The sequence below is a fragment of the Micrasema longulum genome, unplaced genomic scaffold (assembly GCF_059751315.1).
Source record: "Micrasema longulum isolate JH-2025_06_02 unplaced genomic scaffold, ASM5975131v1 h1tg000323l, whole genome shotgun sequence".
In the NCBI taxonomy this organism is placed as follows: Eukaryota; Metazoa; Arthropoda; class Insecta; order Trichoptera; family Brachycentridae; genus Micrasema; species Micrasema longulum.
This window is the reverse complement of record NW_028277527.1, coordinates 60221-348578: the sequence shown is the minus strand read 5'-3', so window position 1 is coordinate 348578 and position 288358 is coordinate 60221. Positions and strand designations below refer to the sequence as shown.

General features: G+C 32.4%; 2 protein-coding genes and 1 long non-coding RNA gene across 8 annotated transcripts; 2 read left to right on the top strand and 1 right to left on the bottom strand.

Annotated features, from left to right (window-relative positions):
* Positions 1-51323: 51323 nt before the first annotated feature.
* Mrtf (Myocardin-related transcription factor) lies at positions 51324-203333 on the bottom strand. 5 transcript variants are annotated; one of them, XM_088225004.1, is made up of 6 exons: positions 203182-203333; positions 85235-85519; positions 77010-77075; positions 59349-59485; positions 56703-57578; positions 51324-56590 (listed from the first exon to the last, which is right to left on the bottom strand). In XM_088225004.1, the coding sequence occupies exons 2-6, from the start codon at positions 85407-85409 to the stop codon at positions 54563-54565; spliced, it is 3282 nt and encodes a 1093-aa protein (XP_088081130.1). In that variant the 5' UTR covers positions 85410-85519; positions 203182-203333; the 3' UTR covers positions 51324-54562. The 5 variants fall into 5 exon arrangements, with proteins under 5 accessions (XP_088081130.1, XP_088081129.1, XP_088081128.1 ...); XM_088225003.1 differs by lacking the exon at positions 203182-203333 and adding an exon at positions 194142-194335; XM_088225002.1 differs by lacking the exon at positions 203182-203333 and adding an exon at positions 182138-182242.
* LOC148282475 (uncharacterized) lies at positions 57822-59089 on the top strand. The gene is made up of 2 exons (XR_015822083.1): positions 57822-57935; positions 58946-59089. It is a non-coding gene; the product is annotated as an uncharacterized LOC148282475 (long non-coding RNA).
* Positions 203334-251372: 48039 nt separating the features above from the next.
* On the top strand, positions 251373-286720 carry LOC148282473 (uncharacterized). 2 transcript variants are annotated; one of them, XM_088225000.1, is made up of 9 exons: positions 251373-251987; positions 281107-281137; positions 281559-281797; positions 282707-282843; positions 282939-283068; positions 283398-283543; positions 284259-284467; positions 285028-285296; positions 286038-286720. In XM_088225000.1, the coding sequence occupies exons 1-9, from the start codon at positions 251946-251948 to the stop codon at positions 286188-286190; spliced, it is 1356 nt and encodes a 451-aa protein (XP_088081126.1). In that variant the 5' UTR covers positions 251373-251945; the 3' UTR covers positions 286191-286720. The 2 variants fall into 2 exon arrangements, with proteins under 2 accessions (XP_088081126.1, XP_088081124.1); XM_088224998.1 differs by having other exon boundaries at positions 285016-285296.
* Positions 286721-288358: the final 1638 nt, after the last annotated feature.

Here is a 288358-nt window from a genome sequence, read left to right as displayed (position 1 = left end):
CAACGATAAGTCATAAGCCCTGTAAATGCCTAGACTTCCATATTCCCTTCTCAAAATTGTTTTCCCTCTCTGTTGAAATAAATTTAAATATGAACAACTCCCTAGGGAGGAAATCCAGCCAGTCTGCAAGCATTTGGACATAATTAAACATTGTTGACGTGATAACAATTTTTCATCATGGTTGTTTATCGTATTCACGATCACAATGGAAGATCCGTGAACACTTAATATTGAATGTCAATATATTTACGTTTTGTGACGTATAACTTGCTGCGCAATCACATGTTTTAATTTCACCAGTGTAAATATGGAAAATATTCAAAAATTGCTAAACTGGAAAAATTGGAAAACAAAAAACAAACCGACACGTGCGTTGACTTAGAGATTACACACGCGTTGACTTATGACTACGATAACTTAAGCATGTTCATTATTGTTCATGGAGACCGCCAAAATGCTTAGCATGTCTTTAAGCATGTCGATAGTTATTTGTGATTGAGATACAGAGATGCCTGAGAAATATCGTGGATTTCACGTGCTTCAGCTGGGAAGCGGACACGAATTTGTTACAAAAGCACAATAAAACGCTTCGTACTTACAGCTAATCTGCCAAACAAAATGGATTTTTCACCCTTGAAAATAGACGCACTGTATCTGAGTTATGCTATTTACATAAATTATTAAATAATAAAGTTGACTCTTTTAACCTACTCTCCAAAATTAATCTTAATGTCCCCTTTCGCGTGACAAGAAATTAGTATTTATTCAATCTGCCAGTCTGTAGCACTAACTATGCACAACACTCTTTCCTCTATAGTTCTTGCTCTAACTTTAATGTTTTTTTTTCATCTCTTGATATATTTTACATCCCCCTTAATTTATTTAAAAATAAATTAAGACTTATTATTTCTGGCTGCGATTCGATCCCACTTACTATTTAATTATGCACCCTCCTGAACACTTACTCCCACAATAATACACATAAACACACATCTACACTTACAAATACACATAAACACATCCTTTTGTTGTAACACAAATTTATAATGTGTATGATTTTTATTAAAAATCTTTGCTGGTCTGTCTTTACACTGTATTTTTTTAAAAATGTTATTTTATCATTGTCGACTGTTTGTTTCTTTAAAATAAATAAATATTGATATTTAATATGGCAATTATCTTGTGTTAGATTGGAAAATACAAATGAAAATATACGCATTGTTACATATGCCTTTGCAATTTAACTTTACTTCAGAACATTTCTGTATTCAATATGCAAATGGAAAACAATCCTTTGCGCTTCCGATGCATTAGCTAATGATAAGGTACTTAGATTTAATTTATTTTCAATCCTTAAGAAACTTCTCAATTTGCATTTAGATTAGGTTAAAAACACACGTACAATTAATATACCCACCAACTTAATTACCAAACATAGATAACAAATAATAAATTGATCAAACAAATCAAAATATGCCTGATTCTTCATCATTTAGCAACATTTTGCATTACCAAGTGAATGTAAGCATTTTTGAACATTTTTAAATCATGTTACATTTAACATTTAGTATTTTGTTTTTGATTGAAATTTGATATCTCTTTTATTTTTGTAACTTGTGTATAACTCCCTTGCTGTTGACGATAACTTAATATTAAAGACGAAAAAATAATATAAGATCGAAATGCTTTGTAATTATTTACGACCATTAACCATTTATATTAACAGTTATATACCCCGACAAAACACAAGCCAAGGCAATCATGTTTTCTTATCGTCAAAAATTTAAAGAGAATAACAGTCCGTATAAAATTCTCTACAGACAAAAAAAAGCTGAAAGAAACTATCTCAATAACCTTCGCAAAACTCTTGAAAATCGGATGCAAAATGGTGAAACAAACTTAACAATAAAGTACTTAAATATTTAATTTTTTTTGTTGATATTTCTTGATAAAACTCTATAGTTAATGATAGAGATAAAATTATAAATAAACTAAATAAACTTATCAATGAAACTTCTTCGTTTAGTTTTACTTTTTATTATTTTGACCGTTGAGCGCTTTCGCCTAAGTAGGCATCTTCAAGACTGGTCAATTGTTTACAATATTTACAGTTTTTATACTATTCTTAACATATTTTTGGAGATAAGATCAAATAAGTATTTTAACAAGGGCCAGAAAAATAAATATTTACAACTTAATTTTTGGGAGTTTTTGAACCGAAATTGGGATTAAGCTTTTATTATGTAAAAGGTGGAAAAAGAACACATGGCGAAACACAACAGCGTGGGAAATTCACATTTTAACAGATAAAGTTAGCACAATACTTGATTTTTGACAGGTAAGTTTACATTCCTATAGATGAATGAAACAATCTACCAGTCTTGAAGATGCCTACTTAGGCGAAAGCGCTCGTTGGTCAAAATAATAAAAAGTAAAACAAAACCAAGAAGTTTCATTGATAAGTTTATTTATAATTTTATCACAATCATTAGGTTCTTAAATGCCTGTCCAAAAATCATAAATATGACAAAAAACAGATCTCAAATATATTTACTCCCATAGTTCCATTAGTCGATCCAGAATACCCGTTTCCGTTGTGTTAATATATTTTATTCTTCTTTTTTCTTCTCTTCCTCTTTTTTAAAAGTGCTATTTTCTTCAATTAACCTTTTTTTATATAGGAAATATTTACATTTGTTACAGCTGCACTATTTCTTTTTTATATATAAATACTGTTTACCATTGTATACTTTTCTCGATATTTTTGTTCTTTTTTAATATTTTGCTATTTTTTGTTGTATTTTTTTCACTGGTTTTATTGTTATTATGTTAAAAGTTCATGGAACTGTAAATAAATTAAAATACCTTTACACATTTTAACATAATTTGATAAAATGCTTAATTCCTATTCAAACAAAGTTTTTCATGAAAATTTTTCTAACCAAAAATAAACATAGTTTTGAAAGTATTTACTAGTATTCCGGGTTAACTTTACGCAATTTTCGTAAATGTATATAAAAACCATTTTACCTGTCAAATTATTTAAATTAAACTGTATTAAAACTTTTTTAAATCCTATTAACAAGTTATTTTTTTCTTAGAAGCTTGAAATTTAACTTACTCTTAAAATATGGAAGTTTATACTTTGATCTTACCCTTGTACCATCTGGTACACTTTTATTAAGTTAAGAAAATCCTGTTCCGTTTATTTTCAGCAAAAAATCAAATATGTAAAAATTTAAAGTATTCTACAAAACTTTGTAAATGTTTGAGCCGTAATTACCTTTTTTGAATTAGACGTATTAAATTATTATTCCTTATTGACATTTTGTATTTAAAAGTATATTATTTTGTTGTTTTAAAAAGCTTTTTAATTTAATAAACATGTATTTTTAGTGTTAAAGAAAGAATATGGCCCATTTTAGACGAGAGGGAAAATCCACACGGCACAATAAAACAATATGAGGCGGGTTGATATTTATTGTACCTATTACAATTACTTTTATTTATTTTATGGCACCCAAACGCACTAACTAGTTCAATGTTGGGCCCACTAATCTTCACTTATTTCCTTTTGCAAAGAAATATCTAAGAATAGCCGCTAAATATGTTTTTTTTTTAATACAAAACAATACCGACACCTATTAACAATGTGGATGCAATGAACTTAAATTTTCCGGCTGAATAGATTGACTGTATTTTTTAAGATTAATCTCTCAAATAAAAAAATGTTGTCGTCCCTTTCTAAGAATTCATCAGTTTTTATAAAATGATGATTAGCACACTGGACGTCCCTGATTTAACGAGACTGATTAATATCAAAATCCCAAATAGATGTACAAAATTGCAGCCTACCTTTGTTGTGGCGTCTGGGAGACAGAATTATTTTGAAAACTGTCCAAACGTCAGACTACATCGGCTTGGAAATAAGTATGCAGAAATTAATATGTTTCGTTTTTCATTGTCAATTTTCAGAGAAAATATTCGTGCGCCTACAAAATTAAAATAATTCACATTATTCAAAAACTTAAAAAATCACTGAAACTTTTCCTATTTTACTAATTTACCTACACTTATTTTTTTCTTTCTATTACAATCTACATTTAGGTCATCTTATAACTGTTACTTTCTAAAATAGAGACTAACTCTTGTGCTTGGAGAGTGTCACTTACACTGTTATAGTTATTTAGTTATTTGAAGTTATATAATTTTGAAAATACATGAGAAAAAAAAATCTACGAAATAAACAAAAAATCTTATGTGTACTAAATAATATTATTTTAACTCATTTTATACTTATATCGTCAAATAAATCTCTTTTATTTTATTTTTTAGGAATAGGAAAAACAAAAGTTGTTGTATTAAAATTTAAAATATAAAAAATAATACATAAAATAAATATAATGAGAGGATATGTTACACAGTAAAGACAAAAAATAATATATTACATAAGGCAAAAGAATAAAATAGCAAAAAGGTTAAGGGATGAGGAAATAGAGTAGAGGAGAGGGTTTTTATAATAAAGTTGATTGATTTAAAACTTTGATATGAAAATAACGTGAACAAATTTAAAGGTAAAATTACCTACACACTGACAAATGTTTCATTTGAGAGTGTTTCAAAAAGTTTCATTGAAGTCACAAAATTTTGTATTAAAAATATCTAAAGGGGGACAAAGTAAGTCAAATTTAAAGGAGCTATGATAAATAAATTAGTTTTTAACATTTTTTTTCCTGTGCTATGGATTATAAAAATAATAATTTGTCGTGTTAACTTTACGGGAAAATTAATTGAAATACGCTCTAAGAGATAAGGACCATCGATGAAATTGTTTGAAATTTTGAAGAAAAAAGACAGATCAGGAATGCTTATACATTTAGCATGGTAAGTTAAACTATGAAAGCTAGAAGAGTCTTCGGAGTCAAAATAAGTACGAGATTTACGATCTAGAAGTTTAGGGAATCTTTTCTGTATTCTATCTAGTTGTTATATATTAATTGTATATCGAGGATTCCAAGCTACAGGAGCAAACTCAAAATGGCTGCAAACGAATTCATCATTTAAAATTTTGAGGGATTCGGTTGTTTTAAATGGTGCGTATAATAAAGCCCAGGTTTTTGTAAACCTTATTTACGAATGCCTTAATATGGGAATCAAATGACAGTTTTTCATCCATATTCACAACTAAATCTCTCAGCTCGTTTTTCCGGACAAGCAATTACCGTATATTTCATAGTTGAACATATATTTTTTTTTCCTAGTGAACGAAATACCGAAAAATTTATCAGTATGTAAGTATATTTTTTTTATTGATTTATTTAACTTTTTGTACATAATGTTAATTGGCAGGATTATTTCCAAATGGCAATTTGTTCCAACTAACTAATAAAATAAAAGTTCATTTTTTATAATTCAAGTTACAAAATATATTCAATAGAAAATAACAATAAAAAAGCTTAAGAAATATAAAAATATAAATAACTAGATTTGTACAAAAACTACCTTAAATCAATACTTTTACTCAATGGGAAAAAGGAAAAAAGAGGAAACAAGAAAGGAGTAGAGATTGGAAAGTATAGCTGGTCGCGGTAACAGTAATCCGCCAGTTTATTTCGACCGTTTTTTAATTTCAAACGATTAGTTACTATCTTAACTTTTAAAAATAATTTATTGTCGTCAGCAAACATAACAACGTTAGATTTTTTTATAAATTTGGTAATATCATTTATGTAAATTAAAAATAATAAAGGTCCTATGTGGGATCCTTGAGGAACTCCAGATGGAATGTAGATGCTATTTATATCAAATCCTAACACAGCTACTATTTGACTTCTTCTTTTAATATCTGAGATAAGCTATCTGTACAAATCACCTTGTATTTCCATCTCCCATACTTTGTGAAGCAGTTCATATTATGGTTGATTTTGTCAAACGCAACGTTAGCAAAGTTACTCAACAAAAAACCTCTACGTCATTCATCAAAAAACCTCTACGTCATTCATCGTTAATAAAAAACCTCAACTTTAGTCTAGTATTTCTTAATTATATATTTGATACACATCTTATCCAGCAAAATATCAGTCTTTTACGTATTCCAAGTTATTAAAATCGTTATATATTACCAGCAATTACATGCTTTCCATACAAATGCCTTACCAATTTAAAACAGCTGACTTAATTCCCATAGTTAAAACATATAAAAAATTATTAAATATTTAATGTGACAGAAAAATGATATATATATAACAATGACATAATATTTCAATAATACCACATTACATTGATGCCCGAAATTGGTTTAAGTTGCTTCATAACTTTAACATATTTAGTTCAAGTGTTGATTCAAATTTACTCAGGTTTATTTACTAATGTACATACCGAAATTAAAAAACGAGTTTATTTATTCCTAAGTTTGCCACTTTTTTTTCTTACGTTGGTGGTCGGAATTACACAGAAAAGTTCGTTTTTTAGTTTAACGGCTGGCTTCTATTTGTTTAGGAGCAAATTCATGTCGTCTTTTTAAATAATATATAAGACAAGTATTTTCCATAAATTAAATCAAATTTATTAAATAAAAGTATATTAAAAGTATTATAATATCGCCATACACGTTTCATATTTTTTTAGTTTAACTATCAGTTTGAGACCGGGGAAGAATCATCAGCATCTTCCCATCCCCATCCGATAGTGCATAGGGCACTACATTGTATAACCTAATGCAGCATACAGTGATCATCTGTTACGGCAATGTAAGGTGACGCTTCAGGCACCAGTCAAGGGACAATGAATTACAGCAATGTTAAACTACAAAACAAATATTTTACGTCACAATAAACAATAGTTTCCATAGTGATTGGAGTGAAAATAACAGAATAACGTTTAACACAAATATTATAATAATTATTGATATTAATTGAATTCATTAAGTCTTGTGTGGCTGTGATGTCCCACTAATCTACATACGATACAAGACTTGATATTTCTCTCTTATTTTTTTAAATGATAAAGTTGTATTTTTCGTAATCTTCAAATGGACACCGCACCGCATTTGGAAAGTAAATTTTTTATAACTATGCTGGATTTTAATACAAAAAATATTTATCCGTGCTACGCGGATAATGAATGTCCGCCAATAAAGTATAAGAGAGAGAAAGAAAATAGAGCTCATAACAAGGAAGACAGAAATGCTGTTCTGTGGCCGGTGTTGTTTGAAACAGATTCAGTCAGTTATTGACAGTGATGGGGACGCACGCGTGCAACATGAGTAGCGAATTTATGATTTTTAATTTATTTTGCTAAAACCGGCCTAAAATATGTGTTAAATTTTACTGATTGTGAAAAAAGAATTATTAAACTGTATGTCTCCATGTTTTTTTTTCAAGTGAACTTTAGAATATTCCGTCTTTTGCTTGTGGTAACACTATGTTACATCACCGCATGCAAAGAAATTGTTAACCACAGTCTTTTAAGAGTTAATTAAGTTTTATTTTGTTCGATCACCCACAAACGGGTGTTTGATATAATCGGGAGTGAGCTATATAATGAGCTGCTTCGTGTACAGTCGATATTGAACGACGATGTAATAGCTACTCTGATTGAGGTCCTTCGACGCATTGAGGTCCTTCGACGATTGAGGTCCTTCAATTGAGGTCCTTCGACGACTTGAGGACTTGTTCCCAAATCTTTGGGTTGTACTCCGAATTCTACTTACTATTCCTGCCACCGCACCGTCGCTAGCGGTGAGCGCATCTTCAGCAAATTGAAACTTATTAAAACGTGTCTACTGTCTACGTTCAAAAATGTCCGAAGTAAGACTTGTTGTACTTGTAATACTTTCTATTGAAAGTGATGAAGCTCGTAAGTTGGATTCCGGAGATGTTATATTGCACCTTTAGGACGAAAACAACCTAAATCTAAAAAACCTTAAAATGATTTAAGATCATAAAACAACTTCAATGAACATTATCCATCTTTCTGCATAAAAAAAATACAGCATTCGGGTGGAAATAGGACAAAACCGTTACATAAATCTCATTATTACTCAGAGAATTTAGGTTCCGTGTCAGTTTTGTGTTGTGTTTATATTGCTGTGTGAAAGACGCAACGCAGACAAACATGTAGTGACCGAAAACCGGTTGAATCGATTTTATTCTGATACAAATGGCAACTTTACTTTATTTTTTTAAATATTAAATTTTAAATTTTAATATTATTAGCTTTGTGGTTGTTTTGTTCTGACTTACCGATAATCTAGTGACTAATTAAAGTTTATGTCATTTCGTGAAAAAATAAAAACATGTGTGTGGTGACCTGATCTGACCGAATAAAAATTATATCATTATCTTATTTATCAAAGTTCATTTGTTTGTTTGTTTTTTTTCAATCAAATAATGACTCATCAAATAAGTGTCTTATTTTAACTTATAATAATTTATGTTTATTACGCTTTTTTCATTTTGATTCATAACTAAATACCTTCGGTATAATTTTTAACTCAAAATTTGGTGCTTACTTTGAAAAATACTAAACAATCAGCGAAAGAATACGAAGGTGTCACAATTTACATTCTGCAGTTTCCCAAAAAGTTGTTTTTTTTAGTTGAGTCGTTTTCGTCCTAAAGGTGCGATGTCGTCATTTGCAAACGCTAAAGCTCGTAAAATTCCGTTTTATTATTTTTGTTATCCTGCCTGTTTGAGTTAATTAAAAAAAAAATCGTCTTCCGTAGTTCTGCACTTTCTCTCTACTATATATTCTTTCATTTACATTATGCAAATATGTTTTCTGATATGATGTTTTTTTTATATTTAACCTAACAAAACCTACACATAAAGTGCACTCATATAAAATTAAGGTCGCCGGATAAAAAAATCCGCTATGAAATATGTGGGTGTGAGACGGTAATGGGGGGGGGACGACGCTAAGCTTGTGTTTATGATCTGTCATTGGCTGGTTTGAGTCGCCACTTTACACATTGTCTAACATCCACCACCCTGCAGTATATGTATATAAGCTTTTTATTGGCATTTGAAGCCATAATGTAATTACCACTATTCCCGTCTTTGCACCTAATGACGCATATAACAACACTTATGCACCAATAATAAAACATTCTTATGCGGGCACTGAAGTCATTTACAGGGTTGTCAAGCAGAAATAGTGCTGACTAGATTGACTAATAGAGTTCTGGAATGGCAACCCAGAATAGGTATGCATGCCTCAGGCAAGTTAGTCTGATGACATAAGACGGTTTGCAGGAAACGGTTGGATGCGGTTGGCTCAGGATAGAGAAATGTGGAGATCTAAGGCGGCAGCCCATGTTTACCATTGCACTTGAGAGGGCTGATAATGATAATGATAATGTCAGTCTCACGCTTCAGGTGCCTGTCGAAGAACTGTGAAATATTTCAGTGTAAAACTACTTCTTCTTCCGGTGCCTTGTAAGGCTCCCCCGACGTTGGCGATCACTGCAGCGAAAGTATTACCTGTCCTCCGCTATTCGGAACAGGTCAACCCTCCTTATTTGATGTACTCACCATAGTTATTCCTGTGAAAAGAATACCATAGTTTTTTCCCGTTGCCTTTACTGGTAGATTTTTCTGTCTGGGTTACCTTCCCTTAGCTGGTTTGTTTTGATTGTGGTTTTTGGCCAGTAACTCGCAATTCGTCATTTCGTCGTCTGTTTGTAATCACACCATTATGAGTCTGATCCCATTGCCCAGGGTTTGCGACGTGGACGCTAGCGAGTTGGAATAGTCAGTAGCATTGACGGTAACAACCAACTGGGCGTTTCTCAGTATTTTATAGAATCAGAACCTCCAGTAAGATGCGACGCACTACGTCCTTACTGACAGTTCGAACCACCAAGTAAATAAATATTTGGCGTCGACATTTCCGAAAATTAAACCCGAAACCTTTTTTACGAAGAAGACGTAAAAACAAATATCAAAATAATTGCACGCCTAATTTTTTTTTTTTAAGAACAATGCAAAATTTAAAAGAAAATCGAGTGGAGATAATTCCGCCTTGCAGTATAGTTGGTGACGCGTTTGCCCACCATGTTTGAAGTCTTGGGTTCGATTTATAGCTGGGTGGACGTGAAACATTGATTTTAAAGGTGGTTGTACGCTGTAATATACCATTACTGTCTATGTAATGATCCCGATACGCAGCAATAAGGAATTTCAGTGGTTTTTTTGTTGTTAATAGACTATTAAACAAAGCAAAAAAATATAAAATATTTCATACATCGTATTATCAGCGCTACATTTTTTTTAAGTTTTGTATATCTGAAATAACTCCGCGTGTGACGTCAAAGATTCTCTTCCGCTTATTCTCTCATCGTGAACCAGTGACGTCGTTCTAAGTAGTTCATTTTTATCCAAATGAAGTTTCTTTCTTTAGTACATTTTTAGGAAACTTTGCCGGACAATTTAATGCTCCAATTTTTACCACCAGCAAGAAAACATTTATTGTATCCAATCTCCCGTAAGGCTGAAGTTCTTCATTTCGTGCCAAAGCAGTGTCCTATGCACCACTTTGTACGCATAGAGAAACGATAGTGATAATGATTAATCTATGTTTTTTTTTAAATTAATGCTGATTAATGAAATTGCAATGTTTTGCCGTATCGATACTGTTGCATCCCTTATACCTAATATTTCTAAGTGCTGCCACTCAGTTGAATAGCGAACAGGCGTGTAGTACTCGTACATAACAGTTAATACACGTTTTTTGTTCACTTTGTTTCCCCCTCTGTTCGCGCAAAGTGGCCGCTGCCCCCCACCCTTAAAGCCTCGCCCCTCCCCTCCCCCGTACCCCTTTCCATGAGAAATACACTTCCATCTACGTCACTTCCGCAATCATTCTGCCCATACAAAGGCCTTTACGGGTGGATACGTCTGCAAAGATTGAGAAGCGACTTTAAGTATGATATTGCTACGTATTTTCAAACGCTTTTTGCCAACGCTTATTTTGTATTGTTATCCGTGTTATTAACTATCAAAAGGTCAAACAAAAAATCTATTTATTTATTTTGCTTGTAAATTTCAATAATACGATAAATGGTAGTTTTTTTTTTTTTAATTCGTATTTTTATGCCTTACTATAAATGATAAATTGTTTCCATATTTTTCTCTTTTTTATAACGTTAAGTTTTACTTTTGATGTTCTTGCATTGCTGCATACTTTTTTAGTTTCAGCATGTCTTTAAAAAAATATTGTCTTGTTTGTTTTTTAAATTATTACTATGTTTGTACTTACCTGTAATATTTTTGTGAATAGAAGACGTATTAAAAAATTCATTTAAAAAAAAGGAATTGCAGCACTAACTTTGTGATTTTCCAGGTAAAATACATTTAACGAAGAATTTTTATTTTATTTTAATACATAAACAGAGAACACTCCGTTTTTATTTTATATTTACTAGTTTAATAAAGGTTCTCTGTTATTAAATATGTTAACTAGTTTTTTATGGAATAAATTTATAGTATAATATAATATAAAATATACTTATTTTTTAAAATCTAAATTACAAGTAGATACCAAATTTGTGAAAAATAGATGAAAGTGAGTCTTTGACTCGGCAGAAAATCATTTTGAAAAGCGAGAAAGCGATAGCACCATCAACTTGAAATTTAACATTGGAAAGGAAGCCTTCCACAGCCTGAATCGACATCAAACTTGTAAGAGGATTGTCTAGAATTTATACTTTATATTTTGAATCTGATGTTCAGCTTTATTCTAAAATGTGCCCATAGATCGTTTTCACTTTCCCGCCTCAGATCGCATGGTAGAAGATTGTCCTGCAGCTTTTTCTAAAAATAAAAATATATCATTTGCGTTTTTATGATGTACCCTATATTATTTGTGATTCACCCAAGCGGTTAAATTTTTGGGCCATTTTAAACGAGTTGCAAAATTACTTCACTATTAGAAAATTAGAATCAAGTTGGGGTAGGGGGGATTCGAACCTCGGACCTCCTATCCGGGAGTTCGCAACGCTAGCCACAGAACCACAACCCGATTCTTAAATTCATAATCTTTATATTCATAATAAGTGATTATTTTAGTTTAATATGTATTGTTTTGGCGTTGGTCGTACTTCCCCTTATAAATTAATAAGGAGTTATACCAACTTCAGTCATTTTATTTTTTTTTCAGTTTAATTTATTTGACTTTTGAATATTATTTTATTTTCCTTTATTTTCTTTCAATTTAAATTACTACATTTTATTTTATTTTATTTATTATAAAGTAACGTACCCCAAATCCCATTCAACCAAAAGCCCTGTGTTGAATTGTGATACAGCATGATGGAAAGTAAAATCATTTGTGTCATTTAAAAATAAAAATTATAGCATAAACATGAATTTTATATCACTCTCTGAACAGTTCGCAGAACCGTATTTTGATTAATAATAAATAAATTTATCTAAAGTCTCCCAGCAGTCTCCAACTAGGTACGTGTCTATTAATTTTGTGTAAATTAGGTCAATCAAATACATAATAACTATTTATCAATCAGTGGTAATACATTGAAGATGTTAGGATTTGTTCTGCGTACTGCCAGGGTTTTCGAAAAGACCCGCGTACTGAGAACTCTTTACAACTCCTCGGTGCGAAGTAGACTCGAGAGTGGCTCGATGATTTGGGGGCCACATGAACTGAAGTACTCTCTTATGATAGAGAAAATCCAAAAGAAGTTTCTGAGATATCTCTACATGAGAGAGTGCGGGTATTATCCTTGGCTCTACCCGACCGAGTTTCTCCAGGGTATGCTTGGCTACAACAGTTTAGAGACTAGAAGGAATGTGTATTTGATTACACATTTTTATAGATTGTTGCGCGGTATGATCGATAATTCTGAAATTATGATGAGCATTGGTTTGTATGTTCCTGACAATTACCTAAGACAGCGTCAGCATAGATTGTTTCATATTCCGATATTCAGGACCAACCTGCCTATGGTTATGCCTGTTGGAAGGGCTACCGCTATGCTGAACAACATCGCTCTGGATATTGATCTGTTCCATGTATCCGAAGGGGTTTTCCGGAGCAGGATTCTTCTACTACTTTGACATGAATCTCTTTCGTGTATTTTTTTTTCTTTTTTGTAATATGTACGTATTGAATATATTTTTGTAATGTATATGTTATATTTAAAATAAATGAATCTAATTGAACACTTGCAAATTTAAAAAGCTGTCAATAACGATATTTTTATAATTAATAATTAAATTAAAAGATTTTAAATAACCCCTTAAAGATAAAAACAATCTAATATTTTGTATTGTTTTTCTGAGAAATCTGTTTGTTTTATATTTTATTTATTATGCTTGACAAACAATAAACAATACATCAAAAATTGGTACAATAATCATAATATGCTGTGTTTAGATATTGTTTATCAGTTATATGTGAACACAATGAGCGCAAATAATTTTTAAAAAGTGTGTATAAATATAATTTCTTCTTAAAATTAACTAGCTCAATTAAATTATATTGATATTATGAAATTAATTATACTACCAGTTTATTACAATCATTTTACCTAGCCAACATAAGGAACTATTTAATTGAATACATTACATTACAGTTCTCCTATAATTATTTCATGAATCGTTAAAGTTATCAATATCAGCATTTCTTTCTCAATAATTATATAATCTTAACATACGTAATAATGCATTAAAGTGAGCCATATTATTATTGAAGGTTGAAGATAAAATGTAGTGTATGATCTAAATCGCTGACTGGGGACATTCAGGGGTACATTCTATAAACAAAATGCAGAATCAACTTTAGGATGAATTATTTTATAAAAATACATCAAGTCTTTAATCCGTTTCCTTAATTCCATTGCTAATTTAATATAAAATGCTTTTGTGGTAATGTAATTGTTTTTTACGGAAAATCACACAGTTATGCATACCTCAGATATGTATTTCAATCGACACTTTTTTATGAGGTAAGGACAGTTGCATAAAAAGACAGTACAATGAAATATGTAATGGTTACATTTGCGTGAAAAAAATAAGACTTTGACTCAGATGCTACAATTTTTAAACTTTTTTTAACTTGAATTTTTAGGTGCGGATTTGTAAACGAAGGGAAAAGATATGATGTCATTGAGGATCAAAATTGTAGAGCGTGATTTGAAGATCATGTTCAAACAAATTAAGCAAATAGCCGCGAAATTAAGAAGAAACTTGATATCAAAGGTTGAAATTTTGAGGAAAACATGATAAATTGACTACATTACTCATTTATGATTTAAGTACATACAAATGCGTTTTTTTTTGTGCCTGGTATCTGATTACTCAGTGAAAGCGTATTTTTTTTTATTTATTAACAATCTTAAGCTAGTATTTATATTTGAATGTTCTGATTAAAATGAAGTGTCGTATTTTTTATTAGTATGGTTTTGTCGGCCTCGTAAGCGGCCTCGTCGGTCAGCGCGTTCGCCTACTATGCAAAAGGTCTTGGGTTCGATTCCCGACATTAATGACATGAAATATCTATTTAACAAGGTGTTTTTGCACTATAATTTTTATAGTCCCTGGACTGGTACCTGAAGCGTAAGACTGATCAGCTTATCTCCATGTTACAAAAATGAGCAAGATGCACTGCGATTGGTGTACCAATGCAGTGCCCTGTGCACCATTAGGTGCGGAAAGGGAATGATGATGATGATGATGATTAATATGAAGTGCTACTAAAATCCGCTGACAAGCGATTGATTTCGCAGTTTAGCTGGTTTTCTCGCAGTTTAGCGGGTTTTCTCGCAGTTAATATTTAATATTTCTGTAAATACCTACTATTTGTCCACCCAATATTTTTTTTTCTTTTTATCGTTATTTTTGTATTCGTTGTGTATCTTACTAATTTTTTGATGAATGAATAAATAAATTTATGATTTATTTTTTATTTGTTTATTTATTATTTAAAACTTCAAGTACAACGAATTAGTACTTTGGCGGACTTATTGCTAAAAGCAATATCTTCCAGCTAACCAAAAAATAGATTTATCAAGAAGAAGAGATTAGCCAAAATTTTGTAATAAAAAAAACATCAATTTTAATTTTAATAAAACAACTTTAAGTTTGGAGGTATTTTAATAATATTATTTAACTCCTTCGTGAAGTATTACATGTGCGCCTTGTAGATCGCAAGACGCTTAACATCCATTCATCACTCGGGGATTCTTTTTTATAGTTTACTATTGACAAATTATTGGAAATCGAATTTTATATCGCATCTTATTGATTTGGGACGGAAAACATGTTTATATGTAAAATTATATCCAAATCGGACTAATTTTGGGTGATTTTGTAGCTTGAAAATCATTTATTTTTCAAAATGAACTACAGTGGAGCCTCGATAGTCCGGACAGGCAAAAAACAAGATCTTGACGGATAACCAAGGCGTCCGGATTATGGTCTGCAATACTTTGATGGTAATAAAACATACATGTTTAACTTTAGAAATTTCTGTAATTATCACAAGACAATATTAACAATAGTGAATAATAAACATGTAGGAAGGCTACGGGTTTAAAATGAAGCTAAAAAAACAAAATAATAAAACAGAAGCACGGCGCTCGACGCAGGTGAAACGCCTCTAACCTCCCTTGCAAATGCCCCCGCCCTATCCATCCGGATTACCGAGATCACCGGATCGGCGAAGCCCAACTACATTTTCAATATGAACATATAAAAATATTTCCGTACGATACGCTTTTTTTTTTATCTTTTTTTTGCATTAAATTTACTTATGTTTGAAAAACTATAATGAGTCTATAATTTTGATTTATTTGTTGAAAAAAAATTTTTAACAGTGGCTGTTGTTTTCTTTTTATAAATAAAATAAAATAAAATAAATAAAAAAACAAAAATTCAAATTTCTCTATTAAGTCAATGTAGGTTGAAGTTGTCAATTTGTCGGACAAACTCGAACGTTCACACGGTGTTACACACGTGAACGTCCCCCGAGAAGTGTTAGACGCTAGCTCCTGAAGGATTGTATGAAGTCAGGCTTTTAAAATTATTCTTTATTGTGTGAAAAAGACGATGTCATTGTTCTTAGCAAATTGAAGGAAGAGATATGAGAAAAATACGTTAGTCGTTAGCACGTGTAATCAAGGCCGTTACAACTGGTGACTGGAATATGAGATGTTTGTTTGTACCAATTTTTTTTATGTAAAACGGAAAGTAATTAAAGAAACACTTGTACTGATTTCAATAGATTTCAGCAATCTTTGGTGGTTCAGAAAATATGTTACTTTATAAAAACAGAAAGGTTCAACGTTATAAAAAATAGTTTCAAATAATTTCGTAACAACATTTTATCATTTTATATATACCTCTGAGAGTTGGTTTCGGTGCATTTATTTTATTTATTTATTTATTTATTTATTCACACTCTTTATCAAAATACAATTCCATATTCACTTTGCCCAGCTAACAAGGGTACATACCCCGTTCCAAGCTAGGCAATTACATTTTAATATATTATAATACTTAACAAATTAATATAGAACACAGACAAACAAAATTAAACTTATTCGGATACATATTTTGATTCATATACATACAGACATACACATATATACACACATGTATATGTAAATATACACATATATACACATGTACATACACACACACGTACATACGCCCATGCGCATACACGTACATACATTTATAAAAACATAGACAATTTATGACTTGCATATTTGCTATACAAGGCAGTGAAGTTGGTAGGTACTTCCATATTGCTCTTTTATTCCTCTTGCTCCTGTTTTTTTAGCTCCTGAAACAACAGTCGTGTTTACCGGTTCCTATTGTTGTGGGTCTTTACTATACCAGCTTCCTCCAAATTCAAATTCTAATCTGGCAAGAATCGATCTCTACGAAGAAGCGACATTTCCCTTACAATCCACATCTTCATGAATATAAGAAGGAACCTAGCCAGGCACTAATCAGTTTATTCACTTGATTTCCTTTTTCAGGATTCAGGCTACAAAAACATTAGTTCATGATTCTGTTTTTATTTCACACATGGAACTTTTCTTCACTCCTTCCGGATATGGAAAAAATAAATATCATATAACAAACTAAAAAACTGCTAAGCATTCCAAAGATTTGTTTTTTAAACAAAATTCATTAAATTTGTCGATATTACAAATATTTAATAAACGGCCTAAATAAATACTTAGCGTAGGCAGAATCTTAGTAGAAATATTTGAGCAAACAAAAGGTTTTATCTGTATAGGGCTTATTAAATTTATATTTAAAAACAGAACAATAAACCCGATACGTAGATTTGAAAACGTTTTTCTTCAAAGTCAAACATGCGCCCTTTGAAATGTGTTATTGAGAAAAATAATTCGAGGAAAACATCATTTTGTTTTAGTTCATAATTTCCTGTTCCTTCATAGAAGGCACAATATATTCTCTTTTTGATATGAATACTAAGATCGAATTTTGAATGTAATCATTCAGGCTTATTATTTCGATACAATTCTTTACAAGGTATTCAAAAACTTCAAGAACTAATATAAGGAGAATGGGGTGATTTGCCCCCCTCCCCCCATTGTTAAGTAATAGGTTATTCTCTATATTTTTCTGTGCATATGGACAATTAAGCAGCCATCTCCTTTCGTAAGTTTCAATATATGGTTGTTGATTTGTCTATGTAGGTATAGATAAATATACCTCTATAAGTATGTTTGTGTACCTATTCGGCAACGACGCACATAAGGGTTTAGGGGTTCAAACCCCCTCCATCAAAAAGTAAGTAGTGTAAACACACAAGATATAATGAATTTCGAAAACCGCACAGCCCATCATCATCATCAAAGCCCAATCCACACCTCATGGTGCAAAGGGCACTGCATTGGAAAAATAAATGCGGTGTATCTCAATCGTGTATTACAAGAAGGTAAAGTGATCAGTTTTACGCTTCAGGTGCCAGTTCAGGGACAGCGAAATATTGTAGTTTTCAAAAATTATCGAATAAAAACATTTTTTATGTTGAACCTACCAGGAATCGGACACAGAACCGGTAGTCGGTAGGCGAACACGCTAAACACTTTAATACATGGAAGACTTTTCTCCACTCCATTCCTTTTTAAGACTTTTTAAATGAGACTAGCCATCGAGTCAAAAATACTCATGGAGGGGTTTTTAAAAAACAAAGATCAAAATACGTAACCGGTCGATGAAAACACTAGGTTACAATCGAGCCCCTCTATATTTCTTTGGAAAAATCTCCACATAAAAACTATAAATACTAATTTACTAACTCTTTCTGATTGCGTAATAGGTTAATCCGTGAGGTAACCCTATTTTTCTATTGCCACGACTCTTCTTTTTTATGTCGCTTTATGAAAATTTGCATGTATAATATATTAAGACTATGTTAGGATTACTGGGAGATATCGCAACCATGATAAGTGATCGCACCACTCGCCAGATACAGACGCCATAATATTGCGTTTTTGCTGGTTCCCGGATTTGGCGATACTATTGTGTTATCTTCAGTTACTTTGTCACCAAACCCTAATATAAATTAAAGCAATTACCCACCTTGTACTGGGTTTCTTGGCACCTTAAATCTTCTCTTTCTGGCAGGCTCTGTCAGATCCTGTGGTCAGATCGGCACTTGTCGGTTTCTAGCTTATAAATTCATACGATAACACGACACGGTGGATTGGAATGACTTATTGATAGCTAAAAATACTTTTTAGCGATTGCGTTGATACTATCAAAATCACGTGTACATTTACTGACAGTTTAGTTAATATTGAGCCGGAGAGAAAAACATTGTATCCACAGTAAGATACTTCCAACATTCTCACCGAGACTCAGTTGGTAGCAATAAATTTAACACATCAACCTAGGAAATGTGCAATACACAATAAACATAGTACATGTGGCGCAACCAATAAGTCATAAGGACTTATCACGAGAAGTAATTTAATGTGGTAAAAATGGAAAAGGTTATTGTCAAAATAGATATAATTACGCCCAAAAGAAGCATTTTCTATGCTCGTGAAAGCGTTCAGAATACAACCCCAGGTACAATAATATATTTTCTGAAGCTACAATTATAAATAAAAGATAAATAATACTTTATAATAAAAACTAAGAAATAACAAAAATTAAAAACTAAAATTGTAAAATTCAGAACAAAAATTGAAAATCAAAAACAAAAATTGAAAATTAAAAACAAAAATTAAATATGTTCACTCCTATCTTCTTCCACATTTATACATGCCATTCGACTGTCGGTTTTTGACGTGACTAATCTAGAAATTTTGGTTTTTCTGATCATGCAACGTCTTTTTTGGCCACCCTTCATTCACGACATACGAGAGAATAATCATTAGTAAGACTTTTAAAAGTATTTCGCTGTCATTAGGTTAGAGTTAAAAGTAAATGGTTTATGATTGGCATTCAAAGTTGAATCGGGTTGTGGTCTCGTGCCTAGTGTTGCGGACTCACGGATCAGAAGTCCGAGATTCGGACCCCACTCTACCTCAAATTGATTTCCATTTTCCAATTGTGAATTATTTACAACTCGTGTGAAAAGTGCCACGAAAAATGAAATATTTGGGTAAAGTACAAAAAGCTAGTATTTCTTTATCGTCAAAAATAATAGTAATAAGGTAGTACAAGCAGTAATATTTCTTACTTTATTTTCTAAAGTTCCTAATAATGATATTTTTTTATTGAAATCCGAAACTGATTTTTTTATACATTGCTTTTTTCAAAGTAGGTATACTTACATTTTTACACAGTACTGCGCGGAAAATATCTGACGTCGAAAAATAGGTTTCAATAAACATGTTAAATGTACTCTTATATACAATATAATATCTTTGTTTGGTTAATTTATATTTGCTTTTTTTTTATTTACTTAAATATTGACTATTTTGCGTTAGTCGTAAATATCCGTGAAATTACGTGTTAAAATTAGGAGTCATGTCTGGTAGAACGGAAAGCGAATTTAATCTTTCCTGTTTCAGAGCTAAATCACTTCGATCACAAAACAAAAAAGTTGATCTTTGTAAGAGGGTGTAAGACTTGAAAAGGGTTATGAGTTAAACATATTCTACTCTACCGATCATTAATCTTTATTGATTTAGAGTCCGTAAATCTTCGTGGTTTCTTGAGTAGGTAAACATTTACATGAATAAAAAATGAATTGTGAATATCTTATGGTTTTAATACAGCCAACACACAAACAAAACATTATAATATTAATTGAAACACTCTGCATTTTATTTTAGTGTCTTTTTAAACTATTTTATTTTTTAAATCATCATATCACTTTTAATTGCAAGTCAAATTAGTACATCTAAACATTATGTTAGTATATTTAAAACATAATAAGTAGATGCTCCAAAATAAATTTATTTAAAAAAAACACTTTGTAATTTTTACCACAAAAATGTTTTATTACACAACAAGTTACGTTGTGTAATAAAACATATACGTTAGGTATTCTGAATTATCCATCATCAGGTGTAAATATAAACTTTATTTTTACATTATTTTTACGTTTTTTAGTGTTTCATTTTAAATATTCAAAGTGTTTTCCACAAAGCAAATGTGGAAAACACTTTAAATTTACTGCGTTTTCTTCCTAATATTGCAAACGTAAAATGATATTTCCCCTAAGATAAAAACAAAAACACTGAACAATCTATTCATCTTTTCTGGCAATTAAACAACTAGTTTTACGCTTGATAATTCTGAGATATAGCTCGAGGCTTTTCAAACAAACGCCAGCGTTTTCCTACTCGGCCGTCAATAATTGAGTTCAATACCGTTATTTTATACAGTCTATAAACTCGACTCTTGTCCTTTTTAATCGTGGAATTTTCTTATATATTCTCCTACATACATTCTTGTACGCAATATTAAATTTCTCGTCCTTTCTCCGAGACCACGCTGTCATATGGAGGTATACGTTTTGTCCTGCGCACCATATTTTACTTAGAATTTTCCGTGTATGTACACTCGACAACAAAGGATAATGCCTTCGTCGACGAAGAACATCGTTTGAGTATCATTATAAATCTAGTTTCTACTACTCCCATCTCACGTACAATTTATATTGAGAAATGATAAATACGGTAAGTCTTTATGAACGAAAATACTGATAATAACAAATAATTGTGATGTTACAATAAATGGAAAAACTTTTCTTTTATTCCAAATGCGAATATTATTCAGAAAAGAAAAATGAACAGTTCTATTATTATTATTATGTTTTGGAATTCAGCCATAAACAAGTATCTAGGTAATTACTGAAATTCAATATTTGAATATTAACAATTTTTAGTTTTGGAATCCAATCATAAACAAGTAACTAGGTACGTACTTATCAATGAAAACTTCTGTCGGGTCCGCTAGTATTTCATAAATTTAAATTTGTTGCCGAAAGGGAAAGGGAATATGGAAGTCTAGACATTTATAGATCTAATGACCTGTCATTGACTGGTTTAAGTGGTCACTTTACACAAGTGTGTAACATTCACCGATCTGCCTATGTTTGAACACCTACATTCCCTCAATTGTTCCATTTGTTGACATTTGTGAAGTAAAATAGCTGAAACTGTGTTTTTCCTCTGTGTTACAACAAATATAGAATAACTCCCTAGGCAAGAAATCCAACCGGTCTACAAACACTCGGATTTACTTAAAGCATTGTTGATTAAACAAACAGGTATTTAAAAAAATGATTTCAGGTTCAGCCGGATAAATCTCACTCATATGATAAAGGTTTTAGCTCTTTTACGTCGTCAACAAATGGAAGAATTAAAAAAATGTGGATGATTAGGCATAGGCAGAATGGTGAATGTTACACAGTGTACAAAAGGGCTACCTAAACCACCCAATGACAAGTTATAAGCCCTGTTAATGTCTAGATTTCCGTATTACCTTTTTTTTTTCCCTCTCTATCGCAACAAATTTAGATCTTAATAGCTCCTAAATAGTCTTGAAAAATTTACGCAAAATTTGGATGCTTAAGCATAGAAAAAATGGTAAATGTTACACAGTTTGCAAAGTGGCCACTTAAACCAGTCAATAACAGGTCATAAGCCATGCAAATGCCTAGACTTCCATATTCTCTTCTCAAGAATGTATTCCCTCTCTGTTGCAATAAATCTAAATAGCTCCCAATCGAAGAAATCTACCCTGTTCGCAAACATTTGGCCATACTCAAAACATTGTCAAATTTATTTTTTTCCATACAATTTTTCTTTTTCATTTTTCGAAGTAAATTAAACTTGCACCAATTTATGTTCAGTCATATTTTCATTGTTATTTATTTTCAGTAAATTAATTACATATGAACGCGATTATTCACATTTAAGTATTTATTAGGGGCTCGAACTGCGAAATTGAGTAATTCCTCTGAGGTTTGATGTAAATTGTTATTTAGAACCTTTTCAACTGTGAAATTGGATACGATATCAAAAAAAAAACTTTGCTTCCTCTGAACAAATTTATTTCTTTGCCAAGATGGAAAAATACATATTAGTAAAGGGTATTTTAAAACAAATTTTCTATAAAAAAGTGTAATAAAAATCAAGTATTACTAAATATTTCATTATTACTAAAATATTATTAGTACACTTTAGTTTCTAAACTTTTAATCATAAAAAAATCAGTTTTCCTTGTTTTTACGTATTTTTTAAAACATAATATATTGCATAATGATTTGATTTACAATAAGACCCAACAAAAATATTTGATTTATAGATTCGGCAAAATTACCGAAGAGTACCGAATATACGGTTGTCTCGAACGCTCTTTACGTCTTACTCTCGATGCTATAGGAATATTCGCGAGCAAGAGAGACAAATTCACAGATCAAGCAAGACAGTCGCAATGTAACCTGTACCACTGCCGCAGTACGCCAGTTGTGCGCCGCAGTTGCTTTCGAGCCTTCGTTAGGGGCGGTCTCTTTGTTAGAGCAGCGAACGTCAGGTATTTTTTTTTCATGTTTCTAGCAATAAGATTAAATTTGTTATCGCTTTTGGCATCAACTTTCAATGAATAAAACAATTGCGCACGAATAATCATTTTTTCCAATTTAAGTTCCATCATTTTTTGCATGATATTTACTACACATCGCCGTAACGCGCGGATGTTTTTGACGCTACAAATATATCAAGTACCTGTTTTTTACACATACGAGTACTAGTGATTTGATTTGATTTTTTTGGTTAGTTTAAATTAAAGTGTTAATAAAACAGGGGATAAAAAAAGAAGGAGAGAAGATAGAAAAAATGAAAAATACGATATATTTTTTTATCAACTAATTGGCACTACTTTATATCATTCCTGGAAGTACTGTTTTTTTTTTTTTTTTTTTCTACTTCTGAAGTCATTATAACCGAGAAATCTCTAACTATTGTTGTAAGCCCTAAGGAGTTGAATCCAGTCCTTGTCTACAAAAAATTAGACAAACTCAAAATATTGTTGATAAATCCACCTGGTCCATGAAGAAGTATAGAAATTGAAAAAAATATAATTCTCAGGCGCTGCCTAGTATGTATAGTATGTAGGTGAAATATATCAATTATATGAATCTCACCCGCATAAATAAAGGTTTCAGCTCTCTAATTTCACAAACATCAACAGATGAAAGATTTGAAAGAATATAGATGTCAAATATGGGCAGAATGGTGAATGTTACACAGCGTGTAAAGTGGCCACCTTAACCAGCCAATGACAGGTCATAAGCCATGTAGATGCCTAGACTTCCATATATGGCCTTCTCTAAGATGTTCTTCATCTCTGTTGTAATATACCTAGAGTATTCCTCTGTTATCTGGTCTCCATATTATGATGTTCACATCAAGAATATTGAATCAGTTCAACATCGATTTTTGAGAAAGATAGGCTGGAGGTTGGGCTTATCCAGAGACCTATACACGTATAATGAGTTAAAAACTACCTTGAATATATCTTTTCTTCAAGACCGTCAAAATAAATCCAACCTAAAGCTAGGGTTTCCTAGGACAGCGGTGCCCGTATTTTAACGGCCGTAGTGAACGGTGATGCAGTAGACAGCCGTCGTAACGTCGACTAGAGAGTGGTTTCTTAGGAAAACGGTGTTAAATGGTGTTGATAACACCGTTTTCCTAGAAAACCACACTCTAGTCACCGTTACGACGGCTGTCCACTGCATCACCGTTCACTACGGCCGTTAAAATACGGGCACCGCTGTCCTAGGAAACCCTAGCTTTATAGTCTTATTTAAAATTCTCAACTCACTCTTTGATGCGCCTGAACTACTGAGCTCAATAAAATTAAAAATCCCAACTAGAAACCTCATACAAAACTTACTCTTTCATACCGATAACCATAGAACTAACTATGGTTTTCATTCCCCTATTCCCAGAATTCTTAGATCTGCCAACAAACATACGAGTCTTCATTTCTTTAATAACAAGTTGTCTTCTTTCAAACGATCACTGAATCAGATTCAATTATAAACACTTCTCTCCCGATTTCACTCCCATAAAATCTACTTGAACCATTGAGTCTTTCTATTTTTTTTGTAATAATTTTCTATGAATAAATGTGTCCATAAAAATGCCCATTGTGCGTATATATAAATAAATATATATGTTAATATTAACAGCTCCCCGGGGAGTTGAATCCAGTTTTGCCTACAAAAATTTGGACAAATTCAAAATATTGTTAGATACAAAAAAAAAACTTAATTTATTAAACATAACAGCTTTTTTTTTAATTGGGACATCAGCATGTTATCGATATAGTATATAAATATAATTTAATTTCTTCAGGACAAGTTTCAAATCTATTTAAGAAATATAGAGGATGTCGTGGGGGAAGAAAAATAAAAAATAAAAATAAAACAAACACAGTTGATAACACAAATAACACTTTTATTAATCAGATTTCTAAGTCACAAGTCACATATTTAAATAAAGATAAAAATCAACCAAAAACAATTAAACACGTAAAAATAAATAGAAACGCAAACACACCTTGTCCTCTTTCACTTGGTACATGGAATGTACGTTCAATCAGAAATAAAATTGATGATATCCCCAACATAATTAACGATAATAATCTAGACGTTCTTGCATTAACGGAAACTTGGCATGAAGACCATAATTCTGTTACCATTAATCTACTTCGTAGTAAGGGTTTCAATGTTATTGAAGAGGCACGGAAACCATCCATTGAAACCGTTCATAAGAAAAATAATATAACATGGACGAACCACGGTGGAATTATTGTACTAACAAAAAATCAGCTTAAATTAACAAAAATTAAAATACCACTCTACACAACTTTTGAATGCATTGGCTGTAGGGTTAGCGCAGGCAGCAACCATTTTACCTTAATCACAATTTATAGACCAGGTTCTAAAGCACCACCTCGGAAATTTTATTCGGAAATAAAATCTTTACTTGAATGGGCCATCACTCGTACAGAAGTAACATACGTAACTGGAGATCTGAACATTCGTTTCGACCGCAAGACGGATTCAGAATCGGTTCGTTTTAATGCACTTTTAAGTGATTTCGATTGTTCACAAGAAGTAAATACCCCTACACATGATGCGGGAGGTACACTTGATGTTATAATACGACGGAATTGTGATAAAAAAATCACAGTTTTTGTAACAGACATCGGACTTTCAGACCACAGATTAGTGCACTGTAAAATTAATATCCAAAAACCAACACCAACTTACAAAACACTCGCATCAAGGCCATGGAGAAAATTAAATTTAGAACATTTTAAATCCGAACTTCTGACATCGTTGATTGGTCCGGACATTGACCGTCGCTCAAACGACGTCGATCAATTGGTTGGGTTGTACAATGAGGTACTATCTAACCTGATAGACAAACATGCACCATTTACTACGAAAACTATTCGAAAAAGGAAATCTGATGCATGGTTTGACGAAAATTGTCGACTCAAAAAGAAAGAGCTAAGACGTCTAGAACGCAAATACAGAAACACACTGTCAACTTTGGACCGATCAATATGGTTAGATATGCAAGCCTCTTATAGGACATTTATAAAAGAAATAAAATCTAGTTTCTGGTGTACAAAAATCACTGAACAGAAAAAGTCTCCAAAACAACTCTGGCGAAGCCTTCAATCTGTTCGTGGTGACTGTATAGCAGAGACATCTAACACAAGCGCTACTGCCACTGATTTTGCCGACTTTTTTACAAATAAAGTCGAAAAAATCAGACTGGCGTGTAGTTCAGCGAAAAAACCTGTAATTTTAGATAATGCCCTTCAAAAATTCAGTAAATTTGAACCAACGTCTATAAATGAGGTTAAAAAAATTGTTGCGGCATTACCCAACAAACAATGTATATTAGATCCGATGCCAACATGGCTTTTGAAAAAATGCATTAACGTATTAGCTCCATTTTTAACAGATTTATTTAATACATCCATGGAGCGCAGCATTGTTCCGAGAGCCATAAAAAAAGCAAATGTAACTCCACTTTTAAAAAATTCCCAACTAGATGTGGAAGATCTTTCCAGTTTTCGCCCTATTTCAAATCTTCCCATCGTATCAAAAATACTAGAAAAAATAGTTTCTCACAGGCTCGTTAACTATATCGAGCGGAATTCTTTATTTTCGGTAAGGCAATCGGCATACCGACGTTTTCATTCCACGGAGACGGGAGTGATAAGAGTACTGTCTGACATTATAACGTCGGTGGACTCTGGTAATCTGGTGTTGATGGCTCTTCTGGACATGAGTGCTGCATTTGATACTGTAGACCATAATATTTTGCTTGAACGTCTGGAGAAAACTTATGGTATCCGTGATCAGGCACATATGTGGTTCAGTTCATATCTTAATAAAAGAGAATATGCAGTCGTGTTCCAGGGTAAAAGCTCAACCAACTTTCGGGTGTCTACAGGAGTGCCTCAAGGGTCAGTACTCGGACCACTTCTCTATCTCCTTTACACTAAAGATATAGAGAACATTATCAAAGAATGTGGATTGTGGTCGCACTGCTATGCAGATGATACGCAGATTTATTTTTATTGCAAACCAGGCGAGAGAAGTGTGCTTGTCAATTTAATTGATGGATGCATCAAGAAAATAGGAAACTGGATGGCTGAAAACAGACTAACATTAAACCCATCAAAAACTGAACAACTGTGGGTGGCTTCAGCCAGACGACAGAATTTGATCCAGGATACGGCTCTACCCAATGTAGGGAGTGCCGTTTTACCCACCGTTAAACTACTGGGAGTTTTACTCAATTCTGACCTATCTCTTGACGCTCAAATTAGTAGAACGATAAGTTCATGCTTCTACCAGCTGAGACAAATTAAATGCATACGCAAAAATTTGCCGGTTGATGCCGCCCGTCAATTAATAAATGCGTTTGTAGTGTCTAGAGTCGATTATTGTAATGGTATCTATGCAGGTCTACCAATGAACAAAATGACTCGCCTACAATCTGTATTGAATGCCGCAGCGAGACTTATTTTCGGAATCTCTAAGTTCAGTCATATCACTCCACTACTTCGGGAACTACACTGGCTACGTTTTCCACAGAGGGTCGAATACAAACTCTGTTGGCTTATGTATAAGTCACTGCACAACTCGGCTCCGGAATATCTAAGGGAACTATGCATTCCAGATGAACTAGCTGACAGGCGTCTCACGCTTAGATCAGCTACGTCTACGGCGAGAGGAAAAGTTATTATACCTCTACGCAAACAGCGCACTAAATTTAGTGAGCGCGCATTTGCGGTCGCAGGCCCTATGGCATGGAATGCTCTCCCAGCAGAGGTGCGAGGCTGTGAAAGTGAAGTGATGTTTCGGAAAAAACTTAAAACCCACTTGTTCTCTAAATCATTTGAATAAATCCGTAGCACGTGACAACAAAATAAATTATTTTAATCAAATTACAAATTTAAAGCTTCAATTAAATTAACTTAACAGTAGAATCACCATGTAAAGCGCCCTTGAGGTATTTTATTACGAAAGTGGCGCTATATAAGTTATCCACAATAAAATAAGGCTTGCACATATTAACTTTAATAAAATAAAAAAAGTACATTATGTTATACATGTTGAATGATGAGGAATGTAGGATCAGATAGTGTGTTTGGAAGGAGAGAGAAAGAGGAACTAAGGAAAGAAAAAAAGGGATAAAAATACGTATTTAAGAAAAAGAAAAAAAAAAACAGTAAAATCTAAGGAGTTTAGGATTTTGGGGATATATTATAATGTTTCAGGCGTTTCTTGAAAGTGGCTAGAGAAGGTACATTTTTTATATGAAGAGGTAGCTTATTCCAAAGTCTAGTAGCTTGGATGGAAAATAAATAGCTTAGTATTGATAAGGTAGTTTTCAAAACATTTTCTATCTATCACTAGTACCGTCATTTTATATTGTAAGAAACGTATCTGTTATCAATTATTTAGGAAATCTTAAAAAAACATGTCTTAAAAAATTACAACCCGCTTAACGCGGTTTTTAATACACTTAACTTTCGTATAAATTTCACGTGCGATTAATTAGATGTTTGTTAAAGAAAATCATGTTATTTAAAAGCACGTGTCATTAATGAACACGAAAATGACGAGACAATTTTCCAAATATAAAATCTGATTGCGGAAAGCAGTACCGTATTTCCGGAATTACGATTTGGCATTTCCTCGCTAATGTCATTAAAAAAACACCTGCTCTAACTCCTGTTGTTCGTCGCTGAATATGGTGGCATTTCGAAATGCCTTTTTGATGTCGCGGATAACATTTCCCACAAAGCCTGATACATCAATCATAGCGGCTTCCCTTTGATTCTGTTACTGAGACTTGTCACATGTCGTCCCGTTTCATCAAAAAGGTCACTGCAAACATCCGCCGATTTCCCCTTAAATACATACACAAAATAAAATATCGCATTCGTTACACACCACTAATGAAATAATAATTGGCTTTAGCATAGTGCTTGAGGAAATTAAATGAACGCTACACGAAATAGTAATTTAATACAAATCTTTTATTTGAAGCACTTACTTTGCTTTTATTCATTATAATAAAATAAATAAAAAAACTTTGTTTTTAACCACAATTTTTTTATTATTATTTTGTTTTTCCTCCGACCGGTTTCAAAGCAAACAACCTTCTTCGTCAAGGTTTACGTAACTAATGAATTAATTCCTATTTTATTTTTAGCATGTTCACTAAATACTACACGTGGACCCAATAAATTAAGTATTTTTTTCCTTACAAGGGTGGTAATTTGATATCAATATTTTCGAAGCTACACAGAAGAGGACTAAAATAAATATGGTTTATTTGGTTATTAATTATTTTTTTCCTATTATGAATCGCTTTTTGAATTTCTAAGATTTCTAAGTTGTCTAATTTTAATATTTTATTTTCAACATGAAGTACTTTTAATCCAGTGTCTTTACTGAAGTTAAGATTATTTTCTATCAGATGGTTTGCGAATTCAGAAAAATTATTATTATTTAAGCATCAATGTTCTTTGACTCTAATATTAAAGTTTCTTTTAGTTTTTCCAATGTAGGTTGAATCGCAGTCATTAGAATTTAATTGGTATATCCCAGATTTATTATATTTATGTAGTAATTTTTTATAGTAATTTTACATTTTTTTATACATACAATTTTATTTTTATTTGTACATAAACATGCTTTTTTGTCTTTATATAATGTTATAGTTTGTTATAATAAATGACCCCCTGTTTATTTATAAATTATTAAATAATAAAATAGATTTCTCCAAACTGTTAACTTTAATAAACTTTTGTATTCCACATAGACCAAGAAGACTCAATTTTTTTTTAACAGTCATCATCATGGTACTAATTATTCATTGAATTCACCAATTATTCGCATGCAGCGACTTGCAAATCAATACAGTGATGATTTAGATTTATTTTATACCACGCCGCTGATGATCTCCTGTGTTTTGAAAAAGAATTAACAATTAAAAATTCAAATAATGATCAGTTCATCACTTTTTTAAAACTCTTTACTCCTGTGTTTATGATTCTTTTTAAAATGTTATATTGTTTAGTATTAATATTTATAAAAACCATGAAGTAAACTTTTTTACTTTCCTTTTAAAGAACTATCTTTTTTTTTTCGTTTGAAAACTCAGAGTAATTACAGCGCATGCGTTAGACCACGTAACCTTTGAGATTTTATTGCAATTATGAAAAAAAATATTTATAATTATTACATTTTTAACACATTCTTTACAAGACTAGTGCTGCATCCAGTGTATAAATATATTATATTTATGTAATAATCACAAAAAAATCTTAATAAACCATAATAATTGAGTTTCTAGTATTTTAATTTGTTTTTTATCTATATATATATAATTATTTATGTATGTGTGATGTCACCATACTCCTTTTAAACGGTTTAACCCATTTAAGTGCGGTTTTCAGAGAAATATAGATCTTTGCGCTGTGCGTGTTCGTAGATACTAACGCATTCAATCGCTCGATCAATATATGTTTTTTTTTAAATATTTCTAATAATTAGTTTAAATGTTTCTAATCTTATATTTGTGGTAATATACTCATGTGTCTGTGTCACTCATGGTCTGTGTTGTCAGGATTTTTAGTCCCATGGAGTTGGGACTTACTGTCTCAAATAGTGTACAATAAACTTAAGTAAAAGTAAGGATGCAAATAAATAAATAAATGATTTTTCATGGCTTCCGTATCTTCCGATCGCAATTGCCCTCCAGGATCAGATATATTCCCATCACTGAAAATATTGTTGATAAAAATAATACCATTTCCTATTCTCGGTTGCATCGGGTGGCTTACTACGGCTCACTTAAAACGAACAGAAATATTCGCATCGTCGAGTTTTGAATACGATTTGATGTCGACGATAGAATAAAAATGTGCGGTCCGCAATGTGAAAGCGCAGTAAACCGAGTTTCACGCTTGCGTTGTTAATTCAAATTGTGCAGGCTCACTCCAAATAGCAGTGATTTTTTAAAAATTAAATTATATTAAATTTATTATCCAACGATGACGAACATTTTTGCTCGTTAAATTGCCTCTAGCCTCCGAAACTTATAAATAAATAAATAAAGTCTCTATTCTCTGCAGCCCTCTTAAGCTCGGTATATGAGACGCAGTTTAAATCCTCGCACACTTGCTCCAAATACTCCCGTCGGGGGCGCCCTCTGTGATTTTTCCCCTCAACCATTCCCTTTATTATGTCATGCAGGATGTGATGTGGTCTCTCCAGAAAATTCCCAATATTTTTCTGTAGCACCACATCTCGAATGCCTCAGATTTCTTAAGTAACACTAGAGAACTTTATCTTCATAAAACAGTATAGAAACATACAATATCTACATAACTCAATTTACTTCACAAACGTCAACAGATGGAAAAATTGATGGAATGTAAATGTTTAAATAAAGGCGGAATGGTGGATGTTACACAGTGTGTGAAGTGGCCTCTTTAACCGACCAATGGCAGGTCATAAGCTCTGTGGATGCCTAGACTTATATATTCTCTTCCCTAAAATGTTCTTCATCTCTCTTGAAATATCTTAAGTCAATTCATTTAACCCTAGAAAGATAACCATACGTAACGTCGATTCGGCGTGTAAAGTTTTGAGCGCAAATATTTGGGATTGTGTTCTCGTATATAATATTTATGTTAAGTGGTAATATACCACTATAAATGCCACTGCATTATGGATAACTGGGTTATGGTTTATTTGTATATTTTATTGTATTTTTATTAGAAAAAATCTTGAAATAACAAAATAGATATTTCTAACTATACAAAACTTAAAAAATATTTCAAATCTCTTCCTCAGACTTTTTTATTTTAACTATGAACTTTTAATAATCTTTTTAATATGAGGAACGTTAGTAAAAAAAACATATTTTTTTGGATGCAGTGGATGCATGCTACAAATGCATGGGCTTTGGTCATTCCGTGGTAAGATGCCTGGAAAACAAAGACCGTTGCCTGCACTGTGCGGGTGACCATAAATCCACAAACTGCACCAATAAGGACAAAGAAGCAGATCATCGATGCTGAAACTGCATCAAGATGGCCAAGGGTAAAACCGAGGCATCCAAGCACAGGGCCAACGATGGGGTATGTCCATATCGAATAAAAATGATAGTGATGACTATGGAGAGGGTCAATTATGGCTGGCTCCATTTTGACTACCACAACCGGGATCCGTTCACACATCGCCGGCGCGACTAAAGTTATACAGTGGAACCTGGGCCGCTGCAAAGCGGCACAAGAAGAAGCACTGGCCAACAGACGGGGGGGCGGATATACTGCTGCTTCAGGAGCCTTACACAAGCAACACAGGCAAAATTAATGCATCAGGAGTTACCGTTTATTAATCGGTAACATCATCGGAGCATGTCTGTAAAGCAGCGGTTATAATCTGCAAACCAAATTTAAATGGAATTTTGTTGAGCAAATAGCAAATACAGTGACTCTAATACGACGCTGGTTCAAATTACAACTGACGCCGGCGTCCGGGTCTATTCCAACCCAATGGGTCCGGACCCATGGTAATCGGATCCATGTACGTGGAACCAGCCTCGGATGTTGCTTCTGCTCTAGATAAACTCAGGCTTCTGGGAGATGTTCCCATTCTCATAGGAGGTGATCTTAATGCCAAAAATGTGAGGTGGGGAAACGCGAGAACGGATCGAAGGGGCGAAAAAGTTGCAAATTTTTTATCTGAACTAAATCTGCACACCTTAAATTAAGGTTATCGGCCCACTTTCGAGGCCTTTCGTGGTCACCTCCACCTCAAGAGCATTATCGACAGAACATTCTGCTTTTCAAGTCTGATAGATACCGTCGACAGATGGAGAGTGGAGTCTAACAATAACCATCTAAGTGATCATAATCCCATTTACTTTGAAATTTCAGCCAGAATATGGAACCCCACGGAAACCAAAACGGCCATCTATAACAAAAAAAGGCCAACTGAGAGAAATTTTCGAAGGAGTTTAACGTAAATTAAAGGAAAAATAAAGGACGACAGAATTATTTCTCCGAAGTAAGCAACTCGCTGGATTTGGAGAAGAAAATCGTTCTGATGATGCAAATTTTAGACAAATCGTGCGAAGCGAGTATACCAATCAGGAAACACAGGCTTCAGAACTCGGGTTCTCTTCGTAGAGAGACTAAGACACTTTCTGAATATCTCGAGGCTAAACAAGCCTACAAAATCGCCATTGAGAAAGCAAAAACGGAATCCTGGAAGAATAACTGCGGCTCTCAGAACAGAGAAACCGCCTAGTCTGCAATTCACAGAGTCCTGGTCAACCGGAAAAAACCACTCCTTTAATTTATAGTACATTTATTTTTATATAGGTTTAGTTTAAACCGTCGGCGTCGTCGCTTTATTTTAGTAAAATTAAGTAAATACGTGTTATTGGATGGCAGGCCCTACTCTTAATATATACAGGGTGTGACAGGGTTTAAAGAATACCCTGCATGTATATACATATATATAATTTTTTTAAAGTTTCTATTTATACTAATTTAACCTGTACATCTGTTTGTATTCTAGATAAATTAGTTGATAGATCATTGGGATGAAAATTATCAAATATTTGACTTTTTTATGTACGTTAATATTGTATATATAAATGTGTACTTTAAAAAAACTTTTCAAAGTATTTTTACATTGGTCTTTTTACCACAAAAATGACGATTTCATGTTGAAGTTTTTGAGAATCAAACCCAGAACCTCATGCAAGATAACACGATGAGGAAGGCATGAAATATTTCCTTTATTGCTTATTTAAAGTGATTTTTCCGTCTGGAAGAAAACATATTTTTTAATTATTTTTTTAATACGTGGGGTTTAAAAGCATTTTCAATTTATCAAAACATTTCCAACCAATAAATTTACACATCACATCAAGTTTTCAATCCATGCACATCCCGCTTCCACTATCCATTTTTAAAGCCATGTACAGTTTATATTAAAATTACTAAATTGACACTCTCTCGCTGCATCCATATTCCTGGAATACGACGATAAATGAGTTTTCCCTGATCAAAAATGTGTCAGTTAAAGAAGAGCTCATTTTATAAGTGCGCAGTTTCCTAACGCCCGCATAGTAAATCTCAAAAGAGAAATTAATGAATTTGACAGATATTTATTGATAATGGAAAATGGAAGTCCGGGCATTTACGGGTGACCTGTCACTTACCGGTTTAAGTGATACCTTTACACGATGTATATCATTTATTATTTTGCCAATGTATTTAAACAATCGTATTTCTTTCATTCTTCCATCCGTGGATGTAAAATAAAAGAGCTGTAACTCTAGTGACGAATGTAAGATTCTGCCGAATCACTTCACGAGCACTTGCTCGAAAACGCCTAAAATACTTATCAATTTATTTATTTCTTAGAACGGTTAGATTTATCTGTGTTAATCCTTTTTCTAACGAGTAATCTGCTAAACCTTTCATTTAAAGGCTTGTCAGTGGGTGGCAAAAGAGAGTATGGAAAATTATAAAAAAATCGCATCAAGCCCGGCCTAATTTTTATCTGGCATCTGGCGGAAATCGAACCCGCGACGCAGTTGGTCATTTAACCAACGGCGCCACTCAACCGCGCAACTTAAACCAATCAATTTCACATTAAAATATAATGTTTATATTATTGTTATCAAAAACATTTTTCACTTTGTGGTATGACATTTTACACTTATTTGTTTATAAATTTGTATAAACCACTTATTTTTTTTAAATTACACTTCGACCGGTTTCGAGGTTACTACCTCATCGTCAGGAATTTAACTAACTTATAATTACACGCGTTGCTATTTATATAATAAAATATTGTATGAAAGAGACAGAAAATTGAAAGAAAGAGAGAGAAAGAAGATAAAATAAATCATAACGGGAATAGTTTTAAAAGAGGACTCGAAGTTAAATTTAATTGATTATTTATTATTTGAAGTTTTTGATTAATGGCTTTACTAATTTCTAATCGTTCTAAATTATCTAAACGTAAACCATTTTTTTTGACATGCAAAATTTCAACACACGTTTCTTGATTAAATTCATGGTTTTCGGATATAAGGATATAAGTTAAATTGCCCAAATGTCTATATTGGAAAAACTTCACGTAAATTTAAAGTTAGAATCAAAGAACATATAAGATGTCTGAGTAATAATAATTTTTCAGAATTCGCAAATCATCTTATATCCGAAAACCATGAATTTAATCAAGAAACGTGTGTAGAAATTTTGCATGTCAATAAAAATGGTTTACGTTTAGATAATTTAGAACGATTAGAAATTAGTAAAGCCATTAATCAAAAACTTCAAATAATAAATAATCAATTAAATTTAACTTCGAGTCCTCTTTTAAAACTATTCCCGTTATGATTTATTTTATCTTCTTTCTCTCTCTTTCTTTCAATTTTCTGTCTCTTTCATACAATATTTTATTATATAAATAGCAACGCGTGTAATTATAAGTTAGTTAAATTCCTGACGATGAGGTAGTAACCTCGAAACCGGTCGAAGTGTAATTTTAAAAAAATTAAGTGGTTTATACAAATTTATAAACAAATAAGTGTATAATTTTTATATCTAGATTTTCATATTTCTTCCTAAAAGAGATTTTTCTTTCTCTTTGGAAAATATTTGTCAATCTTAATCCTATGATCCCAGATTATTAAATCCAATATACAATAATTTAAATGTACTTAAAATAATGGTTGGTAAAATACTTCCGCGGTTCCATCAAGTAAGCCAAATGTGACAAAAAATCCAAAAATAAGCTTTAGTGAACATGTTTAACTTTCGGTGATCGGATTCCGCTGGGCGCGTTCGGATTGCAAAAGTTTCATGTTCGGCGTCCCGATCATGTGACTAATGAGATTTTTTGCGACGGTAATCGCAAGTTTTTGGAGCGTAAAGTCGTCTTAAGTATGTGATAAATTCGAAAATTCTTTGCCAGGAATTTGCGGAGTATTCCCTATGAAATATAAGATACAGTACCCGATGTGAAATAATCGTCTAGGAAATAATTTGACATAGCTAATCTAAAATTTACACATTATGGTATTGAAATTCAGTGAAACGGGAAAAGCACATTTGAATTTATCCTATATTTTGCTGACATAAAATACTTCGGTTTAGAAAAATTGCATAGTTAAGTTCTATATACATATTTAATCGTTAATTTATGGTGTTACAGATTCATTGTGAGACGCTAAAATGAATTATAATATTATATTTTATTTTAAAATACAATCGTGAGCATACAACGAAAAGTAGCAAAGACAAATTTTGGCAATTTCGAGATTTTTCGACCAAGTTTTAGTGCTGAATGGTATGGTACATTCTACTGAAAGAAAAAACAATTGAACGTTATATTAAAAGTTTTTTTCAATATTTATTATTGTATATTGATCGAGTCAGCCTATGAACAGCTGCCACAGGAGCCATTGACAAAATAAAAACACTTCCATACTAATTCAATACATGGCTAATGTTTTGTACTGAGTATATAAAGCAAAAGAGACTTAAAATCAAAAGTGTACCAAATATTAAAACTATGAGTTTGTATCTATGTCAAAACTTCAAGCTTGATCTACCAACAAACAAGAATTATGACTTGGCCAGTTTTATACAGAAACCAATGAGTTTCTTACAAAAAAAAAACATGATTTTAGTAGATTGATAAAACTCCGTATTTAATATTTTTTATAAAAAGTTTTATTCCAACTTCCTGGTTAGTTTTATATTATGGTTAAATTATTTTTACAAGTACTTTAGATTTTTTTTATTAAAATGAGTAAGGCCCCAAAAAGTATTCCAAAATAACCTAGTTCTTTCGATGCTACAAGCGCACAAATCAGTCTTTATGAAATGTTTTTTAAAAAATGTTTATCGTGCGTATGTGCGTGGAGTCAACGGTCAAACAAACCGTCAGTAGTGTCGCAATGAGTCATATCTTGCTGGAGGGTGTGATTATATTTAATGCTTCGAATGCCCAGTTGCATTCCACCGGCAACACTACTGACTAGTCTCGTAAGCGTCCACGTCGCGAACCCCGGGCAATGGGATCACACTCATAACGGTGTGGTCACAGCAGATAACGAGAGGGTGAAAGGCGAGATTTTATCGCCTCCAAACCAGAACCAACCAGCTAATGGAAAGTAATCCCGACAGAAAAATCCACCAAATAAGGCAACGGGAAACTACTCGGTTTATCTTTTCTTAGGAATCACTATGGCGAGTACACCCAACAAACAGTTTTCCTGGCCTCGGAGGAGCGCAGGACCCAGATGGTTTTGATGTCAGGGGGACCTGATAAGGCACCGCAAGAAGAAGTGCGTATTTCAAACTGGTTGTTGAGTAAATAACAGCATTTATCGATACTATTCCTGGCCGATTACCTTTCGTTCCCATCCTTCCTTTGGCCCATCCTTATGGTACCTACCTAACATCAAGATAGAAGAAATTCAAAATTAGAAGATTCGGATTTAGAACAAAAACAAAACAACATTTTTGACTTTACATAAAATCGCATAAAAAGTGGTTGGAATCGTCGATCGTCGTGGAAAACATTGTTACATTTCATAGTTCATTTTGTCATCCAGTGCCCGAAATTGAAGAACATTCAGATCATATTAAAGGTAGGTATCCGTTCCATGTTCCTATCCTTTCTGCAAATATTTCCAAATCACAAAACTGAATGAAATTCGTTTTTCATTTACAGTCCGCCTTTTTGTTAACACTAGTATTTTGGTATATTTTATAGCTATTTATATATGTCTTTGTTGACATAAGTAATAAAGGTATTGAGATTTTTTGTGTAGCAAAAATTTTTTTGTGGAGAAAAAATGCTTAAAAATGTTAGAGTAGACTTGCGCAATTTAATACGAAAAATAGATATAGAAACAAACAACACCTTATTCTGAACAATTAACTTTTGTGACATAGGCACTTCTAGCATCAAACCTCAGATATATGTATCTATTTGACAAACGAGCTTTTTTGTCTACCAAGATATCTTCAATACTATAAATTGGTATTACTTTCATTGATTTATTTATTACATGTACATACACAATACTGTGTTATATAATAAATAGCCACATGGAGTTGTGTCTCAATAAAAGTATACAATTCAAATATAATTATAAATATAAACGAATATCTACAAATAATTATAAAGAACAGTAACGTATCCCCAACCCCATGTGACTAAAGGCCCTGTATTGAAACGAGACAGGATACGATTAAAAGTTGAAGCATATAATTAAAAAATACAAAAATTAAATTTCCTACATCATAATATATACCTACGTCAGGACCAAGCATATGCTTGTTCCCATTAAAAAATATATCTATTGTATGAAAAAAACGAATATTGAAATTAAAACCTAAAGCTAAAGCATACACATATGACATAATATTTAAAATACCTTATAAGATAAACTGGGATTAAGTACATATTTACTAGTTTATCGATGAGGATTCATATTTTTCATTTAAATCAACATTCAATATGGGCCTTACTTACAAACTCGGTATAAAGTTATGCCTAGGCATTGCGGTAGAATAAAAATGTAAATAGCATATTTATTTATTTATTAAAGTAGTATTCCCATTCGTATTCTACCTCTATTCAATCTACCACAAGCCGTAACTTTATCCCAAGTTTATGAGTAAGGCCCCATGTGTTTTATTTTTATAACGTTATTTTATGGGTGCTGTATGAGCGACGAATTATCTCACTCTTCTAAAAATGGACTGAACGAACTCACCAGGAATCAAACCAGAAACCCCTATGGGAGAAGCTAGTGTCTTAGCCACTGCACTTTGTATGATTTATGTTGCATCAAAGTACCTATAGAAATGGGGTCATTGCTATATAAGCTCCTGACGTCACTGAGACGCGTAAAGATCTATCGTGACGGGTACCCGTAAATCAATTCTCGCCTTCCAAATCCAGGGGATCTTCAACAATCCATATATTTGACTGTCTATAAAGTAAAATCTATACTTACGTACGAAAATACGTTTATTTGTATGCAAATTTAGAATATCTTCGTCGGCAACCTATAATTGAGGATGTTTAGAAAAAAAAAGTGTGTACATGTTTTTTATTTCATGCAGAAAACTTAATTTTACTTTGTTGATAAAATTGAAGATAAACGTTTACTTTCCATTGTGCTGCTGTGTGGAAGGCAAGAGTTCTCATTTCGCTAAATCTCCCCCTCTCCAATGAGTACAGGTATTTCCGTTTCTGTACTGTAGAAACTATATTTAGAAGTTTCAGAAAAGGTTCATTCTAGCAAGGTGTTCAATTTGCAGTGCCCTGTGAGGGCTCTAGTGATAACCGTCACTTGATTTCGACTGAGCTTTATAAGGTCGAAAGGAAACCTTTGCTAGTACCCCTTTATCAGTTTCTTCGCGTCGTGCTAACTAGGTACTTTCTGCCAGAGTATTATACTCTGCTTCCTGGCCCATGACCTAAGCTCATACGAGGAGCGCATTTGGGTAACCCACAATCTGGACTGTCTCAGCTCTCAGCCTTGCCTACCTACATACCTAATATGAAACCGATCATTGATACAGCTTGACGATTAAAAAGTTGTATTTAAACATAAATGACATTACAATACACAATTTCCAATACTTACCATTTATTTTATATACCTCGTCTTCGATTAATTTGTCCGTATCAAGTTGTTTTTAGTGCCATTACATTTGTTAGCTCGTTTATTGCCCATCTTTATTAGTTTTCATTTCATTTAGGGCAAAAGTTCGAATAAACCGTTAAAATGTCATAGTGAGGGTAGACAATGAAATTGATTTTAACATCACGCACGAGACGAGAGTTAACGGAAAATCGATGTTTATTTTGAGAGATGGAACAGAAAGGGTTAGTTTATCTGTCAGGTATTATTTTTGCGGGTGTATCTGCACTGATTTTGGAATAATCCAGAGCAGTTGAACACTTTCGATACCGAACGAATACTGGAAAATCATATTTGCATTCTGGGAAAAAATATTCAGTTTATATCTCGTAGTTGGAAAATAAACAATGAAATTTATGTCCACGGGACTTCTTTTGATGAGAACATTCCCCGGTAAAAATTCGCATATTCTGCAACACAAAAACAAAAAAAACCAATCGAACTCTGTTTATTGTTTATGATTTACCGCATTTTTTTGACAGATGCAATCGTTTGTAATGTTGGTACACCTACAAAAAGTAAATAGCCTACCAACTTAATAAAAATAACAAGGTTATATTTAGGCACGTACCGACATTAAAAATAATAATACCTACCCACACAATAATTTTACTGATAAGTTTCGTTTTTCAAATTTTAAAATGTAACAAACGGTCGCGTTCAAAGAAAATTTAGTTTTCGATAAGTCATGAGTGTGGTTGGTGGTTTTACAGGTATTGTCAGATTAATGTATTGTACTGTAACATGATTTATTATATATTTCACAAATCAATAATCTTAAGTGTTTATTATCGTTTTCAAATGTAATTTTTAAGTCAAATTTAAACGTACTCGTAATTTATTATTTAATTGGTAAATAATTAATTGTTTTGTGAAAGTAACGGGAAATCGAATCGAAATGCCAACGGCCTGTAAGTATTAAATGCTATTATTTTTTTCATCATCATCATCATTCCCTTTCCGCACCTAATGGAGCATAGGGCACTGCATTGGTACACCAATCGCAGCGTGTCTTGATCATTTTTGTTACATGGAGGTAAGATGATCAGTCTTACGCTACAGGTACCAGTCCAGGGACTATGAAATATTGTAGTGTAAATACACTCTTTTAAATAAATATTTCATAATAACCATGTCGGGAATCGAACCCGAGACTTCTTGCATGGTAGGTAAATGCGCCATTATTACACCACGAGGCCGATTACTTTTTGAATGCTTACTAAAGTTTTATTATTAATTTTTTGAAAGAGGCATTTTGATATAAATAAGAAATGTACAGGTTTATATACTTTATATATTTCAATTTTATCTATTTATATATATGTACATTACAAAATATAAAATCTTTTTTCAAATCTATACAAATAATAAAAAAGTCAATAAAATGTAGAAATGTAGACAAAAATAACACATAGGAATACATAATATCTTGAGAAAATGTTAAAAAAACAAAAGAATCCAATAGCGAAAAACTTCCTCAGAGACGTGAAAAATATGTCCAAAGCAATATTGTTCAACATAGAGGCAGCCCTTCCAACAGACATAACTATTCGCAGGTTGGTCCTGTATATTGGAATGTGGAACAGTTTATATACGCTTATATATAAAGTCTACGTATACATAGTTTATTAAACCAGGTTGTGGTCCCGTGGTAGTATTGTGAACTTACGGGCCAAAGGTCTGAAGTTCAAAGTCCACTCTACCACGGCTCGATTTCCATTTTTCCAGCACAAATGATTTTCGACTTTTAAGAAATAGTCTGAAATTTGAAATATTTTAGTAAATAATAAGAACTCAAGTATTTTTCTTTATAAAAAAAAATAGGCATGTGTTTTTTAATCACTTTATACACCGTGTAATATTTACCATTTTACTTGTGATTGAATATTTTTCAATTTTCTATCCGTATTTTTTTTATCTAGATGGAAGAAAATTTATAAAATAACATTATCCTGAAAGTGAAAATGAAAGCGTGTTTGTTTGTTTAACAAGCTTTTATTTTTGGCTTGTGAAATTATATATTTTTGGCTGTCTTAAAACGGGGTTATTTGTCCTTGTTTAAACAATCGAACCAATTTCATACTAATGTTGTAATAATAATAATAAATCTATATACATCATACAAAATTAATAACGTGGACTTACTGCCACTAGCAACTTCTTACAGTCTTACGAAAATAAAATTTAAAATTGAATAAAAATTGATTTCAAAAATAAAAAATAAAACTAAAACAAATAAATAAATGAAAAAGTTCAAAAAACACAAACAGTAAAAACATTATACAAGATTGTGGTGACTATTGCTCATATTTGTTGTATTTAATACGTTTTAATTTATTCTATTACATCTTCCAAATATTCATTTATAGTATAGAAACATTTATTGATTAGAAACACTTTTAACACACCTGAAATTTTTTTAACACAGTTTATTTCCTAAATTTTATAGGGAAGCTTTTTATATATTTTTACTGCCATGAATACGAGCCGGGTCCTTTTTGCATAAATGATTGTTTCGTTTAAATTTCCTTTTATTCCTGATGTTGGGAAAGTTTTTTTTTTCCTGTGTACTAAAATACTCAGGTTTGATTTAGCAATAAAACAAAGTTCCATTATATAAATATCCGTCACTGTTAATAAATTTAATCTAATAAAAATTGGCCTACACGTGGCCAGGTATTTAACATTTTCCAAACACATCTTTTTCGAATTTTAAAAATATACTGTATATTTCAAAATTGAATATACATTTACATAATAAGTGGACATAACCCATTCATTTTTTTGCTATTTTATTCAGTTTGTCTGATACAAATACATAACTGCTTATTTTTGCGACAACAGCCTTCACGTGTTCTTTCCAGTTTAAGTGATTATCTAATTTAATACCTTAAAGAGAACAGTGAGAAGTGGTTTTTATTATTTTAAAATTAATTGTTATATTTAAATTTAATAGGGATGCTTGATTTGGCCTGAAGTGTATAATTTTTGTTTTCTCGTATTTTTATATATATCTCTCGTATTTTTAAAAATTATGAACTCGTATTTTTTTAAATCTTCAAATGAACATTTTCACACCGGGTTTAAAAATTAAATTTTGTATAACTATGCTGGATGTTAATCCAAAAATTATTTATCCTTGCTACGCGAAGAATAAATGTCCGCTAATTCAGCAACACACCATCTGAATAATAAGAGAGAGCACAAATATAGAACTCATAACAAGGAAGACAGACACGCTGTTCTATGGTGGGTGTTGTGTAAAACAGATTCAGTCATCAGTCGGTTGATGACAGTGATGGACAACGCATGCGCGTAGTATGAGCGACGTATTTATGATTTTTAATTTATTTTGCCATAACAGGGCTTAATTATATGTTTATATGCATAAATTATTGAAAACTAATTATTAAACAGTATGTCTCCATGCTTTTTTTTCTCGAATGTCTGAACTTTAAAATGTTCCGTCTTTTACCAGTGGTAACACGATGTTACATCACCGCGCGCAAAGGGATTATTTACCACAGTATTTTAAGAGTTAAAGATAGGTTAATAGATGCAAACCAATTTGCTACTGATTGACATCTTTCACTTATGTCCTTATTTTAAGTGCATAATAAATATGGTTAGTAAATAAATGAAGTTGATTGCGTCTCCGGTACCGAAAGAGGTAAACTATCGATCCTATTCGCCGTCACGTGGGACGCACGCGCGTGTACCTATACACCTGTGGAGTTATTATATACTCACTTCAACTTGAGCAACAAACATAACGCACCATGAGAACTTTAGTATAGGAAGAGGATATGCGGTGTCTGGGAGTTTTTTATGAATAGGTATTTGAACGACAATTAGACGACGCCATTGGACTATTCTATAAAAGTCAAACATAAACGAAGACCTATGTTGACTAAATGGACACTTACTTATATTATTCATTTTGAATATATAAAAAAATGACATTAAGTAGATGCTTACATAAATGATGAACGACTAACTGAAATTGAACAAGTTAAATACTTAGGACGTACAATAGACAAACAATTGACATGGACAAATTCATATCAACAATTTAATTAGCAAAGTGGCGACATAATCGAGTCTTTTTTTAAATCAGAAACTTTGTTCCAAAAACTGAAAAAATCTAATATATTAGAAGCCTATGTAAAAACTAAAATATGTTTATATGCAACAACTATGAGGTCCATGAAATCAAAATAACATTAACAGACTAAAAAGACAGCAAAATAAAATATTATAGTTAGTATTTGCTCTCCTTTTTCTAATAGCAACTAAAGAACTCTTTGAAAAAACTAATCAATTAATTGTAACTCAACTCTTTCAACCAGAGTCCTTAAAAATTTATTCACAAATTATTTTAATTTTATTTAATTTATTCATAGCCTCTGGTATAATTGTAGCCGTAGAACTATTTTTTTTTAAAAAGTGTAGTAAACATGGACACAATACGAGAATATCAAAACGATATTGTTTACAACTTTCTAAAACGAGATAAGGACAGTCGAGACTAATTAACCAGGCGATGAAATTTTACAATAAACTACCAGACAAAACTAAAAAGACTCAGACAACCTTCAAAAAACTGTTAAATATATTATCAATAACAGTAGAATATGATTTTTTTAAATAAAAAAAAAAAATGTTAAATGTATGTAATCCGTAGGGGTTTATCAATAAATAAATTCAAATACATATATTTTTTAAAACATTGTTTTTCTATCACTCTCTCACAAATGCCTTCTCGTTACTATGTGAAAAAGACAACTGCACGTCGGACTGATTTTGCCTAACCAAAAAAAATCAACACGATCGACGTTTCGCTGTTTCGTTTTCCGCACCCTAAAAATGAATCGATTTGTTTGTTTTTTTAAGAAAAAGTATCAAAATGAAATTTTCTATGTCTGTATCTTTTCCGTTTTTCAGAACTATTTATTATATGTGCATACCGTACGTCCGAAGACGGCAGATAAAACAGGGCCCTTTTTGGGTTTTTGGATTTGGATATCCTAGCTCCCATAAAAAATCAATTTATCAAGAAAGCAAACGATGAATAGTAAACATATATAGTATGCAAAAAACCACTGCTCCAGTGCCATAATCCGTGAACATTTACGAAGAAAAGTCAGACCGCCTTTCCTCTTAAATAAAAAAATACAGTTTTGAGATATGAGCATTTGAACTTAGAAACTTCATTATCAAATTGATTTCAATATTTTTGTTTTAGAAAAATTGGCATAACCTAGTTTTTCTTTCCTCCTCTTTCTTTCCTTCCCATCCTCCCCTTTTCTTCATATTATAGTGTGGATTGTTCGTTTATTTTTGTTCCTACATAAAAAATGTGTATAAATATATATAAATATATTCTGTTTCATAAGAAATAACCACGACAATAGTGAAATTAATAAATAAACATATAGCAAACGGAAGCTTTCCAGAAGTAATGAAATTAGCAAGAATAACACCAATTTACAAAGGAGGAGAAAAAAACTTAGCTTCTATCTACAGACCCATTGCAAACTTAACCATTCTAAGTAAAATATTTGAAAAAGTGCTACACAATCGATTATACCAACACCTTGAAAACCTTAATTTTATTGCAAAAGACCAACATGGATTTCAAAAAAGAAAGGGTACCTCCACAGCAATGACATCAGTTTGCAACTTTATACAAACCAAAATTGATAAAGGAAATACAGTGACTGCACTCATACTTGACTTCAAGAAGGCATTTGATACAGTCCACATAGATACCCTTCTAGATAAACTACAACATACAGGAGTTAAGGGACAAGCTCTCAAAATATTTAAAAACTATCTACAAGGAAGAAAACCGTTTACGAAAATTGAAGAACACAAAAGTGAAATAACAACAATGCAATTTGGAGTACCTCAGGGATCAATATTAGGACCATTGTTTTATATAATATACATTAACGACATAATACACAGTGACATAATGGGAAAAAAAACAATCTATGCGGACGATTTAGGAATTTTATATGAAAACAAAAATGACATTGAAACCACTAAAACCATCAACAATGACGTGCAAAAACTATTAGAATGGACAAACAAAAACTTCTTAACGCTAAATGCCAAGAAATGCAATATAATACATTTCGAAACACAAAAGAAGAACCATAACATGAACATAAAAATAAACAACGAAACTCTTAAAGAACTAGAACATGTGACTTACCTAGGACTCACAATGGACAGACAATTAAAATAGACAAAACACATAGACGGACTCACTAAAGTAATGGCATCACTACATAGCCTCTTCTACAAAATTAAAGATTTTATATCAAGAAAGGAAAAAATTATGATGTACGAAGCCTATGTCAAAAGTAAATTGAGTTACATGATCGCCTTCTGGGGAACTGGTAACAAGACAGACATAACAAGAATACAAAGACAACAAAATAAAATTCTTAAACTAACATACAACCTACCCTACCTGACCTCTACGACTGAACTGTACAAAAAAACACACCAGTTTGACATAAACTACTTGACTAAAATTGAGACCTTAAAAATTGTGCACAAAATAACACTGGGAAACATACAAGACGACGACATAATATTAGTCAAAAATGCTGACATACATAAATATAACACCAGACAACAAAAACACTATCATATTGAAAAAGCAAAGACAAACACAGGACAGTCAAAAATACTACATAATGGACTTAAACACTACAACGACCTACCTTACTCCTTGAAAACTTTTAATGGAGACAAATTTAAAATCAATCTGAAAAAGCACATGATGACTGAACTAACTAGACTAGACGAGACATAAAATGACTAGACAATATTAAATTTCTAATGTAACCCTAACGGGTTTTTTAAAATTGTAAATAAATAAAATAAAAAAAACCCATATAAATATCCCTAGAATATATTTTGGATACGAGTATTTATTAGACATACATATTGAGTTGTTGTTGTTTTCAAATTACACATTAGTGTATAGAGATAACCCAAACCCTAGGTTATGCCATATTTTCTAAAACAAAAATATTGAAATCAAGTTGATATTGAAGTTTCTAAGTTCAAATGCTCGTATCTCAAAACTGTATTTTTTTTTACTCGAGAGGAAAGGCGGTCTGACTTTTCTTCGTACAAACGTATTTTCTCCCTAGATTATGGCAAATTTTACAATCGGACTCTCCGAACCCGCGAAATTTAAAAATTCCCGTTATTTTCTGAACACACCTCGTATGTATTTAATGAAGAGTTTTTTTTTAAGTATAGGATCACATTATGCATAATGTATATATTCAAAAAAAATATATTACATAAAAGTGGGTACTCGTCGGTACACAATTAATGTTTTTGAAAAATTATAACAATTCAACTCCACTCTCGTGGCAAGAGAAAACAGTTTTTGTATGTAAATACACGAGATAATACGGCCACGAGAGCGTTTGGAATACCAGCCCAGGCGCGATAAAATAACACAAAATTGGTTGATATTTATTGCATGGGCGGCCTCCGTGGTGTAGTGATCAAGACGCTTGACTCACACATGAAGGGTTCCGGGTGAGAACACAAAAAATAAAAATATGATTTTTTCAAGCCTGGGTGTTCTGTGACGTAATTCACCACTGTAATTGGGCCTCCTGGTCTGTTGTGGTGCAAAAAAAATATATATTAAATATGAATATTATATGTATATATTTTTTTGTATTTGAATAAATATGCCATTGAATAATGGCAGGCAAACGCACTAATCAGTACACCATGAGGCCGACTAACCTCTATTTTTTATCCGAAAGTAGTCAACTAAATAAATACACTTAGAAAATATGTAATATTATAAAAATAAGTAGGTAGACCCAAATTTTATCGTATCGTGTAGATTTGTACGACCTATGTGAAATTGGCCAAAAAAATAATTAAATACCCTACAAGCTACATAAAAACTAGTTGCTTTCTCTGTCAGCCCTAACCCGTTGAGTGTCGGATTAAACCAACAACATTCGTTGCAACATTGCATGCTCACCTACATTGTGATTTGGATGTAAACTTTACTTTGTGTATTTTAAACTCACGGTTATTCGCTTTATTACATTTTGATGGTTTTAATACCAACAGACAAGTCTGTACACTATCTAACTTATTTAATACCCACTGTCCCAACATGTTCATACCTAACCTCACTAAAACTAAAAGGCCGTTTACACGTGGACAATACAATATTGTTTTGTCCCAGGACTGGATCACTGTCCACATGTAAACAGCAATATGTAGGATAAAACGTCGTTCCGAGACATCGCCACAGAGGTAGATGGGCAGATTATCTCCGCGGAACAATGATTACCCCCCCCACCGCGAAAAAATACATCTAACCCCCCACACATTCTGCAACATATCGCTAAATATTATTAACCTAGTTTTAGTGCAAGTTCGGACATGGTGGTGTTTGCATCCCATTGAACTCTGCATGTTTTTTTCGCAAATACTATATATACTACGATGATGGTAAAGAAAGTGTATTTTGTATTTGTATGTTGGTGTAGTGAGTTTCCTGACGAAGAGACAGGTACGTCTCGAAACCGGTAGACATGAAAAGTGAGTAAGTTAGTATGAGTATTATTAGTATGGTTAAATACTAATAATTACTAACATTCATTAAAATGATTGTCCACAAAGCTAATGCTTTGAAGATAATAGGATATAGGGTTGATTGACATTGAATGTATTTTATATATATTTTTCAAAATTATATTTCTTCATTGGCAGACAACGCAAAAACCAGTACACCGTGAGTGTGCACCAATCACCACTCGATTCCCTTTAGCAGGATGTTTAAATTTAAAATAAATATATCATCATTCCCTTTCCGCACCTAATGATGCATAGGGCACTGCATTGGTACTCCGATCACTGTGCATTTGATCATTTTTGCTACATGAAGGCTTATAATATTATCATCTTAATGATCAGTGTTACGCTTCAGGTACCAGTCCAGGTACTATGAAATATTCAAGTGTAAAAACACCTTTTGAAATAAATATTTCATGCCAACTATGTCAGGAATCGAACCCGAGACCTCTTGCATGGTAGGCAAACGCGCTGATCACTACACCACGAGGATGACAAGGTCCACGAGGAACCACCGATAAAGCAAGTCAATTAAAGAAATTTAAAGAATTAATTTCAAATTTATTATTTTTTCCCGCCTTACCTCCCCCTGCTCAAAATTTCAAAGAACGTTGCTCAGTGTTACAATATTTCATTATTCTTTTAGTGTACTTCCTTTATATGTGTGTGATCACACCACGAGGTCGACATGTGTCGATGTCGTCATTATGTAATAATAAAATAAATAAATGCATAATAATAATAAAGTAAATGTCAATCCACCCCAATTTTACCGAGCCGTGTGGATTTGGACGATACTTGTGAAATGGGCCATCGAGTAGCAAAAGCGATGACACCGGTTTTGATATTGGTCAACAAAACTAATCTAATAAAAGTATGGATCATTTCAATCAATTTGTTCTTACAAAATACTCTTCCACCAATAAATTTCTTTATTGTTAATACAATATGTAAAAGAAAAGATTAATTGAAAGCAGTACTTCAGCTTCAGGAGGCACTACTCTGTTTAACGAGTGAACGGGTTGACCCAGCGCTTTTCAAATATGACCCACAAACTGGGATCTGCACCTAATGGTACATATGGTGCATAAGACACTGCATCGCAGCGCACCTCTGTCATTTGTGACACGATCAGTCAGTCTAGTTCAGTGGTCTCCAAACTCAATAAAGACGTGAGCTACTTTCAGAAATTGAACTTGTCTGGTGAGCTACCTATACAAATTCCCTCTTTATAGTTTTTTTCATCGGCCCTTATCGTGCCATACAAAATATTTAAAAATTAGTTTAGATAAATTAGAACATCAGATTAACAATAAAACATAAAATGAGTACTTTAAATATTTATTTATAATCAAAATAATAATTGACAATAGGTGTGATTTAAAAAATAACATGAAAATTAAAGTAAAAATAAAGAGTAAAAATAATTAGTGAAAAGAATGGCATTCCACTTTTCACCACAATTTTTTATTTTTTTTAATTCTCGGTGAATACATTGTCACTCCCATCTGAATGCAAGAATCAAGATGTAAATTTATGAGTCTGTTTCTATATTTACTCTTAACAACGTTGATAGCAACCTTTTAAGCATTTTGTTGAAATTTAGCACGTTTTATATTTATTTTCGGAGTTCAATAATAAAATTTACTATGCAAATTTAATATCCTACATGAGCCACCGAAAAAGCCTCGGCGATCACTGGTCTAGTGGCTCAAGAAACTCAAAAATTTTGCGAAAAAAAACTTGTTACATCTAACTTTTGCCAGGAATGAGGAAGTTCTTTAAAATGAAACACTTTGTAATTTTTACCACATAAAAGTTTAATATATTATAACACAACTAGTTTCAGGTATTCTCTGAATTACCCATCATCAGGTGTACATATAAACTAAACCGATGGTGGGTAATTCAGATTACCTGAAACTAGTTGTGTTACTCTTATGTGGTAAAAATTACAAAGTGTTTCATTCTAAATAAATTAAAAATATTTTTCCACAAAGTAAATGCTGAAATAGTAAATAATATGAGGAAGTTCAGTGCCACGGGAAATTAGATATAAAAATCTGTCGCAAAAAAAAATCTCGTCCACTTTGAAATAGGTCAGGGGTGAAGCATATATATCCCCTCGTTGCTAGAAAGCTAATCTTATTGTGTTGTTAATGTTTGTAAGCAGTACTAAGTAATGAAAAACAGCGTGTATCCTTTTAATGACATTTTTACTTCGCACAATTGTATTTTATTGACTCTTCCAACATTTTTATGATGCTCTTGTCCATTAATCGATTAACAAAATAAAATTTCGTACTCTGCAAGACATTAACTATTACGTAAAGACACTGTTACCTTAAAAATTTTAAAATTCATGTAACTTTCAGTTCAGGTCAAGGTAATAGATATTATTTTGCATATTTGCAGTGTTTTTTTATTGGTTCATTTGCTATTTTCATATGAAGCGCTTTATTTTTCTTTAGTGTACAGGTTGTCAACGAAATTGCCATTTGTCTAAGTACTGATTGAGACCTAAATTATTATTTTTTTTAAACAATGAACAGCAACACTCGCATAGAAACAAGCTAAACAAAATATAACTGGGCCTGTAATGCTTTATAACTGTCTGCAGCATGCAAGTTACAAAAATCATTGTGAACTTTTTTAAAAACAAAAATTAAATAATATTTTTTCTCACTGCTCTCTTTGAAAGCTATTTAACTATATCACTAAACCTAGTTTCCATTTTATCTATGAGTGTGATTTTATGCTATTAAGTTTTTGTTGAAACTAAAAGAGTTTTCTAGGTGTATTGGAATAAAATATGTGTAAAAACAGTTGGTTATTTAGTGAAATTTTTCTCATCACAAACATTAGATAAATAGCGGGGAAAGGTATCAATGATAAAATAAAACGCAAATTTCAACAACATACACAATGTATATTTTAAATCAAATTATAATTTGTCCAACATAGTCTTAAAATTAAAAGGCAGGGGAGGTAATTATGTACAGGGTACCATCTACACATAATCATAATAATTATAAAACGCTTAAACCAAATAAACTGAGAACGAAAAAGAAATATATCTTCGTATTAAATTAATAATGATCTATGTGAATAGCAAGAAGCCTCGAATATTGGTTTTGCCAGGGAAACACATCTCTCAGTTCTTTTCAATTTCTAGTGTTTTCGCTAGCATCTTCTACAATAACTAATTTATTCCCATCGGGGTATCGATATTTAGTGGCATCACTTTGGAAATTGCTCGTTACAAACAACACACCGATGGAAAGATCATGCCTATCGTTGTTTTCCTATTTTCTCTTTTGTACATTGCAATGCGTTGCATTAAACATTAAGTTAATGGATACGGGACCATTTTCCAATATCGTTGATAACTCGTTAAATTAATCCTGAAATCAATCTAACAATAAAGCTTTCGTAAATGATTCCATCGAGTCGACAAAATAATGAAAAACAAAAGAATTAATCACAAATATTTTGAACAAGTTTGGCACAATAATCTGAAATTATATATATTTCAGTTAACAGTTCATCCAATGAAAAAGAAGAAGAAAATTGAGACCTATGTATCTACGTAGAGAAATATTTATATACATGTATGAAAACACCATAAGATTGTTTAACATTGATTAATTTATTTTTTTAAAGGTGAAGGATATTTTAATTTTGCAGATACAAAGAGTTAAACATATTGATAAATGTTTAGAATATTAACCTTATAACCTTAATAGTAATTGCAATTTTATTGCGACACTGCGAAAGACTCAAATAATGTAAAGGATGAAATATTTTACCGAGAATTAAGAGATTAAGATTAAAATAATATTGATACTAATTTTTATATCCAATATAAAAATGGAACAACGACACTGGGATACAGTTTTATATGAAGCTAGAAATACTCATTTGAATCAATCCATGAGATTTTGTTATTTAAAAACTTGAATTATTCAATCTGGTCCCTCTGGCGGGTCAATTAGATGACACCATCTCAAAGATTTGAATATTCCTTAAAAAATACAATCATAGGGAGACAAGAAACATATATTTTAAATAACATGACAATGGTTTCAAACATTTAGCAGTTGAATCGCAACCGACAACAATAAATAATTCTTGAGCATGGAAATAAATAAAAACAGGAATTATATTTTCCGAGAAAAAATAATTGGTCCAACCCTTTGGATAAAGGCAAAACAAAAGTAAAATACACATGGAATAAATTATAATAGAAAAAGAAAATATATTCAGTTAATATACATACATACTGCAGACAATATACACAGTAAATAAAGCAGAATTTACTTACGGCCTGTTAAATGGAATTTCGACAGTCAGAAAATTTGAAAAAAAAAAGTAATAAATGCAATTATTTGTAAGAATTTATCCAAAATAGCTTCCCAATATGATTTAAATCAATACCATAGTGTTAAATACTAAGTGAGTATTTCGTTGCACATATCGTGGGGTAATGACTGAAACTGCAACTAGGCTTCAAAATCAGCATTTTTTAATTAACAACTAAAAACACATTTTTGTATCCTCGTCCGTGAATGTTACAAACAGACAAGTAGTGCATTCAATTCATAATATTATTGAAGCGCATCACGAATCTCCTATTTGTAGCACTCGTGGAGGAATGATGGGTTTTAATGGTTGACTAAAAAACAGTGATTTTGCCCCGCGATTAATTTTAAGTAAAGAAAATTATTTACTTTAAATGCGAAAAAGAATACCAAATGAAAATAAATCATTTATAGATACTCTAGATTGGTTTGAGATAAAAAAATATTTAGTTAGTTGAAGGAAGTAAAGGAATAATAAAATTCTTGCATTATAAGTAACTCGAAAGAAAATATAATCAATAATAATAATATAACAATCGATAACTCATCAATAGAATATTTCAAATAGTTATGCCAAAATTTAGCGCATTCCCAATGGGAGTAATGTAGATTTTGTCTACATTAATAATAAATGTAACCCGATTTCAGTAAAATTGTCTAATATTAGGAATGCTATAAATATTGGTAAAACTAAACTAGAAAGACGAATGAATATTTAATAATATTAGCTAAAACTGTTGAGACCGTACTTATGAATTTAAAATAACAATAATATATTTGGGAAGTGACAGATCGATGTCCTGCCTGTGGAGTGGTCTATAATGGTGCAATGTTCGGTGTATGAATGTGTGAAGATGAAGAGAGCGGGTAAAGGATGGCGCCACCTGGATTATTTGTTTCTCTATTAACATTGGAATGTCTCGATGAATGAATGAAGCCGCCCTTTCCGCATAAGCGAATACCGCTCACACTCCACTCACGCGTTGGTATAATTATTATTTTAAATAATCTTCCTATATCTCTTGGTCAATTGGGAGGAATGCAGCAACAAAAATCTTCCAGTTAAATAATTATGTTCCTTTTAATAATTACAAAGATCGACAGCGGACGCGTCGCCTCCATCAAACTACTGAACTGTTACAATATTCAATAAATATTATTAAGTAAGAATTTAGTTACACTTTGCCTAAAATTATATTAATATATCACACACACTCTGAATGGAAAACTTCATCTAAAGTTTGTCGGGATGGACACTCGGTGTACATATCACTTTATGAACAGTTTATATCAAGCGTGCGTACAGATGTGTCGCCAGCGCGAGATGTTTTAGTTTGCCTAACATAACGTGATTAGTGGTCATCAATTTCCTTAACCTAATGTGACATTGGAAGCATTTCGTTATTAATTCTTTATCCTAATGGCAATACAGTTAAGTACACACACAGGGGGAGGAGAGTCTAGTTATGCAATCTTATTGCAAACGCCCTCCGCGGGGAATTCAACCCGCCCCCTTTACACAAACGTCACTTCGTATTCGTCCCACTATTCGTCAGTGTCGGTAATATTAACTAGCGCATAACCATCCGTTACAAAAACTAATAATTTCAATTTAACATACTATCGGCAGGCCAGAGCCGCAGGCTCACCCGCAACATATAGAGAACTCAGCACCATTTTCAATTCTTAACTATTCAAATCACAATATGCTCGCCTCCATCGCTCCAAGTGTGTTCACTGAGTTTCAACAGCAATCTGAGACCATGGAATCGAGGAATGCCATCGGTCAAGTGGTCGCAAAGTCCAACTTGTCCCAGGAGAGGTGGGGTGGGGGGCGCGGGGTGGGGGCTGACCTAGCGGATGACCTCGGGGGCCCTCCCAGGAGGGGGTCGCACTGAGGAGTCCCTTGCGACCATAAGCTGTCGAGCCATTCGTCCATGTCCATGGCTTCACTTCCCCCTGTAGTTTGATTATGAGACGAACATTCCGCTTGTCCAAAGTCCATGGAATCGAAAACTTCCGGGTCTAGTTCCTTAAGAACCAACCCATCCTGAGCATCTTCCCCGAGTAACTGCTCCAGATTGAATCCCTCGTCCATATGATGCGGCATGGAGTCCTCGGACTTGATTTCAGATTTGAACATGTTGCTATCCTCATCTCCCAAACACCCGCTAGAAAGGGAATCGAATGCACTCCCGTGGTTATTGCGATCATTTATCATATCTTCATCTTTAATTTGAGGCATGTGACAGTTGTTGAGAGACGGCATGTTTTCAAAATCACAATGGTTGTCCATGACGGAATCGTCAAATGTGTTTCGATGAACGGAATCAACGCTGTTGGCATTAATGAGCTCGTCCAGAACACTGTTTTCATCAATATGTTCATGAGAAATCGTCTGACCGTGCTGGTTGAGCAACATACTATTTTGATTTAGGAAATTTTTATGAAGATCGTTATCGTTCAAAAGATCACTATGCAAATTGTTACGATTAAGAATTTCACTATTCTGATTTGTAAAGTCACTATGCATATTTTGATGGTCAAGCATGCCTGAACTCATCTGATTATGGTTGATCAACTCGTGTAAACTATCACGACGCTCATCTTGGTTCATTAGTTCACTTGGATTTTCACTATGCACTAGATTTTCCGAGTGTAAAACACTTTCACTACTCAAGAAGTCAGTGTTTTGGTTGAGAGAATCTTGGTTATTCTGTTGAGGAATCTGGGCAGCTGAAGCAGGCAGTTCTCCATTCTTGATGAGAATTTCAAGGACATCGTCCACAGTTTGGCTCTTGATGGTCGGAGCTGGAGACTGTGACGGCGGCGGAAGAGGCGGGGGTGGGGGAGGGGGCTTGTTCCTGGTAGCCTCCTCGTACTGTGGAGGGGGGTTCGATTGCAGAATAGTAATAGGAACAACTTTGACCCCATTCAAAACTAGACCAACATTTTTCTTTCCATTAATACCATTTAACCCATTCAACCCATTTAATCCATTCAAGCCATTGATTCCTTCCTTTATCGTGAACTGCATTTTCAATCCTTCTCCACCAGCTTGTGTGGTAATCAATTGAAGGAGATGATCAGAGCCCGGCTTGGGAGATAGCATATATCGAGGAGGTTCAGGCGCTGGTGGTGGTGGAGGGTTAGGAGCTTGTGGTGGGACAGGGGGAGGAAGAGACGGTCCAGGACTATGCCGTCTCTGAAACTCTCTATGTTCCTGCTGTCTCTTTTCGGCGGCAGCATTCCCTTGCCCCTGCAAAGCCTGTAAAGCTTGTAGCTGTTGAATGTGCAAAGCTAGCTGGTGGGATTGAATTTTAGCTTGCAAATTATGCAGAGCTAGTTTTCTGTTGTGTCTAGCATCCTGAGGAGTGGGTTCCTGCCTAGTACTTGGAGCCTGAGCACGAATTTGCTGCAGCTGGAGTTGTGATTTATGCAATTCTCTTTGCAATTCATCAATTTTTCTTTGCTGTTCTCTCACAATGTCCTCCCCCGTCGGCTGTGGCTGTTGAGGTTGTGGTGTTGGAGGTTGAGACTCCACATCCATCGCTTCAGTTTGACTCTCGGGTGATGTGACCGGAGACTGCATGATATGATTTAAACTTTCCACACTGGAGCTAAGTTTATCTTGAGACTCTTCAGATGACTGTGATCCGGAAAAATCGGAAAGGAATGGTCGGAGACGATCTATTAAGTTTGGTTTAGCTCCAGAAACCGGCAGGTTTCTTCGCTTTAATTCTGCCTTTAGATCTGAAACCTTCATGTCTTCTAAGCGACTTCCCGTTGGTGGGGGTGGAGGAGGTGTTGGGATCTGGAATAAAAAAGGGAAAAACATGTAATTCAAAACAAAATTTACAAAAAAAATTACAACTAAACACTGATGTTATTTATTCAAAAAATAATTGTAAATATTGACAACTCACCTGATGTGGATGAACAGAAGATGTGGAAGATTCTGGAGAGTCTGGAGCCATACTCGGGGCTGGTGATGCAATCATATGAGAAGTGTGTTTTTGGGGAGCTGGCAGAATGAGCTTAGGATACTTGTGTTGCCATTCTAACTGCCACTGCAAGAACAGCTGTTGTTGTCTTAATAATAATTCATATGATGTCTCTGATTGTGCTGAGCTGATTCCTTGCGAAGAGGATGTCTTATGTGCATTTGGTGGCCCCTTATATTCGTGGAATTTTATAGTTCTCGCTTTAGGTGCAGCTTTGGATTTGGACTTCTTACGATTCTTATCTTTACCAGGAGCGTCTGATCGCTGTATCTGAGTATGTGATACATGTAAAGGAGAAGGAATGGGTCTTGGGGTGATTGGTGCTGGGGGAGAAGCAGCAGAACTCAGAGGAGAAAGAGTTGAAGTAGAAGATGTAATACTGACAGGACTGGGAACAAGAGGGAGAAGAGTACTTTGGCAAAGATCAGCTAAAGATATTGTAGGAGGAGGAAGAACAGCGTGAAATCGAATCGGTGTAGACGTTACTACCAATGCAGCAGGTGGACTTAGAGCCAACTGAAGTGGTGGTGAACCTTCTTCAACAGGACTATCTTCATCTATAGTTTGATAACTACTAGGATGCTCCGGTCTTCGGTGAGCTCCTTCACAAGTGGCTTTGAAAGGAACCAACCCTTCTTTAACGGCCCTTTCAATAGGCTCATCGGTGTGGAGTATGTTTTTTTGTATTAATTCTAAGGGGCCAGGTCTATGCGACAACTGGTCATTAAGCTGATCAGCTAATCGGGCTTTCTTCAGCATCCGTTGCTTCTCAGCTAGACTGGGATCAACATGGCCTTCCTATAAAATAAAAATAAAAATATGTAAAATTCTGTTCCATCACAAACCTTTGTGTTGATATTTGAGATTCCAATATTCTATTTAATCACAATTTATTTTGAAGGACTAGTTTCTTAGGCAGTCCTTTGACTAAAAAAGTTTAGAATTATGTTTTTAAGAAAAGTAATTTTTATTTACCAAATATTTAAATTTTCAGAGCATTTTCTAAAAGTTGTAAATAACTTATGCTGGAAAAATGGGAATCAATTTGTAGAGTGGGCATCGAACCTCAAAACTTTGATCCGTGAGTCCACAAAACTACCATGGGACCACGACCCGGTTTAAATGCCTGTTATAATTAGCTACTGCATTAGAAAGGTGATAAACAAAATTATTCTAAAAACATATTTTTTATTTGCTAAAATCAATTCATATTATAAAGGCGGTCCCCATGATGTAACGGTTAAAACACTAGCCTTACTCACACACGGAGTGGTCTGGGTTCGATTCCTGGTGAGATCACAAAAATTAAATGTGATTTTACTCAAACCTGTAATTTGGCCTCTGAGCCTGTTGTGGTGCGAAAAAATCTTATATAAGGCAGACAAAATATTAAAAGGAGAAGATACTATGTAATAGGGTCTTTTCACGTTTTTTTATTATTTTTATTTTTAAATAAGCAAAAATTACGATAGGAACGATATTATAATTTTTTTCGTGTGACGTCGGATAAATTTTCTACAAAGCTTTAAAATATGCATATTTTGAATCACCCGAAAACGAGACGTTTTGCGCCCTGTGGTACAAACAGCGCGTTTTTGGCGTCAAACTTATACGCAATGTGTATTGGAAGCGCAGACGGCGGTCGTAACGCGTGACGTCAAAATGACGTGTGCCAACTGCGAGCCATTTCGTGAGTGCATTTCGGGTATATACCCGAAAATTACAGATGAAAACTTATTTTGAAAACATTGATAGTTTTATCATGAAAATCGTATAAATCCGCTCTCATTATAGATTCTATTTTTAACGTTATTCCCGGGTTCCGAAAATAGCCTAGTAAGATATAATACATTGTGAAAAAAACGTTAATTATTAACTTCGATGTTTTAAAATATAATTACATGGAAAATACGCCTCAATAAAATAAACATTTGAATTTATGACACAATTAACACTCGCTATCTGATCTGATATTACAAAAAATACATACATCAAATAATTTTCGTTCTGATAAACGAATGTTTCATTTTGTACGTGCCTTTAATGGCTCGGTGCTGCAATAAGAAAATGTAGTTTTAATTACCTATCCATTACATGAAAGGTATTTTTATAACATCCGTTAACAATATAATTTAAAGTTATTTCATATATAAATATTTTTTCAGTTCATAATCATGAGAAACAAGACAGCAAAAACGAAGTCGTCAATCAAATCTCGAAAAAGAGAGAGTAGCGTTGAAAAGTTGGGATTCAATACTTCATTAATCAGGAACCCACATTCACATTTTACCTATTTCATAGTTTCAAACACAATTTTTTTTAAACACAATTTTTTCAAATACATTTTTTTCAAACATAATATTTTCTAATAAATATATCAGAAATATTAATAAAGATTTCTAAATTAAATGAAAAGTCAATTGAAAACGATTCAATACGCGATAGATCAAAAACCAAATGAAATAAAAAGTAAATTAAAAACATTTGGTTGATAAATAAACTTAAAAGACATTTTGTGAATTTTAATTAAATAATACTCTTAAAAATAATAAATGATATGATATGTACCTGTTGTTCTAATATGTGTCGCCTTTCTAACTCTTGCCTGTCCGGCCTTTTCTGGATTTTGGCCTTCAGCAGGTCTCCAGTCTTGGCCCTCTCCAGCTGCTTCCTCTGTTCGTGAAAGGCTGGAGGGGTCTTTAAAGCTGAAACGAAGACGACAATTCGATTTTTATTTCGGTACAACTAAAAACGTTGTTGCTTCATTTTTTTACAGAAAAACTCTTAAAGAACAATTATTATCGAAGTTCTTCACTGTGGTGATTACGTGCATTGTGTATTTATTCCAAAGCATCTCCCTTTCCGCACCTAATGGTGCAATATAAACCAATACAGTGCCTATCTTGATAATCTTTGTTACGTGAAAGTAAGGTAATCAGTGTTACGCTTCAGGTACCAGGACGATAAAATATTCAAGCGTAAAAACAACCTTTTAAATAATATTTCATATCAACCATGTCGGTGATCGAACCCGGGACCTTTTGCATGGTAGGCAAATGCGCTGACCATTACACCACGGAGCCGACAAGGTGAAAAAAATACCAATCAAAATTGTTATTATATTTAGCCCTAGCGGACCCGACAGACGTTGTCCGGCCCGAACATTAGTTTGCCTGCTATTACTTTGGAAAAATACTTTTTATTAATAAGTAGGTACTTAGGTACTTGTTTGTGATTACATTCCAAAACTAAAAATTGTCGATATTAAAAAAAATATTGAATTTAAGTAGGAACTTGTTTATGGTTGAATTACAAAACATAGAAATAACATTTTTTCAAATATGGCATTCTTTTTGCAAACGTCAAACTCCGGTCGTCTCACCAACAAAGGGGTGTACTTATGTAGGAATATAATTTTTTTAAATGTATTGAATTCAATATTATTTTAGTGTTACCAAAAATCCAATAAAAATAAATAAATGAGTAAAAATTATAAGGAATTTAGGGAACGAATCTGATTGAGATCCACAAAAAACAAATGCTGTTTGTAAATATTATCTTTCAACTAGAATCATTCAAATTCATCCATAAATTAGCCACTAATGTAATTGTAGACGAAGAAATAAAACTTGTAAAAAATTGTAGTCAACATGTACATAATACGAGAATATCAGACAAATACCATATACAACTTTCCAAAACAAGACAAGGACAATCGAGACTAATGAACCAGGGACTGAAATTATACAATAAACTACCAGACAAACTAAACAAAAGACTCGGACAAACTTTTCAAAAGATGTAAAAAATATTATTATGAACAAAAAGTGCTTTTTGTAAAATGAATGTAATAATCCGTAAGGGTTTATAAATAATTTTTCAAATTAAAAAAAAAAAAAAAAAAACTTTTTTTATACACAAAAAACATCTTTCCATTTTTTGCAAATGCTTTCTCCTCGAATACAACCCTGGTAGATCGATGAATAAAACATTTATGCTCCTAACTTCTTTTTTGTATATTTTATTGAAGATTTTAAAATCTACGAACACGCACAGCTCAAAGATCTATGTTTCTCTGAAAACCGCACGTAAATCGGTTAAGCCGTTTAGGAGGAGTACGGTGACATCACACGTACAGAGGAATTATATATATAAAGATAAACTTACTTTAAATTCGTTCAAAATAATTTTGTTAAATAAATGCTAGTCTCTCTTTTTACGTATTACAATTTTTATGATTAAGTTAGTTGGTATTTAATGGAAATAAAAACACTAAGAATTTGAGTTCCAGCTGCCGCCATCGCATCGTAAAGTTTCCTAATGCGAAGTGCAACAAACAGCGGTCAGCATTTAGAAAGATATATTTTTACGACATGCTCAATCCCACACGAGTGCAAACTGTTGCCACGGCGAAAAGAGTACATTCCTGTGTACAAGTTAAAAATAGAGTTGCTATTTCGTAATAGTAACACATTGTAAAGTGTTATCAAGTCGGCCCAGGGATACGTATTATTATAAATAATGTTTCGCAAATTGTATGCGCTTTCCCTTCTAGCATTCGTTACCTCGCGATGACCTCTATAACTCCACTGTTGTTTTCTCAAAGGTAATATAGAACCGATGAAGTGCTCTGGTTTGAATGGCACGGCTCTATCCCACTGCGTTCCTCTTGGGCATGCGCTGGGGACCAACAGTTAGCACCTTAGAGGGGATGGATTCACACCGACCCATTCATTCAGGCCGACAAGAGCTTACATCGAGAACTCGGCCATTTTGGAGAGTATCAGTGGTTCTGTTCCTGGCGGATACCTCCGACAGCGTCGGCACAGACTGTTTTACCTCCCGGTCTCCAGAACCAACCTGCCTCTGATTATGCCGATTGGGAAAGCAGTCAGGCAGCTGAACACGTCTTTCACATCGATGAAACTGTAAGAGGCAAATACTCTTGGAGAATATCACTTTGCCTTCATAATATCGAGTCATTGCTCATGGGTTAAGATATGATATTACGTTGCTCCAATTTTAATGACACCTTAAATATTTCATTTTATTTTAGTCCTATAAAATTGCAGTTTGAATTTTAAAAAAAAGCTCATAACGGATACCATTTATTTACATAATATATTTTTAATGCTTCTAATTATATCTTAACATCAAGATGTGCATCGGACATAATTAATGATAACACTAAATTACAAAAATAATTTTGATGTTTATACAAATTTCATGGCAAAAATATTACTTCAAAAAAAGTGACATGATGATTTTTACCAGGTCTACAAACATGATTGATTTGTGTTATTTCAAACTTTCTATGCTATTTTCGATGCATTTTTTCTTTCGTAATACAAAAAAAAGTAAAAAAATTCGGGTCACCAAAAAACATGAACATTATTCTTAGTAAGTTATCGTTATAAGTAGAAAATGTTTGCCAATTTCTAAGTCGATAAAGTGATATTTACATTAAAATTGTTTTCCGACATTTTCATACAAAACATATGATTGAAATGTACATACTCCAGGGCTCCGATAACCGGGGTTATTTTCAATTGTCCATAAAGTAAAATTGTACGAAAATATGTATACTTTTTATTTAAAACATGTTCAATTATGAAGATATTTTAAATAATTATACAAATATAAGGAATATTTCAAAAATCAATAATTAAAAAATAGCTTATTACTCAATTGTACAATCTTTGTTACAATATGGTATTGTAGGGTGGGGTGGTTCATACGCCAATATATTAAACCCTTTTAAAATAGTACAAAGATTAATTACTAAAGTAATTTTAAAGAAACCCTCAACATTCAATACGGAAAGTCTATTTAAAATATTTAAAGTTCATACAGTAGACACTCTTTATAAAGTAAATTCTATTATACAAATATATAAAAAATAAAAGAATTTGAGATAAATAAGTCACTCAGATAATACTAAAATTCCTAAATTCCACACAAGTCATGGTCAGAAAAGCTTTGTCTTCAAAGGTGTAAAAAATTATAATAATCTTCCCAATGAACTAAAAACGATTAAAAATAATATATCAATAAATGAATTTAAAGTAAATCTAATGAAATTTTTGAACACGTGTAAAAACTACATTAATTTTTTATTAGTATGAATGTATTATTGTTTTTTGTTTTTTTCTTTATATTTCCTATGTTTATATATTTTTTCTCATGTACTCGTATTTAAAATTATATAAACTCTTATAATAAACAATAAACAATTACTATAGTGTAAGTCACTCTCCAAGCACAAGAGTTAGTCCCTTTTTTAGAGAGTTACAGTGATAACATTTACTAGATGTGTAAAAGTAGATATGTATAGAATTTTTTAAAAAAGCATGTACCTTTTATGAAATTTATAATTTAATTTTTTTTTTTTTAATGTTAACATTTTGTACAGAATACTGGATTTAACTTTAGAGACAGTTAAAGACAACTCCGTTAACTTCCTATAGTAATTAGGGCCCCTTTTAACATAAATTGTCAGAGTCAACACCTCTGACGGTGCTAGGTTGTCTCAAGTGGCCACATAATAAAAATCACCCATTTTATACATGCACGAGGTTATTCTGAGCAAAATAATGAATTTTGAAAGACTGCACAATAAGAGCAAGTATTTCCGATCCCCCTCAGCGTACAGTGGCGCCCACAATGAGGCCGGCGAAAAGTACATTGACGGGCAACTAGCGGGTGATATTTGGCAGTCTTGATGTATTATTGGCGAGGAGTTACTGGCAGATGCCAAATGCTAACGATGATGACAGAAAAATGAACACAAAAGCATTTAGTGGAAAATTGTCGGGGAAAGAGTGACACAATTATAGCAGACTGATCACTATCGGCGGACTGTAAGGCGTAGATGATGAGAAAGTTCATCGCTACGGGAAATTGGATAAAAAATGTTTTCTACACCCGGTAAAAAGAGCATTCAATTGTGCGACTGTAAGTTTCTTGAAAATGTATGAAAAGAATAGTAAAAACAAACTCCTATCGACGACGTTACTAGTTCTTCCGAAGCAACCGATGATAAGGTGCTGTGATAGATTTCCGGTTTATGGGAAGCCATTTCACTAATCGGCAGAAATCACCGAAGACAACTTGCGACGTCACACACGGAGTCATTTCAAAATTACAAAACTTAAAAAAATTATAACGCTGATAATACTATACATATTTTAATTTTTTTTACTTTTGGCTTAGTTAGATAGTCTTCGCTTGGCAAATATAAAAAAACCACTGAACTTCCTCATTGGTGGCCTCTGTGGTCTAATGACACTTGACTTACGCACGCAAGTTTCCGGTTCGATTCCTAATGCAAACAAATCAAATGTGATTTTCTCAAAGCTGGGTGTTCTGTTGACCACTCTAATTAGGCTTGCTGGCCTGTTGTGGTGCAAAAAAAATGAGCGAAAAATTCGCCACTGCATAATTTTCAACGAACAAAACTTGAAAACGAATAAAAACCGCTTATTGGCTAAGATTATACAATTTTAAAAGCGTAATGATCAATAGTTTTACAAGATGGATTTAAAATGCAAATAAATTGAAGAATTATCATACAGGCAAAATATTTTTTTCTGCCGTAGGTGCAAGAAAATTGGCCAGTTGCAAAATTGATTATTTTACAGGAGAATATTTTCGTTTTTTATGATTGAAATTCTACGCGTTTTGGAGCTTAAATCCACTGGGCTATTTTGATAAAATCTAAAGTCGTCTTCGGTTTTTTTTAAATAGCAATTATTATTGTCCCAATGCCTATCTGAATAATATGTCTTAGTTGCAATGCTAAATTAGGTGGAATACATAATGAGGGGAAAGGGGCAAGGGGCGGGTCGGGAAGTAGTAAGTCTGGGCAGTAAACAACATTCCGCGGGGACGCCCACGCATTCAATAGGGTGACCTGCACATTAGTTATTTTACTAAAAAACATTACGAGTATGTCCACATATTTGTAGACAAGGACTGGATTCTACCCCCAGGGTGTTTTTAAGGTTGACTGACATACGAGTATTACACCAGAGATGAAAAACACTTTTGAGAAGTGAAATAAAAGTCTAGACATTTACAGGGCTTCCGAACTGCCATTGGCTGGTTTAAGTGGAAGTACGAAATGTTTTATTTACCATAATAAGTAAATGTCGTTTTTCACTTCGCCAAAAACAAACAATAAAAAAATGTTCCTCGTACGTCTTTCCAAGTTTAAAAAAAATAACATTGGTTTTCAAAAAGGTATTACCTTCAAATTCGCTATGAATAAAATGCAAACTTTAACATGCCACTAAAAGTTTTTTTTTTAATGTGAGGGAAATCGTGTTTTAATTAATCAAGTATCAAATAATACAAAATTTACGAATAGTTAAGATCTAATTGAAATCCATTTAATTTGTTTTCAGCGGCATTTTAATTAGTCTACACAAATGAACGAGTGCGAATTATGGTTACCCGATGTTCGCTGAGAGCTTGAACTACGCGCCCGGCGCGGCGTCCCGGCGACAAAAGCTCCAGCGCCGAGACGCCACGCGCTGGGAGTATCGCGCGTATATTGCGCAATAAAGCGATTACTCCACGCCGCGCCGCGCCAGTCAGCGAACCGAAGGCGCGTTCCGATAACTCGATTCAACAATGGTATCTTCGAGGGCACCATGGCGAGTATTCCACGCTCGCGATACATTATCTCGCCTGACAACGAGACACAATGGCCGGGACTACTCACGGTGAAGCGCAAAATGACAAAGAAATATCACAACGGAGTTCTTTGAAAAATGTTTTCTTGCCTTGGCGTAAAATAAAAGGTCATTCGGTTACGTCGGCACGACCAGACAAATTTGCGTGAATTTTGTATTGAAAACATAATATTTTAAGTGCTGATTTGTTTTATACATACGTGGTGAGATTCCAAGATAATAGTATTTATTTAGTTGACGCATGCCACGAATTGGAGATTCTTACTGGATAACGAAAATAAAGTATGAAAATAAGGAATATTTAAAAAAATATATTTATAGATGGCAACCATGAAGTTTCGCATAAATAAATTGTCTATGTTTTTATGAATGAATGTATGTGTATGAGCATGGGTGTATGTATGCGCGTGTATATATGTGTGTATATAAATATATATATATATGTGTATATATGTGTGTATGTATATGTATCAAAATGTGTATACGAATAAGTTTATATTTTGTTTGTCTGTGCTCTCTATTAATTTGTTTACTATTATCATATAATAGAATGTAATTGCAATTGTACCCTTGTTAGCTGGGCAAAGTGAACGTAAAATTGTATTTTGATAAAAGGTGTAAATAAATAAATATTTCAACATTAAAAAAAATAATAGCAACAACAAAATACTTTGTGACAATTTCGCTTTTGTTATTTTGTTTTTTTTTTACTATCAGTTCAGTTTCAGTGCCGTAATACGGCGCTTATTAGCGATTTCATTGCAATGCAAAAATAAAATAAAAATAATGGCTTATTATATAAAGTACGAGTAGATAGTTGACAAATAATTTGACATGCAATAAAACATTTGTAGGTACCTTAAAGTCTTAAAGAATAAATCATGGGAGTCACATTGAACGAAATGTTCAGGAAACAAAATTTTGCGATTTCCAAAACATCGTAACTTTTGAACCGAATGAGATAATTTCAACATTCAAAGAACTTTCAATGTAAAATTAAAAATAGATGTATGTCAACGACGATGCAGAATTACTGAAACGTGTTGTGACGAAACATGGGTTTACGGATATGGCGTCGAAACTAAGGCTCAATCGTTCCAGTGGACGCATTCTGGATCGCCAAGACGAAAATCGCCGAGCACGCCGATTGCGTCTAACCTTAGCGAGGCCTAAGCAAACAATGAATATAGCTGAAAATTTTAGCATACTTCAGAATACCAACATTTTTTTATTATTTGTCAATCGAACTCTCCAAACCCGCGAAATTGAAAAATTCTCGTAATTTTCTGGACACACCTCATAAATAGATAAAATTATTTCTAGTTTTACTGGTAATGACAAAGGATTGAAATATTTGTGATGCATTTATTTTTTAATTTGGAAAAAGGGTACACATAACCATATTTCTTATGTGTGCTCTAGCAATAATACTATTTATACGTACATCTCATTTATGAATAATTTTATGTGTATTATGTCTTAAATTTAAGTTTAAAAAACTATCTAAATGGATTAAAATGTTTTATGTGAGTAAATGATATTTATAACAAAATTCATTAAAAAAGGCATTGTATACTGCCTTAGAACGGGGAAACTATCCCTAGTTGAGCAGTTTAGATGAATCACCAGCAAAAACAAAAAAATATGAATGTATACTTTTACAACTCAATAAAACTACTATTGCATAAATAATAATATGTAAATTGATGTAATAAATATGTAAATAGGTAACAATTAAATAAAAAATAATGATAATTTTTATAATTAAAGTTCATATTTAAATAGCGTCTCTGGGACTAATTATGTTTTTTTGCATTAAAACAAAGTGTAATTCAGATTTTTATTTTATTTCAAAAAAAAAATTATGACGAAACTGGACTTCGGTATTTTATTAAAGTATAAAATAGCTTATTACGATAATTTCTGCATTTTTACTTCAAGATGATAAAAAACGGACTACAGTGTTTAAAAAAAAAAACAAATAAGAAAATAAAAAAATAAGAAAATAAAACAAATTTAAAATAAAAATAAAATGAATTTACAAAAAATATTGAAATAAAAAATAAATATTAGTAAAAGTTCAAATATGCAACTGAACAACATAGATATATCATATTTGTTCATTATTTTTTTATTTTCACCGAGGCTGGCACACTGAACGCTCTCCCGGGGGTAAACGACGCATTGCTAGCGCGTAATAAGTACGTAAACTAGGCGCTAGCAAAGTATTCTCTACCCTCGCGAGAGCTTTCAGAATACCAGTTAAGATTCGTTTACAAACATTCATTTTTTTAATCTTTTATCAATCGGTGGATTGACCTATTTTCTAAAATTAAATACAGCCCGTGCTCTTTCTGTGTTATCTGCAAAATAACAACATATATTTAATTTCCAAAATGGGTTTGGTATCTAATGCAGAAGGATTGAAAGTAATTAAAATAAAAAGGTAATAAGTTAACAATAACAACCTTTTTCGGCTAATTTTAAAACACGACCAAAACTTTTTTGTGAATGTGCATTTTAGTGATAAGATGCGCAGAACATAATTTAACCCTTTGTTTTATATACCCGTATGCAGAGACAAAACTTAAGGTGAGGAAAGTACCTACATTCTAATCTCAAATGCGAAGAACAACCCGAAAGTGGAGACAATAGAATGTACTTTCCTTACCTTAAGTTTTGTCTCTGCATACGGGTATGAGTAGTTTTTGACCTTTTTCTTTTTGAATCATTTTATTTACAGCTTGAAAACAATTTCATGTATTTTTTATGTTTTTTTATACCTATAAAAAAAAATAGTGGTACAAATTTGGATCGTCAAGGGATTGCAATATAACAAGTTTTTTTTTCCAATTTTCAACAAAAAATAATGAAAAACCCGCATTATAATCAAACCACAAAAATAATTTTAAAAAAGGACTCGCTTGCTTGCTAACATAATTATAATATTGGGGTTTATAAATGAGTAGTGAATTAACACAGCCAAACGGATGACAGTTCTACGCAAAACTGATCGCTAGGATTCATTTTTTGAAACTAATCACTTCAAAATGGCCGAAACTACTAAACCATGTCCAAATATGTACTGACAGATATGAAGAACACTTTAGAGAAGGGAACATCGAAGTCTAGGCATCTATAGGCCTTATGACCTGTCTTTTTTTTTTCAATATAAACAATGATTGATAATAAAAATAAAGTGACCTCATTGGCTGGTTGAAGTGAATGGTCACTTTACACACTGTAGCATTTACCATTCTGCCGATATTTTTACATTTATATCCCTACAATTCTTCTATATGTTGATATTTGTGAATCAATAAAGGTTTCAGCTTTTTGACTTAGACCAGCCAATAATGCCTAGACTTCTATATTCCGTTCCCTGAAGTGTTCTTCATCTCTGTTGTAATATGCTAATATTAACAGCTACATAGGGGGTTAAATCCAGTCCTTGTCAACAAAGATTTGGACAAACTCAACATTGTCGACATTGATTAGTAACAATGAATGCATTCTCGTATAAGAGATATATGAGTTATTTTACACCTGGAGCTCAATCACAGATAACTATCGACATGCTAAAAAACGTGCTAAGTATTTGAGCGATCACCACGAACAATCATGAACAGGCTGAAGTTAAAGCGGTCGCGTTGCAAAACGAAATTCAACTTCGGTCAGTTCAAGAGGATTGGTTGAATCTCGCACAGGAACTTATCTATGGCGTTTTGCAACGCGACCGCTTTAACTTCAGCGTGTTCATGATTGTTCGTGGTGATTGCTCAAATACTTAGCACGTTTTTTAGCATGTCGATAGCCATCTGTGATTGAGCTCCTGGGATGCAATTATGAATCTTTATCCTATAAAGCAGTGGTGTCCAACCGGTGGTTCGCGGGCGCCTGGTAGCTCGCGACCTATATTTTAGGCGCCCGCACACAAAAATATGGGCAGAAGAATACTTAATATCGAATTGAAAAATTAATTAAATACACTCCGTAGTGATATTGCACTCAAAAGTACTGTTGACGAAAACGATGCAGTTTTTAAGATTATGGACCCAATCAAATATAAAAACATACTTAACTGTACACTAATTGTCAAAGCGTTTTTTGGGTCAACCTATTTATGTGAACAGGCTTTCTCCCAATTGAAAATAATAAAAAACAAACACAGAAACATGTTGACTGACGAGCATGTAAAAAAACATGATTTTGGCATGCACATCAGAGCAACCGGATCTTAGGAAGTTATCCGAAAATGTAAATAGTCAAATGTTTTCTGTATATAAAACGAATGTGCTTTATTATGAAGATTTTATTTTACCTGACTGAATAAATTTATTTTATTCATATTACTACTAACTGATAAGTAAGCAGAATACATACTGTAGGAAGAGTAAAACGAGCCTTGAGCGGTTAAGATTGAAGTTAAACTAGACGGTGCCCGCGAAAATGGCAATGGTTTCAAAGTAGCTCTTGGTGCAAATTCGGTTAGACACCACTGCTCTAGAGAGTGGTTAATATGGAGATATTTTTTTTTCTGGCGGCTAATTTTTGCTTTATATATGGCCACACTGATTATTAAAAGTCGAAAAATATGAACACGTGAAACCAAACATGACGATTTTAATTTAGAACATTATTGCGACCCCTTAAGCATTGCTTAAAACACTTAATTAGTTGAATTGACCAAACCGTATTAGTTTTATTTCCGTTTTTTTAAGCAGTTTTATACACCATTTGACGTTCAATCATCAGTGTGGCCATTATATGAAGCAAAGTGTCATCACACTAAAAAAAAAAAATATCTTGAAATAAATCAATCTCTAGGGGGTAGAGAAGATCCAGAATACCACCCCTGGACAAATTCGTGCCGTCAGAGAGCAAAGGGTCAAACGAAATTTCCGAGATTATGAGATCGAGAAGAAATGACGGCTATGGGCGATCCTGCAGATTTTCGGAGTAAAATTAGGCGCTAGGAGCGATAAATCCGGCGTTGCCCAATCACCAAAAGGGAAAATGAAATGTATTGTGGAAAATGTGGATGTTACGTGCTCGAATGCATATATCCGCGCTTCTCGGGCGACGGCATTGTGCAACCGGCGGCGGCGGCGGCGGCGGCGCTTGGCTCTACCCTCCCCCCATGTCTCGTGGTGTCAATGTCTCGGTAAACAGGGACATTTTTCAACCGTGCAACATCTATTCCGTGATATTTCTACAAATTATTTAATTTAGTATAAAATAAATACTTCGCATAGTTGGCAACGTTACATAATTAATATCAATCAAATTAATTGCGACTAGAAAATAAATACCCCGTGAATTATGTGTCTATACTAACTAATAAAAAATACATACGACATGTTTTGAATAAAACTGCACAACACTCGGAGCAGATCGATTAATTAAACAGTATATTTTATTTTTTTATAATTTTCACGTTATAAATGCTTTACGTTCAATCTTAATTTGTTGCAACAGAAGGGTAAACATTTTTAAAAAGGAAAAATGTAAGTTTGGCATTTACAGGGTTGAGACCTCTCATTTATTTATTTATTCATTCAAAATTACACTCGTTTAAATATTAATGAACTTGTTAGTGCCCGTGTCAAGCCATAAAAATTATTAATAAAAAATATATAGTAAAATTAATTATAATGACGTGTGAAGCGATAGAATAACAATCTAGAAAAATAATGCATAAGTAATTAATAATAAAATTCCAAAGAATACAATGTAGAAAAGATAATCAGATATAAATATTAAAATATAAATTATACAAATTTAGATTCATACATAATCAAATAAACAAAATAATATTATCATTGAAATCAACAAAATAGTAGTTAAATATAGTAGTATTGAAGAACAAAACAAAATAATAGTATTATTGAAATCAATATAAAAATAATAAATATATAAAAACATAATTGAAATGATAATAATTAAGATATGATTTCCAAAAACTCACTCTATACCAAGTAAGAAATAGGAGTAATAAATGTACTAAATTAAATAGTACACAAATAAAAAATGAAAAAACATAAAATTATCAAGATGTATAAAAAGCAAATAAAAGTGAAAGTATGGAAAGAAAGCAGATTTGTCAATTTTTGCTAATTGCTCATTGGCTGGTTTAAGTGGCCACTTTACACACTATGTAACATTCACCGTTCTGCCTATGTTTAAACATCCGAATTTCCCGAACTTTTCCATCTATTGACTTTTGTGAAGTAAAAGAGCTGAATCCTTTATCACGTGGGTGAGATTCATCCGGCTGAACCATGTCAGGATCGGTAGATCCTATAAAATATTTGTGATGATATACTCATGTGTCTATGTCAACTAATTGTTCGTCCCAACTCAACACAGGACCTTTAGTCCCATGGTGTTGGGACTTATGTCTCAAATAATCTACAATAAACTGTCTTTAAGTAAATACATAAGTTAAAAAATATTTCCGTATTTTTTTTCGTCAATCTTAAAAAAATCCCTAAAGACTAAAATCCATAAAAATGTTTTGGAAATACTTAACACATTGTTGATTTAACCGCGCTAACTGCATCCTATAGCAGAAAATAATAAACATAAATCTTTGAGAAAAATAATTATATTTACAAAAAAGAGTTGAGAAAAACATATACTATATAATAAATAAATAGCATTTTTTGTTTAGATAATTATGAACAAATATAAATTTGGTTGAAGAGTTTATAATTCAACAGCTTCACCTCGCATAGCCACCGCCGCCGGTCGGCATTAATAAAAATAATAAACGCTCCAATAAAAATAATTTAACGATGAAAATCCGCCTGCGCGAGTTTCGTGGATTCATTCGCGTATTGTGATGCAGCTTACAGGAGATCAGTGGCTTTATTCTGTAACTAATTTGTTTCGTCAATTCATTCGAGTCCTACGAGAGGGAACGAGAGCGAAATATGATTTTGAATGCGTTAGATTGAGATGAATATATGTCGAACGAAAGAACTCACGAAACGAAATTGTGACTGAAAAAGCCTGCAGGACTAATGTACTAGTGGGGGGGTGTTATTGCTGCTGTTTATGCATATAAAATATCATATAATAACACACTTGTGACAAAAACACTTAATTTTATTCATATTGTCATCATTTCCCTGTGAGCACGCGCTGGTTTATAGGACACTGTATTGAAAGTGGCACATTTATAACAACGCGTATCGACAGCGAGATTGTAATAAAAATGTTTCATGACGGTAAGGTTCCTTCCGAAAAGGCGAGGATACTTGGAGGATCTTCGTGGACACCATATGCTCCAACTAGGGAGCGGACATGGAATGATGATGATGAATACTGAAGTGCCTGGATTTGGTAACACCCCCCCTGAAAGACTTCTGTTGCACAACACATTTGAAGTTTTGGAAATTACCTTTGTATATTTTTTACCTCTTCTTTTGTTTCTTATTCTATTAACATATTTAGGATCCTAATTTGAATGGGCACTTTTAATTTTCAATTTTGGTTTTTAAGATAAATTTATATTTTTTATTTATTTTGTTGTATTATATATTTTTTTCTTCTGTCTATCTTCTTAATACCATTTTTATACTAAAAGCATCTAAAATAAATTGATGTATGTTAATTATCTGTACAAAATTATGAAAGTACTCTTTTACTTTTATTTTAATCTTAATTAAAACTAATGTCTAAGCACCCGATGACAAACTATTATTTAATAGATTATCGGGACCAAATTTATGTTTTAATACTTTATGTTTTTTTTAAAATAATGTATTATTACTATTGTAATAGTATGGGTATTTTATCAAATAAATACTCTATTTACTATTTAAAATATTATATATAAAAATATGTATGTACATAATATTTTATATGGTAAATAAAAAAATATAAAAGAACCTACACCAAGCACAAGAGGTTCTCTCTTTTTTGGTGTGGTATTTCATTTCGGAATTTTTATTTTATACTTTCCGACTCAAATGTATTAAACAAAATACCTGCTTTTAAAACATTTTCAACAAATTAAAGAAACTAACTGAATACTTATCCATGTAAAAAGAAAACCCTCGCAGGCGTTAATTAAAAAATGGAATAATTTACATTGACCAGTAAAACGAGTACTAAATATTAGATAGGTACTGACATTGAATGAATATTTAAAATAAACTAACAGTTAGTCGACAATATGTGAAAGACGTGTTTTCAAAAATAGTACGGCGATTCATTGCGCTGTAATAGCTAAATTATAATGAGTAAGACATTAATTACATTATTTTCCTGCCATTATAATTCGTCGTTTTTTATAACATTTATAAAAATGCTGACAATCTTGCCTTTGGGCACAGCAAAAACAAAGTAGTTATTGCATTATACAGATAAGTCGAGGTGTAATGCGAGTAAAACAGAAAATACACAATAATTGCTAACATTGTTAACAACACAATATATTATATTTATTATAACATGCTGATAAAAAGTGAAAACAGCAGTTTAAAATGATTTTTTAATCAAAAGTTTGTTTATTAGTCATGCGTTCGTATTAACCTACTGAATCACAAGTGATTAAAAATCATTATAAAAATAATATATTAGTCATGGATTCATTATATCCAGCCAGAAATCAGAACGTACACAAAACAATTTTTAATCTTAATATTTTTAAATGTCAACCACGTGTTCAAATGATCAGCGCTTATACATACCATGCGAGAGGTCTCGGGTTTAACTCCCGATATGGTTGACTCGGAATAATTATTCAAAAATGTACTATTACACTAGAATATTTCATAGTCCCTCGACTAACACCTGAAGTGGTTTTCTGAATCTTACTTCCTATAGAGTGATTAGTTTACGGATTTTTATTTTTTGCAAGCGTTTACACTTTGCTTCATATCTGGCCACACTGATGATTAAACGTCAAATAAATATGAAGACGTGAAATCAAACATGATAATTTTCAATAAGAACATTATTGCGACCTTAAGCATTACCCAAAACACTTTATTATGTTCAATACATCTTTCAATTGACCAAACCGCATTCGTATTTTAAACAGTTTTATACATTATTTGACGTTTAATCATCAGTGTTGCCATTATATGAAGCAAAGTGTCGTCGTATTAAAAAAATAAAAATCCCCAAATTAACCAGTTTCTAGGCGTAGAGAAGATTCAGAATATCACCCCTGGACCGCGATTACAAAGGCTATCTTCACCGGTACATATCAAGACGGTAAAGTAAAATCGATATTTATGTACAAAATTGTGCATATTTGTATTCAAATTTAAAGTAACTTCGTCGGTAACCTGTAATTTTGAAAAAAAATGTATACATATTTTATTTTGTACACAGAAAACGTAATTTTACTTTATAGATAAAATTGAAGATACATGTTTACTTCCCATTGTAATACGGGCCCTAAAGCATAAGACTGATCATCTTTAAAAATATATATATTATAATTTTGGTGGCATTTAAAGTCGTAAATAACCGTGTTAGAAAATGGGACAGGATAGACGGTTCCAATAGATCGGGGTTCGAACCTCGGACCTCCTGATCAAGGGTCTGCGACACTAACGGGACCACAACCCGTTTAATCTTACCTTACGCTGCAGATAGGGAATAATGACGATGATGCCGATGAAGTTTTTACATTCGACAAAATGGAAGTTTATATAGAAATGTTTGTTCAGTGTGCGGTGAGCCTTAGCACTAACTGCTAACATAAAGTTTCCCGCCGCTTGCGCTTCCAGAAATAAACGCGAAAACATTCGTAAGTGTTGAAATAAATTAGAATATATTTGAAAAGCTACGGACATTATATTATTCAACAGAAAGACATCTTTTATTACCTACTGCTTATTACTTTCTAAGCTCACGGAGAAGCTACGCAAATATTCACGGTCGGACTCTCTGAAGGTCAGCGTACTTAGCATATATGTAAAGGATGTCGGTGGAGTAAACTCATCATGAAAATAATCATTATTTAACAATCCATCGACCGAATGGGGAAGATGGCGCCACGAAAATTGGATAAAAAAATGTTTTATTACACGTGGTAAAAAATAGAGCATTTAATGAGAAAGTTCGGTGGTTTTTATATTTATTAATAAACTATCAAACGAAGCAAAAAAAAATCAAAACATTTTTATGTATCGCAATATCGGCGCAATGATTTTTTAGTTTTGTAATTTTGAAATGACTCCGCTTGTCCTGATTGGTGGGTTGGTTTCCAGTAACCGGAAATGTATTACAACACTCTGCGATTGGTTGATTTCGGAGAACTAGTGACGTGGTTTAAAGTAATTATTTTTTTATTAAAATATTTTTGATTCTTTTTTTAAAGACATTTTTCGCAATAGAATTCGCCGTTCTAATTTTACCACGCGTAAGAAGACATTTTTTATATCCAATTTCCCGTTGCACTGGACTTCCTCATTGCACGGCGAAGTTTCGAAAAACGAATAGCCAATAAATTATAGGGTTGTAATGTTGTGACGAAACCGAAAACAAGTTTCCGGTTTCCGGTTTAGCCATGTTTTTCGAAGTTTAGCGTATTTGAAGTACTATTGTATTTCACTATATATACGTGCTACATTTCAGTATCTCATTGTTTCTGGACTGGCACCTGAAGCGTAAAACTGATCACTTTTCATGTAAAATAAAAAAAAATCAAGATACGTTACAACTGGAGTACGACTGAGTGAGGATTTTTAATTTATTTTATATTCCCATCAAAGACAAAATACATAGATATATTGATAGTACTTGTACTACTACTACTATTACCATCACGCCATTTCCCCGTAAGGGTAGGCAGAGAGAATGGACCGCCACACACGTCTATCCTGGCATACATTCCTAGTTTCTTCCACATTCATACATCTTGTCATTCATGCCCTTCGGTTCTATCTGCTTTTGACATGACCAGACTTAAGATTTTGGTTTACCTGAATATGACACGTCTTTCTTGGTCGTCCTCGTCTCACGTTACCGTTCATTTCGCCATATATACTTGTTTTACCATTATTTCGTCGTCTATTCGTTCTACGTGACCAAACCATCTCAGAGACCCTTTCTTAATCTTAACAATTATACCTGACTCAGATTTACACTCTAGCCTGATTTCATCATTCGTAACCCTGTCATACATTGATTTCCCACACATTCGTCTAAGAGATCGCATTTTAACCACATTTACTCGGCTTTCATCCTTCCTCTGCCAGTTCCATGTTTCACTTCTATACATAAGTGTTGGGACTAAAACTCCGTTGTGCACTGCCAGTTTAGCTTCGATTGACATATTTTTATTAGCAATTACTGGGCTTAGTGCTCCGTTCATTTTGTTGCCCGCATTCACTCTCCTTTCAACATCTATTTCTACTCTTCCATCTCTTGAAAACATGCTTCCCAAATACACAAATTCTTTTACTTGTCGAGCCATTCGTTGTTTACATTTATTATGCAGTCAGTAACCTCACTGTCCCTTTTAAATATTAATTATAAAAAAATATAATAAAAATAATAAAGTACTCACGAGGCATGATGCCCTGGGCGACGAGTTGGTTTAGGGGCCTCCTCAGCATCAGCTTTACTTTCAACGCTGTAAAAAACAAATACATAGTAAAAAATAAACTCAAAAATATTTTATAAAAACGTATAAGAAATTGAATCAATAGCGTACGTGTTACATGTTCTGCAAAAATCTGAATCTAATTCGAACCGTTAAATAGTGTGGATAGCAAAACAAAAAATAATTGTGGTCAAGGAAAGAAAATATGGGCCGCACAAAAATAACAGAAATACCTACATTATTTTAGTGAAATTGTAAAAATGCGTATCATCAAAAGAAATATATTTTATTTTTTATTAAATTTTAAGCTGATATTTCTTTGATAGGCGGGCATTAAAGTGTAACTGCAAAGGTGTAACTTTTCAGGAGAGCAAAAAAACGTTAGTATAAACCCAATTATTAAGCTACAGAACTCATATTTTGCGAAATGGGTTATTTTTTACATATAATTTCATCTGTGTTTTTCCATATTTTTTCATCCTGTACATTTCAACCGCATTCGAGTCATTTGTACATACGAGTATAACAGAAATATTTCAGATATACTATTTGAACCGTTGAAGAAGCGACAGAAATGAATCCATACACTGCAAGAACTAACTTGTACTATTTTCACCACCAAATGAATGATAGAAATTAGTCTACTCTTATTACTAAGACCATCTAGCGCTATTTGTGCCACTGAAAATATGTCAGAAATGCGCATAATTATTTTATTAAAACCATCGTTTAATAGGCGCAGAGTTGTTTATTTATGTTTTATAAGTAGTCGTATAAGTTTACTGTTAATACAAGTATTAAAGACATACACAAGGACCATTTTCTCATTATAATCGTAAAATTAACAAAAATGCCGGTATACAATTATGATCGCCCATCAAACATTTAATCAATTTTCAAGAGAAAAAACTTCATAGAAACTCTTGGATGATTTTTGAATTTTTTGAGTTTGTTGTTTTGCGTAAATCAGACGTTTTTCTAAGTTTGTTGCGAAAGAGAGGAAAAACATTTTTGAGAAGGGAATATGGAAGTCTATGCATTTACAGGACGTTTGACCTGTCATTGGCTGGTTTAAGTGGCCACATTACACACTGTGTAACATTCACCATTCTGCCTATGTTTAAATATCCACATTTCCTAGACTCTTTCATTTGTTGACATTTGTGAAGTAAAGGAGCTGAAATCTTTATCATGCGGGTGAGATTTATCCGGCTGAACCAATTCACCTACTACGCAAGGCCTGAATTTTTTATCCTTTTTTTACCAGTTAGATAATTCAACAATGTTTCAAAACAAGAGCATCATAAAAAAATAACACAGCACATCAATATAGAAAAATCAAACGAAAAACGTCTGTCCAAATGTTTGCAGACATGCTGAATTTCCTCCGCCCTATAATAAGCCCTGTAAATGCCTAGACTTCCGTAGTCCCTTCTCAAAAATGTTTTCCCTCTCTGTTGCAACAAATTTAGATACAAATAACTCCCAAGGGAGGAAATCCAGCCTGCCTGCAAACATTTGGTCAGACGTTGTTCGTTAGATTTTTCTATATTTATATATTTATTTATTTATTTGATGCTCTTGTTATACTTTAGTATTATTGTTGTACTTTAATGTTTTAGTATACTATTCGTCCCAACTCAACACTTTTGGCATTTATAATACTTTTTATAAATGAAAAAAAATCAATTTACAAAAGCGATAAATTAAATACGATAAATCATAAATCAAGAGTTTTATATTTTTACCATAAAACTCAAATACATATTAACATATTTGATTCATTTAAGTATTTCACTATATATTTTTTAAAATATGTGATTTGCTAATTATGTATTCCTCGCTGGCAAATCCCGTATCGAGGAATATAATTTATTTTTAAATATTATATTTTATTATAGCATCGCGAAAGCGATGTAACCGGTTACTGGTTATTCCAAGTTGTGGATTTAAGTATCACTCACCTTTTATTTTATACATATACAAAAAATAATTGTGCTTATGTTTTTCTTGGCAATATATTTTTTCGAAAGAAACTAAAATAATAAAATAAAATTAACGACGTCTGAATAACGTTGTTTTTCTTCACGTAAATACTACAAACATTGTAAATTATCAAAGATAACCAGCGTATCATAATCAAAATAGTAAAAAAATGGATTAGATAAAGATACGTATCTTTATGATTCGTTTTTGTATCAGTTTTAACTCAAGGTTTATTCATTATTATTTAAAAATTCAATTATTATTAAATATGCAGCACGAGAAGTCTTCAAAATGTTGATACAATATCATCACAGTTAAAAAATATATATTTTTCGATACCTTTGCTATTTTTTTAAAAAATCCTATACTCGTATTCGTTAGACCATTTAAATCATCAACATCAACATAATCCCAGATAATGAACATTTTCAATAAAATACTGCGTTATATTTACATAGGTAATTTTAATAAATCAAATATGTGTTTGACAAAAAATAAATCAAAAACATGTTTGGTTGGTTGGAAGATGTTTCAAACTACAAATCTGTCAACGAGTTTATTCAGTGCTACTGGAAACTGACTACATTTACTTTTTCTTACGCGTGGTAAAAAATAGAGCATTAAATTGTACGGTAAAGTTTCTTAAAAATGTATATTTAAAAAATGATTTTAATAAAAACGAACTACTTTGAACGACGTCAGTAGTCCTTCCGAATCAACCAATTATAGTGCTGTGATAGATCATTAAAATTAAAATTAAAGAAATTCACTAAAGAGAACTTGTGACGTCACTCGCGGAATAATTGCAAAATTATACAAATTTAAAAAATCAAAGTGCTGATAATACGATATGTGTATTTTATTTTGGCTTAGTTTAATAGCCAAATTAACAAATGAAAAATATTTTTACAAAACCACTAAACTTCTTCTGCTCTGTACAAATAAGTTTTAAATAAATACACATCTAACACTTCATTATACAATTTCTTTAATTTTCAATGAGATTCCTTAGCAGATCTTAAAATAAAATGTTGACAAAACTTTTAAGAAAAAAATAAGTAAATGGCTAATATGTAACAAGGCTTAATATTATTATTTTATGTTAACAGTCATCTATTTAAATTTTTGTAAATAACTTTTGTGTAAAAAACACGTAGGTATGCTTTTAGTTCTTAATAATGTTAATATTGCGTTTTAAATATTTATAATTTCTCTAACTTTTTTCTTTGTTAAGGAAAAATAAGAAACCTGCTTACAAGCCGGTTTAGAGGGTTTCGTTATTTTTCCTTTTATGTTTTCTGTTCATGTTTACCTTCTTAAATAAAAATAAATACAAAAAAATGTATTTATAAACGCGAAATATATTTAGGGAAATAAAGTTCCATTGTATTTTTATTTTTTATTCAGGATTTGAAAATTGTATAGTTCACTCAAAAGTAATGTTTACATAATGTATGCATAAATTATCTGTTAGGCGATTAAACATAATTTAATTGAAATTGCGGAAACTCACATTGATGGACTTCTAAAGAAAACATGATTTATTTTTGAATTGTCACTTTTCTTTTTAAACGTCATAGGAGGCGCTAGTGTCGCCCGCGTAATCCCAACATGGCGGATGGCCGTCAGCTGTTTTCCTTGGCACATGGCCGCCCAATTTTCCTTTTCTTCGGAGTCCGAACACGCCTCGGAGCAATGAACGAATGCCGTGGAGAGTGCGGATTATAACACCGATCCGGCGGCGGCCGCCGACACTATCGCGGACGCGAGGAAAATGAATGAGATATGTAATTGCTAAAACGCATTCGTTAGCTAATCAAATGTGCGCGAGATATAAATTTAGGTACAAAAGATACAACAAATGGTCTCTCTAAAGTCATATTAAAACTATACGGGTAATAAAAATTTAAAACATATTTTTTTTAAATACACATTTTTTTAAACCACAACAGTCCAGGAGGCCTAATTACAGCATGGTACACCTAGGCTTGTGAAAAATTTAATTTTCATAAAAACGCCACACGTTTGGCCTTGACAATTGTGACGTCAAGATTCGTGTCGACGCGCGACGTTCTCTTTAAATTTTAACAGTCACAAACAAAGTTCATAATTTATCCGAACCGTGACGTTTAAGCGGCGTGGCCAATGCAATGAACTGTTTTTGTAGGAATTTAAAATTATAAATTAAAAAATATTTTTTATGCTACTAATAAGTACAAAAAATTTTTTTTTTGCTCGACAGTATTTCATAGACCCTTAATAATTTAAAATCGCAAAAAAATATATTTCCGTGTTACTAATTCAGTTTGTTATTCTTAAAACTAAATACGATAAAAATACTCATGTGAATTTTATTCATTATTATTAACCTACGACCTAAATCACTGAAAAGAATACAAATCAATCTTATCTTTCCAATAAAAAAAAGGTTTTGAAAAATGTATTTTTTAATTTATCCACCCGTGCAAACTCAGCATAAGACAGTGTATAGCATGCAGCTGGAAAATGTCTATCTTTTTCTTTCTCTTTTTCTTCGGATTTTTTTTTTAATAAAACGAACTCAATGTTCAACCAATGCTTCAAATCTAAATTTCTTACTTTGATCTCCACAAAAACAAATGTAGTAACAACTTACACTCTTTCATGGTTTATCAATGAAATGATTTCTTTCGATAAAAACACAATTCTTATTTCACGTAATCCTGATTGGCGCAACATTAGAACAACGCGACTTCAGTTTATTTATATTTTTTGGTTTTTATATTGGTCATGGTTTGAAAAAAAGCTTAAGAGGCAAGATGCAAAACCCATTATTTATATATTTATCACATTTGATCACATTCAACATGAAAGACACAACAGCTAGATATTACTTTAAGTCTACGAACATGACAAAAGGCAATCGATAATAAAAAAACGAAAAACAATTCATTTCGCGTCATTTTTCCTTTGAGGATGTTTCTAGACTGGAGAAGGATTCGAGCTCGGAAGACGAGGTAGTGTTGACGGAAGTCAGCGCCACAAGAAGACACAATAAAGTTTTAATTTATTAATAATATAACAAATTGGCATGCGCGGCGCACGGCCCGCATAGCGGTCCACGCATAGTACGTGTCTCGGAAGCGGCGGACAGAGGACCGGAGCTGTAACACGAGTGTGATTATTGCAAACCGGACACTGTTAAGTCATTTAATGCCATTCGTGTTCGCTTCTTTGTGTATTTATTGATTACATTGCATGCATAAGATCCCGTGGTCGACTCTCGACAAGTTTGTCATTTTCTTACCTAAAAAATGTATTATCAAAACTAAAATCTTATTTTAATGATACATTTTATACCCCGAAACATGTCTAACATGGTGGAGTGGAAACTGGAAACATCCCCAAAAAAATTCATAGAAAAAAATGTATAAAACATTAATAAATAGTAATGTAATTTCGTCTAACGACAAGGTGACTTTTATTAGCGACTTGTTTGACAAACAAGGTTTGTCAGAATAATAATGGATTTTATTAATAATAAAAAAACTTGATTCAACAAAAAACTCGACTTAATAATGGGTTTAAAAATAATCGCTTTACAAATAAAATTACCTCAAATCGTTTTTTTTTCAAATATTTAAATACAAAATAGTCCCTATGATTTGTAAAAAAAAAACATCATAACCATAAATACAGTCTAATCTAATTTTATTACAGTATCTGAGCGTCATTGGCGTCGATTCGCCATTCAGTCAAAAGATGATGTACGTATTCTTGTTCCATTTTCGTTGTAATTGAAAATAGCTGCCAAATCTCAGTACTCGTATTTAATTTGAGGTTCCTATTCGCCCTTCCGAATGACGGATGGGTGCAGCAACTTAGTAAGGAGCGAGTAAAATTGCCAACTTTACAACAACATAGTAATCCGTAATCACGCATCATTATTCAGTATCACACGCAACACGTGGGCCCGAGCAGCGGTGCATGGAGTAGAGTCGCCAGTCGCCAGTCCCACTAGCAGTTAGCGCGGCTGACAAACCGAGCATATTGCGCTGCTTGCCAATGTGACTCAATGCATTAGTCAAACGCGCCAACAGCCTGCGCGGGTCAGTATGAGCGGTCGAGCTTTCTGGGCATACTATCGTAGAAAGTATGCATAAAATTTATTTCAAATAAAATTTAAAATTTATAATATTTTTCTATATTCCTATGTTGGTACATTTCCTTATTTTTACTGATTATTGTTTCTTTTCATTTTTCTTGTGTTATTTTTATTTTTTACTAAATGTACATACTTATGTTTCACTGCTGCACTTGAATGTATTTCTTATAAATGTAAAAGCCCGTAGGGCGTGTAAATTAATAAATAAATAAAAAATGTTTATACATGTTTTTTCAGGGCCAGCCGCGAAACTTCAGCGGAATATTCCTCATAGTAAGTTTTTAAAAAAATCCTAAAGATTTTATTCCAAAAAGTCATTAAAAAAAAATTGTTAAGAATATCACGAATCTTGACGTCACAACAACCAAGGCAACGTCGCGTTTTTCATGTAACGTATTTTTTAATTCTCCACTATATCAATATAGATTTTGAAAATAAAATTAATTATTCTAAATCCATTTCAGATACTTTTATCGGTATTCGTAGTATGTAATATTTCCCTATTATCTCTGTACATAAGTCTTCTTTGTATATTGTCATATGTAAACATATTATTTGAATGTATATTATTATTATTTGAAAGTGTCCTCGGCACGGGTAACCTCAGTGAGGTCACATTATTTTTATTATTAATCATTGTTTATAATGTAAAAAATTAATAAATGAATATTAAAAAAACACTTTTTTTTCTCTGGCAAATTAAGCCAGACCTAAGTACAGGTTTTGTTTTCGTCGGCCTTTGAAATGAAATAAAATATCAAAATGACGCTTCTAAGACAAACATGTATTATTCACCGGTAAAAAGAGCATTTTGGAGTGCCTTCCAAGCGTTTTTGAAGTTTACCCTTATTTCTTTTTTCTCCATTTACTTTATTCAAAACAGCAAAATACTGAGTTTTGAGAATATCAGTCTCAGAAGAACCGTGGGTGTGCGGTGGTTTGACTTTTTAGGGAATGAAGTAATAAGAGAACGGACGGAACAAACTCCGGTGACGACAAGCTGAGACGATACGGTTGGCTCGGCCATGTGCTGCGGACGCCTCCTGAGAGCCTTAACTTAGGCCTTGCCTACTTTACAAGACATCGGGTTCTCGACGTCCTGGACGTCCACTGCTGACTGTTCGTCGGCAGTTTATATCAGAACTACGAGACGCGAACCTGGCTTGGGAGGACGCACAGGAGCTGTTAGCCGATATGATGATGATGATCTTTATTCTTATATAAACACATTTTATTTTATTTTTCACTGGGAGGTTATTATTTAACGGTGTTGCTTTTTTTGCACAGTTGGTAAAACAGGCATATTGCTCACAAGATCCCAAAACAGAAGATACAAAACATGTTAATATTTAGTAACAAACACAATTTATCCCTTAATGGGCTTAAACAGTATAATTTTAAATGACTGTTTAGATTCTTCAAAGATTTCCAACCTCTCATCAACTTTGTATAAATGATTGTTCGTTCGATTGAGTGTTAGTTGAATTCTCGGTGGGGGTGTCAACACAATTGCCGGTAAAGTTCTTGGTCATCAACAATTTGCAGACTTTAAGAGTCTAGAAATACAGAGTAAATACGAAGATCCTCGCTGCAAAATAAGTTTCGTTGGCTTTCGAGGGGAAACAGTTTAAAACGCAAATAAAATAGGCTTTTAGAAGAAATCTTGTACCGCTATTCTTTGACTCTTTAGACTCGTAGGTTTGCCGACCACTGATCTAGGACATGGCAAGTGTGCCATCTCAAGTCGGGAGTGATAACACCGTTCGCTTCTTGAATGCTTGCCTTTGCTGTAATAACACATCGACAGTACTGTTAGAGATTTTATTAACTGTTCTAAGGATCCTTGACAGAGGTGAAAATAATCCGACGTTGGTTTTAAAATTTCCTACAGCAAACACAGCAAATTACAGTGGAGGTACATTGAGATTGATCTGAGCAAAGATATCATGTGCATAGTGCATATATAGTTAGATATTATTTTATGTAAGAATATTAAACCAACCCAAAACGGTCTGAATTCTTAACTGAAAATATGAAAGTATTCTTATTGTAAACTTACACTCCTTGTTCTTATCCATGGCTTGCTGCAGCGGACTCGCGTCCACCGTCACCTTGGGCGGCGAGGGCCGGTCCTGGCGGGGCGGAGGTGGCGGCGGCGGCGGCGGAGGCGGAGGGGCCGCTCCCGCTGCCGCCCCCGCCGCCGCCCCGGGGGGCCCCTCGGCCGCGCCGCCCATGGCGCCCGCCCCGAACCACTCGGGGTAGATGGCGCTCAGGGTCTGCACGAGGTCCTCGTCTAGCGTCACGCGCCACGACCCACCCTCCGGGCCGGAGCTGTGCGTCGACTCTGCGAATAATGAACACTCATTTAATAACCTTGATAATGCAGATTATCGACTTTAACGAGTTATGGCCGTTTAATTTGCTACTGTTTAACCCTCGCGTGGTTATGATGTCATATAAGTCTACATAGAATACAAGACTTGATGTATATATTTTATTTTAAAAAATAATGATGTCGTATTTTGCTATAACAGCCCTAAATTATATGTTTAATTTAATACATTATGGAAAACAGTTTACCAACCGTGGCAATAGCTGTTCATTTATGTTTTTAAATACCTGTATTTTAAAATATGTCGTAATTTGCTTAATGTAACACGACGTCCAAGAACCGTCCCTAAAGGGATTTAACCACAGTCTTTTAAAAGTAAAAAAAACACTAAAGAAAACAACAGCGGAACAGACATTACATTTTTTTTAAAGTGTGAATCTCTTATATAACGGAACTCAATCCTCACGACCTCGAGACTATCAGGAATCTTTTTCAGATAATTTATCTACTTTTTCGAAATGATGAAAAAAAAAACATAGATTTTCCCATGGTCACCAATTTTCAGGTGTCGGTGAGGTGCTTTGAAAATAATTGTAATCAATAATGGTTATTTAAATCGCTAATTTTTAAATGATTAATTAATTATTTTGTTTGTAATGAAATATTCACACGTATGTTAATATTTATAAGCATAAAATCCTGTACAAATTTGACTGAATGAAAAAAGAAGTTGCACGAAATACTAATAGTGTGGGAAGTACAGGTACAGGTAATAGCGCCCACTTAATGGTATTACATTACGCCTACTGACGGACGGAAACCGGACGTCAACCGCGTATTCGCCAATAATTCTATTTTATTTTACATTTTGAAAATTGTCGTCAGATGAATAACACAAATCAGAAAACAAATTGTCGAAAAAAGAATTACAAGTAATTAGAGAAACGAGCACTAAGAAAGATGAAAAATCAAGTAAAAAATATACAATACATGCAGCACATTGAATATTAAATGGCATGTTAACCGAAAAACATAGTTAAATATGTACATAAAAGTAAAAACTATTTTTTTTAACTTATTTTGGATATGATTCTATATTACTAAAATACTGAATTTTAAAACAACTGTCACAAACTGTCAAAAATTAACATTTAGTTGGAATAAACACGCAACATGATTTTTACATATACTTAATCATTTATACTGTTATATTGTAAAAGGCACTCGTCCCGTATAATAAACAATTAGACAATAAGAGATGAAGTTTTTTAATATACATATTGAGTTTCTCTACCGAGATTTCTCGGTAGAACTGCAATTTAATTATAATAATACATTATTTAGTTTTATTCCACTTTTATTTATAATTTTCACCAGTGACCGGATTTCGTCGTGACCGACATGAAGTTATAATATTATAAACTTATATACAAAATGCAATTAATTCTGTTTTTACGGGAGTAGAATTGATTTTGGAAAACAATACGACCTTAGTCCGTGTTTATATTATATTATGCGTCAATCGAGTTTAAAATTCTGCAGCAGCAACAGAATGAGAGGAAGTTATACAGCATGTAAATAATGTCTGATTGTATCTTGGAATTGTCCGAGCCTGAGCTTCTGATCAATCTGAGAAAATATGAGACAATGTGCGCTCAACTTATATGGAGTAGCAACTTGGTAATGATATATTATACCTGCAAAATTATGTGAAAAATTTGCATTCTAATTGCAAGCCAGAATTTAAATTAGCATTACGATATTACACATCAATTCATTTCAAACTGTTTTTTATGTATACACATTGCACATTTCTAATGCTTAAATAATATTCACTCATAATATAAGAGATGTTACAAATTTACATTTTACTGTCGTTTTGAAATGGTGAAAGTGTTTTATTGTTTTTTTTTTGCAGAATAAATACAAGGATTTACGATTTAATTCTAACCTCATTTTACATTAAAATTTATGAACATTTCACGGTCTAACCTCCAGTAAAAAACGTATAAATCTGTATTTTTAGATTTAAAAAATCAAGAATACAAACCACATTGACATTTACAAGTCTTAAAAAAATTATAATTTAAAAAAATGTCTGCCTTAAGGTTGTACCATTATTATTATTCTCATATAAAGTAGATGTATACACTGATACAAAAATTGTTTTAAGAAAGTATGTAATTAATGTATTAATATATTACATTATTTAATACATTAATTACGAGTAAGAAAATCGCAAAGAAGGTATCCCTGTTAGGAAGGATAAGGAATAAATTAGACATTAAAACCTCTCTGCTGATATTTTAAAGTATTATCGTCCCCCACATCGATTATTGCTCCAGTATTTTATATTGAAGTAATGAAGGAGATCTAAAGAGACTTCAAATAATACAAAACAAAGCGATGAGGATAATATTAAGATGTGGGAGACGAACAAAAGTTAAGAAAATGATTCAACTTCTAGATGTCATGACAATTGATCAAAGAATCAAATTCAATATTGCCAATGAAATAAACAAAATTATTAAAGGAATAGTTCCGAGATGTTTTCAAAATAAACTAAAAAATAATGAGTTCTTTCATAACTATGCAACAAGAGGATCTAAAAATATAAGACTGGAAAAGAAATCAAAAGCAATGTCCCAGAACTGCCTTATGTACAAGGAATACAACTATTTGAGGAAATGCCAGAAAGCATAAAAAATTAAATTAATGTAAATATATTTAAAATTAAATGTAAAAAGTATATATGTAAAAAGTATATATGTGAAAAATATTAGGTAGTATATAGTGTAAATAGTGAATATAATTAATGGAAATGTACATATGAAACAGTTAATATTATAAATTAGGATATTAAGTGTATAATAGTGATAAATAATGTTAGAATAAGTATAGATGTAAATATTGTGTTGTAAATATATTAGACTATGTTAATCATAGAACTAAATAAAATAAATAAAAAAAACCATGGTGCAATTATATTTAACATGTTAAATTCGGGCTCATGACTCTTAGTAACAAGTAAGCTACAAGTTTATAATAATAATAATAATAAGCAAATTAGAATGCAATGCCAATGTAAACTGTACAGAAATAAATTAATATGAACAATTTCTAAGAACGAGGACTACATCTTGCTGGTATCCTTATTTCAAAGTATCAAATCACTGGCCTTGGTGACGTATGTTGCACGCAACACCAAGACACACCAGGTTTCTGGTATCTGCTATATAATATCCACTCTACCTCTTCCCACACATCGTGATTTTCATGTAAAAACGAGGAGCCCTACACTCGAACTCCAATCGAGTTTATTTGGCTGTAAGAGCCTCCGAAGAGCAATAGTCCGCGCGTTTCCCGGCTTAGAATATTAAGAGCAAGAGAAAGGAGAGAGTATAGCGTATTAAAAACAAAAGAGAAATATACGAATTCGATTTTTCCTTATAGGATAATGAATTAATCGTGTCAAAATACGTATGATGTAGATATTGATACATTTTTATTTATTCTAAAACTTACTAGTGGTAGTCGAGGAGACCGACGGACCAGTTAGCGCCAACAATGCTTACAGGCATCTTTGGAAACGACACACGATTTTCTGAGACGGTTATTTTGCAATAATATTTATTTTGTTCATTAACGCCTAAGGGGCATTTACAAAAAAAATACAAATACATGCTAACATACTTTAAAATAAAACACAAAACGAACAAAAAAAAGTTGTGTAATTATTTGAGTCTTTGTCGGCCTCGTGGTGTAATGGTCAGCGTGTTTACCTACCATGCGAGAGGTCTCGGGTTCGATTCCCGACATAATTGACCTAAAATATTTATTTAAAAGGGTGTTTTTACACTTAAATATTTTACAGTCCCTGGACTAGTACCTGAAGTAGTAGTAGTATCTTACCTTCATGTAACAAAAATGATCAAGATACTCTGCGATTGGTTTACCAATTTAGTGCCCTATGCACCAGTAGGTGCGTTAATGGAATGATGAATGACTTAAGTTAGAAAAGATATAATTAAAAAGTTTAACAAAGTAAAAAATAAATAATAAAGGTAAACAAGGAAAAAAGTGAGCATATAAACAAAAAATTAAAATATAATGAAAATAAATTCTGTGATCAAACAAATTAAGTAAAGTGTTACGGTAAGCGAGAAATTAAAACGTGAGTAAAATTAATAATCAATCAATTAATATTGTCAGTATTAATCAAATATGTTGTATGGTTTATACTTAATAAGTTAAATCTGTTCTAGAGTATATTTTCCGTCATTTCTGTAATAGGCAGAACTTAGATAGAGCTCGAGTATAAGATTCTGTAACCGTAAAGTACGAAGCAAAGTACGAATGACGAGATTCTTAGCACGTTCATACGGTAGACCGCGTCACCGATCACCGGCATGTTTTTTGTTTCTTTAACCGCAAGTATACCATAACACAATATCAGATCACAACATGAGAACTGAGAACTAGAATGAAAATACTGAAATAGTTCAAAATTAGTGCATATGACTATGATGAAAACATACGAGAAAAACGAAAACGTGGCTTCGCGAGTCGGTGAGACATGTGTTCGAGCATAATTCAATATGTCCTTACATTATAATATCAGTAGTTCTGAGTATTTTCAGACTAGTTTCTCGAAAGGTTTTTCGAATAGTTACATCAAAAAATAAGATGTGTAATGGTTTATACAACCTCTGTCACACCTGAGTACAGAATTAATCGAGCAGATAAAAGAAAATAAACATAATTAAGTAAACAATACGCTTCACCTATAGAAATAGGTGATTCGATTTATTCTTTGTTGCTTGTTTGCTGTTCATTTGTCAGATGTTTTCTTCACTTTAGTAATTGATATTGAAAGATAATGTATCAAAACAGGAAATATAACAATAAGCAGGACATCTAGTGACTTTACTAATATGTTCACGGTTAAAACATTATATTGCTCACTTGTTCGTCCTCTTTTAGAATATGCATCCGTGATCTGGTCTCCCTTCTATGTAGGCATGATAAATCATATCGAATCGGTGCAACATCGTTTGCTAAGTAAAGTAGCATGGATGTTTGGCCTTGAGAGGAGAAATGGAGTCAATGTTAAAAATCTCAAGTCTACAAAAACGTAGAAATAACATTGACTCCATATTTATGTTTAATTTGCTGAATGGCTTAATTGATGTACCATCGTTACTGGAACAAGTGGCATTCAATGTTTCCACAAACTATGGCTTGCATGTACCAATGTCCCGATTGTGTCGTATTGTAAACTCGAGACAGGATCTGGACTTTTTTGGTGTAAGTCTTTATAGTTTTAAAAACTCACTAAGATAGACCAGATCTTGTCTTGAGGTAGTAATTTTTATTTTTTTTATCCTAGCCTTTTGTCCTAATTTTATTTAGTTGTATTTTATTTTATTAGTGCCTGTATCTTTTATAAGAAATTGTATTTACCATCGTTGGAATGGACTGCATAAGTCCGTCAAATAAATAAATAATTGATAATATATTTTACCGACATTTCTATACCAAAGTATTTATCACTTTTTATTGAACCATTTTCCGTTTATCTGCAAGATTTCGGATTCTTAGTATATTAATATACCAATAAAACACAACATTGGAACAACTCTCAAGTCTAATACCCGTATGCAGAGACAAACCTTAAAGTGAGGAAAGTACATTCTATTGTCGTCACCTTCGGGTTATTCTCTGCATTTGAAATTAGAATGTACTTTCCTCACCTTAAGTTTTGTCTCTGCATACGGGTATAAGTCTTGTCTGCGTTGATGGAAACAAGGCAATATCTGACCAGGTTCAAGTGTCACTGTGTTATACATATATCGCAAATAGAGAAACGACAGTGACGTTTTTTTATTAAACATTAAAAATGATTAAGAAAGTACCTACAACATACAAAAATGGAACAAAAGATTGTATAAAAAAATATAAATATAAAGTGAGGTTATTTAAGATGTAAAATGTTCATTCTTTTGAACTTGAAATGAAATTAGTAGAATTAAGATATTCTGAGACAGAAATGAATCAAGGTTGTATGTGGATGATATAATATGTAATAATTTAGAATTAATTGGGGGCTTGGCTTGGTTGCCAGTTGTCAGTAACCAAACCGGAACTAAAAATCAACAGAGTGGGTATGTTACACCCATGCACCATATTTCTACGTTAACGATTCAACGCATTAATATACGTAGGTCACGACGTCATACATTATTCATCATTCTTAAATATTGTGAATCTCTTAGGCTAGTTGAACTTCATTAGTTTGACAAAATCACTATAGAACCAACATCGATTGCTTACGTTTATGGGAAACCACTCTATATTTACGTGTACAATTTTGTAAAAATAAACGAAATATGTTTCGAAAATAATCTACAGCTATTCGGTAGAACAATGACATTAGATTTTATTTGTGTTATATTAAATTGAACGAATAAAAGAAAAGTCGGGACAAAGCCAAACAGAACACATTCGTTAGGTATTTCTAAAACAAGATTATGCGAATAGCCATTTTCGCAGCAGCGTTCGCTTGTTTTCCGGGAAAATTCGATATCCCTGGATAATTTCATTTCCGGCACGGAAAAGCATCTCGGTAGGAAGTAGGAAGTAGGAAGGTGAAGGATCTGAGTTTCGTGAGCGAATGATAGACAGAAGAACGTGAAGGCGTGTATATAACGAAATCTCCGTTATATGTTGACTGGGTACAAAATATTATGATCGTTGTGTTTAATAACATTTATGTGCTTTGATCTTAAGCCCTTAGCATTATAAATACGTAAGATACGAGCAAACGCGTAACTATTAATCTGGCTATCGAATAAAACGTAATAGATATAACAAAATATATCTTTAATTAATTATTACATGTTAAATAACTGTTCCACTACTTTCCCAGACTTATTTTACAATACAAACTAGCTAGGGGAATCTAATACGATCAAGGATACTTGTTACGCAACACACCCAAATTAATTTTACTACAAAACCGTAACCCACGATAATAGTACTACGATGGCTATTGGATTTTAGCGAGTCCATTCATTGACGATGACCGTTGAGACGAATTTATTTGTAAGCATTTTCTATTATGTATTTATTTTACGTGTTCTATGGTAAAGGCGCATAAAAAATTGCACCACTAAAGCGTTTTCATCAAATTTGAAAAATTAGCGAAAGTAACATAGTTTATTATGCACATTACATTAGAAAACAGTATAGTCATTTTATTTCTGCCTAGGTACTGCAGTGCCTCCGAAATGCTCACAGCTGGACGGGTAAACACCTTCGCTGCCCTACTTCGCCAAAGAGCCTGGAGCCTATGGGAACGCCTGAAAAGCTCTAATAACGCACTTCCCCAAGCCACTGCAGGGTGGATCCATTCAGCCTTGTTCGAGTGGCGGGGTATGTTGAGACCACCATAAGTGCTTCAAATACACAATTTTGTTTTATATTGTAGAATTGGCTCTGCACTTTGTGGCCATTTTACTGGAATAAAAAAAAAGACATTTACAACCCTTGCTACCCAAAAAAGTATTTAACGAATGTTAAACTTTAGGTAGTTAGTTCAACGTAGGGGGTATAGTATAAAAATCTGTACATAATATGTACGTGAATTTTCTTTCCTGAGTTTCTTTTTCCTTCCTCTTGTTTCTCTTCTCTTCATAATATATAAATATGGATGTAAATTTTAATAAATAAATAAATAACTTTTCGTAGAATTTAAAATCTGAAACATGAAAAAGGATGTTTCAAGTTAAGTCCACTCTACATTAGTTATGAGTTTTTGATCATTAAAATTTTATTTTTACTAATTCACATTTCATTGTTGTGTTTGATGGGGAAAAAAATAAAACAAATCAACACCTATATCGGTTCATGCAGTAACGGAAAAAAATGATTGAAAAAATTCGCTTCCTAGATGAAAAAAAATCCTCGTTACAATTTCAAATCACTGACAATCGACAATTGAAAGTATGTAAAGTAATGGGTTCACTTGATCAGCGTAATGGGAGTGTTTTCTATTCCAAACATTTATACCATTGTAAATTGTTCACAAAAGAAACGGATAATTGTTTCACAACACAATGCTGGTATTCATTCTCTATTTACAAATAGTAACATTACCTACAAAGCTGTATTTTAAAAAACAATAATAATTTATGGAATCGGAATGAAATTCAATTTAAGTAGACTTAAATTTGTATCGAATCGCAGCGTTTGGAAAAGGGTAAAAATATGTACAGTATGTAGTATTTCAATTACGAGTTTTTTTATACCAAAAATACACCAATATTTAAAAAAGTCTTTAGAAATATCACACAGTGTGAATTTCCATTTAATTGAGAAAACGTGAAACCTAAATACGCGTACATTATTAGGAACTTGAATTTGCACATTAGTGATTTTGGCATTGATCCGACGCGACAATAGTACGTCTCTTATGATTCACTGTTATTCAGTGATATGTACCAGGACATCAGAAACACGCGCGTTAAATCGTCGTACGTGGTTGTGAGTTCCGACTGACGCTAACACTCCACGCTATTGCGGTCTGTTTCCCATCGTGGATTAAGCAGAGTTACTGATAGATTGATTGACCTAAAGTACACACGAACGCAGATCAAAGGAAAATCCAAAGGTCAATCAGAAATATAAAATATGATGTGTTTCTACATGTGTTGTTATTATCTTAACGTGACAAGATGCAATATTTAAGAGAAAGATCATTTCATTTCACCAAATGCGAAACTTCTTTTTACGCGGAGGATACATTCCACGAACACCCGTCTGAAACACCCGTCTGTGTTCCATTCAACCTAAGTTCCGGAACCTAACTTGTAGTTAGTAAACGTGAAGCAGCGTAAAAAGGCGCGACATGGAGCTTTGAATTTACGGTAAACTCGCATGGACAGTTAAACTGTTTTACTCTACTACGCTTTTCGCACGGCAATGGCAATGTTTACACGACAACGCTAATTTTTTTAAAAATATTTGCGTTCTTATGATTTGCCTAGTATTTCATTTTAAGGACCATTTTCAACGAGTTGTAAATAACTCACTTTTAAGAAATGTGATATGATATATAAATGATACACTACTTAAAAAAAATTATATATTAAAGCGCACATTGGAATATGTTTACACTAAAAATAAAAAAATCTTAACACATTTTATTAACTACCATTTATTATACGCCTGGCAAGTAAAAGAGCGATGTAGGGAATTTGAAAAACGAAAAATATAATTATATTATGCATTGTTAAAAAAATGTCGAAATTTAATTTAAGTAACGCGTTATTTTGAAACCATGGTTAATAAACGTGTAAAAAGAGGTTCCTGTTCATTTAACGAAATATTTACCAAAATATTTGTTTCTTCATTTTAACTAGTCGTAAATACCTACACAGTTCTCCATAATCATTATCATATCTGCATCACCGAGTCAAAAATATTCGTCCAGGATTCTGGTTAAATTTGACCCACAGAACTATACTCTTCATCCACCCGGACACGGAGAGAATGAGAATCACATGAATCTTGGACCTCAGAAACAAGAGAATCGGCGATATTACCCACGGGTCTAGGATCCGAATCGAAAGTGACGCTAACAGAAGTAGATATTTTATATTATTTTCAAAAGCTGGTAAAATTAAAACGATAAATGGGCGAATTATAAATGTAATTATGTGCGTTTGTTGTTAGAGTATAACATTAAGTAATAATTGATATACCAATTCCATTCTAAGCAGTTAAAATAATTTGTTAGTAAACATTCAGAGCATAATGTTTAACCCATTCAAGTAGTGGTGGTACATGCAACGGGTCGTCGTTGCATTCAATTTGTAATTTATGCGCGGGAATACGCGATTTAAAAAAAAAATATATGAACTTGGCAACTAATCAAGTCAGTGTTGTATTAAGTTACAAATACCTAGTTGGTTAAGTCATTTTTACCATTTACATGATGTATTCATTAAAAGTATAACGTACGTACATAAATGTATTTATTTATTAAGAAAAATAATAATATATTTTACACAGGCGGAGGTCTTCAAAGGCATGTACATAAGTAGTTGTAAAATATATATTTAACCTCTAGCGTTTTAGGGTACACAAATCACAAATGTGGACTTTTGGTTTTCATTTTTTTAATCACATTTTTTTTTATTTAATTGGAAATAATTTTATACATCCCTAATATTTAACTGCAAAGGCGATACATATCATTCTTTCGGCAGAATGAAATAATTATTGTTTCTGTCAAAAATCTTTGAGTGTGAATTACTCAAAATGGCGTCCAGTTATTAAACTTTTTCGCGTTTTTTAACGAGTTTTATTTAAAGAAACTACATTATTAGAAAGTATTTAAGTAGATAAAACTTTAAAGAAGGGCAAATCTTATAAGTTGAAAAATATATTAATATACATAAATGTAAGTAGAATAACGTCATAAATAAAATACAGTATTTAAAAATAAATTAATTCTAACAATTATTTACAAATTAATCGTGAAAAGGTAAAAAGTGTATAAAATATGTACAAACAGTTATAAAAATATTGATAAATACAAATATTTTGAATTTAAAAATAAAATCTAGAAAAAAAAACATGTGAATAAAGAAATTAAAACAATTTTGAATATTAGACGATAAAAAAAGAACTACTAAGCACGTAGTAGTAGTAAGTAGTTAACAAAGAATTACATTATAATAATAATAATGTTTTCATGCTGTCGATAATTAATAAATAAAAACATTTTAAACGTTTCGGTTTATATTTACCACCCTAAAAACAAACATTTTTAAAAGAATAAATCATTTCTCTAGTGAAGTCGTGTGTATTATTTATTAGACAAAAATTCAAACATAAATAAATAAGAAGCTATACAAAAGGCTCAGAAAGTAAAAGTAAAAAGAATATTCATCGATAAACAATTAATTATTTAAAGCATTTATGTATAAACGAAGATGGATAAGAAATATTATATGTGTAACTAAATAGACTGAATAAGTCCGTTAATAAATAAATAATAATAATATAGCACCATTAACAATAAAAGTGAAACGATAATACATTGAAAGCGTTTAATACCTATAAATTTACCGTAATTATAATAGAAAATCACTAGCTAAAAACTCAAAACATAAAAAAAATATTCTATTCGATGTAATTTTTAAAATGTATCACATATTATAAATTATAACTAAGAGATAAAGTGGAGAAATTGAGATTATTCAGAACACATTATGTTGACAGCAGTTTTAGAAAGAAACGGAAAAGTGTTTTGATTAGCCGATTTATGGCCCATTTCAGTAGCGGCGCTTTATCATTCTGTTTACGGTTCAGGCCATTAGTTTCAGCAATATCGCCTGCATGATCCATTACTCATTGTTGTAGTAGGATAAACATTTGTTATAATTAACCTATAGTCTTATAATTAAACGTCACTATACATCTACCGGATTGCATCGAGCGCATGGCTATGTTTATAAATAACAAGATTTTTTGTCGTGACAGAACTTTTGATTTGGTATAACTGTCTCTTGTCAAACTAATAATTATAGTCTTTTTGTTACATTTGTGTTCTAATACTCAAATTAATAATAGAATGCCTTACTTTTGAACAACGCTTAGAAATTGTCGAATGTTACTTTAAAAATCCGTGTTCAGTTTGCCCAACATACAGGGCTCTTCGTAAACGTCGACGTTTAGAGACATTATTTCCAGAAGTGTTCCAGTTAATTAGCTATTTTTTTCATACATATTTAATGGGTATTCAAGCAGAATATACACAAATATCGGAAGAGATAACCTTAGAGTAAAGACGAGTAAAAACACACTTCTTTTGTTGTGATTAAATGTGTATTTAAATTGATTGGAAAGAAGCTCTGTAGAATGTTTATGAACTCGCGTTCGTATCTAAAGAAGAGTCATGGAATATATACTCGTATATATGACTAGTTCGCTTGCTAGGTCTTTTTTATGAATAAAATATATTCTTACGAACATGAATTTATCGTAGAATTGTTTTAGTTATAGGTGCTATTTATAATATTTGCATCACAAGTAAAAATGTCGGTATTTGTATACTTTAATCTGCGATGAAATCATCACGAGAGAAAATAACGTTTTATTCATTTATCTACACTTACACTTTATTGTGTTGAAGTCGTGTTCCAATGACAGGGCGGAAGCAATATCGGGCGGCGGTTGTACTCCACTGTCCACTATTGTCGCTTGGGAATATTATTTCTTAAGCGGGAATAAACCTAGATACACTAAAGTAGCTCAAACGTGCGTAAAAATGGGTCCAGTTGGAGTTAAAAATAACTCAACACACTTCTAGAACATACTACACACGCGAGACAAGTCACAGCGACTGATGAAAGACGGCAAGGGACGGAGTTAAGAGGTACCTAAAAGAACCAAACTTTTCCAATTTTCTTCAGAAAATTAAGTAAAGCTTTATAGGATTAACCGCTCTTAGGTCAATTGCTAAATCTACGTTCATAAAATAATTCAGTGGACATTAAAAACTACACAGCCGTTATTCCTGAACACAATACTGAAGGAATGTGAACACTGCACTTGAAACTGTCGCAGTGCGACAAAACAAAATATATTATTTCACATTGCATTCAAATTGCATTGTTGACAACTCGAACTTAAAAACCAATGCTCACTCCACAAAACACGGGGCTCGCTTCACTAGAGAAATCGGCGTGCAACAGATCGGTGCTTCTTTACGTCACAATTTTCAAGCGCACACCACATGTTCATTTAACGTGAAAAAAATCGATAGCCTTCAACTCACGGCACACCTCGATCGACCGACGGGGATATTGTGCAATTATCAGTTAATTATCTCATAGACGCGTTTGATCGATCGACCGCAATGCGTGGATCGCGAATATTTAAACCGGCCATGACCATCCATCTCCGAGCTTCACGTGACACTGATTGCATCCTAAACAAAACACCTCAACTAACGTACGCAGTCGATATAAAAGATTACGTCAACCCCGGTCTGGTAAACAACAGAATCCGATGTATAATCGCTGATAGGTTGTAATGAAAAGTGTGGGAGGGAAACCTGCTCCGGGCACGTGGGCAGGAGGTACCTATTCGTACCTGAGACGCCGATTCGCGACCTGATACCACCAGAGGCTGAGTTGTACAGAACGGTCTAGAAGTGTATGAATCGTGATGTTTTTACTAATTCCGCTATAGTACTAGGAAAAAATATGCGTTAGCGACATTACAATGATTCGTTTCAGACACATTTATTTTGAATACTATTTATCAATATACCCGTTTACCACGCATAGGCGTTATTATATTTATAAACAAATAAAGAAAATCAACACGAATGTTTTTTAAAAATAAAGTGAAGGATACAACCTACCAATGGTGATGCCAGTAGGAAAAGCCAATGTCTTTACTCAATCCTGTCTCTTCTCTTTACTCTAATTACTGAATACTTTTACTTTACTATTTTTCGCGTTGAATTGTTACTTGTATTGTTAATTGTTTTCGTATCATGTATGCCTTAACATATATATTTTGTAATGTATAATACATAAAACACACTAAATCAATAAATTGATCCGCGTTTTAGATCAATAAATTATGCATTATGAAAATACAAGGTATGGTTATGTTTGTATATACGTAATGTCGACAGTTTCGAAAACACAAATTTATCGAAACCGTTGGAACAGATAAAATCAATCAATTTTGCAAAATCAAAAAAGGTCACTATTGCTATAAAATTAAGATCGAGTACTTGAAAATAAAAACATGAAATATCGACATGTCAAAATATTAGAGACAATCTTGGGACATGTTGCCTTTTTAGGTAGACAGATTCCTATCAAGCGACAGAACTAGTTAAAGTGCGATAAATTATAATCTATAAGGTTTTAACTCTATCAAAGCTGTCACCGTTTTACGGTGTTTATTTTAATGAAATAAAGTGATAATGAATGTGAAATATATTGGTATTTACAATAATGACATAATTCGGGTTTTGAATATTTTTTTAACTCGTAGTTGATGACAACTTTTAAAGTAGAGTTCCGTAAGTATTTATTGTTAGTATTAACAATATACGTAGAAGTCAAGCTTACAAAACTTACATTACAACGAGGATGTAAGGTGAATCCCAAAGACTATATATTTTGCTGTTCACTTTAGTTTAGGTTATTCATAACATATTTCTTTCGAGATTTTTGCTTTTAAAGTTCAATGTCACATAATACTCGTAAATATTTGTGTATTGAATGTTTATAGTTACATTAAAGTAATATATTTAAAAGGCACGCACTATACTATAAATAAGCGTACGCGTATGCAAAAACTTTAAAAGTGCAAGAAAATGCGTGGTTATGAAAATAAAACGTTTTGTTGGTTTCCTTTTCTTTTTCAAAATAATATACAACAACATTGAACAATATTATTTATTTATTTTGTTCATTAACGTTCAAAAAGCATTTACAAAAAATAAAAATGAAATACATGCTAACATACTAAATAATAAACACAGAATATACAGAAAAAATATGTGAAATTGGTTACAAAGGATATAATAAAAAGTTTTACAAGTAAAAAAAAACCAATAATAACAAATATATGCAGGAAAAAACAGCAAGCACATAAACAAAAAATGCAAAGATATAAGCTTATGAAATGAATTCTGTCAAGCAAATATCATATATCTTTCTTTCACTTAAATTTTAATTTTTTAACTATTTTAATTTATGTTTTTCTTTTTCCTTCTCTTTTTTATACTTTCATAATTAACCTTACATATAATTGCTTTATAATATGGAAACTTCACTGGTCCATTAGAATTAAGTCTAATTGTGTAAAATATTAAACTTTGTAACTGTACTGTATGTTTCCTGAATAAAAGAAAAAAAAATAACTAAAAAAAAATATTATTCAACAACCTGGTGCAATCTAAGGGACAGTAGAAAAAAACCAACCGAACATTTAACATCTGTTAGTAGACTTAACCAAAACAATGAAAAATTAATGACGCATTAAAGAAAGTTATCAGCTGTCGTATTACGTATAGTGATTGTAGTACACCGTTTAAGACCGTTAAGGCGGTTTATTGATCCGCTGTCCCTGTGAGTACATATTGAGGTGAAGTCGCTGTATTGTGTAATAATGTCTAGAGAAACGATCGACATCGGGTCAAAAGTTATTACGAACCGACGCCGATGTTAATTTTCACCGAACGGTGATATTATCCAGGGAAATAAAAGTTCGACAATAAGGTATCAAGTATAATGTAAAAGTATCCGGCAAAACCTATACCTGTGGGAATCATTGCGAGTACGGCGGTCATTGAAGCGACTATTGGAGAATTGTAGAACTCGCAAGACGCCTGATGCTAATTATTTATGAAAATAAAAGCGACATAAAACCAGTCGACAACATAAATTTTAAATATCTTCAATGTATAAATAAATTATATAAAGCTTATATACGAATTCTTATGTCGTTGTGTTCATGTTTCCTACTCTGAACACCAACAGAAACCTTAATTATCCAATAATTTTATTTAGTTTACAAAGAATAGCTTATATTCTTAAAGAAAAAAGTGAGCAGTTATATTTGGGCGCTAACGTTGAGCGGAATGTCCCAGCACAAATTGCTATGTCTACTGTATATGGAACTATCTGGGAATGGTAGGCTACGTAACCTGCATTCACAATCTTCACCGCTTTCTATTTCTGGAGCGGCCGTTAGATCCATTCTGGCGAATTGACGTCCAAGAGCGCCAGAGATCTTTCTTCAATTAAGGAATATATAAATTAGATAGACTTATTCCACCATCTGTAGGTACTTGGCTGAGGATTTGTGTACGTAACGGGAAATTAACTGATCGTACATAATGTGTTGCTAGTCTGCAGAATAGAGATATTATGCACTTTGCTTTAATAGACTACCTCGTAAAAATAAACATTAACTATTTGCTGTCTGTAATCAAGCCTAAATTTTTATTCGAGGTGAACCCAAAAGAGAACTACTAATAGCCTAGTTCTCAGTGCAGCGGAGATTGATTAAACTAAATAAAACAATTTATATATCGTCACCGTTCAGGCAAGTCACCAACCCAAAAATCATCATTTTGAGAAATAGCAATTTGAAAGTTTGGAGACCAAGGAAAAATCTGATTTTTTGTGTTTTGGAGGTTTTATTTACACAACATAATTCATTCATGTCTTATTAATAAATTCCATTGGTATTTTTTTCTTTCTGATACATTAGAAAAGATCTGTAAGGTTTCTGATGCGGCAAGGTGGCTAAAACTTACGCGACTTTTGCTTGTTTATAATCTAGAAAATGCAAGCTGTTAGAGAAAAGGAGGAAATATTAGACATAATATTATTGTAATATGGTTAAAAATGTGTGGTTAAGAACTAATGTGGTTAAAATATTGTAAGGAGGGTGAGTGCCGGGAACAGGGTGAACGGTGCACTGAAATCTACTTTGGCAAACAAAAGTTTATCGCAGGAGCAGAACTAGCAGTTCACAACGGAGTTCTAGTGCCAACTCTAATGTATGCAAGCGAAGTATGGAATTGGAAAAATGATGATAAAAGTAGTTTGAATGCTGTCGAAATGCGATCCCTCCAGCGAATGTGTGGTAAAACGATGTCTGATAGGTGCACAAATGTCGAGATCCGTGAAGTGTGTAAGGCTGAGACATGCACTATCGACAGAGTCAAGAAAGGGGTGCTGCGTTAGTTTGGACATGTAGAGCGAATGGACAGCGAAAGAACGGCTAAAAGGATCTACGATGCGAATGTTGATGGATACAGAAAACGAGGAAGACCGAGAAAGACATGGGACGATCAAGTCCATCAAATACTTGAAGATGGACATGTCAAAAGTAGGAATAATCGGCGTGCGTGCATGAAAAGATGTATGAATGTAGAGGAAGCGAGGTCTGTATGCCAAGATAGAGTGATATGGTGTTCTATCCTCTCTGCCTACCCCTACGGGTAAACGGCGTGATGGTTTGTTTGATTGTGGTTAAAAACGAATTTTTGTTTTAAGAAATATTTTTTCACACGTTATTTAAAAATGTTTTCATATATTATAATGATATAAAGTCACATAATAAAAAGCAAATAATTCGGATTTACGCAATTTTTTTCCAAGTTACATTCGTGACGTATGCCTCTTACATAGTTTTACGCTTCGAATGGCATATTTAACTGCAAACCTTAAAATATCTTTTTTTTCACTTAAATTTTAATTTTTAAACAACTTTCATTTATGTTTTCTTTTTCCTTCTCTTTTTTATACTTTCATAATTAACCTTACATATAATTGCTTTTTAATATGGAAACTTCACTGGTCCATTAGAATTAAGTCTAATTGTGTAAAATATTAAAATTTGTAACTGTACTGTATGTTTGCTGAATAAAAGAAAATAAAAAATAAAAAAATAAAACTGTCATTTTTAGGGTTAGCGACTTTTGCCTGAACGGCGACAATATGTTGTTTTCCTTGCCAATGCGCGTTTCTAAAATAAAAGTTTATAAGTATGCGCAGATTCATACATTTTAGATTCGTTTTCTCAGAGATTGTATTAGGGGTAAAAATATGATGGTTTATTTCTACAAATTAAAATAGCGAAGTAAAGATTGCGCGGGGAGAATATTGGAGGGAGTACGTACACAGTACACATATTACAGCATTCCTCGCTCATACATCACCAGCACTTGTTATTACAAGGGAGGGGAAATGACAGCGGATTACTAGCAGACACTTGCTCTGCCAACATCCACGATATGGATCACAGCATCCACATACATTGCGCTTCATTTCAGCGGAATGTTACTTCGCATACTATTCCCCACCTATATACACATTGCAGTGGCGAATGGTGATTTTATTTACAGGTAAGCCATAAAAAAATATCATTTATTTGTACCTACATAAGAGGTACATAATATAATGTAAGTAATAATATACTATAAATTGATATTTTTCTGTGGTTCTGTGTGATACAACATCAGTTCAAACTTCGTGATATATTATATTATATAGATATATTATCCATTACTTGAATACGTAATTCATTAAAAAATAAATAAAAAATACCACTATGAATTCAGTCGATATAAGGTATTCAATTGAAATGTCAACTGGCCGCATTGTTCTAGTAATTAATAGTGCTAAATACGGCCGCGTGCAGCGCTATATGTCCTGTAATATGACGCACAAAAGTAATTATGGTCTTATGTCAAAAGAACCATCTCAAAGAAAAATAGTCCTCAAAAAACAACGTTTGAAATACTGTTTTCTAAATCAAGAATCTTCAAATAATTTGTTTAATCTGCAAGTTTAATCTAGGAGAAAAAACCCGCACTGGGGTTAAGACATTCAAAATATAGTTTACTTATTTGTATGAAAAAATAAGCTGAAATAATCGGCTAGTTTCTTGGCTTACCGCAGGCGCTGGGTGCGTTTTATTAATATTTATATTAGGATAAAAATACAAACGATGGAAATGATTAAAAATAAATGGTAATTATTTATTTGTTTTTCGGTACATAAAGTAACAATTAAACATTATTATGGTTAGTCAAATATAATGGTAAGCTGAGCATAATCGCTTCTATAGACGGTTAGCCCCTGACACATTGGAACAAGACTGAAGTAATATTAGCACTTAAACTGTTATCGATTTATTTTTTCTAATGACAATCATTTTCTGTCTGTTAGGATAGAATAAAAGGAGCAATTTATGATACCTGACGAACCTAATTATTCCCCCGATAATTAATGAATATGAAAATGTCGACATCTCGCAGCGCACTGAACAGTTATGAATACAAATTTAGAGATAATTAGCGTAAATGAATGAACTACTGACACGAGGTACAATTTAAGTAAAATAAGATAGAGTAATGAGGAACAATAATACCAATACAATATTACCAATATTCCTCTCGGTGTATTAAAGTCTTCTTTGTATATTCTCGCATGTAAAAAGTATATTGTCTCGACACGGGTAATCCCAGTGAGGTCGCATTATTTTTATTATTAATTATTGATTAGAATGTGAAAAAATGACAAAATATTTTTTTTTTTAAATAATAATAAATAAATACCGAATGAACGTATATGTAATTATTGAACCAAAATAAATAGTAAAGGGTTTTATTCGCTGAAAAATAATGAAATGTCGACATTGGAAAAATACACTCCGATATTATAAGAAATAGCGACAGCTGAGCTTTTAGTAAAGAAAACCAATGAAGAAGAAGCGATGTTGATGACTGTATAAATTTTATTCGCGTCGTTATTGCGCTATTAAAATTATAAATAACAGGAAATCTATAAAATATTTATTATTCACACTTGATGGCAAATTACGACTGAAAGAAGTATGTGGAATCTTAATAAAATCGACAGATTCTTACTTATGTAGGGTAGACTGGGTACGGTTGTGACAGTCATTGTATTAGCGGAACTATAAGGAATAGCGGGAAAGGTGCAAGGGGATGCCCGTCTGAACGTTTTCCGCAATATTGCGTCAGCCATCGCGCGACTCTAACGTCTGCACAGGCCTAAATTACTTTTTTGCAATAAAAAGTAAGTATTTTTATTCGATTTATTTTATTAATTGTTTTTATATGTGTAATATGAGTAATGAGTGTTTTTTCCTCGTTTTCAGTATAACATTAATAGTAAAACAGCAGTAATTACTTTGTACGTAAAGTATTTTGTATTGTCATGGCGGTTGATTTTTGCGAAGGGGTGCATTGGGCACTTTCACAACCGCCCCTGGGGTGTGGTCGGTTGTGACATTTTTTTTTCTAATTTGCTCCTATGAATTAACTATTGTATTTAGGAGCAAAATTTTAGTATTTATACGCAGACAAATGTACACTTTACTGTATAAAACTCCTTCCTTTCACCTAATTGGCATACAAACAAAATTACGGGCGATCAAATGAAAATTGTCACAACCGTACCCAGCCTACCCTACTCCACATACATAGAAATAATCTATATTTAAGATTAAGGTTGTTAAATTTTAACGTGATCGTTTTGAAAAGAACGAAATTAATTTTCCTCATCCCAAGTCGAGTACCAGTATGTTATATATTAAATAAATAGCTGTCTAATAAAATCTTATTTTAACAAACACATTATGTAAATTAATTACGTCCTCATGTCGTCGTCAGAATGGTGTGAAAATGTAAAAACATTTTATTTTTGTTACAAAATATTGAATAACTGGAATTCATTCCGATATAACATTATTTTTAAAAAAACTCTTAGAGGCATTTAGCACAACATTTATTAATATTACTTAATGAAACAAAAGTACACAATGTAAAAATGATAAACCTGTACAATAGCGGCACGAACAAAATGGGGAGATTTTTTGTATGTACCAATTTATTTTTTATAATTTAATAACTTACTAAAAAAATATAAGTTATTTCATTGAAACAAATTGGATAATAATGTTCCGGAAAGTTAGTGCTTTAAATATAAAAAAAATACAGATCCATATTATAAGCAATTCATAATTTTTTCACTGCCTTCAGGATATAAATGACTTCTGAGCCAAAAAGGGTGCCGAAGCCTGGTTAAATGTGAAATAAAGCATTTTAACTATCGAAATCTTTAAGGCACCATTTCAACTTATTGCGTTTGCATGCTACAAATGTAACGTTAGATATTTTTTGTAATTCAACTTTTGACTTCGAGAACTAAGATTTTTTCGACTCCGTTTAAATCAAACGCTTCTGAAACATTAATTACATTTGCACAGCAGCTTGAGAAAAAATTGTGTAGTAAATTCTAATAATTACAAAAAGATCATTCCATTAAAAACAGGCATTATGTAGTAGATAATGAAATATATGCGTATGGGGATACACATATAATATATCATTATATAATATTGTATAAAATACACAACTAACTGATTTGTACGTAAGCCAAGCGATTAGTTTATCAAGATATCTCGGGTTAACCAATTATTTCGGGAAAACTATTTGGAATGGTATCAAAATTACGGAAACAAACAACGTGATCTTGGTGTGGAAGGGTAATCAATTTGCATATAAAAAATGTTCTAGGTACAATGTTTTAAGTGTGTCCAAATTTTTGTAGACTAGGACTGGATTTAACCCCCTAGGGGAACAACAGAAACGAAGGACAATTTAGAGAAGGGAAATATAAGTCTAGGCATCCACAGGGCCTACGACTTGTCATCGGCTGGGTTAAGTGGCCACTCTGGGTCCAAGAAGTATAGATATTTAAAAAAATAACATTTTCAGGCGTTGCCTAGTATGTAGGTGAAATAATTCAATTAGATTAATCTCACCCGCATAAATAAAGGTTTCAGCTCTTTAACTTCACAAACATCAACAGATGAAAGAATCGAAGGAGTGTGGATGTTTAAATCTCCCTCTTCTAGAATATGCCTCCGTGGTCTGGTCTCCATTCTATGTCAATCGCATAAATCACATTGAATCAGTCCAACATCGCTTGCTTCGAAAAATAGCGTGGATGCTCGGACTAGAGAGAGATAATTATTCTTATGCTGAAATAGAGTCAATGTTAAATATTTCTAGTCTACAAAAACGTAGAACTAATATTGACTCCATTTATATGTTCGGCATACTAAATGGTATAATCGATGTTCCATCATTACTGGGACAAGTAAAATTCAATATTCCGACTCGTAGATTGAGAAACAATGAAGTATTGTTCATCGATCAGCATAGAACAAACTATGGCCTAAATTCTCCAATGACCCGCCTTTGTCGTATTGTTAACTCAAGACAAGATCTGGATTTTTTTGGTTTAAGTTTACAACGATTTAAACGAGCACTAAATAAATAGTCCAGATCTTGTCTCGATGTCCCTTGTGTTTGTCAATGCTTCTTTTCTTTTTTTTTAATGTTTTAAACTATTCTTTTATTGTAATATTTAAACCTTATAAATTGTATATATGGACAATGTCCGTTAATAAATAAATAAAATATAGGCAGAATAGTGAATGTTACACAGTGTGTAAAGTGGCCACTTAAACCAGCCGATGACAGATCGTAGGCCCTGTGGATGCCTAGACTTAAATTTCCCTTCTCTAAATTGTTCTTCATCTCTGTTGTATTATGTTCTAGGTATTTCTGCGTACCAACGTAACTTCTTCGAAAATCCTTATAAATAAACTCTTAAACAAAAAAAAGTAAGCTACCTTGTAAAATATTAATACATTTTTATGTAATGTTTATACCCAACAAAAGATAACAAAATATTTCAGTAAAAACATTATTGCAAAGTAATATTTCAGTACAAAATTTTACGTCAAAATCTACAGTAAAAATGCACAATTCAAAAACATCATCTTGATATATTTTTAATATTTAGATGATTCCTATTTATGTTCTTTAGTATAATAATATTTTAAATAAAAGTAAACAGTGTGGCTATCTTGAGGTGATTCGTACTATACCTATATCAAAAGACGTTGAAAGTATTAGGAATGACTAGGAATTAAGTGTGAAAAAAAAGAGCGATTTATTATACTGTCGGCCTAGCTTATTTTGCGAACGTGTAAGAAATGTTATGATTTTTTCATCGTATTTAATGTATTTTTACGGACCAACAAAAACTCGTGATAATTATAGCAGAGAACAAAAAACATCCTCATATGAAACAGCTGTCGCAATAGTTTCACTAAAAAGTACATAAACAAAATTAATATAAAAATGTTATTAGTTTACTTAAATACCAGCATTATAAAAGTTTTAAAAGATTATTACTAAACGAGACATTTAACGTAAAACCTGATTAACTGATAATTATTTATAGTAGCTTTCAGAAAAACAACGTCGGCGCTTTAATGTTAGGAGTAAGTTTGACACATATTTAAACTGAAAAGGTACCATGGTACATAGAACAACAAAAACAAGATTTATTGAAACGGTAATATGGAAGTTTAGGCATTTACGGGGTTTGTAACATGTAAAATCGATCACATTATGGCGTCAATAACATTCACCATTCGGTTGATGAAATATTTTAACATTTGAATTTACGCTTTCGATATCCTTAGAGAACTACATACAGTCTACGAGTATTGAGACCAACATACTCAAAATGTTGTTAGAAATAATTAAACAAGTGAAACATGTACTTATTAAATGTCATTATTATTCTACTATATATTATTATACAACAAGGCTAGCCTGAGCTCTGATCAAAACATAGAGAAAAACTTTAAGTGAAAATACATTTTTATACAGTCATTTCGGGTAACATAGGACCACTTCAACAAGTTTTTTCTAATATTTTTTTTCTAATTATTTGGTGTTCTGAATGCTCCACATAACTAAATTTGACCACAAAATTTATAAAATTACGTGAAAACATAACTTAAATAATGGTTTTACGGGTGGTCCAATGTTATATTGATATTTGGGTAACTTTCGATGAACGAATTTCTTGATTTTTGACTGAAAAATCTCTCCGGGTAACATTGAACTATATTTTTTTTATATAAAATACTCTTCTGATCCAAAGCATTTAAAAAAAAAACATGAATTTGTGTCCATTACCCCCAACCTAATTACTCTTGGGCTCAAGCGGTGGTACCACACAAATAAAAAAAAATATTTTGATAAAGCTTTTTTTATTCTTTTAGAAAGTAATCAGTCATATATAAGTCAGGTTTTTGTCCAATGTTATATTGAATTTCAATGTTACCCGGAATGACTGTATTTGATATAAAAATACATGTAATAAAGTATACATACATACATAAAACACAGAGGACTAAATTACTTTTCGAAAACTTTTTGAATTATTTATAAACGTGTCATTACTTCTGAAAGAATTTCCGGCACAACATTCCATTCCCTTAGAACATCACAATACTATTTTCATGTTCTGTGTTACATTTTCTTTCGTCGTTAATCTTAGAGAGCGCGAGTCATTTCTGCACGTGGCTTAGGTTCAAATTATCACCATGACAGCGAGACAAGGAAAAAATATATACTCGGCACGAAACAGGAATGAATGGTGAAACAGGAATGAATGGTGAAAAAGCGTAAAAAATGAACTCTACATGTTTTATATATGTTTTTGTAGCAAAAATGCGTTAAAGGAAAATGTTATCTAGAATTCGATTGAAAAGAAACACACCTTATAAACTATCGAACACCTAAATTTTGTAAATGGAGTCTAGAATTGTAAAGCGTTATAATCTACTTCTATCAAATTTTGTTGTTAAAACACTTCAGTCAAATAAAAAATTATATAAATGGAGGCAAGATTTCTGACCATCCATACGCTCTGTAGCTGCAAGACGTGCTGTATTCTAGCCTCTATCTATTATTGAGATCTACCATAGTTGGTAACGAGGAACTACATAGAATCCGAAACGCCCATGCGCTATGTAGCTGCAAGACATGTAAGAATATTTATCGTACAGCGCCCTTGAAGTGATTTTCACAAAAACTCAACTATGTTAATTATACAATTATAATTGTAATCAACAATATTTTGAATTTGTCCAAAGTTTTGTAGACAAGGACTGGATTCAACTCTCTGGGGAGTTGAATCCTAATGTTAGTATTAACATATTATAACAGAGATAAAGAACATTAAAGAGAAGGTAATATAGAAATCAAGGCATCGACAGGGCTATGACCTGTCATTGGCTGATTTAAGTGGCCACTTTACACACTGTTCAGGCGTTGCCTAGTATCTAGGTGAAATAATTCAATCATATGAATCTCACCCGCAACAATAAAGATTTCAGCTCTTTAACTTGACAAACGTTAACAGATGAAATAATCGAAGGAGTGTGGATGTTCAAATATAAGCAGAATGGTGAATGTTACACAGTGTGTAAAGTAGCCACTTAAACCAACCGATGACAGGTCGTAGGCCCTGTAGATGCCTAGACTTCTGTATATTATTTTTGTCTTCATCTCTGTTGTAATATGTTAATAATTATAATAATTAACAACAACAAAATTATCTAGTAAAAATTTTATAGAAAAAAAGAAAATAATTTAAAAAAAAATTTTTTTTCTAAACTAATCACAGATTTGCAGCTGATTTGTGATTGAAAGACATAACAAGAAAAAAAATAGTTTTCAAAATTAAATTATATTGATAAAACACATTGCAATACTCCTGTTTACATCCCACGTACCAATAATGTTAATCGTTTATAAGCAGGAATATCATACTAGCATATAAAATATATTATAATATAGCTTAAAAATAGTTAAACAAAATTTTAATAGTAATAACATACAAAATCGAACAAATTAATAATGCATGAGAAATGTCGCTACTCGTCACTTCTATGGTGATCGAATTCAATAATATTAAACTAATAAACATTTAGTTGACCAAAATGGAAAATCAGAGTTACTTCAAATATTAATTTTACAAATAATGTCGGGTTAATGACTTACATTCCATTATATCAGATAATATAATGTAGTATATAAAATACAATTGAGAAAATAATCTCGTGTAATCGCTATAAGCACGCAGTAGAGCGAATGTGTCTAGTCAGAACCGAAATATCATTTTAATTAGGCATACTTCAGTTTTATTTCAACCCTATCGCGTTTAATATATTCATTATGTAAACAATGCTCAATTTACAAAATAACAATTGAAAAATATCAATTATCCATGACAGTGGGGAAATATAATGTTTTTTTTTTACAATTTTAAATCAATAAGGGTTTACCGTTGATTTAAAAAAGATATTGTAATTATTATTAGCATAATAAATATTTATAATTTCCAATTCCCGCGAAAACAATTCATTGCATTGGACACGCCCCTTATACGTCACGATTCGGTTAATGTTTCTGACCGTTTAAATTAAAATAGAGCATCGTCACGCATCTTGACGTCACAAATGCCAAGGCCGAACACGTCGCGTTTTTGTAGACATATTTTAATATTTATTTATGTACGAAAGCATTCTCCACAATACCCATATAAATTTTTATGAACTATTATTATTTCAATACTTATTTTGAATTGTAAATACATCATGTTATGATTTTTATTTTCTCGTCCTTCGAAGATACCTATGCATATTTTGTTATTTTAGTTTTTTATAGTATTTTGCTAATTTAAGTTTATTTTTACTATCTAGTGTCAAGTTATTAAATTTGAACACTTTACTCTATAGTTATCTATATGTGCAAAATACAAATATATATATATGTGTGTGTGTAAGTATGTAAAACGTACTTGTACCGTTAAATCTAGAAAATTTTAAAAATAAGTAAGGCCCTACGTGTAACAAATGCGCATTGGCATATGAGTCGTCTATTCCAAAAAGCCGCTATCTTAATTAACTACTTACTACAGTAACTATTTTATTAAATAAATTGATATTTGTATTTTTTGCACCAAAACAAGCCAGGAAGCCCAATAAAAGTGGTGAATCACAACACAGAATACCCAGGCTTGACAAAAATCCCATTTAATTAATGTGATCTCACCGGGAATCGAACCTGGAACCTTCCGTGCGTAAATTAAGCGTTATAACCACTACACCACGGAGACTGCTATAGGACTTTTTTACATGAGAAATAAATAACCTTTTAATATATCATATTATTTTGTTTTTTTAAACTTAAACTGGTTTATAATATGGAGATATAATACTTTTATTTTTAAATGTGTTGTTTATAAAGGGGTTATTATATAAATAATACAAAAACGTTAGAACTGGCTAATTAGTTGCAAATTATGTGGGTATGCATTGTTTAAGTATTGTCACAACTTCTAAATCCTTTGTACCCACAATTACTGTTCACTTCCCACCCGCCACAATAAGATCTCGTGTCGTGAATTGCGCGATTATTTTGTTAAACGTGTACCGCATCATAGACTTAGGGGCCTGGCCTAGTGTTGGTGTCGCTCGCTAGTGACCAGTCGGACCATAGCAATTCCATCAAAAACGAACCAGGTTAGTGGCCTCCATTCCTAATCCATCTCATTTGTTGAGGTTGTGACCGATGGACACTGCATACCGCATATCGAAGATATTCACTTATTTCATTCAAATTAAAATACAGTACACTCCGCTAAATAATATCGTAGAAGCCCTAAGGCTTTCCCCCCCAGTGTTTCTCGCCCTGCACCCGAGTGGGAATTCGTTTTCCTACCACTAATAAAAAACTAAACTAAAATAAAACATAAAAATACACAATACGTAATCGTTTTTTTAATTTCCAAAGTTGTAGTATTACAAAAGAAACAGTGATGTAAAATGAATATACTACATCTAAAGCAGCAAATATTGCATTGCCCTCAACAATTAGAAAAAATAATCACGACATACGTCCTAATTGGACTCATGTAAGAAAGAGATATACATATTTCCTTCTCTCCATATACATACTCGTCCAGGGTTCTCGTTCCACACACAGAACTGTATTCTTCATCCACCTGGATACTAGACAGTATAAAATAACTCTCAAGCAAAAAAACATTTTTTGCTAGTCCAATATTCTGTTAAAAATGTTCGATACCCGCTCCATCGAGTCTGGGAAGAGGCGGAAATATTTAGCGAGTAATTACAGTGACTTCAAACCGATGGCGATAGCTGGATGTAACGAATCGTGTTGTAACATTTATATCGGCTACTGTGTAAAAGGGAAAATAGCGCCATCAATTACCATTCCGACGCCAACGGTGTTATACTCCGGTACCATCGCGGGGGCGGGCTGTCTACAATAAATCGGCTTGGCGAGCTGCCCTTGAAAATGGCTTCGCAATCGCGCACGTTTACCGTGGGCACGAAAGAAAGTCATTCCCACCGGTATCGTCACAATATTTTCATTTTTTTATATATTTTTTTAAAAGAAATATTTGCGTTCTTATAATTTACCTAAATATTTAATTATGAGGGCCATTATCAAAGAGTTGTAAATAACTCACTATTAGAAAATGGGTATGATGTATACCTGGAGAGCGAATTGGCGATGAACAAACGTAAGTCAAAAGATATGGTATTCGAAAGGGTAAGTGAGGTTACTGACTGCATAATAAATGTAAACAACGAATGTCTTGAACAAGTAGAAGAATTTGTGTTTCTGGGAAGTTTGTTTTCAAGAGATGGAACAGTAGAATAAAAGTTGATAGGAGAGTGAATGCGGGCAACAAAATGAACGGCGCACTAAGCACAGTAATTGCTAACAAAAATATGTCAATCGAAGCTAAACTGGCAGTGCACAACGGAGTTTTAGTCCCTACACTTATGTATGGAAGTGAAACATGGAACTGGCGGAGGAAGGATGAAAGCCGCGTGAACGCGGTCGAAATGCGATCTCTTAGTCGAATGTGTGGGAAATCAATGTTTGACAGGGTTACGAATGATGAAATCAGGCGAGAGTGTAAATCTGAGTCAAGTATAATTGATAAGATTAAGAAAGGATCTCTGAGATGGTTTGGTCGCGTAGAACGAGTGGACGACGAAAGAATGGTAAAACAAGTATATATGGCGAAAATGAACGGTAACGTGAAACGAGGAGGACCAAGGAAGACGTGGCATGATCAGATAAACCAAAATCTTAAGTCTGGTCATATCAAAAGCAGACAGAACCGAAGGGCATGTATGACAAGATGTATGAATATGGAAGAAGCTAGGAATATATGCCAGGATAGACGTGTGTGGCGGTCCATTCTCTCTGCCTACCCCTACGGGGAAATGGTGTGATGGTAGTAGTAGTAGTAGTTGTAGAAAATGGGAATCAAGTTGAGGCAGAGTGGGATTCGAGTCCGAGACACTAGCTACAGGACGACAACCCGATTTCATTTATTTGACTAATTAGCACTTTCACCTTTTTTTAACGGACGAACTTTTTCAAACAGGAGACATTGTAAACAAGCGGAAATGTGCAAAGTATTTGTTTATAATTTCTAAGAAAATGGAGGTTACCTCCCACAGTGGAAACCCAACATCAATTACTCGTATTGTCAGCATGTTTTGTCAACTTGTGTTTTTCCTGGTATTTGACACATTTTTATATATCAACCATTTTTAATCTAAAAATGGCATTTTATTTTTTAACGGTCTAACCAATTCTCTCTGTGTCTGATCAGATGATATAAGGAGTTATGTGTGTGAAATAGAACCAGAACCCCTGACGAGTGTTTTCGACTCGACGGCCGCTCTCGGGTTAAAGTCCCGAATCGAGTAGAAATAAGTCCGCCTCGTCACGAAGCCCGTGTTTGATTTCTGGCAGGGCGGAAGTGAAATATTGATTTTAATGTTTTTTTCTATTGCAATGCGTTGTTTCTAGACTAACACCTGAAGCGTAAGACTAATCACCTAACTTTCTTGTAACCAAACTTATTACGGAAAATGGAATGGAAAATAAAAAAAACGGATGCGGAAAGGGGGTAATGATGAACCAACTGCGACAATAACCAATGAAACATACAAGACATAAAAAGCGAAATGAAATAATGGCGCCCCCTGTGCAAAAACTCAAACTTGTTTAAAAATCTGTTTATATTATACAACAACAAAAAACCATCACGCTGTTTCCCCGAAAGGGTAGACAGAGAGGATATAACGCCACATCACTGGATACTGGTACGGATCTCAACATTTGCGCATCTATCGTACATAGTTATGCCTCAGATTCGCCTGAGAGATCGCATTTCGACAGCATTCAGCCTACTTTCATTTATGTTTTTCCAAGTCCATACTTACCATACGCTACCATACATCAAGGTCGAGACCAGGACTCCATTGTGAACTGCTTATTTTGCCTCTTGCGACAAACATTTATTTTCCGAGGTTTATTTAAGTTGACCGTTCACTCTGTTTTAGGCTCTCACCCTTTTATTATAAATATACTTATATGTTATGTACATACTTATATATCATATTGTGAGTATGCTGGCAAAAAACTTTAACTTTCACATCCCTGTTTTGAAAATTCAAGCATTTCAGTTTTCTTCCAATTTTACTCTTTTACATTTTATTTAAAAATAGTAAGATGTTAAGTGCTCATTAGAGAACATGTTTTTAATTTTTCCGTTTTTTAATTTTATATTAAGTAAATTTTAAGTTATTTAAAGCTTTTAGCCTGAATCATGCCCGGTATACGAATCGACCTTAAATTTATTTTTAAAACTACAGATATATAAATTTAATATGACTTAGTGTATTTTGCCAGTTTGTAGAGCGTTAAAAACTTTACAAAACCGCATCATTAAGTCAAATCCGCATATTTTCGAGTTAAGGTTTTTTGCCAGTATACCCACGATATTATGTACATAATTATATATTGTATTCATTTATTTTTATTTCATTTATTTTCATTTTTTTAGGAAACATACAGTACAGTCACATAGTTTTATATTTTACACAGTTAGACTTAACTCTAATGGACCAGTGAAGTTTCTATATTATAAAGTAATTAAGTTTACTTGTTAAATATAGAAACTTCACTGGTCCATTAGAGTTAAGTCAACTGTGTAAAATATAAAACTATGTGACTGTACTGTATGTTTCCTAAAAAAATGAAAATAAATAAAATATTGTTAATTATACATAATAAATGTATTTCACAATATGTAATTATAAAGATTTTTAAAAGATATATCTGTTTACAATTTCGCCAAAACCTTATCATATTATTTTTTGGCAATACATATCATATATTTCGCAACATGTCGGTTCCTAAGAAGAGGCATGGCCCATACAGGAACTGATATATTCGCTCAAGTATTCCGCTGTACAGCACTGCTTCGCGTGTTTATATCCTTAGTGCTTAAGTAGAATATTGGTTAGCAATTTTGCATACATGATTTTTAATTGAATAAAAAAAAAAAATAAAAAAAATAAAAATCCGCGAACCCTGTTTTCGAAAGAGCCGTCGGGAGAGAGTTATAAAATCGAAAATGTTTATACGTTTATTATCTCCCGCGCTTATACTGTCACGGTCAAGGTTCGGCTATTTGGGCGGACATACTCGCCGATAATTCTCCTAAACGAAAAAACTCGCCATTAGTTTGTCCGCGAGAATGCGCGGGCCAAATGGCCGCCCCCTCTCCCGGGAGGGGGGCGGTAATGGAGTATAAATCTAAGACTCCACGTTTGATACCGATTATAACACAAGTTATGAAATGAACTGTGTACTTGCTAAATACTAGGCGTGTTTCATAAAACTGACTTTATTTTATTTTCTCGCAGATGGTTCACAGAATCTCACATGTACCGAATTCAGCAGGTGTTCGAATGATACATAATATCATAAACTTTATTATTCGATAAATAGTGATATTGAATAAGAAATCAGTTGAAATCTCAAAATACATTTTTTCCATTTCAGTAAAATATAATTGCAACGCACCTAATAATATAATATTGTTTATATCAAAAACATTTTAAACCTCTAAAAAAAATGACATTTTACGTTTATTTACAGATTTGAATGAACCACTTTAATTTTCAGTTATACGTCAACCGGTTTCGTCAGGACTCATACTAACTTATAATCACTGGCGTCACTATAAAAACTGTAAAATATTGAAGAAAAGAGAGAGAGAGAGAGAGAATGTAATATAAATAATAATCAATAATATTAATTCATGTATTTATGTGTCTTTTACGATAATAACAGCATCACGGAAATGAACAGTGTGTATAAAAAAGTGTATACTAAAGATGGTAAAATCATTGAAACTGTTATAGTACAAGTTATTCTTCCGAAATAACTGTAACAGTTTAAAGGTGCGGTGCGTGTGCAAAATCGTTGCCACCACTCTTCTTGAAAATGTGTGAAACTATTTCTTAAATAACCAATCTTGGTAAAGTTAAATTAGTTGTTGATTTAACTTTACCGTGATTTTTTAGTTGCTTGTATTATTTTTTGGGCCAAGCTGCTCTAATCTGTTATTTAGAAAAAAATTGACGAATCAGTTTAATTAGTGAAACGGTAACTGTTACTGCTACTTTTTTTATTAAATAATCGAAACGCCCATCTCTACCCCTCACCAAGAGAAAATGACTGAAAATAGTTTCTATATTGTGCATTGTATCGTCATAACATCTAATATTTGAAAAAAAAACAGTTTGTAAGAATAAACGTAAAAATACGAACTGTTGACATGAACATAACATATTGCATGAAAAAAAAGTATGTTTATGGACAGATTTTTACTGACGAAATTATAAGAAGCATTACAGATTGTGCATAGTTTAGAGTTTAAAATAATAAACAAAACACAAACTCGATATATGTTGATTCTAAAAGTCAATAACGATACTTTAGACATTCGAAGAAATAACTGTGGTCAGTACAGATATTCCTGCATAACATCAAAATGTAGATTCGTAAAACCATTGGCATGCTGGTCTACACTTTGAAATAAATATATTTAAATACGGTTGATACTGTATTTTTTAAATATGAATAGTGACGAATATTCTCGTTTTCGAATTATTTTCAAGCCTGATTATATTTACAGTTATGTTAAGAGCGCAACAATACAATTGTATTTCCATAGCGTATTCCTTTAATTTAAATGAATGCATATTCTCGCAAAAGAGCAATAACATTTGGAGCAGCATCACTCTGTTTGGCTTAAATATTATCAGAAAACAACCGGTGAAGTGTCGTGATCAGCGAACCCGGGTTAGGCTGCTAGGGGAGTTGGAAGACAATAAAATTAACGAGTTGGCGCCCGAGTATCAATGATGTTACACGTAATAACGTTATGGTAGTTAATGAACACTTTACCGAATGTCCCTCTCGAGTCTGGTCCATTAGTACAGAAGGCCATTAAGCGAGTTAGCTCTAAATCCGAACAAGCAATAACGACAAAATGGAATCCTAAGCCAAGAGGCGACACGAAATTGCAGTGTTACACATTGAATAATACTGAAATCTATTCATCGGTACTATTGCAAATACTACCTGTGAAGAGGATAGGCGGTGTGTGGGAATTTTGATGAATAGGTATTTGAACATTGTTTTTCTGTCACTCTCTCGCAAAAGCCTCCCAAATACCGTGCGCAAAAGACAACTGCACGTAGGACTGATTTTGCCCTAACCAAAATCGATAAAATCGACGTTTAGTAGTTCCATTTTCCGCTCCCTATAATATAATATTTAATTATAATTAACAAATTACCACAGAGATGAAGAACATTTTAGAGGAGGTAAAAATAGAAGTCTAGGCATCTAGAGCTTATGACCTGTCGTTGGCTGGTTTGAGTGGCCACTTTACACACTGTGTAACATTCACCATTCTGCCCATATTTGAACATCTATATTCCTTCAATTCTTTCATCCGTTGATGTTTGTGAAGTTAAAGAGCTGAAACCTTTATTTATTTATGCGGGTGAGATTCATCTAATTGAATTATTACACCTACATACTAGGCAACGCCTGAAAATCTTATTTTTTCAATTTCTATACTTCTTCATGGACCAGGTGGATTTAATTTTATAATATAGTCTTATGACTGTAAACATCCCGATCCTACCAAAATTCTTCCTTTTTCAACGTGTCGTTTTGAAGTGTCATTCTGATAAGTTCATAGCATGTCTGAATACGCATAATTTCCGACGAAGTGAGACGTAGTGTAAAATAAACTGCCTTCATCGTACACTTAGGCCCTTTTCACACATGCCACGCAAATCCACCCGGCCCAATAACTTTACCGCGTTTATCCTACAAACGCATACACAATGTGTCACCTTTTGTAGGGTGAACCCGGTATAATTACCGGGCCGGGTGGATTGGCGTGGCATGTGTGAGAAAGCCATAATAAACATCAACACAATACCGAAATCCGAGAAATTGTACACCGTATGCATCTCACACGTATCATTCAAATCCACACGGCACGGTAAATTAGAGTGAGTGGATACTTATTTATTGTTTTCTTTTTTCGTTATCATTTTTTAGTTTTTTTTTTTTAATTCGCAAAAGAAAATCGAGTAGAGATTAGTCAGTCTCATAGATTACTGGTTAGCGCATTACCTGCCAATAAATAAAAAAAATCAACGATAAAAATTAATCCACCTGTTATTTTATCGTGGCGGGTGGATTTTAACTGTGGCGTGAAAACGGCCTACAAGAAACACAAGAGGTGAGTATGATCTAAACTCAAAGGTGTTTCGCGGAACCCTGGGGTTCCGTGGAAGGGTCACAGAGTTTCTGAGTGTTCGGGTATGGTGTTGTAGAAAACAGGTAGTCTACGCCGCGTAAATAGTTTCACCTTTGATAATTGTTGTCACCCGCAAGAACAGTATTCATTCGCAAATCTGACCAAGCCATCAGGCAGAAAAATTTATTGATATTATGAATTCATCCTCTCTAAAACAAAAATTCGAATTGACTGATTCAAATCATCATTAACATGAACGATCTTCAAATGAAAAAAAAAAGAACTGAAGAAACATCTTCTAGATACTTTATAGTGCATGTTTATAAATTAATTTGTAAAATATAAATAAAATAATTGTAATAAAAACCTGTCATTAAAAAAGTAAAAATAATTTTTTTTTTTTTTAAATGTAAAAAAAATATATATTTTTTAAAATTCATTAATCTCCATAATAATGAGGACAAACATATCCCATGAAAAACCATGGTTTAAAGTTGGAAAACTCATAGAAAAACTAATTTAATAAAATTTTAAATCAGCTGTGTTGTACATTTTCAGCCTTATCAAAATCTTTTATTCATGTAAAAGTTTACAGAGTTTTTAATTTTACCTCGAAATAACATTAAAATAAAATGATTTTTCAAAGTATTTGTTTTTCTTTAAAGGACATGTATATTTTGCAAAACATCATCGATATATATACAAAATTAATTATTATATGAAACAGTAACTTTATAATTTTCTCGTCATATTAATCCTTTGAAATATTTTATTATTTAATTTGATTTTTACATTTATTATACATTTTATATTTGAAACACTAACTTTGTGGTTATTCATTAAAATAAATAAAACAAGTTTGTTTTATTTACCGTTACTTTCAGTGGTTTTAAGCTTCTACTGAATGTGATATCATATAATTTTTAGGTATAATTTTTGTTCGTTTATCTTGGGTAAAAATAAATGTATCAGTGATAAAAAATCTGCGATATTTAAATCCACAGATTTGTGGATTTAAGTATCACTCGCCTTTTATTTCTATAATAAACTGAAATATTATGCATTGTTTTGTATACTATTATAACTGATACTTATTCTTATTAATATATTTTGAGACAAAACTTTCAATAGAGACCTAAGCACTAATCAATATTATTATAAGTATCTCCAAATATTTGTAGACAAACCCTGTAAATGCCTAGACTTCGATATACCATTCTCGAAAAATGTTTTCCATTTCTGTTTGATATCGTATCTATCTGAAGCAGTAATTTTGGGAACGTATTTAATCGCGAATAGTGGAATAAAAACCTAGGATTATATTATTACATTATGTTGGAGCAAGCGCCTTCTGGTGTATGGTGTATGGTGTATGTCTGTCACCGACCTTGCACCTTTGATGTAATGAAGGAAAACTGCGAGTAAATATTTACGCTTCGTTTTGCATTTTTACAAGCGCAAGCAGATCTGGAGTCTGACGAAATATCGGTGCGAAAAAACGCACGATTCAAATAATTAATTCCATGTTGTAATCTTTCGCATTATGGCACATTTTCTTCATAAATTCGCAAAATAAAAACTTCGTTAATGCGTAACTACGAATTAATTAAATAAATAGAGATTATCTTTTAAGGGATAACCGGCTAAGCTTCTATGTTAGGGGCTTGTCAGCGGGTAAGAAAGAGAGTATAGTACAACATCCAGACCAATTGAGAAAAAATATTTCTTGGATTTATTTCTTGCAACTGGCGGGAATCAAACCCGCAACGCCAGTTTCACAGTAAGCCGTCTAACCAACCACGCCACAGCGCCTGTCTAATAACAATATATATAATATCATTATTTTGAATAGGTCTTCAATACATTATTTACGCGAACGTTACATTGAATAATACAGATTTCAAGAAATTCACTTTAGAAAAGTTAATTCATCACAGACTAGGGTCGAATAGTTCTAAGAGCGTATTTCATGATTATTATGGCGTGTCTTGCATACAATAGAGTCGATTATCTGGGTTGATAAAAGGTATTATGCTTATGCAACATGATTAAAAATAAAAAATAAATTACTAATTATGTACATAGATCTAAACGGTTTGATGATACAGGTAATGCTTTCTTTTAGCCTTATTTTTATAATTCGTATAAAGATATGATGTAATAAGACGTTAGAAACTATTTTCCATAATCTAAATGTATTTGGCAAGTTGTGCTACGTCGTTAAATAAATTGTTTAAAATAATACATAAAAGTTTTTAAAACTTCATTATTATTTTAAAAACAGAATAATGACACGAAACCAATGGCCGCCATATTTTACCGTAATGCACATATCAATGATACTAATTATAGCTCAATGCCGGTGTCAATCGTATTAATGAGGGATCGTAAAACATGATATTTTGGCTTCGGTAGGAATAATACAAATTTACTGCAAATAAGCTACCCCCCCACCTACCCGTGTCATCAATTATGAATACACACATAATAAATGTTAGTAAATAATGATATAATACCATTTACCGACTTTTTTATGTCTACCGGTTTCGTCAGGACACTTATTCTACCAACATGCACTAAGTGCACGTTGGTATTGGCTGCCAATGGCATGTGATATCATGTGATAGCATGTGACTGTCAGCGCGTTTTTTAAAAATTATTATTATTATTAAAAGAGAAATATTTGAGTTCTTATTATTTACTCAAATATTAAAACTTTCAGACCATTTCCTAAAAGTCGTAAATAACTTGTGCTGGAAAAATGGAAATCGAGTTGTGATAGATTGGGATTTGAACCTTGGAACTTTGGCCCGTGAGCCCACAATACTACCACGGGACCACAATCCTAGGATTTGCACGTTGGTGGTTTTACCACTAGCGTTCTGACGAAACTGGTAGACATAGAAACGTCGGTAAGTGGTTATTTACAATTATTTAACATATTACAACAGAGATGAAGAACATTTCAGAAAAGGTAATATAGAAGTCTAGGCATCTACAGGGCTTTGACCTGTCAATGGCTGGTTTAAGTGGCCACTGTGTAACATTCACCATTCTGCCTATATTTGAACATCTATATTCCTTCAACTCTTTCATCTGTTGATGTTTGTGAAGTTAAAGAGCTGAAACCTTTATTTATGCAGGTGAGATTTATCTAATTGAATTATTTCACCTACATACTAGGCAACGCCTGAAAATGTTATTTTTTAAATTTCTATACTTCTTCATGGACCAGGTAATTTATCAACAATATTTTGAGTTTGTCCAAATTCTTGCAGAAAAGGACTGAATTCAACTCCCTGGGGAGCTGTTTATATTAACATATTACAACAGAGTATCTTCTTAATGTTCTTAAATGTTCTTCATCTCTATTGTAATATGTTAATATAAACAGCTCCCCAGGGAGTTGAATCCAGTCCTTGTCTGCAAGAATTTGGACAAACTCAAAATACTGTTTACAATTATTTACCAACATATAATACAATGTTTGACCACAAAGTTAATTTCATTATGAATAGTCGACAAATCTAACAAAGTTGATGATTTAAATATTTATAAGATGCCCTTTTTAAATGTTAGTATTTCCGAATGAGGAATCATGTGTGTACCGTACCTATGTTATTTTATTTAAACAAAAAGTAACACGTATAATCATGTAAGTGCTTTTATTTTTAGCCTTCCAACAGGTGCCCTTATTATACGTCTGAATAATTTAGTTTACAATATTCAACCGAAAACCAATAACCTATATAATTTAAAGATATTTTTTACTCGAGCAATTGTGCCAAATTATGGTTTCACGGCCACTCAAATAATACCTAAATCATTTCGAATAAATAGTCTGATGAACTGATGTATTTTTATTAGTTGCGAGATCCCTATTTATGATAAATACATATTTTTAGCAATTCTGAAGACCGCGGCACATACATATTTGATTCAATATAAAAATATCACAGTCATTAAATTCCTTCCTACACGCAAGAAGAAACTAGGAATGACTTGTCGCTTGAAATGGCCAAGAATAGATACAATGTCGGATTTAAAAATGCCTTTAATTTGTATTATCAAAATTGAAACGAACCTTTTTGTATTGTTTTTTTAATCGCTGACGGACTACATTAAACATTTAATAAAACAAAATTTACATATTATTTTCTACTTTTTAAACAATAGTAATGTTTCACGGTTTCCTTTTTTTCATATTAAACGGTGTTGCGGACATAACATTTTTGGTAACCTAAATCAAAAAAGCGAATAAATGAAATAATAATATATTTAACTTCGTATTTTTTAACTGCAATAACAGCATTTATTACAGAACGTCATGATCGTAGAACAACGACGCAAGTGATTTTTTTCAACTTTACATCAGAGCAGTTTGGAAAAAAAAGACACTTTATGTCACAACTTGTTAAGTACAAAAGTATATCATTTGATACTTGGGTTAGTTATTTATATATATTCTGTATTTTTCAAACCTGGAAAACAAAGGCTTTATATAACATTTGCAAGATTAAATATAAAAGAATGTCAATGTAGCATTTTTCACACATCCGTCGTTGTTCTACGATCTCCACGATATATTTTTTTTTTTACATTTTTAATTTACATTTTTACTAATTTTATTTCAAGACTCGCCAAGCCAATTTATATGGCTTATCGGTGAAAGTCCTTTAAACAAAAATATGTGATTACACTATTTGTATAATAATAATTACTGCTTATCCTTAACCTTTTAGTTAAATAACTAAATTTTTTTTGCGAGCGAGTTTTTTTTAAAGAATTAAATTACTGAAACCAAAAATAAATTCACGATATGTCGATAATAAAATAGAAATTCAAAAAGGGAATACCAAAATTTAAAATAGAAATGTGTACCATAATAGGCACCAAGCCTATTTAAAACATTATTTATATATTTTAATCTTCTTATCCTGATCGAATAGCCATTCATTAATTTAGCCCTCGTCTCTTTTGGTAGTGCCATTTCGAAGATCGTTTGGCAACAAATAAAATACAATTGGAACCACATATTTTAGTGTTCTTTTTCCACACTTACTACATGTTATTGGAATCAATAAACCTTCATTATTTGTAAATCTCGTATTATAACAATGTTCTAATATATCTATACAGAACCATAATGCGAAGCTTTCACTGTGTTGTATTTTGAAAATGATTTGAAGTCTAAAAAATATATCTATTAATGAACAACCGGAAATGATTCACGAATAGATTTTGCCAATTTTGTCGATCGCTGACAGATTAGAATTTTTACGTCTATATTTTTCGCTACAGCCATTTTGTGTTCGCAGTTCATAGTCGTTAGCGTGCATAATCGTATGTATCATTTTTTATGTGCCACTGGGTCATACGACACGTTCTCCACACGCCCCCAACTAAAACTGGGAAGAAAAAAAACAAACAATATTCGTAAACGTGTGTTCAATGTTCGGCGAGTCTTACTCGTGCAGAAATTAATCGAGATGAAAATGAGTCGAAGACAGAGAGACAAGAACGCGGGAAAAATACAATAGACAAATAGACAAACTAACGGGCTGCCAAAAAAAGGCGCCAGCTTAAAAAAAACTAAAAAAATGACCTTCTCAAATGAGATATTTCAATTCTTTTTTAATGGAAAAACACGCGCGTTCCGTTTGCGAGTAGGTACATGTCAAATTGTTTAATGAAAATAATATTCAAGGCAATTCGTAAGCTCAACTTAGTGACGAGTACGTTTCTAGGAGAAATAAACATCAAACGTCCTCTCTCCTCCCTGCCCTCTCCCCCTCTCCCCCTCTCCCTGACCCGCCGACACCCCTGCAATCATATTTTTACACTCGGCCTTGAAAACTTTGTCGGAAACAAATTCGTCTGCAATTTCTTTTTCTTCAAGTATTGGGACGCCGTTTTTCTATGCGAAGTAAACTGTCGAGTGCCATTTTTTTTTCTTGCGATATATCAAGTCGAATTCATCGTCCACAGTAAAAACTGGCACCGAGGGCAGGTGGAACAAACCAAATAAATAATTTAACTATACATATATATATATAGTAATACAGCGTGTATGGTAAACCCTGTCACATCCGAAATCTCGATGATCGGTATGAGCACGAAGGCACATTTAAAAAATCATTTTGAAGTGTTTCAAAACGAAAAAAAAAGTCATTTCAGTAACCGAATGGTTGCTTACTTCGGCAGGGGTGAAAACATGCGTCTGGAGGGGGTAGCTAACTCTGCGCTCTGCGGAAGTAAGCAACCATTTGGTTTTTCTGATGTTTTTTTTTAAATTTTGAAACGATAAAAAAATATTATTTTCTTTATGCCAATATATCTTCTCATACCGATCATTGTGGTTTCGGATGATACAGGGTATATATGTATAGGTATATAACGCGAATCATTAGTGTTAGGAATCGTTTTCTAAAAACAATGATTTTTCGTATTTTTCACAAAAAAATCCAAAGAACAGACATAATTCGTAATGCAAAAACAATAAAAAAAAATAATTTCAATTATTTTATTACAAAAAAGTTGATTTAAATTAAATATTTTAAGTTTATTTAAAAAAAAAAATTAAGTTAAAAAATTTAATTTAAAAACGCATTAAATTTATAAATTTAGTAAATTATAAATTTAATGCATTTTTCTGCCAAGATTTTCTATCGTATCACCGCACCCGTGTATGACGTAAATGTTCATAAAAAAATGTTTCGTCACTTGTCTTGTTAAAGTAAAATTTGTAAAACAAAAGGAAAACTTAAACTTTTTAGAGGATTTTGAAAGTGAGAACCAAAAAAAGTAGTTTTTAATCACCCTCTTTTCCCCCTTCCAAGTGACACCACTGCCTTAGTGACCCACGAGCTAGTACTCAATAGAATAATGAACAAAATTTGACCCACTTCTCAAAATGGTTTGCCATCACCGCACTAGATAATGAAGGTAAGAAGAAAAAAAGATTTTCATAGGGAAAGCGAATTTCGTTATAAAAACTGAGTCCTCACAAAAGTTGTGTGAAAATGTTAAAAACAGTAAAAGTATTTTGTGTCTTTCATTAGTTTTGTGCTTTGATGTTCCCTGTGTGTTTATCTTATCCAAAATAAATGAACGATTACAATAAAATGACGCCTAATTATTTCAGTCAAACAATTCGAAAATGTGTTATTTTTAATTTACTGCGTAAGCAAATAACATTCGCGAAATAAAAAGAAACTATTAAAAACATAACTGCCGAATGCACAACTTAATTGGTGTACGTCATTCGCAAATTAATTTAAATGTTTGGTGCCGAAACTATTTTGTGAGATTCCAAAGTTTTTTGGCTGGTTGAATTTTTTAGTGTTGTGTAGTATTGTATTGACTGATTCGTGTACCATTCTCAGCGTAGGATTTTTTCCTTACCTTTATGGAACAAATGATCAAACTACGCTGCATTTTGTTTAACTATGTAGTGCCCTTTGCACCACTGGGTGCGAAAAGGGGGATAATGATAATGAATGTGTATATACAGCGTCATCTAGACCAGCGGTACCCAATATTTTTTGGCTATGGAACCGTAATTTATCTAACTTTTTTCTCGAGAATAAAAAGGCAAATTACCAAAAATGTTATTTTTAAGACCCATGACACCTCATTGTGTACGTGTAGTAATGTTCGACCTGAAAAAAAGACTATTTTATGAATTAAAGATCTTTTATTTATAATAGCACTAAAATTAGGATTAATGTCCGAAAATTGAATTCGGAGATCTGGAGCGGCATCCAGTCTAGTTTTGTACTTGTTGTGTAGTCGTAAGCTGATAAATCAGTCTTACATCGGTAGGTCGATACAAACGGAAGCGAACAAAGAACCGTGATAGCCTCCTCAAAGACTTCAAGGTATTCATCTTAAAGTCCGATCCAAGAGTCGTTCAAGTTTAAATCAGCTAATTAGAATTTTTGCTTTAGAGAGAATTATCATACTCAGACAAAATTCATATTGATGGTTTAGTCTGATTTGGGAATGGATTCTGTACCCGGTCGATGTCCTGTAACGCATCTGGGAAATGTTATATCCTGGATTTTTTGAGGTTCAATAAATGTCCATTTATGTTTTGCTCTCGGAACCCCTGGGTTCTGCGGAACATATTTTAGGAACCGCTGATCTTGACGGTAAGTTATTTATTTTATGTGGAAATAAGATGATGCTCTGCCTTCAGATGCCAATTTAAGTAGGCAACACAGAAAAATACGTATGCAATATCGATGCCAAATAGAAGATTCTATACAAATAGTCTTTCTTCCCCGAGTTCCATCCTGATAGAGCGAACGTGAAATATTGGTTTTAAAGGTGGTTCTATTTTCTAATATTTCATGACTTATAATATTAGGTGTTAACGTAAGTTGTGTCCGTTTTTTTCCAAATTTAAAATGAGCACAAAAAGTCAAACAAAATAGTAAAGGCTATACGTCATTCGAAAGAAAATTTACTATTCTACAAGAAATTGGTTGTTTCTACATTACATATATTTTTAAAAAAATATTAGAAACCTTTAAAACGGAATGTCAAGTAAACGAATGTGACCATCTTTGACACCTCCTTCTGTTTGCGTTGAATCGAGGGAACAAAGCTGCCAAAGATGCTCGCGATATTACGGTGAAGATGCTTATTCGTTGTAAAATAAAGAAGGAGAATACATTATTAACCAATTACAATTTTTTTGTTTCCCTTTGTTCTCTTCATTTGGACAAATCGGACACGACTTATGTTAACATCCAATACAAGACTGATCAAACTTATGTTAACATCCGACATGCAAGAATGATCACCTTACCTTTCTGCAACAGATGATCAAGATACGCTACATTTACTTTACAATTCAGTGCCATATGCACCACGGTTCGATGATGATGATGATGATGATGATGATAAATATGATAATATAGTTTAACCCGCCAATATAGTAACTTAACTGGCATGTTTCTTGGTTATCTGTATCGACTCGCAGCAGACCCCCGTATAATATTTGCATAGTCTCTACACCCACGCCCACGTATTAAAAGCGTCCGATCGGTATAATAATAAAATTTTATAATACAAGAAGTTCATTGTGCTTTTCCAACTCCGGTTCACATTACCTGAACTAACCTTGTTGTTATATTGAATTTATTCAGTGGTTTTTAATCTTCTCGTTTTATAAACTAAAAAAATACGTATTAAGTTCTTTCATAAATACATTTGTGACAAATTAGCATTAATAATTATATTTGATTTTATTCATGTAAGCCAATATAAGAAGTTTACATTTTATTATACATACAAAAAAAACATCTAATGAGGAATCTCAGTGCTACGAGAAATTTGATGTAAAAAATATTTACTAACACGCGGTAAAAATAAGGCATTTAATTGTAAGGCGAAGTTTCTCGAAAATGTATGAAAAAAAATTAGTTTTTTAAATTAACTACGCCACAAGTTCTTGTCAATCAATCAATGATATTGTTGTGATAGATTTCCGGTTTTCCGGAAGCCAACTGACCAATCAGCGGAACTCACTGACTAAAACTTGTGACGTCGCACGCGAAGTAATTTCAAAATAAGAAAACTTAAAGATCAGCTAAGTTTGATAGTTTTTTATTTCTTCAAATAAGTCGCTAAAAATGATGAAACGTGTATGATACCCAGTTAAATATTTATATAAAAAAAACCGTATAAATATATATTTGCAACAGTGAATATATTTATTTATTTAACTTTTTGTACATTGGCGGGCTTATTGCCAAATGGCAATTTCTTCCAACCAACCAACCAATAAAATAAAAGTTTTATTTTTTATAATTTAAGTTACAGAACATATTTAATAGAAAAAAAGATTAAAAAGCTAAAGATATATAAACATAGAAATAAACGTATTTGTTTATAAATTACCTTAAATCAAAAATATTACTCGATGGGAAAAAGGATAAAAGAGGAAAAAGGAAAGGAAGAGAGATTAAGGAAGAGAAATGAGATGTTTCTTCGGACGTGATTTAAACAGAGATAATGTAGTAACATCTTTGATGGTGGATGAGAGATGATTCCACAGTGGAGCCGCATGGACACTATATAGGTAAAGCTTGAGAAGAAGACAACTTTTGCTCTCAAAAAAGCGCATTTGTTGAAAAAATAAATGAGCGTTTTTCATATAACGTTGATCATATCAATCTATAATTATTACAACAATCCGTAAGCGTTTACGTATATTTTAATTAAAATTTGTTTTGACAGTACCGTGAAACAGCAATATTCGTTTATTATGATAGTTTATTTGAATAATTAATAATATTACATGATACTGCACTAGGGGACAATTATAATTAGACAAACAAGTGACAAGTTGAACGATTTGTTTGCACCTAAGCAGATAAAATCTTTGGCTGCATTTCACGTTCACTTAATTGTAAAATATAATTTATTGGGGTGCACGAAGAACTTACTACATGTCATTAATCGGTATGAACACCAGAGAAAAAGATTTGATAGCCCTGAAAAAGCTGAATATTTTTACAACCTTGGATGGACGTAGCAAAATTAATCATACAATGTTTTTATAGCTTTTATAGTTTTAGTGTTAACACAAAACGTGTTATTAAATTATTATTTTTTTTTCATAAGTAACCAAAGCAGTAAAAAAAAACGTCATCATTCTCGTTATGAGTACAGGGCTATTAGAGCCCAACTGGAAACAAACGTGATAACCATAAAAACATGAACCGAACATAAGAGTATAAATTCTATACAATGTTAAACATATACTATAAATAAAAGAAAACCTAAAAATAACAATTTGATCAGTCAATTTCAATTTCACTCAAAACAAATTCTGTAATTTAAGAAATAAGAAAAAATAATGGTATTCAATCATCCCCCGATAAAATGCGCGATGAAAAAGTGCAAATTCAACTTTTAGCAATACAAGGTATTTAAAAAAACACTAACAGTAAATTATTATATAAATAAAAGACGAGTGATACTTTAATCCACAAATTTGAAATATCCAGTGACGGTTTCATCGCTTTCGCGACATCTTCAAGACTGGTATCTTTATTAAGGAGTTCAATGTATGTATACAAAACAGATATTCCAAATTTGTTTCCAGGCCACTGGATATTCAAAATTTGCGGATTGAAGTATCACTCGTCTTTTATTTATATAATAAATTACAATGAACTTCCATCAATAATTTTTACTTACAAACTTAAATGTTTTACAAACAGTAAAGGTCAAAGAATCCCCAAAATCTTTTTGTAAAAGCCGAATTTAACATATTGACAAACTTTGGACAAAATTTTGACAACTCTCGATCTAACAAAATAATAAAACGACGACAGTATACCAATGTATCAACAAAATATAATTTCGAATATAAACACTAAATGTTTAACGATTCAACTAAACAAACAACATTCCTCAATACATTTAAGCGTGTAAAATATCGCGCTGAACACCTGCCTTGTATAACGATATAACTCTCGGATATTCCATAAAACGGGAATGTTTAGGATTCCCTTATAACCGCACAAAACACAAATCTATTTCGCGCTTAGCGCATTCGCGATGGGAACTCGAAATATAAACTGTTTGGAGCGAACTCTGAACTAACACAACACAATCGGTTTAGGAAACATTACACTATTCGGCGCTATAAACACTGCGTTATGGCTAAATACATAACGCGTTTTCAGCGAATACTTGCAATAATAGCTGCAGATAGCGTATCGTAATTTCAAGAATAAGTACACCAAAACTGAAACTCTTATTTTTCGTTAAAACCATCAACTCGTAAACAAGCAATATAGAGGAGCTAACGAAACCCAAAGGTTGTCAACTACAGGTGACCCACGTTGATCGCGGGGGATACGTTTTGGAGATGGGCGCGATAACCGAAAGTTCGCGATCAACGGGGGATTCACAGAACTCTATCAGATGTCTTTCAGCTGATTCTATTTTTATTTATTTAACTTTTTGTACATAATGTTATTTGTGCATTGGCGGGCTTATTGCCAAATGGCAATTTCTTTCAACCAACCAATAAAATAAAAGTTTTATAAAAAAAAAAAAAAAACAACTTCGTTTTAACCACTAATTTTTATTTTTCACCGACCGGTTTCAAAACAGACAAGCTTCTTCGTCAAGGTTTACGTAACTAATAAGTTACTAATAATCGTTATATAATAATAAACTAATAGTTAGTTACGTAAACCTTGACGAAGAAGCTTGTCTGCTTTGAAACCGGTCGGTGAAAAATAAAAATTAGTGGTTAAAAACCAAGTTGTTTTATTTATTTTTTTATAATGAATAACCACAAAGTTAGTGCTTCAAATATAAACTTTATAAAAGTTTTATTTTTATAATTCAAGTTACGGAACATATTCAATAGAAAAAAAATATTAAAAAGCTAAAGCTACATAAAAATAGAAATAAACGTATTTGTTTATAAATTACCTTAAATCAAAACTATTACTCAATGGGAAAAAAGAAAAAGGAGGAAAGAGGAAAGAATGGGAGATTAAGAAAGAGAAAGGAGATATTTCTTCAGACGTGATTTAAACAGGGATAATGTAGCAACATCTTTGATGGTGGATTCTATGTCTGCACTAGCCGATTCGCCCATCGTTTTAAGGTGATAAAAGTTTGATCGTTTGCTTAACCTTTGCTTGCTTTAAAAACTTCTTCTCCATTTTGAGATTTTGAATGATCCCAAAGGTTTTTAATTTCGTCTTTATGTTGTACAATTGATCGCACTGTAGTCAGGCAATTTGAAATTCCTATCTACAGCTGCAAATTTACCACAATTTTCTATCATTTCGATTACTTTTAGTTTATTTTCTGAAGTCACCACGCTGCAAAAAAATTTTGCGTGCATAAACAATTTTTGAAATACAAAAAAATAGATTATGGGGTAATTTAGTTTAGACCCAGATTTTCATGCAAACATTTATTGTTATAATTTCCTGTTGTATTTATTTACAAAACTTTGTGTGCGAAAGGGGGTAATAATTTTATATGGAAGCGAGATAACAAACTGTCAATGAGAATAAATTATATGTTTATGAACAAAATCATCTTGAATACCGGTGCACATCAGGAATTTAATTACCTACAATGACCACGGATGTTTGGAACTCCAGCCCCCAATAAAATATATTTAGATTTTAGGAAAAAAGGGATTTGATGGTGAAATTATTCGAGCAATGAGAATTATTATTATTATTTATTATTTTATTATTTTCTTTTATTTAGGAAACATACAGTACAGTTACAAAGTTTTATATTTTACACAGTAAGACTTAACTCTAATGGACCAGCGAAGTTTTCATATTATAAAGTAATTATATGTAAGGTTATTAATTAAAGTACAAAAAAGAGAAGGAAAAAAAACATAAATAGAAGTTGTTTAAAAATTAAAATTTAAGTAAAAAAAATGAAGAAAATTTGTATAAGTAATGAAAAGTTAAGAATAAGAATAAAGAATAAAAAACATGCTCAGATGTACAAATAAAATAAAGTAATAATAACGTTTTTTAAAAAGGAAAAACATAACTTTAACAAAAGTATATACAAATGTGTACAATTAATTTAATTTCGGGCGAATTTAGTGATTTATCGAGAATAAAATAAAAATAGTGAACATTGTGTATCGCTTTTTGTGCATTCACTTTTTCAACCATTGCACTCTGCAGGGTAAGACAGATTGTCCAAGGTACATAATATAGGTAGATACGGGGCAGTTATAAAAATAATAGATGTTTTCCAGTATGCATCATGTGGAAAAGAAGCAATAGTGTTTCTACCCAGACTTAATTTTATAAAATTATTTAAAGACATTTTTTTAGATACAAAATACTACAGTATGCACGTCACTGCGGAAAATCTCCGGTCAATGCAGATTATCTCTAACTCTGGAAAAGGGTAGCAGACTGAAGGAAGGAACACTAAAGCATACATTACTGGTGGAACATGAAGTTATGCGGATATCTGTAACGCAATGTAGAATATGTCTGGGATCATTAGACTAGGAATCTGTGTTCGTCCTACTACCACTAATATTGTATACAAAAGGAATCTCTCGCTCGATCGTTACAGAGATACCCACTATGATGTTTGGTTGAAATAAAACGGCAGTTGAACGTGACAAAGCTAACCTTACTGTAACACGCCGTCGTCCTCTTTATAATCATTTGACTACGGGAGACTTGCCACGAGACAGCGGTACTAAGCGAGTAATATAATGTAATGTCAAATGTTATATTCCATGTCGAGTGCCAAAGAATTCCTATCCTGAAAATATTACTTATTCATTTTTTTTAAATCTTATCAATATGCGATCGATAGTTTTGGTTACATTACAGCACTTACTTTAACGGCGATAAAATATTTGGTACGAAGCGTTACTTTAAATTCGGTCAATCTCGTGGTGTAATGGACATCATACATAAGATCTCGATTCCCGATCAGATTAACTTAATGTTTTTATGACTAATGTAGGATTAGGTTGTTGAGGGTTAGAGCTCCTACCTCAGTTGGAGATTAACAGAGAAGACACGAGGTTGCTGTTAAATGCATATTTATTACATGGCGAATAAGGTACAGCACTTGGCTATGGTGGGTTGAAGAGACTGCACTTGAACTACATGCTGGAACTGAGTGAACTGGACAGACTGACGTCGACTGGTCGATTGAACTGCTGGGCGTTACCACGCCATGTGGTGTCTTTATAGGTCGTGTTTCTTTGTGGTTCATATCTCGATGGTAGGGACGGTGTTAATGCACTGCAGAACGATACTCTTGTCTTTATGTGCAATACTGTTAAGAGTTGCATAATTTGTTGAATTGGATTCTATAGAAAACGATGACATTGCTTCATCGGTGATCGCACTATTTCGGGTGAAATGTTTTAGCACGTGTGCGTTATCAATTATGGACTATGAACCCCATGGTCCTAATAACCATTGACCATTATGACTGCATGAAAAAACAAATTATGCAGTTACGCAACAGCGTCCTATCAACAATTAAGAGGGTGTATTTTTTTTAAATGCCTTAAACAGTTATTAGGACATTGAAAGAAGTCATTATCATATCCGTATCCACATCAGGTGCACAGGGCACTGCATTCGTACAACAAATACGGCGTATATTAATTATCAGTTACATGATGATAAGGTGATTAGTCTTAAGCTTCAGGTGCTAGTCCAGGATCAATGAAATATTGGAGAGTGAAACCACCTTTAAAATAAATATTTCATGTCAATCTTACTAGGAATCGAACCAATGGCCTCAAGTTTAGTAGGCGAGCGGGTTATCCTCACTAGATTCCTTTTTATCTGAGAGTAGCCATCGAGTCGAAAACCATTCGTCCGGGATTCTGATTCTATCAGTGCAATGCGATATCGATATTTTTTATTAACAGAAAAAGTTAAAAGGAAAAACTCCCCCAACCGAAGTCACTGGAAGGCGGAAGGACACACGATTCCATTGGAGTCTTGTCAAATTGATTTGGCAATAAATAATTTACAGCAAGATTTGAAGAATGTGCCGTGATGAATCATCACAACATCTTGATAGAAACAAATCCAACAAACGTTTACGATACCGTTAATGTTAATAATAGAAATCTTAGAACTATGAAAACATTGGACTAAACACAGCGAGAATTTGCGTTTCTCCAAAGCTCTAAATGGTCTACCCAAACACGCGGACGTCAGAGCGCTTCCCGACTCAGGAGACGTTAAAAACACATTAAATATGACAAAATGAGTGGGAAGTGAAGGAACTAAATATTATTCAACAAATGAGAAAGGTCAAGAGTATCGCGTGGTGTACGGATCGGTAAACGATAAAGTAGAAAAGTTTGAAAATAAACATTGTTTTTATATTTCTTACACATTTTATTTCCGCAGCTGAGTTTACCAAAGAGGAAGTTAAACGGTTTAAAAAAAAAAATATATATATATATATTTGTTAATGTACTATCAAACTAAGCAAAAATAAATAATATTTTTACGAGTCTTATCAGCGCTAAGATTTTAATAAAGTTTTTATTTTATTTTATTGACATAAACGGCAAATTTGCCTTTTACAAAAAAATATAATACATATTTGGCTTAATATTGTATTTTTTTAAAACATAAATTTCCTTTTACCCAAGATTTATAAAAAAAATTAAACTTAAAAATTATACAACATATTCGGTAGAAAATTTAAACAATTCAAGAATAAATGTAAAAAAAAATATATATATTTTAAAGTAATATAACAAGAAAATCATAAGTACTGTTTCATACACCTAGGCAAAGTGAACAAACAATTGTATATATTATGAAATGCATAAATAAATTAATATAATTACCACTCACCATCTTTGAAAAAGTTTAAAAGGTTTGTTCTATAGGAACAATACCCTACACTACTTTTTTTTTTTTTTAATCTCCGCGTGTGACGTAACAAGTTCTATTTGATGACTTTTGCTGATTGGTGAATTGGCTTCCTGTAAACTGGAAATCCATCACAACACTATTATTGGTTGATTTGGAAGAACTAGTGACGTCGTTCAAAGTAGTTCGTTTTTATTAAAAAAAAAAAATTCATACAAGATGATCAGTCTTACGCTTCAGGTAGGTACCAGTCCAAGGACTAAGAAATATTCTAATTTTTATTGCTTATAAAAGAACATTATTATATCCAATTTCCCGTAACACTAAACTTCCTCATTGCAGCGTATCTCAATCAACTTTCACATAAAGACGTAAATATTCAGGTGGCAGTTCGGGGAGTTTGAAACGTTGCAGAATTTTATTATTTAAATAGTAATCGTGTTATTATTTGCAATGATAGAACTTTTGATTGGTAATACTGTCTCGTGTCAAATTAATGCCTTTTGTTTTTTTTACATTTGCGCTTTGTAACGACTTCTTAAATTAATAGGCTGTTTAGCATCCTTTTTGCGTATGTTTAGGCTAACATAAATATTATGTTTGATCATTCGTAACATCAAGGGCAGTTTCAGTCAAATAAACATAATTAGAAAGGCAGTATAAGTTCAGCACACAAAAAGAGACGTGATCTTTATATTAGACAATCAGTTGCTCTAGGTCCCTAAACATTCGTGTAAAACACTAATGCAGGTCGTATAAGAACAAGTTTGAGGAAAACATTGTATTTATTTATTTATTTATTTATTTATTTATTAACGGACATTGTCCATGTATACAATTTATAAGGTTTAAATATTACAATAAAAGAGTAGTTTAAAACATTTAAAGAAAAAAGAAAGAAGCATTGACAAACATAAGGGACGTCGAGACAAGATTTGGACTATTTATTTAGTGCTCGTTTAAATCGTTGTAAACTTAAACCAAAAAAGTCCAGATCGTGTCTTGAGTTAACAATACGACAAAGGCGGGTCATTGGAGAATTTAGGCCATAGTTTGTTCTATGCTGATCGATGAATAGTACTTCATTGTTTCTCAATCTACGAGTCGGAATATTGAATTTTACTTGTCCCAGTAATGATGGAACATCGATTATACCATTTAGTATGCCGAACATATATATGGAGTCAATATTAGTTCTACGTTTTTGTAGACTAGAAATATTTAACATTGACTCTATTTCAGCATAAGAATAATTATCTCTCTCTAGTCCAAGCATCCACGCTATTTTTCGAAGCAAGCGATGTTGGACTGATTCAATGTGATTTATGCGATTGACATAGAATGGAGACCATTGTATGTTGTGAAAATACATGCATATCAATACTAAATAAAAAACCGATTTTTTCCTAGCGCAAGGTAAAAGCTTAGAAAATGTTATAAACGAAAGGGAATTATTTAAGTATCGGTTTATTAAAAAAAATACGTTTCAAATCAAATACGCTTATTTCTATTTTTACTATCTTTAGCTTTCTGATCTTTATTTTCTATTGAATATGTTCTGTAACTTGAATTATAAAAATATACCCATTTTTTAATAGCAAGTTATTTACAACTCAATGAAAATGGCTCCCAAAATCGTAAGAACGCAAATATGCAGTTTTTATGCGTATCGCGCACCTCAACTTAATACGAGGGTTGTGTAAAAAATAAGGTTCTCAATTTTTTTTCGGGTTTAAGGCATTTTTTATTTGAACTGAAAAATACATCATTGGAAAACTTAATTTCTTAACTATTTTTCAACGCATTTTTGCTGACGACTAATCCACTTTTGGAATCCAGCTTCAAAGAAGTCCGCCGCCAGTCCGTGGAGGAATTATGTGACCGTCCGGCTTGTTGAGTTTGTGACTCGAGGGACCACAATAAATTCGGAAAATTATTGCGAGACCTTGAAAAAACTCAGAAGAGCCATCCAAAATCGCCGGAGAGGAAGACTGACGAAAGGCGTTTGACTGCACCACGACAATGCGCGCCCGCACGTCTCTCGCCAAACCAAGGATTTAATCGAAAATTTTGTCTGGAATCTCGTTGAACAGGCTCTCCCCTGATCTTGCACCGAGTGACTTCCACTTGTTTCCAAAATTAAAGCAACACTGGGTGGACAACGCTTCGAGACTGATGAAAAAGTGCAGGAAGCGGTCACCAAATTCCTCCACGGACTGGCAGCGGACTTCTGTGAAGCTAGATTCCAAAAGTGGATTAGTCGTCAACAAAAATGCGTCGAAAAATCTGGTGATTTTGTTGAAAAATAGTTAAGAAATTAAGCTTTCCAATGATGAATTTTTCAGTTCAAATAAAAAATTCCTTAAACCTGAAAAAAAAATTGAGAACCTTATTTTTTACACAACCCTCGTACTTGTAAAATGTCATAATTATTGTAGTTTCGATTGAGCGGCTAAAGCCATCCGATTTTTAGCACTTCCACAAGTACAGTTCGTCAGGGGTACGCAGACATAAATCACGCTGGCCGCTACAGGGTATTGTTTAAGGAAAATATTCGCCGGATTGTTTCTGGTCGCGCGGTATCCGGTCTCGGCCACATGGCTGAAAACCGCAACCAGGCGTCGGCGTCGGGACGCACCCGCTGGACAAACTACTTAAACTCCCGCGCACACCTTTATTCTGAGCAGTTTTTTTGGAAGACAATAACGCGCATAAAAACTCATTTATTAAATTAAATTTAGAAACATTAAATAATCCGAAAGGAGAAACCTTCGCACACCTCTAATACCAATTTCAATTTTCGCACAACATTATATTTATTTATTTCTTTCATAGAAACATACAGTCAACAATTATTTTTAAATTACTTAATAAAGATAAGGTTGAAAGACAAACCCGCGAAATTTCTATATAACAATCATACTTAATTATGGTACATTATTATTCATATATATATACTAGCGGACCTGACAGACGTAGTCCTGCCCAAACGTTGGCTTGTCTGCTATTAGCTGGTTCACCAAACGTTTTTTGACATTCGAATTTTCGATAAACTGGGTATATACTTAACACCAGAATATTTCAAGTCCCTAGACTGGTACCTGAAGCGTAAGACCGATCATCTAACATTCATGTAACAAAAATGATCAAGATACGCTGCGATTGGTGTACCATTGCAGTGCCCTATGCACCATTATGTGCGGAGAGGGAATGATGATGATGATATACTAAGTGACATTTGACATTGAATTCGACAATTCAATCTTTTCGTTACGTCATTGTGTGATTTACTGTTGCCCAAAGCAAAATAAAAAAGTGCCATATCACCAGCCACACATCGCTAGCCGAAAGCAACAGTGAGATATTTCCGAAGAACACGTTCTGAGATGTCTCACTGTTGACTTTGGATCGGACTTTGAGGTGTGCGAAGGGTCTGACTGAATTAAATTATTTGAAGTAGATTATGAATACTATATTTTCACATAGGTTAACTATCTAACTTCAATATTTTATTATTTTAATACATTAATTCATTTAGTTTGTTAACATATCGCATGTGTATCGCAAAATAAGACATTTCTGGTTTATCTCACTGTTGCTTTGAGCTAGCGATATATAATTCTTCAATACGTGTGATGAATTATTAATATTTCAATATTGAATGTAAGTAGGTGCCTAGGTACTTGTTTATGGTTGAATTCCATAATATATATATATTTTTTTTAATACAGAATTGTTTTTGTAAATGTCAAACTCTGGGGGGTGCAAAAGGGGTGCACTTTAATAAGGACTGTGATTTTTAAAAAATATATTGAATGTCAGTTGATATTATTTTAGCATTACTAAAAATCCAGTAAATGGGTAGAAATGATAAGGAATTTAAGGAAACAATCTGATTGAGATACACAAAAAACGATTGCTGTTAGTAAACATTCAAATACAATATTTTTATATGCAACAAAATAACGTCTTCCCAATTTTTTAGTATGTGCATTCTCGTCGAATGCAACCTGGTAGGTCGATGAATAAAACATTTATGAACCTAACTTTTTTTAAAGATAAGATTGAAGATTTTAAGATCTACAAACATGCGCAGCGCAAAGCTCATTATTATGCAAAAAACCGCAGGTAAATCGGTTAAGCCGTTTAGGAGGAGTTTAGTGACATCACGCGTAGAGAAGAATTATATATATATATATATATGTAGGAGTGCGTGTTTGTGTATATTAGTGTGAGACTAAGAGGTCAGGTGTAAGCACTAGCTTATTATTATTAACATTAGCGGGCCTATTGCTTCAAGTAATATCTTTTAATCAACAAAAAAACAGTCTGGTGCATGTAGGTTGGTCATTTATAGTGTTCGTATTTTTTTAAAAAAAAATCTAAAAAAGAATAATTTAATGCTAGCCTACCAGGCCAATTAGCAGAAGACTTGTATTTCAACAAATATATGTTTTTAAAGACACGAATCTAAGAATACTTAAACTTTGATACTAAGTATTAAACATAGTGAAATTCCTTCCTCGATACAGGAGCTCCTAGTGAGACAAATGATTACAAAACAATTATCTTAAGAGTACAAAAAATAAGGATTTATAAATAAATTACTTATATTTTCATTATAAACATCAATTGGTAACACTGGGAAGCTGAAGATTCTTGCAATTTCAAGAAAAATTATTATTGTAATTTTATATAATTATTATTAGTGGAATAAATGACTATTTAGGTGAAATAATACAAAGAAATGTATTATATAAAAAATAATATTTTTCCATAGAATACATTACGCGTGATGAAATAAGGCAAGAATCTTTAAGCAAACAATTAAGTTATAAAATGCTACTTCCTCGGGAGAAAATAACATAAGGCAAGATTGATTTGATTATGTATTTACATAACGAAGAAGGAGGCTGTAAAAAGATAATTAAATAACGAAGCGATTAAGTTTTCCACGAACATTTGATATATTCACGTGAAGGAAGATTTAGAGAACTTTCTGGGAGCGGAAATCTGGTGGGATTATTTATTTATCATGACGAAATTTTCTTAAGAGAAGTTCTTTTCGTAATAGGACATCAAACGAATTTTTAGAACAATAAATTTTTGAGTTTTGAAAAATATTTCTTTGTCGAACATAGTTTCTGCTCCGTTAGAGCCATCTGCTAGAAAGAAATAATTTGTGCAATATAAATTAACGTTTCATAAAAATGACGAAAATATCTCGTGAAACAACGTCAGAAAAATAAAATTAGTAGCTACTAATAAACTATTGCATGTGAATATATTTTTGAAAAAGGTGAACTAACCGTACAAATAATCAATAGTAAAAACTAAAATGGTTTAAAAAAGCAACTCTAGAATAAAAATAACTAGAGCGTGTGTTATTCGGTGTGTCATGGCTACGTTTTTAATTTAGACTTAGAAGTTATTATTTTTTCCATTGACGCGTTGGAGGGTATATCCAAATGGTCACGTCATAAATCGGTAGCAGTATTGCGTACCACTGCGGAAAGAAATGTAGGGAATCCGACGTGTTATTTGGCCCCATTTCAACTATGATCGCGCTGCCAAAAGGGTGCAACAGAGTAATAAAGCACCATACGACACGATCTAGAACCCAAAGGACTAAGAGACCGAAAGAAAAGAGTCACGTTGATCCAATGAAGACTGGTGTTTTGAAAATAAACAACCGACCGCTTTTTACTTTTAGGCGTCAATTGTTATCCACAGGCGGACGTTTTGGGAAGAGTGAAAGCATTCGGTCGCCAGTTCGGCAGACACATTTGACAAATCATCATACCTATGGAAGTAGAAATATCCGACAAGGAAGCGTTACTGAAAACTGATGAGAAATAAGGTGCAAAAAGTTAGAACAAGTTGCAGCGTATTATGCAAATACCACTTAATGGGACCACGAAATCGTGACGTATCCGTGTAACTGTGTCAATAATAATTACGCGCGGTGAAAAAATAAAGTTATCTGCCAAAAAGCATAGTCCAGCGGCAGTAAGAACCTAGATTCTCACAACTGACCCATATGTTTTATTCGCTTCCTGAAAACAAAACTCATATAAATAGTGATGTTTTAATGACAGTGAGACGAGATATTAATCTTGTCGAAGTTTAACCGAGACGACACCCAGCGTTGTGTTCCGTGGGCAGCGGGAAGCGGCTAGCAGCGGGCCGTAGGCAACCCAGCCACGGGAGCACAAGCCAACAGACATAAATGTCATGTAGCGAGAGAGGAATTTACACAACCGGCACTTTGGTGGCATGAACAGCTAACATTCAAATTCATTCAATATAAATATTTAATGGAATACAATACATAAATTGAAGTAATTCAATTATTATTAAACAAGACAAAATCAGACTGTATATTTAAATAAAGGTAGACAATCACGCAAATCAAGCTAGTTATGAAATGAAAATGGTTCAATAAACCTGTTTATTACAATATATGAGTTTGTCCAAATTTCTGTAGACAAAAGACTGGATTTCACCCCCTCGGGAGTCATTAAGATTAACAAATTACAACAGGGATGGAGAATACCTTAAATAAGGGAATATGGGAGTCTAGGCATTTACAGGGCTTATGACCTGTCATTGGCTGGTTTAAGTGGCCGCTTTACGTGGCCAATCTCTTCACAACAATAAAGGTTTCAGCTCTTTAACTTCACTAAAATCAACAAATGGAAGAATTGAAGAAATATGGATGTTCAAACATAGGCAATATGGTGAATGTTACACAGTGTGTAAAGTGGCCACTTAAACCAGCCAATGACAGGTCATAAGCCCTGTAAATGCCTAGACTTCCATATTCCCATATTTAAGGTATTCTCTATCCCTGTTGTTATTTGTTAAACCTGTATATGTTTTATGAGCAATACTAGCGCAATTTCTCAGAAATGAAAATGATTGGGGGGGTGTTTTAAGCATTATTTCACATTATTTTTACTATTAACCTTGGTTTATAATGGAAAAAATTAAAAAATATATAAACTGAGAAACCATAAGTAAAATTGATAATAATGTAAAAACAACAAAACACGAAGTTTAAACAAAAATAAAAAATGTGACTTTAATAAAAACTAATTTGATTGCTCTCATTAATGCAATTTGTAAAATGAATTGTTATGTTTCCAATGCATTTTTAAAAATATATTGGTATTTTTTTCTAATTTGACTTGTTTTAGATCTAAATTATTAAGTTTAAACATCCACAACTCATCCATCTGTTGATTTTTGTGAAGTAAAAGGCCGAACCATTTCACCTACTAGGCAACGCCTGAAAACATTTTTTTTAATTTTTAACCAGTTAGTTTATTCAACAGTATTTTGAGTATGTCCAAATGTTTGTAGACAGGCTGGATTTCCTCCATTGGGAGTTATTAAATTCAGCATATCTACTACAGGATTTTTAAAGTTCGGTGATACAAATATGATAGCACAGTTTATTAAAAAAAATACTAAACTAAAATGTCGACAAACTAACGTCACGTAAAAATGAATTATTTGTAATTTGTATTCATCAGAATGGCTTTTAATTTAATATAAGACGCCACAGATATATCGCAATAAGTTATTCGGCGTATGAGAAATAATTTTGAGTATTAACGGTCCGTAGATTCACGGTCAGTGCATTTAAAAGCTTCCCAATTCAGATACAACGCTACATAAAATATAGCAACAGCGTTATACCTACTGTGTGTACAGACTCGAACACAAATCTCCAGCGAGCTATAAAAGTCATATCTTAAAGATTGTGTGAACACTGTGATGCTGTGTATGTTCGGTAGAACGCGTAAATAAGCTCATAGTTGACTTTTACGTCCTTCAAATGGGAGAAAAATCAAAGTTATGAAGAAGATCAGTTTCAATAATTTATTAGAAGTGGTACGAACCGTGTATTTTTAGAGATCTATAAAAGTGTCTTAAACCAAAAAAAAACACAGATCAAAATATATTTTTTACAAAGAAAAACAAATTTGGCGAGGCTCGGGTTAAAGGTGTAATAATATTTTGTATAATTGAACGTAGTTATGCAGAAAGCAGCCAGTCATAGAAAAGTGAAACTGAGATAATAGCACTTTTGTGAAAAGTGCGAATAATCGAATCTACACAACAATTGGAATGTTTTTTTACATTGACAAATGATAAATAATACATGCATTCGTTTTTTTGTGATACATTTTTTTTTATATGTATGATAAGATTGACTGGTTTTTAAAGTCGGGCTGACAACACAACCTAAGATGTGCATTTTGCAGAAACTGCCAGCCCTGGTAAAACTCTGATGTGTGTTATGACTATATTATTTAATGTTTATATTAGGGTACTTAATTATAAAGAATCACTGAATAAATAATGACTTTAAAAATAATTTAACTATGTTTTAAAGGAATTTTGGTGATTTTATTTAAGTCTGGCTGACTACACAACCTAAAACATGCACTTTGCCGAAAACGGACAGATCTAATGTTCTCAGAATCAGAATGTATGAGGCAACAATCATTTTCATGACATTTTGACATCATGGAATTTTCGGAAGGTGATAATTACAGATTTTGTATGAAAGCGGCCTGGCTGTTTTAAGCAGAATATAGAATTAACCTTCCTGAACTTGATAACACCAAAATCTTATTTTTTTCTAAATCGTGGACTGGCTGCTTTCTGCAAACCTACGTCCAATTATACTTCAGAACACACTTCACAATTTGAATGACAATAAAATTGACTTCATTCGATTACTTTTACTTTAGAAAACAATAATTATTACTAATACGCCATGCAAGATGTTAAACAGTTACTTTTTTATGAACGACGTGTTTTCTGCGGTCTTTCTTTATCTGGCTTTGGATTTTGACAACGAAATTTCTATATTTAATATAAAAATTTAAGGTATTCCCCCAAATTAGAATTCCATACTAAATTACATGTAGCAAATACCATACGTATACAAAATTTAGTTTCCGTTCTTTTCGTAAAATAAAGATGAGTAATTTTACCCATTCATTTGAAATAAACATACAGCCGTTAGAAAAAAGTTTCAATTTTTGTGACAAGTAACGAAAGGGGTTGTGGTCCCGTGGGTAGTGTCACGAACTCTGTTCTAAAACAACTTGTTTTCCATTTTCTAATACGATTTTTACGACTTAATGAAAATGGCTCCAAAATTGAAATATTTATGTAAATCATAAGAACGCAAGAAAAGAAATGGCGTTTCTTTAAGGTCCAATTTATACGAGCAGACTGATGTTTATTATTATTTATATTTATTTAATGGCAAGCAAACGCATTAACTGGTACACCATACGGCCGCTTTATTTACTTTTTTAGGCTTTTTACCTGAGATAAGCCAATAAATAAATTTTAAAAAAATGTCTTAATTAATCATAATACTCATTGTGATGTTATTTATGATCAAAGAATTGACTCTGTGGTCAAATATTTTAATTAATGTTAGTAAATATTAGTATAAACCACTTACCGACCTTTTATGTCTACCGGTTTTGAGACGCACTCTGAAGTGTCCTAAGGAAGAGACGGGTACGTCTCGAAACCGGAAGACATAAAAAACGGATACTAATATTTACTAACATTAGTTACTTTGTGATATTTATACACAATATAATAAAACAAAGGCACATGTATGATTAAATGGCGGACTTATTGTCACTTATTTGTCAAAAATAATATGAAAAGTTAGAAAATAAATAAAAATCTACTCAGTCTAAATTTTCCGTGACGCGTGATTTTGTACCACTTTTTAAAATCGGTCCAACTCTTATTAATCATGGTAATGAATTATCTACTTTAATTATTATTTTTTCTCCAGTATAAGGTTGAATCTTAATCGGGTTGTGGTCCTGTGGCTAGTGTCTCGGACTCGGACCAAAGGTCCGTGGTTCGCATCCCACTGTACCCCAACTCGATTCCCATTTTCTAATAGTGAGTTATTTACATCTCGTTGAAAATGGACCTCGAGATTAAATATTTGGGTAAATCATAAGAACGCAAATATTTTTATTTTTTTTTAATAAAAAATAAAAAAGTGATTCTCGAGTAAAACGTTCATTCCTTACTAACATCATTTCATACGGGCGCGGCCTTCGAAATTTCCTCTTTCCCGTGGCGGACTGCGGCGGTCATTTTGCAACAATCCGATGCGACCTTTAATGTGAAAATAGGGAAAGTCAAAAGTTGGCAGAATGGGGTAAAATAATGTCTGCGTTGAAGAAAAATGGGGTCATAACTTACGTTTGACGAAGGACGAATTTATTTTCGGAGATGGCCTTATTCTGTGTTAATTAGTCTCCCGGAGACGACTTACAAGAGCGGCGGGGGGCCGCAAGTATCAGACAATTTTTAATTGAGAAAATTACGCGAAAGTTTGCGTCGAGGAATCAAATTATTTTCAAAGTTCAAAAGAACGACCGAAGATTTTCATTTAAGAACAGAGAACCCCTTAGAATTCACGTTTTAATAGAAGATTTTGAGGTTTTAAATTTGAGTAGAGGAATTTGTGTATATGGGAAGCATGTTTACTAGGGATGGAATGACTGGGAAAGATATTGAAAGGAGGGTATGTGCCGGGAACAGAGTGAACGGTGCACTCAAATCAACCTTGGCAAATTAATGTTTGTCGCAAGAGGCAAAATTAGCAGTTCACAGTGGAGTCCTGATATCGACCCTGGTGTATGGAAGCGAAGTATGGACTTGGAAAAACGGGGATGAAAGTGGGCTGAATGCTGTCGAAATGCGATCTCTCGAGCGAATATGTGGTAAAACTATGTACGACAGATGCGCAAATGTTGAGATCCGTACATTATGTAAGACTCAGATAAGCACTATCGACAAAATCAAGAAAGAAGCTCTGCGTTGGTTTGGACATGTAGAGCGAATGGACAGCGAAAGAACGGCTAAAAACATTTACGATGCGAATGTTGATGGATGCAGACATAGAGGAAGACTGAGAAACACGTGGCATGAGCAAATTCAACATGTTAAAAGTCGGAATAATCGGCGCGCGGGCATGAGAAGATGTATGTATAAATGTAAAGAAAGCGAGATCTGTATGAAAAAAAAAAAGTGATGTGGCGTTTTATCCTATCTGCCTACCCTTACGGGGTAACGGCGTGATAGTTTGTTTGTTTGTTTTGTATCCGTTTCAGTTATATTGCGTTTATAAATCTGTGTCTTGGGTCTAAAAGGGGCAATGTCGGATTTAGTTTTTTTCTTGCCAACATTTTGTAGAGGGTTGATGTCAATTAAAAAATATACGTATTTACCAATTTTATATACACACACATATTATGTGGTAGTTTTTTTTTTATAATAGTTATGCACCTCAAACAGTTTAATACGTTGGCACTTTTGAGCCCAAGCCACAGAACTTATAATTGTTCATTGATATTAGAGAGAAACGTATGGTATCATAACATGCTGGTCTCTTGGTATTACTTATATAATTAATGATAGAGAACATCCAATACTATTAACGGTCCAATAAAGCTTAGTACGGCTTAAATAAAGCTTACAGTGCTGTGGTAATAATAAAATATAACGAGAATCGAATCATTCGATATCTTCGCAACTAAACTTAAGCAACTTATCCTGAAAATAAATACGTAGTCTTGACTAACCCGAAACCTACAGGCATACTCGTAAATCATTCCCTCAGTGGTGTCAACTACGTGGTTTAAAAATTAATACGACCTATATTGAATTATTTTAAATTATACAAAGTATGCAGTCAAAGCACGGAGTTTTACGTAATACACTTAGTAATTGTTGAAATAAGTAAATATGAAATATTTGGCTATAGATCATGATAAAAGTGTCAGAACTAAGACTGTCCCAGGGGTACGTGGGCCGATACATGAATGTCTCCAAATAATAATGTGTTATTACCGTTGATTTAGAACTAAAAATGATACTGGCGCCGATCCAGGACAGACTATTTCTCTCCGTTTGCAACCGAATTAGACTAAACAATCATTACAATTATTATTATTTAGCCAAGGGTATGGTAAAATCTGGTTGTATTTGGAAACAATATCTCACCATCGATCATTACTACTGATACATCATGTTGTCGGTTCTTTTGTATGGATAGTAAAATGAATAAATCATATTCTTGAGCTTACCGTCTAGGTGAAAATTCAAGTTTTTCTGGAACTTACCTGAAAAATAGAAAAACAATCATGAGCAAATCATACGTAACAATTGACTTACACATTCATTTAAGTATTGTTATATATTACTGTATAATTTATTGGCAATGGGTTTTCAATGTAAATAATATACACGCTTAATCAAATAAAATTCCATAAAATAATTTATTAAGAAGGATTAGGTATTGATTCTCTTTAAATGTGATTTTTGGGCGGCTTTTTTGATCAAAACGCTAACGCGTTTGTCAACAGTCCGATCAGAGATTGGATGATAGAAATTTAATCCAGTAACGGAATAACGTGGCGAAAAAAGCTTGTCCACGGCCAATGATATCGACAACCGCAATCCATTAATTTACCACCACAAATTATTAATTTATTTATATTAATTATTGATCATAAACTGTTCGGTCTTTCATAAATTTAATTTAATCAAATCATCAATTTCATCCCAAAAACACGACTTCTTTTCAATAAGTTTGAAATTTATATAATGTATATTCCCATATTTTTTTATAATAAGAAAACACACGCCTATTTTACGTTTGGCGCACAGAGATTGGCAATTTGAAAAACCAATGATGAGCAGGATAGGTGGATTACCATATTAATTTGTTTCACATTTTGACACATTGCATTAATCTGTCAACCAATTTCAGACCGAACAAGCTCTATATTTGAACTAACAGAATTTGAAATGAAGCATATGTGGACGAAAGCTCTCATAAATAAATAAAACACTGGATCACCATTTTTTGACTGTTTCTAATTTACTTTAACAATTTGTGGAAATATTTTGTTTAAAGTATTTTTTCAGCAAATAAAAATATTAATAATAAAATATTAGCTTTTATTTTAAGATTGCAGAATATAATTATTGGCAATTTGCCAAGTTATGCAATTGCTCGTGATAACATTAATAAGCCCTGTCGCAAATTTGTCGGAAGGGAATCAACGAACGAGATTATAACACAAAAATTAGCATTATAAAAATTTAATTTAGATTGAGAGATAAATCCAGGGAAAACAAATTAGCATCAGTAAACATTTTCCCATTCGGCCTTGGCAGATTTATGCTACATTTGAAATACGCCTCGCCATGAAAAAATAATCTTACTATGAACTACATAATTTAGACTATTTTTAGATCTATTTGTCACAGAGACACTAGTGAGAGATGAACGTCTGTAGAACGAGACAAAACTGAAACAGAGGGGGAAAATACTAACAATTTTACTTGGTGAATGTAAATCTAATAAAATCGTGAGAAATTAATTCAATTAAGTGATAGCGAAATGGAACTGATATCTGGCACATGCGAAATTCGCTTGCAAAAGTTGAATCATGTCTCAACGTTTATTTTAATAAATAATTACTTACATTAGAGTAAATAAAACTTTTTTTTTATTTTAATTCTTATACTCCTAAAATTAAGAATAGGTTATGTCGTAATAATTCGTACAAATGGACTCTTTCAACACGACCATTGTCACAGATCAGAAATAATATTTTCGCAAAAACAACACTAAGCTAAGCAGTAGGCGCCCTGACGAGGGATGGAAAAGGTCGGAAAATACAGGAATGTGTTTGGCCAAGCTGATAGCTGATCGGCTGACAGCACAACATGGAGGGCATAACATAAAATGTATTTCTAGTTCAATCTGTATATTGCCCTTGTTTAGATTAATGCTAAGCGAGTTGCGTATCTTGGTAATGTTTTATGGTATATATATATTTTCTTAACGGCTTTTTATTAAAAAAATGGTGAACGAAAATAACTATACGAAAAAGGAGTATTTTTTAATAATAACTTTAAATTTCAATAAAATCTTGAAAATAGAATTTCAAAGTATAATATAAAGGTCTACTACAATACAGCATAAATTTATTTATTTATACAAAGGTACGTACATATTACAAAAAAAATATATAAATTTAATGTAAAAACGTGATAAATCCACGATAGTACCATGAAAAATATCTCTAAACTAAACTTTCAATCATGCATTTTGCATTGTATTTCATTACCTAAATTAAATATATGTAGCCTAGGGAACGTTACTAATTTAGTGTGAATTTTGTTTTAAACGTAATTAAGGTATTACGAGTATTAATCAAAATATTTTTAATCCATATTTTTATATTACAAATAACGTTGGTATTTACGTAACCGTTGAATAAGAGCATGTTTATTTTATGGAGATTTTAATCGGATCATGCTCACTATGGTAACATTTCGAAATCTGATAAGTTCTAAGTTAACAAGTAACATAAGAACACAAAACCTCAGACATCACACTAAATTTATTTATTGTATTCATTGTAATACATCGTAAAAAATATTCGTAAGTTACAACTTAAATTCATAATTATAATTCAATTTATTATGTGAGTTAACGAAATATATATTATTTTTTTAAATAAAAACCTTTATTAGCATAAAAAACAATACATTCAGTAAAAAAAATGGAACACCTAAGGTTGAACTTGCCAAAAAAGAGTCTAATATAACACATATATTTATATATGTATTGGTATTCTACAAGAAAACACAATTTTTATGAATTTAACATATTCAAATTGATTATTGTAACCGTCTAAATGTATTACTGTTAATGTTTCCGATGTTCATTTAAATAAATCACGTTCGGAGGTAAACGAATGAAATAATTTTAATTGGATAGCGGAATATTCCCGAGTTCAAAATATCAGCAAAGCTTGATCGGCATTGTAGTTCAGTAGATTTTGAATCCAATTTTGGCCGATAGTCTGCTCTCGGCAACAGTAGTGGTCATTGCACCAGCCGAAGTCAGCTATAGACGGAACCAGCGAATTACCTAATACACTTGTACTGGGTACTGTGGAGCTTTCAATCATTCGAGCATTGTACCACATTGTCCCAAAATGGTATAATATTAGATTAAAATAATAAATTCAGCATTACTTTTTCTCTGAAAAAACCCATTGTGATTAGGAGCAAATTAAGCGTTAGTTAACAGTGTTAAAACTACTATTTCTGATTTTATATTTTTTTTCTGTGAAGTATCCGAGTCGAAGCCGTGAATATTATATTGAATTTATTGAAAAAAGCAGGTAGTTAGCGAGCAAATTAATAGGGACACTTTTCGGTAGGTACTTATATTTTCGCTACGTAATGAGGTAAAATAAGAATTTAGGAAAAAAGTCATTTAAATTAATTATTTAAGAATACAAAAAACATCCGACTGAAACAACAGAATCAATGCCCGGAAGATGTGTGTCAGTTTTAAAGGTAAAAGGGCATCCTACTTAATATTGATGAAGAAATCGGAATAGGCTTTTTTTTTAAAGTTTTTAAGGAAAAAGTATTAAAGCTTCCCTATTTAAATGGTCCTCTTAAAAGTGGTCATTATTAAAAAGTACTCTAAAACTATTATTTAAATAAAGATATTGTAAACTTCACGTTTTTTGTTTATGTAATATCCAGAGTTGCATTACTAAAAAATATCAAAAAGATGATTTTGTACTTTTTATATAGGCATCCATATTCGCGTGCCCGCCACTGTAAGTATATTGTTAAATTACCTCAAAATTAATTAATTTTGATGAATATTTTTGTTAATTAATTTTATTTTTGTTGTTCTAATGTGCAAATATTGTCATTAACTTTTCGGTATCAATAGTACGGTTTAAAGACGAATACTCAAAGTAGAAGATCTGGAAAGAGAAAACGTAATTTTCTGGCTATTAAAATAACAATTTGGTGCAAAATTGAAATGATACATACATCAACACGGCTCAATGTTACCCGCGGATTACCTTACATTACTCTCCTGGCAAATGTCTCGCGACACGCGCATCGCGCATACTACTGCAGCTGAACACGACTATCTACGTACACATTCAGATATATCGCGAGATGAATGAAACGGAACGGATGCCATCGAACCATCGGCCATTGGTATACCACCACCTGTCGGACTGACAAACAAAAAATACATTTAATACTTAAAATACTGCACAATATTTTAATTTACTCAAATCGTTCAATGTTTTTATTTCGTAAACCTTTTGGGTTTAACCGCATGGGACACATATTAAATTTATTTTCTCGCAAACCTAAAAATATATGAATTTTTTTAACATAAAAACATATTGCATTTGCAAAAGCTGACGGGAAGACTGCTCTACCAATATATTGTGACATTAGATTATTATTTATACGAAACATTAGAAAATGAATACCTCAATTCTGGTGATATATTTATGTACCCATTTGTTCTAGGTGTCTTACAAAGGGTTAAAGGAACCGATATCGGTTTTTTGTGCTTTGCAGTTTTAAAAGGTAATCTATTTTAATAATAATGCAATTCATAAACTTGTTGTTTTTATTAAAAACTATATACGTAAGTATTTGTTCAGTAAAAAAATGAGGATTACTCTCTTTCTAAAGTCTAAAAATAAAAGTTGGAGACACCTATTTTTCAATAAACTCGTACTTTCAATCCAAATTTTTAATTTGCTTATACCTATGTCAAAATATAATTAATTAAGTCCATTGCAGTTGAAGTGAACCAGCTGACAAACTGTTCGAACTTTTGAATTCAAAGTTTTAACTCTAAGAGCATTTTGGGTATTTATTTTTTACTACTGTTTTTTTGTTTTATTTTTTAATCTTGAAATGGGGCACTCAATATTCTTATGTGGGCTCTCATAATAAGAATGTAGATATATTTAATGTATAAGTTGTTTAACATATATTTCTTAGCGTTCGGTTTGGGTTGTGTTTTTTCCTTCATAAATGTTTATTTCCCACATCATAATATTTTTTATTGCCTTATTTAAAATTGAATTTTGTGACTTCGCCTTTTTTCTAAATGGGAGTCTAATTTTTTACCTTTCTCTGGTATTAAAACCATGTTCAAGTTGGCTCTGATCATTTTTTTTTTTCAATTTTGTGTTTTTGAAGTAAACATTTTTAATTAACTTGGATGTTTTCCACATAAAGAACCAGAAAAAAAGTATTTTGGATTGTACTAATTACAGTAATGTAATATAAGTAATGAGTTTACTTCACCTTTACGGTTAGTTTTCACCCGCAATGGGCCCCCAATTTATCTTCCCACTTGCCTAAACCAATTTTATTTGCTAAACTTTTTTATAATAAAATTGATAAACCTTAAAGCAGTTGCATGGGCGGTGAAATTTTCAGATGACCTCTCTTAAGAACATTAAAAGTTTTCACGTTTGCCCTACTAAACAAAGCCACAAATTATACAACAGTTACAATTTTAAGATTTTCTTTATAATCCCTTTTTAAGTTCTAAAGGATATAAGACAAAGTGGAATATTTCGCGTGGCCAAAAGTTTGCTACCCCTGTCAGAATTGCATCTAGAGTCAACGCACCTAAAAGTCTCAACCGACCGACGCCGACGCCGTCGATTGCGCCACGACGCCTCGCTGAAGCGACGTCGGTCACGCCACAGTAATAACGGAGCGAAAACTCATAATTATACAGTAAGCTTAAGGCAATTTACTTAGCAACACTGTTGGAACAACTCAATTATATGGCGAAACAAAAAATCTAAATGGAATCAATTGTAAACCAGGCATTGATGGAAAAAATATATATAAATACTGAATACTCAGTTTGCGTATTACATATTTTAAGAAAACATGAGATTTTAAATTTGTTGAAATATCTTAGACCGATAGATGATTAATATTATAATTGTATGCATGAAAATAACATCAAAAGGGAAAGAATAATATAAACATTTGACTTTATGTTAATACAAATATTATTTTTAACTAGTTTTTAATGTCCAGCATCTGACTAAGATCTAGGGATTTTTATATTTAGCGAGGCCCAATCACTGGTAAATTACAGCACGGAACACCCAGGCTCGATAAAAATGTCATTTTGTCATTGTGACTTCACTAGGAACTGAATCTTGAATCCCTCGTACGTAAGACAAGCGTCTTAGCCAAATACCAAGCTGAATGCTATTTAGGATTTTACGCTATCGGAGCTCGTGTTTTTTAAGGATTTATTGCTAATTATTAAGATTAAAGTAAAATACTAGTGATATATTAATTTCTAGAATTCCACTCGTCCATATGATTTATGGCTGAAAGCTATAATCTAGCTTATATATGTAAATGTTATCCCCATAAAATTATTTAATACTTAAACCGTTCATGCGCTATATAGTTGCAAGACGTGTTGTAATCTAGCTCCTATTAGTCGTTAAACCCGTTCATAGTATGAAATGAGGAACTAAAATCCAAATCTTCTATGCTCTGAAGCTGCCAGACGAGTTGGGACATTTATTGTACAGTGCCCTTGAGATGGTTTTCACAAAATGGCGGTATATAAATAAATATATATTACAGAATTCCTGTTGAAGTTTTTGTCGAAAATGAAACAATTCAGACACTATCACCGAAATACATTTTTTAAAAACATGAACCCGCTATCTTGGCTGTGACCTAGAGTCCTAGAAGAAGAGTGGGAAATAAGAAGATTAATTAATCCCCGCGGCAGTCGGTATGCCAACAAAATGAAGACTTGACATCGATCATTGAGATATTTTTACATGGGCCATAAAACTAATGATTTAATTAATCCAGATTGTAAAGCCGGGGCGACTTAAACACCAGGAATAAGAAACGAATTCTTAAGTCCCGGAACCAAATCACGCTATATATTTTCATCTAATTGGACAAGCAAAAATATTTTTTAAGTTTTGTATTGGCGTATTTGAAAGTGTATTGAATTTTAATATACTATAAACCTTTCGCATAAAGACATAAACAACTGTGTTCATTCGCACAATGAAAATATAGTAATTTATTAACCGTATTACTTTTTATGTATTGTTCACTGGAAAACAACGTCGGCTTAAACATAGCAGACGACATTATAATAATCCGCAAATAATTATTTAAGTGTAGCACTTAAAAAATATACAGTAATTATTTATTTAATATATATACGGCCTAAGCCAATTACAACAGTTATATGAAGAAACATATTTATTTATGTACAAGAAACTGAACAAGAAGTACGTAAAGTATGTAAAAACAATATTTTTAAATACAGCTTCTATACATAGTGTTTTAATACTCTGTTCTGATGTTTTAAATATGGTTTGTTTTACATCGAATAGTATTCATTGATATCATGTATTACCACTAAAATGATTTTTTTCTAAGTACCATCGCAAATCAGTTTTTTTTTAACCTCCTAGGAGTATAATATGTTATATTATTATGTAAGAAAAACTTTAAGTATGTTATTTATTCTAAAAATATATTAAAATACACATGTATAATAATTCCAATAAGTTTTAATGGAAAAAACTATTTTTGGAACAATGTCATAATCTTACAACTATACATAATACAATGCAAAATGCAAAATACAAAACAAACACTATGAATTTTTACAGTAATAATAACCAGTTTTGCATCCACAGTAATAGCACAAAGATTAACGATATTTATTTTCGTCATTGATCAAGCGAAGTGTGTATTTAAAATTACCTACCTTATTTTTTTCCCAAATCAAAAAAAAGATTTAAGCTTTTATATATGATATTAAGTTCTAAGCAAAATGTTCATTTATATCGTCAACGTAATTTGTTGAATTCATAAATCCACAAGTAATCCATTACTTATGCGTGTAAAACTTGTATTTAAAAAAACAAATACCGAAAAAAACTTCGCTACAATTCGATCTGTAGTAAAAACTGTTATGTCTATCCCCAGAAAAAAATAGTTTGAAAAGAAAGTTTGGGATTTACGAGTTTTATAAGTTGGGCCGACGACATTCTAAAATCAATTACAAACTTACTGACACAAGTTGAACGTTTAAATTTCACAATAATAAAGTTTCCCGAAAACATTGTAATAGCTTTCCTGATCACTTTCACGTGTCGATGTCACAAACAATCTGCTTCGAACGTCTCATTCAGTAGGTGAAATTTTTTTCCAAAAAGCGTTTCGTGATTCAGTTATTTAAAGTGACAGGTCTCTCTCTCACTCTGCAAGATGGAAATGTCAAGCCGATAAAAATATTGCTTTCCACGAGAACATTATATATTCTATATAAAGAAACTTAACGTTTTTTCAACTGAGAAATGTTTTCTTATTTCCGGAGAAAAAACAGCATACATTTTAGAGGATGTTTGAATACATAATGATACACGCGCGTACCGATTGATGAAAATAATCATATAATTATTCCTAACTGGTTATCGAACTAATTTTTAAATTATGTAAACGTGGCAGATTTTGAGAAACATCTTGTTTTCAGTTAGTTTCATATTTTTTCGGGTTAATTGGATTAATTACGTTTTTTTATTGTTATTATTATGTTAACTTTGTTAAATAGCTAATCTTAGGCATGTTTCACATTTTGTAAAATGTTTCCCTCGTCACGGGACACCCCAGTGAGGGAACATTATTCTGTATAAAAAAATAATACAAACAATGTAAAAGTATAAATAAATAATTTTACAACGCGTATTTTATTTTGCGTAAAATCAATAAATTCATATTTAAAATTAACAATAAACATATAACAACAGAGATGGAGAACATTTCAGAGAAGGAAATATGGAAGCCTAGGCATTTACAAGGCTTATAACTTATCATTGACTGGTAGTCACGTTACACACAGTGTAAAATTCACCATTTTACATATGTGTGAATATCCACATTTCTTCAATCTTTATATCTGTTGATTTTTGTGAAGTTCTCTTAGAAAGAAATCTTAATGACTCCCGAGGCCTAGGGGGGTAAAATCCAGATTTTTTTTGCAAAAATTTAAACAAACTCAGAATTCAGAATTAATTTATTTTATAGCCATAAGTACGCGAATAAATCTAGTTGCAGTCCCGTCGCAAGTGTCACGGATCAAAGATCCGAGGTTCGCACCCCGTTCTACCACAACCTAATTCCCATTTTCAAATGGTGATTTATTTATGACTTATTGAAAATAGCCCCAAAAACTTAAATATTTTGGTAAATCAAAAGAACGCGAATATTTTTTTTTATACAAAAAAAACATTTAGGTTTCCAAACAACAATATTACTTTCCATGTGATTTGTAATGAAATTGTATTATCGCTATTGTCGAGAACTAGTTTATGCATATTTATAATAGTTGACTGATTTACCTATTTTATTGCGTAAATATCACACATTATACATACATTATTCCGTAATGGCGAGACAAAACAAAACAAGCCATTGCGTTGCTAAAAATCAGTGTTAACACATGGAGTTTAGTTTATAATCAAACCGAAAATGTTTTCAATGTTACGTCAAACAGAATAGCCGCGAGTGTAAACAGCTCCTAAATAAACCATGACTAAGGTATCGCAACACGGTTTCACTTGCATTCACCGCACGGAAAAATGTGCGCCGTGCCGTGGTACTAAATCAAAATAATCCCAAATCTATTTTTATAGGAGAGACGCCCACACGACAAGTGGTCCTCTGCACCGGCACACTCCTATACGATATACTCCCATATTAATAGCTGGCAAGTTATAAAGTCAACGTATAGAACACATGTCATTTAGTCATTTTCAAAAAACTATTTAAGATTCCAAAACAAAAGTGGTAAAACTACATTATATTCAATAATGTATTGTGTATTTTAAGTGTTCAAAACAAAAGCAATCAACATTTTTTCCTGGATATTTTAGTATACTAAATTAACGATATGGCCTGGAATACTCTCCTAACAGAAGTGCGAAACTGTGAAGTTTAGAATAAAGGTTAAAACCCACCAGTGGCCTTATTCTGCAACTAATTCGATTCGTAAATCCATTCGTATCGTATGAAAGAGAACGAGAGCGAAACACGATTTTAATTGAGTTAGAGCGAGATGGATATATGGCGAACGAACGAGCTTACAAAACGAAAGTGTGACAGAATAAGCCTGCAGTTCTCTAAATCATTAGGGAAAAAAATCCTTAGCGTGCAATAATTTTTGCATTAAGATTTCTTTTTTTTATTAATTAATTTGTATTTACGTGCGATTATATTTTCGCAGGCGGGCTTATTGCCAAATAGCAATTTATTTATCCAACCAACAAACCAAAAGCTGTTTTTTTTTACTACTCCTACCATCACGCTATTTCCCCATAGGGGTAGGCAAAGAGGATGGACCGCCACACACGTCTATCTTGACAGACATTCCTAGCTTCTATCACATTCATACATGCCCCTCGGTTGTGTCTGCTTTTGACAAGACCAGACTTTAGATTTTGGTTTATCTGATATTTTTTTATTTTTTTTCAAGAGAAATACTCGAGTTTTTATTATTCACTTAAATATTTAAATTTTCAGACCATTTTCTAAAAGTCGTAAATAACGTGTGCTGGAAAAATGGAAATCGAGTTGTGGCAGAGTGGGATTTGAGCCTCGGACCTTTGGTCCGTGGGTCCACAATACTACCACGAGACCACAACACGGTTCGTGCAACGTTTCTCTTGGTCGTTCTCGTCCTACGTTGCCGTTCATTATCGCCATATATCTGTTTTACCATTCTTTCGTCAACCATTCGTTCTAAATGCAAAAACCATCTCAGTGATAAAAGTTTAAACGAAATAAATTAGATGCCTACTGTAATAGAACTAGCAATATTTGTCGATAAATATCGATACTAGTCTTCACAGGGGAAAATTAAATAAAGGTTCAGGAAGAGAGGAGAGATTTCTTCAGACGCGATTTAAACCAAGTTTCCGTAGAAACATAAGTTGAGGGGAGATAACATGACAGTGGAGTCGCATGGACAATAATAAATATATATTATGAGCTTGCAAAGAATTGAGAATTATGGATGAGATTCAAGGGGCGCTTTAAGAATGTGAACGAAGAGGTTAGCCATGATCTGATGAGCGCACTTAAGATGTTTAATTAGTTGCCAAAGGAGATTAGGGATGCTGGGCCGCGATTATGAACGGCTAACTTCATCGGTATATACCGAAGCGGTATAAACTAATATCGATATAATGTACGTAGATGTGTATATTTGTATGAAAATTCAAAGTATCTTCGTTGGTGACCGGTAATTGAACGTGTTAAGAAGAAAAAAATTGTAAACGTGTTCTATTTTTCATACGGAAAACTCGATAATAATTAATATATTGATTTTACTTTAATTTCTTGGTGGAACTGCATTTTATATTTTTATAAATGTTATTACCTTATACCTAAATTTAAATTATTTTATTTCCATAATTATATAAAATCATGATTTACAACCCCCGCTTGCACTTGTATACAACATAGAAATTTGTTTGGTCTCCCGCCAGTCTGACGATGTCGGTCACGACGAAACCCGGTCACTGGTAAAAATTTATGAATAAAAGTGGAATAAAACTAGGTACGTATTGTTATTATTATAATTTAAATTTGTTGATAAATTTTAACTTTTCATCATAATCGAGGCCCTGGGGTCTGTCGCATCGTTTCATAGAATGGCGATGGATTTTGTTAAAAACAAACATCCATTAGGGTAGATATATTGTCATCGGAAAGCGTCTGGATTTAAAAAAAATATTTGTTTTTGAAATTATTTTTGAGTATATTGTTTAGGTAGTTGTCTATTTTTTTTTTGTACAACTATCTAAAAGAAATACATTACAAGCGTTGAAGTTTTCCACGAAGGTATAGTGAAGCGTTAGGACTATAGAACGCAGTGAACAGAAGTGTGAGTGTGAAAAAAAATCTTAATAAGTTTTACATCACATTCAATAAAAATCTAGTTTCAATCAATTATTCCATTTCGCGAAAACGGCGCTATATACCTAATAATATTTGTTGTAAAGGATACAATAAAATAATCATACTGATTGTCCACGTTGATTTGTCGACAAAATACGGATATGGTATAGAAAAAATAATAAAACTAATAATACACTGAATTGAGTGATGTATTCGTCAAACAACACAGCAAAATGACGCATTTAAAATGCATTCCTACAAAAATAAAGAAAAACATGTTCCCACCTACGCTATATGCTATAAACGTGATCCACAGCAACAAACTATGGCTAAGATAGATTGAGTCAAAATCTTACGATATTATATAACTGTGCGCTGGAACGAAGCTGTTATGGGCGTAGGAAGTGACGAACGACAATATATTTCAATTAAATTAATAATTAATAATAAAAACAACATTTTATTACGTAAGAGCTACAAATATAAATTATAACAAATTGAGTGAAAAGATTACAACTACCTTGCGTGCAATTTATCGCCAATATAACGAATACAGAATATGACAATGCCCTATATTCGTGTGTACGTCTTGTGTGTACGTCTTCGTGTGTTCGTGTGTACGTCTTATGAAAAATTGACCCAACTGCAAAAACTTTTTTTTAATTCATCGAAAAAAAATCTTACAGTATATAGCATAAAATCATTACATAAAACAGAATAACATTATAAGAAAAAAAAACCCCACGTAGGTGCGTGGGTATACTGATTTAATCAGCTTTACGTTATACAGCACGTACAATAAAATAAAAAATACTCAGTATAATCATGTAAATATAAAAAATAAACTTATTTTAGTGGAAATTTATCTGAACTGTTCATACTGTTACCTAGATTTAAGGGAAACGTGATCCAGGCATGGGTCTGTCAGTTGGACAATTGAAGACCATGTTTTAAAAACCTCAAATGTCACAAAAAATAGTACGAACAGTTGAAATAAGAATGGCGGTTTTTTAAAAACTTATGCAGTAGTTAAACTCTTCATATTTTGATTTGAAAAAATATTCAGTAAACACTGCTGAAAACTTAAACAAAAGAATATCCGAAACACCTTTAAACTGTGAAACAATGGAGCAATAGCGGCGCTACATTTGGTAGAAATGCTACTTAAAGGCTATTTTTTGTTAGTTCACACAAATTGATGTGGATAATTGCTGTTTTCACAAAAACACCGTATTTTACATTAAATTTGAGATACCTCAGATTTTTTTGGAAACATTTGGAAAGAACGATTGTATGGACGTATAAACAGAGAATAATCCAATATCGTTTTGGAAAATTATGGACATTTGATGTTTTCAATCGGTCGGCCTCGTGGTGTAATGGTCAGCGCGTTTGCTTATCATGCAAGAGGTCTCGAGTTCGATTCCCAACATAGTTGATATAAAATACGAGGTATACAATTAATATAAGATAAATAAATCTTTACCATAAACATGATATTTAAATATTTATGTGCAATTGAGTTTTGTATTTGATTTCGTATGTACAAATGAATATATAAACGAACAAATGAATTAAATATACATACATATATTTTATATAAGAAGCACGAGCTTTGTGGTTATTTGTTATGATAAAATTGCATTTTTTTAAATTATAACTCCTGTCTAGTTTTAAAGATCGTATCCATCTCACTTCACACTTCTCGTCATTAAAAGAACAAGACAAAAACACTTGACTTTTTAGCTCCATAATATGTATCAATAATGTAATATTTAGTTATCACTGTAAAAATAAAAACGGATAGAATTCATTAGTTAAGTATACCCTGACAAAGAAGCTTATGTAGCTTTGAAACCGGCCGGTAGAAAAAGTAAAAAATGAGTGGTTGAAAACAAAGTTATTTTATAAAAATAATATTGTTGATTTTTTCCTCCCCCTCTCTGAGAAACCCACGATGTATCACGAAGTTGATTAAAATATATAAATCAGTATGAAAATGATTCGAGATCGATCCGCGAAAAAATGTTTGCGATAAGCTTCAAGTAGCATCGCCATCGGTGAGATTCCGAAGGTCGTTTCGTCACAATTGGAGTTAAGCGGAGCACGTAGTACCGGGTCTATCTTTACACCTGGCGCTGCCCGCGCGTGGGTGGGTGACTGCTCTTACTGCTATGTGTTGTTACTAAGACTCGTTACCCCTCGCCTCTACGCTCTCCCGCTGCCGCTGCTCGCTGTCCAAACCGCCGGACAACTGTCACGCCGCGCTGTCACGATCGCGGTAAACGGCGGATAAGTTCCCGCTAGACGGGCACTCGTTACCGTCCCACTACCCCCGGGAATGACACAAACGGAACTTTCGACACGTCGGCGTCGGTAGGTATATTCCTCCAGATTCGCTGGATGCGAAGGTGTAACGTGACGTTATGCATGGCTTTACTTGGTGAACTAGGGCATGGACGAATTTCAGCTTTAAGTTAAGCGTGATTCTTTTGTATTTATATCCTGAGGCAACGATATGCGTCGATTCTAAAGTCAGATACAAAGTATATGAATTGTGCAGTATTTACATTAACTTCACTTTCAAAATGTTTTTTTGTTGAGATTATCTATTGCAGTAGTGCTATTCAATATTAAGCATAAAATTTCAAATCCGTGAGGCAGTATTTTATGCTAATACCTGAAGAAAACTGAAGCGCGATCTCACAACTACAAATTAATTCATTGAACAAACATTGTACGATGGAACCTCTTTTTATTTTTTTTATTTCACTTTAAACCTTCGAGTACAAATAATAAGTAATTTGGCGAACTTGTTGCTAAAAGCGATTTCTTCCAGCCAACCAAAAAACAGACAGGTCAAAAGTAAAGTTGGTCAAAAATTTGTACAAAAAATACGAAAATATTTATATTTAAAAAAACCTAATTAATTAAAAATAACAGCTGTCTTTTGATTGGGAGATAAGGCTTGCACATATTAACTTTTAAAAAGTACATTATGTTATACATATAAAAGGATGAGGAATGTGGAATCGGATCATGGGTATGGAAGGAGATGAAAAGAGAAACCAAGGAGAGAAAAGGGATAAAAATATGTATTTTTAAAAAAAACTTTAAAATACAGAGAGTTCGGGATTCTGGGGATATAAAGTAAAATTTCGGGCGTTTATTGAAAGGAGCTAGAGAAGATGCATGTTTTATATGAAAAAGTAGCTCATTTCAAAGTCTAGCAGCTTTAACGGAAAAGAAATAGCTGAAAAATGATGTGCTATGTCGAGGAATGGAAAGTGTTCTCTCCTGAGAAGATCGAAACGAAAGACCATGATCAGAAAGGTAAATGGAATCCTCAGCAAGAGATTTTAGAGCGCATGGGTTGTGAAGAATATTATAAAGAAGCGAGAGCGATTGAAAGTGTATGCCCTGATAAAAACGAAGGCACTAGAGTTCGGAGCGAAAGGGTCATACATGGTCATACTTTTTGAGGTTGAAAATAAAGCGGATGATTTTATACGGGGGACATTAAATCACACATTGTATGCTAAGTAAAAGGAATGAAATGTCTGTAAAGAAAGGAATGTCTGTACTGAATAATATAACTAAAAAACGTGTATGGTAAACCAGGGTGACAGGTCACGTCCGAAACCACGGTCATCGGTATGAGCAAGATGACATCGGCATGTTAAAAGTGATAATTTAGAAGAGACAAATTGAAAAACAAAACATTAAAAAAACCAAATGGTTGCTGACTTCTGCAGAGTGCAGAGCTAGCTACCTCCTCCGCACTACTGTTTTACCCCTTGCAGAAGTAAGCAATAATTTGGTTTATTAAAAAAATCGTTTTGAAACAATATTCCAATATGTCACCTTGCTCATTCCGATAATCGTTGTTTCAGATACGACAGTGTTTACGATACACGCTGTGTTACTACTATGCATTATTAAATTGATGTTTGTTTTTTTTTAATGCACCGTGTTATTTCGGAACAATAAAAAAAAAACGTGAAAAATCAGGTTTTCATGTACTTGATTTGCAACAAGTTTTTTTTTTAAACTTATTTATTAAAAAGAAAACAACGACCATACAACAATATTCACAAACAGACCAAATTATAGGCCAATTATAAATTTCTATATATAACTAAATACAATGCCAAAAAATACGAAAAAAAAGCGCACCCGTAAAAAGCGTATTACTCCGCTCGTAAAAAAATAATATTACAATAATAGTGAAATAGAACATAATATGAAAAGAAAAAGTTTTTTGTTTACTCGGTTTTAAAAAACCTTTTCGCCAGCGGATCCATACGGAGTAAACCCAGATCAGTATTTCCCCCTTTCTTATTTCAAACAAGAGAAAATAATTATAAAATCAAAGTATACAAAAAAATAAAATATGTATAAATAATAATTAAATAGGTACAGTTTGATTAAATTACTATAATTCTTCTTTGCAATTTAGGACCTAGCATTTTCTTCGTAGTTGTTTAGGGTGAAGAAATATAAAGATTTCAGAAAAAAAAATGTTTTGATAATTTAGGATTTAGAATTAACAACATGTTGCAGCCGAGTTGTACGTTGAGGGATACGAATTTTTATTTTCTCAGGCAGATGTGGGCAATCTAAATTGTTATTGACTATTTTGTAAAGGAAGACGGTATCAGTGATGGTACTTATAGATTGCAAGGCATCGATTTTGATATGTACTGCAGCTTCTTCATAGTTATTAAAATGTATATTTTTTCGATAGTTTATGTGCTTCAATTTTTTTATTGAATTCCTTCCAACTCTTAAAATATATTTGGAATATTGATAAGACCAGACTGACGAGCAATATTTAAGGATGCGCGTACATATGCAAAATATAATGTTTTCAATGGCTGTCGATTGTTAAAAGGCTTACATACTCTTATTATAAAGCCCAGTATTTTGTAAGCATCGCTTACTGTCTTCTCTATAATATATATTTTTCATATGCAATGTTATCTAAATATACACGAAGGTCAGGAATACAGTCTAGTTCGGTAATTTTGCATTAATTTATAAGATAAAGGGATGGTTAATCATGCCACGATCTTATTGCGCGGTCTGGATCTGAAATTGGTATACTTAAAACAAAAATTTGAATGATTCATAATGTTTATGTTTTGTCTTTAAATCCTGTCTTGTTTGGCAAGAAATTAGCCTAATTTTCTTTTTTTAAGTTTACGCGACTTTTCAGTATGGTATTTAATCGATCCAGGATTGTAATTGTCACCTCTTGCCAGCAAACTGACCATTTGATTTAACGAAGCGTATGGAATCGGCTAATTACGGAACAACCAACGCCTTAATGACGTTTCACATATTATTCTGGAGGAGCTTTTGCCAAACTCGACGTACCCACAATTCTCGGAAACCGGCGTAAACATTGAGTAATGTGTGTCTAAATGTGCTCCGCCATGATGCAATACTTGGGGCGCCGAATCCACAATACGCCTGTTGTTGCTCCAACTCTGGTACGGGTATACGTAATCGGCTGAGACACTTATTCCTAAATTAGTGTGCCAGGGATTCCACCATAGGCCAATTCATGCTTACCGATGCGATACAAGGCCGCGGGAGATCAATACATAAGACAAATATTCAAAGAGATCGACTTTCAGAGGGAGTTTTGTGAATTGTAAAATAAATAATGACCATCACCATGTCCCCAAGACGCTCTGTTTAGGGTGTTACGTTCTTCCTTGAAGCTTAATCCAACATCTCCAAGTTACAACCTCTGGCGTTGGTTGATGTTCGATACTACGACCAGGCACTGAAGAACCAATGTTGATGAAACGGGCAAGACAATTAATCTCATCAAGATATATTCTAAATATTTAGTGCAGTTACATTTTCTGCTAGAGCCAATACTGATCATCGTAGTTTCGGAGAGACAGGGTTTAAAGAACACATAATGTTGATTTACGTCTTGCAAACATAATAAAATGTGTTATTTTTACGATACACGTTATTACAATATTAATACATTATAAAAAGAAGAGAAATTATTAATCATATTTTGTCCCGAAAAACCTATAAAATAATAGTTTGTCATCGGGTGCTCAGGCATTAGTTTTAATAAAGAATCAAATGAAAGAGTACAAACTTATGTCTGTACTCTTTCATATATACACATCATAATATGTACACATATAAAATAATTAACAAAGATTATTTTGTTTTTGATGCTTTGAAAAATAAAACATATCATTAAGATAAAAAAGAAAAAACTTAACTAAACGAGATAAAATGGTTTGAAATATTTTTTTTAAAGTAGGAAAATAGAGAAAAACAATACAATTAAAATTAAAGAATAGCCATTTACTTGAATAAAGTTTAAACATAAGAAAAAAATATCTACATGCATAAATAGTGGGTGCTCATAAATGTAATCAAAACAAGATAAAAAATAAAACAAAGTGAATCGAAAATTTCGATTCATATCCACAGAAAAAATAAAAATAATCAAAATGGGAGGAAATATTGAAATTGAGGTCTAAAATATGTAAATACAATAAAATAAAATAAGATAATAAACATATTGCATTTAAAAAGGCTGAATGGCAGTCTGATCTACCGGCATACGTTATTATGAACTTAGTGACAAGACTATAAATACGAAATATTATAAAATAAATAACTTGATTCTGGTTATTTATTTATGTATCACTCTGTTCTGTTTTATAAAGGGTAAGCTAAACATGAACTCAATTTTAAGCATACTCATAGCACTATTTTAACGAATTTTTTTTAGACTTAAGTTTTTTGATTCCTTAAATCGTATTAAGAAAATAAATATTTTTTAGATTTTTTTTTTTTAATGTATAAGAAACAGCGACAAACGTAAAAATGATGTGTGTTTGTATTAATATTTAATGTAGATGTTTCTTGATAAAACTCCATAGTAAACGATTTTGATATAAATATCAATAAAATTTTAGTTTATTTTTTTGTTATTGATATAGCTCTTTCGCCTAAGTTGGCATCTTCAAGACTGGTGCGCTCGTTGGTCAATAAACAATAAAATAAAAGTAAACAAAAAAAATATTATTTAAAATTACATAAATATATTTTTTTTATTAAATAATATAAACAAGGAAATAAAATATTTTAGCGATAAAAACCAAAAAATATATTTTTTTACAAAAATAATTCAAACAAGAATACCTTTAAGACTTTTCATGGTGTATTCAGGTAAGACGCTTTCGTGAAATAATTGTAAAACTCGTCGCGAAAGCACTTGCAGATAATTTGGCGACGAGTTGGTGCTATTGAAGCGGAAAGGCGAATGCAAATTGGCGACATAACGTCACACTTGGCGAGTGATGCCTTCATGCACTTCGGATGCGCGCGGTGACGTCACCGCACCGCTTACTTATGCAACTGCAATCTGGAGAGATCGGGAATGCAGACATACAGTAGAGGGTCGTCAGAAGGTTTAGTTGAAGAATCTCACCTACACCAATAAAGGTTACGGCTTTTTTACTACACAAAATTCAGCAAACAAGATAGAAGAATAAAGGAGGTAAAATGTTTTAACAAAGGCAAAACGGTATACGTTGCAATTCGGGTAAAGCAATTACTGAAACTAGCCAACAACTAATCATCATAAGCCCAATAAACATTTTAAAATCCATATTTATCCGTCTCTGTTGAGATTACTTACTACAGTTAATTCACAGCGCCCTTGATATGATTTTCATAAATTATCCATAATAATGTACTATAATGGAAAAAAAAAATATTACCAGAATAAGGAAGTTTAGTGATACGGGAAATTCGATATAAAAAATGTTTTCTTGACTTACCAATCAGCAGAACTCACCGAAGATAACTCGTGACGTCACGAGCGGAGTAATTTCAAATCACAAAACTTTAAAAAATCATAGCGCTGATACGAGACGTTCGAATCGTAACTTAATAACTTTGAAGCTGATTTATTAAAAAATGTTATTTTCTCTCTATAAATATATTCAAAAAAATTGTGGCAAATATTAACAGTTTCGAAGTAAAATTCAATTTTAAATACCTACACAATATTTGGGATAAATAATTTAAACAGGATTTGTGGTTTTGGAAGTGATAGATATTTACTTCTGAAAGATCATTTTCAAACTGTGGCGAAAACGTAATAATTTTATACACACCCTCACACGTTGCATCTTCAGAATACCCATTTTATTTAACTTTATATTAAAAATAATTTCTCACGATCTTTTTTGTTTTATCACAGCACAGGAAATTGACATTTCTAGATAATCAAATCATTCATTCAAAATTACATTTTTTTTCATAATCATTAACTTATTAAGGCTTTTAAGGCTCTGCTTGCGTTAATCCATAATAATTAACAATAAAAATACATAGTGAAATAAATTAAATTATAAGATATTATTGATTATTATTATATTATTATTAACATATACCAAAAGAGACCGATCGGGTTATTTTTAATTGTCGTTTTTACGATGATTATATTGCAAACGGTTTCTCGTCGACGCTACATAACGAGGTATATGTAGAATGAATAATTCTAGTATTGTCACACTCCTTGTCAAACCAGACACTTGGCTGAATATCCACTCATCATCTCAGGCGTGAAATTGCTGCGAACATTGGGATATATAAAATCATTTAAAATTCACCACCCACAAAGCTATGTCAAACTCTATGTTTGACGAAGCAACATACATATTTGGCGAACTAACAACAAAATAAATTAACTGAACTTTCAATAATTATTATTTAAAAAACCTTTCACGAACGTTCAGCGGTTCGTCTTTATCGGAAAATGTTGCGACAACAATAAACAAGTTATTTAAAATCTATTCTAATAAACCACCTTCCAGAAACGCCTTAAACATTACTATATTTCATTAGAATCCTGATCTTCATGAATTTATTTTTTAATGTACATTTTATTCCTTTTCTTTTCCTCTTTCTCTCTCCTCCCAAATGAGCATCTGATTCCACATTCCTCATCCTTTAATAAGTAAAACATAATGTTCAATTATTTAAATTAATGTGTGCAAGACATATCTCCCCATTTAAAATAGCAGTTATTTTTAATTTATTATATATATATCAAAAAATACATACATTTTGCATATATGTATCTTTTGATATATATTTTCGTTTTTTAGTAAAAAAAATTAGCTAACTATTCATTTGACCAGTCCGTTTTTTGGTTGGTTGGAAGATATTGCTTTTAGCAATAAGTCCGCCAAAGTGCTTATTATTTGTACTTGAAGATTTAAAAAAAAGTTGGCATTATGGACATATTTTAAGTCAATTTCCTTTCAGCTTTCATTTTTCATTATGCTTTTCCTAGTTAAAGCGAGAAATATTAAATAAAGTAAAATGCAATGAGTGAGGATTTTACGATAAACAATAATGAGACTGTTCGCCTCAGGACCATTTGCAGTAAATAGTCGTAGGGCCTTACTTATAGCTCTGGTATAAAGTTACGCCTAGGCACAGTGGTAGAGTAAGAATGTAAATACCATCGTCATTCTACTACTATAATAAGAATGGTGTTCCCATCCGTATTTTACCACTATGCCTTGGCGTAACTTTATACCAAGTTTATGAGTAAGACCCATTCAGTTTTCAATAGTTTTAAGTTGAAGAACAGGGAAATATCACATACTGCGAATACTGATCAAAAATATTTGAAATGGATTTAGAAAAAAATAATTGTACTTCTTAAATCGAAATGGATGTTGTGGAGAAATGTTATCATGCATAACTTTAAAAAATAAATTATTAAAAAATATGTCCCTACAAAAACGCGACATGTTTGGACTTAATAGTTGTGACGTCAAGGCTCGCGACGATGTTCTATTTAAATTTAAACGGTCACAAAGTTCAAAATTTACACAAATCGTGACGTACTAGGGGCGTGGCTAATGCTATGGACCGTTTTCCCGGGAATTCAAAATTATAAATTAAAAAATATTTTTTAACTCTAATTTTAATAAGGTAGTAAAAATATTTTTTTACTCGACAGTATTTCAAAGGCCCTTATTAATTTAAAATTGAAATAAAAAAAACGTGATATTTCCCTATTGTTGCGTTTACGTCGAAATTTACAAAATAAGTTGAATAAAAAACAACCCATTTTGCCAAAACGTAACAATCATTTAAGCTTAGACTATTTGTGATCCAACTGGCCTTTAAACTGATAAAATTAAAGCGCGGTTGGGTAAACTAAGAAATATTAGATCCGATTTAACAAAAATCAACACGCCAAAGAAATGTATGGTAATTTGGTCTCTATATTTAGTTTTGTATTGTTTTTCTCCTACATAAGTGTGTTTATTCCTAAATACGATCAATCAACTGTTCGTCCTTTAATTAAGCAGTGCATTGTGATTGTACAATACAAGATTAATGATAGTTAGAAGGCAAGAAGAGCTTGCCAAGAGGAAATCATAGCAGCCGATTAACCAATGACAGGATGTCATGTGAAACGTGAAATGTGGATGTGCTGTAGGTATATCTGTCTATGTACGGTAGACGGGTGATGGGTGAATCTTCGGGTACGTTATGACCAGTCCGATTCTTGTGAAACAACTTTAAAATAAGTTAAGCTAGGTTTAATATAAAATAAATGGGACAGTATTGTCTTGTCCCATCTCCGCGAAGAGCCTTGACTGAGCAGGACAGGACCTGGGGGACAATACAAAATTAGGCCGAAGTTCATACGTAAGCGCTGCGAAAATAATTATGCGAAGACGTGCAGTTCCGAGCGAGTTTGCGAAAAATATTGTTTCTTTAATACTAAGATATATTGAAATTGTGAAAGGGCGAATAAAATAAAAAAAACATGTGTTTTTCTGCCACCATTTCTGGCAAAAAAAATGCGCGTGAGCGAGAGGCACCCACCGAGCAAATCGCTATTATTCTACGATCGTGTCCTCGCGTGTTCACACGAAGACAATGCAGACGCGCGCGGCGATGGGGATAGTCATTGTCCTGCGGAGATAGACTGCCTGTCTTTCTCTGGGACAATGTCTCGAAACAATGTCATGTCCTACGAATTCCTGTTCACATGTGGACAATAGGTCGGATCCTGGGACTCACCAATATTGTATTTTCCTCTAACAACATTTAAGTAAATTTATTGCATTTATTTATTCATCAAAAGATACATGTTACAAAAAAATAATAACTTAGATTTCACAATATGTTTCTTTTTTGGGTGATACCGTGTGTGTTGGATTTGTTCCGACGTTTCGGCTACCATTGCGGGAGCCATCTTTAGGGTAAATTGAGTGATTTCACATTTACATTTCAATCCTGGACAGGAGTTTTCGACTCGATAGCAACTCTCAGGTAAAAATCCTTAAAATGGAAATTGAGTGTAGAAAAGCTCGCCTCATATATTATAACAACAAATTACAACAGGGATAAAAAACACCTTAAAAGGGAATATGGAAGTCTAGGCATTTACAGGGCTTATGACCTGTCATTGGCTGGTTTAAGTGGCCACTTTACACACTGTGTAACATTCACCATTCTGCCAATGTTTGAACATCCATATTTCTTCAATTCTTCCATTTGTTGATTTTAGTGAAATTAAAGAGCTGAAACATTTATTGTTGTGAAGAGATTATCTGACTGAACTATTTCACATACTAGGCAACGCCTGAAAACAATTTTCCAATTTTTAAACTTCTTCTTGGACCAGTTAGTTTTATTACAATATTTGAGTTTGTCCAAATGTTTGGACAAACTCAAATATTATATTATAACAACGATCAAAGGTAGCGCTACAAACATCCAACATATGTCAGTTATGTTTTTAAGCTCTCCTACAAATTATGCTTTTAGATCTATGACGTTATTTTATCAGATGTGTGATATGTCAAACGCATTGGGCCTTACTTAAAAACCTGGTAAAGTTACTATTAGAATAAGGATGGTGTTCCCATCTGTATTCTACCGATATGCGTAAGCGTAACTTTATACCGGAAGTTTATGAGTAAGGCATATAGTGTTAAATTGTATGTGTTATAAACAGTCGCACAAAACGGAATAACAGAGAACGGTTTTATTATGAAAAAATAATCAAATACGGAAGAAAACTTTGAAAAATACGATTTGGTGTTTACTTTAAAGTAAAAAAGTGCAATTTCATGCCAACCATTCTGGGAATCATAAGCCATAAGGAGATTTGGCGTAGGGCGCGTGCGCGTGCGCATGCTACCATTTGGACTGAGGATCGCGTTTTTGCATATTTTTTATTTATTTAATAACAAGATGCAAAGAGCAACGCGAACGTGAATGGAATCTGGAACGACAAAAATAAAGGACGGCGCGATTTTCTATTTCAAAGTTTCCCGAATCCCTTAAACAAATTAATTACAGTCAGCGTGTCCTGAGCTAAAGTGTTATTATGATAATGTTTGGACTTTCCTTTTGAGTGTGAAATGGGAGCAAGAGTTGAATATCCTCGTGTTAGCTTTATGTTCATGTTTCTAATTCAAGATATTACAAGAAACAGTCTTATTTACAGCGTAATATAATTTACTAAATGTTATTAAATATATATTTGTATATAACCACTTCCCGACTTTTCTATGTCTACCGGTTTCGAGACGTCCCCGTCTCTTGGGTTATTTACTGATGTTTATTAACATTTCGTGAGGTAATAATAAACAGGGTGTTCTTTAAACCCTGTCACATCCTAAACCCTGATGATCAGTATGGGCAAGAAGACATATAAGCATATTTAAAAAAAATTTGAACAATGATTTTTTTTAAAAATAAAACATTAAAAAAAAACAAATGGTTGATTACTTCTGCAGGGGAGAAGCGAGGGGAGCGCGGCCATGCGGTTGATGGTGTATTAGACTCCCCCCTCTTCGTTTCTCCCCTGCAGAAGGAAGCAACCATTTGTTTTTCATTTATCTTTTATTTTTTAAGATTTTAGTCGTTATTAATACATTATCAGCATTGAAATGTATACACAGTAGAACTCCGTTTATCTAAACTCTAGTCATCCGAATTTCCAAATATCCAATTCGTTATCAGGAAATAAAAAATAATGAAAAAGGTTAAACGATTTTATTTGTCAAAGCAATGAACTTTTGCTGGACATGTTCAAGTCAGTTTTCAATGTGATTAAAATTCGCTTTTTTATTTCAAAAGGAATAAAAAAGTTTACGTAAATTTTGCGTTTTCTTTCAAAACGTTGCCTTAATTAAATGGTTAAACCAATAATCCGGATAACGTCTGGCAATTATTAATCCAGATAATTGGAGTTTTGCTGTATTTTTAAGCTGTTGTAAGAATTTTTTAAATCGGGCGAGTGTAAATCTGAGTCAGGTATAATTGATAAGATTAAGAAAGGGTTTTTCAGGTGGTTTGGTCATGTAGAACGAATGGATGACGAAAGAATAACAAAACAAGTATATCTGGCGAAAATGAACGTTAACGTAAGACGAGGACGACCAAGGACGACGTGGCATGATCAGATAAACCAAAATCTTAGTCTAGTCATGTCAAAAGAAGACAGAACCGAAGGGCATGTATGACGATCCATTCTCTCTGCCTACCCCCTACGGGGAAATGGCGTGATGGTAGTGCGACTGTTTATAATTTTTTTTTTTTATTATTATTATGAGAAAATGCACGCCATTCTGGCAATAAAAACAGAAATACCTACAAGAATACTGAACAGCAGGCTCAATTATGTCAAAATTTGGTTTAGTAAGTTCGTTCGTTCGTTCGTTCGTTCGTCATATATCCATCTCACTCTGACGCAATCAAAACAGAATTTCCCTCTCGTTCCCTCGCATACAATACGAATGGATTTACGAAAAGAATTAGTTACGAGGCCACTGGCCAATTTTCTCCGTGAATGCATCTCCGCGTGTTGCAAAACGGGTGCAATATACTCAGCTTGTTAGCGTACACGACGCGGATGTAAACGGAAGCTTTTCTTGTGTGTGCTTTTATTTTGACAAATAAAAAAGCTCGCCACGCTCGTTTTGACTTTCGTACGCGTGGCGTCAGAGCGACACAGCACGAGATGTTCCAGTAAAAGCAAAAAGAAAAATATGCACTCAAAAAGGAATATCTAAGCAACGCGAATAATTTTAAAGTGATTATTCATGAATAAAGAATATATCTTGCTTTTCACAAAAAAGCCATACATTGAGGTGCTGTAAATACGTTGTAATAATGTGTCAGATTTAGGTTCACATAACGACAATGCCAAAATTAACAGTTAACAATGGAGTCCGGGTGCCGACCCTGATGTATGGGAACGAAGTATGGACTTGGAAAAGCAGGGACGAAAACAGGCTAAATACTGTCGAAATACGATCTCTCAGGCGAATGTGTGGCAAAACTATGAGATCCGTACTTTACGTAAGGCTGAGATAAGCACTATCGACAAAATCAAGAAAGGAGAACTGCGTTGGTATGGCCATGTAGAGCGAATGGACAGCGATAGAACGGCTAAAAATAATTATGATGCGAATATTGATGGATGCAGAAATGGAAAAAGGCCGAGAAAGACATGGCATGACCAAATCCAACCAACACTTTAAGATGGACATGTCGAAATTCGGAATATTCGGCGCGCTTGCATGATAATATGTACGAATGTAGAGGAAGCGTGATCTGTATACAAAGACAGAGTGATATGGCGTTCTATCCGCTTTGCTTAGCCTTACGAGGAAACGGCGTGACGGTTTGTTTGTTTTGCTAAAGTGTCAGCTTAATAACGATAGTGGATAAATTCAGAATGGTGTTTTTTTTATACAGAGGCAATGCCAATACCTATAAAAAAAAACTAATGGCATTTATTCAAACAATAAAAATATCAGAAGGAAAATTATGAACGAAATGTTAAATATTTTGTAATTAATTAGTGAATAATAACAAAAAAATATATAAATAAATAGACGAAAGCGGGTTGAAGCCGCTTCAGAGTTTCATACAATTTCACATGAATTATGTTTACCACTTATGAATCAGATATGACGTTTTACAAAAAAAAATCGTCGAGAATTTATAGTGGCATATTGAGATTTATACATCCCACAAAAAGTGACATATTCAGTATATTTAAAAATCACCGCTACAAATCAGTGAACTATCTTAGAGAGCTCCCATTTTTCAATCTAAGAAAATATATATGCTTCTTATTAAAAGTATTACCAACGAGTCATCGTCGGCGTCGCGTCGGTTAAACAGTTCAGAGCAAAAGAAGTCAAAAGAAAATTCAACTAAAAGACGGCAAGTTTTTCTGAAAACCATTTAATACCATACATTCCCCGAAATTTCTATGAAGTTAAAAAATATATGCATTAAAGCATGATGGAAGAGCTCATGAAATGAAATCGACGCCGGGTATTACTTAACTATCCAGATTTTTCTATGGCAAAAACTGCGTGAAGGAGGTTGTCTTAGGCCGCAGGATCAACTTTTTTAAAGGCTTTTTTTAAAAATATTTTTTTCTAAAACTACCAATTTTAAAAAGAGCTGAGTTTAAAAAAAATCTAGGCTAAGGCTCTGAAAAACATTGAACTGTATTAAATCAAGGGGTCATTACTCGAAATACATAGTTTAAGACCCCATGGAAATAAAATTAAGTTAGCTAGTTTATGTATCTCCAAAGAAAACAAATTCAGATATCGAAATTGGCAAGAACATATTTAAACCGTCGTGATGAATATGTTAATAGGTATCTTTATTAATAATTTGTTACTAAACATTTTCTTGCCTATGGTTTATTTTTTTTCTTGCACCTCAAACCAGGAGCCCCAATTACAGTGGTAAATTGCAGCACGAAATACTTAGGCAATTTTTGTGTTTTCGCCGGAAATCGAACCCGGAACATTCCTTACGTGAATTAAATGTCTTAACCATTACACCACTTGACTAAATTGTACGGCGAAGTTTCTCGGGAACGTAAGAAAAAAATTATTTCATTAAAAAGGAACTACTTTGAACGACGTCACTAGTTCTATGAAATCAACCAATAATAGAGCATTATGATAAATTTACTGTTTTCAGAGAGCCAACTGACCAATCAGCAGAACTGAAAGACAAGAACTTAATATGTCACAGGTGGAGTAATTTCAAAATTGCAAAACTATAAAAAATCATAGCGCTGATAATACGATACATAAATTTGGCTTTGTTTGATAGTCTATTAACAAATAATAATATAATTTAAAAAACGTATGAACTTCTTTATTCTGATGTATCTCAATTTGTCGAAATTGTAGTTAGCCTTCTTTCGTACTAAACCGCCGATTTGTGTGTATATATTATATGGGGCGGGTAGGATTGGAAATAAACGGAGCGCGCGGTGAAACGAAAAGTGTGTCAAGCGTCGGGAAATGCTTCCACTCGAGAAATGCGACAAAATAACGACAAAATGGAGAAAATAAACACGCCGGCTACCCCGCTCCGACCCGTCGACTGTCTTTCTAACCTAACTGCTTCATCTGCAGATCTTTAACCGCGTTTTGGGCCACGCGCGTCTTGATTTTTTGTCAACAAGTGCAACCGCCGCACTTTTATTTTAACCGAGTGTTTAGAAAATTTATGGCTGTAATGTTGTCGTTTAGTGGTTTTTAAAATATTTTTTTATTTGTCAATAAACTGTTTATACACTAAGCAAAAAAAAAACAATTCATTTCTATATATCGTATTATCAGCGCTATGATTTTTTTAAAGTTTTGTATTTCTAAAATTACTCCGCATGTGACGTCAGAGGTTCTCTAACGGCATATACTCGGTCAGTTCTGTCGATTGGTCCGTTGACGGTAAGTGAACCGGATATTATTCACAGCTCTCTTATCATCGGTTGATTCATATGAACTAGTGACGTCGTTCAAAGTAGTTCATTTTTATTATTTTTTGGTACATTTTCAAGAAACTATGCCGTACAATTTAATGCTGTAATTTCTACTGCGCGCAAATATACATTTTTTTGTAGCTTTTTGGGCTGAAATTCCTCATTTTATTAATAGAAAGATTAAAACGTGTCAAAAAGATTTTTAAATTACAGAACGTATTTTTTTTACTCCGTTTTTTTCGTTGTCACAAATAAAAACATTTGTATTTTTTTACGAATGATTTAGCTATATTCGCAAGAACTCCTCGCTCGAATCCTATGGTTTAAAATCGCCCAAAGGGTTTTCAATTCGACTAAAACATTGTTTTTCAATTAAAATGCCAGATTTCCTAACCCCGATCGGTATATCATCTGACCGGACATAGGAAAAGGGTTCAGTACAAAGTTTTTTTTTTTTAATATCTTTATTCTATTTCCACACTTAAATGTGTATAGGGCACTGCATAGGTACACCAACCGCAGTGTCTCTCGATCATTTTTGGTACATATAGATTTTGAATAGTTATAGTAGTAGAAGACGATAATTTTAATTATTTTATTTGTATTTTGACTATAAACAGCATTTAGATTGTCGTGTAATCTGTATTTTGTATCATTAAAAATGCAAGTGTTTTTGGATCGATCATATTTTTTTTCGTGCAATATTTATCAAATTAAAATATATACACTGGAATTATGGATAAAAAATAAATACCCTCAAATTGGCAACATTATATTTCGAGAATGCATCAGTAGCGCTGGAGGGAAGTCACAGCTAATTAACCGGCGCAATATTCAAAAATGGAGCACAACCGACCTTTTTATTTGAAAAAGGAACCAAAACACATCGGATCCGGTTGTAAATTCTAAACTGGCGTAGCGCAGCAAGTAAGATGTGTGAAGCTCGGGCGTGAAGAAAGTTCCACTGCGTGTAATTACAGGAAAAAATACCGGCTAATTCGAGAATCGTAAACTTTTCGCAGAATTAACATATTCTCTCGGTATGCACTCGCAAACTAATAAAGGTTCATGTTTTAAGAATCAATTATGAATATTCTGTGGCAAAAGTTGTATAGTGGTTTTTTTTCCACGTTTCCTTTCTACACTAGAAGCCAAGAAATCATATTTCAGTGATAAATAACAGCATAGAAAATCCAGGCAGAATTTTAGTAGTTTTTCAAATATCTTTTTATTTTTTATCAAACTAAGTCAAAATTTAAAAAAGAATAAACAAATTTTTATGAATCACTAACATCGCTGACTTTTCAAAGCATTTTAATTTCGAAATTACTCCGCCCGTGACACAAGTTGTCGTCGGTGACTTGTGCTGACATACAAAATACGTTGAGAAAATGGCTACCCGGAAACCGGAAATCTATGCCAAAACAAAACAACGCTGTAATTGGTTGATTCGCAAGAACTTGCGCCTTAGTTCCAAATAGTTCATATTTACTACAACCATTTTTAATCATTTTATCATACATTTTCGAGAAAATTCGCGGTACAAATTCTCTAATTTCTACCGCGTGCAAGTAAACATTTTTATACCTAATTCTCCGTAGCACTGAATTTCCTCATTTTTGTAATCTTACCAGAAATTGGATACGATAGCACGTGCGCGGGGTCACCAGTGGTAGAATGTTTACTAAAAAAACATTTTAAACCAAACAATAATGTTTGTTTAGCTGAAAATTCTGTCGCATCACGCGAATGAAAACTGAGCATTATGTGTGATGCTTTTTTAAATAAATACTCGGTACTTAAAATATAAATAAACAACAATGCACTCGTATTTCTCCGCGTGTTTAAATGCAGTCGTGTAAGACAGAGAATAATCGCAGGCGGGGTCAAAATATTAGATTATAAACTCTAAACAAGACAAACCACGACACATTATTAATTAAGTAAGAACTGTTTACTTTATTCTACGTTTTGTTACCGTTCGCGTTCCCGAGACAGCTCGGCGAATTTTAATAAAGGTTTATTAAAATGTACATCTCATCAGTCAAATGAATCCTTCTCTTTTTTGCATAAATGCGAGGCCATAGGCCTTCCCGGTTCAGTAGAGCGCCGACCTCGGGTGGGCGATGGGCGAGCACAGTGTTCTTCCCGCGCCACGCACTCCACTTGGTTACTTGTCAACAGTGCATATACAAACACTTTTCTCCTTTTGAATCGTCACGATTTAACATACTGATACATTTTTATTAAGTCGGAATGACAGAATTAAACCAGCACATTGAGAATAAATCCGATGACAGGGTTGAACGAACTCGGAAAATTTATTGTATGTTATAGATTTGAGTAACTCTCTTTGGTAGAGACTAAGAGAAATATTTTTCGAAGAAAATAAATACTTCATAAATCTAGCTCGTTTGGTAAGGATGACATTTTTTACGTCTTTTATGCTTTATTTAGTATGATTCCCGTATGTTCCAAACATTATTATTATGTTGTTATTAATTTTAAACGGTTTATTTATAGACGCCATTTGAAAAAAAAACAATGGTACTTACTAACTTCCATAAAAAGAAAAACATAAACAATTCAGGTGTTTTGTTTTATTATAATTGTTTTTCAATATTATTTAATGCTTTGTTAAAGGCGTAAGCCGTCGAAATAAATAAATAAATATAAACAATACATATGATTCTCAATACCTACCTTAAACAGAGATTAGAATTCTAGGACAGTAAAAAAATATATTTTTAGCAAACCATATTGATTTCGACAGTCAAATTCGAAGTATTTTAAGTTACTGAATGTATAAGAGATCATATACCGAATACTAAAATGCGGGTGTAATTAATACATATATTTTTATAATGAAAATTGAAATCCCTGGTAAAAATTACATGATATAACAGACGATGTGAACATGCAAATAATGATCAGTTAGGATCGTTTTCAAACTATTTTGGGAGCGCGTTTTGTTTTCGTAAATCTGTAGTCAGTACAATTATATCAAAGAGGTGGGAAATTTGGATCAAGCCTAAAGTAAAGGGGCAAGACTTCATTTACCGCTATACCAAATAGTAGAATGCCAAAAATATTCAACATTTCGTCGACTCCTACACGCTGGCCTACTAACGACAAACCTATCAGGAAAACATGTAGAGTGGATTGAGAAGAAAGATACAATATATTTCACGGACAAGAGAAATACATCAATGACATTTCTACCGGTAAATTTAGAACTCTGCAGATGATCACTACAATAAATCTATTATTTTAAAGCACAGATGTGTTAGAAACTAGGAGGGGGTTTGTTGTCCCGTGTTTCTATCCGAGAAATGTAAATGGATTACGGTGGTGACCCGAGCGGATTTATTTGTTTCGGAATAGTGATTTGTAAAACTTATTCATACGATGTATCAGATACAATACAATTTAAATTTATTAGTATACCTGACAATAATCTATTTCTAAACGGTTCACATTTGAGTCAAATCTGCGCATTAATTGAATTTGAAAATTTTTCAGTCAGAAGTACGCGACCCGTGAGAAAATAATTTTAATTAAGAGAAAAGTTTCAGGTAAGATGTTCTGTATCCGATGAAACGATTCGGCGCATAAATCACCCCATCGGCACATAGCCGACATTATCTCCAATAGTCTGTTCCGCTAATTTAATCGCGGCAAATCTCACTTTGGCTTTGTCTGTCCATTTAATTTAAATATAGGCCTTGCAGCGAGATCTGAGCGGTCGTTCGATTGAACTGGGCAATTCTTAACGAGGCATGTGCACGCTAATAGGACACAAGTCTATATTGTCTACCGGCCGGAATGCCGATCGGTCATCGACAACTCGAAAGATGTCGCTCGGATAGACAGAGATTCTGCGATCACCCGGTACGTCACGAAGAACACATCCATCAATATGGCGTGTGGAGTATGGATATTGGGGATGCCGCAGGTATGTACTTCTTTCTCTGGGAGTGATGGGGTAAACTCTAGAGACTCGAGCGATACAACGCGTCAATATCACCTGAAGAATCACACCATTCATGTATATGTAAATATTTTATTTATATCGTGAAAATACATCAATCTTCATCACAAAATAAACTCATCTTTCGTATCGAGTATACGCTGAAATAATAGAAGAGGGATAAACAATAAATCATAGCATATCATAATTTACATAACTAGATCAGAATATTTACCTTCGGTATAAACACGATGAGCCTAACTTAGTAGTAGGAAATTTTCGGGCATGTCCATAAAGAAAACACGGCGTTGCGCAAAACTGAAATGGCCAACACACGGACAGCTGTCAGTTAAGAGGAGTAATAACTTTCTTGGGAAACAGTTCCAGGAATAGACGAACGCCTTATATCTCAACATGGCGCTAATTTAAGACAGAGTCGCAATCTCCATACCGCTCGGACCAGGATTCCAGCATAGCTGGCTACATATTATGACCGCGGCTATTGGCTTCAGCCAACGTTCAGCTAGGATGTTTTGCAACACAAAAAAACACAATTATAATGCGATTTACAATGTACACGAGAGCACGAACACGCCGATCATAAAATGGAAGATCATTTCCTTTGGAAGATGACTGTTCGATGTAGTCAACGCGTGTCTGGGGTTAATGTAACATAATGTGTTAATAAAATTGTAGATAAATCTTATCCATCATAAATGTGATTTGAGTCTAAAGCGTTTAAACAGTTTATTTACTTTCCTAGAATACTTGAGTCTGAAGCGTTTAAACAGTTTATTTACTTTCATTTACCTAGAATACGTTATCGCAGGCGCCGATATAATAAAAAAAAATATGTGCAACAATATATTCCCTATTTACAGGGAAAAAAGTTACGAATATACCATAAATGTCACAATTACTTTTTTTTTTAAATATATAGTCATACCTACAAATTGGGTATTAATGTATTATGCAGTTTAAAAAATAATCTTGATTTCCCACCTAAATCTAAAACATTATCACGTGATTTTTTTTTAATGCCAAAAATTCGTGCAAATGCGGGTACAAGATTTCAAAAACAAACAATTATAATATGAATTCACTAAACAGTACATAGATAACTTATATTCAATAAAAATATATAGTATTTAACATAAAAACGAATAAGTATTGGAAAGTTTTTATTATAATATATGTAAGTAAAAAATTCAACTGAAATTTACGATTACCATTGTGTTTTAAACATAAAATGAATTAAACCCAACACCACGAGTCCATTATAAAACTATTGTACAAGATTATATACAATACCGTTCATGCAAAAATTCTGCATCTGAACGTGCACTACAGTAAAACATGTTTCAATTGTTTTCTTCATTAATAGCAATAGTAAACTTGTAATTTTATTGTGCCAACTGTTTGATTGCAAAAAAATAACTGCCACAAAATTTAAATGTGAGGAATGGTTTCTGATATCAATCATTTTATTTTTATTTTATAAGATAAGATAAGATTATCCGTGCGAAGAAGGCATTATTAGTGTTAATATTGATTTTTATGTTTAAATGCGAGAGTTCAGAACTGAACAAGCATAAAATAAACACAATTATAATATATAATATCCCCTCATACCAGCACTTTTGCTGATTGGGAATATTTCGAACAAATAAAATATGTAATATGTGAAGTTTAAAAACCTTGTATTTTGTCATAAATAAATAAATAAAAAATAATTGCGCGAGTTTAGAGTTGAACAAGCATAAAATAATTAAATCGGGTTGTGATCCCGTGGTTGGTGTTGCGGACTCGGGCTCAAAGGTCCGTGGTTGGAATCCCACTCCACCCCAACTTGATTCCCATTTTTTTAAAGTACAACTCGTTGAAAATGGCCTTCAAAATTAAATATTTGGGTAAATTATAAGAACGTAATTATTTATTTTTTAATAAAATAAATCGGGTTGTGGTCCTGTGGCTAGTGTCTCGGACTCGCGGACCAAGGGTCTGTGGTTCGAATCCCACTCTACCCCAACTTGATTCCATTTTCTAATAGTGAGTTATTTACAACTCGTTGAAAATGGCCTTCAAAATGAAATATTTGGGTAAATCATAAGAACGCAAATATTTTTTTTCTTTAAAAAAAAAAAAACACAATGTTGCAATAGGAAGACATATTTGGTGTTAATATTGATGTTTATGTGTAAATGCGAGAGCTTAACACAATACTTCAATAAAACAGAAGTGGTTAAAACGAATGTTTAATAATTAAAACAAATAAAACGAGCTCATGTAAAATAAGACCAACATAAATATTGTTATTTCGCCCATTATTTATTTATATACTTAATAGTTATGATTTGACTTAAAAAATAGATATTGTCAGGACGAAAACCGCCATTCGTATCTATCCGAAATGTAAAATGTTAATAAATAAATTAATAATAATACCCAAAATATTGTATACGTACAATTGCGAAAACATTTTTGAGAAGGGAATATGAAAGTCTGTCTACAAACATTTGGACATACTCAAAACAGCGTTGATTATTATTTTATTGTTGAAAAATATCGCAAAAAACATGGAGAACTGAAACTTACTAACTAAATTAGTCAACCGCACGCGTTGATTGCGGACCTACGCTAATTGGATTGGGTTATATCCCGTGAACATCACTTTTTTATCCAAGTTACGCATATCTTTATTTAACTTTTATTATTATTATTCATTTTTTTAAATATTTTTTTTATTTACGTAATAAGTACTGACCGTGTAAAATTTAAAGCTATTTACCAAAAAACGTCGCATGACGGTATACTTCTGCGAGGGCTGCAAAAGAGCTATTTGTGTTGTACCCAATGCCCAGTGCTGTATCATGAAGGTTAATTACAAAATTATTTTAACTATTTGATAGCCTGAAAATAAAGATTTCTATGTAAGGTAATTTGTTATAAAAATAAAACTGATTAAATAAATATCACTGTCTTTGCACACAGACCTCGCTTCCTCTACATTCACACACCTCTTCATGCAAGCACGCCGATTATTCCGACTTTTGACTATCCATCTTCAAGTATTTGTTAGATTTGGTCATGTAAAGACTTTCTCGGTCCTCCTCCTTTTCTACAGACATTCGCATTGTAATTTTTTTTATCGTTCTTTCACTGTACATTCGCTCAACGTGTCTAAATCAACGCAGCACATGGGTTGCGTATTTTGAAAGCACGAAAAACCAAAAATATTTCATGTGTTAATTTCGTGAAAAGCGCATACATGCCGCGTTTGTTTTAATTATATGCTGAAATTAACGCTTTGACCCAGAAAAGGGTCAACTCTCCAAGTAAACTGAAAGCAGGAGCGACTTATGGCAGTTAGCGCTATAATAACACGGGCGGTTAAAAAAACTAAGTGGGCTAAAAGCTAAAACTGTTGACATTTCACAATATGGAATGAATCAAGAGCTTCAATTTAACCGAAATATCACGCTGCGTGAATAAAAGGACCGGAAAACTAAAATAACGCACATTTTTACTGTAGTGTGTCTGCATATATAACTTCCTAACTTCCTACCTAAGTGACATATTTGTGCCCCGACTCAACACGGATTTTCTAGCGAATAAGGGAAAGTTCACAAGCAAGGGTCGTTACCGATTGTGTCACTATAAACTGTAATAATGTAAGTATAATGTTTTTAATCAACGTATTTAAAAAAAAATATTTATAGTACATAATAATATACACCTTACACAAGCATAAACTGTTTTCCCCGTCAGTCATTTTTTGGTATGAGAAATATAATATTTTTGATAGAACATAATAGATAAAACAAAAAAATATAAAACAAACAAAAAATATGGAAGGTACGATACATATCTTAATTAAAATAAACACTTTATTTTAGATAAGTTAGAGGATACAGCAATTATGTTTTTTTGTATTTTTTTAAGAATTATATCTTGGTTTTAAATATTGTTTATCATCGGTATGTTTTTCAGCAAAAAAATTATATTCATACCGGCCATTCGACGGCAATTTTGTTAAAAACATTTACAACCAAAATATTCCTCGGGTTTGAACTAAAATATTTTTTTATGATTATTGAAAGAGGTGTGAAGGTTTTCACGGTCACTGTTATCAATTTATTCCTTTTTTGAGTGATACCGTGTGTGTTGGATTTGTTCCGACGTTTCGGCTACCATTACAGGAGCCATCTTCAGGGTAAACTAAGTGAATCCAACACACACGGTATCACCTAAAAAAGAAACAAATTGATTATTGAGAGCATAATTAAACGTAGAACTAAAAAAAAAACACCACAAAATTAGTATGACTTTAATTTTTTTTAAAGGTTTTTCTTTAATAACTTTACTAATCAATTTATTATCTTCAAATCATTAGGTTGAATACCTTGCCCTTGGATAAGTACCAATGTACCTAAGTTTAGTCTAAATTTCAAAAAGCATAATCTGCCGATTGAAAAGTAATATGTTTTGTTTGTGTAAAACTTTGAAGTATCTATATATTAATCAGTAATACCTTATAAATAGATTATTTTTATCTTACGTTCACTTACTTTATTTTCTTAAAGTTGCAATTTTTAAATAGTATGATTTCCTTACTTCTTATCAGACAACAGCCATAATTGGTATAAATAAAGTTGTACACGACTACATTTATATTACATAACGGCATAGAAATCACAGTTTGAAGATATTTTTTAAAAATATATATTTATTTCATTAAAGAAAGGCTTTGACTGGCAATATTTATGATGCATATCTATATAAATGAGTGGTGGGATATGTATGGAAAACAGTCACCGAAAAAGACTGGCTAACTAGTAATGAGTAGACGTGGCATGCAGCTGTCTAAGATAAGGAAAACTTGGGAAATTCCAAATCAAAAAACAAACACACAATGATGTACTATTTCCTCTTCTACGCATTTTTAAGATGAATTTTGCAGTCGTACAATTTCAGGTGCAAATATTGATAGTGATCCGGCAATGCCACAAATTATGTCCTGCGTTGTTTTTTTTTTTTGCACTTAACATTTTGTGAGGCAAAATGCTTCGGCTTATACAAACTGTTTTCACAGTATAGGAAATCGAATAGGCAATACCATAGCGTTGTAATTTTAAATATAAAATAGTCATAGTTAACAATGTTTGATTATGTCCAAATGCTTGCAGACTGGCTGGATTTCCTCCCTAGGGAGTTGTTCATATTTAAATTTATTTCAACAGAGAGGGAAAAATTTTAGAGAAGGGAATATGGAAGTCTAGGCATTTACAGGGCTTATGACCTGTAATTGGCTGGTTTAAGTGGCCACTTTACACACTGTGTTGTAAAGTAGTAGTTTTTAAGAGAACCGATATTGCCATATCATATTACGATGAAATAATTCATTATGCATTCAAATTCATGAAAGCGTTCATTAAAAAAATATAAAAAATAAAAATTAATTTGGATTTCAGTTTCCGAATAACTTGGAAACTGTCATACACGATACTATAACTTTACTGCACAGTGAATATTCTAGTTTCGGTCAGTCGCAAAATATAATAACACGCAAACATGGCGATGATTCGATTAACATTTCTCGAGATTAAACGCCGACGCCCATCCAGCGTGGCTATCGACGCGCCGCGACGCTTGCCAAAAATATTCGCCTAAACAACGTAATACCGCGCGGTTTGGGCATGATCTACACTATAACATGCTGCCCTGGTATTCGTGCCCGTACCAACAGTAGGTATAGATATATTTACAGTTTCGTAGAGTGAAAAGTCTCGAACTTCCAAACCTACGAATGAAAACACAAGACACTGGCTGGTGTTAAAACACGGTACATGTCTCGCTTGCCAACAATATTGAAATTCTTTAAAAAAAATACTGACATAAAATAAATTACTCGGCTTCTTTTACACAAAAGCTGATGCATGTTTTTAAAGCCTTCTGTGACAATGATTGAGGTCCAGTTGTTTGATATAATTAAATTCAAAAGAAATAATAACAATTTTAAAGAGAATTTTTTTTTCAAAAAAAAATGTTTTAATTGTGATCAAAAACCTCTAACGTATAATATACATCGAAATTGAATGTCGATATCCTACACAATATTTTTAAATGAGAAGAAAAACCGGAAACTTTCAGGAAATTAAGAATGTTTTAACCAGTGAGTATTTTTATAGCAATAAAACTTTAAAAGTTATCTCTTTGTAAGGCCTAATATTTGGATTAATGTAGCAGAATTGATAGAATAAATAATAAGAGATTATGTGAAGTAGACCTTTCCATTCATCGCTTCCAAAGTGCTGCAATGACGCCGGCCGAGGCGTACATAATGCGAGTCGAGAAACGTACGGACTCTTTCCACTCCTGTTGGGAATGACGTCACAAGCGTAGAAAATTGCACAAGGACGTATTTCCAAGCGATTAGTAAGTACTGAGGAATGCGCCGAATTATTTTTGCCCTCACTCTCAAAGGAAATCCAAATCTTGCAATTTTCCGGAAAACAGTTAAAATCTCAAATCAAACAACGTTAGTCAAGTGTTTACACATTATTTTGTATGTGTGATTCTTTCATGAGTTTCTTCGTTTATATAAGGAGTGTAAGTGTGTTGACTCTACAGTCATCTACATACCCACATATCCTGACAAGCTTTTTTTAGAATTGTCACTCCTGCTTAACAGGGACCCAACTTACTAGTTAACAGTAGTATTGTTTTTTTTAATATCCAGAGTTATTATTTCAAGTATCTGCCACACAATCTAAGTAACATAATCGTACCAATAACAATAGCAATAGATGAAGAAATATTTTTTTTAAAGCAAATAATACATATGTACAACCTGGACGTTTTCACTAAGAATTATTACAATAGATTAAGTAAATTGTTGAAGAGAAAATTGATATAAAATTAAAATACAGTGAAGCAATTTTTATAAATAAAATAATTGAGGGGATGAATAATAAAAAAAAAAGTTAACCAACAATGTCATACATATGAAACAAGGGATAAAAAAAAGATAAGATTACCAATGAGGAGAAAAACAGAATCTCAAAACTCATTGTACAAGGGATTGAAGCTGTACAATGAATTACCTAAAGAGATAAAATAAATAGAAGGAATTGAATTATTAAAAATTAATTCGAAAAAATATATTCTTAAGAAATTTTGAAAAAAATAGTAATGTTAATAAAAGTTTATTTTTGTTCTTAAGATATTATGAACTAACTTTATAAAGCATAAAAAAATAAAATAAAATAAATAAATATGTTTTTTACCTAATAAAAATATGCTCAATATCATTCTGCTTTTTAAAATATTTTTATACTGATTTTTATAGTCCTTCGTTTGAATCATCATTTCCCTGTTCGCACATGTGTTAATTCAGTAGCCTACGTGGTGGATAGGCTACTGAATTTATTTATTTATTTATTCATATAAAGACACATATTACAAAAAATTTTTAACGTATCTCTAACTCTATGAGGTCAAGAGCCCTGGGTTGAGTTGGGATACAACAGAATAGAAAGTGAAAGCATGCATTGGTACAACAAAGCAGCGTATCTTGACCATTTGTTAGATGAAGGTAAAATGATCATTCTTACTTATTTATATCGACCGTTCCAGCAATCGAACCCGGAACATCAAGCGTGACAGGCGTACGCGCCAACAACTACACTGTGAGGCGCACTTATTCCCACCCGCTTTCCTTTTTCGGGTTTTTCACCTGAGAGTAGTCATCGAGTCAAAAGCACTCGTCAAGGATTCTGGTTTTATTTCACACAAAACTGTATTCTTTACGATAGGTGAGAAAAAGATTTTTACGATAGATGAAAAGAAACTCAAAAGAGAGTTTATGCAAAAAATAAGAAAAAAAATAGTCTGTTGCTGCGTCTCTTTGACAAGAAAAAAGTCGGGAAACTTTACCGCGTACGTACATATTATGTATGTAAAGTAGATTTAGGTGATGGCCGATAGCGCGATAAGCTGAAGGACCACTACAACCAAGAATCAGAGAGAAAAGAGGAAGAAGGAAATGGCAGAACAGTAGCATCGGAGTGAGATAGAAGAGCGTTAAGTTTAGTTCCAAAAATAACAAACTCCGGATTATAATCACGCCGTATCGTGACGAAAAGATTCTGGTAGTCGTGTTGGAGCTGTTTTAGACTATTCAGACTCTAGTCTTTCTTGTTGGAGGGGCGGGAAATAGTTACACGGAGATATGTCTAAGTCTGTCTAGTACACCATATGACACAGGTCCACGGTTACTGACTTGGAGCAACAATGTTGTCAACTGCTATTATATCACTTGAATCACCGTCCAATAGGTTCTGCGTAAATATTGCACAGCGAATATTAAAGTTTTCGCAATCGACACGTCTCGCGTCTGTTCGATGCGCGAGTTGTTAGACATAGTGGTTCATTAATCAAAAACGATAACCGTTACTTCAGATGTACAAGTTATGAAATTAAAGCTTCACGGTTGTAATGCGTAATACGCAAAATGTCAATAACGTGCGACGGTATACGAATGGAAAATAAAGATTAAGATTCAGTCATTCATATTCCTAATTATTGAGGACCGTTTTCACAAAGTGAAATATCCACAAAAAGTAACATATTCAGGAGAAGGTTTTTTTGATAAAAAAATAATTACTAAGATTTTAACAAAAACAAAAATACCGTTTTATAGAAATTCTACATTCTAAACTATTCATTTAAAAAATCTATAATTTCCTATTTTTATAGAAAAGTTGATTTGTGTTAGGAATATAACATATAAGTTTACTTTTGCATGAAATCATTATTAACTGTTTTATTGTTATTTTTATATGCGTACATATATATATATATGTATTGGTAAGTTATTTCTGAAATATTTTCATATTATTACTCAATTAAATGATAGTTCAATCCAAGTCGACTCGCTACAACTTCGCACAAACATATATGTCGAAGTCTTAAATGTTTATCGTGTTTGTGAATATATCGTATACCATTATTTTCTTGCCCCTTAATTGTCTTTGATACAAAGTTTTTTACTATTTTTCTTCAGTTTCTTGTTTATATGTTTCTTCATGTAACTGCTGTGATTGGCTTAGGCCGTATATATTATTAATAAATAAATAAATATATCGTTTTGCAAAAATTTAATTTCACCAATATGTTTGATATCGCCAACACATTTTGGTTTTTTTTGTAGATATTTCGCTTTGTGAAAATGGTCCTGAATTCAAGTGAAAATTATTGGATTAACAGTGCTCATGATTTCAAAAATATTTTCATATCGTCTCCACGATAATAGAAAGTTCAATAGCAAGGGGAAATTGGAGGAAGGTTGTTTTTATCGGGGCTGGAGTATTTCCATTGGGGTGGCGACTGCAATGTTCGGCGTCCAGCCAAAGAGTGGGCGCGTTTGACAACGTAGAAACTGGCGATGGAGGATCCACACAACAACAACATCCAAGAGAGATCAGAAAAACGACAGAGAAATCGTCACCTCGTTACCACAAGGTTGGAAGTGTCGAATATAAATACATGGAATACGGGAGCCAAAATGAATGCAGAACTTTTGAATATTTCACTTGTTCGTAACAAATGATCCATTTAATGTTGCAGAGGAAATACACCGGATCATCAATTACACGCGGTCTAGATTAATCATTGTCCGCCTTGAAGTGTAGTGGTTAACGCATTTGGCAAACATGCATTAATTCTCAAGTTCGATCCCCAACGTGGTCGACAAATTTTGATGAAAAAGTGTTCTGAATAATCAAATAATTCTGTTTCCCTTGACTAAAGTGCAAAACTTTTTGCCGCCTTTACCGCCTTTGTGTAGTAAATCGAGATTCATTGCTAATACTGTAGATATGAAGGCAGCACCATGAGCACTAAGAGACGTATATTATTTTACATATATTTATATTATTATTTATTCATTTATTATATTTCTATTATATTTATTAAAAAAACTTTTTTTACTAAAGTAACTTTAAAAAGTATTTTCTCATTGGCACGGGATTTCCCAGTGAGGAAAATACATTATAACCAAATCACTTGTATATTTTTTTACCAATGAAGTACTTTCCTAAATAAAATAAATCCAGAAAAATGCATTAAATTTATTTATACTGCAATGTTTTTTTTTTTCAAATTTAATTTGTTCCGGACAAATTAAGGCAAATCTAATTTTTTTTAACTAAATCTAATAAAAAGCATTTAATTTTGACAGCATCATAAATTATGCGCAAACTATAAAATTTATTATGTCGTCTTATTCTGAAGCAGTATGAACTACAAATGTGACTAAAACCGGAAAATAACGATGATTATAACCGAGAAATAAGAATACCACGAGTTTCAGAATAGAGCTGGTAAATAAGAAATTAACCGCAAGAGTTACAACAATTACCACCTATGTTTCCAATACTGTTATCTCTTTTACTTTGTAAAACACCTTTCGAGAGTGAGCGAGATACTCGATTATGAATTAATTGACAATAGCAGCAATTTCGTGATATAAGGCTATACATCTTAACCTAAAATTGTCTAGCCAAACATGGAGGCAAGCCTGGCCTTCGACGATTACACGGGTCATTTATTTCATAGTGAAAACGAAAGTTGACCAAAAATATAAACAAGTATGACTCAATCTCTTTAGTTACGAGAAAATACTTCATTACCTAACGAGACAACCGATTTTTTAAAAACATTTTTAGCAAACTCTGAAATAAATTTATATTTATTGGGCAACATCTTCAAATACATTTATGTTTTAATACTGTAAGAAAAATAAATAAAAGTCATTTTCATGAGTTTTCTCTCAAAATAATAAAGTTCTGTAAATATCAGCATAGTAGCTCAATATAGTTGCGATCTTTCGCTGTATCAAATCAAGGTTCAAAATCACGAAACGATCGGAGGCGAATTCAAAACAAGATTTTATTTCACTATTTTGCATGTGTTTGGTTTTTCTTCACTGCCTGTGGTTCAAATGAAAGTAGTAATGCTTTTGTTTTTAATGTCTTCATTAAAAAAAAAATCGAAACTAGTAAATTTGAAAAGTTTCCATAAATTATAATTGGTTCTGCTATTTGATTTCATGACCCAAACGCAGTTTAACGAAAGCTAAAAATCTAACGAAATTTCGAATGGCAATGTTCACATATTTATGAACACATAACAGAACAGATATTTTTGGATAAACCTACAAAAACAAATCAATCAAAACCGAAAGTTTACCTAAACAAAAAATTCCTGGAGTATCAACGACATCTAAATTCTTCGGGTTATTTATTTAAACACGCCGTGCGACATAATATTTTAGTTGAGAATCTTAAAAATATTAATGGACATAAAGTTTTTTTGCTTACACATCGTATTTCTCTTGAATTAATTCATTACCCACAATAACTGGTAATTACTTTTTAACGGTAGTTTAAAATTGTGAATGAAAATCGGAGATAAAAACCAAAAGTTAGTGCTACAATATAAATGTCCTAATAAAATATAATGAATGTTAAAAGTTTAGTGAATGAAGAGTGACTGGTATAATGGTGGAATAACGTTGTTGATTGGTGTTCTAGGCGCTGAGTTACAACAATTCGGAATAATTTTACGGCCACCGAATAAGAACTCGATAAACAGAGCGTGGCGTGGTTTATTATAGGAGATCTATACTCATTATATTATATACAATCAATAAACTATTAACTATTGTACGCCATCCGACTATACGTGACCTTCCTTTCCTTAAGGAAACGACGATTTTGGTTGCTTCTAGTTATTTTGGGATATTTCACGAGGAATTAAATAAAAATATAAAATATCTATTTGACATATTAATTTTGTGGCTATCCATTATAATAAAACAAATGTAAAACAACTTTGTTTCTTACAACTTATTTTTTTCTACCGACAGGTTTTAAAGCTTGTGTAGCTTTGAAACCGGTCGGTAGAAAAAATAAAAATAAGTGGTTAAAAACAAAGATTAATATATTTGCATATTTGCTGAGAAAATGAACTTAAAAAAAACAGCGAGTTGTATTTATATATCTATATCAAACTAATTCTTGGGAGATATTCAATTCTTACCATCAGTACGTATCCTCGAATACTGTCATGACTTGAAAAAGCTTTATTTTTTGTCAATCGATTGTAAATAAGTTTGTAGATTTGCATTCGTGTTTTTTTCAATTTACGTCATCGACTTAAAAAGGTGCTAAGTAGATTCTTTGGTACAATCCTTAAGAAGTCATGATTTTTTTCGATTCTATAATAAATATGTATTTATTCTTGGTGGAAATGCTCATGATCTAAAGGATTCAATTTAGTATCATCGATATATTGCATCTACATTATATGGTAAAATCACATCCGGACTTGATTCGGTTTTTTCTTTAAAAATGTTAAACTAATAAAATAAATATTTATTTTATGTTTAAAAATTATTTTATTGTTCTTTAAATTACTACGTTTAAAATGTGAAAATCACTACTTTTCTACGTAACAGTAATAAATAGCTCTCCAATGTGATAGTAACATCGGTACATTGTTGTCATTACATCTACACAGCATGTCGGGCATTTTAATGAAATAATAGAAATGTGCAAACTATAATTATTTTGTATCTAATTATTCATACAATAAAACGAAACGAGTATAATAATATGTACACTGGAATTGTAATACATTGATAGCCAAATGCTGTAAGATAAGGTTTTTTTTACGAATATTTTTTTATTAAAAAGTGGTTAGCGAGATTTTAAACTCATTGCTTATATGGATAATATTAGTTGTATTATACATTCTTAATTAAATTATGTTACATTTATTAATAAGTAAAACAAATGTACAGTCGAAAAATTCAAAATAAAAGTATTTATTAACATACAATCCTTTCGAGGATATAATTATAAATTAGTAAAAACACTTATAACCCCAATTTTTAATTTACAAAAAGTCTAAAGATGCAAAATTTCCAGTGGAAATCTATAATAGTTTATCAAATAAGGTGCTTAAAGTATGTAAACTCAGGGATGAAAATGTTTTGATTTTTGTACAAATATAGAAAGGTCTAAAGTGACGTATAACACAAAATAGGGTTAATACCTACAGTTCATAATGCATGGAATATGTATGCCACAGATTGCGCATCACAAAACATACGGGTTACAGAATAAGCTCACGAAAACACAACACACACGCGAGAATGTTGTTAGTAACGGAGGAATATCTCGAAGCACACACAACAACGGGTGGGGGATGGTGTGTAGTGGGCAGTGGGCAGTGGGCAGGCTGTACAGACCGTGGCAGTGCTTGCAACGCTTAGGCTCTGGCTCTCCGGAGCGTTCGCGGACTGGCATGGCGCTCGGCCTGGCCAGGCCGCAGGGGCCCTCACACCTCCCGGACCATGCCGGCTCCGCGACACGCGCAACGAGGGCGGAACTGTCCCATCGATAGCGGACATGAAACGATCTACATAACAACGGCCAGCACTCGGGGTGGGATGTGTCTGTCGGGACTTGTCAGGCGGTCGGCGGACGGCGGACGGCGCTCGGTCGGCGATGTGGCCGCTACTGGGCAGCGCGATCCGGGCGGCGCTCTCCCTGCCCGCCTCCGCCGGCCGCGCTATTCCTGGCCGCCTGACTCACGGCCCTCGCTGGGCGCGCGCCCACCGCCAGACGGCGCAGCGCCCTGCCGCCTTGCCGTCCTGCCCTCCTGCCGCCCTGGCAGCACCCGGCCTGCGCAGGCTCTACTGCAGGCGGTACCGTAACACTACTCGAATCGCTCGAAAAAAAACCCTTATTCACACGTCAGAAAGACAAATGGATTTCTAAAAACGCGAGTACTCGTAACTACGTACAAGATTACGCAAACATTTTTTTTTAAACTGACCGAAAACACAATTTAACGTCATAAGCGAGACAGTATGTCAGTCACCCTAAACTGTAAATACTAAATAGACCGGCGATCAGTCAGTTCTGGACATGAGCCGTGACAGCGGGGCAAATTTATAAAACAACAAAGTATTCGAGTGTGTTACAGCACACGATTATCGGAAGCCCGAATTTGCGTCATTCTGCGTTACGATAATGTAGCGAGAGGACAAAAACTAAGAATGTTTCCTAAATTTTGTATATGTATACGAAAAAATCCATCAAAATCGTAGAAAAACATTCGTACCAAGTAAGCGAATTAGGGTCGACACTAAAATAGATCAAGAAACATGCGGAACTGATGACTCGAAGTGAGTCGCCAACTGGACGAGCTCGGAACCCAGACCAAACATTGTCCGATGCCCGTAAACAATAGATAAACACTAGCAGAGTCCGAGTTGAAACAGGAACGCTCCGAATCCAAAGTTTATAGTCGCGACCGCGTTTATGTACGCACATTTCCTGGTTACTGCTTGTTACAGCTGGACAAATCCTTTCCTCGCACCGGCCGCGGCCGCGCAAATAATATTATACAAGTGCAACATCTCACGCAAGTGGGTGAGAATGTCATAACTTACACACGAGATGAAGACATGGACAAGAAGCGCATACCGAGTAGCGAGCATGTAGTATCGGTACCTATCTGAGAAACAGGAATATCTCAAGCGGAACAGAGTTAGGTATCCCGTATTTTCGGTGTAATTATCAAATTAAAGAGGTTCCTATTTTATGCTTTTTACCTATAAAACCTTTTATTTGGTTTTAGTAAATGAGTATAACTCCCTACAGCAGCAAGGGAGAACACCTCATTTGAATGCGGATAAAAAAGTTTAATAGTTACCAAATAAATAAAGAGATCAGAAAGTTTACTGTTTAGACATCCTTAACTCAACTCTAATAAACAAATAAAGCCTTTAGAATCATTTTGAAAAAAAACAGATATACGAGGGTAAAGTCGATGGTAAATGAAATGAAATTATTAACATATAAACAAAGAATATTTTACAATACAATGATATTTGTTCATAAAATTATAAACTCTAATAAAAAAACAGAATTTTGGAAAAAAATTGATCGGAACCAGCATGAACACAATCACAATACTAGAGAAAAGAACAAAATTAGACTTCCATTTAGGAAAAAGGCAAAGTCACAAAATTCAATTTTATTTAAAGCAATTAAAAAGTATTACGAAATGAAAAAAAATATTTATGAAGAAAAAAACATATCAAAATTTAAAATAATGGTCAAGACATATGTGATAAACAATTTATAAATTAAAAATATTTGTAATGTTATTATTAGAACACACATAACAATATGTATGATATGTGTGCCCTATTTTAAGATTTAAATAAAAAATAAAAAAAAACATTATTTGGTAGCGATTTTACCTACTAGTCGTTTGGGGAAGAGAGAATATGGAATGAAGTTATTAAAAATACATCACAACACTCGGACCAACTGAGAAAAATCGTTCTTATATTTTTTTCTTGCAACCGGCGGGAATCGAGCCCACGACGCCGCGCCAGTTTCACAGTTGGCCGTCTAAACGATTGTGTCGCGGCGCCGGCGCCTGTCAATAATACCCTTGTGTAATAGTGTACTAATTAATAAACCGTGTTTTTGTCAATATTTATTAATAATTTTTGTACCTTATAAAATGCAAGGAACACAGACACATAAAAAACTTTACATGTCATAAACCAATGAAATTCCAATAATATATTAATTATTTCATATTGATAAATCTTCTTCCGGGGGTTTTCATCGACACGACTCTTTCAGTAACTAACATTTGCAAAAGTATAATACCAGATGTGAATGAGATTAGGAACAGTCCAGGGAAGAAGATTAAAGATATTACAATCCTTAATATAAGTGGATACAACCGTAAAATTAAATAACAAGAAAAAAAGGGGGAAAAAATAATTAATACGTTGGTTTTTAACTGTTTAAAACTTTGTAGAGGTAGGTATATAAATTATTTATGTCTATTCGAAAACTATAATCTGTGTAAAAAATCAAAATAAAATATGTAAAATGCCTTCCTCGGCACGGGTTTCCACAATGAAGATTGTTTATTCAATTATATAATGTATTCTTGTGAAGTATCAAATAAATAAAAATAAAATATGAGTTTTTCATGAAATATCCTACAGTTATCTACAACAGTAGTTTGCATAAATAATGTTATTTTAATTTACAAAGCAAAATGTGTTTTTTTTTTTTAAATTATGCATATGTATTAACATACCAAATTGATCGGATACCCTAAATATAATTTTAAAAAACTGCTAACACTGCCATCGAAAGCTATTCAATACAATCAATACTGCGTATCAGTAAGTCCTCGTACATAAATTATAACAATTTAACTGGAGACTGACGGAAGTGTAAGGACGTGACGATCGCGATAGGCGTATAAGTCACCACATGTTTAGTTGTTAGATATTATTATCGTGTTACATACGAGTAGTTAGCGGACTGCATAATAAAGTTTAACTAACTATTGTTATTAATTAAGTTTGTACGGGTAATATTATTTAATCGATGGGCCACGTACAAAATATACTTTAAATTTAATTACCACATTTATATTTGATGCATTTGAACTGAATATACGTAAATTGTTTAACTAAAGTCTTACACTCTAATAGTATATTCAAAATTAAAATATTTATTTCCGACGTGTTCAGAGGGCGACTCGTTTCATCCTATATTTTTATACAATTTACAATTTATTTTAAAAAGTGACGCTAAAAAACAAACGTGGCTTAATCCGTTGTAATGGAAACTAAATACAGCAACTATTTTTCTTTAAGGTAACCAGTGAATTCATATTGCCTTTAAACTGTTTTCTTAGCAGATACAAAGAAGAAGGCTGTGTTTAAGTATAATATTATTATGTAAAACAGCATAATCAGTTATACTAATCAAAAATCTCAAAAATGACGGTGCCTGGAAATAGTCACATTTGTTTTTCATTAGGTCCTATGGAAAACTTAATATTTGAACATAAAATCTAAAAATACAGATATTGCAAAATAATTATAATGTTGGTTTGCTACTAGATTTAAATATAGTTCTAGATACAGTTTTAGCAAACAAAAAAGCTTTTAAAAACCGTGGTATCAGCTATATTTTTTAATGAAATGCGCAAAATAGAACGAAATAATATTATCATATGTTTATATTAAAACCCCATTGAATTCGAAAATGTCTAATCGGAATGCAATAGATTTACGTCACTAAAACTAAACATCTAAACAAACGCATTATAAATATGTTCTCTCAAGTCCCATTAGGAGACGACGCTGGCTAGATTGGACACATTCCATGGATCAAACATTCAAATAATTTCAAAATTAGATTGCAGCGTTTTTGATAAGGCGGAATCTCGATCGTACTAAAAACGTTAAAATATGTTCAACAATAGAGAACATCTAGGAAAAAGGATAAGTTTCCTTGCCAACTAATAAAATAAACTGTAACAGACTAGATACTCGTAATATCCACGTGAATTATGTCCCGTTTATTTTTACACGATATGCATGGAGAAAAAATATATGATCTTGGCAACTCAATTCGATGTTTTTAAGCTCTAAGGCAAATACTGAGAAAGTCATTCGTTTTTTTTCGTTCGTATTTCGTCCAAAATAGAAAAGAAAACGCATAAAGTAAAGATTATTATAAGACAAATTTATATCAGAAAGCAAGGCCAAAAACGAAAGAGAAAATGGTGAAGAGTTTTAATGGGAATGGAAATTTATTTTAAAAAAATATACGTAACTGGTTTATTTTTGACGGCTATAAAATAGTGTAAATCAATATTATTATTTTGTCATCTAAAAAATATGTGGAAAAATAATAATGGAAGGTTTTGGACTTTTTTGGCAATTGTAAAAACTAATCACAAAACACAAAGTTTAAAATATAAATAATGTATCTTATGTGTATTCCGTTAATAAATATAAGATTTTACAACTTTATGGAACTCGAGTTCTGCGTTGAGTAGATTAGCATATATAAAAATAAAAATTAATAGTCACAGTACAGTTACATATTTCGCTCTCGAAATATACATCTCTCAGATTGATGTGCAGTAAAACCTTGTGATACAAATGTTGATGTATGTAGGAGCCAAGGTAAGCCGAAGACATGGCATGACCAAGTTCAGTAATTACAAAATACTATAAAATGATATTAAAATAATACAACCAAGATGAATAACATTTTAGAGAAGGGAATAAGAAGTCTAGGTATCCAAAGAGCTTATGGCCATTCATTGGCTGGTTTAAGTGGCCACTTTACACACTGTGTAACATTCACCATTCTGCCCGTATTCAAACATCTACATTCCTCCAATTATTCCATCTGTTGACGTTTGTGTATTATGTTGTCTCTTTTATTATATAAAAAAAAGACGAGTGATACTTTAATCCACAAATTCGGAATATCCAGTAATTGGTTTCATCGCTTTCGCGACATCTTCGAAACTGGTATATTTATTAAGGAGTTCAATGTATTTATACAAAACAGAGGTAAGGATATACAGAGGCAATATATTTCTACTAATGACATTTTACCCTTTGTTTTTCAGAAATCATAATTGACAAAAATCACACTCACGAAGGATGGGACACCAAAAATAAAATACTTTAACTCATCTAAATAGCATTATATCAACTCATTAGTTTTTTTTTTTTTATAGTAAAAAGAAGTATTTGCGTTCTTATGATTTACCCAAATATTTAATTTTGAAGGCCATTTTCAACGAGTTGTAAATAACTCACTATTAGAAAATGGGAATTAAGTTGGGGTAGAGTAGGATTCGAACCACGGATCTTTGGTCCGTGAGTCCGAGACACTAGCCACAGGACCACAACCCGATCTAAGTTAACCCGAAATTTTTTTGATAATGATCTTTAAGATAAAAATAACTTTATTTAATTTACTTCCATATAATTTTGTATTCTCTATCCTTACCTCCGCTTTGTATGAATACATTGAACTCCTTAATAAAGATACCAGTCTCGAAGATGTCGCGAAAGCGATGAAACCGGCTACTGGATATTCCAAATTTGTGGATTAAAGTATCAGTCGTCTTTTATTTATATAATAAATTACAATGAACTTCCATCAAGAATTTTCACTTACAAATATAAATGTTTTATATTATCTCTGTTGTATTATGTTAATATGAACAGCTCCCTAGGGGGTTGAATACAGTCCTTGTCTACAAAAATATGCAGAAAAATCAACATTCAAATATGGAAAGACAAAATAATATGAAGAAAGCTATATTAATGTAAATAGTGTTCTATTCTTTTCACCTAACCATAAGAGAACCGTATTCTGCTGATCAGTAAAATCAGGTAGAGGATGTGATTCCATAATGTAGTAAATAAATAAATAATTAATTATAAGATTTATACAAAAAAAAATTGCGTTGGACGCGACTGACAGCATATTTTTAAATGTTTGAAAGTAATATCATCTTTATTATTTATTTCTTCCTTGTGTTCCGCGCGATTTATGAGTTGATTCAGTTTTGTGATTTATCTGGCAGTGTACTGTATTCATTCATCATAGCAAAAGGTCTACTGGAAAAAAATTCTTTAGAATATTTTACAGCATAAAATAAAATAATTTTATAAGGATACATCTCTGAACGCAGAGCTTAACACATGTGATATACCAAATTTCTGGACAGGATAAAGTACCGTGCACCTTCTCTCCCTTAAAAGGGGTAAAGGGTCTTTCCACGGTATTTTATTATTTTTAAATAAGCAAAAAATTACAATGGAAACGGTACTAACATTTTCGTGCGACGTCGGAAATTTTTTTTACAAGGGTTTAAAATATGCATATTTTGAATTACCCGAAAATATGATATTTGCTCCCTATGGGATAAACGGCACGTATGACGTTTTTCCGCCATACTCGTATGCAATGTTTATCAGAAGCGCAGGCGGCGGGCATGACGTGTGACATCAAACTGACGTGAAGTCAAATGCGAACCGTTTTGTATGTGCACATTTTCAAACCCGAAAATTATAAATGAAAACTTGTTTTCAATACATTGATAGTTATATCATTAGAATCGTAAAAATCCAATATAAATATATTAATATTTTTAACGTTGTTCTCGATTTGCGAAAATACCCTATCGACTGCCATCTCATTTGCGAATCCCACATTATTTTGACCATCAAAAAACTCAAGTAAATTGATAAACGTGTTCTACTCATTGAGAAGTGTTTTAAATTGCAGAGCAATTAAAACAGTTTATTTTGTGAGCCCTGGACGTAGACAACGTCAATACTAATGTCTCGGGAAAATAATCATAATCTTAATTCAATAAAATATTTCAAAAGATGTTTCGAAAAGTATAATTAAATTTAATAACTAAATAAATTTATAAATTAAGGTATGACCATCTTCATTGTCTGGATTTGTAGACACACTTGAAATATAGTTAATGTATTTAAACTTTACACTTTCAGAATTTTTGCATTTGTTTTTTTTTATTACCTCATTATCAATAATTCTATAGAATAAGGCAAAGATGATAGTACTCAAAACAAACATATTGTAGTGTCCATGCATTGTTTTTTTTTTGTAGTGTATAGGCACTAACATAGTAATGTGTAGGTACATTCTATATGTTTAAGTTGCGAATGGTGTGAGGCGGCCGGCTTTATTTATTTGGGATTTGCCTTCCTAGTCGGGCACACGTCCTTGCTATTTTAATTGTATTGAACTCTCCAATATACCCTTTTGTTGTAACACAATTTAATAATATGTATGATTCTTATTTAGAAACTTTGCTGGTCTGTCTTTAAACATTATTGTTTCAATGTTACTATATCATTGTCGACTGTTTGTTTCTTTAAAATAAATGAATAAATAATTATTTTACGAAGTATCAGAATTTTCATTGTAAATCTTATTAGAGTTTTTGGAATCTCTAAGTTCAGTCATATCACTCCACTACTTCGGGAATTGCACTGGCTACGTTTTCCATGGAGGGTGGAATACAAACTCTGTTGGCTTATGTATAAGTCACTGCACAACTCTGCTCCAGAATATCTAAGGGAACTCTGCATTCCAGATGAACTAGCTGACAGACGTCTTACGCTTAGATCAGCTACATCTACGTCGAAAGGAAAAGTTATTATACCTCTACGCAAACAGCGCATTAAATTCGGCGAACGTGCATTTGCGATCGCAGGCCCTACGGCATGGAATGCTCTCCCAGCAGAAGTCCGAAACTGTGAGAGTGAAGTGATGTTTCGGAAGAAACTTAAAACCCACTTATTCTCTAAATCATTTGAATAAATTCTTAGCATGTGGTGACAAAGTACATTATTTTTCGTAAATTAAAAAGTTAAAATTACATTTATATCTTTATTTAATCCTTCATTATTTTACAATTAGTGAAAAATTCATAGCATCTCACCGCACACTGCGCAAATATCGAGAGCAGCTTTGGCAGCTTTATTCCTCAATTGAACTCGAATAGAAAAAAATGTCTAAAATGCGCACTTTCGTCTACTTGACATTCCATTTCGAAATAAAATAATATAATATATATATAACGTTAAAGTAAGCAAATATATTGTAGATCAGACATTTTCTTTCGAATGACTTTTTTTAAAGAATATTTTTTGTTTACTTTTAGGTGCTTATTTTTAAATTCGGAAAAAAAACGTAAATAACTTTTATTAACTCGTAATACTTAAAGTTTATAATAATTCTTAACTAACTTAATACAGTATAAATACATTTATAACACGTTACAATGCATATATTGAGCATTGACTAAAAACGACAAGAATAAATTATGTTAAAATAAATGCTCATTTAACTATGAATTCACCTTAATTTGTATTTGCGTAACATATAATCTAATTAATTTTTAATAAGCGTGAAGTCATTGCTTAAAATAAAAATGTTTATACATTTGACTAGCAAACTCAACATACTTGTGCAAATAATCAATTCTTGACATAACCACAAAGTGTTGTCTAGGAAAATCGTACACAGTTCGAGATCGTTATTTAAAAGTGTTACATCTATGTATTCCTACCAATAAAAAAGCATCTCTAATAGCTTAATCTAATTAAAAACTGATCCAGTTAAATAAAATTCCACCGCTACGTCATAAAGTTTATAGGATTAAAAAATAATGAAGACATAACGAAATGTCAGATTTGGAATGGAAAGCCAACGTAATTCTCGAGTCTTTGGGCGTTGAACAATCATTCACAGATCATACAGTTATTATTGTATAGTTGAATAGGAAAATAACAATGTTATTAGATATAAAAGAAATGACAATTATCAGCTGCAAATAGAAGTCTAGTGGGCGTACAATTGAAAATACGACACAAAAATACTCACATTCTTAAGATCCTCCACAGCAGTTCCAGAGAACCCGAGTCACTTTTTCATAAATGTAAATGTTCTTAAAATATTCGTTTTAACACCCGTAAAACGGCAAAATATATTTATTTAGTTCAAAGCGACTTAAAAACAAACCGTGGATAACAGGTCCGGCCATTTTTTCAGGTTAGGCAACGTTGACGTTCCGTTAGATAGTTAGGGTCCCCACTGTAATATTATTTACGGGGTTAGTTGTTTTTAAAAAACATTACATTTTAATATTTTTAAATAGCGCATTTCTTTTTATAACGTTTTATTTAAAAAGCCAAATTGTCTTCCCTTTCCAGTAGCATTTCAAATATCATGAAATAAACCTGTTTTATTTTCATGAAGTACTGACATCTATTAATAAATATTCACACTAGAATACTTACGTCATAAATAATGCTGCTTTTTTTATCAACAGATGGCAGGTCAATATGCATTATATGAAAACTACCGAAATTCAAAAAGTAGGCACTCATTTTTTTTCATTGTGTAGATTCTTAATAATTATATTCACAGAATTACATTTAAAGCTTAACTGAAATTTTTTAAAATTACGTATGCTTGTGATTAATAATTTTAAAATATTTAGGCGTAATAAATATGTATCTCGTTTTTTTTGATAATGATATGTTATTATACTAAAATAAAATTTATTATTGTTTTAACTATTATTCTTCTTTTTTCAATAAAAAAAATGTGTTCGTACGGTATATAAGTACTTAATAATATGTCTCATGTTTGTATATTTGGTTTACAAACAATGAAGCATAATACATAGTGTTAAAAAAAATCATTTAAAAAAATTCCTCCAAGTTGTGTGTTCCTCCGGAATACCAAATTAAAACACTTATAGTAACTTGGGGAAATACGCCACTTTTGACAATATGGCACTCAACCATAAATCGCGCAAAAAATCCTTAGTTTATGCACTGATGGCGTTGCAAAAGCGCCCATTTATTCACCATTGACAGTACTGATTGTTTAACTAATCTGGCTCGTTCGCAAAACTCGTTTAAACTCAAACGCATTTAAAATCTACAGGCTGTTTATCAATAATTGTGTATACATATTTTCTTAAATATAATCTGTTCTGTGCATTTTAATTACACTGTATTAATTATTATTATAATGAACACAAATATTAAATAAAAAAGCGGCTTCTTTAAAAAATGAGTGAATTTTTTTTTGCTCGAATCTAAAAGATATTTTTAAAAACATTAAATACAATATCAAGATGTTTAAAATCAATATTCTGTACATTCAAAATGTTTTTGTGTAAGTTTTGCGAAAGCGCCAGCACTAGATAATCAACCTATACATGATTTGATTAAATGAAAATATGTATTTATAAACCAGTGTTTTTAATCCATAGCTTAATGCTTTCACATCGAATACATTTTATTATATTTTTACTATTAGAATCGCAGCGAAATTCAAACGAACACAGAAGCATCCTTTGTATATTTTATTGCCATATCATTAGTAACTAACAAAGCAATAGTTGTCTATGTCACGCTCATAAGCGCGTCTGAGCGAGAAAGAGACAGATATTATTTTCATAATACGTATGCCTTGCGATGGCATACCATGGGCTTATTCACAAATACTACACAATGCGTTTGTAAGTATTGCGAACGCGCTAGCTTTTAAAAATCCACGTGGACCGCATGGCGATCGTAGCAAAACAGTTATTGAATTAAAGTAGAAAACCCAAGGTAAGCTTGAAATATACATATAATTCACTAAAAGTTTCGTGAAAAACTGTATCAAAAAAAGCCCCTGTAGATGAATTTTCCAAAATAAATTTGGAACATGAGGTCTATGACTTGCAACTCTGTGTTTGTTTGTGAAGTAATTTTGCACGCGTTTTTTGTTGTTTTTTTTATACGCCTCCACTCATTGCATTTTGTTTTAACGTTTAGAATGTCACGCTGTGGCTATATAGGTAGTTGGGGTTTTATGCGAACGTGCTTTTATTTATTTTAGAATGCCTCGACATTACACTTTATTTTTCATACGGAAAACTTAATTTTACTTTGTAGTTAAAATTAAAGATAAATTTAAACATCACATTAGAATACAAACCCTGGTCGTCGAGAACCTGCATGGTGTCTTGTAAAGTGAGCAAGTGTGGTTAAGAGGACACGCAGTGTAATTTTTCTTCGTACAAACGTATTCCCTATTTTCTTACTGGATGTTGGGACTGAAGTGATGTTTTTCTTTACCATTGGCTTGTTCCTGTGGCTAATTTTTTAAATAAATTGTATTTTGTTAGAACTAGGGTCATTCGCAAACCCTTAAAAGCGCCTAATTTCGTACGTGAAAAATGCCAAACGTGCCTACAGAAAATTTCTTTCTGATAATCCATTTCAGTTTTGGGGTGCGAAGAACGGGACTGCAGTAGGTACATCCACGGCCCAGCGAACCAAGTTGCCTCCGCTTGATGACAGTTGCCACCAGAGTTTGATGCGTCCGTTCTCTAATTCCTTCATTCCTCGCAAAGTCCAAACTACCGCACACCTAAGATTCTTCTGATACATCTATTCTCAAACTCAGTATTGTGTTGTTTTGAGCCATAGGAAGGTGCCACAATTCGCATCCGTAGATAAGAATAGGTTTTATGCAGACGTCTTATAATCGGCATTTTTTTCACTGAATTTACTAAATAAATACCCGATCTCATGGCAGCCTGTTCATAAAATGCCAGCATTCAATCAAATGGCTGTGCCATCCATGTGCTCTATAGGTAGCTGCAAGACGTGTTGGGATATTTACTGTATAGCGCCCTTAAGGTTCACAAAAATGCGCTTTTTAAATGAATTATCCAGCTAAAGCAATAATTAAGCGTGGTTCAGTCATTATTGGATGTTTAATTGGATTAACTGGTAAATTATTTTACATTTAAATAATTAACAAATACGGTAAATTTTTTACTTGGAGTAGATAAAATAAATTATATTAGGTGTTAACATAAGTTGTATCATTTTTTTTTCCGTTTAAATATGAGCATTAAAGGTTTTAAAAAAATGGTTAAGGTTAAACGTTATTTCTGAGAATTTTTTCCCTCTTAAGACATTATGGTTGCTTCTACGTTACCTATATTTTATTTGATTACAAACCTTCAAAATGAAATGTCAAGAAGACAAAAGTGTCAATTTTCGACTCGTTCTCCTGTTCCGTTCATTCGAAGAAATAAATCTGTTAAAGATGCTCGCGATATTTGCGCAGTGCACGGTGAAGATGCGGGTCAACTTTTATTAGACTAAATTTACTAGCATTTACGGATATTTATATCATGGAACTTTGTCTTATTGTAAAATCAAGACCAGAATATTTTTGCAAACAGGAAAATAGTCACGTCACATCACTGGTAATAAAATTAAATTGAATATATTTTGTGTCCTCTTGTTTACTTCATTTTTTAATTTTTTTTAAATTAATAAATTTCATAAAAGGTACATGTTTTTAAAAAATTCTATACATATCTTCTTTTACACATCTAGTAAATGTTATCACTGTAACTCTCTAAAAAAGAGACTAACTCTTGTGCTTGAAGAGTGATTTATACTGTTGTATTTGTTTATTTTATTTATTTATTTATTGTGGATAACTTATATAGCGCCATTTTCGTAATAAAATACCTCAAGGGCGCTTTACATGGTGATTCTATTGTTAAGTTAATTTAATTGAAGCTTTTAAATTTGTAATTTAATTAAAATAATTTATTTTGTTGTCACGTGCTACGGATTTATTCAAATGATTTAGAGAACAAGTGGGTTTTAAGTTTTTTCCGAAACATCACTTCACTTTCACAGCCTCGCACCTCTGCAGGGCGAGCATTCCATGCCATTGTTTATTATAAGAGTTTATATAATTTTAAATACGAGTACATGAGAAAAAAATAAAAACATAGGATATATAAAGAAAAAACATAAAACAATTATACATTTATACTTAATAAAATTTAATGTAGTGTTTACACGTGTTCAAAAAATTTCCTTAGATTTAATTTAAATTTATTTATTGATATATTATTTTTAATAGTTTTTAGTTAATTGATAAGATTATTATAACTTTTTTATACATTTATATAATATAATATATTTTATAAAGAGTGTCTACTGTATGAACCCTAAATATTTTAAATAGACTTTCCCTATTGAATTGAGGGTTTCTTTAGAATTACTTTAATAATTTATCTTTTTCTTTAATTAAACGGACGCAACTTATGTTAACCCCAATATAATATGCGTATTTTAATGTAAATTTATTAAAATCATTAAAAGATTACAATGGATGGGCCATGTGCAAAAATGAATGATAACTGTACTTCAAAATGATTCTTTATACTACTCCGGAAGGCAGGCGAAACAGAGGCAAACCAAAATTAAGATGGCTGGATAATGTGAAAAGTAACATTAGAGCAATTGCCCTGACGAACTGGTACAGAGCCGCAGGGTGCAGGGAAAAATGGAGACAGATTCTCGAGGAGGCTAGGGCCCCTAACGGGGCTGTAGCGCCTCTGATGATGATGAATGTAAATCATATCTTCAGTAGCAATTGCCGCGACAGGTCGTTTTAATCACAGCAACCTGCTTATCTTATAGTCTTCTCTTCACGATTTGGTTAATTTACAACTAAAATAATTGCATATATAGTACGTCAGGGCAGAGTACTATCGACCACTATCAACACATTTTACCACGCAAACATTGACTATCGTATTTACAGTTAAAAATAACTTAGTTATAATACTTAAATTCATTCAATTCAATAATGGTGTACTAAACAGCATATCTTGATCATGTTTGTCGCATTAAGGTAAGATGATTAATATTTCGCTTCAAGAAAAACAAATTTTTATATTTTTTAAAAAAGGAAATATTTACGTTCTTATGATAAACCCAAATATTTCAATTTTAGGGGCCTTTTTTAACGAGATATTAGAAAATCAAGGCGGGATATAGTAGGGTTAGCACCTCGGACCTCTGATCCGTAAGACCGCGACAATAGCCATGGGACCAAAGCTGATCTTCATGTCAGAAATTTAACACGAGACCTCTTGCATGATAGATAAACACTATGACTCTTAGACTACGAGGAAAATTGAAACCAAAAAAGATAAAATGGCTGAATGTATTGTTCAAAACAAGCAAACAAACAGTCACACCCTTTTCTCGTGGGGAAGACAGAGAGGGTAGAACGCTATTTTTTTTTGTTAATTTGACTCCCGCGAACACATTTATTAGCCATGGTTGATTTAAGTGCACCGTTCGCCCTGTTACTGGCACTTAACATGCTTTTAATATTTATATCCCTAAGTAAACATACTTCCCAGATACACAAATTCTTGTACCTGATTCAGAAAATCGACGTTCACAAAGGGATACAGTACGTATTATCTGGGGGGACAGGTGGAATGCTAATCAGCCTAACAAACAGAACGGAACATTTAACAATAATTTGCTGCCGGCTTAGCTACGGGAACCATCTTGATAGCAACCGAATATGGACCATATCGAATTAGATTTCAGTTCGTTTCGGATTCAAATTCGGCTGGGAATCATAATTTAACTATTTCTGGAACGATTGCTTAATAATCGCGTTTGATCGAGCCGTATTCACAGTGTTTATAGATCTCCGTTTATTTATTTAAGAATATCATATTTATGCTGGCTTTGGACAGTTTATTCAGATGGTGAATGGTTCTTCGAATTTTAAACTTGACTATGATTATTGAAGCAGTTTTTTGTAGTAGCGAACAGGGATGCACTCGTGAAATATGCAGTGCCACAAGCTTATTTTTTATTGCTTACTTAAATATTGAGATTAAGCCAGCCAGCCTGGGTGTGTAACTTATGTTTCTTTCATCTTTGAAACTAACCTAGTAAATAATGTCTGGAATTGACATTCCAGTTGTATAAACCAATGATATTTATTTCTTGAAAACAACAACCATTACTAACACAATTCGGCGGCCTCCGTGGTGTAGTGGTCAAGACGCTTGACTCACACACGAAAGGTTCCGGGTTCGATTCCCGGTGAGAACACAAAAATTAAAATGTGATTTTTCTCAAGCCTGGGTGTTCTGTGATGTAATTCACCACTGTAATTGGGCCTTCCGGCCTGTTGTGGTGCAAAAATAAATAAATAAAAATACAACTTTTGAAATAAACTAAAATTATTAGTCAATTAATGTTTTCTATATATTACTAAATACAATGTCAAAAGTCGCACCACGTGCACAAAGAAAAATAAAACAATAGTTATGAAAAAATACATTAATACGAAAAAATAAAGTTTTTTGTATTTTACTCAGTCATAAGAAAACTTTTTCGCCAACAGATCCACACGGAGTGACCCCAAATTAGCATTTATTATTATTTAAAAGAAAATAAAATAAATATAATAGACAGTATGATTAAAAAGTTTTTTTTTGCAATAATGCCCTAGCATTTGCATAATAGTTTAGATTAGGAAAAAAATATATATCGATTTTGTAATTTATAAGCAATAACTAGTCAAATCATTTTACAATATTGTAATTAATAACAAGCAGTGAAACCGCTCCTTACATGATTTTTCACCCCTAAAATTTTTTTTTTCCCAAACAGCGTTCCGGCACCAGTGCGCCCCTGGTTGCAAATCGATATAACACGATTGCAAAATGTATCATATCGCTTCACGAATCCCCGACAAAGAGATGGTTAAAAAAAGTGGTAAGTATTTTACATTTACTCGTACATAATTACGTATCCAATTGCTTTCAAACCGTTAACTTTTATAATAAATAAACCGGATTGATAATAAAATAAATATAAAACAACTTTGTTTTTAACCACTATTTTTTTCTGCCGACCGGTTTCAAAGCTACACAAGCTTCTTTATCAAGGTATACTTAAATTATGAATGTTACTTTATTTTATTGTTTACAGTGATATCTAAATATTACATTACTGATACATATTATTAAAGAGCTAATAGGTCAAGTGTTTTGTCCTGTTATTCTTTACCGGTCGGTAGAAAAAAAATCACGATAATCATTCCTTTTCCACACCTACTGGTGCATAGGGCAGTACATTGGTACACCAATCGAAGCGTATCTTGATTATAAATAATCAATATACGCTACGATACGATCGACCTAAAGGTCACATCAGGGAAAGATGATTAGTCTTAGACTTCAGGTTAGTCTTAGGTCTTAGGTCCAGGGACTATGAAATATTCTAGTGTGAAAACACCCTTTTAAAGTAATGTTTCATTTTAACCATATCGGGAATCGCACCCGAGACCTCTTGCACGGTAGGCTACACCACACCAGGAGGCCGACAAAAAATTATCTGACACCGCATATCCTCTAAAGCACTACGCTTCGAGGACGACTTATCCTTACTCGATTTCCGTATTCAAAAATTTAACCTGAGAATAGCCATTGAGTCGAAAACATTTGTCCAGAGTTTAGGTTCTATTTCACACATAACTGTTTTATATATATATATATATATACATATTCTCATGGACCATTTTTATAAATATCGGTAATCCTTGAATCTTTTTGCACTTGGGTCTCTAAATTGTCTGCGTGTTCCTCTGTGTAGTATTGTCTGTCTCTTCTGGTAAAGTTTACGGTATTTGAAATTCCTGGCTCTTGGTTACTATGCGGTGGTATAAGATTTACCGATGCTGAGGTATTGATATTGCCAACTCGAATTTTCTATCCCAAAACACGAAATGTTGTATTAAATCGTAATACGAAACAACTATGATACCGATAATTTTGCACACAAATATTTATTTTTTATTTTTTTTATTTTATTTTTATTTATTAAATTGAAAACATATTATACATAATTATATACAATATTCCCAAGGAGTTTTTTAAAAAAAAACTCATTTAGGGACATACAGATAACAAATTTATTTAAAGACGTTTTTATATTTTAAACTATAATATTATTTACAAAAGCAGAAAAATTAAAATTATGATATACTACAAATTAAAAAGGGTATGAAAAATACTTGAAAATAACAAAATAAACAGAATACTAGGCATGGAAATAAATTCAAAATAATGTTTACATTATGCAATCTGGGAAAGAAAATTGAAAAAGTTTAAAAATTACATGTATGTATATATACATACTGAACTAGTAAAAAATAAAATCATTTTTTTAATTAACAAAATATGCGCACACCCAATACAGGTTAATTTTTTTTTTATCAAAAACTTTAATTTAATTAAAACTTAAAAATTTAATTTTTAAATTGAAAACGCTTATTTTTACTGAAACGAAATTCAAAATAGGAGTTTGTATTCGCCTCCCTATAAAAATAAATTGGATTTTTCAAAAACAAATTCATCGTAACACAGTGAAGGTACCCAAAATATATTTCATAAACCTATATTTAGTTACTAGACCCAGCAAGCCAATTTATATGAATTTTCAATATAACATACGTCTACATTACACTAAAGTCTGTTCATTATTAAAAGAATTTCCAAATAAACAAACGGACGGAGAATTGTCATTTTCACACATATCATCTTAATCTAAACGGCACGGTAAAATTATAGTGTTTGAGTATGTCAAAATGCTTGCAGACTGGCTGGATTTCCTCCCTAGGGAGTTATTCATATTTCAAAAAAAAAAGAAAAAAGGAAAAAAATATATCGTGGATTAACATTTATTAGTTTCGTTTGTACCTATTTAAATTTGACCATATTTATATTTTTCCTTTTTTTTTTAAATCTCCATAATTAATGATTTAAATATAAATATCTATGGGCGTTCTTATAATTTTTTCCGAAGATTTCAATTTTGGTGACCATTTCCAACGAGTTGTCAATAACTCACTATTAGAAAATGAAAATCAAGTTGGGGTAGAGTGAGGTTGGAACCTAGGACCTTTGATCCGCGAGTCCGAGACACTAGCCACGGGACCACAACCTGATTCAAATAATACATTTAAACTTAGAAAAAGCGATTTTAATGAAAATGTTATCAAAATCTCAGGTAAAAATCCTGCAAAAAGTAATCGACTGGAGACTAGTCGGTCTCGTGGTGTACTGATTATTGCGTTTGCCAGGCATTAAATAAATAAATATTTTTAAAACAATAAATATCGATCCACCTTATTGTGTTTCATCATGCCGTGTATATTTTTGCCGTGGTGTGAAATGTGCCAATCATGCGATATCGCGCAGTGGGCTCGTGGTTTGCACGTGCACAGCGGTCCAGTCTCCGTGAATGTACGGTATACATCGAACTGCTAACTAAACCACAGAGAGCGTCATAATTTAAGAATTAATATTATGTTTAAAAGGCCCATGAACACTCAGTGATTAAAACAATAACATGGAAATACCAAAATTAAAATGAGACATTTTCATAGGGTGTAAACATACGTTGTGTTAATTTTTTTCCGAATTTGAAAATGAGCACCAAAAGAAAAAAAAATGTAAAGGTTCTATACGTCATTCAAAAGGAAATTTTCTGTTCTACAAGGCGTCGTGTTTGCTTTAACGTTACATGTATTAATTTATTTTATTACAAGCCTTCAAAATAGATTGTCAAGAGACGAAAGTGAACATTTTCGACACCTCTATCTGTTCGCGTTCAATCGTGGGAATAAAGCTGCCAAACCTGCTTGCAATATTTGCGCAGTGTATGGTGAAGATGAAATGAATTATTGACTAATTTGTTGTGAAATAATGAAGAAGAATACATTTTAAACTAATTTGTTGTATTTTTTTTGTCGTGTCCTCTTGTTCAACACAACTTACATATTATGTTAACAGGTTAACACCTAATTTTTTTTCTATTTATTTACATACATAAGTTCATTGTACATTATTTTAGACAATAAATCCCAACTTCATGGGACTAAAAGTTCTGTGTTGGGATGGGACGAGCAATTATATGACACAGACACATGAGTATATCACAACAAATACAGGATTAAAAATATATAAAAAAACATATAATTGGCACATCAATATGTTACATATGTAAACATAATAGGCATAAATTGCTTTTATTCATATGCTTATTTAAACTCCTGATCGAATGAGTAGCTACTCTTTTATTTTTTCCTCTATTGAAAGTGCCATTCCCAAGACCGGCTGACAGCAAATTGAACATACATAACTGGAATAACATATTTTAATGTACTTTTTCCATATTTATTGCATACCTTAGTGATCTTTTTAAAAAACGATAAAAAAAAATTACATCAATATTAGTTTGATGTAACAATTTTTATAAGCTTTCGTCTCAATATATATATCTACATATTTTTTTAAAATTAAATTTTCGAGTCATTCACATTATAAAGAAAGTCCGTACTCCATAGGACTAAAGTCCTGTGTCGAGTTGGAACTAATAGAGCACAACAAAACATCATTTAAAAACTAATATAATAGTCACAACATCGCACACAGCATGTCAATTTAAAAAAAAAACAATTGAAATGAAAGAAATGATGCAAAATTATTCGATTTAAATGCTCATACGAGCGGTGTTAAATGTTTAATAATTAAGGTATCGACAGACACATTTAATCCTCTTACCGTCTCAATGTAATACGGGTTCTTTACTGGCACATAAATATGTATTATACAAACATTCCCTTCGCATATCATGGCTGTGACGTAGATAAACAATTAGCACACAATCGTCTAAATCGTATACAGTACAAAAGCCCGCAATTCCATTGTAGGTATTCGAACATCTTTCATTCGACAATAGACAACGTGAAATGGCTTATTTGTCACTTAGGGTCGTTGCCTTTCTCTATCTTATGGTCTATGGAGACAATTATGGATGCATATCAACTGCAAAACATACCCCGTTAATTCGAACCGAAATAAAACCTGACTACGCATGACATGATACACGATTTGTTCCGCCTGGTAACAAAAACTGTCTTTGAATAAACATGATGAAACCTCAGACTTAAGGCACTATTTAAAAACAAGTATCATTAAAGTTTTATGATTTTATAAATATGTCTAGTATTCGTATCATTCCTTTCGGGAATAGCCGCAGAGGCGGATGGAGTTCTTATCTAAGTTTTTTTCAAACATAATAACATTACATGTTATTTATTTATAACATTTTCACACCGGATTCCGAAAATAAAATTAGTATGAATGTGCTGGATTTTAACACAAAAATTATTTATCCTTGCTATGCGAATAATAATTTATTATACGAATGAAAGTGATGCCAATAGCGCGATAAATTTGTTTTACTGTATAAGAAAGAGCACGAGAATATAACTTATAACAAGGAAGACAAAGAAGATGTTTTGTGGCCTGTGTTTGTGTTTGTGTGAAAGAGACAGAAACAAAATAAGAAATTCGATCAATCTGTCGGTTACTGGCAGTGAGTGGGAGTGTATGCTTTTTAAATTACCGGCGTATTTATGATTTTTTATTAATTTTGCCATAACAGGCCTAAATTATATATATTTTTTTAAAAAATATGGAAAAGGAATTATTTAACAGTATGTCTCGAGGATTTTTTTTTTTAATGTGTGTTTTCGGAATAGTCTGTCATTTGCTAGAGGCAATACGATGTTACGTCTCAGTGTGTAAATGTTTTTTTTGCTTAGCCTTTTAAGAGTTAATTGAGCAACACCAAAAAAATAATATGTATATCAAGCAACGGTTAATAATTATGACTGTATTTCATACTTTGAGTACCTATATTAAAATTTACGTGTTTTAGCGTATATTAATTTGTTTTTGCACTCCACTGATTTTAATAACCGACTACTTGTCCAAGTAGCTATTAACTTAAGTACGTACCTACTTATGCGTACATGTGCTTTGTGTTTAATTACGTAAAAATTACACAATTCACGAACTCTTACAAAACTGCAATTAATTAACAAATGTCCATCCACCACGCATTGCGATTTTATGCGGGTACTTTCAGTTTTCATGGGTCATTACTTTTATCTACATAATAGTTTTTAGACTAAATGGATAAATAAAAGAAAGCTCGGTGAATGAGAATTTGATCAAGAATATATGATCATAATTGTATTTGAATTAAGACATCATCATCATTCCATGTCCGCTCCCTAGTTGGAGCATATGGTATCCACAAAGAGCCTCCGTGCATCTCCATCGGCTGCCAACTCCTTTGCCTCCCCCTAAGTACGGTTCTTGTCCCGTAGCTCTGACATAAACTGCTAACGAACAGTCAGAAATAGACGTCCAGGACGTCGAGAACGTGATGCCTTGTAAAGTAGGCAAGCGCGGTTAAGGCTCTCAGGAGGCGTCCGCAGTATATGGCCTAGCACCGTTGTCACCGGAGTTTGCTTCGTCCGTTCTCTTTTTACTTCATTCCTTACAAAGTCAAACTACCGCACACCCAAGATTCTTTTGAGACACCTATTCTCAAAACTCAGAATTTTGCTATTTTGGGCCCTAGTGAGGTGCCACGATTCACTTCCGTAGAGGAAAATAGGTGTTATATGGGCGGCATTTGGTTTTTACTTAGTAAATATCCGCTCTCCAGACAGCCTTCATACTGTTAAATGTGGCGCCTGCTACTCCTAAACGCACTCCCAGTTCTTTTTTAAAGCTGCCATTTTCTGTAACATATACTCCCTGGTATTTGAAACTCTCGACCCTTTCGGTGATTTGGTTTGACAGAGTCAGGGAATTTTGAGCATCAAGGCACCAAGCACTACAAAGTAGATAGGTTTTTGCAATATTGATATTTAAATCTATGCATGCGAAGTACCTATTTAGCTTATCTACAGTGGCCTGAAGACCCCCGACTGAATCGTCAATAATAACCGCATTATCGGCATCCCCTAGGTCGCAGAGTTTTTGAAAGGGAAAGATGGATATTCCTCGATCTAGTGAAATTGATTTTCTAAGGTTGAAGTCCACAAAGATTATACAAAGGAACGGTGCAAGGACGCAACCTTGGCGAACCCATTCATGAAGTTATAAGAAGTATAAAAATTGAAAAATGTTTTTAGGCGTCGCCAAGTATGTGAGTGAATAATTCAATCAAATGAATCTCAAACACATCAATAAAGGTTTCAGGTCCTTAACTTCACAAACATAAACAGGTTGAAGAATTTAAGGAGTAAAGATGTTCAAATATGGACAAAATAGTGAATAAAGTAGGCACTTACACTTAAGATGCCTAGACTTCTATATTCCCTTCTCGATATGTTCTCTATCTTTGTTGTAATAAACTAATAATATTATAAATCAAACACTGATTTGAGTCCAATAAACACTTTATTTTATTTTTACAAATATAAAAACCAAAATTTAGTAAGAATTGTTTCGCCTTGTTAGGGCATTTTCAAACGAATGTGAAGATTAGATGGATTAAATGTCCTTATATTGTTATAAAATTCAAGGTACTTAAGTAGAAAAATAAAAATAATCGTATGAACTATATCATGTACATTAATCATAATTGAGGGAAAAACCAATGGTTAAGGTCAAGGCTAAGTGTTTAATAGGTAATGGGGAATTTGGGTATTTATATTTGAATTTTATGTATTGTGAGATAATTAATGAAGCTTTATATTTTTATAACTTTAGATAATTGTTGTCGAAAATACATCAATAATATTATAATAGGTTGGTGTTCTTTTTAATTTTAAAACATGATTGAAATATTATGAAGAAATTTATATAAACATAAATGTATTATTTTACAATTTGTCTATTTTAAAGAATTTCTTATCAAAATATATAAATGTAATTGTAACATTATTCACCTATTAATTACGCATCATATAAGCGTGTACATAAAGGAACAAAGTGAAAAATAATAGTCTATTTAAATATGTTTAATAGTGGTGAAGATATTAGGTTGGTTGATTCATTTATTATTTTAATATTAGGGTTATTTAGATATTTATTAACTTACAATTGTTCGAGTATATTCAGTTTACGCCCTTTGCTTTCAACATGTAATGGAATTGGTTTATTTGAGATATGAATTTTATGATTATTTTCAATTAAGTGATTGGCAAATTGAGAATCTTGTTTTTTATTTTTAATTAACTATAAGTTTATTAAATTTATTATAAGTTTAAACATGGAGTTCTACAAAATAATCACCAAATCAATCAATCTGTTGTAATATGTTAATAATAAATGAATTTATAAAATTATAATACGTAAGTTTTTATCCACTTTAATTTATTAAAGAGAACTAGATTTCTGGAGGCATTTATATTCCCTTCAGCATCTATACTGTAGTATTTTTCTAGTGCTGTTTTCTGCAAATTGTGAAACGTCGTTTTTATGATCAACGGTATTTTCAGAAGGTAATTATTACAGTTTTGTTGTTTGATAACTGCCTGGCTGTTTTTGTCAGAACATAGAATTGACCTTACTGCACTCGATAGCACCAATATCTCATTTTTCCAAAACTGTGGACGGGCTGCTCTCTCCACAACTGCGATCAATTACAGTGATAAATTACAGCACAGTACTCCGATTATCCGAATAATCACCAGCACTCTCCATATTGTACTCTGAAAAAAAGAACAACATAATTATGTGTATGTACAAAAAAAATGTATCAATTCTCGTCCCAGATTCCAAGATGCAGTGACCTGGTACGAGCGCCTATTATCAGTAGAATAACAGTTGCCTTGCCATTATTTTATTATATTATTTATTCATATTATCGACTAGCGGACTGAGAACTGTTTTGCATCCCAGAATCGTGAAATCAGCAACAGATACAACCAGCAGGTAATACTTATATTGCCATTTATGCTCCTCTTCCAATTAGAATGATTCAATCTTCGATAAAAACATAATATTTCAAAGTGCGAGAAAAAATCAAATGACTGGGTACATCGAATGCATTTGAACGATTTTATTCTCACAGTAATAATTCACTAGAGGAGCCCTTGAGCTCTTTTAAAAAATACCAATATAGTCCTTAAAATGTAACATGATTAGAATGACAGTTGTCAGAAAACAGGACGACATAACTTTGTAGTAACGTCAAAGGAGTTATTTATATTGACACACGAAAAATTATTCGTATCTGGCGTGTTAATTTATTTTTTTAATACAATGCTTAAAACATAAATCAACATCAATATTTAAAATCAGCTTTAAAACTAAAAGAAAACTAAAATGAACTTAACTATTAACGACGTTCTTACAAAGTTACAGCATTTTGCAAAAACGTTAGAGATGGGTCAAATTGATCAATGTAAATTGATCGAATAAAAAAATAATTCATTTGATGTTGTTCATGAAAAAAGTATTATTGTATCTATTTTTTTGGTGAATATTTGTGTTAAACACATAATAATAGGCTTGTTTTTGCGTTTCTTGTATAAATTTTCGGAAACACAGTTTCATGATTGCATGAAATAACTGGTAAAATTGATTTGATCAGTGATCAGTAAATTCCCATCACTAATGAAATTAGTTTGACATCTGTCATTCTAATCAAGCTATATTTTAAAGACTATGGAAATAAGAGAACAAAAAAATTAACTAAAATGTAAGTTAATAAAACACGTGTTTAGGAGATAAGTTAGTTTTTAAAAAGTAATATTATTCGAGTTGGTTTTATAGAAGTTTTATTAGTGTACGTATATTGTTTAAAAATGTTAATAATTAGTATATGTTTTAATAATAATTAGATATAAGTTAATATTTGGGCATTCATATAATCATTCATTCATTCATTTGTACTATTTTAAGACTAAATGAATTTTGTTTTAAATATAACAAAAGCGTTCCAAATTTTGGTATGGTTTTTAGTTTAACAACAAATGTGTTACGGACGGTTTAGATTTGCGCTTGCAATTCTCGACACGAGTACCAACAACCCGCTGTACTGCTAAAATCTGTATCTAAATTCGTATCGGTATCTGTATCAAATGTACGGTTGTGAGACATGGTGGCTTACCGAAAGAGATAAAAAAAGACTAGAAGCCTTTGAGAAAAATATTAGGAATTTCATTGAGAGATCACACCACTTATGACAAGGTTCCCAGCAGAATCGAAGAAGGGAGGCACCTAATCAATCCCGTCTCAGGGAGGCGAGCCCAATGGATCGGCAGCATTATACGTCATGAGGGTCTCCTGCATGACATAGAGGGAATAGCTGGGGGGACAAATTACAGAGGGCGCCCCCGACGGGAGTATTTGGAGCAAGTTCGAGGATTTAAACTGCGCCTCATATGTCGAGCTGAAGAGGGCTGCAGAGAATAGAGACCAATGAAGGAGGAGGATTGAGACTACGAAGAAAAAGGGCGACTCTAGTCAGTGGCGTGTAATTACTTTAATATTTTATTGCATCATTTTCATTGGTTTTCTTATGGGTATGATTCGAAGCAAAAACGAAATCTTGGCGAAAAATTCGCGCTTGCCTATTTTACAAGGCATCAGGTTCTCGGTGTCCTGAACGTCTACTGCTGACAGTTTGTCGGCAGTTCGTGTCAAAACTACGGGACGCGAACCTGATTTGGAGGATGCGCAGGAGGTGGCAACCGACAGAGATACCTGTGGGATCTTTGTGGACGTGGACACCATATGCCCCAACTAGGGAGCAGACATAGAATGATGATGATGAGACTAACCTGACTTTCAATTAAAAGTTTAATTTTCAGATTTTTTAAAATGTGTACCTATGTACATTACAAATAGTGAGATAGCGCTCTTTTTTTAAATTAATTTTATTTTTGTATATTAAATGCACTAAAAAATCAAATACAGTGTATTTCGATCATCGCGAGGTTAGATGTTAAGTTGAATCGGCTTGTGGTCCTGTGGCTGGTATCGTGGACTCGCGGATCAAAGGTCCGAGGTTCGCACCCACTCTACCACAACTTGATTCCCATTTTCTAATAGTGAGTTATTTACAACGCGTTAAAAATGGCCACCAAAATTAAAACATTTAGATAAATTGTATGAACCCAAATGTTTAATTTTTATCTAAAAAAATAAGTCTTACCCTCGATGAAGTATTTGTAAATAATTTTAAGCTAGTTTTAGTTCTCATGATGAGGAAGTAACCTGGAAACCAGTCGACGTATAACTGAAAAATATTATGAAACTAAAAGTATGTTTAATAGTAAAAATATGCAAATGTTAAATTTATCTCAAGGATTCATGTTTATTTTTGCTCTTTTTAGATATAATTAATTGTTTTCAATGTGATGCAATATTTTTGCCGTCCTTCATTAAATCTGATCAATTAATACTTCATCATTATCATAATTTCCTTTCCGCACCTAATGGTGCAAAGGGCACTGCATTGGTACATTAATCACAGCGTATTATGATATTTTTTTGTTACATGAAGGCGATGATCATGATTGAACTTAGATAATCATAAAATAACTATGTGATTTAGGTTGTATTTCTGGGCAGTTAACGGCGTAATTTCAATTGCATAATAAACTGCATAATATTACTATTATAAGTGTCCCATCATTATCATTGTTTTGAAGCAATGGAGCTTTTGTAATTACAGTTTTTTTTAGTAATTACGCGAAACTATTTTCAAGTGCAGCATTTCTTACTGAATTCAACAAAGGTGAATGATTTATATAAATTCTTTCTCGTCGTGAGATTATCTCATTACTATCATAAGCCTACAATAATGAGGATTTCGTACAAAAAACATTCATATATACACAGAGTTTAAATATTTTCTTAAGATTGTGTTCTTATAAAAAATGTCTTAAACCTACCAACTAATGTTAACCTCCATTTCGTAGTAAATATATATTTTTTTTCATTTAAATTGAAAACACATTATACATAATTTTACATAATATTCCCAAGGAGTTTTTGTAAAAAACTCATTTAGGGACATGCAGATAACAATATTTATTTACAGACGTTTTTATATTTTAAACTTTAACATTATTTACAAAAGCAGAATAAAAATTATAATACACTACAAATTAAAAGGGTATAAAAAAGTTTAAAAAAATTACAAAATAAACATAATACCAGGTATGGAAATTAATTCAAAATGATATTTACGATGAAATGAATTCAAAATGATATATCCATATTACAATCTATAAAAGAAAAAAGAATAATAAAAAATTTAAAAAGTTTAAAAATTACGTGTATATGAGAGTGCAAATGTTAAAAAATTACAAGAATAAAAAAGTTTTTTAAATGAACAAAATATATGTACCCAATATATGTTTAAAAAATAAGTATCTAAATCTTTTCATATACATAATACAAGCTAAACATGTATGAAAAAGCATAAAAATCATTTCAAAAGTATTAAAAATTACATATACATGCAAAAACGGTTAAATATTAAAAGCTATATGTTCAAGATGCGCATTCTCAGAATCAACTAACATTATTTATTCAAAGTACTTCTGGAAAAAATAATTCTTTAATTGGTACGTCATGTTTCTGTATTTTGAAATTGGTACTTTAAATTTTTGTGTCAATTTATTAAATTCCTTGAAATCTATGTATTGTTAAGTTTGTTTGCTTAACTTGCGCCCTTTAGGTGGGAGTATGTTAAGTTTTTCTTTGATATAGTTATTAATTTAAATTCATATTTATTTTTGAGTGCCACACCAGAGTATGATTGCTTTGGTGGGTACTAATAGCATTGTATGTATATAAAGATAGCACAAGGGCTATAATCTCTCTCTATTTCGTTTTTTCTCGAAGTCTTTGATCGTCACGGAGCGCACTGTGCTTTAAAATAAATAAGTTATACAGTTCACCATTATAAAGATATTTTATTTAGTAGAGATCTACCGCCATATTTATCGAATTAGCTACAACACCAGAACACAGTTTTCTAACTAATATTTACAAACATTAATCAACAAAATATGAATAATACTCAATAAATGCCTCGTATCTATAGTCCACTGTTGCGTTTCTAGTTTTACGTTACTGCATATGATTGTTTTTGTTTTTTATTGACTTTATCAGTAAACCTGTGCTAAATAATTTAAAAATAAATTTCACCTGAAATTATAGTGCAACGACCTATGAAGCAAGTCAGCCTTTTCTATAGAATCCAATACAACATATTATGCAACTCCAACAGTATGGCACATAAATTGGAGAGCATCGTCTTGCAGTACATTAATATCATCCCTACCATGGAGAAATGAACATCAACTGAACGTTGCCTATAAAGAGACCAGAGGGCGCAGTTCAGTCAATCCAGTCCAGAAAAGTTCAGTCAGTTCAGTCAGTCCGGTCCTGTAAAGTTCAATCATCCAGTCAGTCAGCATCAGTCACTCAGTTCCAGCATGTAGTTCAAGTGCAGTCTCTTCAACCCATCTTTGCCGCTACGCTCTTGCTACACAACGATGTGCTGTATCTTATTCGCCATGTAACAAATACGCATTAAACAGCAACGAGTTGTCTTCTGTTAATCTCTAACTGGAGTAGGAGCTCCACCATTCCTCGACAACCAAAACTACAAACCTATTAAAAATCACAATTCTGACTATCGCAGGCAACTGAAATGGCTCAAAATTAGACAGCGGAGAGACTATCACTCCCTCTCACTTCTGTTCAATGTACTTCATAGTCCTAACGCTCCCATATACCTGCGTGAAAATTTTCAACGCTTATCAGTTCATGGTTTACCTCTTCGTTCTAATTCTCAAGGCAATTCTCTTAATACCCATCCACAATTCCTCTTTCTTCTCTAACTCATATAATGTCCATGCGGCTCGACTGTGGAATCATCTCCCATCCACCATCAAAGATGTCATTATCTCTCTTTAAATCACGTCTGAAGAAACATCTCCTTTCTCTTCCTTAATCTCTCCTCCTTTCCTTTTTCCTCTTTCCTCTTTTTCCTTTTTCCCATTGAGTAATAGTTTGATTTAAGGTAATTTATATACAAATACGTTTATTTCTATTTTTATATATTTTTAACTTTCTAATCTTTTTTTTTCTATTGAATATGTTCTGTAACTTGAATTATAAAAATAAAACTTTTATTTTATTGGTTGGTTGGAAGAAATTGCCATTTGGCAATACGCCAGCCAATGTACAAATACCATTATGTACAAAAAGTTGAATAAATAAATAAAAATATATATTCCTAAGCCTATACCTAAGTGCGAATGCAAAAAAAAAATCTGCAAGATTTCAGGGACATCAAGAAAGCAGTTTATTATTTTAAAGATGCATATTACGTCTGCAGTCTGCATTATATTATCTTCGCTTTAAAATAAATCATCATCGTCCTCTTTCAGCATCTAATGGTGCATAGGGCACTGCATTGGTACACCAATCGTAGTATATCTTGATAAGTTTTTTTATTTTTATATATTTATTTTTATACATTTATATACCTATATATATATATATATATTTTACATGAAGTTAAGATGATCGGTCTTACGCTTCAGGTACTATGAAATATTCTAGTGTAAAAACAGATTTTTTTTTAAATATTTCGTGTAAACCCTGTCGGGAATCGAACCCGAGACCTTTTGCATAGTAGGCAAACGCGCTGATCACTACACCACGAGGCTGACACATATATATATATATCAACAATATTTTGAGTTTGTTCAAATTTTTGTAGACAAGGACTGGACCCAACTCCCTGGGGAGCTGTTTATTTTAACATATTACAACAGAGATAAAGAACATTATAGAGGAGGTAATAAAGAAGTGTAGGCATCTACAGGGCTTGTTACCTGTCATTGGCTGATTTATGTGGCCACTTTAGTTTCAGCTCTTTAACTTCACAATCATCAACAGATGAAATAATTGAAAGAATTCGAATATGGGCAGAACGGTGAATGTTACACAGTGTGAAAAGTGGCCACTTTAACCAGCCAATGACAGGTCATAAGCTCTGTAGATGCCTAGACTTATATATTACCTCCTCTAAAATGTTATTCATCTCTGTTTTAATATTTTAATATACATCTGTACATATATTGAGACCGAAAATATATATATTGTTAAAACCACAGTATTAAAATCGATTGTTCGAAAACCCTGCGAGAGATTGTAGCGCAATGGGCTCAATGGATCATTCTGTCATTCTAAATACTCAAAGTCATCTTATCTTCCAATAAAAACCGCTCTTCGATCATTTGAGTCGTTGGAAATTTTATTCAGATGTCCATTAAAGTCCGTTGACCGTGATTAATGACAAGATATTGATGGAAGTTGAGATATGAAATAAAAGGTAAAAATCTAAGGCACATATGTCAAAAGACATTGTTTTAAACGAGTACTAACGTTTATTCAGTTCAAAAGCTTTTAGGTCACTGGTCACAAACAGTGAAAAAGAACTATCACATCGGTTGCTTTAGCCATTAATAAATATTGTATATATGTAAATATAATGTATATTGTAAATACACGTATTCCTCTTTTTTTCAAGTTTGAATGACACCTGTAGTCTTCACTCTCTGTTCTGAGCCAATTTCTTTGCTTCATCCCAGGACGATCCAGCCCCCCGAAGTTCCGCTGAATACATTCAGACAGTCGTCTACGGACTTCCAAGGCGCCTGGAAGCCCCTATACACCTAAGCTATTCATTATATTTGATTAAAATTATTTATTGACAATTCTTGATGGAACCCCATTGTAATGATGTAATAACTTATATAAGTTACTAATTGAAAATACTTGGTACACTTCCACTTATTTTTTCGACCAATTAGCGCTTTCATCATCTAATGGGCATCTTTAGACTGGTAAACATTATACAGTGTACGGATAATATTTATATAAAACTAAATATTATCTTTAGTGCAAGGTAGATTTTTAAATAAGTAAAAAGAGATACTATACGTAATATTATAATGAAACAGAGTGGGACAAATTATTGAAACATGTGTTGGTGTTACTGTAAGAGAGGATTCTATTCTATAATAAGAATATTTATTGTTTTATTACAATGTACAGGGTTCAACTAAGCGGACTAATAAGGATGAGTTTTTAAATTCTATCTGCTGATTTATTAAAATTCTATCTATTTTTTTTTTTTTATCTTATTTATTTCTAAAATTTCTAATCTATCTAACTTCAAACTTTTATGTCCGACATGTAAAATTTTCATGTCTTTTGATTCGTCAAAATTGTTTCAACTCATTTAAATGTGATGCATAGTTTGATATATCGTTATTTAATCTATGTGAAGCTAAACATTCTTTCATTCTGTATTGAATCGCTCTCCCGCTTCGAAAAAAAAGTAGAAGTGTACCAAGTATTTTTAATAAGTAACTTATATTATGTAAATATAAATTTTTACATCATTTATTTTATGATTTTATTTATTTTATTTGTGTCTATAATCTTCAATCATTTTTACTTTAACTTTATCTCAATTGAAGACATGAATGGATGAAGGCGTTATGACGTAAATCAAAAAGATGTCTTTTTAAATTAATGATTATTTTGTACATTTTTTATCAGCGCGTTTGCCTACCATGCAAGAAGTCTCGGGTTCGATTCCCAACATGGTTGATATGTTAATGTTTTAAAGGGTGTTTTCAAACAAGAATATTTTGTAGTCCCTGGACTGGTACCTGAAGCGTAAGACTGATCATCTTACCTTTATGTAACAAAAATTATCAAGATAAATTGCGATTGATGTACCGATGCATTGTCCTATGCACCATTAGGTGCGGAAAGGGAATGATGATGATGATTATTTTATGTACAACCGTTTCACATAAATCCAATGTAACACCATCAAAAAGTAGCAAAAAACCGATTTTAAGAGCTAATAAAGGCGTTATTTTTTCAATAATTCTATTGGTGTTCAAAACGTTAACCCCAGATATCTCTGCTTTTTTTTTTGACGCATAACACTTTTATCCTCTCACGTCGCTAATTTTTTTCTTAAATGAGAAAAACCCTTTATTGCTATTTTACAACGCAAAAGTCAACAAATGGAATAGTTGAGGAAATGTGGATGTTCAAACATAGGCAGAGTAATGAACGCTATACAGCAGTGACGAACGGTGATTTTATTTACAGGTAAGCTGTAAAAAAATATCATTTATTTGTACCTACAGAGTAGGTACATAATATAATGTAAGTTACATATACTTTAAATTGCTATTTTTTCTGTGGTTCTGTGTGATACAACAACTCTCATCTATGAAATCAACTCAAACGACGCAACTTCGTGATATATTATATTGTGTAGCTATATTATATATTAATTTAACACATAACTTATATAAAAGTTTATAAAAAATAGCACAATGAATTTAGTCAGTATTGGGTATTAACTGGCCGATTTTTCTAGAAATGAATAATGCCAAAAACGGCCGCGTCGTGCGCCACATGTTTTGCTAGTCATATGTTAAAAGTATCATCACAAAGAAAAATAGTCCTTGGAACAAATAACGTTTAAAATACTGTTTTCCAAATCAAGAATATTTAAAGAATTTGTGTAATCTGCAATTTTATATTTTTTGTAGTTTTGTTTTCTTTTGTTAAAGGCATAAGCCGTTGCGCAAATAAATTTATATTTACAAAAAAACAATCGGGACATTGTACAATACCTTCGCGTACAAACACCACACATTTTCATTTAGTGTGTGTATATTGTTTAGAAATGTTAATAATTAGTAAATATATTTTAGTAATAATTAGATATAAGTTAATATTAGGAGATGAGTTTAAGTATTGTGTACAAAAGGTACATAAAAATAGCATTATATCAACTCATTAGTTAACCCAAAAAATTTCGTTAATGATCCTTTAGAGAAAAATAGTTTTATTTAATATACTTTTAAATAATTTTGAATTCTCTATCCATACCTCTGTTTTGTATAAATACATTGAACGCTTTAATAAAGATACCAGTCTCGAAGATGTCGCGAAAGCGATGAAACCGGTCAATGGATATTACAAATTTCTGGATTAAAGTATCACTCGTCTTTTATTTCTGTAATAAATTTATCATTTTATGCGAATAATATTATATTTACATGTGTAGTTTTATTTAATAAAGACTCATCGTAAAAAAAAATGTTTTGTTTTTCGTTTATAATTTAAATCCACTAAAAACTGATATAATTAGTCTTGGTTGTTATTATTATTACAAGTAAAACACAGCAGCATGTAAATGATAAATTAAATTGAAAATATATGACGGTAAACATTATAATGAAATCCGCTAATCTCGAGTCTTTCTTACGTAGATTAATCTTTTGTGAATCTTCCGCTAACTCAGACCCCAAAATCGTGACCTTTCCGGACTACAAACTTTAACCGGAGTCAAATCTTCAGCTACTAAATTGCGCGAATGCTATTTGACCTTAATTTATCATAACTTAGTGGTCGAGCGTGAAAATAGATTTCCCGGTCTGCTAGTTTACACAAAACTGTTGTCGGTTTTAAATTGGCCAAAAAAAAACATTCTAAAGAGGTACAATTATGTTTTAAAGTCCGTAAATATCGACAGAATTCTGATAATAGAACTATTGTTAAAACTGGTAGTTTTAAGATGATTAACCTGTCTTTGCTTGATGTATGCGGCAGTCGACTTTTCTTTTTGTTTTACTATCTAAAGTGATTCTGCTTCCAAGATACACAAACCCTTGTGCGCTTTTCAGAGTTGCTTCTGACATTAGTATATAATTCGCTGCTTATTACGGGCCACAGTCATTACTTTAGTTTTGCTACTGTTTATTTTCTTTTGTTTTCTTTTTTATTATTTATTTTATTTAGTTCTATGATTAACATAGTCTGATATATATTTACAACACAATATTTACATCTTTACTTATTCTAACATTATTTATCACTATTATACACTTAATGTCCTAATTTATAATATTCACTGTTTCATATGTACATTTTCATTAATTATATTCACTATTTACACTATATTACCTAATATTTTTCACATATATACTTTTTACATTTAATTTTAAATATATTTACATTAATTTAATTTTTTATGCTTTCTGGCATTTCCTCAAATAGTTGTATTCCCTTGTACATAAGGCAGTTCTGGGACATTGCTTTTGATTTCTTTTCCAGTCTTATATTTTTAGATTTTATATCAAGAAAGGAAAAAATTATGATGTACGAAGTCTATGTCAAAAGTAAATTGAGTTACATGATCGCCTTCTGGGGAACTGGTAACAAGACAGACATAACAAGAATACAAAGACAACAAAATAAAATTCTTAAACTAACATACAACCTACCCTACCTGACCTCTACGACTGAACTGTACAAAAAAACACACCAGTTTGACATAAACTACTTGACTAAAATTGAGACCTTAAAAATTGTGCACACAATAACACTGGGAAACATACAAGACGACGACATAATATTAGTCAAAAATGCTGACATAAATAAATATAACACCAGACAACCAAAACACTATCATATTGAAAAAGCAAAGACAAACACAGGACAGTCAAAAATACTACATAATGGACTTAAACACTACAACGACCTACCTTACTACTTGAAAACTTTTAATGGAGACAAATTTAAAATCAATCTGAAAAGGCACATGATGACTGAACTAACTAGACTAGACGAGACATAAAATGACTAGACAATATTAAATTTCTAATGTAACCCTAACGGGTTTTTTAAAATTGTAAATAAATAAAAATAAAAAAAAGATCCTCTTGTTGCATAGTTATGAAAGAACTCATTATTTTTTAGTTTATTTTGAAAATATCTCGGAACTATTCCTTTAATAATTTTGTTTATTTCATTGGCAACATTGAATTTGATTATTTGATCAATTGTCATGATATCTAGAAGTTGAATCATTTTCTTAACTTTTGTTCGTCTCCCACATCTTAATATTATCCTCATTGCTTTCTTTTGTATTATTTGGAGTCTCTTTAGATCTCCTTCATTACTTAAATATAAAATACTGTTACTGTTATTTACTAAAATAAATTTTATATTGAGAGTACTTACAAATTGTTCTTATGAATAATGGAAGTAACCTTTTTAAATTTAACCGATTAGTAGGCCAATCCTCTTTGACCGAAGGTTGTATTAATTACTTTTTTTTCGCAGCATCAGGGTGGAGTATTTAGTAACTCTTGTATTTGTAACGGAAGGTAGAGAATAATGTTTATTTGCGTATAGTAACAGAGCTTTTACATAAAGTTGTTTTATAGATTTTACATTGAGATTTTCGTATATCCCGAGGGAGCTAGTTCTGATAGGGACTCTTAAGATAATTTTCATTAAAGCTTTTTGTGCAATTATTATTTGTTTGATCAGTGTGTCATTTGCACATCCCCATACAATTATTTCATATTCCAAAACTAATTAAGTTATTGCATAATATATTTTTACAAGTTCTTTTAGGCTAATTATATTTCTTATTGTTTTAAAAAGTAAATTACCTTTTTAATTTATTTTTAATATGTTCGATTTGATTAGTCCATCTTAAATTCCCATTTATATAAATGCCTAAATATTTCATTGAACCTACTCTGTCCAATGATTTACAAATACGTTTAATATTTGGAATTTGGTTATAGTAATTACAGCTGTGAATAGTGAAGGAAAGATTTGGATTAAATATAGTTTTATTATTAATATTAAATGTTATATATTTTGTTTTCGGGTAATTTAGTGTTAGACAAATTTATCAAACCATTTTTTTAATAAGTTTAAGTATTTTTTTTCAGGCATAATGGGATGGGGTGGTTGTGTTCTTCGGTTGTTTTAATTAATTATTATCTCGGTGACTAATATTAATACTATCCCGTTTTTTTAATCTTCAAATGAACTTTAAAATAATAAAAAAACAAATATGTAAACCTTAGAGTATATCAGATAATTTTAAATAAAATATATCCTCCTACAGGATCTCCAAAAACGACAAAATATCGAGTACTGCGAGACAAATATATAAAACATTCATTTGAGAGAAAGAAATATAATCTTGTTGGAACACATCAAGACACTCATATAATTTTAATAAGATAAAAAGAGACAGTGATTATCGGGCAATCATTTCCTAACCTCGGGTTACCTAAGTTTAACCTAACGTGACCTCAGGTTACCAGATAGTGACTCGAGGCAGTTTTTTCACATACTAAAGGATAAGGTTAAATTAACGTTCACCTACTAGTGTAACCCCCCGTGTCCAGGACTTTTCTCCAATGTATTTTCTTTTTGGGATTTTTACCTGAGAGTAGAAATTGAGTTAAAAACACACGTCCAAGGTTCTGGTTCTTTTTTACATACAGAACTGTAGTTTTCATCCACCTGGACACACATATACTCTACAAATATCTTAAATAAAATTATTGAATTGCTGCGATTAATTTAAATTGTTTGACAGGTCAACGACTTTAGGGAAAATACGGTATTAACAAAAATTAACGTCGGTGGTCAAAATCAGTTGGACAGCGTTCGAAGCTCGTAACTTTTTACCAAAACAAGGCATGCAAACATAATTAAACCATCACAATATAATGTATACTTTAGTGAAACTGTTATTTTAAGACTGACTGATTTAGTTACTTAACTTGTGTTACGTTGAGAAGTAATAAATACAGAATAATTAAACAAGTTTAAAAGGTTAAGAATGAAAACACATTCGGGAGGAGATGAAAGTTTAATTTACGATGGTGATAAAGTGTTACTGTTTCGCAACGGTTTTCTTTGAGGCCTTGTAAATGATAAAACTAATCGATAAATTAAATTACTAATTCTGGAAGTTTTAAAGATTTTTTTAATAATTTGCGCAGTAAATTTATGTATTTATTTATACATCAACCGGTCAAAGAACCTTTTACAAAAAAAAATCACAGAAACAATCACAGCGGTAAACAATTTATAATGTAATAAATAATATGAACTGTAAAAGAATCATTAAACCTAAACAATTTAGTGAAAACAATTTTTTTTATAAAACAACTAAAAAGTAAAAAAGAAACACAATATATTTTAATAAAAAAAAAGAACAGTTAACATGAGAAAATCTTGTGTTATAAATATAAATAACGAAGTAAAGTTGAGGTGATTTAACATAAAAATAAAACGGTAAGTATTCATCTGGGTATTAATGAAAATTAATAAAACAATGATACTTTATAAATAATATATAACAGCAGAGAAGAAGAACATTTAAGAAAAGGTAATATAGAAGTCTAGGCATCTACAGGGCTTATGACCTGTCAATGGCTGGTTTAAGTGGCCACTTTACACACTGTGTAACATTCACCATTCTGCCTATATTTGAACATCTATGTTCCTTCAATTCTTTCATCTGTTGATGTTTGTGAAGTTAAAGAGCTGAAACCTTTATTTATGCGGGTGAGATTCATCCAATTTAATTATTTCACCTACATACTTGGCAACGCCTGAAAATATTGTCTACAAAAATTTGGACAAACTCAAAATATTATTGATAAATTACCTGGTGCATGAAGAAGTATAGAAATTGAAAAAATAACATTTTGTATTGCCTGTATACGAGTATTTCATGGATGGAAGATGATTCCACAGTCGAGCCGCATGGTCACTATATGAGTTAGAGAAGAAAGATGAATTGTGGATGGGTATTAAGAGAGTGCTTTGAAAATTAAAACGAAGAGGTAAACCATGAACTAATAAGCGTTGACATTTTTCATGCAGGTATAAAGGAGCGTTCTGACTATGAAGTACATTGAACAGAAGTGAGAAGAAGTAATAATCTCTCTGCTGTCCAATTTTGAGCCATTTCAGTTGCCTACGATAGTCAGAAATGTGGACATATTTCCTAGGACCAAAAATTTACCTTATGCATATATTCTGAAGTCGTTCAATTTTATCGAGTTGCTCACAGCTTAAATCAGTCATAGAAACATCAGCGTAATCTAGAATCGGTAATAGTAATGCTTGTACAAGAATGCGTTTAGTATTAATGGGTAAGAAGGTTGCAAAAATGCTTACCCATTAAAACTAAATGCACTCACAAGAGTACAAACAAGCACTACTACTACCCATTCTAGATTACGCTGATGTTTCCATGTTCTATTCTATTGCTTTGCTGGTACCTTTAGGTCGGCAATGAAGATATAGTTGTAAATCATCTGCATAGAGATGATACAAACAATTGAGACATTCTGCTATCGGATTAATAAATAGGGAAAATAGTAATAATGATAAAACTCCACCTTGAGGTACTCCAGCGGCAATATAAACCCATGCCGATTTATGATAAAAGCACAAGTGATGAAATAGTTATTGCATTTGCCTACATATTGCATAGCAATAGATCTCAGATTTGTTTTCCGATATTGTTGAGATTAAATATTTATTTGAAAATGTGTTTTTTACACTACAATATAATAGCATAGCCACTGGGAGATTGATAATTTTACTTTACCTTTACGTATTTTGTATTTGTATTATCTGCTGTTAGTGTTCCAATTCAGTCTCCTATGCATCACAAGGTACTGATAAGGAAATGATGTTGATATATAAATGAGTGCTATAACTGGTAGGCACTAATAATTAGTTTACCACTTAGCTTGTAATAAAATCTCTTATAAATCTAGTAACAAAGTAAAATTTATTCCGATTGCATAACAATCGTTAATATTGATAAATTTTAGTATCGTTAACGAATGAATTATGAGGATGATAATTATAAATTTTACGGTTAAATTTTAAGTTTAAAAGCTTAAATGCAAAATTAATGATGATTCTTTAACGGTCTTACTTTGTTCCAAGAGCCGTAATAAAATTTTGTATTTAAGCAGATACTAACTGTGATGGTGTTTCGGACGCACAAATTTAAGAAAAAATATGAAATGATATTTGCAGTTTTCTAAACTTACTTAATTCGCCATGCAAATTATCGCTTCAACTAAAATATTTTTGAAATACCTATTTATTTTTACACCTGAATTATTAACTTTTATATACCTGTATCAGGTCGACTGTTACGCAATTTTGACAACGTACGGTTAAATTTTTCTATTAATTAAATGAGTGAGGTTCAAATTTATGATTGCTTATTTTTTATGTGGGTAATAAATTAGTGGTTTCCCAATAGAACTGCTGGCAAAAGAACGTGACAAAATTTTTAAGGAGTATACGAATATAACAGAGGACTTAAAAATCATGAGAGGGTGGTCACTCTGGTGGAATAGCAAAAAAAGTGGAGCAAAGCACCGGGCGGCAGATGGACCTATAGACTCATAAAGAACATCGAACCCTGGCTGGCAAGAAAACATGGAAAAATAACATTGAGAATGACCCAATGCTCGACAGGACATGGTGTGGTCGGTAAATTTCTCCATAAAATACAAAAAGCGTCAACAGAAGCATGTGTCTACTGCGATTCAGAGATGGATGATGCAGAATTTACCTTATTCCAATGTGATAAATGGGGACCCGAAAGATGATATATGAGGCAATAATTGCAAATACATGGAAATCTAACACCAGCAAACATAGTAAAACACATGTTAAAAACAAACAATAACTGGCAAACTGTTGCTTTATTTATGGAAACTATAATGAGAAAAAAGGAAGAAGATGAAACCGAGAGCCAACGGAGTGCCCAGACAAAAGCAGTATCGTGGCAGGCCGAAAGGTGGGAACACGACTGCAAGGAGAAAGGGTGGGTTTTAGCCGGTGTGAGTCCGGCACGACCCAGACTAGCTGGGTGTCCACAAGGGATTTCCCCCCACAAAATAAAAGTAGTGAGTTATATACAAATCCTTAAAAATTTACCCCAAAATTTAAATATTTGCTGAAATGAACGCAATTGTTTCAATTAAAAGTATGTATTATGAAGCAGACACGATAAAATTTTCAGTGTTTTTCAATGGGTGTGAAATAAAACCAGAATGTTTAACGAGCGTTTTTGACTCAGTGGCTACTCTCAGGTAAAAATACTAAAAAAGAATTTTTGTCCTGTTGTCTAAGGGCTGACTCATCTACCCACAATGCTTGAGATCCCGGGCTTAATTCTTTTTTTCTGAAAGGCGATTTTACATTGTAATATTTCATTCACCTTCATGCAACACGATCAAATATGCTGCATTCGGTGTAAGACCTACGTAGTGCCTTATGCACCACTGGTAGTGCCTTATGCACAAGGTAATAATAATAATAATAAGGGGGAAACCATTAAAACCGCACACATTCTAAAGTGACAATTGCGGTGTTCATACAAAAAATATGGAAGTGTCTACTTTGATTTAAACGGTAAAAAATATAAAAAAATATCGTTCAAAAGAAATAACGTAAAAATAACTAGGCAGCTTGTTATTAAGTTTAAAATGTCTCAAAGCCGCAGAATAATCTTCTACATTTTTTTTTCCTGTGATTTACACACCTGTTAAGTTTAATTACCGGAACGTGGAAAAAGAGGCGATCATCAGACACCTGTTTCTAACTTCTTCAATCTAATAACCCTGACTGCTCGGGTGTTCATTAAAATAAACAAGAAATTTAGGATGGATTTACTCACATAGCATAAGAAATTAAAAGAGACAAGTTTATTTGTTAATTTTTGGCTTCCGTCAGTACGCTTTCTTTTGCTTAAGTTGATAGTCGACATTACACATAAAAGTTTTCTTTTTGTTTGACGACTGATTCCAGGCTGGACAATTTGATTCAGAGCGAATTTCTGTCGTCTTAATGGATACTTTAGGCAAGTTAAATACATATTTAACTAAAATTATACACATTTGTTTGGATATACAAATATTATAATGCAATAACACATGCTCTATCAAATTTGTTGATTAATTATCAGTTTGTATTTTAAATAAATATTTAATAATTTCTGAACTATAAATATATATTTTTTAAATAACCCCTTTAGTACACACAAAATTTTAAAAAAAAATCTAAGCAGTATGAAAATTGAAAAATTGTTTTTAGGCGTTGCCTAGTAGGTGAAATGGTTTAGTTGAATGAATCTCACCCCCATCATAAAAGCTTCAGCTCTTTTACTTCACAAAAGTCAACAGATGGAAGAGTTAATGCAATGTGAAAGTTTAAACATGGGCAAAATGGTGAATGTTACACTGTGTCTAAAGTGGGTACTTAAACTAGCGAATGACAGGTCATAGCCAGGTTCTGTAAATCCCTTCTCAAAAATGTTTTCCCTCTGTTGCAATTACGAGTAATTTAGATAAAAATATATTTAGATATATATATCAGTCGAACTTGATTATTGAGAGGAAGACGGGACCGACTGAATTTGCTTGTTATAAGCATTACTCGTTATACCAGAGAAAGGATTTTTTTAACCCTATCGCCATTGCATATTGTCACTATTGAAAATTATAATATATGCTTACAAAATACCGCTTTTTAAATTTTAATTGCAGTTAAAAATAAACATTTGTATTCTTTCATAGCGTTGCTACTATGGATGAGAATAGAGATAACTTTTTACATTCATCAGCATATTTCTCGCAAAGTTCTGTCTTACAAATAATTGCCACTTTTTCACAAATTGAAACACTTTTGCTTGTTAGTAGTCATGTTAACAAATCAAGGGTTAGGTTTTAACCTATCTGACATCACCCACTAGTACTATTCATTTGCATTGACCATAAAACACAAAAAATAAAAAAAAGCATTGAGCTCGTACTTATTAAGTTCACAAAGTTTAGATTTTTTACTCGTAATTTCAACCATATGTGTGATAATTTGTCAATGTTGTCACAGTTATATAGTGTCATAAACGTAAACCAATTCCAATGCGTAGCGGCATCGGTACTAAGTTAGTCCCTCATTTGGATTTTATTACTTGGGTTCTTGTTTCGAAAATTGTTTTAAAACGGACGAAGAGTTTTTGCTGAACTGTCGACAGTATTTATGTTCGGTATGTCCGAGAAGAAACTCATTATATAAGTGAATAATTGTATAGAGAAAACCACACTCTAAAATGACAATTTATGTTTCCTCACTATATCCGAGATCTGCTATTTCCGTCATCGTTAAAATCAAGTTCGACAAAAAAATAAGATTGCCAGAAATTAATTCAGGTCTGAAAGGGTTAAACATTATGAATTTGAACCCAATCGACTTAGACAAGGGGTCGAGAATCTAGAAAAACACCCAAGTCAATTATTATAATAAGTCATACGATTATGTTATCCATCACCTGACTCCACATTTAAATTAAATAACTACATAGCCATGCAGACACATTTTACAGCAAGACTTTATACCATTAGAATTTAATTTATTGTTTTAAAAAATTCATTCTGTCATTCTTTAGTAAGAAAACATTATGTCTTAATACACTTACAAAAAAAAATGAACTCTAAAAAATAGATTAATCGAATATTTACTTATTTTTTAATTAAAAATTTAGGTGGCCTTCGCGACGGCTCTTGACTCACGCACGGAAGGTTCCAGTTCGATTCCCGTTGAGAACACAAAAATTTAATATAGTTTTTCTTAAGCTTGAGTATTCATTGCTGTAATTTACCACTGTAATTTGGCCTCCTGGCCTGTTGTTGGGCAAAAAAATATATACATACACGTGTATTAATGTTTTTGATTTTTTAAATTCTCTATTTTTTTATATCACCACCATTATTTTTCCTTTGCGAATGCATAGGGCTATGCTTTGGTTCAAAAAGCGCAAAGTTTATCAATTAACTTTGTTAAATTAAGTTAAGATAGTCCAGAGACTATGAAATATTCTAATGTAAAATAAAAGAAAACCAGCTGACCAACTAAATTAAGTACATACAGTTTTTTTATTAAAAAAAATCGTTTTAAGATAAATACATTCTTGTGAACAATAATTTATCGCGAAACTTAGTAATGTAAAGCGGTCTTACTATGGGTTTATTTAACCAACTCAACTCAAAATCATCGATTTTAATCATTATACATGCGCATTTATTTTATATATATTTACCTTTCAGCTCAATCCAAGTCAAGTCAAGCTCAGTTCAAAGGATAGTAGTATGTATATATTGTATATCTGTATGTACATAATGTTTGAACTATTCTTGAAGAATATATAAAAAAGAAATCTCAAACTTTTAGAACATTTACATCATGGTGTATCTCAACGAGTGGTTACAACTGAAAACTAAAAAATATTTATCTTAACTAGCACGTTCTTTGTTCGCGTTTATTGCGTTAATGGGTAAAGTAGCGTTCAGACGAGAACAATACAATACTGTCCTGTCCCAGCATTCGAACATTTGCCCACGTGTGAACATCAATTTGTAGTATAGGACATTGTTCCGAGACTTTGTCACAGAGATGGATAGGCAAGCTACGAGTATCTCCGCAATGATTACATCAACCACCGTGCGTGGCCGCATTGTCCTCGTGTGAACGCCCACAATAGGACAAAAGCGACTTGTTCGACGCGCGCGTATCGCTCTCGCGCATTTTGTCCTTTAACAATTTCAATAATAAGGGGGACAAAATAAAAATAAAAATTCGCGAACTCGCTCGTTACAAACGTCGCGTCGTTGCGCATTGATTTTTGCAGCGCTGATGTGTGAACATCTATATTTCTTAAATTCTTCCATATTTTGATCTTAAGCGTCTGATGCAGGAGAGATTTTAACCTAAGTATTTCACCTACATACTAGGCAACGCCTGAAAATATTTTTTACACTTCTTCTTGGATCAGCTAGTTTTATCAACAATATTTAAAGTTTTTTCCAAATTTTTGCAGACAAGAACTGAATTCGACTGCTTTGCGAGTTATTAATATTATTATATTGCAACAGAGAAGAACATTTTATAGAAAAGAATATAGAAGTGTAAACATTTACAGGGCTTATGAGGTATCTTAGCTTCACAAAGATCAGCGGATAGAAGAATTGAAAGAATATAAATGTTCAAATATAGGCAAAATGGTGAATATTACACAGTCTTTAAAGTGGCCACTTAAACTAGCTAATGATGGCTAAATCACCATGTACGGCATCTCTACATACGGGTATGATCATTTTATTTTTCGTGGAACTCTTAAATATAAAAATACTCATCATCATTCTCCTTTCCACACATAATGGTGCATAGAGCACTCCATTGGTACACCAACTGGAGCATATCTTGATTATTTTGATAATATGAATGTACGACGGTGAAATACTCTAGCGTAAAAACACCTTTCAAATAAATGTTTCATGTCAACTATGTCAGGAATCGAACCAGAGACCTCTTGCATGGCAAGCAAATGTGCTGAACACTACACCATGAGGCGAAAATATTAATCATTATTATTATTATGATTCCAGCAAAAAAGTCCGAATTAGAATGTGCATAAAACAAACATTGTAAATATAAAGATTTTGGTCTATTCGTAATAAATTCTAAAATATTTTTATTCGTACTAATAAATCTATGATTTCTTAAAATAGGGTCATCGCTATTTAAAATATAGAATAGTTCTTCTTTAATAGCTTTTCCTACTTGCTTAATAATCGCTTTTCCAATTCAATAAAGCGGTTCTCAAGCCATTATCTGCGGAACACGTTAATCCGCAAGATAATATACATAATATAATGCAAAATGATCCGAACTAAAGCGTGTTAGGGGAGCAGCATCTGATCAGCATGAGGCTCCCACTTTCTGACTTCCTTGACCACGTTCCACTTGCGGTTGCTATGACTAACTTCTGTTCAGCAGTCAACAGTAAACACCGGGCAGGTACAAGTGGTATCAATTGTCAACATTGAGCGCGTTGCGTCGATTTATTATTACGTTTTGATGATTACACGGTGGAAAGAACCAGAAGCGAATTTCGGAATCACAATATAATCAGTATAATAAGCTGACATGGGGGAAGTTACATTTGGTCAATTGTTCAGGAGAGCGGTTTAAAGTTGTAAAACTGTTTCAAACATATATGTCGAAGAAAAAACACAATTTATTGTTTTTTTTTATTTATAGGCTTTTGATAAAAATATTTAAGAAAAAGGCATTTAAAGTATAGACTATCAAATAACTATGGGACTTCAATATATTTTGTTTTAACTGCCCGGTCCGCACCGTAATTCCTCCGCAGACTTTAGTATAAAAAGTAATGTAGAATATTGAATAAAAACAATGTATTCATAAATTTTTTCTTTGGGCAAAAACATCAAATTACGCGCCGTTAATTTGAAAATTAATTATTTATGAAAGTAAACAGAATGTGAAAAAAAGCAAAGTAAAATAATTAAATTAACGGCAAAATAAATGATATAATGGTTAAATATGGTTGATTATGACAATAAAACTTAATTTTCAGCAAAATCCTTCGCTGCATCAGTGGTAGTTTATTATAAAAATTGTGGAATTTATTCGGTATCCACTGCTTTAGTACCAGCAAACCGTTGAATTTTATTGAAAGCACGAGTATTATTACTGCACTACTGGTGTTTTAGAACAAGCTATTTTAGTAGTGGTATACCGGAGGACTCCAATGTTTTTAGCATTAATAAAATCTGAATATATAAAAAAAAATGATACTCAACTTAATTTTGCAAAAAATGTGACTTCCAGCCTTTGTGCTTTAAGGTACAGATATAATTTGAAGTATATGTTTAAAGAACCGGTTGTATGGTTATTCATTATATAATTAAAGTTAAAATATAAACACTTATTATTTATTTAATTACCCACCGGTTTTGGAGCAACACGTGCTCCTTTATCAAGGTATAATTGAGACTGAGGAAGTTCAGTGATTTTGTTTAGTTTATAAACTATCAAACTAGCGGAAATTGACTAATCTGTTTTCCTTCCATACTTTTATTTGTTTTTTACATATCTTGATATTTTTATGTTTTTTCAATATTTATGTTTGTATTATTTAAATTAGTACTCACTTTTTTGGCATATTATTTATTACTCTCATTTCTGACTATACATAGTATAGAGTGAGTTTCTAGAAACCATATCTCAATTATAATTATAATTTTAACTGTGTTTTTTTCTATTGATTTCAATGATACTATCATTTTTGTTTATTAGATTATATATGAATTTAAATTTGTATAATTTGTATTTTAATGTTTATTTCTGATTTTTTTTCAAAACTGTCTTCTTTGGCATTTTATTATTTGATCTTTGTTTTTCTGGATTGTTATTCTTTTGCCTCACATGTCATTATAATTTAATTTAAATAATTTTACCATGAATTTTTTACTGTTCATTATTATGTCTTGACACGGACACAGCCTCAAAAGCCTTAATAAGTTCATTAATATTCAAACAAGTGTAATTTTCAATTAATTAATAAATAAACTAAGCAAAAAAAATTACTTGGTTTGGACATAAAATGTAATGTTATTAAAAAATTATATCGGTCCCTAAGATTTTATGAAATATATCATAAAGCATTAAATAAAAAATATAAAATAGAGTAAGTTGTACCTGTGTTGGTATTTTGCTTTTGTTCAGACGGATAAATAAACGGTTCTGTGTGACAAATAGTACCAGAAGCCAGGACGAGTGCTTTTGTTGAAGTAAGATAAAACAATCTATTTTTTCACATATCGACGAAAACGCAAGGAACCAGTGGTTTGGCGTCTCTATATTTTGTTATATTCGTGGTTTGATTGTGAAGATACATTAAGTTTTCGCTAAATTAGTTTTAAAGAATTGATAACGAATATGCGAAACTGAAGAAAGACACCAGTATTTATAAAGGCATTTGGGGAAAAGGGTAGGTGCGCTCGTAGTACTTATATAAAATGTTTTATATTTCTTCATTTTAAGTCCGCCCCTGCACATCCTTACCTAACTGCACTTGGCGCTATACGGGTAGGTGGTGTGGCTTTTACCTGTTTGTAGTTCATAGTATTTAGCAGTGTGATAATATAATATAATACGAAACAAGTTCATGAAACTTAAATGTAACACAATTGATATGTAAGAACATTAATATATTCCAACATATTCCAATTTATATACATTTTTTTTATATTTGACTTATTTCTTTTATATGAACTTCATTATTGATGTTCTAAAAGAATCATCCTCAATATTTACATGTTATATAGGTACATACATAAATGTAATCATTATATATGTGTTTTTTCTTATTCTTAGAGGCGGGGGTCAATGCTTTTCAAGCTCCCGACGTCACTGCGACCTGTAAATATATATTGTGACAGATCCCTGTGAATAATAAGTACTTACATATATATATAAATATATATATACATATTGTTTTATATTACTTTTTTTTTTTTTTTACATATTTTTAAGTTTGGATTTTAGGCCGGAGCGTTCTTAAAAATCTTAACAATTTTACATTGATCGATAAGGTGGTTGATAGGTTTCCTCATTAAGGTTTTAAAAAAAAACAGATAATTTTTTATAATCACTGTTTAATAAGTCCACTTATATTCACTACACACTTTCGCATACATACAATACTCACACACCCATACACATATACACACACCCTCACACGCCCTAAATATACATACTCACCCCCACTATGTTATTATAATTTATAATAATAAAACGGATACACTATTTTTTTGTGACTAAAACTAGTAGGTACTTGAGTAAATATTATTATGTTATAATAAAAGTTGTCCTCATAATGTAATTGAGACACATTTAATGTATATATTTATACCGACATATTGTAACCATCGTATAAATTTTGAAATGTGTTTTTTTTTCATGAGAAAAATAAAATAAAATAAAATTCGTAATTGCGAATAATTTGAGTGATATTATGTCTGTAAATTGTATAAATGGGGATAATAACAGTAGACTAATAACAGTCTTTGCATTCTACAGCTGCAAGACGTTTGGTAATTTATTGTAGCTTCCGTATTTAAATTTTAACATTTGAGGAAAGGAAAACAAGGAAAACATTTTTGAGAAGGAAATATAGAAATCTGGGCAAAATTATCGAACACAGGTAGCTATTTTACAGGGGGAAATTTAAATAAACATAACGTGACCATTATGAATATAGTGATCATTTATCAGGCTCTATCCCACTGAATTCTTCTTGGGCATGCTTGGGACCAACAGTTTGCAACAAATAAGGGATCTGTTCACACTGACACATTTTTTCAGGCTTGTAAGAGGTTATTATGACAGTTTAAGTGACATCGACATATTACACTGCAAATATCATATTTTTATCATATCTGTTTTAAGACATTTAACAATTTTCTCCTTCTTAACTTTTAATTTTGAATTTTAATTTAATTTTATCTTTTATTTTAACCTTTTAATTTTAATTCTTAATTTTAACTTTTAATTTACACTTTTATTTTTATTTAAACTTTTAATTTTAATTTTTACTTTTACTTTTAATTTCAACTCTTAATTTATACTTATTCATATGTACATCTACTACCTGCATCCAATAAATTATTGTTGGATGTGAATTTTCACTAAGAGATATAAATGTTCATGGAAGCAGAGAGAGAGGGGAGGAAAGTAAAGTTGGAGCTATACAATGTCTTCTCCCTGTATGTACTTTTTATTTAATATTTTTTAGAATTTAATTATCATTACCCCTCTTGTTCTGCATTCATAATAAATAAGTGTGAAATTTGTAATTGTTTTTTAGTACCTAGTATTTTATGAAAACTGTATGATTTCCTTAATAGATAAATAAATATCGAGAACTCGGCCATTTTGGAGAGTATCAATGGTTGTGTTCCTGACGATATCTCCGACAGCGTCGGCACATACAGTTTTACCTCCCGGCTTCCAGAACCGACCTGTCTCTGGTTTTGCCAATTGGAAAAGCAGTCAGGTAGCTGAACACTATCACATTGGATATCAACGTCTTTCACATCAGTGAAATTATGTTTACCTCTTTGAGACCGTATGTATGTTCAAACGAACATTACTTTGCAATTTTGTTTTTCCCCTATAAAATCAAATAATAATGCCGGTCTTTTATTTTTTAATTTCTGACAATCTTCTCTTCTCTGTGGCGTCAAGTTTTGTCCGCTCGGTTGATATACCTAATTCCCCCTAAAACGGCATTTACAGTTCGACTCTCGTTAAAGCATCTGATTCCTTCCGTTATTATTTGCATTATTTAAGGTCAAATGACAACTGGCCTTTGACCTGAAATGTTTGAATTGATGTATTTTTTTACAACTGTTTTCAACACAAATGTTATTTTTTATTTAAAATAAAGTGGATTTTAGCAACTGTTATTTATTTCCCATAGTAATAAATAAATACACCATTTAAAACCTTATGTTTATTCAAACTAATAAAGTAATAATTTCTATACCATAAGAGAAAAATAAGAAAAATAAAAAATGTTTTCAAATAAGTCTATTATTTCAAACATTTTTCAGAAATGACAAATTTAATTCAGATTTCGGAGAGTTGAGAGGCAAATGCACCTACTATTGAAGAGTATTATGCCTTAATAACCTAGAACCATTGCTCTAAGATTCCTGTTCCTGGTCTGACATGTCTCAATAATGATTATTATACCCCAATAATTTTATTTGTAATGTTATCTTAGTAAAATAAAAAAAAATGGATTTGAATTTATTTTTTACTTGTATCAAGTTGATAAGAGTATGAAAGTCAAGATATTTACAGAGCTAATTATCTGTCATTGGCTGTTTTTTTTCTTTCTCTCCTTACAAGTTGATTATTTTTATTGAATTTTGTTTTGTGTAAAACGAAATTTTTATATTTTGTTTTTTTATAAAAAAGTAAATTTTCTCTACATTGTTATATTTAAATTAAACATGCTTTGTTTTATATAGTAGAATTGGCTCTGTACTATTTAACCATTTTACTATAATAAAATGTATTATTATTATTATGAAGTAACCACGATGTACACTGTAACGTTTACCATTCTGGCTATGTATACACATTTCCTCAATTTTTCGGTTGTTTTGCTTTTGCAAAATGGTGAAACTTATGTACGAACGTTGGGACAAACTCAAAATTCTGTTGATTTCAGATGAATCTCACCAACATCAATAAAGGTTTCAGCCCTTTTTCCTCAGAAATTTAGATGTTTAAAATGGGCAGAAAAGTGAATGTTGCACAGTGTGTAAGTGGTCACTTAAACTAGCCATATTGACTGGCCATGAATGTTAATGCCTAGACTTCCATTTTCCTTCTCAAAAACGTTTTCCCTCTCTGTTGCAATAAACAGCAACTAGTGCAGCTTTTATGAATAAATTTGACGGTGTCAATGATTATTATGAAGATACGATGAATTTTGTGCGTGTCTAAGTGGATTTATGTGTATGAAATAGAACCAGAATCTTTCGACTCAGTGGCAACTCTCAAATAAAAATCCTGAAAAGCAAATCAAGTTAAGAAAGTGACTCATGCTGTAGTGATTGGCCTTTTTGTCTGCCTTACTTATTTATTTTTATTATATTTCACTATCCCTGGACTGGTTTAGAAGCGTAAGACTGATCACCTGACCTTCCTGTAACACATGGTCGAGATACACAGCATATAATTTACCAATGCAGTACTCTATGCACCATCTGGTGCAGATTAGAGATTGATTATTTAATGAAAGATAGATAAGTTAATTTAATTCAATATACGAGTACTTAAAGTTAAAATTACATTAACAGTAACTGGGACCGTACCTACAAAATAAAATTAAGTGTTCTGTATGAAAAATCGAATAAGTAGACAGTTTTTTTTTTTCTAAACATGTTCAATTACAGATTACCGACGAAATATTTTAAATTTTCATAGTAATGTACACATTTTCCTACACAAATGTTGATGTTAATTTATACCGTCTCGATACGTGCCGATACATATATTTATACCGTACCGTTTATAATCGCGGCCCTGGCAGTAAATAAAGTATATTGAGCTTAAGATAGAGACTGCCGAATTTGTACAGCGTCGTCTCTGTCGCACGAGTCGGGTATCTGTATGAATGGCAAAGACGACGCTCTAAAAATCCGATTAGGCCAGTAGTCTCTTTCATAAGCCCGATGTATTTTATTTAATGTCGGCTACTGTAATGCATATGTTTGTTTCCGTTACGTCATAAACAAATTAAACGATTCAGAACTTTTTATACGGCCAGACGCTAGATTAATGCTGAATGTAACGTTTGTGGAGCAAAACATACAGTAGGTAATACAAATTACAGTAAAGATTATCTTCTTACATTAATTTGCATACCTAATATGAAATTTACGTGCATCTTTAACAGTTTGTAGAATTTCAGTAATATTAAGTTAGTAAAGATGGTGAAATTGGTTCTCTAAATGTTATCTGCATATAGATTACACATACCTCTCTGTTATTTATATTGGTATATATAAATGACTAGCTTTTACCCGTGGCTTTGCTCGCTTGGTATTAAGGAGAAATTAATTATGTAATGAATTTGCTGTTTTGCTAATCAATAAGAATTTTCCAGATGGAATGATACATTTTATCGGAATTATAAGTAGCTTGGTTTTCCAACTCTCTGAAAGAAATACGATGATCCGTTGGCCTATGGCAACGTAGCATTGTTATTATGTCCACTAATTCAGAGTCATACGGAAACAAAAACCAAAGGCTAACCAAATTAACCATAGATAAAGCGAGTCGATTATAGAAATTAAAAGAATTCATTTCAAATAGATTATTTTTGACATCCACCTTTTTTTTTTTTTAAAGGAATAACCCGCTAAGCCTCTATTTTGAGGCTTGTCAGCAGATGGGATAGAGGAGATATGGAAGAAGGCAATGAAAAATACACCACAACACCCAGACCAATTGAGAAAAAAATCTTTCTTGGATTTTTTTCTTGCAACTGGCGGGAATCGAACCCGCGACGCCAGTTTCACAGATAGCCGTCTAACCAACTGCGCCACGGCGCCTGTCTTTACTCTTGTCCCTTTACTGAAATGTTTGACAGTAAAGTGACTGCCTCAAATATTAATACTATTTTATTTAGATGTGATAAAATCACAATAAAACTTTAACGTCAGTAAAAGAATTATTCGCAATAATTCTAAACAAACACAGCTGTAGCTCAATCACAAATAACTATCGATGTGCTTAAAAACATGCCGAACATTTAAGCGATCACAATGAACAATAATGAACATGCTTAAGTTATCGCAGTCATAAGTCAACGCGTGTGTAATCTCCAAGTCAACGCTCGTGTCGGTTTGTTTTCCTCGTAAATAAATACAGTTCACTGGCGAAAAATCAGCGTTTACTTTAAAAAATAATACAATAGGTACATTGCATTTGCAAAATAATAAGGAGTATCTAACACAAAAAAGTGAAAATTCAATTACAATTACTATGGCGACTGCTTTTTTTGACATTTGGCTTGCCCCGCTGGCTAAATGCAATAAATAACATGATAAATAATAAATAAAAATAGCAGTTTTGTAATATTTTCCATATTTACGCCGGTGAAATTCAAATATGTGATTGCGTAGCAGGATTGTACGTCGCGAAACGTAAATGTTTTGACATTTAATATTAGGTGTTCACGGATGTTGAATTGTGATCGCGAATACGATAAACAACCACGGTGAGAAATTGTCGATAGTTATTTGTGATTGAGCTACTGGTTTTTCTTTTCAATAAGAAGTTAACAGTGTTGAACTTTAAATATGAAAAATGAAATATCCATATGAGTTTTTGAAAATATTTTCGTATACAGGTTACCGACAAGGTAACTTTTAATTTTCAGACAAATACCTATTCCCATTTTCGTACAGAAAATTCAATTTTACTTTATAAACAATTGACGATGACTTCCTATTTTAATATAGTCCATAGGACCGGGAAAAAAATTAAGATAAGTCTGTTAACTTCCCATAGTAATCGCGCCCTAGGGCCGTTGATATGAAATATTGAATAACGATATAAAATACATTATCAGATATGTTCATTTACAGGTTTCTGCGGATAATTCTCCAAACTTTCATACAAATATACACATTTTCGTAGAGAAATGACGATCTTACTTTATAGGCAGTCGAAGATAATCCCATTATAATCGAAGCCCAGGGCAGTTAAACCATAACGTTTGATTACAAAGGTGCAATCTAGTCTATTGTCTATAAATATTTGGACAAACTGAAAACAGGTCAACAGGTCCAAGAAGTTTAAAAATTATTGTTTTCAGGCGTTGCTTGGTAAGCAAATTAATTCAATCAGATAAATCTCTTCACAGCAATAAAGGTTTTAGCTCTTTAAAATCACTAAAATAAACAGATGGAAGAATTGAAGAAATGTGGATGTTCAATCACTGTGACTGCGACCGGAATTGGACAGGTCAGGACGGGAACAGTATACTGGACAGGTAACTAAAATATTTTTTCCAACAATCTTTCATGCTTTTGATTCCAAGAAAACGCAGCACGTTGGCTACGAACTGGCCCAAATCCTTACAGGCCATGGATGTTTTATGAGCTATCTTCACAGTTTCAAGCTCTCAGAAATCAATAGCTGTCCATGTGATGATGAGACCCCCTAAGATGTCTCTCATTTGTTGATGCATTGTCCCATTTTCAGCTTAGAGCGAATGCAGCTGGAGGTGCGATGCAAAAGTCTGGATGAGGACCTAGAAGATATTGTAACAGTAATAAGTCATGAGGTCTTATCGCATGGGGTAATATCATACATGGTAAAAATAGTAAAGGTGATTGTTGAAATAAATAAAAATAGCACACAATGCCGAACGCTCTCAAAGTGGAACGGAAGATTTTCTTATGCCTGTCAATAGTCCGGCTTCTCCTATATGAGTTTCCACCACCAGATCCTCACACTATAGTCAAAAAATTAGAAGGAACATACCTTTTGCAGTTACTATAAGCCTTGTACATAATAAGCAAGGCAAAAATTGGCCACTTCTTTATTATTATTTTTTTTAAATCACTGTGAATGTTACACATTGTGTAAAGTGGCCACTCAAACCCACCAATGACAGATTATAATCCCTGTAAATGCCTAGACTTCCATATTACCTTCTCTTGAATGTTCTCCATTCCTGTTGTAATTTGATAATCATAAAGTTTAAGCCAAATTCTAATATCTAATATTTCTCGAAGCATCATGATGCTAGTGGTTTTAAAATAAACTCAAAGCATAGTTAGTCGTGAGAATTTTACTAATAATAGTTAATAGTTAATCTCTATACCAGCGGAATGATAGTAACGAAAGTACATTTTTTAATACTTCAGTAAAGTCGTTATTAAATTTCGTATATTTGCATCATTTTTGTAGTTTGATTTCATACTGGGGTATAGAAGCTCAGTTAACAGTGGTATATCTTTATGACTATTCAATTAAATTATGTAGTTCAATCACTAAATCCCTAACTAACAAGACGGTATCTGTGTAATATAACTGTCTATAGTGTCCCGCAGAACTTCATGAACCAAATCCAAGCGCTTCTCAAACATTCCTACACTGTTCTACTAGTTTAATTTTATTTATATGAGTACATCATCGTAACGTCAAATTTGTTCTTTAAATGTGGACATGAAACATTAGGCAGATAATATTTTTCCTCAAATATTTCATGTACTACCATTTAAAACGTGTCCTAAAAGAAATTAACATACTCATATTGCAACAGAGAACGAGGATACTTTAGCAAGGGCTTTATGGAAGTCTAGACATGTTCATGGCTTATGACCTGTATGGCTGGCTAGCAGACAAAATCAAAATCAGAAACTTCTGAAGTTATCTATCATAATCGAATTGTAGCCGACTGAAACCGAATTTCGGCTTTTGTTCTAGTTTTGGCCGAAACCGATACCAATATATTGACGGTACTGAACATGCTTTCGGTAAAGCAAAGAGTAATTGTAAATACTTTGTTGTTAATATTTAAATTTAAAAATAAATTATATGAATACGTGTTTTGTGATGTTCAGCGTTCTAACAAAATGCATCGCTATCCTACGAGGGGAGCTGAAGGTTTCAGACTCCCCAAAACAAGAATCCAGGCAACTCGAAACAATCTGTATCATGAAGGACTTAAGATGTTCAATTATTTCCCAAAAGATATAAGGGATGCTGGGTCTATCGCATCGTTTAGTAGGTTGGCGATGATTTTTGTTAAAAACAAACATCCACATTAGTAGATAGAGTGTCATCGGAAAGCGTCTGAATTTTATAACAATGTAATGCTTTTGAAACAATTTTTGTATTCATGGAAAAATAATATTTCTACAACTATCTAAATAAATACATTACATTACAAAACTTACTGAAATAAGTTTAAAGCCACTTCAAAAACGCGCTATAATTTAAAAAAATAAAAAATACTCAACGTAATTTTATCAATTTTGTGGAATTGTATAGTCGAATACCTTCAAACGGTATGTTTTCTAGTATGTATCTTTGTTGAATTACCTTATAAAATGAATTAAAATAAGTAGGCATTTGTATTGTTAAACCGTACGAGTCCATTAAAATAAGTGTTAAATAAAATATTCAATTAAATAAAAGGCATCAATTTAATTAATGTTTTATTTTTAGCGCTTTTTGGTTCGCTGTTATGTTATATTATACATTCAACTTATATATAACAGTTCTTCAATGTACGCTATAGAAACTTTAACCAATTAACTATAAAAGAATTACAAAAATGTACATATGAAAAATCTTGGAACTACTTACTATAGTCAACAGTCTAGTTTTTTTTTATGTTCGACAATGGCGATACTTAGTATTTGAATGGACAACAATACAATTTCTCGAATCGTGTTTATTTTCCAACCGAGTACAGCCAAACATAATTCAAAACATCCCGATCGCAGGTTTCGGCTAAGCCGAAGTTCCAGCCAATTTTTGGCCGAAATTGAAACGGCGGCTAAAACTCGTTTTACCGGCCGGAAACTCGTTTTTTGGTTGGTCACTAAAAGGGGATAATCTATGCGAGTAAGTTTTTTTTTACAGTTTTTATGTACGTATTATAAAACTTCATTTTCTCCGTATCCGGGAAGATGATGATTTTAATTATGTTTAAGAAATAGAACCAGAACCCTGGACGAGTAACTTTGACTCAACTGCTGCACTCAGATAAAAATCCTAAAAAGGAAATCGAGTCCACCTCGTAGTGTATTCGATTCCTGGCTGGGTGCACGTGAAGTATTGGTTTCAAAGATGGTTCTACACTGAAACATTTCATTTTCCCTAGACTGGTATCTGAAGCGTACGGCTGAATACTTTACCTTCCATATAAAATACATATATAAAAATTCTGCAATTCGAGTGCCAGTCCAGTGCCTTATATATCTTTAAGTGCGGATAGGGTACGGATGATCAAATTAATATAAATTTAATCACGCTATGAGTAGGTATCTTGTTGTACGTTTATAATGGTACTGAAGCGCTCTCGCGGCCGTAGAAAACACTCTTATCTCGCGTATTTACATACAAAATACGTGATATAAAAGTATTTTCTACAACCACGAGAGCGCTTGGAATATCATCACAGACATTCAAAATATCTGCCTTCATTTATTTTTTACTAATCTATAAATTTGCATATTTTTTTTTCTGTCGAGGAAAAAATAAAAATGCACCGTTTGCTTCATCGTATCAACAAACTTTTTGCAGTACATTTAAAAAAAATATTTCAACACTAAAAACATAATAAATTAATTATGTTTATTTATAAAATACCGAAATTAAAATTGTATGTATTATTATAACTTTAAAAAAGTTAATGACGGAGTTCAGTGATTATTTTAGTTAATAGCTCAGAGTAATAATTCGCTACACGCTTAAAGAGACGCCCTTTCGCACTATTGCATAGAACAAAAGTATTCTGATTTTTTGGTATTATTGCTCTAAAATAAATAGATTATAAAAATGTTTTTTTATATATCCTAATTTCGCCGCTATAATTTTTCCAAGTTTCGTAATTGTTCAATTACTCTTCCCTTGACATCACAAGTTCTGGTCGGTAAGTTCAGCTGATCGGTGAGTTGGCTTCCCGGAAACCGGAAATCTATCACAACACTCTATCATTTTTTGATCCGGAAGAACTTGTGACGTAGTTCATTTTTATTATGTTTTTTAAATCCGTTTTTGAGAAACTTCGCCGTTCAATTAAATGCTATTTTTACCGGGTGTACCGTGTGTATTTTTTACAGCACTAAACTTCCTCAATAGTTTAATGAAAAACAAATTAACTAACGGCATCTACAATAATTAGGTAGGTATTTTCATTGACGAACCACAGTTGTGCGTTACCTTAATAGGTATATACCTACTCGTACTTGACAGCAAGCAGAAGTCACTATTTCTCGCTATTTCCCGCCAGTCAATGTCGGCGCGCAAACAAAACGGTCGCTACACATTCAAAGCCAATCTCATCCCGTTGCGAGGGAATTCGCGTTTCAAATAACGAACGCCGACAGTAGTTATCGATTGTTTACATTGCCAGTCTAAAGAAAAAATATTATCAACAAGTTAGCATACTTGCTTATTTAAAAAAACACGTGCTAATTGTTTAGAAAAAATATGAACCCTTTTCATGGAGCTGATATTATTATTTGTGATAAATAATAACACTTATTTGTGAATTGAAATACAAACCTATTGTGAGAACTAAATCAAAGTGTTGCACTAAATAAATCGATTCATATTCATTTCGGTTATTAGGGATCCAACGTCTGTCAGTTTCTCACGCGTGTGTTTATTTTTTTTATTCCTTTCAAAGACTTAGAAGATGTGCAGCATACCGCAATCTTTACCGCAACCGTAACTGAAGCGTGTACAAACCATTCATTCAAGCCCCTGGATAGGAAAAATATAATAAGCAGATTAAAATACTTGACATCATTTGTCATTTGCGAAAAATCAAGCGGCGGATGTTGTAAAGATATTTGAAATGGCGCCTAAATGCTTTGTGTCAATATTCACTCTGCTATTGGTAAGTAATAAGTTTCCTTTGTATTTAAGTCATTTAAATAAAACCTACGTTTAAAGTTTTTCTTTTATGTTAAGTTTAATAAATGCATAGTGTAATGTTATTTATTTTACTATTTTTTTGTTACCCACTATTTTCTTTATTATTTTATTTGCTCTAGTATTTAAAAATATATAAAGGTCGGTACCTAGATATATAAATTATAAAACAATATAAATAATTTGTTTAATCGGCTTGCACCCCGTTGCTAATATTGCGGACTCACAGGTCAGAGCTCGGAGGTTCTAGTCGATTTTTAATTTGTAATAGTCAGTTATTTACAACTCTTTTAAAATGGCGCTAAATTCGAAATATTCGGGTAAATCGTAAGAACGCATATAATATACCTTTTTTTGTACGTGTTGTACCTAGTGTGGTATTCGTACAGAAAAAAACCACCTCTACGTATATAAATTAATAAAATAAAAATGAGTAACTAAAAATTATCAGGTAATTTGGGACTTTTCAAACAAATAACCACTACTAAACGTCTTCATATTTGAAAATTGTAAAAATGAAAACATTAAAATGATTCATGTTTTAATAAAATATTAAGACGTATAAGATGTTTTTTTAATAACTACGTTGACTTTTAAATGTTTTTAAAATATAATATAAGTACATTAACTATCCCTCAAGTTGCCCATAAATATGAATGGAATAATCATCATCACCCCCTGTCCGCACCCAATACTGCATGAGGTACTGCATTGGTACACTAAATGTAGCGCATACAGATAATCTGTTTCATGAAAGTAAAGTGATCATCCTTACGCTTCAAGTCCCATTCCAGTAACGGAAAATATTGCAATATAGAACCATCTAAAAAATCAAAAGTTCATGTTGACCCTCCCAGGAATTGAACCTAGGTCCTCAAGCATGATTGGCAAACGCGCCAAACACTTTATTTATAAGTGGAGATATCTCCAATAGATTTTTTATGCAGGATTTATCAATGGAAATGGAAATATGAATGGAAAGTATGCAGATAATCTTGCATACAAATCATCCTGGTTTCTACTGTTAGAAGGAAAATTAATTATAATGAACTGTCCAAATCAAATTCTTTGAATGAAGAACTTCAGCCCTACGGGAAATGGGATACAAAAAATGTTTTCTTGTGCGGGGTAAAAATTAGAGCATTTAATTGTAGCGCAAAGTTTCTTGAAAATGTACGGAAAAAATAATAAAAAATATTTTTATAAAAGCGCACTACTTTGAATGACGTCACTGGTTCATGTGAATCAACCTATGATCTGAGAGCTATGGAAGATTTCCGGTCTGCTTGTCGCTTCTGGACCAATGGGAAGAACTGAATGAGAATAAGCGGAAATGAACCTCTGACGTTACACGCGGAGATATTTCAGAAATACAAAACTTTAAAAAATCGTAGCGCTGATAATACGATATATGAAAATTAAAAAAAAAATGACTTAGTTTAATAGTCTATTAACAATTTTTTTTTTTTAAAACCACTGAACTTCCTCATTACCTTCATCTGAAAATCTCACGCCGCAATAATGATGTTATGCATTTACATTGGAAAATAGCCCATTCAAATACAAAATGTATGAAGTCAAGTTACTTAAATCATTCTGCAATATAAAAATAAGTCAAAATAAAAACACTTCAATATAATGGCGCAGATTTTACGCTATTTAAAATTTATGTTTTTTTGTAAGGCGTAAAAATATAATGCTATTTAGACATTATCTTTAGTACCACTCGTATATTTTGTATTTACGGTAAATTCACTAAACGTGAGAAGTTAATATTTTTATACAGCTTAACACACTCTTCGCTTTTAATCTTCACAAAACTAATGCGATTTTCTTTAAATTTGACCGAAAAAATCGTGCTATCCAGTCCGTGACTTCAGCAAAAAAAACATTCACATAGATATTTATTTAACAATAGTGTGCCAAATAATAATTATGGGTAGGAACTATACGAGAAAATTTACACTCGTTGCACTTCAAAAATTATACACAAAAAATGGCAGTAAGTTTTTACTATTAAAATTGATTTTATTAATGATGTAATCAAATATTTTTAGAATATATTTTTTGGTAAAAAAACTATTTATTTTATATCAAAATGTATTAACATTGATTGATGATTTTCTTGCTTTAAAAAAATCAGATGTAAAATATCAAAATCTAAACACGAGCGTCCTACTCCGTTAGACAGGTAAAAACATTAAATATATAATAATTATAATAAGTACTTGTAAATAAAAATGTTTTGAAATATGCGTACTAGCATGTTTTGATCGATCGGTGAGAAAGTAGGTGCGCTGGGTTTTAGATGGCGTTCTTGATTAGTTTTTGAGAAACATCGTCATCTCATATTAGGGACGTATGCCATATTCGGTACATCTCCTCTACTCAATAATAAATTATTTTAATTACCATTAAATGTATGTCTTGGATGACGAAAACTACAAAAGAAATTACAAAATAAACATAAAACAAAATCTATCGTCCGGTTTCAAAGCTACACAAGCTTCTTTATCAAAGTATAATTAACTTACGGATCTTATCCTATTTTATTTTATGATTACAAATATTACATTGAAACATATGGAGCTAACAAGTCAAGTCTTTTTGTAATTTTGTTCTTGTAAAGATGGGAAGTGTGAAGTGAGATGGATACTATATTTATAACTAGACAGGACTAGACTAAAAAAAGAGTGTTGTTGATTTGGTCGGTAGAAAAAAGAAAAAATAAGTGGTTCAAAACAAAATCGTTTTACATTTATTTTATTAGAAAAAATAAAAAATGATTGGTGTGTAAAAATTTTCTTTTACTTTAAATTTGTAATAGTGAATAGCCCTAAAGTTAGTGCTTAAAATATTTTTTTAATTAATGTACATTTATATTAAATTATCGTCAGCAACACTGCAATACCGCGTAACTACTAATTTTATTTTTTGGCAGGGGAATCTAAAAAATGTTATATTAATATATTACTTACTAGTTTAACCAGCCAAAAATATCACCAAAGTATCAAAAAAACTATCATTATTTAAAGTAAAATAACGATAATTTAAAAGTAACGGCTTTTAGTCCCTATGACAAATTGATTGCAGTAAAACATTTTCGTAAAAATGTGCTCAAAGATGCCTACAGCATGGTCCGTACTGTGTTATTTACAATAGGTACCTACTTAACATTTACGCATATCATACTTATCCTTAAAATCTGAGCTTCACTTGAAATTTGGTACCAAAGACGCCACTGCACCGAAGTTATGTTTTATTTGTACTATATTATTATTACATGGTTATTTGTAATGTTCACACATTTTGGAGAATTCGTTCGGTCTTTGACTCATTAATGTGTGCCTAATAATAAATTAAAGTGAATTATAAAGTGGAACACAAAGTTACGAAGACCTGGCAGCGCGTATGAGAAGAATAAAATGTGTGCCATATTTTAAATAATCTGATTACGAAAAGCGTGAATCTTTAGAAAGTCGCGGAATTTGGTGAGTACGCGTTAAAATTATCGTCCGTTAGAAAGATCCAATAAACGGAAATATCTGTGAGAAATAAATCGATGGTACCGTATTTATTCAGCGTTTTTAAGACAGACCAAAATTAAAGCGCATCGCTGTTAGCTTTCTGTGGCTGACAAAAAACATTTTATCGCAAACAACACAAAGAATAAATAAAGTCAACTTAAGTTCTCAGAATTATTTATGAACTAAAGCGGTGTTTTCAACCTGTGGGTGGCGGTCCCCCAGGGGGTCGCGAAGCCATGCTTGGAGGGTCGCGGTCACGAGCAAGCTAAAAGTAAAAAGCGAGGGTTCTAAGTCCTCATCATCATAGTCATCCCCTTTGCGCACATAATGGTGCGTGGCGCGCTGTATTGGTACATCAATCGCAGCGTATCTAAAACATTTTTTGGTTACATGAAGGCAAGATGATCACATGATCAGTCTTTTTTTTTTTACATTTTTTTTGCACCACAACAGGCCAGTAAGCCTAATTACAGTGGTGAATTACATCACAGAGCACCCAGGCTTGAGAAAAATCACATTTTAATTTTTGTGTTCTCACCGGGAATCAAACCCGGAACCTTCCGTGCGTGAGTCAAGCGTCTTGACCACTACACCACGGAGGCCGTCTTATGCTTCAGATACCAGTTCAGGGACTATGGAAATATTCCAGTGTAAAAACACTCTTCTAAATAAATATTTCATATTAACCATGTCGGGAATCGAACCCTAGATCTCTAGCTTAGTAGGCGAACGCGCTGCCCGTTACACCACGAGGCCGACATAAATTACATCAAAAAGGACATTTAAGTCCCACACTGCAGTCAAAATACAATAGGGGAATATCACATACTACGAATACCGATAAAAATATATGAAATGGATTTAGAACAATTCATTGTATTTTCAAAATCAATAGGGATATTTTGAAGAAATGTTTTCATACATAAATGTAAAATAGAAATTCAATAAAAATACGTTCGCAGAAAAACGCGACGTGTTTTGTGACGGTTGTTGTTGTGACGTCAAGATTCGTGAAATTGTTCTACACAAATTTCAATAGCAGGAACAAATAAACATGGGTCGTGACGTATTAGGGGCGTGGCCAATAGAATCACAGTTTTTGCGGCAATTTAAAATTACAAATTCTAAGGTATTTTTTATGCTACTAATTATTATCAAAAACATCTATTTTTTACGGGACAGTATTTTAAAGACCTTTATTATTTTTTAAATAAATATATTTCCCTATTATTCGAGTAAATGGGGTTTGCCTTTCTATTTTTTGTCGAATCATGGTTCTATTTTGAAATCTAAATAATCCGTCTAATTGGAGCCTGGTTCTCATTTTGTCACCATTCTCATCTCAATGTTAGTTCACATAGGTAGCACTATTCATTTCAAAGCTTCCCTTGCCAGCTCTGAATATTCTTCTTTTTTCTTCCAGAAAACGTCATCTTATGCGAATAAATTTCATCCATTTTAAGCATGCCGTACGAATCTTATAGATCGTACCGCTACTCCTATCTTACGCTTGATTTCTCGATTAATAATATGGTCTCAATAGAAATAAAATGAAATGCGCTGTCGTCGAAATTGCGAACACACTACTGCCGTCATAAGAAAGAAGAACGCATCTAACATTTTTTTCGAAAATGAGTTAAATACGTATTCGGAATCAGGAAAAAAATACAACATCTACTGGTACTTGAATTATCTTTCTAAAATAACCACAAACCTATTATTTTCACTAATAAATGAGACTTAACTGCAAAAAGTCTTGAAGATTACTAAATACAAAAGGCTGTTCTGACTTAAGTATATAGTGTAAATAGTGAATATAATTAATGAAAATGTACATATGAAACAGTGAATATTATAAATTAGGATATTAAGTTTATAATAGTGATAAATAATGTTAGAATAAGTATGGATGTAAATATTGTGTTGTAAATATATAACTATTAATCATAGAACTAAATAAAATATATAAATATTTTATTTTTTTTAAATACTAAATAAAAAGGGCGTTTATAGCAAGAAACGACTTTTCATTGTAGTACATCGTTTTAATGATTTTTTATTTATTTGCCAGGGCTCAATTATATGTTTATTTGGATAAAATATGGAAAATGAATTATTAAACAGTAGGTCTCCGTTTTTATTTTCAAATTTTAGAATTATAGAATATTCCGCACTTTACTAGTGGTAACACGATGTTACATCACCGCGCACAAAAGGATTATTTACCACAGTCTTTTAAGAGTTAAACTTTACGCGGTATTATTCTGCTATCGTTTGAATGCTAGGCTTTAGATTTCCTTATTCAGAATTTTTACCTGAGACCAGCCACCGAGTCGAAATCATTCGTTCAGGATTCTGGCTCTATTTCACACGCAGAACTGTATTCTTAATCCGCTCGGACACAGATAATATTATACTTACTTAATAAAATAAAACAAGTAATTATTCTCGTCACGCGTCAGCAGTTATCCCGTCATTGAGTTATCTTACCGTTGCGTTGGTACCACCAAACAACAAATTACTATGATTATCTTCCGTTTACTTAACTTTTTATTTCAATGAATCGAACCAACAACTGTAATACTTAACTTCTTACATAAATACGAATAACGGGCATGCTGAGTCGATCGAATTGTAGGGCTTGCATTCAACTGGGTTATTCAGAAATGCATTTCTGTAATTCAGCATTAGATCTACTGTTATACGCGAAACTCCTTCTTTTGTTATGTTGTTAGTGTATCTTTTTTCATTAAATACATAAAATAGAATAATACGTGAAAGAATTAAGACACAAATCGGGTTGTGGTCCTGTGACTAGTGTCTCGGACTCACGGACCGAAGGTCCGTGGTTCGAATCCCACTCTACCCCAACTCGATTCCATTTTCTAATAGTGAGTTATTTACAACTCGTTGAAAATGGCCCTCAAAATTAAATATTTGGGTAAATCATAAGAACGCAAATATTTTTTTATTTTTTTTAAAAAAACGTTTTTTTTATCTACAAAAATTAATATATTTGTTATTGCAGTTTACCTAAATATATCGATTTTGGGGGGCATTTTCAACGAGTTTTAAATAACATAAACTATTAGAAAATGGAGATCAAGTTGGGATAGAGTAGGATTCGAACCTCGGACCTCTGATCGGTGAGTCTGTCTAGCCATGGGATCGTAACCCGATTCAATGTATTATACACACAAAAAACAGCACTTCTGCTACCAATGGCACAAACAAAATTACGAACAGAAGTATGACTATTTTCTGGCACCTAAACTTTGTAATGAGGATTTTCAGCCCTACGGGAAATTGGATACAAAAAATGTTTTCTTGAGCTCAGTAAAAATTAGAGCATTCAATTCAATTAATTTATTTAAAATATAACATATACATTACAAACATATATTCAATACGTACATATTATAAAAAAGAAAAAAATACATGAAAGAGACTCATGTCAAAGTAGTAGGAAAATCCTGCTCCGGAAAACCCCTTCGGATACATGGAACAGATCAATATGCAGAGCGATGTTGTTCAGCATAGCGGTAGCCCTTCCAACAGGCATAACCATAGGCATGTTGGTCCTGTATATCGGAATATGAAACGATATATGCTGACTCTTAGGTAATTATCAGGAACATACAAACCAATGCTCATCATAATCTCATCTCGATCATACCGCGCAACAATCGATAAAAATGTGTAGTCAAATACACATTCCTTCTAGTCTCTAAACTGTTGTAGCCAAGCATACCCTGGAGAAACTCGGTCAGGTAGAGCCAAGGATAATACCCGCACTCTCTTATGTAGAGATATCTCAGAAACTTCTTTTGGATTTTCTCATCATCATCATAAGAGAGTACTTCAGTTCATGTGGCCCCCAAATCATCGAGCCACTATCGAGTCTACTTCGCACCAAGGAGTTGTAAAGAGTTCTCAGTACGCGGGTAACATTAAATTGTAAGGCAAAATTTCTTGAAAATGAAAAAAAATTTTTTTTTTTTTTTTAAAAACGCACTCCTTTGAACGACGTCACTGGTTCATATGAACCAACCAATGATATGAGAGCTGTAAATGATAACCGGTTTGCTTACCTTAAACGAACCAATCGGGAGAACTGACATTGAAGAACCTCTGACGTCACCTGCGCAGTTATTTCAGAAATACAAAACATAAAAAAATCATAGCGCTGATGATACGATATATAAAAATAAAAATTATTATTTTAGCTCAGTTTAATAGTCTTTTAACAAATAAAAAAAAGGCCCAAAATTCCCCATTTATGCATGGAGATATGGGTAAACAAAATAAATAACAATATTTTTAAAACTCTAGTCCATAAATAGGCAGCTAAAAAGTCTAGATAGGAAGCTGAGGAATATTTATAGTACGTATGAGAATAATCATTCTATTGATTGCACTGAATTTTTCTCTGTTGACATTTTTTTATGAAAGTACGCTAACCTTCAAAAAAAATAATACACCTGACATTCAGGAACGTGCATATTATGAACTAGTGGAGTGCCCAGAATATCCAGAAAAAAAATCATTTGATTTTTTAAATGAAGAATGCAATGAGAATGTTCAGTAATAAAAAATTCTTACACGCGGTAAAAATTAGAGCATTTAATTGTAAAAAATAATGAAAATGATTTCAACACAAATAGTGACCGACCAACACAAGATTTTAAGCCAGACCGAAAATTATTTATATAAGTTATTTCAAAACGCCCCAAATAACGCGTTTTTATTGTTAAACCTAACGAGAGGGTACTGTTTGCAAACCCGGCAAAATCCATCTTTCTTCATTTTGATCAAATCTCAAAAAACTGATACAATACTTAACTTCAACTTTTTTTCAAACTTCAATTTTTTATTATAATCAGTAAATATTTTATAATTCAGCATTAATTATGTCAATAAACAGTAGTGTAATAATAAATTAAATTTTCTACATTCCAACTTTACAATACTTAAGTAGGGTTGCCATGTTTGCAACTAACCCGATAATCAAAAAGTCAAGTTCTTATAAATAAAACCGTCTTTTTAACTGACAATGCTTTAATTATTGTAAAAAAATGTATTCTGAGTAAATAAGTAAGTAATGAATAAGTGTTCAATGAAATACACTCTGAAATAAATGGCACAAACTTATTGGTTCGTTGTTAAATTATACATATAAATTAAATGTAACAGTTCTTGAAAGTACGCCTTGGGAACATTAACTATAAAGGAATGACAAAAATACAAATATGAAAGATCTTAGAATTTACGAGAACTTGGAGTTACGGGTCATAAGATGCACCCGAGTACATCCGAACATTTCAGTCAATTTTCTGCTAAAACAGAAACTTCGGTCGGTCACTTAATATAAATTAACTACGTCACAAATTCTTCCGAATCAACCAATATTTAGTGTTGTGATAGATTTGCAGTTTCTGGAAAGCCAACTCGCCAATCAGCCGAACGCACAGACGAGAACTTGTGACGTCACAGGCAGAGTAATTTGAAAGCAATCATAGCGCTGATAATCTTCTTCTTCTAGTGCCTTGCCGGGTCCCCCCGACATTGGCGATCACTTCAGCGAATGCGTATGTATCTATCCTGCGCTAATTTTACATTTCGCAGCCAGGACGACTGCTTATTGATGTACTCACCGTATTGATTCCTGGGAAAAGATAACCAGAGTGGTTTTCCGTTGCCTTCTCTGGTGGATTTTCTGTCGGGGTTACCTTCCCTCAGCTGGTTGGTTTTGGTTTTGTGGCGCCAAAAACTCGCCTTTCATCCTCTCGTTATCTGCTATGATCACACCGTTATGAGTGTGATCCCATTGCCCAGGGCTCGCGAAGTGGACGCTAACGAATAGGACTAGTCAGTAGTGTTGCCGGTAGAATGCAACTGGGCGTTCGCAGCATTTTAAAGAATCATATCCTCCAGCAAGATGTGACTCACTGCGACCCTATTGACAGTTTGAACCCCTGATAACACGATACATAAAAATAGTATATTAACAAATAAATATAAAAAAACAAAAAAACCACCCAACTTTCTCATTGGAAAAGAATGATGAAATCAACTAGACACGGGAAGTGTTAATTAATGATTCACCAATAAATTATTTGATATTATGTTAAATTCTGTACTATGCATGTGATACGGCTCTACTCCTTGTGTTTGATGGGTTTATGGTATAACTAGATTTTTTTACTAATGTTCTCTTTTTTTATGAAATAAGAAAAGCCGATGAATTTAAAAAGTCGACACGGGGTTCCAGAACCCATAACCCGTTACTTGGGTGCAGTACAGCGTAACATTAGAGCTACTTGAAAGAAAGCAATGAAAATAAAAGGACGGATGAGTGCAACACGACAGCCATAAATACCAAGTCTCGGAGCATTTACCTTTTAGCTAATTGATTTTTTATGTTGAGGCAGGAACACTAAGTCTTACAAGGGAAACAGAGGAGTTTAGTGAGTTCTAATATTTGCATACCCTTGTACTTTCTTTCTTTTTGCTTACTAAATCTTCGTGCCTTTTCATCCATTAATATATCGACGCTGAAAGAGAAAAAAAAACCAAGCTACATACAGCAACTTTACTGTTAATAAATTCTATCTGCCTTTAGTGATTTACTTATGGAACGGCTGCAGACATTCTGTCCAATTCTTTACCATCTTATAAGTCCACAATATCAAGTTTATTTGTAGCTGCTCGTCAAACTATTATTGACAATTCAATTTCATAAATTAAAAAAATACTTATTTGTTTATTTTTATTACCTTATACTAATTTTTTATTTTTTACTATTATATCAAATTGCATTGTAGTATTGACAAATACGCATTTTATATACACATATTTTTATTTCTTCTTTTTTCCCGATAATATATGCTTGCTTGTTTGTTAATTTAACTTAAATTTGTCTTTCTTCTTACCGTATCACTTTGTTTTCTGTGGTTGCTTTACAGAATTTATTTCATAAGCTTATATCTTTGTATTTTTTGTTTATATGCTCACTGTTTTTTCTTGCATACCTTTGTTATTATTGTTTTTTTTTTTTTTACTTTATAAAACTTTTTATTATATCCTTTCTAACTAATTTCACATATTGTTTCTGTATATTCTGTATAATTTCGTATGTTTTGCCTTTTGGGCGTTAATGAAAAAATTATGATTGTTGTGATTTTTTAAAAAGTAACACCACTGTTTTTCACTAACAACAAATAATTTCGATTTTCGAGACTTTTTTTTAACTACCTCTGTGGCTATTGTATCTTAAAGAACATAAGTTTACTCTTTGAATGGCATATTCAACTCAAAACTAATTTTTTTAGGGTTAGTGACTTTTAGTGACGGTTAGTGACGAAATGGTACATGAAATATGTGCAGTTTTAGTAAGCGGAATTTCTTTTAATTCCTTTATAGATTTCCATTTACGTTACATAGGCCACTTTTGGTGATTTTTTTTCATGTTAGACGTCACATCTTCGATCTTAGATACGCCTCTTTCAGAATAAATCAAATATAAAAATGAATGAATAATACCACCAACGTCCGCCATCTGGAATTCCTTCTGCTTACTGATTTACTTCTGGTCAGTTATAATAATCAGTTCGCGAGGATTATCTGATGTTGTTACGCATAATTTTAATAAGATTTTTTATTCACTGGGTTAATGATATTATATTATACAGTTAGTTCGCTCCTATAGACCCATATTGCGGTTGTGAATAGTTAAATACAATTTTAATTAGCGTACTTTGAATATTTATTAAAACAGCATTCATTTTACACTATGGGATATGACAGCTGTTTTAATTATTTATAATTGCACTCTGGCTATCTTCCTACAGATTTTTTTAAAAACGACTCATGGTTTTTATTTACATTTTGATAAGATCAGACAAAAAACAAATTTTCACATGAAATGTTTTCCAATCCCTTATCCGAACAATGGAGAGTACAATTATGCGTATGAAATAAATGTTGACGGGTATTTTTGATTCGCTTGTCATTTGCATGCAGAAATACTGAAAAATAAAATCATGAAGAACTTTAAATCCAGTGTCTTTATTAAAATTATTTATTGATGATATATACGGCCTAAGCCGATTACAACAGTTACATGAAGAAACATAAATGCAAGAAACTGAACAAAAAGAACATAAAACTATTTAGCAAAGACAAACAAGACAATCATTGTAAACAATATATTCAAAAAAACGAAAGACCTAAAACTTTGAGCTAAACCATGCCAATCCAACTTCATCCCACACTGTTTAGTCGCGAAGAGATCTACGAAAAGCCGGAAGATCTATCCCAAAAAATTCCAAGTCGTGTGATGAATTGACTAATCTACACATTCTGGACATTGGGGCATAAAAACCAAAGTTGCTCTTAGAAGATTTTATAAATAGCAGATTTTGACTTCTGGTGACACGGTTGGGAACATGAATTGATTATTTTCTATCAATACTTTGTATCCCGGAGCCGTGTAAACACGTGATTATATAACCATGCGTTGTGTCCCGGTCCCGTGTTTTCACGTGGTTTACAAGCTATCTAAAAAGGCGCAATTTATTGACATCTAGTGACTTTTATTAGTACCTTTTTGCTGCCGGTAAACCACGTGAAAACACGAGACCGGGACACGACGCACGGTTATTATATTCACGTGTTTACACGGATCCAGGATGTGTGTCCTATTGTGCTTTGTAGCACAAAACAAAGAGTAAGGCCCTGTGGATGTGCGAACATTGCAATGCGCCAATGTTGGCAAAACTATCATACAAAAATTACTTATTTAATTATTTCAATTCAATTACGAGCAATTATATGACACAGACACATGACTATATCACCACAAATATAGAATTAGAAACATAAAAATAATTATAAAAAATATTTTTAAAACATGTATATGGCACATCAATATGGTAAACAGTAAACTCTAAATAAATATTTACTAACATTGGTTAAAATTAACAAATTATAACAGGGATGGAAATACCTTAAATAAGTGAATATGAAAGTCTAGGCATTTACAGGGCTTATGACCTGTCATAAGCTGGTTTAAGTGGCCACTTTACACACTGTGTAACATTCACCATTTTACCTATGTTTAAACATCCATATTTCTTCAATTCTTCCATTTGTTGATTTTAGTGAAGTTAAAGAGCTGAAACCTTTATTTTTGTGAAGAGATTCATCTGACTGAATTATTTCACATAGTAGGCAACGCCTGAGAACAATTTTTCAATTTTTGAACTTCTTCTTGGACCAGTTGGTTTCATTACAATATTTGAGTTTGTCCAAATGTTCCTAGACAAAAGACTGGATTTCACTCCCTCGGGAGTCATTAAGATTAACAAATTACAACAGGGATGGAGAATACCTTAAAAAAGTGAATTTGAATCAACAAATGGAAGAATTGAAGAAATATGGATGTTCAAACATAGGCAAAATAATTAATGTTACACGTGTGTGTAAAGTGGCTACATAAACCAGCCAATGATAGGTCATAAGCCCTGTAAATGCTTAGACTTTCATATTCACTTATTTAAGGTATTCTCCATCCCTGTTGTAATTTGTTAATTTTAATGACTCCCGAGGGAGTGAAATCCAGTCTTTTGTCAACGAACATTTAGACAAACTCAAATATTGTATTGGTTAAATTTTTTGACCACAAAGTTAATGCTTCAACAAAAATAATATACACTTCTCCATTATCATTGTAGGTACTCTATACTTTTCCTTGTATAACATTCCTTCTTGTTCATTATTTTATGCTAAATGGCTTAATAAACAGAGGTAATATCGCAATAAACAGCATAAACAGCCAACTACAATAATCTGTGCACATTACATGGGAACTCTCATGTTTTACTTTAATGTTCGCATAATGAAAATTATCGTGTGGGTACCTATTTTACATAAAATTATCATTTAATTGAAATTTATTGTAGCAAAGAAGGAAAACGTTTTTAAAAGAGGGATTTTATTTATTTATTTAAATGTACAATACAGCACTACTGCCAATTACAATGTAAATAGATTATATTATTAAGTATGTACAAAAACATGATAAAAAAGTACAATAGATTATTAAGGGCCCTGGTGACGCAAGAGAGAGGCGCAAAAGTTAAATTCCTCGATAGCTTAGAGAGCGCATGAACAAATCCAAGATGGTCCAACAAGGTCAGCCAACACACACGTTACTAAGAACGTTTTCTGCCACTTAATATGTAATTGAAATCGACTCACCTATGTTGAAGTGTTCCTCCTTGCTCCACCAGATATTAATGCGGGAATGATGCGGATGTCAAGTTCTTTCTTATTCTGTTTGGTGTATCAGGATTAGATATTGGTTGCGGTGATGATATTAATTCTGACACTTAAGCGGTAACTTTCTATAGCAAGATAGCGGTACGAATATTATTTGTTGTTGTTAGTTTATAGTGCGGATCACAGCAGACATAATTTGTTTTAAGGAAAAATATAGCTGTCAGTTTTATTTGAAAATGGAATTTGTGAACTATTGCAATGCGGTAGGTACTGCCAGGCTGCTCAGGTTTCTACTTCTCAAGGAAAAGCCGACAACCAAAACACATAAATGGCAGTAAACATTCACGCGTAACCAGTCCCCATAAACAATAGTAAACAAAGACGAATAAGTCCCTAATACACATTATGAAACATGGTTAGAGAGGAAGAGTCTTAAACTGGTAATCCGAGCATGGAAAAGATCCACCTCTCTCGGTAGACTGTTTAACAGATCAATCATTCTCCCCACAGGTATCAACAACGGTAAATTTGTCCTGCATTCAGGAAGAATAAATGGTATGTGTTGCCTAACTCTTCAATAGTTGCTCGGTACATATAATTTTATGCGCTCCAAAATGTTGGGATTGTAAATTAACCCGTTCAGAAGTTTAAAGGCCATCATTAGCAAGACAATGCTCCTTCTGGCCCGCAAGCTTGTGATACCAAACATACCTAAAAAGAACAATGCTGGGTACTGCAATGGGTAGTATCCATACTCTCTCATGTTGATGTATCGAAGAAACTTCTTCTGTGTTCTCTCAGCCATAAGTGAGTAAGTGGCTTCTTCAGCCCCCCACACTACCGCACTACTCTCTAAAATGCTTCGCACTAAAGTTGCATACAAAATTTATGGTGTTCAATTCAGCGAAGTGTTTAGAATTATGTATAACAAATCCCAACATATTGGAAGCCCACTGACTCGCATTGATAATGTGACTATAAAACGTTGATGAGGTATCAAAGGTCACTCCCAGGTCCTTGGTTTCTGAGCTATGCTTCAAAGATTATGGAAGTCTCGGCTTATGACCTGTCACTGGCTGGTTTATGTGGCCACTTTACACACTGCAGCATTTACTTTAATGCCTCTTTAAACATTCACATTTCCTCAATTCTTCTATCTGTTAATGTAATTTGGACATAATCAACATGTAACAGTGTGAGATGAAGTTGGATTGGCATGGTTTTGCTCAAAGTCTTATTTCTTTCGTTTTTGTGAATATATTGGATACAATTTTTGTTTTTCCCTTGTTTGTCTTTGCTACTTAGTTTTATGTTATTTTGGTTCAGTTTCTTGTATTTATGTTTCTTCATGTAACTGTTGTAATTGGCTTATGCCGTATATATAATAAATAAATATTGATTGTCTAGAAATCTGGAAAACAAACGTGCCTAGGACAAAAAAAAATAGTTTGGACAATTTAACGCCAAATGTATTAAACGAGCGCGTCGTTGTTTACACTCACTTGAACACAAATTTTTCATCTTTTCCCAAATCGTAATAGTATATTCATAATAAATGACACAAAAACACAGACAAAAAAGCAACTTGTCAAACTTTAAACTGCTCTTCTGAAAAATGACCAATTCTGTAATTGCACGTTTGTCTTCTAGACCATCGATATTATTAAACTAAATATGTTTTAAATCTATAACTTATCGTAAAAGTTACAAATAAGAGAAAAAAGGGGGAGACGACGTTTTAATTTTCAAATGCCAAAAATCACAGAAAATGAATACGTACTTCATCATTCCATGTCTGCTCCCTAGTTAGAGCATATGGTGTCCACGAAGATCCTCCAGGCATCTCTGTCGGCTGCCAGCTCCCGTGCGGCGCCTTGTAAAGTAGGCAAGTGTAGTTAAGGCTCTCGAGAGGCATCCGCGGTACTTGGCCAAGCCAACCGTATCGCCTCCGCTTGATGACAGTTGTCTACGGAGTTTGCTGCGTCTGTTCTCTTATTACTTCATTCCTTAGAAAGTCAAACCACCGCACACCCGAGATTCTTCTGAGACATCTCTTCTCGAAACTCAGAATTTTGGGCCTTAGTGAGGTGCCACGATCCACAATTCGCATCCTTAGAGGAGAATAGGTTTTTTACAAGCGGGATTTGGTTTTCACTGAGTAAATATCCGATCTCCTGACAGCCTTCATACTGTTAAATGTGTGCCTGCTATTCCTAACCGGACTATATGTTATTTTTTAAAGCTGCCATTTTCCGTAAAAAGTATGTATCCGTACTTACTTCCATTCGGTAAAAGAACTCACACGGGTTGAAACTCGAAATATAAACTCGTAGTAGATATGTTTATTATAGAAATAAAATACGAGTGATACTCAAATCTACACATTGAGAATAACCCGCATCAAATAATTATTGTTGTATCTGAATATTTTAAGCTCTTATTATGTAAATAGAAATAAGTTCTTATAAATTATGTTTATATCTAGAATAGTAAACCTATGTCAAATATGTTTTCGATATATATTTTTGTATTCAAATATGTATTATCAAGGTTTTGGGGTTTTTCTTAATGATGCATATTATTATTGCGATTTTTAAATTAATTCTAATTGTTATAATTTTAATTTTAAAATTAATTATGTTCCATGTATTTTAAAAATGTATAAGGTTTATTTGTTTTTTCTGTCTTGTCTGTAATATTGTTTTGCTTCCATTTAACATTTATAAACACTGTTTGTTTCTGGCTAGCATTACCAAGAATGGTAAAAGCCATAATAAAGGGGAAAAAAAAACCTGTGACGGGTTTCATCGCTTTCGTGACATCTTCGAGTAGTTTGTAGTTTCAATTAGTTCACCACGATTTTAATTTCACAATTAAACAATCCTTTCAAAATCGCATTCTGAACACAGTTATTAATTGTATGATATAAGTAGTAAGTAGGAGTGACACAACAGTTACCCTCATAAGAGATAACAGTGCCAGCACAATTTGCATTCGTGATTTTACAATAATGTAGCACAACCTCCTCCGTGTATCGTGCTCAAAAGTTATTTTACTTGCGATATAACAGGGCTGAATTTGCTATCATATTTGTCTTCATTCTCAGAAAACGGCGTGTTTTATTTATTCATTAAACGCGCTTGAAATACATAAAAAGAAACAAACATTTGGAAGTAAATCAACGAAATCAAATGGCGCAATTTTTTTATGTATTTTGCCTCTTAATTACATAAATATGTAAGCATTCAAAAACAAAAGCAATGCTGTATTATGACGTTTAAAATATTAAAATACTAACCACTTGAGTTACCTAGACACTTTAATCTAAATGAAAATACAGTGTAGTGTGACAGAATTACAATTTAATTCCAATTTCATGTGATCACTTTTTTATTTAAAATTTTGAACAGTGTTTAGTCGATTTTTTCCCTTGTTCATCTCGTAGGTGAATTTAGTTTTTATAGGTATATTTTGCTTTTTAATTAAAAGTAACACTTCACTAAATATATTTATGTTACTGTTTATTTTCTTTTGAATTATTCATCAGTATTAATCGTAGAAATAATTAATATTTACATAGTTGTTGTAATAGAAATGAGAAATTTGCATACAAAATTGTACCATGCAAAATAACCCGCATTATACAATGTGAACCTTTTAATATTATTAATAGTTACTTTCATATTGCATATTAACTAATTCGCCACTCCTATTTCACAGCTATTCTAACTAAAAAAAATTAACGATAATGGCTACACAGTTACATTAAAAAAGACAGACGGTAAAAGCTTGGAGAGAATATGGTACTTTTTTCTTTTTTATTTGTTTATTTTACGATACATATATTTACAAAGAATTTTAATTACAAAAATACACTTTGAAAAATACATTTAAAAATTAAGCTATAAGAACCCAATTTTTGAGAAAATGCCCACAAAAAATTCGGCGTCTGAGCGTGGGCCATTCCTTTTTAAAACATTTATAAGTTTATCGTATATAAATATGGTATGACATAACCATGAAAAGAAAAACAAGATGAACATATGCTGCTATTACAAAAACAGGATTTATTTGCAGTATGTGTTTTATTTATTTTTTAAATGTGTCTATCTGTTCCTTCCGTGCTTATCCAAGACCTAAAACCTACTTTCTATTTGTATCAGAGATTGAATGTTTTGTAATTTCTTAGGTCAGATATTGAAGGATCTTGGACCAACATGTAAAGAGTGCCTCTCTTATACAATAAATTATTGCAGTGTAGAACCACCTTTTTTGTATTATTTCAAAATACAAAAATGTACAATATACAAAATTGTATTCCCATGAGTTATCAAACTCATTCCGGAACAGGTACAATTAAAGATTATCAGATATAAATATTTATAGTTAAACATAACTAAAACAAAAATGGACAAATCTCGGAAACAGTTTTAAAAACAAATTATAATACATTATTTAACATTAGCTTACATAAGTCAAGGGTTATCGAGAAATACTTTTAGAAAATGATTTTTTAGTGTAATTTGATTATTATTGGTAGACTGGTAAGAAATCGATTTAAAGTGAATAGACAGAAGGTTATATTGAGTAGAGGCAATGTAAAGGAATGACCTCAATCCGAATTTAGAGGAGTGTACAGTGTACAGGGGGTAAATGTATACAGTTACGAGATCGTGTACAATGGTTATGTACATCTTTGTTGAATTTACGCGTTAAATTTGAGTTTAATTTATTTTGAAATATTTGTAAAAAAGTGTAAGTTATTTCATATAAAGGTAAAATACTAAATGGGATTATATTTGAATCAGAATATATTCCATTTACGTTTTTATCTCTTGGAAAACGAAATACATTTCTTAATGCCTTAAACCTGTATTTCCACAATCCTCTTTTTTGTTGAAAATTCCCAGACGCAAATAAGATAGGATAGTGAAACATGGCAAAATATACGGCCCGAAGTAGTGTTGTTGGAAGCATGTTCTGAAGTCTATACAGAATTCCAGCAATTGGCGCAATTTTAGATTTGACACGATCAAACTGATCATTCCAGGTTAGTATAGAATATATGGTTAGGCCTAAATATTTAGTAACTTATTTTATTTCCAGTCAATCTGAACCAATTGCAATATTCAAATTTATTTCCCATTATTAAATAGTGGAATTTTTTGCATTTAAAATTAGTTTATTGATTCTTAACCATGCCGTAAGTTGAGAAACGTCATGTTCCATTTGATTCTGTAAATCCGCAAGGTTTGGACTGTGTAAATGAATAATCGTGTCATCAGCATAGAGCTGCATTGTCCCCATGAATTTCAAGCTTGGTAGGTCATTTATATAGATCAGGATGAGTAGTGGGCCAAGAATAGAACCTTGTGGGACACCACATGCAATATTCCCCTTTTCACTACACTCACCTCCCACTTCAGCAAAACATTTTCGATTTTCCAAATACGAGGCCAGTAACCTTAAATAATAGATAACTTAATTATGTTACGATAAAAATAATACCTTATATTAAATCAAAGATTGTACAAGAATAAGCAGGTAAACAATTATCGGAAAATCTTCAACGATAACGATAATTTGGCCCATTATTTTTTTAAGATAAAATAAAATGGCCCTTTGTCTAGATTCGTCCCTGGTGGAAGTGGGTCAGAGTCGCAGAATCTTCAATGAGTGAGTGGCCTTCCTTAAATTGCCTGCCCCTTTCTTACGTTCATTGCGGCCATTAGCCATTACTCCGCGGACTGAGGAGAGGAAGTGAGGAGGTGAACTTGAATAAACTACCTGTAATATCTGCGGAAAGATTTGCTAAAGTCAGTCAACCCACACTCACAAAACTAATTTGAATTAATGATTAAGCTTTTTACCCATTTATAAATAGCTTATTTATTTTATCTATTACTTTTGCACACGTTTTCTTCAAGAATGTGTAAACAATAATTTAAAAAATAACGCTTCGTTTTTAAATATCCCATGCTACTAATACAGATAAAAACATATGAAATGGATTTAGAAAAATTAATTTTATTTTCTAAATTAATATGGATATTGTGGAGAAATGTTTTCGTACATAACTCTAAAACGGGAATTATTAAAAAATATGTCCCTACAAAAACGCAACATGTTTGGCCTTGATACTTGGGACGTCGAGATTCTAGACGAAGATGTATTTTAATTTATACCGTCACAAACAATGTTCAAAATTTACACGAATTGTGACGTATTAGGGACGTGACCAATGCATTGGACCGTTTTCACTGGAATTCAAAATTACAAATTAAAAAATATTTTTTAAGCTACTATTTTCTGTTATCGACCGATTCCTGAGCTACTACGCGCTCCTTTGTCATGGTGTAATTTAGAAAGGAATATAATCCTATCCTAAATCTAATATTAACATATTACAACAGAGATGAAGAACATTTTAAAGAAGGTAATATAGAAGTCTAGGCATCTACAGGGCTCATGATCTGTCATTGGCTGGTTTAAGTGGCTACTTTACACACTGTAAAATTCACCATTCTACCCATATTTGAACATCTATTTTCCTTCAATTTTTTTCAGCTTTTTAACTTCACAAACATCAACAGATGAAATAATTGAAGGAATATAGATATTCAAATATGGGCAGAACGGTGAATGTTACACAGTGTGTAAAGTGGCCACTTAAACCAGCCATTGACAGGTCATAAGCCCTGTAGATGCCTAGACTTCTATATTACCTTTTCTTAAATGTTCTTCATCTCTGTTGTAATATGTTAATGTTAACAGCTCCCCAGGGAGTTGAATCCAGTCCTTGTCTACAAAAATTTGGACAAACTCAAAATATTGTTGCTAAATCTAATACATATGTCATCATCATCATCATTCCCTTTCCGCACCTAATGGTGCATAGGGCACTGCATTGGTACACCAATTGCGGCAATCTTGATAATTTTTGTTACATGAGGTAAGATGATCAGTCTTATGGTTCAGGTGTCAGTCCAGGGACTAGGAAACATTTTATAAAGGCGGACATATTACCTTAAGGCAAATTCTTTCATCTACCCAAATCGTTCAGTTTAAGAAAATAAGAAGTATATAGACATATCCTAGGTAAAATGAATACAGAATCTTATAACTGTATACAAAATTTTAAATAAAATTAAACCAAAAAATTCTCACTATACTATGAAGATTGAAGGTGGGATGGTAAGGAAAGAAGGAGAAAGAAAAAACCCAAATATTTGGATAGTGAAATTTCAATCTTGATTTAAATGTAAATTAAGAAAGACCGTCTCTGACATTAGTGGAGATACTGATTCTGAGCAGTTAGTGCTGTTAAAAAGGAGGCAAAAAATTAGAGCAGTGAATGGGCATTCAAAGGGTTCTCTCGTTACCAGAACGAAGTGATAGTCCATGTTGTGATAGAGGTTAGAATATTTTTTCAGATAAACAGACGAAACGGGATTATTCAAAACATTGTAAAAATGTGAATGTTTCTTCTATGCCTGTAAAATAAAAAAAAAATTGTGGCTTGAATAAGTTTGGCGAAACGCTATCTTGTTAAGTAGGTATAACAATATACATAATCGGTCCACTGACCACTGACCGAATATTCACGGGTCGACGACCACGCGCCACGCCACTCCACGCCGCGCCACGCGCACGTGCGGCCCGTTTTTCAATTATGTATAATTGAACTAAAATGTTAAAACAAATTCAATATTATTTTCAGTTGCAAAGAATCAAAAAGTTAAATTACTTGCCAATTGAACCGGATTGTGGTACCGTGGTTATTTCGCGGACTCGCGGATCAGAGAATCGAGATTCCAATCCCATAACTTAATTCTCATTTAACAATAAATGTTCGTAAATATTTGTATGTAATCAGTTACCAACTTTTTATGTCTACTGGCTTATAGACGCTCCCGTTTCTTCATCAGGACACTAATCACACTGGCATGCAAATCCCACTTTTGCATGTTAATGTAGTTGGTGTTCAAACGAAGAGACATGAGCGTCTCGAAACCGGAAGCTAAGAAAGTCAATAAGTGGTAACATGCAAATATTTATTAACATTTATTGAAAATTTTGACCACAAAATTAATGCTTTTAATATTAGAAGTCCCCTTTACTAAATAGGTCGGCAGGTTTTTGGGTGATTCCGTATAGTATGTAAGTTGGATTCGTTCAACAAAGACACATTCCTTTTACAAGTTGAAAATAACCCTGAAGTTGGAATTTTGGGTAAATCATAAATAGGAGCGGAAATATTTCTTAATTGAAAAAATCACAAAAACTATAACCTAACGACCTAACTCGACCCTTGTTTTCATTCGTGATTTTAATTCTGACTTTATACGTCATGCTGACATTTCAGGTGAATTGATCATGTTATTTTTTTACAATTTACTGTGGTCTGTATGACTTTACGGGTTGTTCAACCCATTACGTAATGCATACTGTAAAAAAAAGGTAAAACAACATTGCAAATGGCAAGTTAATGAGTAAAAAGCAGATAGCTGCTAAACTGTCGATATGTACGACACAATAGGTTCATAGTATCTGCAGAAGCCGTATTCAGCAAGCGATGGTGCGTAGAACACTATATTAGAACAGCGCACTACTGCAACGTATGGTCATCATTTACGAGTAGTACATGAAGGTAACGTCCGTCATAGTTTGATTTCATCTTCATGATGTAAATACGGAGTTCCTTAGTTAGACCAGAGCCAAATATCCCACCAACGGTGATATTCCGAACGCTTATTATTTACATACAAAATACACGAGATAAAAGTGTTTTCTACGGCCACGAAAGCGATTCAGAATAGCACCACAGGGCGAGGAGCAGAACAGCGTTTACAATGGAAAGTTAACAGAGCTATCTTAAATGCTTCATAAAGTCAAATAAAATTTGCAGAACAAAAAGCGTATATTTCATGATTTGTTTTCCATACATGTTGAATTACAGGTTACCGAAGAGGATACTTAAAATTTTAAGCAGACGTACACATTTTCATACAGAAAATTCGGTTTTACGTTTACAATTGAAGATAATTCTTACCAAATAATTGTACATAGCCACTTACGGTTATATACAATTATTTAGTAACATTCAATAAAATGCTTGACCATGAAGTTAATGCTTTAAATATGAATAATAGAAGATAATTTTGTTAACTTCTGCATATAATAGTTAGGGTAGCTTTCTAGCTGAAAGAAAGAACATTTATATGGCATGCAAACGTAAATAAGACTTGTACATAATGAACAAGGCAAAAATAATCTTATTTACAATCCGCCAACATAAAAACTGAAATATTTCTGCGAAAATGTCCATGTTGAGAATCGAAAACTCGTACAAGGTGGTTATTTAGCTAATTACCTATGTGCCTCAAAATAAATTAATCATGAGATTTTTTGGGTGAGTTTTGTTTCAGCGGAAAACTCAATTTGAGGAAAATTTAAATGCCGCTAGTTGATAAGAAGAGCCAAGAAATGCTTTTCTTTGTTTCCACTCCATGGCGGGGAACGGAGGTCAGGACCATGACAGTTCTGACCTCTTTAGGTATAATGCTATATAATGCACATTAATGGCCTATGAAATTTATTATGGCATTGTTCCTAGTTACTTAACAGAGATACATCTTCACCTTTATTTTTATACAAATATAAGTTAAATTAGGTATTGCAACGTGCAAAAATACATACTCTAGTGCTTACATTGCGTTTAGATCCATTTGATTTTGAATGAAATTCCAGAATACTAAAAAAAAATAAAGTTCATGTTTTAATTCAATATTATTTCTTATTTATCAAGTACAAACTATATGCATGCACTTTGGAGCACTTGTTGCAAAAGTTATATCTTCTAGCCAACCAAAAACAAACTGGTGAAAAATTGATCCAAATCTGTATTTAAAAAAAAGCTTGTTTTTGAATTACAGCTCTTGTTAGTGGACGAATAGAGCTTTTATATAAATTGATTAAAAAAATACCATAGAATTAAGAATAGTCCAAAAGGAGCGTAGAATCATATTTGAATACATCGGACTGTGTCCAATAATCCCCCTACTATGGCCTACATTTGCCGCGCGCATTCGTAATGTCGCCGCGTAATGTTGCTTGATGAGAAAAAAAAATCATAACACAAATGTAAGGTAAAAAAAGCAATCTGTTAATTTCTATAAAATTTTATTGTGCACGCAGAAACATGGATTGACACAACAGAGTAGATAAGTAAAGGGTCATTAAATAAGAGTAATTGAATTTATGAACTTTGAACTTAAAATATTTTACATAAAAAAGATATTTTTATATCATGTTAAATAATATTTGATGTTTTAAAGATAATATCGTTCAAATGTCCCCCACGGCGTTGTTTAATCCGAGGTCTAATTTTCATTAGTTCTTGCAATAGATGAGCAAAGTAGGGTAAAAAAATTACTACCCTGGCAACACTGACAAAATTTCCATTTTGTTTCTTCGACAATCTGACAGATGGAAAAATAATTCAACTTTAAAGTAATGCATTTGCTACTTAAACATTCGTTTGCCAATTACACATTAAATGTGATACCATCTTGTTTCTTTAAGATCCTAGCAGTATTTCTACACTTTAAAAGGACACAACACGGCATAGTTGAATTCAAATCGGGAGTTGCGTACTGAGCGACGTCTACAAAGAAACTAATGGGTCAAAACGTAAACCTACTCATTTATGAGTAGTTGAGTCACCTTCTGTTTGATGTGCGTATGCAGTTTCTGGACTATTCTTAATTCTATGAAAAATACTTTAGTTGTACACGTTGTATGATGAGAAAATTATATAGGTAATGCATCAACATACTCTGAAAATCATTTAATTCGCGAGCATCTTCACCCATTATTATTGTTTAAATTTGTATTTTCTTCCTGTATATATATATATTATTAGGTACCATCACTGATCAGTAGGTATTCCATTTTATTTTATCTCACTGATCCCTCCATTTTTAACAATCTAAAGTGAATGAAAGCATAAATGTTATGTGACGTTTAATTATATTTATATCCATAAAATCTGACTCTCCTTAAAAATATTTCAAAATCAGACTTATTATTATTAACTTTGTTAATCAAATACGAGTATAAAATTTCTAGAGAAATCTTTCATTAAAAATGGTTTTGTTTAATTTAAATATAAATAAACGCCACCATAACCACATAGCACTGAACTCAACTGTAAAATTAATATGATTTAAACAAGCACTAAATAAATAGTCCAGATCTTGTCTTGATATCGTTTGTGTTTGTAAATGCTTTTTTTCTTTTTAAAAAAATGTTTTTAACTATTCTTTTATTGTACTATTTAAGCCCTCGAAATTATATAAATGGAAAATGTCCATTAATAAATAATATCGCATGGATAATCACGAGGAATAAATTGTTTTTATTAAGTGATTCATAAATCGATTTGTTTAATATTTAAATTTATCGTCATCATCGTGGCAATCAATGGTGCATAGGGCACTGCATTGGTACACCAATTGCAGCGTATTTTGATCATTGTTACCTGGGGGTAAGATGATCAGTTTTACGCTTCAGGTGCCAGTCCAGAGACTATAAAATATTCTTGTGTAAAAACACCTTTTTAAATTAATATTTCGTATTGTCAACCATGTTGGGAATCGAACCCGAGACCTCTTGCGCGGTAAGCAAACGCGCTGTCTCCTACGCCACGTGGCAGACTTATAGTGATGTTTAATTTAGACTTATAATGCTCTTTAATATACGTAATCAAATCAAAATTGCAAAAACCCATGTACTGTGTAAAACTTCATGCATTGATGCCCAAAATTCCCTGACTCTGTCAAATGAAATCATCGAAAGGGTCAAAAATTTCAAATACCTGGGAGTATATGTTAGGGAAAATGGCAGCTTTAAAAAATAACTGTGAATGCGGCTAGGAATAGCAGGCGTCACATTCAACAGTATTAAGCCTGTCTGGAGATCGGATATTTACTCAGGGAAAACCAAATGCCGCCTATATAACGCCTGCATAACACCTATTCTCTTATATGGATGCGAATTGTGGCACCTCACTAGGACCCAAAACAGCAAAATACTGAATTTTGAGAACAGGTGCCTCAGAAGAATCTTGGGCGTGCGGTGGTTTGACTTTTTAAGGAATAAAGTAATAAGAGAACGGACGCAGCAAACTCCAGTGATAACTGTCATCAAGCGGAGGCGATACGGTTGGCTCGGCCATGTGCTTCGGATGCCTCCTGAGAGCCTTAACCACGCTTGCCTACTTTACAAGGCATCGGGTTCTCGACGTCCTGGACGTCCACTGCTGACTTTGTCGGCAGTTCATGTCAGAACTGCGAGACGCGAACCTGTCTTGAGAGGATGCACAGCAGCTGGCAGCCGACAGAGATGAGATGATAAATACACTGGTTGTCATAAATAAAGATAAAAATTTGTTGGTTTCAACTGCAACTTTACTATATTTTACGTATTCCAAAAAACAAAGAAACGTTGGCTGTCACCAACACCAACCACAAGTAAAGCTCCACAAATCAGTGTCCATAAATTGATTACTGTACCCACTAATTTATTTGCTTCCAACGGTTAGTCTTCGTAAGTATATATAATATTATTATCAACAACAAAGCTACTTCACATTAACGGTTAGGTATTTATAACAGACATAAACGAGTGGTTGAATTTTTCGCTTCATTGAAAAGCGAACACTGCCTACGTTTGTAAGTACTTTCCAAAATATGTGTCAACTGCTTAAAAATAAAAAAATGACCTCCCTGCACAAAAGTTCAGGTATCCAATATTTTTTTATCTATTACCGCTATCTACGCATTTAGAACCGCGGAAGCATTTCAGTTTTTTTTTAATTTCACACCAATCGCGATCTGTAAATTGTTCACAGTGCTCTAGTGAGTTTTAATAAAATATATTACACAGGTTTTACTACTACCATCACGCCATTTTCCCGTAGGTGTAGGCAGAGAGAATAGACCGCCACACACGTCTATCCTGGCATATATGCCTAGCTTCTTCCACATTCATACATCTTGTCATAGATGCCCTTCGGTTCTGTCTGCTTTTGACATGACCATACTTAAGATTTTGGTTTATCTGATCATGCCACGTCTTCCTTGGTCGTCCTCGTATCACGTAATCGTTCATTTTCGCAATATATACTTGTTTCACCATTCTTTCGTCGTCCATTCGTTCTACGTGACCAAACCATCTTAATCTTAATCCCTTTCTTAATCTTATCAATTTTAGTTGACTCAGATTTACACTCTTTCCTGATTTCATCATTCGTAACCCTGTCATACATTGATTTTCCACGCATTCATCTAAGAGATCGCATTTCAACCGCGTTCACTCGGCTTTCATCCTTCCTCTGCCAGTAAATTTAAGGAAAAAAAGATCCCGGGCAATGCCGGATTTGGGCAAGCTCGTTTTTTAAAAAATTTCACTAGGCTAGAAAAATAGTAAAGGGTATTAATAAATTCAATCAATGAGATGTTTACTTTTAACTAATTTGTAAACATCTGACCTAATAGTGGTCGTCGCAATAATTTTCAAACCGTTCTCCAGATGATCATCAATAATTCTGATCCTTGTCTTGGACTGGTTGTTTTGTAATTCCGAAATGTGATGTCATTTTAAAACTCAAGCAAACATGCGAACACTTTGCAACACGCGTTCCATTCAGTTCTTCTACCCTCATTGCAACTATATTTCCAGACATACTTACTTTGGATAAAAGTTGCTTTCGCGATGAGAATAATACTTCCGCTGCAGTCTAACGTTTACATTGTTTTATGAATTCCTCGTCAGTAAATGGTTTTGACTTACGTACAATTTTCTCTGAAATAATATAGCTTTCTTGTAGGTACAGTGTACCTTTGTAATGTAGGTATCAAACAAAACAGTTTTATAGCAACATTAATGCGAATTGCGCGCGTTAGCGTGAATACTTAACTGAACTATTTTGTTTTAATTTTTAAATATATGTATATTTTACTTAAACCAATAAATTTAATTTTGCCAGGTTATTCCCGGGCCGCCGAAGAAGCCACCGCAGGCCGCAGGTTGAAGACCTATGCTTTAAATGTTCATGCAAATATACTCATTTTCGTACACAAATATCGATTTTTCTTTATAGACAGTCGAAGATAACTCTTTTAACTTCCCATTGTAATCGGGGCCCTGGTGGAGATTCATTAGTCCGCCTACATGGGTTTTTAAAATAAGAATAAATATTTTCGTTCTTATTGATTATCCATACGTTTTAATTTTGAGGCCATTTTCTAAAAGTTGCTAATATGTTGTGGCAGAGCTTGGTTTAAGCCTGGAATCATTGGTTCGTAAGTTTACGACACTTCCACTGGACCACAACCCGGTTATTTTATAGGTGGTTATTTAATACGTAAGACTCGACATCTCGGCTTCGTGTGGAACAAGGGAATGATGACGATTTCAATATTAATCAAAATCATATATAGATATTATAACAGAAATAAAAACCAACATTTGTGCAGTAAAAATAACATGCCTATCATATACAGGGTGTTCTTTAAACCCTGTCACATCCGAAACCACGATGATCAGTATAGGCAAGAAGACATATGAGCACATTTAAAAAATATTTAGAACGAAGAAATTTAAAAAAAAAATATTTAAAAAAAACAAATGGTTGCTTACTTCTGTAGGGGAGAAGCGAGGGGAGCGTGGCCGTGCGGTTCAAACTCCCCCTCCCCCCCCTCGTTTCTCTCCTGCAGAAGTAAGCAACCATTTGTTTAATTCTATATTTTATTTTTTAAGATTTTAGTCGTTCTAAAAAGTATTTTAATGTGCCAATATGTCTTCTTGCTCATATTGGTCATCATGGTTTCGGATGTGACAGGGTTTTAAGAACATCCTGTATATGATAGGCATGTTATTTTTACTGCACAAATGTTGGTTTTTATTTCTGTTATAATATCTATATATGATTTTGATTAATATTAAAATAATTGTAAATAATTGTATTATCTTATGTCGTCTTATGAGATATGTATTATGTAGAAACCTTTTTTTTCAAATGATTTATTTATCTGAATTGGGAGTGTTGTGTTTGCATGATCAAATGTATCTTTTTCATTCAGAATTATGTAATGTGGGTACTTGTTTGAACACAAATATTATTCATTATTTATTTTTTTCATTTTACAATAATTATACATTATTTTTCTTTAAAGTTAATAAAAAAAGCAATAATTAACATTTTTGTTACAGGTGCATTCTTCACTTTCGCAAGACTACGATGGTAAGTAAAATGAATGTTTCTTCAATTTTGAATAAAAAAGATATTTCATTGGCTGTAATTATTATTGTAAATTTAATATTATCTCTCGATTTACTTATTTCATTTTAAAAGCTCAGCTTCGATTGGGTTTATTAAATAATTTGTTGGATTAAAAATTTTGATAAAGTAGAATATTAAATACATAATAATTTACTGGTAAAGGTACAGCAGAAATGAGAATACCAAATATTTTGAACATGAGTTCAAAATAAATCTCTTATATATATTTACCTTAACATATATATTTTTTAATATCATTACTTAGATACACACAGTTTACAGTAGATACCTAATATATATAGGTATTTTCAATTTCTTTTTTTTTTTACATAAAAATATATTTTTTAAATATATTATGCATGTATTTTAAATCAAAATCCAGTGACAGACATCCAATGCACGTTCGGGGGGCCCGGTACCAGCGGCTCTCGGGACTCCATAGCTGCTCTGCTCCGCAAGCCTGAGGGCTTCCGAGGCGCCCCTCTGTTCGCGGACGATCGCTCCGTGGATGCGAGAACTGACATCGCCTGTCAGATCAGACCAGAGCCAGGGGACCCCCAAGGCCTGCTGTATAGACTGAAAATAACAGACTTTTCTAGATGTGGAGTACTGAAGAGAAATGTGAGTATAAATTAGAATTAAAAATATTACAATGAATTTAAAAACTTCCTAAAGACTTGATTGTGCACTTTATTGTATGAAACGTACCTATTTTTTTATCCATATTATTTCCCTAATATTAAAATATTTTATTTCGTTCTCTTGACTGACACTTTACAGTCCCATGATGGTAATATTAAAATTAAAGTCTAAAAAATTGTGCAAAACAGCGTAAAAAAATATCGAATAAAAGAACCTACCTATTTTAAAGGGGAAAATTTAATTCAACACGGAAAACGTAAAATAACCATTAATAATTTATTAGTAATTTTACTAAAATTTTGTATGAATTCTATTTAGATATTTTAAACAAATATGAAGCTGACGAGAATTTAGAAATCTAAACATTTATAGAGCTTATAATAATATGGTATGTCATGGGTTGGGTTAGGTGATCACTTTACACATTGTATAACACTCACCCATTCGGTCTATAAGAAGATGACTTCCATATTCACAGATGGCATTTTTCGATTTTTGTATTTATGCTTTTTTAGAATGCTGTATTTAGGTTTTATTTTTATTTTCAAGCGTGTTGGTTATTTATTTATGGAAAATGGAAGAATGGAGAAAACTAGCGACATCTATTGAAAGAAGTAAGAATCCTAAAATGCGTAAAAATTAATAAGCTTTAAAAAAGTTTTCCTTTTTTTATGCACAAAAGATTCTGTTATTAAAAATATTACTATTGCTTTTAAACTTTTACTAATGATAAAAACCGGTTCTTTGAAACTATAGTTTTGTGTTAAATATATGAATACATAGAAATGCATATTATTTTATTCCTCATTGCCTATAAAGTAAATAAAAAAATAACTGTTTGATATACGAATTATTTTACTACTACATTATTTTAATCATTACATTCAGGGATTTGTCCACGTCCGAGTCTGGTTCCCCCAGTTTCCAGGAGTTGTGATGCAATCTGACCAAGAATTGATCATCATGTGTAAACCTCCGGAACCAACCGTCATAGAAAATAAAGCAGCGGGTTTTGCTGGCAGTTTGTAAGTATATAAATAACTTTATTAGAAACTAAGATTACTAGGTTCCAACTGAATGTAGTTGGAAGTCAACTAATCAAATTATCGATATTATTTAGCCCTCACGGTGCTCGAGTATCGGGAGTTGTGGAAGAAACACCAGGACGACTGGAGTACGAAGTAGCACTTTATAAAGAGGCCCCAGCAGCGAGATTGTCTAATTCTTCAAACGAACTTCCAGTAGACCAGGTATACTACCGTGATGTCTTTTCAAATATACATATTTTGTTTTCATGTCTACATACATGCGTCGTGGCGCAGTTGGTTAAACGACCGACTCTGAAACTGGCATTGCGAGTTTGATCTAGCCAATTACAAGAAAAAATCCGTCTAGGTGTTGTAATAAATTATTCATAAGTTCCTTCTATACAAATCCTCTCTTTCCCACTTGCTGACAAGCCTCTAAAATAGAGGCTTAGCGCTTTATTTCTTTACATGAAAATTATTAAAATATTCTCTAGATCATTATTTTTTCATTCACTTTCGCCGTATTCTTTAATAAATGCATTTGTTTTCAGGCCGTTCCTATTGGTACCAAGCTACAGCTTCGTGCCAGAATCAACCCGGATTCAGCGTGGAAGTATGTTAAGCTAATGGAAGTTACTGTGTCTCCAGATCCTGATGATCCTCACACTTCTGGCAGCGTGACTCTTATTAAAGATGGGTGAGATTATAAATCGATTGTTAAAATTCACATTATATACAAGATTAAGTAGAATAATATGTAGGTTTATTCATTATCAAAATGTGTAAAAAATAAACAAAATGAAAATATTAAGATGCCATCTTTTTTATGATACTATTAAAAATGTTTAGTAGAAGACATTGAATAATTATTTATTATTATACCTATATGATTTTCTAATATAGTACTGTTCTTGCAAGGTGTAGTAATGATTCTTTACTAGTTTCCCACATTATCATCAACATTTATTTATTAATTTATTAACGGATATTGTCCATGTATACAATTTATAGGATTTAAATATTACAATAAAAGAATAGTTTAAAAGATAAAAAAAAAAGAAAAGAAGCATTGACAAACATAAGGGACATCAAGACAAGATCTGAACTATTTATTTAGTGCTCGTTTAAATCGTTGTAAACTTAAACCAAAAAAGTCCAGATCTTGTATTGAGTTAACAATATGACAAAGGCGGGTCATTGGAGAATTAAGGACATAGTTTGTTCTATGCTGATTGATGAACAGTACTTAATATTAACATAAATTGAATACAATATTATAATCAACTACTTTGTAGGTATTTTATTAACGTTAACACAACAGTCTTTGTAAAGAGTTAAATAAAAGGTACATACTTAACTATTAAAATATTAACATAAGAATCTAATATCAGATCTTGAATTAAAAATTTCAGCTGCCGGAATCGTGATTTTGCTTCTATCATACCTCACCAGCCGGCTAGATACCGAGATAAGCACAACGAAGTATTTCTAGACTTCGAGGCCTTTTTACTCAGTACTATGAAGGAACGCAGTACACTGTGGATACATTCACAAATTAAGGCCTGCATGGATACTGCAGACTGCCAACCTGACTTCTGTTTGGATCTTTATGAACCATCAGGTTTGTGCTTAAGTTTTCTATTTATTAGGCTTCATTACATCCAATACATAAAAGGCAGAAATTTTTTAAATATGAAAAGCTTAAATTTCTGAATCCTTGCAAAAGTTAGATATCTGAAACGACAATTAATTTGTAATTTCTTGTTAAAATTTGTATGATAATTAATCTGATTATTTAGCTAAAAAATCTTGTAAATATGTAGGTAGGTACTTAAAATATGTATATTTAAATTTTGTATCTGGCTGATAATATTTAGAAGATTACAATCAGGTATTTAAAAAATGTTAGATTTTTCTCCCTACACCCAGAGATAATGTATGGCTATTACTAGTCCTACACCTGATTTAGTCATGCGTTGAAGAATTTTTTTTGAGTATTTTTTCCCCACTATCAACAATGCAAATTATTTTTATGAAGATAATAATGATAGTGAAGATAATAATAATAGTGTAGAGAGTAAAGGTATAATGAACTATTTAAGTACTATATTGTTGATCTTACAGTTCTAATTCTTTTTTTTACTGACCTAAATAATAACCATGAAATAGTGTCCCAACCAGGTCATGGCAGAAAAAAGCGCCAAATGAAGTTCATGCTTTATGAAAACTCTACAAACCCTCAAGAATCATCACACGGAATTCGGGCTGAGGCGCTCACACAGAAGTATAACGACACAACACAGTTTACAAAGTTTAAAGAGAATATTGAATACACTGTTGTGATGCCGGGAGAGTTGTTTCACAAGACCAACTCCATGGAGGGGTCTTGTAACTCTTCACTTGTGATAGCTGGAGCTTTAGGATGTCTACTATTCATATCAGCAATAATTGTAAGTGAATCTTATATTAATATAAGTCTTGAGAGCAAATTTTGAAAATCGACAATATCCGTCATCTTAGAGATCATTTATGTAAAATTAAGGGCTACCTCCTGAAAGAATGTGAACATTCAACCCCAGAAAGAACTTACTGATAAACTGACTTATGGAGCAATGGAATAGCATTCTCGGGAAACTGATTTTTGCACACTTGGTAAATATATTCAAAAGCTACCTGGACGAACTAATGAATCTTTCCTTTTGTATTATGTGCGTACTGTTTTTTTTCTCAATATAAATATGCTATGTTTTAAAAACATACACGTCAGCTAAATGCTATTTTTAATTTTATGTTATTTATTTCATTTATTTAACAAAAAATAAGTGCAAATATTTACCAAGTAACCAAATTCACACTTTTATACAATATTAAAAATATTTCCAATTCACTCCACTTTCAGTACATTCTGGAGTATCATATTTTTTTATACATAGGTGTACTTTCAAATAAATTAAAATTAATTTTTGTTTGATATTTTAATTTTAAAATTTTTACCCACATTTACCAAAAAGCCCTGTTAAAATAGGGTAAACCGTAAACGGTACCCATGTGTTTGAATTTTCACTCATAAAAGTTTTTTTCCAACCACACTTTCATTTACCACTAATCTGTGAAATACCTGCTCTATTTCTTCTCAAAATATACATGCCTAATTTTAAATTAAGATAAGAGCCTTGGTTGTTTGTTTTCAGATGTGTTATTTGGCCAGTAGACTTCATGCTACGGTTTTAAGAAACAATATGTCACACTTATCAAATAAATCCATTGACCAAATAGTGAGAGAAGTTCACGCTTCATCTTATGGAGACTCCATAGGTTATACTGGTCGTCCTACACTGCAGTAACCTATTTTCGAAAAGAACACACAGTTCTAAGCGTAAAACGTTTTATTATAATGACACTGATCAACTCTTATTTATGGTTTTACTTGGTACCTAAGCAAAGGGAATGAATCTTACTCATATCCACACGAAATCTGTAGATGTTTAGTGATTTTTATAATAAATTATTATTTGCATTGATTATTGGCAAAGCAGTGAGGGGCGCTGGGGTAGCATTTCTGTTAATGAAATATCTATAAAAAAAATGTTGGTACTAAAACTAGGCATTATTTGCTTGTTTGGGCTGGTAAGACTCATTAGGTTATTAATACCTGCATCACACAGATTGCTTGTCGGCCTCGTGGTGTAATGGACAGCGCGTTTCCCTACCATGCAAGAGGTCTCGGGTTCGATTCCCGACATGGTTGATATGAAATATTTATTTAAAAGGGTGTTTTTACACTGGAATATTTCATAGTCCCTGGATTGCTACCTGAACCGTAAGACTGATCAGATGATCAGTAAGATTACCTTCATGTGATAAAAAAATAAAATATCAATATACGCTGCCATTGGTGTACCAATGCAGTGCCTTATGCACCATTAGGTGCGGAAAGGGAATGAGGAGGATCACACAGATGATGTTTTAATCTCAAAACTTTTGCTAAACCTAATAATGATGAATTGTGCACTTGTTTCAATGACTTGACAGTACTTTTTTTTATAAGAGAAGTTAATAAAAAACTTTTCCTAAACTCGACTTACCTACCTTAATAAATGTTGATTGATGATATTGTTGAATGTTAAATTTTATTTGCACTTAAAAATTTTATATTCAACAAGAAAATAAGCTATAAATATTAACAGTTCTCTGGAGAATATAACATCTTATCCTTCTGGAAAATACTAAATAATTCACATAAACTGAATTTAGTTAAACATTAATATTGTGAATTGTCACACAACACCAAATTTATTTACGTATTTATTTGTTTTATTTTTAAGATAACTTAGTATGTATACAAAAGGTGTTATTTAATTTTATTAAAAGAAGATTAATGACAATTTTTGGATAACCGTAATGTTACTTTTTAACTTGTGACTGAGAAATAGTACTTGTTTAAAAGCGCTTGAAATTGTACCTATTTCTCAGTCATGACGAAATAATTCAATATTTATTTTAAATAAATTATATAAATGCTAAGAATCATGTGTGCATTGTGTGCTACGGTAGCAACATGAAAACAAAAACTTTGTTTTATTGTGAGAGTGACTGAATTTAATAATAATAATAATAATCGTTAATTTATGTATGTAATTGAACTTTCGTATTTTACAATTTTTCATAATCTGTTTTATGGTGAGAAACTTATTTCTTTGATAAAATTACCACAGTGTGAGAATATATCACAACAATTTTATTCACATGCATGTAGATTAATAAAAAGTATATGCAAGTGTTTTGACTTTTATTTTTGAGTGATACATATAAAATTTAAAACATGTGTATTTAGAATACAACATGAATAATGTAAAATTACAGGATGTATAAAGCAAATATAAAATAAATAAGATAGGATCGAAATGTGTGTAAAGAGTTATGAAATTAACATACATGATGGAGGAAATTGAGATTTGGAATAAAATATACAGTGTCATTATAATATTTATCATCGGTAATACTACAATACCATGTAACTATCAGTTGATTTTTTTTGCAGGAAAAACCTAAAAAGCATTCTGTTAATATATTACTTGCAATTTTAATCAACCAAAAATACTGCTAGGGTATCAGAAAAACTATCGTTATTTAGAGTAAATATAGCAATAATTAAAAAAACTAACAGCTCTTCGTCTTATTGTATAAAGTATTGGAGTATCACCGACGATATGTAATTATTATAAAACATGAAAAAAAACTTACCTACTTACGTGCTCTTTTAAATAACTTATTAAAGACCTCAGAGTAATAATGCGTCAACCTATAGAGAAGCCCTATCACTTTGTTTCATAGAACGTAAGCAATGTTGGTTAGAAACAAATTAGCGGCCATTTTGTTTTGCTGACAACATAGACATAACGGTTCTATCAGATGCTTTTGTCGCTGTTCTTGGCTTTGTTTGTAAATAACTTGGATATTTACATTATAATAAATAAAAATCAAGTATGGTGTATTGCAGTATGTTTGGTTG

Coding starts and splice junctions, on each gene's coding strand:
- Mrtf (XM_088225002.1), bottom strand. CDS start 182,204: ATGAAGAAAACAATTGAAACATGTTTTACTGTAGTGCACGTTCAGATG. Junction 77,076..85,234: donor CATGGATAAGAACAAGGAGT/GTAAGTTTACAA, acceptor TGTTTTTTACAG/CGTTGAAAGTAAAGCTGATG. Junction 56,591..56,702: donor CTTCTGTTCATCCACATCAG/GTGAGTTGTCAA, acceptor TTTTTATTCCAG/ATCCCAACACCTCCTCCACC.
- LOC148282473 (XM_088224998.1), top strand. CDS start 251,946: ATGGCGCCTAAATGCTTTGTGTCAATATTCACTCTGCTATTG. Junction 251,988..281,106: donor CAATATTCACTCTGCTATTG/GTAAGTAATAAG, acceptor TTTTTGTTACAG/GTGCATTCTTCACTTTCGCA. Junction 285,297..286,037: donor TATTCATATCAGCAATAATT/GTAAGTGAATCT, acceptor GTTTGTTTTCAG/ATGTGTTATTTGGCCAGTAG.